General features: G+C 37.0%; 1 protein-coding gene and 2 non-coding genes across 4 annotated transcripts; 2 read left to right on the top strand and 1 right to left on the bottom strand.

Annotated features, from left to right (window-relative positions):
• Positions 1–59,896: 59,896 nt before the first annotated feature.
• NUBPL (NUBP iron-sulfur cluster assembly factor, mitochondrial) lies at positions 59,897–271,118 on the bottom strand. Of its 2 annotated transcripts, none has more exons than XM_069464071.1 (11): positions 271,010–271,118; positions 270,309–270,456; positions 265,738–265,772; positions 233,509–233,599; positions 189,724–189,763; positions 189,544–189,634; positions 109,263–109,356; positions 90,375–90,460; positions 72,264–72,384; positions 68,609–68,691; positions 59,897–60,292 (listed from the first exon to the last, which is right to left on the bottom strand). In XM_069464071.1, exons 1-11 carry the CDS (start codon positions 271,115–271,117, stop codon positions 60,230–60,232), a joined length of 960 nt encoding a protein of 319 aa, XP_069320172.1. In that variant the 5' UTR covers position 271,118; the 3' UTR covers positions 59,897–60,229. The 2 variants fall into 2 exon arrangements, with proteins under 2 accessions (XP_069320172.1, XP_069320176.1); XM_069464075.1 differs by lacking the exon at positions 271,010–271,118 and adding an exon at positions 251,666–251,783 and having other exon boundaries at positions 270,309–270,327.
• On the top strand, positions 198,610–198,716 carry LOC138381078 (U6 spliceosomal RNA). Its single transcript, XR_011233022.1, has one exon. It is a non-coding gene; the product is annotated as a U6 spliceosomal RNA (small nuclear RNA).
• On the top strand, positions 259,764–259,870 carry LOC138380989 (U6 spliceosomal RNA). Its single transcript, XR_011232947.1, has one exon. It is a non-coding gene; the product is annotated as a U6 spliceosomal RNA (small nuclear RNA).
• Positions 271,119–288,358: the final 17,240 nt, after the last annotated feature.

Here is a 288,358-nt window from a genome sequence, read left to right as displayed (position 1 = left end):
GGAGCACTCAGAGTGGCTCAACTATGATCCCCAAAGAGGACTAAAGAACAGGTTAATATTAGTCTGTACAGGGATTTTAATGGCACATGACTTGGTCTTCACTGCCTCTCTACAAAGAGAACAGTAATGACATGCAGGACAAAAGAATTTTGCTAACATCTGCTAGGAGAAAGACCAGGAGATAGCTAGTAAGGGTTGAGTGTTCAACCTGTGGAAGCGGAGACCAGTTTGAATCTCAGCTCTACCACTTACTAGTTGCGCGATGTTAAAGAAGTTACAGTCTCTGATTCAATTTCCACATCTGGGAAATGGGGATAATAATTGCATCTACCTCACTAAATGAGGTAGATTAAATTATTAAATATAAAGCATTTAGAACAGTACCTGATTACAGAAATTATGGTTATAAATAGGATACCCACCACCTCTGTCAGGCTGAAAGAGTAGAATCTCACAAAATGAAAGCTATAAAGATAAGATATTGACTATAACTTATCTTACCCAGAAGGAAAACAACCTAAAAGTCTGATAATAGAGAATCCATAGTACATACATATTATAGAATATTACAGCCATCAAAACCATGTTATAGGCATCAAAGGCAAAAATAAACAAGTAGAAGTAGGGCAAACTAAAAATCTTCTATACATCAAAGGAAACAGTCACCAAAATGAAAAGGCAGCCTATAGATTGGGAGAAAGTATTTGTAAACCATATATCTGATAAGGGGTTAATATCCAAAATATATAAGGAACTCACACTTTTTTTGCTACAACTCAGTAGCAAAAAAATGAACAACCTGATTAAGAAATGGGTAAAGGCCCTGAATAGATATTCCTTCAAAGAAGATATAAAAATGGCCAACAAGTATATGAAAATGTGCTCAACATCACTAATCAACAGGGAAATGCAAATCAAAATCACAATGAGATATCATCTCACACCTGTTAGGATGGCTATTATCAAAAAGACAAGAGATAACAAATGTTGGTGAAGGTGGGGACAAAAGGGAACCTTGTACATTCTTGGTGGGAATGTAAATTGGTGCAGCCATTGTAAAAACAATATGGAGGCTCCTAAAGAAATTAAAAATAGAACTGTAATATGACCCAGCAATCCTCTTCTGGGTATATACCCAAAGGAAATGAAAAGTACTGCCTCATAAAGATATCTGCACTCCCATGTTCACTGCAGCATTATTCACAACAGCCAAGATATGGAAACAACTGAAGTGTCCTTCAATGGATGAACGGAAAAAGAAATTGTGATGTGGAGATACACACACACACACACACACACACACGCACACAATGAGATATTTTTCAGCCTTAAAAAAGGAGATCCTACCATTTGTGCCAACGTGGATGAGGACATTATGCCAAGTGAAATAAGCCAGACACAGAAAGAAAAATACTGTATGATCTCAGTTAAACGTGAAATCTCAAAAAAAAAAAAAAAAAAAAAAAGTGAATACATGGAAACAGAGAGTAGAACAGTGGTTATCAGTGCCCAGGATCAAGAAAATGGGAAGATGTAGGTCAAAGGATACAAATAAATAAATACATTTAAAAAATCATGTTACAGAAAAATATTTAATTGCTGTAATGAGGAAAATGAATCAGGCTAAGGGAAGGAGAGTGATGGAGGTGGAGGTACTGTTTGGGGAACATGGCCTCTGGGGAGATGGTGTTGGATCAAGGACTGAAATGAGGGACTAAGGCAGGTAGTACTGGAAAGAGCAAAGGCCCTAAACTGGAAAGGGCTTGAGTTGGAAAGAAGCCCCTGAGGCTGGAGCTGGTAAGCAAAGGGGAGAGATGGAAACGAAGCAGGAGGGCCCCATCCTGCCGGGGCCTGCAGGCCAGAGTAAGCACCAACTGGCGTTTTGTTTTATGTGCTATGGGAATGCACTGGAGGGCCATGAGCAGGAGAAAGTTATGATTTTAAAGGATCACATTGGTTATATTTTGGAGAACAGACTGTAGGGGGGTAAGAATGGAAGAAGGGAAACCAATTTTAGGGGATAGTAGTTTAATATTTTTGCAATAGTTTAAGAGACAATGGTGACTTAGACTGGGAGAAAATGGTGGAAAGTGGCAGACTCAGAATATATTTTGAACAGTACAATACTAATTTTAAAAAAAGATATACATACATATTGGAAAGGTATATATGCAGATATTAATAGTGGGTATCTCTGGATCATGCTATTCATGGTGACTTTGATTTCCTTCTTTGTGCTTTTCTGCATTTTTCAAAGTTTCCACAATAAACATGTAGTATTTAAGTAATCAGAAAAAAAAGAGGACATTTTTGGAAAAGAAAAAATCAGTGATAGTCTGAGTGAGGTGTGGACCAGCAACAGCCTAAGTAAAGAGATGTCAAGGATTTGACTGATAACAATTTCAATATCTGTTGACAGTATAAATAATTAGCTAAAAAAGTAATGTCTTCTAGGATTGCAAGTAATAGGATATAGTGCCCTGGGGAGGGAGGTGCCTGTCCCCTTCTGCTTTGCTTTACTCAAGCATATGCAATTCTGGACACCACAATCTAAGATCTAACTGAGCTAGAGGAGAACAGTCAGATGGGGAGGGACTTAAAAGCAGGTACAGTAATAATAGATCTAAGATCTAACTGAGCTAGAGGAGAACAGTCAGATGGGGAGGGACTTAAAAGCAGGTACAGTAATAATAGGAGTAGTTACCACCCACTGAGTACCCACTCTGTGTCAGGCACTTTAAAAATTCATCGTAGTTAAGACATGAGATGTTCATTTGAATATAAGGAAAAAGGTGGCAAATGAACATTTTTAAAGTACCTACAGAGCCAGTGTTAATCATTTTTTCAGACGTTATTGCATGTAATCGTCACCACACATTCTGAGACAAGTATCTCTGTTCTGTAAAATTGAGGTAGGGAAGGGGAAGCAGCATTGCATCACTGTGGGCTCTGGAGCCTGAGAACCTGGGTTCCAATCCCAGTAGCTACTTGACCCTGGGCTAAGCATGGGGAGGGGGGAGGGAGCCAGTGGAGAAGAAAAGAATCCGAGACCCCCTGGGTAGTTATTTGGTGAAGGTCTGTCATAGGGAAGAAGGAGGAGGCTCCTACAACTTAAAGTAGAACCAGAACAATTAATAGAAGTGTTACAGGGCGTCGGCTACGATATAACCTGAAATTAATTAGCTGAGTAATGTCAGTTACTTTTCTGCCTAAGTGGACACAGACTTTCCCCATTCAGGGAAGCATCATTAAGTGGCTACTCTTAGCTAGGATGTCTGAAGATATTTACGGCACTATGTCCTGGAGGGGAGAGCCTGGTAGAGCTGTGTGTGACCTGACAAAGCCTGTTGCTCCAATACCCCTTCTTATTCAGAATGAATGTCTTTTGAGAGGGGGAACAATTGCATGGAGGTCAAGCAGCCTCCGGGGAGGGGATATTATTAGAATCTCCCTGATAGGTTAGGATAGATCCCACAAGAAGCCCTCTGGAGAAAAGGGCATAAAGGCTATAAAGGAGAAACTCACCATGAGAAAAGAGACAGTTCGGGCTGATGATGATCTAAGGTTACCAGGAGGATGAAGGGTGGCAGGGATGTGGGAGCTGGTGGAGGGGGGTGTGGGTACTGGTTCCAGCTGCAGCCCATGGCTGAGATTAGAAATCCTTCTAGATGTGGGTGTGATTTGAGAACAATGACTGAGCACTGTGAACTAAATGAGCTGTGATCTTGGAGCCCAAGAACTAGGTACCATGCAGAGGACCTAGGTCAATAAGAGAATCCCTGTAGCAGTGGGGAAGTGGCTGTTGATCTGTGTAGACCCAGTTTTTAATACTACCCCACAGTAAGATGGTGGCAATACTGGCAGACCATTCAGACTCCCCAGTGTTTTCTCTGCTTGCATTTGGAACTCTGACTGGCCTTTTGGAATGAATTAAGATCAGGGTGTTCTTGGCAATCTTGGCTGTTTAGAAGAGGTAGGAGGTGGTGGGGGCATTAAAAAAGATCTCCTTATATTGGACCTACTGTTTATGTGTGCAGGAAGATGTTCTGGCAACTAAACTAATGGGGGGAAAGATACATCTATAATTTGTACCCCCAGGTCATTAAAATGAGTTTTATCAGTTGTATAGATTTAATAAAACTAAATTACACATATTGTTAAGGACTTTCTAAAAATCAGAATGATAATGAAATAATAACAATAGCAGCTAATATTTATTTGGCGCTTACTATATGCCAAACTCTTTACATGCCTTAGCTCGTTAATCATCACAAAATCCTATGAATGTGGAAGCAACCCAAGTGTCCATGGGTAAATAAATGGATAAACAAAATGTGGAATATACATGCAATGGAATATTATTCAAACTTAAAGAGGAAGCAAATTCTGACAGGAGTGCAGACTTCTCACTGAATACAAATTTTATAGAACAAATCAAGGGATTTCTTCTATGAAGTCTGGATTCATTTGAGGGGTCATACTTAGAGATCTGCAGGGCCATATGTGGCCTTTAGGCCACAGGCTCCCCACCCCTTATTTATTTTCACAACATTATGAATATATTTAATATCACTAAACTGTTCACTTAAAATTGAGTAAGATGGTAAATTTGATGTTATGTGTATTTTACCACAATAAAAAAATTGGTGGGCGGGGAATACCCTATGAGGTAGGTACTATTTTTATCACCATTTTACAGATGGCTGAGAGAGGCTACAGTATCTTGTTCAAGGTCACACAGTAGACATTGGTGGAATAAGAATTACATGATAGGGCCACCTGATTGCAGAGCCTAATGTTGTGACCTATATACCCTCCCACCTTCCCCAAGGATGAAAAGGAAGATGCAGCGCTACATGGTGATATAGCTGATGGGATCAGAATGGATGGGTGGTTGGACTGGAATACCTACAAAGTTCTTTTCTATGCTGCAACGCTTCCTTCCAACCTTAAGAATTTGTGTGCTTCCTTTGGCTCTACAAAATTACTATCAAAATGAATTGTTTGTTATGGTATAAAACAAGCATAGGAACTATTTCTAAGGACTATAAAGAGAAACCACATGCTGAGACACATTCTAAGTCTACACAGGTCAAATCTCATGACAACAACCTTTAGAGGAGTAGTATTTATTTGCTGAACAAATATTTATTACATACCTTCTACATGTATTGTTCTAGGTGCCTGGTATATAGCAGTAAACTAAATGGACAAAGATCCCTGCCTTTGTGGATTTTACAATCTTGTGGGGGAAGAGAAAATAAACAGTAAACATAATAACTAAGAAAATAAAATAGTATATTGGGAGACAATAAGTATTTGATCACATCTGCAGTTTTAAATTAGGTTGACAGGGGAGACCTTCTTGAGAAGGTAACATCTAAGCAAAACCTGAATTAAGTAAGGGAGGCAGCCACAGCTGAAAGAAGAGCACTTCAGGCAGAGGAAGCATCCAGCACAAACCCTGGGACAAGAGCCTGCCTGGCTGGAGTTGCTGCAAGGAGGCTGGTGTGAACAGGGCAGGTAGGGAGGGGGTGAGGAGTAGGAGTTCAGGTCCAAGAAGTGAGGGGAGGGGTCACAGGTCTTCCAGGCCATTGTAAAGACTTTGACTTCACACTGAGTGAGACGCGGAACCATTGCAGCGTTTTAAGAGAGAAGTGACATGATCTGACTTACATTGAATATATTAAAATGTACTATATTTAATATTGTTTTGACTTGAAAAATCTTCTTTATTATTGAGCTCACACCTAAGCAAATGTCACCATGATGTGCTGAGAACCCCAACGGTTTTGCGATTGGAGTGGAAAGAGGAGGAGTTGGGGGAGTTGAGTAAAAATAGTTGTGTCATTTAGTTCAAAGAGCTGCTGGGAGGAATAACTAATAACAATAGCTCTAAAGGTCACTGCAAATATTAAGTGCTATCAAATGCTGACTACTATTTAAAAATAAAAAGCCTGTCATTATTCTTTGGCCCAGGAGTCAGGACCTCTGGCAGCCTACACACCTTGGCCAGCCTGCTAATGCTTTGGTGCTTTTAAAGGACTTTTCCTTCAGCCTGTGTTATCTGATGGCTGTATCTCCCATCTACAGCTCTGGTGGAAGGAACTGAGCTATTTACCATGTGTACTCTGCAACAAAACACAATCCTGAGGGTAGAGGTTGATGAGAATTTATTTTAAAAAAATCACTAATTCTTAAGCTGTGCTTACGGAACTCCCTGCAAAGCATTTGAATGAATGACACGGGGACACATGTAAAAAGTTCTTGAGATTAGTTGTTTACACCAATCCACCAGGTCATGGAAATTTTGCCTGAGATTTGTTTGTGTGGAACTAACAGAATAACAGTGAAATACTAGCTTGCTGGTGCCAGCTTTGAAAAAGTAACACAATGAATAGCTATTGTTCTGACAGAGTATCCGGCAACTCGTGTCTGCATACACTGAAGACAACCTTTCTCTTCAGAGATAACTTTCAGTCATTATATATTTTTTAAAATTGTTATTGGTGTACTCAGTGTTCCAGGTACCTGGGAGGAGGAACATTGCATTATATAAAGACATTTCAGTTTCTCTCCTAAAAGGATTCCACAACTATTCTCTTTTGGTAAGTCAGGTCACACCAATATTACTGCTTTCCTAGTATAAAAATATATGTTAAAAGAGATATAAAATAAAGGGAGGAAAAGGTAAGTTAGTTATTAAATATCTATTAAGTACCAGATTCTGTGTTATGCTATCCTCTCACTTCACCCACACAAACCTAGTAAAAATAGATACTATACACTATTTTACAGATGACAAACTAAGATTTAGAGAGATTAGGTCACTTGCTTAAGATACTCAGTAAGTGTCAGAGCTGGGATTTGAACCCAATGCCGTTGATTCTACATCCACGCTTTCCTACCACACAGATTTGCCCTCAAAAAGACTGCCACCTAGTGGGTAAGGCAAGACTTACATATATAGAACTCAACTGGAGAAAAACAGGAGCAGTACATAATCAAATGCTGAATCCACTTGATCAAGACTCCCCAGTTCAACTCTACAAACAAGTACAAGGGCCTACAAAGAGCAAGGCTCTAAGTGAAGTACTTGCAGGGACATTAAAAAAGTAGAAATAACTAAAGGAAGTAAGATTTTTCTATCAATGACACATATGCTTCAGATTATCCCAGATAACTGAGAAAACAGGCATGAGGTCGTAGGCTCAAGATGGCGCTGCCCACCTTTTGACATGCCTTGGCCTGTCTTATCCCTTAAGTTTCATGGTCTTTTCCTTAAGTTCCATTGTTCGGAGGATAATAGACCTGGGCGAGAGATGTTAATAAGTCCTAAGACATTTAAGAAAATGAGAATTAGAGGTAACAAAGACAGCAGTAGCATCCATAGATAACTATGAAAATAAGTCTAACAGGTGATTAATTACTTACTAATGTTTTAGGAAATCTTTAGCTTCTAGGATGTCTGCCCCATCTTTTGTCATCCACTGATATTTACTCTGGGAATGACAATCATGCTAGTTACTCTCCCATCTCTAAACTTCTCTGCTCTGGCTTGTGGTTCTGGGCTGGGACAGAGATGGCAAGGCTGGAGATGGAAGAAGGGACCTGCTTTTTCCTGGTTGCTTTCTGGTCATTTTCTGTTTGGCAGTGTCTCCCCAGTCTTCCTTCTTCACCCTGGCAGGGGCAGTTCATCCAGTAGCAACAGTAGATTCTAGTTTGCAGTTTTACCCAGTACTCACAGAACCAGCCTCACAGTGTGTAACCACCATCCCCAAAGCTTTGTAAGTTTTAATAATTCTCACTTCCTCCCACATCCCTCTCACCCTAGGGCTGGTAACCATTTCCTTCAGTTACCATGAATACTTTACTCTTTGTCTTCTCAGTTCTTTAACACCTAGTTAACAATTCTTTTTTTTTTTTTTTTTTTTTTTTTGAGACAGAGTCTCACTCTGTTTCCCGGGCTAGAGTGCCGTGGCATTAGTCTAGCTCACAGCAACCTCAAACTCCTGGGCTCAAGCAATCCTCCTGCCTCAGCCTCCCAAGTAGCTGTGACCATAGGCATGCGCCACCGTACCCGGCTAATTTTTTTCTATATATATTTTTAGCTGTCCATATAACTTCTTTCTATTTTTTTAGTAGAGACAGGGTCTCACTCTTGCTCAGGCTGGTCTTGAACTCCTGACCTCGAGCGATCCTCCCGCCTTGGCCTCCTAGAGTGCTAGGATTACAGGCGTGAGCCACCGTGCCCGGCCAACAATTCTTTATATTAAATTCTCTCCATTAAAATAATTGATGTGGTTTCCTGACTGATACATGATTACTTTAATTGACAATTTAAATTAAAGCAAATTTAGTATATGCTAAGGTCCCAAACAAATGTTTGGAATAGAAATATTTAGTTAATCTCCCACAGCTACATGAGGCTGATGGTTCTAAAATGTCAAACTGACCATGCCCCTGCCTAATTTAAGGCCCTACAGTGGCTCCCCATTGCATACTGGATAAAGTCCAAGCTCCTAGCACCAGGCCCTCCATCATAGTCTGCTCCTCTCCAGATCCATCTTCCTCAACCATGCCTTCTCCAAACCCACTAAGCTGTTTTTCACACTCCATGCCTTTGTCTAGGTTGTTTACAATGTAGCCTTCAAAGTCCAGCTCAGGTGTCACCTTTTCTGAGATGCCTTCCCTGTTTCCACTTTCCCTCTAACAGCTAAACTCTCCCTGTTCTGTACCCCTTGTGCTGCTAAGTCTAAATGTGCTCTCCTATCAGATGAGGAGCTTCACGAGGCCGAGGTAAACATCATATTCTATCACTGTTTTAGTACTTGGCACAGTGCTGGGCACTCAGTAGAACCTTAACAAATGTTTAATAACTTACAATTATCTGTACTTTTTCTGTTATCCAAGTTCTTGCTATTCAGTTGAGGCATATGGTTAAACAAGAAAAACCTTAATATTCAGAGACTTTTAACACTCATTTCCTTTCCTCTTCTGGTTGGATAGAACACTTCTCCAAATCCAAAGCTGTACGTCTTTGCATTAGATTTTATCCTTAAGAGGTGAGGACATTATAATTTCCTTAGTACAGTGCCAAGGAGGGCTGACATCACCAAGAGTGCAACAGCTGCAATTGACAAAGGAGTAAAAATGGCCTTCTGAGATCCTGGCTAAAATGAAAGTGGTCCCTCTGGCCAGGGCAGGCTAGCACAGTGCTGAGTAGTCCTCACCAAAGTCCTCTGAAGTCAAATAGGATTGCCATCTTATAAGAAGTTAAGATTCGCCTAATTGGAATCTAGAGCTCAGCTCTTCCTTGCCACCAGTTGTAGGGATAAGAATGTTACTCCTGGGAGTAATGGTCCAAACATCCTAGTGTGGCCAGGGTCCCTCATGGATTAAGGCAGTGGCAATATTCCCAAACTGCCTATGTCATCAGGGTAATAGGATTTTTGCTGTCCCATATCTTGGAAGCCATTTCTCCCACTGCTAGCTAGCCACACAAGTGCTCTGTCATCCTCAAGGCTCCCTCAAAGTCTGAAGGTCCCAAGGGAGTACATGTGTCAACAGAAAACTGTAGAAACCTGGAGGCAAGTAGCAGGCAGCACAAATCAACTGTATGCTCAACACTTTGGAGAAGTGGCTAGAAAGGAGCAAAGGCAAAAAAGAATCATAGTTTCTCTTTGGCCTATAATCTGTCTCTTGATCTTTTAATATATAGACAGTAAGCAACTGTTCTTGCATGGGAAAGGAACATGAGTTAGTTTGGTCAAAAATAAGTGTGACCTCTCCAAGACAGACAGTATGTTTGTACCTGCAGAGATATATTTTCACACTTGCAGACATCACAAGGATTCAACTGAATCTTACTAAGAATAAATGGTTACACTGCCCTGCCTCAGGAGAAATTATATCTGTCAGAGTTTCTGTCACTTTATTTTCAGGAATCACAGCTGAACAATTGTACACTCATTTGTTTGTTATGTTAATATTGAAACTTTGTGTAAATCTGATTGTGAAAAATCAATTTGAGAGATATGGCTTTGGTTAGGTATTATGCATAACATAGAGAATGAAGCTAGTTAACAAACAAAAAGAAATATATTTCCTAATCCAATGTGATACATCTAAAGAAACAAGCTAAATCTTTAATATTTTCTCCTTGTGAAGTACAGAGCACTTCGTGGGAGATACGAACTATTTTGAAAAATTCCACAAGAGAAGGACAATAATTATTGGTGGGCTGGGTGTCTTCCCCTTGCCCTTCCAGATCTGTTCACTCTCTCCACTCTGAGCATGGCCCAGGAAGCACAACCTATAGACTAAGTCAATGGGCTCTTGGGTTTTCTGGCTTCCCACTGGGTTCTGCCAACGGACAACTTGGAGAAGATGGCTCTCTCTGCAAGTTGTCCATGGAATCCATGCCTTCAGAGTTGCTTCAGCTTGACTGTCCTGGATTTGAGGTCACTTCTTTCAAGACAGCCTTCTCAATTATGGCCACCCTTCATCCATCCTCTACGGCCCAGGATGAGGGCAGTTTTGCGGCTCCTAGCCCTAGGTTACTACACTATACCTGTGGTTCCCGCTACACTGCCTACATACCTACCCACTCATGAACATCTTTGTGAACAGTCCCTTATAAATCGACTCTCATCAGATTATCTTAATTTCAGTGTGCCATCCCTTTCCTGTTAGGACTTTGGCTGGGGAATGCTATACTGCTCAATGTTGAGGGGCAGTAATATTCTTGTCTTTTATTGGAAGTCTGCTTTCTAGAAAGTCTGATAACATGCAGAGGTGCTATTCAAAATATTTAACATAATGCTCTAGTAGGGTCTTGGAGCCCCCGCTGTACCAGGCATTATCCCTGTAGTTGCTGGACTATAGAAGGGCCTAAAGGGTCACAAGGGAGGGGTTGGGGAAGCCAGGGCAGATAGCACTTGGGAGGTGTCAGGATCTCAGCTATTTACCAATCAACATGGAAAGGGTTCGTGTTTTAACAGCTGGTGCATCCAGCTGAACACTTAGCCCAAATAATGTGCCTACCTATCTATTTTCACCTTTGGGTTAGTAAATTTCCACTACAAAGTTCATTTCTATGGTTACTTAACATACTCTGAAGACTGAAATGCAGCTGAAACATTAGCAGGGAACAGATGTTGCCTTGTACATATAATGAATGAGCAGTGAATTTTGCATTCCCTCACCCCCACCCCAAATGAACCAAGAAAGAACCAATTTTAAGCCTCTGGCAGAATGGGTAGTGTATTGACAAGCACGACATATGAACCAAATTTCAAAGGCTGCCCAGCACTACCAGGCGATTTTTAGAACTGTGACATTTGCATCAAAGATTGTGCCTGTACTAAGCATTTTGCATCCTTTATGACAGTCCTTTTAATCCTGGACTTTGGTTTTGGAACTTATTTGTTTGAGCATGTAAAATAAAGCACTGTTTGATCCTTGTCATACACAAGAAGTTTCTTGATTCTTAGAGCTGATCCTGTATATTATAATTGGTTATTCCTCCTCTGAAACATAATTATATCATATATTTTTATATTTCCTTCTGCTGCTCCTATGGTGACACCATTTACATATCTTAAGTGATTAGTCATAAAAAGGGGCCATATGCTTGTAACACATACTATCTGGGTTTTTAGTCCTGTTAGCTTAAGCCATGCACAATTAAATAAATTCCTTTCTTATTCACTATGTTGCAAACACTGAATAATTAAACTATCTTGCTAATGAAGCATCAGATTTAAGAAAATGAGACGTCTAGTGATTGGACCAGAATTTAAAAGGGGATCTTTAGCTATAGGACAATGGTTGAATGTAAAAGAATACCCATTCCAGGAGTTGGCCATTTCAAATAGGTAACAGGATGCCATAACAGAATTAGGGAGCAAACATAGAATGTGTGCATATATGTAGAAGAGGCTAAGGGACATAGGATAGATTAAGCTACAGAAGAAAATATTCTGATGATCACAAATTGTATAGTGCAGTACATAAGCCATATTTAGTATGAATATCAATGTTAGCTAATATCTATAATTCATAAATTGTATTTCTGTTTAGTCTTCTATTCATAAGGTTAACTGATCAAGGAGGATACCCTGTCTTGATATGAAGCTGTTCTTTGAAGTTTATTTGTTGAGTATGTTTCCTTAATGTAATATATGAGATTCATGAACTCAAACATTTCTCCTTATTAAAGAAAAAAAATTATGCCATAAGCCTTTAATTAAACAACAGCCTCTGGAAATAGGTAAAAAGAAGTACAATTAATTGTGCTAACCGTTCATTTCTGAGGATATTAGCCAGGTCTTCTACAATTATTTAGATTAATATTAATAAAATTGAATTATCAAGCTACATCAAGTTTTCAATCTTACAAAACATTTCCAGGAAAGATGAGCATTTGGTCCAGTTAAGGCAGCAAACAAATTCTTGCAACACTTCTAAGCATTCTGTGTCAAAATTCTCTGAGAACCGTGGTAACCCCAGGGTCATTTTTGGTCCCCCTGCCAATATGGTCCAAAACACACCACACAAAAGATCCTAACGTAGGGAAATAATAAGTAATCTTCTTGGTTTCTAGTCAAAAGTTAGTTGTTCTGGGAATAAAACGTACTATTACCCAACCTCCAAGTGGGAAAACTCAATTAAAGTGCAATAAAAGTATATAATAAACTAGGCAGCAAAGTAAACCCTTTACTTTTAGTGCTGCTGACCACCCACAGAGACAATTACAGAACCCCCCACAATTCATTACCTCAGTCAAGTGAGTTCCCATTTGCTACTAAGGAGCAGAAGCTATAAATTTTCCTTTAAATGTGCTGCCCTAGCAAATCTGTGACTGGAAGATGCCAACATTGCTTCAGCTACAGCCTTGGCTCCCCCATCTGATACCACTTCAGTCCTGTGGCTGCCTTGCTAAAAAGGCCTTGGGGACTTTCTTTAGTCAGAAGCTGACAACATCCAATTCAATAATATAAAAGTATCAGACCAGTTCATTTTCCAAGTTAAAAAAAAATACTGCTAATAGCGTAGTCTCACAAAATTCGGGTACTGAGCCATCTGGAATCTCAGTGTGGACTGTTTATAATTATAACAGAAGATCAGGAGGGGCAGAAGTCAAAGGGACCTGGAAGGTCTTCTGTGGGATGGCTAAGTCCTCCCTGAGATCACTTCTGGGTCATTCCTGGCAGATGATTCCACTGTCAGAGAGGCTTTTGCAAGGTCATCCATCATTGTTTGGGTCAAGTTGACGGTTGTTCATATGGATCTAAAACATTCATCCCTGTAACACATGCTTTGGTTCTCACTTTTTGTTTTTCTGGGGAAATAGAAAAAGTCTGGCCTTCTTATCCCTTAGAGCTCTGTGTGAAGTTGATGTCCATCATAATGTCTTCTTTAAGCCTTATCTAGTCAATCCAAAAAACTAAATGCTTATTGGCTGCCTCTGTCAGGTTAAACATAGAAGATGTTAGGTTAAACATAGCAAGCCACTCTGCTAAGATAATTTTTTTAAATTCTTTATAGAGACAGGTTCTCACCATGTTGCTCAGGGTGGTCTCCAACTCCTACAATCCTCCCCCCTTAGCCTCCCAAAGTACTGGGATTACAGGTGTGAGCCATTGCGTTCAGCTAGAAACTGCTTTTTAAAGTATGTTTTCTTTTCACCATAGCACTATAAATTTTTTCTCAACGAAGTCTTATAGGAAACACAATAAACAAATCAGACTGAAGCCGAGTTGCTCTGGTTGAAGTGACATGGGGGGCTCGGCGCCTCTCCTGCCCCGCCTCTCTCTGTTCTCTTTGGGGCCCAAGAAACAGCCCATGGACTCTTGGCAACACAAGTCTAAAAGCTGCCCTAGCACCTGAGAGGAGACTAAAAGTAACCTGTGGGTCAGATGTGCGTATTGGTGGTGGTGAGGGGGTGATGGTATAAAGAATAGGTTAACAGAAAACCTTTCTAAAATCAGTGGCATTTGAGTTAGATGTTGAAGGGTGAACAGGATTGGGCAGCTAGAGCAAAGGCAAGGAAGCTGGGCATTTTAGCTGTACTGGTGGAGGGATCAGCCTAGATGGAGTACATGAGAGACTGATGTGAACTGAAGCTAGAAAGTAGACTGTAGGCAGAGGAGGAAGAACTTGAATGCTGTGCTAACAAATCTGCACTTTTCCTTAAGGAAAAGCCATTGGAAGCTTTTAGGCTGCGGGGGTGATATGAGCAGGTCTACATTTTAGAAGTTAAGTATGGTGGCGATATGGAGTTTATACCACAGAATGGAACAAAGTGATAGAAGTTAATAATGAGATTATTGCAATAGGTAAGATGATGGGAGCTTGTTGGAAGGATATTTTGGGGATAGAATTAAAAAGAACTGCTAGTTGGTAGATTAAAGGAGAATTCTAAGATAATGCTAAAATTTTTTGTTCATTCATTCATTTAACAGATATTTACTGAGAACCTTATATGTTCCAGGCACAACTTAGAGATGAACAAGAATAATTTTTGCCTTCAAACAGGTTATAGTCTAGTCAAGTGAGACAGACAGGTATTTAGGCAATTTAGTAGAGCAGCGGTCCCCCACCTTTTTGGCATCAGGGACTGGTTTCATGGAAGACAATTTTTCCATGGACCAGAGTGGGGTGAGGAGGGGGTATGGTGGCGGCAGTGGGGAGGGGAATGGTTTCAGGATGATTCAAGTGCATTACATTTACTGTGCAGTCAAACCTCTCTACTAATAATAATCTCCCCAGTGTTAGCATCACCACCTCAGCTCCACCTTAGATCATCAGGCATTAGATTCTCAAAAGGAATGCACAACCTAGATCCCTCGCATGTGCAGTTTACAGTAGGGCTCGAGCTCCTATGAGAATCCAATGCTGCTGCTGATCTGACAGGAGGCAGAGCTTATGCAGTGATGCAAGTGATGGAGAGCGGCTGTAAATACAGATGAAGCTTAGCTTGCTTGCCCGCGCTCACCTCCTGCTGTGCAGTCTGGTTCCCAGTGATAAGTATTACTACAGAGCTGCATACCTGATGGTATGAGAGCACAAAGGAATGGGAGGCAGACATACATACTGGCGCCCTCTACTTTATTCCAATCTCCTTCTAGCACACCTTTTGCTTCGTAGGGACTGGAAAACTAAAGACTACATTTCCTAGTTTCCTTGCGGGTCCATTTCCCTGCATGGACCTAGCCTCTGCCAAACAGTAGCAAAGACTGAAAGACTTGGAACACGGGTGCGTCTGCCACAGGGGAGAGGCCAGCTGTTACTGCTGCCATTGTTTATACTGACAAGCATGGTTGTAGAGGTTTTTGATTTTTTAGTGGCAGTGGTGCCAGTGTCTGGCCCCCTGCTTACTGGGTACCATGCTGATACATATCTTGGCAAAAGCAGTGTGGACCTAGAGGTAAGAACTGTGGTGGGACTTCTTTAATTTCTGGCTTCCTGATCATAGCAGAGGCGATGACCCTTTGGTGAGCTGGTTCTACAGTGTTAATTTGGGAGTCACTCCTGGAAACTGAGCCGACAGCCTGCTCCTCTAACCCTTCCAATAATCCTAATCCTCCCCACTCCCTACCTTTTTAAAAGCTAGCTGAATAGATTGTTAGCTGCAACTTTCTAACTGAATCAAAGGGTTATTTAACATAGGCGAGAGGTGGCAAGAGAAGGCTTCCAAAAGATAATGCTTAGATAAATCTTAGAGGGTGAGTATAATTCAGTCAGAGAACCAGAAAAAGACATTTCAGGAAAATCCAGGAAGGTAAAGAAGAGAGAGAATGATGTGTTCAGAGAACTGCATAGGATTTGAAAAGGGGATGCTAGAGGGGAAGGTAGAAGGGCAGGCAGGGACACATTCATGAGAGCCTTGTGTCAGTGTAAGCAATTTGAGTTTTATTCACAGGAGTTATTGGAATTTGTAAGCAAAGAAATTAATATAGGGATATTTGCATGTTAAAAAGACATCTCTGCAGAAATGTGAAGTGTAGATTGGCACAGCTGGAGTGTAAAGTGGGAAGACTTCATCAGGAGGAAATTGCAATAATCCTGGAAAGAAATATTGAATATTGTGAGATCAGCTAAGAGATAGGAGGAGTGGAGTGGTAGAAACAGATTTTAGAAGTACCAAGGAAACAGAATCTTCAAGACTTTAAGACCATCTGGATATCAGGGTAGTGTGAGTAAGGTGTTGTCGAGGGTGACGGTCCACTTTCTGGCTTCGGCAACAGATGGATGATGGTACCATTTACTTGCATATGTAATAGGAAAGGGGAGTGTGTTTGGTGGGAAGATGAATAGTTGAAGTTTGCATGTGATAAATTTTAAGGAGCCCACGGCACAACTAAGTAAAATTATAAGAAGTCCTTGGGATAGACGAGTTTGGAATTCAGAGTTCAGTTTGAGAGTTCTTCCATGTAAGTGGACAATGAAGACTTTGGTAGAAGGATTCCGGGAGAATGTGTACCTTGAAAATAAGGCAAGGCTGATAACAGAGTCCTTGGGAAAACAACCATATAAGAGAAGCATAGAAAAAGAGGCAAAGATTGGACCAAAGAGATAAAAGAATGAAAAGAAAATGGGATCTTGGAAGGCCATGGGAGAGATTTAAAAGGAAGAAATGGCTCAATGTCAGATATCCCAGACTGGTCAATATAAGCACACACACAGACACAAATTGGTTTTTGCAAGCCATAACCAAAAGCAGCTTAATGGGAGAGTTGGCCAATACATTTGACAAACAGGAAACAGTAAGAACTAGAGCAAGGGGGAAAATATCACAGCCTATTTATTTTTTTAAGAAACTTCAATTTGAAGGGAAGAGAGATAAGGTAGTTGCTAGAAGATACATATATGAAAGTTGCATGTGTTATTCTGGATTGGATTGACTTACAATAACATGCAATTATTGATAACTTCCTGCATGCCAGCCACTATTCTACATGTTTAATTCATATAATCCTTCCAATTTCTCTATGAGAAAGGTACCATTGTACTCCCTGTTTTATACAAGAGGAAGATGAACAGCAATGAAGTTATTACACAAAGTAGTTTGTCCAAGGTCACAGAGTTAGGAAGCAGCAGCATGAGGGGCCATACCTGAATACTCTGGGCACAGGGCTACGTGCATAGCCACTGTGCTTTACTGCCTCTCACATCTACAGGAGGAGCAGAAAAAGCAGAGGAAAGGAAAAGGTTACAGATGCTGGAGGGTGTGGCATTCCCAAGGAGCATAGACCAGACAGTGGCCTTAGGTAGAAGACAAGAGGTGAGGATGACTAGAAACGAAGAAAATTATAGCTGCAGGGGTCTAAAAGTAGATGATGTTTGCACCACACCTCCACTGTTGCTTCTTCAGTGGGAGGTAAGAACATCTACACAGTGTGAGAGGGGACATGTGGTAACGTAAAGCCCTTGACGCAGGCAGTGAAGGGCTGAGACAGCTGCTGGGCATCGCACAGCGGGCGCTGTTGAGAGACAGCTAAAGAATTGATGAGCTGAGGCTGGAGCCCATGATTTCTTACTGTCCTCACTTTGTCTGATGTATCATTTTATTGAATGGAACTCCTACTGATGCAAAAGAAACAGGAGTTTTTCAGTATGAGAGAAAGTTAAGGAAATTGATTTTAGAAAGAAATAAAAATATTAATTTATTTAACAAATACTAAATAATAATTACTTCATGCCAGGCATTTCTAAATATTATCTCATTTAAAAATTATCATTGGTGACATCAGCCAGATGGCTGACTAGAAACTCCTAACACTCTCCTCTATCAACAAAAAAACCCCAAACAATGAATAAACTACATTTCATTTAAAAAAAAAAAAAAACAGAGAGTACCAGAGAACAAAGAAAGCAGCAGAAATTCTGTAGAGCACAGAAACCCAGGATGGCCACACGGAGAAGGAAAGGAAACACCCTGCCTCCACCAATCCATCTCCCCAGTTGCGAGCAGCTCAGAACTAGGAGGTGCTTCTCCTTGCAGGGAAAAGGTAAGCAAGAGTACCCCAGTAGCCCCCATTACCAGTGTGAACACCTGCAGTCTTCACCCCTAGAGACTCCGCACAAGAGCGGAGCCTAGGTGAGGGACCTCCAGGAGTCCACATGCTGAGCCACTCCCAGGGAAGGTGCCAATGCTGTGCCCTGGGCACATCCCCCCACCCCCGGTAGCATGTGCTGCTACTATGCTGCACTGTCTTGGAACCAGAGCTACTGCCTCCATGTGTCCTGCCCTGGGAGCGAGTAGCCATTGCACCCATCTATCCCTGAGGCTCAGCCACCACTGCATCGTGCCTACCCAGTAGCACGCGTCTCTAAGCTGAATTGCTGCTATGCCCTACCCTCTAGGACTAAGCTACACAAACCCACCCCAACCTACCCATTGCAGTCATTGGTACACCCTCCCCTTAGGGCCAAGCTGAAGTGGTGCCCCACCCCTGAGAACCCAGAACCTTGAACTACCAGATCAGCCATGTCCTCTGGTACCAAAGCTGAGGAGGCACCCCAACCCCCTGGGACCTCAGGCATCCTGCACACTGGACCATTTGTACCTTTCCAGCACAAAAGGAGGCTCTGCTGACCCATGAAGCTGTACTTTCTGGTACTGAACAGACCTAGTGCCTTGTATCCCAAGGAATCGAAGGCTTGGCAGGGCTGTGCCACCCTATCCTTCAGGCTGAATGGCCAAAGCTCCCTGCCTACCTGGAACTGGACTAGCCTTCACAGTTCCAACTGATGAGGTACCTGACCCCTCCAGGGAATGGTCATTGCTGTGCTGCTCCCTTCCCCCGGGGGCCCAAGCCACAGCAGCATCTTGTCATTCCTGGGTCCTTGCTGCTGCTGCACCTGACCTCACAGAACCTGGGCTACTGCCATGTCCCACCATCCCAGGGTCCAGAGTCATCACTGCATGTAACCTCATCCCCCAGAGCCTGAGCTGCCACTGTGCCCTGTTGGTTCCAGATCCTGAATTGCATCTGTTCCCTACTCCCAGGGCCCAAGCCTCCAAAGTACTTCTTCCTCCCCAGAGCTGTGACAGTTCTATGCCCTGCCTCCCAGGGTCAGAACCACAGCTACATCCCAACCCCATGGGCCCAAGCTGCAGGAGTGTGCCTCAGAGCAACAGACCTCGGCTTAGTGGGAGAACGACATCAACTTGTACCTTAAAGTGGGAACCTGCACATTAAGTCCCAGGTGCTGCAGTAGTTTTGCAAGACCCTGAACCCAGGAACCCAGCTCCACAACCACTCTGAGCACCTATACTCAGGATCCCAGTGCTGCTATGGCCGCCTATGAGCCTGTAAGACTCAATACTAAGAGAAATCCCCTCAGCTAAGACTTCCCACTGTGAAGAAGACAAAAAGAAGAGCATCCTTAAAGTCCTTGCCCTAATAACCAACTCAGCCACCATCATTGCCACAAACTCCTACAGTCTAGATCACTAAAGCACCCACAGTCATCACTAACATTGATAACAACCGAAGGAGGTGCACAGAGACTACACCACTAACCCACCTGAAACCAGAGACACCACACCCTGTCCAACTGGCACCCTCAGGCTCATCTGGAGGTAAAAGTCTTCCCCTACAAAAGCCACTCTGTAAAGTTTGGAATAGGTAACTGCACCACCAGATGCAGATGTCAATGCATGGACCCTAGAAACATGAAAAAGCAAGGAAACCTGACACCACCAAAGGAACAGAATAATTCTCCAGTAACTAAGCTAAAAATAACCCAGAAATTCAGAGGTAGAGCAAGAGCCATGGGTCTGGAAGGCAACTATGCTTACCACTATACCACTAATGCCACACAATTGTTCTGAATTGAGGGTGTACGGCTAAGATACTGGATGAAGGTGGGGTCTAGAAATGACAGCAAGCAGCCAGCTTCTTGACAGATATGAAGCTCAGAAGAGGAAGGGTTTTTTGTAAGACGATGAAGAACCAGTGGGCTGAAAGGGCCTGTGGGAAAGCTGGAGACATAGCAGCCAATCGCTCCCCTTGCTCCTCCTCCACATCCCCACCCCCCAGCCCCTACTTGTGATAGAGTTACATGATGAATTTATCTAGAGCTAAATGATGAATTCAATGAAGGCATAACTGAAAGGTGACATTTACCCAGCCTTGCATATATCTAGGAGAAGACATGCACATGAAATGGTCGAAGGTGGGTGCATGCTTGGTGCATTCAAGGAATATCAAGGAGGCCAGTGTGGCTGGAGCAGAACGAGCAAAGGGAGGAGTAGTAGGAGAAAGGTCAGGACATGAGCAGAGTATGTAGGGCCTTCTAGAACATTGAAGATTTTTTAGCAGAGGATCAACATGATCTCACTCTTATTTTAAAAGGCTAACTCTCACTATTGTTTAGCAAACAGTCTGTGAGCAGTAGGGATTTGGGAGAAAGGACACCATTTAAGAAGCTATTGTGATAATCCAGGTGAGAGAAGATGGGGGCTTGGACCAGGGTGCTAGCAATGGAAGTGGTGAGAAGCACTTAGATTCTCTGCATATTTCAAAAGTAGAAAAGAATTTGCTGTCAGATTGCATAATTGGCAGACTTTGTGATGGCTCCCAATGATCCGTAACTCTACTTGAGTATGAGTTGACCTAGTAACTCACTTCTAATGAAAAGAATATGGCAAAAGTGATGGTCTATCAATTTGGGGATTAGGTTACAAAATGTAACTTCTGTCTAGCTTCCCTTCTTCATTCTCTCTCTGGCTCACTCTGGGGAAAGCCAGATGCCACACTGTGATCTGCTTTTGGAGAGGCCCAGGTGGCAAAGAACTATTGTTCCAGCTAACAGCCAGCAAGGCCCTGAAGCTTGCCAACAGCCAAGTGTGTGAGCTTGGAAGTGGTCTTCCCACAGTTAAGATGACTGTAGCCCGGGCCAATACCAGGGATGTAACCTCATATGAGACCCTGAGCCAGAGGATCTAGCTAAGCCATGCCCAGATTCCTGACACACAGAAACTGACGTATGATAATTGTTGTCTAGCAATAGATAACTAATATAGGTTATATATAAGATATAAAAGAAAGAGACTAGTTGAGGATAACTCCACTGGTTTTGGCCTGTGCAACTGGTACCTAGAGTCGCCATTTACTGAGGGAGGAGCAGGTTGACAGGGAGGGGAAGAAGCAGCAATTGTTTGGGGTGGGTTAAATTTAAGATGCCCAGTCAATGGGGATAATGAATATGCAGTTGTATATCTGAGTCTTGAGTCTGGGGAGATCTGGGTTGTTTAAGCCTTTGTTCATTTTTCTATTGCTTTGTTTATCTTTTTCCTATTATCTGTGGGAATTATTTATCTTATATAGATACAGGTCCTTTGTCAGATATATGCACTGTAAATATCTTCCATGCTGTGGCTTACCTTTTCACTATGAATAGTGTCTTGATTTATAGCCTAAATTTTAATGCATTTTAATTTATTCATTTTTCCCTTTAAAGTTAGCACATTTTATGTTCTGTTTAAGAAAACTTTTCCTACCCCATGGTCATGAACATATTTAGAAATATAAATTGGAGGATCACCGTCATACTGGATAACAAAACCTATGAAATGACTATAGAAAGAAAAGAACTCTAGGACTTAGCCTCAGTCAATGCTTAGAAAACAGAAGGGCGAAGGGACCTGGCAAATGAGACTGAAAAAGAGTAGATGGTCAGAGTAAGGCAAGATTAGACTTAACTGAGAGAGTATCCAGGTGAGGTTCTTAATTCTGGCAAATGCTGCTGATACGTGGAGAGGGATGAGACCCTCTGGAGTGGGCAGTGTGGAGGCCACTGGATAAGCACTATTTTAATGAGCATGTGTGTATTAGGGGAGGGAGAACTCTTAAGATTTGACTGGAGTAGAACGGGAGAAGTAAAGACAAGTATAGATCACTATTCTGAGGAACTATGCTGTATAGGACAGAAGAAAAATGGGGTGGCAGCTGGAGAGAGAGATGCAATACAGGAAGGGATTTTTTTCCATGAAAGATGTTACAACATATGTGTAACAGCTAATATATGAGAAAGAGCCAACTGAGGAAATAACTGATTATGAGAAAGGTGGTTTAAGTGCTAGAAGAGTGTCCCTGAGTTGCAAGAGGAGATGGGATCTAGTGCACACATAGAGAGGACAGAGAGTCAGGGATGCAGTAGGCTGGTAAATGAGGCTGCGGAAGGCAATGGAAGGCCTTTCTGATGGCTTTGGTTTTCTCAGGGTAGTAAGAATCAAGGCCATCAGCCAAAATGAGAAGCAAGGAGGAGTTAAAGTCAGTGACTGAAAAGAAATATGATAGAATGTTTATCTTCTATCTAACAACTGTGTGACCTTGGACAAGTTAACTTCTCTGTTTCCTCATCTATGCTTCCACATCTATGAAATGCAAATAATAATAGTATCTATTTCATAGGCTTGCTATGATGATTAACTGAATTAATACACATAAAGCAGGGTTTTACTTCTTTTACAGACAACATGGAGTTTCTGGACCTGTTATGTTAAGGAACTAATCACCAAAGTGGTGCCTTTTGGCCTTTCTCTGGGATCCACACTAGTTTGTCTCCCACGTGAGTCAGGGGAAAGGGAAGCCTCAGGCAACTTGGTGAGAATGCTGAGAATGCCCTGGGACTTCCTGCACCAAGATTCTCAACTCTGGCTGCCCCTTATGATCTCCTGGGAGCTTAACAAAAGTACCAATGCCTGGGCCCCAGCTTTGGAGATTCTGATTCAATTAATCAAGCGGGAGCCTACGCAGGTACTTTTGAAAAGATCTTCTTGTGAATGTGATGTGCTTCTAAAGTTGGGAAGTGCTAGTCTAATAGGTGTATCTACGCTGTGCAGATGGGTGTTGGGCCATCAGAGTCATCTTCTGTTAAACACTCTATTCATCCAATAAACTCTGATCCCACATGTACAAAGCAACTTTTATTTTGGTTTTCTAAATGGTTTTGTCATAAGAAGACAGTATGCTCGTCAGGCCAATCCAATGTCTAGTCCAAGTGGCAGTCACCTTCTCATTATGAATGAGTAAAGTGACTTTGTGGCCCTGTACAGTGTTGTGACTCTCAGGGTAAGACTGTTCCTGGACTTATAACTGATGGGACTGGCCATGGACCACAGGGAGGTCACTAAGGTGGTACCGTCTTCCCAGGATCATCTGTGGGCACAGGTCATTAGACCTTTCCCGGAAGACCCTTCTAACTTAAGCAAGTGAGTAGCCAGACTTGATACCACAATTCAAAGGACTGTGGTGAGACCGAGAGCAGAGGATGCCGGTTCAGCTCTCACATCTATGATTTTGGCAGTAACATGGATATAGTTTCTCACGGCCTAGAATCATGGTTCCTAACGCATGGCCCATGGATCACTTGTATTAGAACTCCCTGCTAAATTATAAAATCTGGAAATAGGGCCAGAAATCTACTGTTTCTATGTTTATCACAAAAAAATCTATAAAATACAAAACTTATAAAGAACCAAATATTGATCATCTAATCATCCAGAGATGATCACTGCTAGCATTTTGGCATATATGCTCCCAATTTTTTATCTATTAATATAGGTACAAATATATGTATTTACACATACATATATTTAATCAAAACAGGAATAATACTAAACACATAGTTGCTTTTTCCACATAACATTTTACCTTTAACAGGTTCTTATATGTTCAAATATACTTTCAAGAATGGTATCTGGTGAGTGCTTACAGGTGTAAAACAATTGGATATATCACAATTTACCTAACTACTCCTATATTGTAGGATATTTTTGTTGCTTCTAACAGAATGCATAATTTTAGAATAAACTTTCTGGTACATAAATCTTTGCCTTTCTAATTATTTGTCCTTTCTGCTTTCATTTTCCCTTTTCTGGGCCTACTGAACAAAAATAAAATCCTAAGCCCCTCAACTGACTGAAGAGACCCTCCTCTTGGCCAAGGGGACCCCAGAGCAACCTTAAAACTGAGTTTCTGGCCACGGCGGAAGGTCAGACATGCCTTGTTATACCTCCTCCCTTGTTAACTGCCATTAGGCTTTCTTCCCTAGTGTTAAACAGAAGCAGCCTTTGGAAAGACTTGCCCTACCACTGATTTTTGTCAACTGCCTAATGCAGCTTCTCCCTTTTGCACAATAACTGACCAGTATTCCTTCCTAATAAGAAACTACTGACCATACAGTGGTTCTGACCAGTCTATGGAGGATGGGCAGAGAGGGTTTTCAAGTCCTCTTCTTTACCTTTTGATGTCAGAGGGCTGAAAACTCCACCCCTGGATCATGCTAAGGCCACCATTTTCTGAACATGGGTCTCATGAAGCTGCATAAAGCTAAACTGCACATGCATATGTTTCCCTTTTCATAAACATTCATAACTCCTCCTATAGCTTTTTAAATATGTATATTTAGCCACCCCTTTTAGCATAAATTCCTGTTCCCATTGTCCCTCCCTTGAAGTACAGGCTCTCAGCTTCTGCCTGAGGCTACTGCTTCCCAGCCTGTCAGAATGGCCACCCTGCAGGCTGCAACACCTGATGAGAAATAAAGCTCTCCTTTCTAAATTTATAAACCTCATCATTTTCTTCAGTTGAACGCCTGCTCAAAACACAAATTTAAAAAATAACTTTGACATCCTCAAATGATATAACTAATTCTTATTTCATCTTGATTTATGTTTTATATACTTTAGTGTTTCTTTTGTTATTGTTGTTGTTTTAAAAACAAAATGCCCTCAGAAAAGTCCACAGATCTTTTCTCTGAAGCCCTTGCGTTAATACATTTATCAGATTATTTGATTTGCAGAAAGGATAAACAAGGCTGTAACTAAATCCTAAAAGCCAGAGGTAAAGAAGTTCTGGGTTCTGCTGTGGGGGTGGAGAGGAAGAGAAAGTGGAAGTGAAGTTAGAAATAAAATCTCTGTATACCTCAAAATTCCACATTGAGTCTTCCTTTTTGCTGTCCCAACCATCTGCAGTAGATGAGCTACCATACTTCTTCCTTTTATAATCAATCAGATGCAAAAAGAATGTGAAGCATTAACAAACTGGGATCTTGCTTGAGTTTGTGCTGAGCATATAAATAGCATTAACCAGAGTAAACAACGGCATCAATGAAACATAATCCTTGCTTTGGTCCTCCTGTTTATCGAATGGCCTGGGTCAGTGTCTGTAGATAAATTAATAATGGCTTCCTCTGTCTCTGGCAGCTAAATCAATGCCCACTCTTCAGAGTAAGGAGATGCAATATTCCTGCACTATATGTATCTTGGCAAAAATGGTTGGAAATGTATAAGAATGCATTTCACAGCCTTCTTTAAAGATTTCTGTGAGTCACACTTTTATATTCCCACAGCTGGAATGAATCACATGAATCTGTGACTTGTGCAACAGAGTCATTATCTAAGGTAAATGCTCTTTTATCTCATTTGCATCTACTTCTGAATTGTTTTCTGTCCTCTAGGGTGAAGGTCTAGTCACAGACATTTATTGGAATGGCTATGTGGCTCTGCTTTCCCCTCAGGCTTCCATCAAAGTGGACCATTAAAATGATAGACACACATCTGCCTTTCTAACTGTCCTCACACAAAGCATGGTCACTCTCAGTAACATTCTCTTCAAATAAAAAGGGTGACAATATGGGGTATAATCAAGGTCCCAGCAGGAAACAGATGGCATACTCAAATTAGGATAATTGATGGAGGGTTTACTGAAGGGACTATTTACAAAGGTGTGGGCAGGGTGGAGGGAAACTACTAGCGATAGTGCAATACCCAGAGGCCAGTAAACAGTGGGGCAGTGACCAGCCCTAGGCCTGAAGGGGCTGGTTACCAGACCCAGAAAGGAAAGAATCATGTGGCGATGGCTGTGTTGACTTACCTTTGACAGAGGGATGCAGCCAGCCCTGAGCTATCCCAGAAATAAACACCCTGATCTCACTCTCCTCTGTCCCCAATCTTCTTCTGGGATCTATCAACCAGAAGCCAAAGAGCAGAACAGTGCAGACAAGTTTTTCCTGGGTTATTCCCATAATAACCCAGGCATGGAGAGTGGATATGGAGAGACGCATGGAAGCTAGCTGGCAAAGGCAGAAAGACCAAGAGTTCAGATTGGATGTGCCAGATATGAGAGGTCTATCAGACATCAAGAGGAGGCGTCAGGTAGGCAGCTGGATCTATGACTGTAGTTCTGGAGGGAAGCCTGAGCTGCAGATACACTTGGCATTCAGCAGGCTTTTTAAAGCCTGGAGACTAAAGGTGATCACTAAAGGTGTGGGAGAGATGAGGACCAAGAACAGAGACTCAAGGATCTCTAAGCTAAGAGGCCGGAGAGAAGGGAAAGCTCCGAAGTCTGGGACCTGGAAGACAGGCGAGTGGAGAGTGTTCACTGGAGGGACGGGGGGAGGGACCTCACAGACAGCTCACTCCAGAGGAAAGGTGAGACACAAGTGTCATGCTGTGACATATGGCACCCAGCATTGGGGTGGAGCCATGGGGGCCAGAGCTTGACTGCAGAGAGAATGAGAGCAGAGGATTGGAGATAGTATGCACAATTCTTTTGAGGAGTTTTTGCTACAAAGTGGAGAAAGCAGGGAGCAGCTGGCAGGGGAAGGGAAGTCAAGTAAAGGTTGACATTTTTAAGAAGGGAGAAATAACACTAGGTTTGTATGCTGATGGGAATAATCCAGGAAAAAGAACAAAAATGATGGTAGAGGAGAAAGGGGGGACTATGGCAACAAAGAGCACATGGTTCTCTAAATTAGGGGGTGGCTGCCACTCAGCTCCAACAATTGTTGCCAGGCCTCTGGTTTCTCAAGAGAAGCCAGAAATTAACCTTTTTTTTTTTTTTTTTTTAAATATAAAGTCTCCTAATATTTGGCAACGATTTTTTAAAAAATTTTTTAACTGTCCCATATGGCAAAGTTTGATCCCTTCCATAGTTATCAGGTGTGGCCTCCTGTTTTAGGGACCTCTGAAGGACACTGGCTGTTGAATCTCTTAAATGCTCCTGCAGCAGTGCTTGACCAGGGTGGCTAATGATAGTCATTGTCCCCTTCATAAAGGGCAGCGGAACTGAGGTTGCCAGAGCAGGCTGCACATCCTATACTTAAGTCCTCACAGTTAATACTTAGGCTTCACATATGCCCTTTACCTCCTCCGGCCTCCTCCTCACTAAGGAAACTATTATCTGCAGGCCAATGCAAATAAAGGTCACCAAGAGACACTTGCAGCCCAAACACCAAATGCTGGCATGGGGTAGAAGGACTGATTGTTTGTAGGCTCCCAGCTAATAAAGGAAATGCCAATCAAAGGGGCCTTCCTGCCTAGTCCAAACTCAAATGGAGCCCTGGCTGTCAGCAAGGGCCCCAAGCAGGACAGCACTAGGATTTCTGAGGATGCCCAGCACCTGCACAGAAAAACTGCAGAGCCTGGTGCCTTGACAGTCCCTCACTGACCTGGGGACGACAGGGCCTGCTAGGCATGAGGAGTGCTGACTTCAGTCACATGGTTGCCTTCCTCCAGAGGCTAGAGTGAGGAGGAGACTCATGAGACCGATTGTTATAACAGGGTCAAATCCTAGACCTTTCCAATTCCGCCCATGCAAATACAAACTTTAAAAATGTTCCTCAGGTCACAGTGCTGGTTTCCCTAGTGGTGCCTGCCTTCACCTGCAAGTGTAATAGCAGCCTCAGAAAAACTGTATTTTAAATTATTTCCTCCCATTTAAGAATGAGTGACTAAAGTTCTAGGTGAAAAAGAAACAGCTTTTGTCTCTCACTTATCTTTTGGTTCAGTCTTAGGTAGAGCAGGACAGAAAAATATTCCAACTATACTGTCACACTGCTAAGTTTTGTTTTTTTTTTTTTTTACAATACATCATGACATTCAACACTCCGAAGTTCTAAAGTATACATGCTCCCCTCCATCCTACTAAAACCTGCCTGGGAGAATAGAGAGGGAAAAGAGGGTCTCGAGCAGGCCAAGGAGTAGAAAGAGAGTTCTCCATCAAAAACACTTTTCAAGGTCTCCACCATGGAGGCTAAAATAGCTCCTCGCTCTAAACGAGAAGGAAACTGGGGGAACATTTATCAAGAGCTCCCTGCTAAGGGAAGATTCTGGGAGGACAGCAGCAGTGGCAAGCATAGCTTTTCAATCTCTCCAAATCCTCACATAAAAACAAAACAACAAGATAGAAAAACCAAAACCCAAAGACAATATTGATAACAAAATCAGCAGACAAGGTATCCCCACGAACCTCAAAATACGAGTGAGTGGACACAAATTACCAATACTCCCAAGACCTGCATGATAGCCCATCTGTGCAGGAGGAAGAGGGAAGCAATGGGGCCTCTGACTTATGGATCTGAGAACAGAAAAACCGCAACAGGTATTCACTGAAAAATATGGAAGACCAATTTGAGAACAGCAGTTAAAACTGGGAGGTACTGTCCTCTCCGATAGCAAGTGAGCGTAGGGGGCCTGCATTAAGAAGGACTGCAGGGTCCCTATGAACTCCCCAAATCAACTCATCAGGGCCCCCTTCTAGGACGGGGGCAATGCTAGTGAGAAGCTGCTGGAGTATAATCAAAACTGAGCCGAATAAGAACAGAAGAGACAAAGGAAACAGAAAGTTCAGACCAAAGTAGGGGAGGGAAACAGAGCCAAGAAAGCTCAGAAAGTGAGCTGCCATATATTTGAATAGTACACAGAAACAACAAAAGAGGGAGCTCAACGAAGTAAGAAAAGCTTTTCTGAACCCTGCCTCTTTCTCAAGTTCAGAAAAACTAATTTCACTTTAAAAATGAGCTACAGAAAAGTATCAACCTAGGTATCACACAAAGTTATAAAAATCAGTTGAATAGCATCCCACAGGCAAAGACATGCCCACAAAACAACAAAATTGTATACTAATACTTCAAAATACGTTAAACAACATTAAGAAAATGATAGAAAACTTGTAAAACATCAAAATTAGAAACACTTAGAAATGAGGTGACAAAATTCGTAAAAAATAGAAATAAAATAGTTAAGAAATAAAGAATAAACTAAAAGGAACATAAGAGCAAATATATACAACGGATAGGGCCTTGAGAAAAAAATGTGCAAAAAATTTTTTTTCATTAAAAAGAAATGAAAAAAGGATTCAAATATTAAAGATATGCAGAGGAGTGCCAACATATTGATAATAAGAGTCCTTTGCATAGGAAAAGCCAAAGTAAGGAAATAGAACAAATACTAAAAACTGTAATTCATACAAAACTTTTCTAAATATAAAAAAGCAAAGACTTGAAACTGCATATTGAAGAAAACACATGTACCTGAAAATATCAATGCACAATGACCAACACCAAGCCACATTTAGTAAAATACACTGTTAAAAAAAAAAAAGAAGGCCGGGCGCGGTGGCTCATGCCTGTAATCCTAGGACTCTGGGAGGCCGAGGCGGGTGGATCGCTCGAGGTCAGGAGTTCGAGACCAGCCTGAGCAAGAGTGAGACCCCGTCTCTACTAAAAATAGAAAGACATTATATGGACAACTAAAATATATATATACAAAAAATTAGCCGGGCATGGTGGTGCATGCCTGTAGTCCCAGCTACTCGGGAGGCTGAGGCAGGAGGATAGCTTGAGCTCAGGAGTTTGAGGTTGCTGTGAGCTAGGCTAACGCCACGGCACTCACTCTAGCCTGGGCAACAGAGTGAGACTCTGCCTCAAAAAAAAAAAAAAAAAAAAAGAAAGAGGACAGGGGAGGAGAAAGGGTCGCGGGAGAAGACAGGAGAAGAGGCGAGCTCCTTTGGGCTCCTAGAAAAAGAACGTGTAAATTATAAGGGAAGAATTTAAATTGCCAATAATTTTTTCCACAATAATGCTTTTTGCCAGGAGGAAATGGAGTAATATATTTAAGATACTCAGAGAAAGAATGAGCAAATAATTTTATAGCCAGAAAAATTCACTTTCTATTATAATATAAAGGGCATAAACTTATCAACATACAAGGACTCAGGGAACATCAACCTCAAGAGCCTTTCCTGAGGAACGAGCCAGTATGACTAGGACAAAGGATTAGACAATCAAAATGACTAGGGTAACACTGACATAAGGATTGCTAGTGGACATTAAATATACACTTTACCTGTGGAACTAAGACTATGTGAGGGCTAAGAAACAATACAAAGTACAACTATTGAAAAATGGGGGAAAGGGCAGATTCAGATTATATGCACATATGTATGTACGCGTCTACACACATACCTTTCCTAGCTCTACCTTCAGGCCTGAAAACAAAGACAGATCCAGGAGCAAAGAGCATCCCTACACCAGATATATTTAAAGTACTATTTCTCACTTATTAGAGAAATGGTAAATCCCAGGTGTGGCATAGGAAGTTTACAGGACAAGCCCAGAACATGTCCTCATATTTGAAAGAAAACTATCAAAAACTACTCAGGTCATGCCAACAGGACTTAGGAGTCACTTTGAAAAGGCTTCCACTCGCCATGGAAGATGCGATAATTCGAGCTTCAGTAATGATAAGAAATGCAATGTTGAGACCTATTAAATTTGTTTAAATCCATGAGTTCTTAAATGATCTTTTTAAGAAAGAATCGGCTGCCTTTGAAGTGTAAGAACTACAGTAGTCCTTCAATATCCATGGACCCACCTACCCTCACCATGGATATCAAGATCCATGGATGCTCAAGTTCCTTAAATGGTGTAGTATAAAATGGTGTAGTATATACATATAATCTACGCACATCCTCCCATATACTTTATTCATTTTTTTTGAGACAGAGTCTCACTCTGTTGCCCTGGCTAGAGTGCCGTGGCGTCAGCCCAGCTCACAGCAACCTCAAACTCCCGGGCTCAAGCAATCCTTCTGCCTCAGCCTCCCCAGTAGCTGGTACTACAGGCATGTGCCACCATGCCCAGCTAATTTTTTCTATATATTTCTAGTTGTCCAGTTAATTTCTTTCTATTTTTAGTAGATTTGGGGTCTCGCTCTTGCTCAGGCTGATCTCGAACTCCTGACCTCGAGCAGTCCTCCCACCTCGGCCTCCCAGAGTGCTAGGATTACAGGCTTGAGCCATTGCGCCTGGCCCCTCCCATATACTTTAAATTAACTCTGGATTATTTATACTACCTCACAATTAAATGCTATGTAAAAGTTGTCATATTACAGGGTATCCCAAATGCCGCCATACATAGGGAAACTGGGAAATTTACATACATATGTATGGTGATTTTTGGGACACCCTGTATATTCTTTAGGGAATAATGATAAGAAAAAACGTTTGTAACATGTTCAGTACAGATGTAACCATCCAATTTTTTTCCTAAATATTTTCAATCTGTAGTTAGTTGAATCCACAGATATGGAACCCACAAATAGAGAGGACTGGATATAATTCATTATATTGAGAATCAGTAAATGAAAGGAAAGAATCAAACATTTATCCTTTTCCTACATGAACCATGCCACTGATAAATCAATAGTAACTGAAGTATCTCTTTATAAATATATTCCAACTAATAAATGTGAAAAAAGATAGAATTTGAATAGCACCATTTTGTAACCCTAATGAATTAATAGATATAGACATTAAGTATAAAAACTGTTCTCATTACAAAAAGAGAGACAACCAGATATCATGTGGGTCCTATGATCTTGCCAAATACCACCTAGAACCTTGCCAAAGGGAGTACACGTGAGTCTGATCCAGTGTGTGAATTCAGCTGCCAATTTTTAGGAGATACAGAGGACAGGGGAACATGCTATACTGCACCAAGAGGCTGTAATCAGCAAAATCCAGACTTTGGGAAACTCTAAAGGTCAAATGGCCTAGATTGTTTCACATACATTTGAAGGAAAAGAAAGAGATGGAGAGGAAACTGTAAATTAAGAGAGACTTGAAGGGACATCAAATGTAAACAATGAGCAAGATTAAACTATAGTGCTAAGGATGCACAAATGCAAAATAATACGATGAAAACACACTGAAGTGATCATGATAAAGTCAGGATATGGTTACTTTTGCAGGGAGGGAGGGACCTGTGACTGCAATGAGGTACATGGAAGGGGCTTCTGGGTGGGGGACAAAGTTCTATTTCTTGACAGGGCTAGGGTTTCAGGAATATTCACCTTAGAATAATTTATTATGCCATATAATTGTTTTGTGCTGTTTTCAGTATCTGTGCTTTATTTTACAGTGATGATGATGATGATAATGATGATAAAATAGTAATATAAAGCTCCCTAAAACTTAATAAAGTAGTTTGGTCAGACTGGCTGTCAAAAAAGGCCTCTAGTATGAGAGTTAACTTTTAAAATTTGACATCTGGCAAATGAACAGAGCTGAGACCTCACAATTTCCATAAAGACAACTAAGACATATAAACAGCATCCTAAAGACAAGGAATATGACTGAATATTCCATTTACTCATCAGTCACTGGGTCAAGGAAATAACATAATTCCCTGAACATTGGGTTAGGGTTTAGTGATCTTCTATGAGGAAATAAAGAAGGCAGATTAAAAAGAAGAAAGAAAAGGAAAAGAAAAGAATCAAGATCAAACTTGGGGACAGGATGGGCCTCTGAGATCCCACCTGAAAGGGCTTCCCCGCTTTGTTGGGGGAGCAGAGTCTGGTGCAGGGTCAGGAGATGGGAGCGATTCCCCACCAAAGACAATGTATCTAACCAGAAAGCAAAATGTGTTTCCCAGGATGCTGATGGACCACCAGCACATTCTCTGATTTCCCCATGGGCACAGATCACTGAACCCTCTTCAAAGGACTATTAATTAATATACTGGATAATTGCTGTTTTTATGTCAGGAGATACGCAAAAAGTACTTCAACTGGGACAGGTCAGAAAAGCTCAAACTAATTTTGCAGACATCTTTTGGAAAGGGTTGTTAAGTGGATGAGGATTGGAGAAGGGGCGGGTACGACCTTCTGGAAAAAGCAACAGACCTGTTCCAGCCCTCACTCTCAAATCCTGTTTTATATAGAGCTGTGGTCAATTTAACTAGGGTACTGTGCTATGGTTATCTAATTCTTGATGATTTAATGGCTTTTAAAAAACTGTAAAACGGAAACATTTTATCCAATTAAAAAGAAAATTTCCCATCTAAAGCTTATTAGCCACTAGAATAGATTACTAAGGGAAGTTCTGTCACAAGAGCCTAAAGACCCATCTATTCAGAAACCCCTAAGGTGCAGGCGCACATGAAGACAGGTCACACAGACATCCATGGGTGTCTCCCAAGTAGATTATGACTGCGCTGTTCTATCACTGCCCAGGTGTGCTGGCCATCACAGGAAGGCGGGAGAGCACAGTGGGTGGAGCACAGACATGTCTCAGAAAGATTCAGGTTCAAATCCTGGCCTTTGTCACTTACTAGCTCTATAATCTTGGGCAAATAATTACTTCTCCAAATGTTCATTTCCTTACTTGTAGAATGAGCACAGTAATCACACCTATTTCATTAGGTTGTCATGAAGACTGAATGTAATGATGGATGTAATGGGCACAATACCTGACGCTCCACAAGAGCTCACTAAATGTGACTCATTCTCATCATTATTAACATCACTGATGTCACTGGAAGGGAGGTCTATTAAGGAACAAGATAATTTAGAACAGTGGTTCTCAAAGTGTGGTCACCAAACCAGCAGCATCTGTGGAGTTGTTACAAACACAAATCCACCCACCCCCAACCCTCCAACCCCAGACATACTGAATTAGAACCTCCAGGGTGGGGCCCAGCAATCTGTGTTTTCACAACTCCTCCAGTAAGTCTAGGCACATTAGAACTTGAGAACCACTGAGCTAGAAAAATATGATGTTGAAGCCTCTTTCAAACTTTAGCAGCCAGAGTCAAACTTGAATTTTCCAAGACAGCTGCTAAAATTTTGCTTTACAACTGACTGAGAATAATGAACTTGAAATCTAGCTTTGATTCTCTCAGCCAGTGATGCTTAAGAACCCTGTCTGATGCCCCACTGACCTTATGAGTACATTGAGGGCAGAGATTGTAGTTTGCCATCGGTGTGTTCCCCAGCTTCTCACATACTGTCTAACAGGTTGTAGACACCTGATAAAAATTCAGTGCCTGAACAATGAATGAAGAGTTAGGAGAAAGACTGGAGATGATTACAGCATTCAATCAGCAGATAAATTCACATCTAAGGTAATCTAATTTAGAATTTTGTTTAAAAAATACTTGCTTTCTATAATTTGGAGGACATTCATTTATTTGCCTTAGCACCTTAAACATATTTTATTAAAATGTATGACTTCCAATTGAAATAGGAAAAAAAAGATTAACAGTGATTTTAAAACCTCAAATAATGTAATCCAGGGGCAGTACTCAGTCCTGAGGTTAAAGAGGCAACCAAAAGAAAACAAATGGGAATAAAGAATTTTAGTTGTTTTAACTCCAATTCTAAGGCTAGATTCTGGAAATAAAGAGAGTGACTTTCTGTCGCTATGTGTGCATATATATTATAGTATAAGCATACATGATTGCTTATTTCCTGAAGCATGGCAAAATCCATATTAATCAAGGGAAGATAAATAGACTACACTGAATATAATTTATTAAGGCATGGAAACATATTCCTAAAATTTTCTTTTAGAAAAGTTTCAATAATTCTATATTTCAATTAATCTACATATCTCATTAAACACGTATCCCCATTAATTAAATTTTAACTCTAACATGTTTAGAAAGCAGGAATCATATTATCAAGTTGAAGCACCACATCTTCATAGAGAAAAGTATCTTTTCCTTTAAGGATTGGTACATAAAACAACTGCAATTCTAGGAGGTATGGGAAAATTAAATGCAGTTTGGTACCCATTCTCACATATAGACTATATAGAAAAATATTAGAGTAATAAAAAAAGTCAGTGGCAGTAATGCCAGGATCATCCATATTTATTTTCCTTCTTGTATTTGACTAACTATTAGTGGGAACAGCCCTCAGTACAAATGAATGGCTTTATCAATATTCTCAGCAAAACATATTTGGTTTCATCAAATGTAAAATCTATTACCACCAATAGATCTTGAGAGTCTCCTGGCCTAAGAACACCACCTCCCTTGGAGAGCTGACTCAGAGAATGAATGCAAAACATATATTATCTAGAGCAGCTCTATACATTAGAGAAAAAGAAAACCAAATGACTGACAGTGATTCCTTGGTGCCACTCGAAATGATGCTGCATTAACTAATGAATTAATAGTATGTTAGAGCCATCATTTTTTACTTTTGGCTTAGGAATAACAAGAGACCCTCAGGCACTGAAAGAGCAACATGGCATTTTTAAGTAGGCTGAGGAAGATAACAAACATTTCCAAGAACTTAAATTACTCTCAGGGAGAACTTACTGACTCATTCATTCATATATTCGTTCATTGAGTTCTCTTTAATTTTATACTTGGGTGTACCTTTAGATGTATTTAGTATTTTAAAAGTAGGACAATTGACTTGTCCACCTTTGGGGAACTAAAGGATGCAAAAAGTACCTAAGATGCTTCAATCTTCACCAGCATATCAATGCCTCCCAAAGCTCTATCTGCAGCCCAGCCACTGTTCTGAGCTCCAGGCTGGACATGGAGCTGCCTTCCTGACACTATCACTCCGATGGTATAGAGGTCTGCAAGAGCTGTTTCAAATGCCTAAGATTCAAGTACACACATGCACGTACACACACAAGTGCATGCTTGGCATTTGCCATCATTAATTCATAAAATGGCCTTTTAAGAGTGGGCCTTTGTGCGGGAAATGAGCCAGGTCTAGAGGTATACTCAGGAGATGTCTCAGCACATACTTTCTTCCGTGCCTGTTTTTGATGCTGACCAATGTTGCGAATGGCAACTGACAATTCCAGACCCTCCCAGATGCCTGCAGAGCATTTAAGGGTTGTCTTCATTACTCTTTCTCCTTGTTGATTGGCATTTGAAGGGGCAATGATATTATATGCTTAGATTAACTGATGAATCTGATGAATAAATAGACAGAGTTCTTTCTGAGAACCTTATTTAATAGTTCTGCAGAAACTGTACACTTGACCCAAATAAGAAAGCTGGTTGGTTGGTGACTTTAGAGGTTTTCCCCTCACTATTAGCTCACTAGCTTCTGAGTCCCTTGTTTGGAATGTGCTTCAGACCATGAATAATTAGGCAAAGATGGTTAAGATATTCCAGTACAAACAGACTGAGAGACTGCTATAGCTGCCATGAGCGAGGAGTTATCTCTGATGTATGTGTATAGTATTTCTGCTGTAACAAATGAATTTCAGTGTGAACTTTTCAGTTACACACAAAAAATTTCTTCTTGTTTAAATGACTGGGATTAGGTGATCAGGACTGTTAACAACCTATAAAATTAAAAGTGAATCCCCATGGTCTGGAGGGAAGGAAATAAATTGGGCTGTATGATATAGGCATAATAAAAGCCCCTGAAGAGGTCACAATGGTTAAGTACCTGAGACTTAATGTGGCCACATCACTTACCATCTTCCTCCTAAAACATCCTGCTTCTCTTCCTATTGCCATCTCTCCATGACTGGTACCATCTGCCCAAACCACATCCAGATGTCCTACCATTTCTAAATCCTATTTAGGTTTCTCATTTTGAGTTGGGCCAGATGTAGGAGTTGAAAGTGGACATTTAACAGGTGAGGCAAGTCAAAAGACAGACAGACTACCATGTAGGGGATAGATGGAGTTAGGAGGCAGACAGTAATGGCTTCTGCCCTTCAAAGAGACGTAGGTAGTGAGCTAATCATTTCTGGCCCATATGGGTAGAACATGTGTGTCTGGAGGAGGTCCATACAGCATCTCCCACTCCACAGACATAAGAACTGACTGAAATACTTTTTTGTGCAGCTTCTTAGTACACTAGAGGGTATCAGGAAGTTCTCTTGGAGATTTGTAATTGCAACTGCTGCAAGCACTGGCTTGCCACTGAGGGGGTGGCAGTGAGAACAACAGTGTCATGTTCAACACAGAGCCCCCGAAGTCTGTAGGAACTCTGCAGTGCTGAACAGGCCATGTTATCCAGCTGAGCCACAGCTTTAGGAATTTTTTTTTTTTTATTTCATCTTATTATGGGGGATACAGAATTTCAGGTTACATATGTTGCCCATGTACCGCTTGTCCCCCCAAGTCAAAGCTCCAGGTGTGTCCGTTCCCCAGACAGTGCACATTGCACTCATCATGTAGGTATATACCCATCCCCTCCTGTATGCCTATATGATGAGTGCAATGCGCACCGTTTGGGGAATGGTCACGTTTGAAGGTGCTGACTCGGGGAGAGGGGGATGAGAGGAGGGGGATGCGAGGAGGAGCTTTAGGAATTGAATGCAGACCTCTCCAGCCACCGGCATGCCCTTCCTCCCTGAAGAGAATAGCTGCCAGAACATGTGACCTTGAGGAGTGTGAAGGTGAAAGCCAGCACACTGAGTTCAAACTGAGGCACTAGCTGAGGAGACAAGGCGGAAAATGGAAGGTGGAGAATGGGAAAATGGGGCAAGGAATCAAGGGCGCCAGGAAAGTCAAAACTGAGAAAAGGCAGAGTTGCTCTGGATGGATTCTGAAGACAAAGTGTGAATTCCTATTAGGCTTTTTGTTGTTGTTTTTCTCTGAGACAGGGTCTCACTGTGTCGCTCTGGCTGGAATGCAATCATAGCTCACTGTAGCCTTAAACTCCTGGACTAAAGCAATCCTCCCCCCTCAGCCTCCTGAGTAGCTGGGCACTGCAGCCTTAAGGCCACATGTGGCCTTCTAGGTCCCTGAGTGCGACCTTTTGACTGAATCCAAATTTTACAGAATAAATCCTAGATTTGTTTTAAAAATAAAATAAAAATATAAAAGATGAAAAAATGTATTAATAAAAATAAAAGGATTTTATTAAAATAGAAGGCCACAGGTTCCTCACCGCTGAGCTAGGACTACAGGTGTATGCCACCAGACCTGGCTAACTTTAAATTTTTTTTTTTTTTTTTTTTTTTTAGAAACAGGGTCTTACTATGTTGCTCAGGCTGGTCTTGAACTCCTAGCCTCAAGTGATCCTCCCATCTTGGTGTCTATAGGTGCCAGGATTGCAGGTGTGAGCCATCACACCCAGTCTCTATGGGGCTATTTGCTCCTAACATTCTCTAGTGTGGGCAAACCAAGATTATTCAAATGCTTAGGACAGGAAGGAAGAACTGCAAGTGGATGTGGTTCATACCCAAGACCATGATTTTCACTGCATAGCAACAGGTAAGTTCATCTACTGAGAGACAGACAGGGATGGGTAAAGGACTCCACAGAACTGTACAGGTCTGAAATAGCCTCTATGGGAATGAAGGAGCTGACCAGGGACACACAAGCACTTCCCAGGAACCCTATGGGCCCATTTGAGGCGAGAGACTGCATATTTGTTGCAGCATCACTACACTTGGGCTTGTGGTTTTCTTCAGTGTTGAGCAGTTTCAGGAGTAGCAGAAGCAGACTGCAGGACTTTGGCATTAACAAAGCAGATGCAGTGGTCACATAACAAGATAAGGGAGAAGCAAATACAGCCATTGATTGTGTAGGTCAGGTTGGAAAAGAAAGGAAAGTGTGATGGTTAATTTTGTGTGTCAACTTGGCTGGACCACAGTGCCTAGATATTTGGTCAAATATAATTCTGGATGTTTTTGCGAGGGTGGTTTTAGATGAGGTTAAGATTTAAATCAGTGGACTTTGAGTAGACTGTCCCTTATAATGTGGGTAGTCCTCATCCAATCAGTTGAAGGCCGGAATAGAATAAAAGACTGACCTCCCCCAAGCAAGAAAGAATTCTGCCAACAGACAGCCTTTGTACTTGAACCACAACATTGGATCATTCTTGAGTCTCTAGCTTTCCAGCCCTCCCTGCAGGTTTTGGACTTGTCAGCCTTGGTAATCATGTAAGCCAATTCCTTAAAATAAATCTCTCTTTATTCATATACACATTCTATTGGTTCTGTTTCCCTGGAGAGCCCTGACTAATACAGAAGGAAAATCAGGAGAGAGAAGGACTGGGTGAAGGGACATTAAGGCACCAGAGTCCTGAAAAGCAAGTTCAGTGAAGGCAGTGCAGTGTGGGAAAAGGAAGGATGTAAATTACCACATTCAGAGTTAGGAGAGTTTTAGATTTCAGATGCAGAGTGGATCTGAAAATAAACAAAATCCAAGGAATGGAGGAAGAGAACTTGGAAACTAAAAAAGCCTTTGAGGCTTGGGTGCTGGATGGGATGTCCACGTACACATTGAAGCAGTGCATCTGGCCTGAGCGTGAGCTTGGAATGGACAGAAAAGATGAAGATTGAAGACTGCAAGCCAGGATGTCAGCAGCCTAGGAGGGGTGTCTGCTAAGATTCCCCAATATCATCTGTAGGTAATGTCTAACTCCTTTGCACTGCATGAAGGCCCTGCATGACCTGGCCCTTTGCACTTTCCCAGCTCAACTCTACTCAGACCCACCCCAGCCAAGCTTCAGCCGCACTGACCTTGTCTGATCTGGAAGCAGACCACGCTCTTGGCATTCAAGCCTCTGCACATTCCATTCTTTTTGCCTGGCATTCTGCTCGTGGCCCTGCCCCCTCTCTCCATGCTAGAGGTTTCAAATGAAGCCGGAAAGAATTCTCAGTTTGACAGGCACTCCTAATATACCAAAGACCATCTGGGCAAGTCTCTTAAGGGTAAAAAAATTTCATCCTATGCTCAGTGATTAAGTGTACCTTGAATGAAGCAAACTTCACTTTTCTGTAGAACTGCAGGTTCTACAAATCCTTTAAAAAGTTTCAGGCTGCTCAATCTCAAACACATCCCAGTATTTGAGCATTCTAGGTTCAATTCAGGTAGCATCAGAGAATTGTATCACTTACTTGCAAAGATTATGATAAGCCTGCAACAGGGGGACTCACCTCTGAGGTCTTAATTTTTTGCATACCCTTGTCCATTGCTATTTCTCTGCCAGACTTCTGATTTCAATGTTTAATGCAAATATTAATATATTCTTTTTGCATTGACTTCTTTTATTATTCTTTTCTTCCTACAGCTTCTCTTGAACTTAGTGCTTTATTAAAAAGTGGTAAATAAAACATGAGCCTGGTTTTAACGTTTAAACCATGAGGTAGTTCAATAAATAGATGAGTGGATGGATGATCATCGATTACACTTGATTCGTGGCTTTCCAACAGATACCTGGATCAAAGGCTCTGGCAATAAACTTCAAGGAATCAGGCACTCTGATTTCTTTCCTTGGCAGGAGAAAAATTCACCCCTTTGACACATTTTCTTTCCTCCATGAGAACTGTATGGGGGTGGGGGATAGACATTCGAGGACTGGAGTAACTCCAGGGCAAATGGCTACGCTTGCATGTTTGTTCACCTTCCCAATCCACTGTCTCCAAGTTTCCTTAGCGATACAGACAACATCATTATATAGTTCCACCTGTGCTGGGTCTTCCACAGGTGACCGTTCTTTTTAAAATTAAGCAAGCTGATGCTCTCAGTGGCAGAAATAAGGTATGATTCTTTTCTTCCTTAAACTAAATGCTCTCCTTCCTTAATAAACTTCTCATTCACTGTGAAATTGAAAACACAGTCTTTGCCTGATGACCAGATGGCCCAGCAAATTTAATCACTTCAAGCACTCCACACTTCCTTTCCACTGCCCTCCATGGTGGGGAAATCAAGATGCAAGCTCCTCATTTGTCCCAGATGCCAATCTCTCTTGAGAATTTCCCCAACTATTACAAAAAACAGATATGTTGTTTGCTGTAAGTTTGGTGGTGATGGTGGGGGGGGGGGACAAACCAGATATGCATGAGCAATGGAGATGAAGAAAGCAAATATATTAATATCTTTAGAGATATAAATCAAATATTTCAAAGGGAAATAGTAAATAAATAAAAGAAATAAGTCAAAATTATAGTATTCTTAATTAATGTTTAATGTGAAAAAAATACCACTTAAATTTATTCTGATTTACCTGGGATAGTTGTTTGAATTAAAATTTCCCTTCAAATTCATATCTAGTACTCCAGAAAGTAAAGCAAGGAAATTCGAATGTATAATGTAGGGCAACGTATATAGAATCTTACCCAAATAATCTATATCCACTTAATACTGTGGACTATTTCAGCTAATAAAGCTTGTCATGACTTCCTGAGTATATTTTCCTTTGATGGTCTTACCTAGGCAAATTTATTGAGCTTTCCAAACCTGTTTTGTCCGCCTGAAAAAACAGGTCCCTTAGGCTTACCAATATATTATGAAAAAACATAGGGGAAGAAATTCATGTTGGTAAGGTATTTTCAGGCACAGATAAAATTAACTATACAAAGAGGAAATTATTCCCACAATTTGGTCTCTCATATCATCAGGAAATCATCTTCTCTCCCTTCCTCAAAGCAATTCTTGAGATGGTGACTAATGCTCTTATTTACATGGGAACTGATAACTCCTTCATTTATTGCTTAAATAATAACATGTTAGGGTTGCAATGAACTGTCAAGGAAAATTAGTTTGCAACAAGGATTTTTATTAACAGTTGTGAAGTGAAACCAAAAATGAAGTGGCAGCACCTATTCTGCATTTGGAAAATATGCTATTAGAAAATGTGCAAGCAAGTCACACACACACTTGTTTCTAAAAGCTCGGAACACTAAAGCATTCTAAAAAGCATGGCAAAGCCATCATTCAGAAATAAAAGTGGGTTATACAGGTTCCAGCCTAAACGCTTAGATGGCATATTTTCCTATCCTTTCAATAATACTTCATTTTATAAAAAGCAATTTGACTAAAGAGTTCCTGTGTCCTACCCTTTTCTAACAAGAAGTAGTTATCATGAATCTTCATTTTGATAATTCATTGTAAACTGTAATTAATCAGAAGCCTTACATAGATACAAAAAGATTGTTTATATGAAAAGTCCTCTCTAGAAAGGACAAGAAATCTTCCCGATTCAACAGAAAACAATTGCTATACTTGCTAATTCAAGACAGTAAAAACTTTCCTCACCATAAGAAGACATATAAAGGTTTTGATACTTTTGTTTCTTGGTGATTTTTATGTATAGTATTTATAAAAACTGGTCAGTGTAGAGGGAGACTAAATAATGCTATCTGTTTCAAGCAACAGCTTGAATGCTAACAACTTGAGTAAGGAGAGAAATTCAGAGCAATGTTTTGTCCCTCCTCCACAAAACACATCAAAAGCCTGGACTTTGAACTACAAGGTCACCAAATATTTACTTTAAAACTTTCTAGTCAGTAAGAGAAACATTTCCTTGGTGCAAAGGAGTAAACATCACCCAACATTCCCTAGAAATTCTTCAGCAAGGAAAATAGTGTATAATCAAGAAAAAAAAAAGGCCACAGATTTCAGTTCCTAAAATAAACTTTATGTAATCACAGGAAGGATTTAGATCCCTTTTCCCCCTCTTGCAGGAAAATGAAACAATCTCTGGGCCACAGGAAATAACACAAGTTTTAGAAAATCCCAGTGGGTTGAGAGAAAAAAACTTCAAGTGGATCTCCGACATAAAGGACAACAGATGTTCAAAGGCTCAGGTACTCCAACAAGAAATAATTGATTTGTACTGGTGAGAGTGATGATTCCAACCAACGTTCATGGAAACAGGACAGCAGAAAGTCACACACACAACACTACAATCAATATGTCTGCACACAACTATTTCCTGGCCTCATCTGGCAAAGAGAGCAAGAAGAGTAATGATGGCAAAAAGTGCTTTAGAAAGAAGAGATGAGAGGTGGAAAAGCAAAAAATGGATAGGAGTCTTACGTTAAAATGTCAGCAGTTTCTACTAAAAATTAGTAAAATTAGGCTGGCATGGTAGCTCATGCCTGTAATTCTAGCACTTTGGGAGGCTGAGGCAGGAGGATTGCTTAAGCCCAAGAGTTTGTGGTTGCCATAAGCTATGATAATGCCACTGCATTCTAGCACCGGTGACACAGTGAGACTCTGTCTCAAAAAAAAAAAAAAAAAATCAACAAAAACATGATAATGTCAATATTGATGGGAAAACTCAAGGAAAATAAAAAATCCAATACTATAAATATGCTAAAATTTGTACCATAATGTAATTGGGTAGAAGAAAAAGTTTATAGCATACTATAGTCTGAATGTGTCCTCCCAAAATTCATATGCTGAAACCTAATCCCCAATGTGGTATTAAGAGGTGTGGCTTTAGGGAGATGATTAGGTCAAGAAGTCTCCACCCTCATGAATGAGATTAGTACCTTTATAAAAGAGCCGGAGGGAGCTTGGTCATCCCCTTCCACTTCTGCCATGTGAGGATGCAGCAAGGAGGCACTATTTTTGAAGCAGAGAGTACGCCTTCACCAGATACTGAATCTGCTGGCACCTTGATCTTGGACTTCCCAGTCTCCAGAACCATGAGAAATAAATTTCTGTTCTTTATAAACTACATTGTCAATGAATGGTATTTTGTCACAGCAGCCCCCCAAACAGACTAAGACATAATATTTTCATTACATTTAATTACAGATGTGAAGAGAATAAATCCTATAATATCTACTTTATGCTTTACAGGTACTTTTTACTTACAATATCCAGTTAGGAAGATATTTTTGGCATTGCTACTTAGGGCACATTAGGAGGCAAACATTTTTATAATCCTACCAAAGACTTACCAATTAAGTTCTTCTCAGGATGAAAGGTCAAAAAGTTGTTTATGTAGAGCAAATCAGGAAGAATTTAAGATTTTGTAGAGATTTCTCCTTTTGTGGTTTTAATGCAAAAGGAATTTCCACAAGACATTATGACTACATTTTGAATTTAACAGGCCATTATAATAAAATAAATTGCATTTAATAGGTTGATTAGAAATGTAGTTTTATATGACTTTACAGACTATTGGGTTTTGGTAGCAGTAATTAGGCAGACTGAACTGTTTAATCATTTACAGCATCAAAATACATATTTAACTTTCTTATGCTCTACCTTGTAGACCCACTGCCATCACCCTTTTCCAGATCCTTGTTCCCTCATGGCTGTATTCCTGGGATGATTTTCTAGCTGTTTTCCCTGGTTGCGTTACTGAATGTCCGTCTCTTGCCCTACCCCAACCCTACCACCTCTGCAGCTGCCACCTCATTTCCTACACATGCTGGACCAGCTTTTCTAAAAATATGGCTTCTTTAAGTCATGTCAAGAATTTATGATTGCCAGTTTCTTCATAATCTTACAGAGATAGCTGATACGTGCATACACAAATACATGTGTGTGTACATGTTTTAATGCAAATTGCAGCATTCCACGTGGATTTTTTTCTCTTAACAATATAACCCAGTGATCATTCCATTTCAGAACATTTGGAGCTGCTTCACTGTTTGTTTTGTTTTGTTTTGTTGTAAGAGACAGGGTCTTACTCTGCTGCCCATGTTGGAGTACAGTAGCATGATCATAGCTCACTGTAGCCTCAAACTCCTAGGGTCAGGTGATCCTCATGCCTCAGCCTTCCAAGTAGCTAGAACTATAGGCCCATGCCACCACGTCCAGCTAATTTTTAAAATTTTTTGTACTTAAGTAATTCTCTTGCCTCAGCCTCACAAAGTGCCGGGATTATAGGTGTGAGCCAACCCCCTTCCTGCCAACTTCATTGCTCTTTAATAGGTGCATTATACTCCATTATATGGAAGATCCATAATTTATTTAACAAGCCTCTGCAGAAGGAAAATGGGTAGTTGAGTAAGGTGTTCATGTTTCTCCAAATGATATTTTTAAGGTTCTATTTCATGCACACAAAAGAATATGTACAAATGAATTTAAAAACAAACAATACCAAGCCCCTCTCACAAACTAGAAGTTTATCAATACTGTATTTCCCCTTGTGTTCTTTTCCTGCCTCATGCCCGTTTCACACCCTAAAAGTAACCCTTATCTGATTTTAATGTTTATCATTTCCATAGATTTTTAAGATTTTTATCACATATATAAGGCTAAACCAGATATTAGTTGGTTTTGCTTATTTCTGAGCTTTATAAAATGATATACTGTAAATAATCTTCTGTAATGTGCAATTTTCACATATTATGTTTCTAAGATTCATCCATTTTTTAAAAGCAGCTGTAGTTCATTCAATATCACTGCTGTATAATGTTCTACCATGTGACAATACTACAATGAATTTATCCATTTTTTTGTCACCAGATGTCTTAGTTTGTTCAGGCTGCTATAACAGGACACTATAGACTGGGTAGCTTATGATCAACAGAAATTTATTTCTCAGTTCTGGAGACTGAGAAGTCCAAGATTAAAGTGTCTGGTGAGGGTCCACTTTTGATTCACCAATGGCTGTCTTTTCATCATAACCTCACATGGTGGAAAGGAAGGACCAGCTAGCTTTCCGGGGCATTGATCCCAATCATCAGTGCTCCACCATCATGACCTAATCCCCCCCAACAAAGTCGCCACCTCCTAATACCATTACCTTGGGGGTTAGGATTTCAACATATGAATTTTGGTGGGGACACAAACATTCAAAAAATTACATGTAGATTTTTGCTACTTTGAACAGTGCTGCTAAGAATATTCTTATATGTGTCTTCTGGTACACATGTGCAAGAAATTATCCAGGAAAGACCCAGAAATAGAGTATTTGAAGTAATATTCCATGGAGTAATACTGAAATGTAGTATTTCAGTATTATAACAAAGTGTTCTCCACTATGGTTGTGCCACTTTACCACTCCTACCAGCAACATGTTAAACACATTGCTTCCAACACTTTTTCAGACTTCCTAATTTTTACAATCTAGTTGACTGTAAAACGGTATCTCATTGGTTTTGATTTATATTTTACTGATTACAACTGGGATTGAGCTTCTCTTATTATGTTTACTGGCCATTCATGTTCTCTCTTCTGTGAAATGCCTGTTTGTTTCTATTGCTGAGTTTTCTTTTCTTCTTCTCCTTTTTTTTTTTTTGTTGTTGTGTGCAGAGACAAGGTCTTGCTCTGTCATCCTGGCTACAGTGCAGGGGCATCATCATAGCTCACTGCAGCCACAAACTCTTGGACTCAAACGATCCTCCTGTCTCAGCCTCCTGAGTAGCTGGGACTACAGGCATGTGCCACCATGCCCAGCTAATTTATTGCTCAGTTTTCAATTAAGTTATACTTTTTAACTTATTGATTCATAGGAGTTCTTGAATTATTCCAAATAACTAGATCTTTGTTGGTTATAGGCACTTCAAACTTCTCAGTTTGTGGCTTATCTCTTCACTTTCTACATGATACTGAAGAGACGTTCTTAATGCAATGTACACAAATTTATCAATCTTATGGTAAGTGCCTTTTGTATCTTAAGAGATTCTACCTTTTCAAGGTTAGAAAAGTCCTATATTTTCTTCTAAATTTTATAATTTTGCCCTAAAAATTGATTTTTTTTGTATGGCATGAGGTAGGTATCCATTTTTTTCCACATGGATAACCAATCATCCCAGCACTGTTTCCCCAGTGATCTGCAATACCCATTTTGTCATAAATCAAGTATTCAAATGCATGGACTATTTCTAGGCTATTTTTTCAATTTTCTACCCCTGCATCAACACCAAACGATCTTTATTACTATACATTTATAGTAAGTTTTGTTATGCTAGGGAAAGTTGCCTTCTCTCTCCCTCTCCCCTCCCTCTGCTTCTCGTTCAGGAATTGCTCGGCTATTCTTGGATCTTTGCTCTTCATATAAATTTTTACATCAGTTTGTTAGGTTCTATTAAAAGGGAAAATTACCTTTCATAGAATGCCTTTTTGTACCTTTTAAATTTTGTCTGAAGTCTGAAAGGCATGCATTATAAATAAAAAAAAATTTAAAAAAATCTAATGACTGTTCACTTTGTCAAGGTCAAACTGTACTTCATATCATTCAAGGCCCTCTGCACTCTGATCAGTCCTATTTTTCCATCCTATTACCTATTACTTTCAAATATGAAACTATATCTCTTAAGTAGGCTGGGTTTCCCACACCTACCCCATATATACCTTTTCAGCTCACTCCTACCCGCTCATTTCTTTGCTCACATTATTATCTCATATTCAACCCAGCTATTCTTCAAACCTGATTCCAGATCTTTTTTCTCCAATTCATTTCCCTAAAACAACTAATGTACTAAAAGTCAGATTTTGGCTTTTATTAAAATTTACTCAATTTGTGATAATTTAGTGTCCTCAAAGTATGAGCTCCTCAATTAAAGTATGAGCTCCCTAGTAAGTATGGGCTGAGCAAGAGTTGCAGAAATATTTTTGATTGGTTTTTCTCAATGTTAAATGAATTTTAGACTAGACACTATTGCCAATCTTTGGGTCCAGTCACAATAAGGTCATTTAGTTGGGATATACTGGCTTTCTCCTGTACTTCATCTAGGTGAATAACTATGATTAGTGAACTACAAGAGAAAGCCAGTGGTTAAAGGAATTTATTTGCAAGGACTTTTATAATATAATTTGAAAATACCTTCATCAGCAGAGACAGCCTAATAACACGTTCTCATGGTAGTTTACAATGTATCTGTATAGTACTCCATCTGAAGAGAGGATAAAGAAACAACTGTGTGAACCATAATTAAATCCATTAGGCACAGTGTGAGAAATAATGTTTAAATAACAGTTCCACAGCTGCAACACCCATACTCTTCAAAATGTTTTTTTAATGCCTGAAACAGATATAGTTGAAGGTAATTTATTGTTCCTATTTTATTTCTCAATTAAAATTTTAAAGAATTAAAATCATTATTGCTTGATATATTTAATTTCTAAGAGACAACTGATGTTACTGTAAAGGCCTAAACTACCTGCAGTATAAAAATTACCAAAGACATAGGTATAAATGAGCTAAAACAAAAACTACTATGAAACTCAAAATATCTATAAAGATTAAAAATAATAAACAGCAGGAAAGTAGTTTAAAAAAATCTTTAAATACACAGCCATGTTTTGTCTTTTTTTTAAAGAACATTCTTTTGTATTAAAAATCCTTTTAAAAACCTTTTAAAAACCAAGTTATCTGTTACCAACCTGACATTCATGGGGGAAAAAATCAGCTACTTTTTAACTAATAAGTTTCAATTAATAAGTTGAAAGGATGGCACATCAATATTTATACAGGTCATCCAATTTCAGAGTTTAGCAAGGTTTTCGGAGCACTTTTAGGAACTTTACAGTGAACACTGGGTTTAATAAGAGTTTCTGATTAGGAAAGTGGTCTATGATCAAGTTCTAATGTCACTATAGTTTATGGAAACTTTAAGCCAAATTATTTAAAAAGTTTTAAATGTGAAAACAATTTGCTGCTCCACATCACACAGTAGGATCTGGCAAAGTGAGAAAGGAAGCAAATAATTGAATTTATTATCCTTCAGGCTCCAACCTGAACTCCAAATGTCAGAAGTCACTCAAACTACCTAGTTCATCTATAATGAGTGAATGCTCATCTAGTTTTTCAATAAGGTATCTTCAGTTAAAAAAAAAAAAGTGGGGTTTTGTAAAAAGGGACTTGAAAATAAATATATATGGAAGTTAAAGTGGTGACATTTCAGGCATTTAAAAAGCAGATACTTCTTATAAATATAGTATTCTGAAAAGAATAATCCACTATCAGAAAGCAATGCATTAATATATCACTTTTTTTTACAGCTTTATTGACATATAACCTGATGCACAATAAACTGCTCATATTTTAAAAGTATACAATTTGATGAGTTTTGACCTATGTATAAACCTGTGAAACCATCACCAGAATCAAGGGAACATTTCTATCACTTACAGAAGTTTCCTCATTTCCTTTTTAATCCATCCCTCTCTCCAAAATCTTTCTCCTCCTACCTGTCTCCAGGCAACCACTAATCTACTTTGTCAAGTGGTTAAGTTTGCATTTTCTAAAACTGTACATAAATGGAATTATACAAGTGGTACCCCTTTTTGTCTGCCTCTTTCATTAAGCATTACTTTAAGACTCACTTAGGTTATTATAGCAATAATTCATTTTATTTTATTGCTGAGAAGTATTCTATTATATAGATATGGCAAATTTTATCCATTCACCTTTTGATGCATATTGGAGCTATTTCCAGCTTTTGGATATTATAAACAAAGCTGTTAGGCACATGTGTATATAAGTCTTCATGAGGATATGTTTCATCTGTCTTGGGTAAACATCTAGAATCAGAATAGTTAGGTTGTATGGTTAAGTGTATCTTTAACTCTTTAAGAATGTGCCAGACTATTTCTGAAGTGGTATTATTTTACATTTCCATCAACAGTGTATGAGATTTCCAGTAGATCCATGTTGTCATCAATACTTGGTATGGTTAATCTTTTTAACTTTAGCCACTTTAGTGCTGTGTAGTGGTATGTCATTGTGGTTTTAATTTGCATTTCTCTAATGACTAAAAATGTTGGGCATTTTCATACTATTTTTCAATGGTATCTCTTCTTTGGTGAAGTATCTATTCAAATCCTTTGCCCATTTTTAAATTGTGTGGTCTTATTAATGGGTTGTAAGTGTTCCTTATATTATTTTAGATATAAATTCTTTGTCAGATTAGTTTTACAAATGTTTTCTCCCAGTCTATAAATTGCCTTTTAATTTTCTTAACTGTGTCTTTCAAACAGCTAAGTTTTAGGTTTGAGAAAGTACAAGTTATCAACTTTTTCTGTTATACTTTTATGATGATTTTGTGTCTTATTTAAGAAATTTTTGTATAACTCAAGATCATGAAGATTTTCCCTTATATTTTCCTTTTTGAAGTTTCATAGCTTTATATTTTACATTTAGGTAAATGATCTATTTTGATGCATTTTTTGTAGTTGTGTAAGATATAGGACAAGGTTCATTTGTTTGCAAAAAGATGTCTAATTGTTCAAGCACAATTGCTGAAAAGATCATCCATTCTCCATTGAATTGCCCTTGGCACTGTTGTTGAAAATCAAGTTATCATATCTGTAAATGTGTATTTCTGAATTCTCTGTTCTGTCCCATGGATCTATATTTCTATCTTTACACCAACACCAACCATACGTTTTGATTCCTGTAGCTTTATAATAAGTCTTGAAATTAGATAGTGTAAATCCTCAAACTTTAATCTTCCCCCCCTAAAATTGTTTGGCTATAAATTTTAGAATCAAGTTGTCTATTTCAGTAAAAGAGTCTCCTATAATTTTGAGTAGGATCACATTGGATATAGATCAGTTTGGGGACAACAGATATTTTAACCATATTGAGTCTTTCAAGCCATGAACATGGTCTCTCTCACCCACTTACATGTTTTCTTTGATTTCTTTCATTAGTATTTTGTGTTGTCAGCATAATAGATCTTTTACATATCTTATTAAATTTATATGTAAATATTTCATGGGTTTTTGATGCTATTGTAAATTATACTTTTTTTCATTCAATTTCTAATTGTTCATTGCTAGTATACAGAAATAAAATTAGTTTTTGTATATTGACCTTGCACATTGCAACTCTGCTAAATCCAACTTACTAGTTCTAGTTGCTCTTTTACATATTCTTTGGAATTTTCTGCATAGATCATCAAGTCATCCATGAACAGAGATGGTTTTATTTCTTCTTTTCTAATCTGTTTGTTTTTAATTTCTTTTTCTATTTCACTGGGTAAGACTCAATACGATATTGAATAAAAGTAATGAGCTTGGACAGCCTTGCAGTGAGTCTTTCACGATTAGCTATAATGCTAACTGTAATTTTTTGGCAGATTCTTTTACTATTAAACGGCTGAAAAAGTTGTTTTCTATTTCTAGTTTTCAGAGAATTTTTATCATAAATATGAATGTTGAATTTTGTCACATGCTGTATCTACTGAGATAAACATATGGGTTTTCTTCTTTAGTCTGTTCTGTTTTAGTCTGATTCTTCTTTAACCTGCTGTTTATATTGACTGATTTCTAAATATTGAACAAACCTTGCATTCCCAGGAAAATGACCTCTTAGTCATAATGTATTATACTTTTTATATAATGCTGGATTCAATTAAATAAGATTTTGCTGAGGATTTCTGTGTCTATGTTTATGAGGAATATTAGTCTGTAGTCTTCTTTTCTTCTGTTTGTGTATCAGTGTAATGCTGGCTTCACAAAATGAGTTGGGAAATGCTCCCTCCTCTTCTATTTTCTGGAAAAGTTTGTGTAGAACTGGCATTATTTCTTCCTTCAATGTTTGCTAGATTTTGCTAGTAAAGGAATCTGGGGATGAAGTTTTCTTTGTTGGTTCTTAACTACAAATTACACTTAAAAAGTGATTTATGTCTACTCAGGGTATCTTATTTCTTGAATGAGCTTTGGTAGTTTCTTTCAAAACATTTGTCTATTTCATATGTTGTCAATTTTATGGACATAAAGTTGTTTGTAAACATTCTTATTATCTTTTTCATGTCTATGGGATCTCAGTGATGTCTCCTTTTTCATTCCTGATTTGTTGATTTATGTCATCTTTTTTTAATGACTCTAGCTAGATGTCAATTTTGTTTATCTTTTCAAAACACTAGCTTTTGATTTCACTGATGTTCTCTATTGCTTTTCTTCTCAATTTCATTGTTTTTTGTTGTTGTTGTTGTTGTTCTTCTTCTTCTTTCTTCTGTTGTTTTGGGTTTGATTTGCTCTTCTATCTCTAGGTTCTTAATGTGGAAGAATACTTCACTGATACGAGATCTTTCTTTTCCAATACAGATGGTCCCTGACTTACAATAGTTCAACTTAGGATTTTTCAATTTTAGGATGGTGTTAAAGTAATATGAATTCAGCACCCCCCTCAATTTATCATGGGATTACATCTAGATAAACCTATGGTAAACTGAAAATATGGTGTTGATTATGGTATTTTCAACTTACATGGGTCATACCCCCTCTTAAGTCTGGAAGCACCTGTATAGGCATTTTAATGCTATAAATTTCCCTCTAGGCATTGCATTAGATGCATTCTATCAATTTTGATATGATTTGTTTTCATTTCTACTCACAGTTCAAAATATTTTATAATTTCCCTTCTTCCTTCCTCTTTGACCCATGGGTAATTCAGACTTATTTTATTTCCAAATATATGGGAGTTTCCACATTTTTTGTTATTAAATTCTATTTAATTCTGTTATAATAAAATGGCATATTTTACATTATTTTGGTTATGTTAAATAAGTTGAAGTATGTTTAATGGCCTGGAATATGGTCCATCTTGGTGAATGTCCATGTATATTAAAAAATAATGTGTATTCTGCTGTTTGGGGGTAGAGTGGCCTATAAATAAATGACCATTAGTGGTGTTCAGGTCTTCTAATCCTTACTGATTATCTGTTCTTATTCCATTGAGTACTGAGAGAGGAGTATTGAAGTCTCCAACTATAACTGTGGATTTATCTGTTTTTACTTTTAGTTCAATCAATTTTTGCTTCCCATATTTCAAAGCTGTTCTGTTAGTGAACCCACACTTCGAATTGTTACATCTTCTTGGTGTCCCTCCTCTCCTTCTTTCTTCCATTTTTTTTGTTTTTGTTTTTGGGGCGACGGGGTCTGTCTCTGTCACTTGGGCTAGAGTGCAGTGGTGTCATCAGAGCTCACGGCAACCTCAAATTCCTCGGCTCAAGTGATCCTCCTGCCTCAGCTTCCCAAGTACCTGGGACTACCGGCTGTGCCACCACACCTGGCTAATTTTTCTATTTTTTGTAAAGATGGAAAATGGCATTTCTCTCTCGCTCAGGCCTCAAGCAATACTCCCACCTCAGCCTCCCAAAGTACTAGGATTACAGATGTGAGCCACTGTGCCTGCCTCCCGTCTTTCTTTTGATATATCTTTTACTTTAAATCTATTTGTGTCTTTATATTTAACATGGATTTCTTTCAGACAGTACATAGTTGGGTCTTGCTTTTTCATCTAACCTAACAATTTGTCATTTAATTAATATGTTTGGGACATTTACTAAAGTTCACTTTAATTATCAACACATATGGATTAAAATCAGCCATCTTGCTAGCTGTTTTCTATTTCTTTTGTTTTGTGTTCCTTTTGTACTTCTATTTCTGCTTGCTTTTAAATGAAGTATTTTTATGATTCTATTTTATCTCTACTGCTGCTGGCTTATTATTTAACTTCATTAAAAATGTTAGTTGTTTTTAAATTTACAATGTTCAGCTTTACTCATAACCTACCTTCAAATAATATATCATTACTGATATAGTGTAAGAATCTTACAACAGTATACTCTCAATATATCCCCCTCATCTTTTTTGCTATTGTTGCCATATATTTCACTTTTACACTTGCTATAAATCCATGATACATTACTATTACTTTTCATTTAGAGTCAACAGTCTTTCAGAATGATTAAAAATATGACAATAAGCATTCCTTGTATTTATCTTTTTAAAAAAATATCTTCAAAGATCTTCATTTCTTTGTATAGACCAAAGTTTCTCTCTAGTATTCTAGTCTTTCTACCTGAAGAACTTCCTATAACATTTACTGTAGTCTGTTGTTAATGAACTCTCTTAGCTTTATTTTTTATTTATTTATTTATTTATTTTTGAGACAGAGTCTTACTCTGTCACCGTGAGTAGAGTGCAGTGGCATCACGATAGCTCACTGCAACCTCAGACTCCTGGGCTCAAGTGATCCTCTTGCCTTAACCTCCCCAGTAGCTAGGACTACAGGTGTGCACCATGACACCCAGCTAATTTTTCTATTTTTAGTAGAGATGGGGTCTCACTCTTGCTCAGGCTGGTCTTGAACTCCTGATCTCAAGCCATCCTCCTGCCTTGGCCTCCCAGAGTGCTAGAATTACAGGCATGACCCACCACGCTGGCCTGTTAGCTTTTATTTATCTGAAAAAGACTTTCCCATTTCAATGTTATTTTCATTGGTATAGAATTCTGGATTGACAGTTTCGTTTGTTAATTTCAGCACTTTAATGTCGTCATTCCATTGTTTTACAGCTTACATACAGCAGGCCTGCTGTAATTTTTATTTTTGTTTTTATATAATTTGAATTTTTTCTCTTACTGCCTTCAAGAGTTTATCTTTGTTTTTCAATAGTTTCAATATAATGTATCTAGGTTTTTAAAATCCCACTTGTGGCTTTCTGAGTTTTGTGAATTCCATGGTGTGATATCTTTTATTTTGACAATTCTTAGCAGTTACCTCTTTAAATATTTCATCTATTCCACTGTCCCTCTCTTCTTATGAGATGTCAATTTATGCTCAGCTCTTGAATGTTGTGCGTTCTTGTTGTTTTAAAACTTTTAGTTTTTGTGCCTCAATTTGGGTAGTTCTTGTTTATCTATGTTCAAGTCCATTGCTTCTTTCTTCATCCATGTCAAGTATACTGATAAGCCCCAAATCATTCTTCTTCTCTACTACTGTTATTTTTTTATTTCTAGCATTTCAATTTTCCTTGTTCCTATGGTTTCCATTACTCTGCTGACATTCCTCATCTGCTTGTCCACCTTTTCCATTAGATCCTTTAACATATTAATCATAGGCAAGGCATTTAAAATTTCTTATTTGTACCAACTAAGTTGGTTCCAGATAGTACCAACATCTGGGTCATCTTGGTGTCTGATTCTGTTGATTGCTTTGTCTCTTGACAGGGGGTTGATTTTTTTTCCCCCTGCTTGTTTTTTGCCTTATAATCTTTTTTTTTTTTTTTTTTTTTTAATGCTGGGCATCATGTGTAGGACAGCAGAGACAGGTAAAAATAGTATATATGGCTTGAAATGGGTATGCATTGTCTTCTGCTAGAAATTGAGTGTGCAAGGCTGAGTCAGTCTAGTCAGGAATTCATCTTATTTAGGGTTTGTTGTTACAGTTACCTTAGAACTCCACTAACCTTAAATCCCTTTGGTATTACCTTGCACCTAAGTTGAAGGCTGGGTTGCCAAAGGATTTTTTTTCTTACTATTCCTGCTCTACCCATAGCTTTTAACATCTATTCACATTCTTGCTCCCTCCTCCAGCAGTAGAGACTGCTATTGCTTGATACTCAATGCTTGTTAGCTTGCTGTGGGGCACAGGGTTCTCTGCTGTCCTGATCCAGCCTCAGCTTTAGGTAAGCCCTGTGTCCTTGGGTCTTGGTAACTGGGCTTTCTTTAGCATATTTAGGATATCTTTAATGGCTAGGGGGCCAGGATGGCTTCTTGTTCCTCCTCCAGGAGTAGAGGGTTTTTCTCTTTCCTCTCTCCAAGTCATAATGGGTCTTCATCTGTTCCCCGAGGAAACAAGGTTTGCTTATCTTCCCCTGTGACTTATGATATTTGTTCTACAGGAATGAAGGGTCCAGGCAGGGCTTTGTGCTTTATTCAGAGTGGCAGTTACTCCCCATCGCCAGACCTGTACCATTAAGGAAGGCTTTCTACAGTTCCCTGCCCTGCACTCAATTCTTCTCTTAGGCATCCAATGAAGTCCATGGAGTAAACTCAATGGGTAGGTGAAAACTCACCTTCTGTAAGCAGCTTCCAGGTATTTTACATTCTCCTGTTATTCCACATTCAGCTTTTAGAAATTTGTTAAAATTTTTCTCATTTGTTCATAGGTAGTTTGGCATCTCTTTCTTTTGTGCTCTGCCAGAGGTGAAGCAAGGCTTGCATCCTGTCTCTCCATGGAGGGGCTTGTATTTCTTTACATTTCAGGATAACTGGCTGCACTGCAACTTCAGTTCTCTGGTAGGTTTAAGAAAAGTTATGATTTTGTATATCATACAGTTTTTTTCTTATTTTAAGTGTGGGTATCATGCTCTTTCCAGTCTTTTCCATCCTAAGCAAAATTGAAATTCTGTTTGTTGTTGTTCTTATACTTCATATGCTAGCTCTAAAATTTCTATAAAAATGCAAAGAATCACAGATTGCCAAAACATTCTTGAGGAACAAGGTGACGACAGTAGACTGTTTGTTGTTGTTCTTGGACTTTATATGCTAGCTCTCAAATTTCTATAAAAATGCAAAGAATCACAGATTGCCAAAACATTCTTGAGGAACAAGGTGACGACAACAAGAACAACAAGACAGTGAGTTGTTGGTGCAAAGATAAGACAAACAAACCAATGGAACAGAATAGAGAGCTCAGAAACAGACCCATAAAAATATAGACATTTAATTTACAACAAAGGCAGTACCATAGAACAGTAGGGGGAAAAGAAAGTCCCAGTGTTACTGGGCCAATTAAATATACAAAAAGGAAAAAACAAACAAAAAAACTTAAAGCCTATCTCACTCAATAACCAAAATCAAAACCAAAACCAATTCCAGGTGGATCACAGAACTAAATGTAAAAGGCAAAACAATTACACCTCCAGAAGCATATCTTCATGACGTCAGAGTATGGCACAAAAATCAAAAAGGAAAAATATGATGAACGTGAAAAACTAAAATTAAGAACTTCTGTTTATCAAAAGACACCATTCAGAGAAGGAAAGGCAAGCTACAGAGCGGAAAAAGATATCTGCAACACATAGTACTGAAGAAAGATTCTTATCAAGAATACATAAAGCATCCCAACAATACAAAAGAAAAATGGGCAAGAAATTTGACTAGCACTACACAAGAGGATATCCAATTGGCCAATAAATATATGTAACAGTGTTCAACCTCATTTACAATCAGGAAAACGCAAGTTAAAATGAGATACACAATGAGATATCACTTAACTACTACCAGTGAATCCACTCCTAGAAATAACTGAACAGAAATTCAAGTGCATGAACACCAAGAAAATATGTACAGGAATGTTTAAAGCAGCATTATTTGTAATAACAAAACATTGGAATCAATCTAAATGTCCATCTACAGTAGAATGGATAAGTTGTATATATCCAACAATGGAATATTCTACAGCAAAGAACATGAACAAATCATAGCTAAAAGCAGCAACAGACATGGATCTCAAAAACATAATATAAAGCAAAAGCAATCAATATAAAGCAAAATATTATAAAAGAAATTAATATAGAACAAAAAATACATACCATATAATTCCATTTAATATGAATTTCAAAAAACAGGCAAAACTAAAGTGTTTAAGGACACAGGTTTAAGTGTTAAAACATCAGTATGTGGGTGACTTTGTAATGGAAGGAGGGGTTAGGAAGGAAAATACTGGGGCTTTTGGGATGCTGACAGTGTTATACTTCTTAACTTGGTTAATAGTTACATGGGTATATACTTTGTGAATAATTAAGCTACACATTTATGTCTTCTGTGCTTTCCTGTGTATTTATCATACTTCACAGTAAACTTTCCCCCTAAAAAAGCTTTTGGTCATTGATGATTCTACTTTTTATTAGACATGCTTTAAATGTAGTGGTGGGGACTATCTGAACTCTAATAAATTCTTCAGTTTTAATTTTCTAGGACTGCATAAAGGTATTTTGGGTTTCCTGGAAGTGGAATGGGGGAAAGGATAGGGGAATTCTTCCTCTGTTTGGAACTGAGAGACAAAGAATTAAGATAAAGGCAAAAATATCAGCTTTATTACTGACAAAAGCTGGATTAGAGGATATATCGACCACAATGGGTGACCAAATACTCTAACCCTAAATTAGATGGACTTTCCCACTCATGTGCAAGGCAGAGAGGGACAACTTCAGGTTTACCTGTAGCCTGCCTCAGAAAACTTGGGATTCGGCTGAAATCAAAGAAATGCAGAGGGTTTTAGGAAGAAATTTTCCCATTCCTCCTTCCTGGAATGGAGTGAGTGATGGAGCCTACCTTTCCCTCTTGGATAGTAGAATAGAAATTCTCTACACTCTATGGAAATGTGAAGAATGAGGAATAAATATTATCCCTTTCACAACAGGCAGACTAGCTGTGCTTGGGAGTCTATCTTAGAAGTCAGCTCTTTGAAGCTTAACAAAGACTACAATAGGCAAAATTTTAGAATAAGTTTAGTTCTTGCTTTCTGAGCTACTTTTCCTTCCTCTACTTCTGAATGTGCATGTATTCTCCAACCATTTTCTCCCCCAAGTAGCTTTCCTTGAAGTATCTGCAGTGAAGGAGAAGGGGGCAAGGAATTATATATGCGGATCTTTTCTAAGTCATGTATTTATGAGTAAAGACTATCTTTTTCCATTTCCCCATGAGATGTATTAAACTATGGCACACAACTTTAAGCACCTCTGGTGCTTATAAATCATTCTTTTTCTGGATAAAGTTAAGTTTGGTCGAAGTACTTGCTTTTTGGTATCAGAAGTGCTCAGTGATCATCTATATTTCCCCCCTCCTAAATAAATAAAAATACAAATACATATCTGCAACTGTAAGCCATTACTTCCTTCTCAGAGTGATGAGTGATGATTATTGTGTGTCCACAAACAATTTTATTCATTATATTAATCAGTATAGATAATTTTGTACCAGAAATTTCAGTTCAGATATAGCAATACATGTTTTTTAAAACTTTTATTTTTATTTTGAGTTAATTATAGATTTACATGCAGTTGTAAGAAATAATGTAGAGAGATTCTATGTGCCCTTTACCCAATTTCCCCCAATGGTAACATCTTGCAAAACTATAGTACAATATCATAACTAAGATACTGACACTGAGAAAGTCATGATAGAGAACATTTCCATTATCATAAGGATCCTTCATGTTGCTTTTATAGCTACACCCAATTCCCACCCCATCCTCACTCTTTCCTTCTTTAACACAGCTACCACTAATCTGTTCGTTTCTATAATTTTGTCATCTCAAGAATGTTATATAAATGGAATCATGTGGTACACAGCCTTTTGAAATTGGCTCTTTCACTCAGCATGATTCTCTGGAACTCATTCAGGTCGTTGCGTGTATCCATAGTTTCTTCTTTTCTATTACTGAGTAGTATTTCATGGCATGGATGAAGTTTGTTTAACAGTTTGTTTAACCATTCACCCATTGAAGAAAATCTGAGTTGTTTTTCATTATGATACATAAAGCTGTTATAAACATCCATTTACATGTTTTTGGGTGAAAATATGTTTATAATGATGTACAACTTTTTGCCTAACGTTCTGGCTGATAACTATAGAGCAAAAGATGTCAAGGCATTTGTCAAAGGTGAGAGACTATTTCCTTCTGACAATTAACTAGTGATTCAATCTCATCAGTACTTGCAGCTTTAAAACTATCTACTACCTGACCTTGCAAAGTCCTTGACTCTCTCTCTGAGCTTCAATTAGACAAAATACATGTTTTTCAAAGTGTATTCTTTGAAACATGAACTCCATGAAATGCTTCTAAAAAGGGGGGTGGATTTCATAGCCAAATAAGTTTGAGGAAATGTTAAATACTATATCCCCTCCTTTTATAATTAACAAATGCACACTGGTGTATAAAAGGAGGAATCCAGTATCCAAGTACTCAAATTCAAATCCCAGCTCCACCACTTGCTAGATAAAGTAATCCTCAGAAAGACATTTAACCTTCTTACGCCTTAGTTTCCTCATCTGTAAATGAGGATAACAATAGTGTCCCACTCATACAAATGGAAGATTAATTATAAGGACACATAGAAAGCACTTGATAAAAGTTAGCTATTATTATTTTTGCCATTATAATCAGAATCATCATCAACATCATCATGATCTTATTAAAAACATACATGCCCAGGCCCCACCTCTGGAGATTCAGGTTCATTAAGTCTGGGATACAGTCTGATCCAGATGAAGAAGCAGAGGTTCATCCATATTAAGAACATGTCCAAGACAGGACTAAAGACAGGATTGAAAGCCAGACCAAACTGGCTGGTTGGGAGGTGTCACACATTTATGTCCATACACAAATTTAGTAAACCTTTTAAATGACTACTGCAACCTTTAAATGACTACTACTTTTTGTGGTACTGCAAAAAGAGTACAGTTCTGTCCAAAGGGGGCTTACAACATCATGAATTCATGATTCCTCAAGGGGTAACTAAATAAAAATAAAATGCAGTTCTGCATAGTTGGTACACATCATCTTTCAAAAAAATTCCTAAATATACTCAGCATTGAAACATAAAAATTTGTGAATCATAGCTTATCAAATCAAATCTAAAACAAGACATTATTTCCTTAGAAATAAAACAAGACAATTATGATTGCTACTATTTCTGTAGGTTCCACTACCACACTGCTGATTTCCAAAGATCCTCTTATTATCAGTACCAGGCAGATTTCCAGGACACTTGGGGAATCATTCTGGAGGTGGTGGCAACCTTCTTACCACTTCTACAGCAATTCTCAGGTAAGCTTTGGCCTGGAAAAGAGCAGACTCATTTGTTCGATATTTTTCCCCAGCAGACAAAGAATGACTCATGTACTGTTTGCCATAGATGCCTATAGGATTTGATAGTAAAAAGGCTGAGATGAGGAAATTCAGGAATGAGAAGATAATGCTATGTACATTGCAAGTGGGGTAGGGGAGGAAGGATTTTAGATTTGAAGGGTAATTATTTGGAAAGTGACTTTCTGAAATAATAATTAGTACCAGCAATTACTGTTTTTCAAACTCTAATCCTGGTGTCAGCAAACTAGCAACCCAGTCTAATTGCAGAAAAATTACACCTTCCTCCTCTGACAAACTGATATCCTTAGATACTGCCAAAACTTCTTTGGCATGAGAGCTGTTAGTCATTTTAAGGAGGACTACTTATTACTATCTTATGTTTTATATTTGGAAAGCATTCTCTTCATCTCTCTGAGAACCATGTGCAATACTAGCACTGAACACCTATAGGCTCTTTCACCTGGCAAATTCTGGGTATCATGCAAGAATTCCTGGTTCATTTATCACATCCCCAGTACTATGGAACACTAAAAGCAGCTCCCAAGCCACAGAGTACGCCACAAACTAACCTAATGCCCACATGTTTTAGTTAGAACAATGGTCATGGTATTTGCATCTTAAGAGTTCTTTTAAATAATTGCAATGTAAATATTACTTATTTCCTCTATCTTATTTATAAAAACTACAGAACCCACAATAGTAAGATTTTCTAAAACCATTAGTTTCTACATTTATCAATACTTACAGTTATTTATGTATACACTACTACTAATAGCTAAAATTTACTGAGTACTTAATATTTGCCAAGTATTATTTCATTGTCCTCACAGTTACCATAGGGGGTAAATTCTGTCATTATCCCCACTTTATAGATGAGGAAACCTAGACCCAGAAAGGTTAAGAATCTTGTCCAAACCATTATAGCCAGTAGGAGATAAACTGGGCTTTGAACCCAGGCTGACCAACTCCTAGACTCTGGACAGTAAAAAGAGATGTTTAGGGTCTGTTTGCCCTGACTTGATAAAGTGCTTTAAGTGTATTTCACACATCTTCACTTCTAAAGACCATGTATGAGCCCTAACAGCTGAATCACATTTTATTTTATCAGAAGAGTAGTACAATTAAACAGAGTCCTTTAAAAAAAAAAAAAAAAGCTCTCAAAACATGAATAAGGCTTTAAATTTTTTTATTGAGTATCTACTGTGCCAAGTATTTCATGTACATAATCTCAATCACATAAAACAAGCATCATCAGCTCAACTTGGGTGATAAAACTGGGAGTTGTTTGCTCAAGGTCATGAAATGGGGAGGCGGGAAAACATTCAAACCTGGGTCCAATTGACTCTAAAGTCCAGCTCTTTCCACTTGCCAGCGGTCCCCAACCATTTTGGCACCAGGGACCATTTTCATGGAAGACAATTTTTTCAGGGGCTGGGGAGATGGGGATGGTTTCAGGATGATTTAAGCACATTACACTTATTGTGCACTTTATTTCTATTATTATTACATTGTAATATATAATGAAATAATTATACAACTCACCATAGGTTGGAGACCCCTGCACCATACCACATATTAAACAGTAAACCCAAAACACAACTAATTATAATCATTAATGCATAGTCTAAAAACAGTTTCAATCTCTGCTACAGTTAACAGAAACAATAGTTTTTGTTTAAAAATGGAAATAACTTGTACTTTTAAAGAAATATTTCTCTCAAATCTAATGTGCTCATTTTCACCCATGCATCTTCATAAATACCTTTTATCTCCTAGTAGCTTTTCTAGGTATTTATGCCTAATATTTTGTGTTGAAAATTAAAAGGGCACTAAAGCAAGCTGAGACAAGGCCATAATTCTACAATCTTTTAGTACTTATCTACATTAGAGACATAGACCTATCAGAATACAAAAAATGCTGAATGATTCCAGAATAATCAAAATTGCTACATTGAACCTTTGCTTTTTAATGGACTATTTCTGAGCTTAGACATTCAGTATATCACATTCAAAGTAATGGTTAGATTGTCATTTGCTGAGAAATCACTAAAAGTGCTTAGATTAACAGTTTCAATTTCCAAACAACTTATCCAGTTATCACTTCAACAAATATATTTTTGTTCTTATTGCATGCAAGGCATTGTATTGGGAAATCTGTGGGTTGTAATGATATAAAAGGGGGGCAGAATAGCTCACTGGTGAAGAGTTGGGGCCTTGTAGTCAGACAGGCATGGTTTAGAGAATCCTGGCTTCATTATTTATCAGTGGTAAGGCCTTGGGCAAGTTACTTAACCTTTCTAGGTTAAGTTTCCACATCTGTAAAATGGTTATAACAATAGTATGTACCTCAAAGGATTTGGGGGAGTATTAAGTGAGAATAAGGCATGTGAAATGCTGGTACAGACAAAGCAAATAATAAATATTAGTAGCTGCAGCTATTACTATTATGCCCTCAGGAAATTTACAGTCTCACTGAAGAGCTTATATGAACATGTCCTTAGGGCACTTTTCTTACCTGAGGAATAATTAAATTAAATCCCTCTCTTTTATTTAATCCATAACTAGCAAAAAGATAACACACATGGATCATAGGTAAAAGATATGATTGGGATTTCTCAAACTATTGATACTCTATTCTTTCATCAACTTGACTCTACCCCTCTCTCCTATTGAAGATCTTTTTGTTGGGCCTTCTAGAGACACAGATAATACAGCTGGACCCCATCTGTAGTGGGGATCCAGTCTGCAGTGTCATTAACAAGCAACAGGGAATGAATGGAACCAAGTCCAGCATGTTTCATGGAGAGTTTTCCTTTGTCTTTGTTTTTAAATGCTTTAAGTTCTAATTTATCATACACAGCCATTCCATAAAAAGAGTCTGTGGTGATAATTTAGAAATTATAAGGTGATAAAGTTTCCACTTATACTTGAAAGTCTTTACCAGGAATATTTTATAGCACATCTTTCTGTAGCTAATATTTTTCTTTGATAAAAGGATAAAAATCACAAAATTATTAGTCAATCATGGGTCCATTCCTTGTGTCCTGGTCTCAATCAAGGGCCAAAGGTAGTTTTAGTCAAATCAACAATTTTAATCACACCAGCAAGAGGCAATGCTATTGAATTTAAGAGTTCTGAATTCTAGGTATTACCCTCTCTTCCTTCCTCTATTGCTTTCTCCAGCTATTTTACATTACTCACATTTGGAGTTTTGGTTACTTTCTTTTCCTAAGTGGTACACATGTACAGAAGGTTTTGCCCATTGGCTAAGGAGGCAGCAGCCTGTTAGTGCTTTTTAATTGGTACCACAAGTCTTTTCAACCATTTCAATGACATCTTAAATTCACCACAATTCATACCTTTAATCATTAACTTTTTACTTTTGCCTCTTTTGAAAGTTAAATGTTATCAGGAGAGTTGAATTCCTAGTGCCTAACTTTAAAGGATTTTATGGGCAGAGAGTGAGAGCCCTGACACCTGGTGTTTGGAGGAGGGAGCGATACAATATGGGGAAGAGAAAGTGGAGTAAGAAGACAAAAAGCTAAAGATGAAACATTTACTGATTAATAATTTTGCCTATGGGTTAACCTCTAAAAGCAAACAATAAAAATTGTCAGTCTAAAGTGTTAATTATTAACAACTAATGTTATAAGTTTCCATCCCATTAACTTTTGTAGAAGTTTTATGATGTTGGCAAATAAACACTTCCTTCATTCTTTAAATGAACTTCTTCATTCTACATAGAGGTAGAATGGGAATTAAGCTTCCAAGAATACACAGGATCTGCTGAAAGCTGAGACTAGTTTCTAAGAGCATATTTCCATTTGAGTTCATAGGGGAAAAGGGAAGAGAGTTATCAGGAGGCAAGATTCATGACAAGACTAACCAGAAGGATCCAGATTCTAGGACTCAATCACAGCTTTCTAATGTCTAGCAGTTAATGTCTTTAACATTGAAACTGGGAATTCTATTCTCATGTTATGATTCAAATTGTGCTACCCTGATTTTTAAAATGCCATTAAAGAGTGATATTTACTTAATGCTATGTCAAGAGTATAAGTGCACTCAGTCCTTTAATAAAGGGAAGAGCAAAGACATTTATTGTCCCAATATCTTATACAGGAATTTGCAGAAGGCAATAAATACGGTTGTATTCTACTCGGCATTTTTCAAAGTATTTTCACATTATTATCTCATTTACTCTTCCTCATTATGAAATCAATTTATATATGGAGAGAAAGGTTCAGAGAGGTTAGGGAACTTGCTTAAGGTCACACTTAGGAAGTGGCAAGCTTGGTAATGAAACCCCACACTGACTCAGATTTCATGCTTTTCCTTTCATGCAGAATCCCTGTTTGAGAATCTGACAAAGCTCTTGGCCAATTACTCAGAAAAATGCACTTTCACACATTCTGGATGTAATCTGAGGGGATTCTCAGACCCAGGTTAAGATCCTCTGTATTATGTCCTACAGTTGTGCATGCCAACAGAACTTGAGCAGCAGAGTCTCCTTACCTTTTTCTCTAAATCTCTGTGATATTATGAAAAGAAGTTGAACTGAAAGCTAGCATTCGTATACCATAGACAGACACTGAACTAACCTTGTAATTCATTAGTAAGTGAAGCAGATATTGCATTGGCAAGAGAATACACGGGCTGTGGTGTGGAACTAGCTGGGTATGGAACTAGCCTCTAGTACTACTTGGACCAGTTCCTTAATGTAAATGAAGGAACTTCTTTTACATTACATTTCTGCTTCTTTGTCTGAAAAAATACAGGCTATTGCACCGATCTCACAAAGATACTATAAGAAGCAAATAAGGCAATGTATTCAATGCACCTAAGCACCACACCAATCTCTAAGAAAGAATTAAAGAAATCATAACTATTCGTATAGGACCAAGAAGGTGATATAATGGAAAGAGGCAAACATTCGGAAGGAACAGACTTGTCTTTTTTTTTTTCCGAGACAGTGTCTCACTCTGTTGCCTGGGCTACAGTGCTGTGGTGTCAGCCTGGCTCACAGCAACCTCAAACTGCTGCGCTCAAGCAATCCTCCTGCCTCAGCCTCCCGAGTAGCTGGGACTACAGGCATGCGCCACCATGCCTGGCTAATTTTTTCTATGTATTTTTAGTTGTCCGGCTAATTTCTTTCTATTTTTAGTAGAGACAGGGTCTTGCTCTTGCCCAGGCTGGTCTTGAACTCCTGACCTCGAGCAATCCTCCCACCTCGGCCTCCCAGAGTGCTAGGATTACAGGCACGAGCCATTACACCTGGCCCAGATTTGTCTTTTAATCCTATCTTACCATTTAATAGCTCTGTGATATTGGGAAAATTATTTAACTTCCTTGAGGCTCAGTTTCCTCATCTGTAATATGGGGACTATCTATTAATATATATTACATTAAGTTGCTGTGAGGACAGAAATAATGTTAATAAAATGCCTGACAGTGTCTGGCACACAGTAAATGCTATTATCAAGAACTTGATTAATAATAATGAATATCTACAATCTATGAGTAGGAAGTAATAAATTCCATGGAAAGAAAACAAAATACAAGGCACCTTGTCTTGGGGATACTTACTGGGTTTCCATGCAGAAGAATCATGTGATTAAAATAGCTAATAGAATTATTGCTTGGGGTACAATAAAAGAAGAAGAAAGGAAAACCTATATCCATTTTACATTCTGTTGTGCTAACAGTGCTTTAAGTTTCTAAAGTGTTTACCAGATGCCAAAGGCAAGGTGGGCAGTGAAAGCTCTTTGTGGATATTTTAAACTCTATGTTAGAGAGCAGCTTTTGGAAAATCCCCGACTTGGTTCTGCTTTCTGATCTGTCTCTACCTTTTGAGGGTAATCTTGTGGCACAAGTGATTGCATTTAAAAACTTTAGAGTTTTATTCATTTCTGCTCCTCCCTGATGTGAGCCCTGAGCTGTCTTCTATGCAATTCTGCCATGTCTGCTGTTTGGTCTCTTTGTGTTCTTTGATACTTGGACTTGGGTGCAATAGCAACTTCCCTACTCTGTGCATTCCATCTTTCAAGTTGTGTAAAGTTCTTCACTTTTTTCTCTGAGGGTCTAGGGGGTGGGGGGAGTCAGCATGATTATATTTTAATGTAGAAAATGTGATAGCTGGATATAAAATGAAAATAAATGTTAAATTAAATGGAAAAAAATACAAGCCATCTTTTTCCCCCCTTTTCATGGCCATTTCTAAATTTTAAAATTGATCAGAAATCTTCATATTTAAGACCAATGATATGGTACATAGTGACATCAACAAATCAGATCTAGCCCAAACCACAAAAGTTTAGGCTATCCTAAGACTCTCATAAATGTTACCCAGCAACAGTAAAATAATTGGTCTGATATTTACATGAATGTTGACCAGATTATAAAAACATATAATTCCAAAAAATTCAACAAATACTGTTGTTTAGAGTTTTAAATCATATTATCTTTGGATGGTTGCCATATGTTCCCTGTTATATTACATTCCTATAACTTTATTGAAATGTTTTGTACTTTTGCAGAATTTCAAAGAAAACCAATAATGAAGGTTGAAAAAATATTAAACATCTAAACTCATAATTGAAATAAACTAATAAGTAACCAGTAATAATTATTCTTATTCTCTTGTTCACTAGGAATCACCATGGAATGTCTTTTAAAAGTCTGTTCTTAGGAGGCATTTAAAAGTGTGTAATTAAAATAAAAAATCCTCAATTTTCATATAACTTTTCCATTGGCAGTGTAAAATAAAGCATACCTATGGTAATTGGGACTGACAGACTTCAATTATGTAACTGATAAAAGGATTATGGTTTTTGCTTATCTGAAAGATTTCTAAGAAAGACTGAAAAGGAGCCTTAACATTTAATACCTAAAAGGCAGATAAGAGGAAAACAATGATAACTGCTATACTGTATTTACTCAGAGATCATACTGCCAGCAACTCAATCACCTGTACCATAACTGCCAATCCTTAAAAAAGGTAAAGGACCTCTGGGCTCCTGAAAGAAATAATTCAAAATCAATCTACTTTACTTATCCAAGATTCCTGGCTATTAATTTTCTCTTACTTGTAGTACTAACCAACCTTGGCTCTTTTATTTTCTGGAAGAGAAAATAATTTCACAGATTAGAGGAAACAAACTAGAATAAAAGGGATAGTAGTTATGGATGGACAAAACAACAGTGCTATAAAGTTACGCCCATTTAGTTAAGGAAAAAAGAAAAAGAAAAGCTATTAGAAGATTGATTTGGCCGGGCGTGGTGGCTCACGCCTGTAATCCTAGCACTCTGGGAGGCCGAGGCGGGTGGATCGCTCGAGGTCAGGAGTTCGAGACCAGCCTGAGCAAGAGTGAGACCCCGTCTCTACTAACAATAGAAAGAAATTATATGGACAAATAAAAATATATATAGAAAAAATTAGCCGGGCATGGTGGCGCATGCCTGTAGTCCCAGCTACTCGGGAGGCTGAGGCAGAAGGATTGCTTGAGCCCAGGAGTTTGAGGTTGCTGTGAGCTAGGCTGACGCCATGGCACTCACTCTAGCCCGGGCAACAGAGCAAGACTCTGTCTCAAAAAAAAAAAAAAAAAAAAAAAGAAGATTGATTGAGGCTGTCCAGCAAAGGAACACAAAAACTATAGCAAAACTGATGGACCAAAAGACAATTCAGTTTTTAAGTTAAATATCAAGTGCTATTTAGGCAAGAAGAGATATATATGATTGATTTTATTTCTATTAAAAAAGATTAAAATGAAAGATTTTATGTTTTAGCAACCTTGAAAATCTATCAACTATATGCCCAATGATACTGGCTAATGAAACACTACCAGTCTTTCTACCCTTGCTCCCCAATTGTATTTATTAAACTAAATGCAATGGCAATCCCATCTCTACTGGTTTATATAATCACTCTATATCCAACAACTAGTTGAATTTTTAGTACTGAAATATAATAACCTTGGGCAATTAGATATTGCTAGCCAGCAAGACAAGAATTTCTCAAATTCTCATTTTTCATGATCTTCATGAAAAATCTGGTTGGGTGATGATTGTCTGTAGGTGAACTTGTTCAGCTGATAGTTCAGAGCCAGCACTGGCAGTTTACCACATAAAATAGTAACTTAAAGATGCTTTGCACAAGTTAACCAATCCTTGCTTATATACATGCACTTCAAATAGATAAGCTTAATCTTGCCAACATTTTTTCTGTATATCAAGAAGTATATATCCTAAAGAAAGAAAGAAAAATATATATCTAGAAATGTAACTTACCTCATCACTTTCGGGTTGTGAAAACACGATTGGCTGGCCTGTATCTGAAGCTTCCCTTATATTAAGGTGTAAGGGAATGTCTCCTAAAAGAGCCCACCAGATATCCATCAGTATCAGAAAAGTTTATATAGACATTTAGAATCTCATTATTTGAACTTTGGAAAGAAACAAAATATGAACTGAAGTGATTCAAATAAACTCAAGTTATGACTATCTTCAAATTGCTGAATCTCTGAAAAAAATTCAAATGAAAAGTAGGGGCAAAATATTCCATTTGAGGGTAGTACAGTGATTGTTATATGTATAATATGAAAGCCATATGGCAGCCAATGAAGGGATGATTTACTCTTTCCTGGAGGTCTTCCAGCAAGGAATGGCTTGGAAGACATTTGTAAGTGATTTCTCCCTGTAAGATCTGATATAGATATATCATGCCAAATAATAAGAGGAAATTGAAGAGGAAAAGATGGAGAGGCAAAGTAGTACACAAAAGTACCACAAAATAATTTTCCTGATGTTGGCAGATGAGTGAATTCAGAGAACTATTAAAAAGTAGACCAGATGTGTTATATAACCATCTGCCTCTTTATCAGATAGAATTATTTTTCTATTATTATTTACTAATCTATGTAGCATTATATATAACTTGTGAGTTTGACGAGGTGTCAGTGGGTATATAATAAGAACCTCTAACATACAGACTGGGGTTGAAGAGGTTGTATGTCTTTCCTGAGGACATATTACTATTAAGGTGGTAGAATTTAGGAGCAATATCTTCTGACGCATCGTCCAATATACTGTTTCTACCACATCATCACAAATGATGTCTTTTAAAGGCTGAGATTTAAAATGCAGTAAATGAAGTCTTAAGTAAAACAGTTGACTCGGCACTCTCAGAACCACTTCGAATCCATGCAAAGGTTATCAAAACGTGTATGCTTTATTCAAATAAGTAATTCAGCACCATGCCAGGTAATGTAAATAATGCAGAAATATATGTTGTAACATACTTTATATTATGAAGTACATGGAAGAGGAATTTGTATTTCATGTTCCTCTTGTCAGCAACTTTTGTAATCTTAATCAGCTCTGAATCTTTCCTTAATGTCTAATGGCCAAATGATAAAATACATGGATATTTCAGTAGCCATTTAAAAGTTAGCCTTTCAGTAAATATGATGTCTATTCTATAGATCAACTTAAGACTGTAGGAAACCGTCACAGGGGCAGGCAGAGAAAAATAAGTTATAGAAAATGCTTAGAAATCCATAAAGTTTTTTCTCTTGATTTATGAATTGCCATTATGATAAGGAATTCTGAATAATTTCTTTTCTACTGCAGAAATGGAAGGATAAAGTAAAACCTTCTCCGTTATATAGCCACCTATTGACAACACTTCTGCCCTCCAGAGACTCACAATCCTACCTACAGACATAGAAGAATAGACTAGGAAAGAGAAAAATCTTGTTAAAAAATAGGTGGTATAGGCCGGGCGCGGTGGCTCACGCCTGTAATCCTAGCACTCTGGGAGGCCGAGGTGGGCGGATTGTTTGAGCTCAGGAGTTCGAGACCAGCCTGAGCAAGAGCGAGACCCCACCTCTACTAAAAATAGAAAGAAATTATATGGACAGCTAAAAATATATATAGAAAAAATTAGCCGGGCATGGTGGCACATGCCTGTAGTCCCAGCTACTCGGGAGGCTGAGACAGGAGGATCGCTTGAGCTCAGGAGTTTGAGGTTGCTGTGAGCTAGGCTGACGCCACGGCACTCACTCTAGCCTGGGCAACAGAGTGAGACTCTGTCTCAAAAAAAAAAAAAAAAAAAAAAAAAAAAAAAAATAGGTGGTATAAGAATGGCAATGGACCAATGGCTGTATCTAGAGAGGGGTAAAAAGGAGTAAAGGCATGGAGAGGGAGTGAGGAGCAGCCTGGGCATGAAGAATACCTTTGAGGGACTAGATATAAAAGAAGTGAGGGACCATTTCAGATACATAATGGGTTAAAGGGTTTTCTGTGAGATGGTCTGAGACTTTATTATGCGTAAACTGTCCCTGCAGATAAATATGGACAAGGTTCTGAAGAGCTATTGTGCCAAATCATTTAAAACACAACCCAATAAATGAAAATAAAGAGTCTGCCAGTGAGTCATAAAAGGAAAATAAGGGTTCCCGGGGGGCTCAACCAGCCAGGAGGCCATAGCTGAGAAAGCTCTTTCCCTGACTTCAGTTCCTCATTCCTAGTTTCCACTTCATGGGAGACCCCTCTGAAAGCCCATGACTACATTAAAAGGAGGAGATGTGTCCTGCGTTGGAACTCTATGTTATGGGAACTGCCATAACACTGCTAGACACAACAGTCTACAGCACTGTCCAGTTTTTGTGATCAGTAATCAGTGTTTCTGATACATTTTTAGGGTAACTGTACATGTGTAAGTTGTTGATTAAAATATAACTTCCATATGTGAAATTGTTTCTCTATGAGACGTTTCAAATTGTAAATAACTGACTTACAAAATTGTACTGCCCATTTACAAGTTAGGAAATTACAAGGTTGTAAGCTTAATTCAATAATGCCATTAAAATTACACATTTACTTTATTATATAAGTGAAGGTCAATCTGTTATGTTATTACGCAGATTTGCAAAATTGAACTTTCTAGGTTAGTTAAATGAAAAACAGTTGCACAATGTAATTACTGGCTATAATTATAGCAATGGATCAAAATATATCATTTGTATTCACCTGGTATTGTAGTGGCTGCTATAGTGCAAATGCATAACAATAATATATTTAACATCACCTTTTAGTAACTTAATTATTACAGAGAATGTTTTGAAATTCCTTGATCTCTAGGGGAATCTTAATTTTTAACTACCTAAAACTAATAATTCACTCTATGCCTCACTTATTCAGCATCTTACACCTGCCTTTGCCAAGAACAGAAACTCATTCACAATTAAAATATCAAAACATGTTTTCTAAAAAGTCTATTAAGTTGCTTGTGGGTTTTTGAAAAATCATGTTTTATCCAAAATCTGTGTTTTACTCAGTTAACACATGATTTTAGTTTTCCTCACAGCACTAATTAATTCTTCAATTCAGTGCTGTGAACAGTATATACAATATGAGTTTCAGGTGCCATATTTTACAGACATGTCAAATACATAAAAAGATTACAGAAAATAGTAAATATTATCATTCTAAAGCAGAAAGACTAACAAATACAGAACCAATCAGGAAGGCATTTTTATGTATACACCAAGAACTGACACTTCCAGAGGTTGCCACAACATATTGAACAGGTATTTTCATGTATATCTGTTTATACTGAGAGATGTATGCCTAACTTAGCAAACAAACTGATGACCATCATTCAAAATATGGCTTCAAATCACAGTGCTCAGACCACGAAATTCTCTTCTCAAATTTAAATTCCGAGCAGTTTTTAGCTACAGAAGAAATTACTATCATAATTGGCAAAATGAAACCTATTCAAAAAGCCAAAAAAAGGTTAGCACATAGAATTGCGCTATATTAACTTAAAATACAAAGCCAGAAGCAAATCATCATTTTCTGAGACATTCTTAATCACCACACCTCATCCCCACTTTCCTTTCTGCCACTTCCTCTACAAAAGAACGTCCTACGGTCTTACCTAGAACATCAAGACCAAGGGTCTGCGCTAGTTTCCTTGCACCATCAGCACCAAAAATATGAGTTTTGTGTTTACATTTTGGACACTGGAAAACACTCATGTTTTGGACAAGGCCAAGAACCTAGAATAATAAAAACATATTGAAATCAAGATAAAATCAAACCAGATCTTAATACACTGTTTCAACAAGTTTTTACTGGTTACCTACTAACTTCTAGCAATATAATGATAAGTTATGGCTTCTGCTCTGAAGGAACTCACAAGCTAGTGAGAAAGACATATGTAATTTACTTTAGTATCATAATAAATGCTAAAGAGAGATGAATAACAGGAACCAAAAAATTCTGCCTAAAAATATAGGAGGAATCTTTGAGTTGCTCATAGACAATTGTTCCTTCAGGTTGGGGGTGACAAGGTGGGGCGAAGCCTACAGTGGAGATTCTAGGCAGAAGAGAGAGCACAAGCCAAGGCAGCAAAATATAACTGTGTGTGGCCTATTTGGGCTGCAACCCAGTGGGTGGGTGGTCAAGGCAGAAGATTGGTAAGGAAGGTTAGGGTCAGATGGTAAGATGCTAACTGCCATCCATGCATTTGAGGCTTTCCTGGAAACCACTAATGGTTTTTAAAGTTGAGAAGATGGTATTGAAGAGGTAGTGTTACACAATCAGATCTGTGTTTCAATTTAGCTCTGATGACAATATGGAGAAAAATAACAAAGGAGAAACAGAGGAAAATAAACATTTAAAAGACTATGAATGAAACCTCACAGTAAATAACAGTACACACATACTGAGTGTTTATTATGAGCCAGACATTGGGATAAGTGCTTCAAATGTACTATCTTATTTACTCCTTACAAGAACTTTTTTTTTTCAAATATATTTATTTACCACATTCTTCACATATACAGTAATTTGCCACTTTGTGTGTATAGAAATTTAAAAATGTTTAAGTTAATGCTAATACAATACATACTAATCAAAGTATTGGGACCAGTGATTAGACAAACAGGGTTTGCAGGACAGGATAGGAATTCAGGAAAACAGCAAACAAGAATGAATTAGAAAAGATATCTTTAATTAAAATGAAACCTTTAAAAACAACTTCAGATTTATGTGACCTTCCTGTTGCTCTCAGAACACTATGGACTAACACCATGGAGAGATGCAGGCACAGGAAGGTGCTGCTCTATCCCAATGGCAGAGCCTCGAATCGGGCTTCAGCTCTCTTCTCACTCAAGAACTGGCACATCTGCACACGGGAACTTATAAGAACATTGAGATGAGTATTTTATCATCCCCATTCTATAGTTGAGGAAACTGACAGTGCTAGCAAAAGATAAACTTAGCTCTTACCAAAATGCTATTGTTTGAAACAAAATTTTAAAGTTTCATAGAAAATGTCCATCACCTTCTGAGTTTCCCCAGCTTCTGGCACAAAATAGATACTGCTGACCTTTGAACAACACAGGTTTGAACTGCGTGGGTCTACTTACACATGGATTTTTTTTCAACCAACTGGGGATCAAAAATACAGTATTGGCCAGAAGCGGTGGCTCATGCCTGTAATCCTAGCACTCTGGGGTGCTAAGGTGGGAGGATCACTTGAGCTCAGGAGTTCAAGACCAGCCTGAGCAAAAGCAAGACCCCATCTCTAGCGGAAAACAAAACAAAACAAAACAAAACAGAAAAAATTAGCCAGGTTTGGTAGTGCATGCCTGTGGTCCCAGTTACTTGGGAGGCTGAGGCAGAAGGATCAGTTGAGCCTGGGAGTTTGGGTTGCAGTGAGCTATGATGATGACAATGCACTCTAGCCCAGATGACAGATCAAAAGTCTGTCTCAAAAAAAAGAAAGAAAGAAAGAAAGAAAGAAAGAAAGAAAGAAAAACAAAAACCAAAAAAACACAGTACTACTGGGCCAGTGGCATGTGCCTCTAATCCCAGCTCCTTGGGAGGTTGAGACAGGGAGGATTGCTTGAGGCCAGGAGTCTGAGACCAGACTGGGCAACACAGCAAGACCCTATCTCTTAAAAAATTTTTAAAAAGAAAATTATTCTGGCATGATGGAGAGCACAGCTGTAGTCCCAGCTATTCAGGAGGCTGAGGAGGGAAGATTGCTTGAGCCCAGGAGTTCAAGCCTACAGTAAACTATGATCGCACCACTGCACTCCATCCTGAGCAACAGAGTGAGACCCTGTTTCTAAAAAAAAAAAAAAAGAAAACAGAAAATACAGTATTCATGGGATGCAAAACCCATGCATGTGAAGGGCCAACTTTTTGTATATGCCGATTCCACAGGGCCAAATGGAGGACTTGAGTACGTGCAGATTTGGTATATTGTGTGTGTGGGGGGAGCGTTCCAGAACCAATCCCCCTTGTATACTGAGGAACAACGGTACGTAATACATGTTATTACTTAACAGTACTGTTGAATAAACAGTTGAATAAACAGGCTCTGCAAATAAAATCCTTATTCATGTTCCTTTTAATTCCACCTTCTTATTGATGAGGAGCAGTGGCTTTCTTCTGTAATAAAAATGTGGAACAGTACTAACAGAGGCTTAAAGATAACAATGTTTGTATCATCCTATCAATTCCACCATAAGATTATCACCGTAGGAGATTATTAGAACACTTGGATTTTAAATGAATAATAGTACTGATAGTCCACAATGGAACACACAGACAAGAAGGTGATAAAAATTGTTATTCTTTTTGTTTTTAACAATTTAATTCTGCTTCTTTATTCTCAAAATATGATTATTTATTTATTTATTTTTAATTTCAGCATATTGCCCTTACCCCACCCTATTCAGAGCTTCAAGCGTGTCCATCCCCCAGCCGGTGCGTACTGCACCCAGTAAAGAAGAACAAAAAAAGACTAAAGTTGTCCACAGCACATATAAATGAAGACAAATAGTGAAGGACATAAATTTGTAGCAAAGCACTTTCTAAGCATCTCATATATGCCCTTTTGCTGATGCAAACTATCACAAAAAATAAATCACACTGTATTTTGGTAATTTAGTACTATCTTCAGAAAGCTAGAGGAAAATACAGCTTAATATCACGCAGCTTATTTGTTTATTCACTATATCTATATAATACACTTATTGCTTAGGCAGTTTTACTGCCATTTATGTTAAATATGATATATCCCTTCACTATGGGGCTTTCAACATAAACATGAACATATAACTCAAGAAATGAGAAAAGGAAAACCACTCAAAGAAAGTGAAAATCTACGTGAGGATATATTTCAATTCAGAGAGAAGAGGTAAAGCATTCTTATCTTGGAATCTCTTAGACATACAGGACATACAGGAATAGAGCAACGGGGTATTTGCAGTTTGTGAGATTTACTTCTTATTATCAACTTGTTCTCTATGGACTGTACAAAAATATCTTAGATATGTCTGCCATAGACTACATAAATGTAACAGACCTAAAATATAAAAATACTATAACCAAATTCAATATTTAATGAGTAACTATGCTAGTAACTGGGCTAAATAAGGATTAGCATATAGTAGTAAGCAAAACAGATTTGATCCTTACTCCCTTGAAGCTTGCACTCTAATTGGAGAAATGGAATGAACAAATAATAGTGCAAAAATATGCTTATCAAATGGAACAGTTTCTCTGGAGGCAAAGTCAGGTTATTATGAGAGTATAGAACAGAAAGGACTTGATCTACACTGGGTGTCAGAGAGGGATTCCTTGAAATATTTGACCTAAAAGGCACAGAATAACCAGGCAAAAACAAGGAGAAAGGGAAGAAAAACATTCAAGACAGAACTAGAAAGCACCTGTCTCCCTTCAAGGAATTGAAAGGCCAGCCTGAGGACTCTGAGGTGATAGTGTGAGTGGCATGAGATGAAGCTGGAAAGGTAGGGTTTGTAGGCTGTATTAAGGTGTCTGGGTTATAATGAGTGCCAAGAGAAGCCATTAGAGAGGCCACTACGCCTGTGGTTGCAGTAGATTCATTACTCAGGATCGTAGGGTTTTCAAACAACATGAAATAATAGAAAAAACCAAATGGACTCATTTTTGTGTGTTTATTTTCTTAGACAAAGACAAATCCAGAGCTTTGTTCTCCAAAATTGATTGCAGGAGAAGTGATCATTTTTAGGGTGTCTAAAATACGTACAGTTCTCCTCCTGGGCACAAGATTAGGATTTTTCTCCTCTGCAATTAGGTGAGGACATATAACTTGCTTTGGCTTATGAAATGTGAACACAAGTGCCATGTGTCTTATCTAGGTCAAAGCTTTAAGTGCTAATTCCCCATTAACTTTCCCTCTGTCCCAGTGACCAGCTAGCTTCCAGATGGTAGCTGCTCTGTCAGTCTGGGTGCCAGTGTTGAACAATACATAAGAGTGTTGAAGCTAAACCACAATGGACATGTAGCATGAGAGAAATAAACCGGCTGTTTTAAGCCACTGAAATTTGAGAACTGTTAACATACATAACCTAGACAATCTTGGCTGATATGGAAAGCAAAAAGAAAATATCAGAATTTCTTTTTAAATTTCAATTTTGTGTGTTTTATAATGACAATAACATATTAAATCAGTAATATATGTATACTACATATACATATATAACATAAATATATATATTGGGGTATATGTTCAAGCATCATTTACCAATAAAAATGTATAGTTAAAAGTTTGGAGGTAAAGACCCCATTATATGTTTGAAAGTCAGAGATTTTGACAACTAAGCTTGGCTCTATTACTATTTTTGTTTTTAATGTAACTTCTTCCAGTTTAAGGATAAGTGCCCTAATATTGCTTCCTGGGTCATCTTGAATAAACTAATTCCACTTAACTCTAGAATTCCCTTGAGCACTTCCCACACATACACCACTTTACTTGATATTAAAAAAAAGTTAGTTGTAATGAAACAGAACAGAGAGTCCAGAACAGACCCATATATGGAAGTCACTCATTACAATGGAGATGACACAGTACTGCATGTTAACTGGATATCCATATGGAAAATAAAGAATCTTAACCCCCTACCTCACCCCATACACAAAAATTAATTCCAGGTGGATTGTAGAGTTAAATGTGAAAGGTAAAACAATAACACTTACAGAAGAAAACAGGTAAATATACTTATAACCTTGAAGGCACGCAAAGGTTTTTCTAGCAGGGCACAAAGAAGCACTAAACATAAATGAAAAATTTTTTTATTAAATTGGACTACTCAAAATTAAGAAATTAATCAAAAGGTATGATTAAGAGAGTAAAAAGGCAAGCTATAGTGTATGAGATGATATCTACAATACACATATATGACAAAGGACTTTTACCAGTAATATATAAAAACTCCTACAAATCAACAAGAAAAAAGTCAGATAATACAATAAAGAAATGGACAAGAGACTTAACAGGCACGCCACAGAAGAGGACACATGAAATATATTTATGCTTAAAACTGGATTAGAAAAGATGAATGTCAGTATGACTAGAACAAAAACAAAAAAACTACAAATGCTGGTGAGGATGAAACAACTAAGATTCATTGTTTTAGTTGAGTATAAATGAGTACAACCATTTAAAAAACTGTTTGGCAGTATCTACTTAAACTGATACATGCCTATACTATGGCAGAGCAATTCCACTCCCAGTTATGTACCAACAGAAATATGAATATGACATTCACTAAAAGACATGTACAGAAAATGTTCATAACAGCACTAATCATAATAGTCAAAAATGGAAAACTACTCAAATGTCCATCAATAGTAAAATGGACAAATTGTGGTATATATGCACAAAGGAATGCCACACAGGAATGAGAATAAAAGAACTATAGACACAAACAACTGTATGAGTGAATCTTGCAAACATGTTAAGCAAGATAAGTCAGATATACAAAAGCATATATTATATTATTACATTCATAAAAATTTCACAAACAGGCAAAACTAATCTATAGTGTTATAATTTGGGTTCCATTTGGGGAACAGTGACTGAAGGTGGCACAAGGCAGGAATTTCTAGGATGCTGGTAATGTTCTCTCTCCCTCTCTCCTCTCTCTCTCTTTCTTTTTTGTATCCTTTGTCCAACATCTCCCCACCCCTCCTCCACAGCCCCTTGTAAGGACCATTCTACTCTCTATTTCAGTGGTTCAAATTTTTAGTATTCCACATATAAATGAGATCAAGAAACAATTGTCTTTCTATACCTGGCTTATCTCACTTCATATAATATCCCCCAGGTTCATCCATGTTATTGCAAATGACAGGATTTCCTTCTTTTTAAAGGCTAAATAGTACTCCATTGTGAATATATACATTTTCTTTATCCAGTCATCTGTTCATGGATACTTAGGCTGATTCCATATTTTGGCTATTGTGAATAATGTTGCAACAAACAGGAGTGCAGATATCTGTTAAACATACTGATTTCATTCCCCTTGGATATATACCCAGTAGTAGAATTGCTGGATCATATGGTAGTTGTAGTTTTAATTTTTTTTTTCTTTTTTGAGACAGGATCTTGCGCTGTCACCCAGGCTGGAGTACAGTGATACAGCCACAGCTCATCGTAACCTCAAATTCCTGGGCTCAAGTGATCCTCCTGCCTCAGTTTCCTGAGTAGCTAGGACTGTAGATGCATGCCACCACACCTGGCTAAGTTTTAAATTTTTTTGTAGAGACAGTGTCTCACTATGTTGTCTAGGCTGGTCTTGAACTCCTGGGCTCAAGCAATCTTCCTGCCTTGGCTTCCCAAACTGCTGGGATTATACATGTGAGCCACTGCACTGGCCTATTTTTAAGTTTTTAAGGAACATGCCTAGTATTTCCTATAATGGCTGTATTAATTTAATTTCTATCAACAGTCTACAAGAGTTCCCTTTTCCCTGTATCCTCTTCAAGACTTACCTTTCGTCTTTTTGATAATAGGTATTCTTATAGGGATGAGGTGATATCTCATTGTGGTTTTAATTTGCATTTCTCTGATGATTAGTCATGTTGAGAATTTTTAAAATATATTTGTTGGCCATCTACATGCCCTTATTGGTTGATCCATATATAATTTTTATATGGATTTCATGTTGAAAATAACAGTATTTTGAATATACTGTACTAAGTATATTATGAAAATAAACTTCACCTTTTGGCTTTTTTACTTTTTAAAATATGGCTACTAAAAACTTCAAAATTACATTTGTGGCTCATATTATATTTCCAATGGACAGTGTTACTCTAGACATTTAAAGTCTGACTATAGAATTTATTTTGATAGTTTTTCTACTCAATGTTTTAAGGTCCTAACATATACAAAATATTTTATCACGTTCTGCAATTTATTATTAATAATAAAAATAAATGAACAGAAGTGAAACATTTACTTTCAAGAATATGCAGGACAGATAAACTATCAAGTTTTTTTGCTTTTAGTTGAAATTATATCATCCGTGTGTGATAACACTCTTGTATGGTTATCTTATTCCATACCAAAGCTCATACAGTAGTTATATAGATAACTGTGTGTGTCTCTATGTGTGTGTATATAGTTACATAGATAGATACACATGTTATTTATATATTCTATCTTTGATTAATTAGGAAAGAGAAAAGAAATTAACATATATAGACTGTGTGGCAAACAACTCTTTTAAAACATAGGGTTAGCCAGGGAAAAATGTAAAAGAAAGCCTTGAGTATTGAAAAGCTTAGAAACCACTGCTCTAGTTCATTTAAGAGCAGTCGTCCATAATCAATGAGGTTTTGAATGGAGATAACTAATGTAATAAGGGAGAACATTAGAATATCCATATTACAATTTTGCTCATAAAAAATTCTTCTTTTAAATAGGAAAGAATTCATGTTCATATGACCCCCCTCCCCAAAAATAAGCCTTACATCTTAAGAATACTTTATATATCATTAAGCTGTTTTTGTTTATTGAAGAGCTACTATATGTATCTTTTGATAGCAGAAACATTAGAAAACAGATGCTTTGCTATAGCTTAATTTACATACCACCATTGAGATGCAGCTGTAAGCATGCTCAATCATTTTTTTAATGCCTCATAAAAGTATAAGGTCTTTTTTCATTTTACCTCAGCTAGTTTTACTGAAAGAAAGCAAATACTACATGCCTAACATCAGCCACCACAAACATATTACATGTTATTCTTACATTATTCCAATCCATCATTGGCTCAAAATGTTACTACCTTTATTAACTTTTAAAAAATTGACACTTTTGAAATATCAACATTGCTCTGAATACTGGATTTTTGTGTCTAAATCTATTGAATTAAGCAGGCTCAAAGGGCTCCAATTTTAATTTCTTCCTGGCATTTAAAACCCAGATTCAGGTAAGTAACAAGCAAGATTTTCAGGCTACTATATAATCCAATTTCTCAAGGTTACAATCAGGTTAAATGCTTGCTGGTTGGAGCCTATAACAAGGATTAAATGCTATGATTTAAGAAAAAGTGAGGAGGAAAGACTCATTGTTAAATAGAGAATGAATAATAACTGAAATAGGTTAGATTCATAAGTGCTTTTTAATTCTCCATTAGCCTTGAACCAGTCTTTGGTATATTCCTTGGAGCATGTGCACAGATATTATAATTTTTAAAAATGTGATAGGTGTTCTTGTTTTCTCTTTCAGAAGAAGTAGTCTGACACAGAAACAACATGGAAACAACAATGAATGGGGAGGCCTGTATCCATGCTCCTCTAGGGACCATCTAAATAGCTATGGGTCCATGAGGTACAGCTCAACTTCTCTAAGCCGTGAATGCTTCATCTTAAAAATGAGGATTTATAATGATCTCTAAAGTCTACTACTATAACAATAACATTCAGAGCTACCCTTTGCAGTACCATGTGCTAAGGCTATGCTAATATACTAAGGTTATAGTAATATACTATATTATATACTGCATGTTCATACTTAACTGCCTTAATGATCAATAAAATGAGTATTATACCTATTTCATGTAGGGGAACACTGAAGCTAAACTATTTGCTCAAGGTCACAAGTTAATAAATCACAAAGCAAAATTCAAACTAGCTGGGTGATTGGTTTGTATGTGGAAATGATCAAGCAAGATCACAAATAAATGGACTAGCAGCCGTCCCCAACATTTTTGGCACCAGGGACCAGTTTCATGGAGGACAATTTAGGAGCTCAGGAGCCAAGGAGCTCAGGCAGTGATGCAAGTGATAGGGAGCAGCTGCACTCTAAATACAGGTGAAATATGTACTAGTACTAGGCCATGGCCCAGGGAATGGGGACCACAGGACTAGAGAATTTTGTGCATGGATGTAGGTGGTCTGAAATAATGATGAGTCAATGTAATTTAATAGAGCAATACAGCATAGTAATTAAGGGCACAGTTATAGGGAAAGCCTGACTTGAACCACCCTTACACTCAGCGGTGCAGTCAAGCCTTGGACTTCATCCCCTTCTCCAAGTTCCTGGGCATGGAACTCCCCTTTTCTTTATTACCGTTATTGTACCTCTACTGGCTGTCAACAGAACCTAAGGCTCCTTAACTCCTCATTTTTCAATCCACCAAGTTCCTCTGGCTTTACTTGCCCACTGAACAATCAGAACCCCAATGACAAGCAAATTTGATGAAGACTCCTCTTGTACCCTAGAATCTTACACCCTGTGATATTTCATGACATCAACAGTACTAAACCTCAACTCTGGATTATCCACAGAAATTGCAGCTAAGAATGTTGGCTCAGGGCTGGGCACGGTAGCTCACGCTTGAAATCCTAGCACTCTGGGAGGCTGAGGCGGGCAGATCGTTTGAGCTCAGGAGTTGGAAACCAGCCTGAGCAAGAGCAAGACCCCGTCTCTACTAAAAAAAATAGAAAGAAATTATCTGGACAACTAAAAATATACATGTAGAAAAAATTAGCCGGGCATGGTGGCGCATGCCTGTAGTCCTAGCTACTTGGGAGGCTGAGGCAGGAGGATTGCTTGAGCCCAGGAGTTTGAGGTTGCTGTGAGCTAGGCTGAAGCCATGGCACTCTAGCCTAGGCAACAGAATGAGACTCTGTCTCAAAAAAAAAAAAAAATAATAATAATAATAATGTCAGCTCTGGAAAGCAGACTGCTTGAGATCAGAGCCCAGATTGATAACCTTATGTGAGTTATTTAACTTCTCAGTACCAGAGTTTCTTCATCTGCAAAATGGGGAAAATGATGTTCTCTACCTCACAGGGTTGTTGTGAGAGTTAGATGAGTTTCATTTATGTAAATCACATAGAATAGCATTCTAGTTTAAAGCACACATGGACTTCTGAGAGATCCTGGAGAAAGACACAAATGAGCACACATCTTTAGTCTCTGAGATGTAATTATGGCTTGATACAGGATGCTATCTAGTCTTATAAAGGTTATCATTTGAAGAAAACTCATTTTTCTAAAAATGGAAAAATTACCCTACTGTGAAGAAGGATACCACATGTGATATGTCATGTGCAACTTAGTTACTATGTTCCTAAAAAGAATTCAAACACTACCTTGCAAATCGTCCAAAGCCAATAATGAAACATTCTGTAAATATATCAAGGGGATTAAACTCCTAGAGAATAAAATAAGACCACTTGATTATCACAGAGGAAAAACTATGTTTAAAGATGAAAAGAAGAGATGTGTCACTTGCCTCCATTTTCACATAAGATTATCTATTTCTAAATTGTTTTTCAAAGGCAATATAGTTGCCTTAAAACTAGGCTAGAGTAATAAATAAAATAGGACAAACTAGATGCTGAAAAAGTTCTAGGACTGACATCATGAACACATCAGTTCTGAAGGCATTCAAGGGTGAGGATGTAGAACTCTTGATCCAAATGGACAGCCTATTGCCATTAAATGGTTACTCTGCCAGAAAAATTATAAACTACAATTCTGATTCTCATTGCCAAGAAGGGGTCCCATATAACAACTTGCACGGTTTTTGGTAATGAAAATGGGAAAGAATGCAAAATGCAAAAATACATTGACAACAATCATCCACTTCAGGTTCTAAGATCAACTAATTTTTCTTAGAAGACAATTAACCTTTACAAATAAATGTTAAAAAGTTTCAAACCACAGCAGAATTTTTTATTTCTTTTTAACAGAAAAAGTAAACCACAATAAAAGTAAAATTTCTGTCTCTCTTTTACAAAAGAGATTGGCAAGGCTGAAATAGTTATACAATTTTCAGAATTATTTATTATATTAGGAAACAAGTAAGCTCAGTGATTAGCATTAGACTTTAATGTATATTATTTATACTCAGGTCAACTATGGCATAGACTGCTAACTGCTCACAAAAATCTATGGTCTCATCTTCCTTGGAACACAACATACATGTTTTGGGCTCCTTGAGAAATGTGACATGTGGTCACGTGACTGAATTTTAGCTAGTGGCCTGTGAGTAGAAGTATGTGTACCACATCCAAATCTTGCCATAAAAAACTCCCATGTACATACATGCCTCTGTACTTTCTCTTCTGGCTGGCTAGAATGAAGATGCCCCCAAGGGTAATCTTAGAAGTCACATTTGAAAATGACAGAGGTTCCAAATGACTGCATGAAAGACGGTCACCCTGCTCACTAGCACTGTTACATGAATAAGAAATAAGCTTTTATTGTATTTATATCATTATACATTTTGGGGTCTATTAGTGACAGCAATTAGCCTACCTTAAATAATGTAAGTTTTAAATAATGGAGAATTTTAGACTCTAAATAACTTTAGCAACTTAAATCTATATGAAGAGAATGCAAATGGCTCAACTAAAATTCTCAAAGAATAAGGAAACCTCAAAGACAGCACAGTATTTATCTTAATTTTTAAAAATTTATTATTAAAATTCTTATTAGCAAATAAAGGGACTAGTCAAAATACCTAAGGGACTAGTCAAAATACCTAGGCCAAATACATAAATTATAAATTATAAGTTTATCTGTTTCATAACATTCTAAAAAGTAATTACAATAAGCAACATTAATTATATGGCATTATGTCAACATTGATTGTTTAGATAGTGCCAAAAACTGTATTAAGCCATTTATGTGCATTATCCCATTTATTTCTCAACTCAACCTTCTGAGGGAAATGGCACTACAATCTCCATATTACAAATGAGAAAAGTGAGGAAAAGGACAAATAACTCAGATTATATAGTTACAAAATGACAGAGCTGGGATTTGAACTCTAAAATACAGACTTCTGAGCTCATGCTTTTTCACTACTTTGTAAAAATGCCTCTGCAAGTACTATTCTATCACCTAAAAAATTACAATAAATATTGGAAAGTAACATAATCTGTAACCACAAAAGAATATTAAAGAACATAGCTCTCTAAGTGTTAAAAAAAAAAATCTGTGTATAAGAGGCTACAAACATACAGATGAATAAGAAGTCTGGTTCTTTGCAATGTGAATAGTACTTTAAAAAAAGCAAAGGCCAGCATCAAATCGTTTTCCCTACCAGTCTCTTCTTTGACAAACACTATTAAATCAAACCCTCATACAGAATAAGGGCAGAGATTTGTGACTGAGGACCTAACCTCTTATTTCCAGTTCGTTGTCAATCTGAGCAAAACACCAGTTCCTAGTAGATTTATTAATGGCAGCAAAACTCTCAAAATTCCTTTGATTTCTGCCCTTTTTGTTCTAAGCCTCCTACCCTATGCAATCAGTTGCCAAGCTTGCCAATTCTTCCTTCAAAATGTCAATTACATTTATTCCTCTTTCCATTTTCACTGCCGTTATTCTAAATCTGCTCTTCACTCCCGATCACCTACACCAGTGTTTTTCCAACTTTTTAAACTGTCTTACTGATGAGAGAAATATTTTACATTTTGATCCAATACAAATACACACATAGATGTATTTACAACTAAGACCAAATCTTTAAGAAATGAGATTTTCTCTTCTTACTAGCAATTTACCCTGATATCATTTAAAAACTTTGCTTACATTTCTTACTGCATTGATTTCATGACTCGATTGGTGGGTCACAACCTGCAGTGTTAATAACCTTGATCATTGCAAATGCTTCCTTACTGCCTCCATGCTTTCCTGGCTCCTGTCCTTTCTGTTCATCTCCACCAGATTAAAACTTTTTTTTTTTTTTTTTATTTTTAAGATAGGGTCTTGCTCTGTCGCTGGGACTAGAGTGTAGTGGCATCATCATAGTTCACTGCAACCTCAAACTCCTGGGCTCGAACAATCCTCTTGCCTTAGCCTCCTAAGTAGCTGGGACTACAGTTGCATGCCACCATGCCTGGCTAATTTTCCTATTTTTTGTAGATATGGGGGCTGGTCTCCAACTCCTCACCTCAAGCAATCCTCCCACCTCGGCCTCCCAAAATGCTAGGATTATAGGCATGAGCCACCTTTTTTTTTTTTTTTCTTAACAATCCTTCAAAGTGAAAGAATGAGCCACCTTTTTAAAGCTCTAGCCTAATTATATCTACTTCCTATCCAACATTCTTTATGAATTCCTCTTATAATCTTAAGAAGAAAGTAGAAATTCCTTAGCCTAGTATTTAATGCTCTATCAAACCTGGCCCTAGCATAGATACACCAATACATATTACTCCAACTACTGACAAACTGAACAATCCTGAAAACAACTTGTGTATTCCTCAATCTTTTCAGATGGAATTCTGTCCCTCCCCAGTCCCTAGATACGTCTATGAAAAGCCTACTCTGCTCATTCATTCAGTATATATTTAATGAGCAGCTACATGTTCTAGGCATAGAGGAAGGCAGGTGGTCCTTGTATTCACAGACTTTACAGCATGGTACTGTAAATGTGAAAGTTACAAAAGGGCAAATAGAGTAAAATTAGATCATAAAATTAAAAGAGCTCACCTGGTTAAAAGGGTTAGGGCAACTCTCCCAGACAAAGAGCTGTTTGTTTAATCTAAGTACCAAAGTATAAAAAGGAGTTAACAAGTAAAAAGTGAAAGTAAAATGTTCTCAGAGAAACAGCATGCCACAGACCTGAGGAGAAAAATCGTATATGTAAGCTTCAAAGAAGTGGAAGAAGACCAGTTTGGCTATAGCAAAAGAACGTAGGCAGAGTAGCCCGTGAGCTGGGATCAAAGAGAATAGAAGATGTGGATGGCATTATACCCCAGGTCAAAGTACTTATCATGCCTGCTATATGCCAGGTAACTGAGCATTTAAGGATGTTTAAGGTATGTTTTCTTGTCATCCAGGAACTTACATTCTTCTATGAAGGATGATAGGTAAACCCATAGTGGGGTTAAGAGTCAAATTAGATATATGTACAAGTAGTTCAGAGAAAGGATTATTAACTTTTCCTGGCTGATTGAGAAAACGTTTCCAGAGGAAATAATGCCTGAGCAGAAATTTTAAAAATGAATATGAGTTTCCTGAGATGACAATGGCTTATTAGGCAAAGGACCAGCACTTGCAAAATTACAGGGACATGAAAAAAGTAATCATAGCTTTTCCATGAAGTCATCTCTGGGCCTAGAAAACAAAGCATTTTCATGCTCCTCAAAATTTAGGACCCCTGCACCATAAGAGTTAGTCTACAGGATGATGAAAGTACTTGAAGAAAGAAGATTCATCCTCCTTTCCCCCGCCCCACCCCCCCAAATCATCAATGGAAGCTTATTATAGTGCCTTGCTCAATATCAGTAAATATATATTTGTGGAATAAATAAATTAATCACTGTGTTGAATTAAAATTAACTAAGTAATCTCTTATGTGTAGAAGGAGTAAGAGAGCAAATATACTTTAATATACTTTTCAGGAGTTGGGAAGGAGATTACCAAAGGAGGAACAGTTAGATAGTGAAATCCCTGTGACTCCAAAAGTTCAAATGGTAGGGGAAAGGCTCCAAAATCCAGGTACCTGAGACTCCTTTGTATAACAAGGTAACAAAAGTGGGTGAGAATGACACAACACATAAAAAAAAGTATGACTTAAAATTTTTATTATTTTTAAATAGATTAAATATATAATGTACCAACAAATACTATGATAATCAAGGATTTGGCATAGTTGGTATCATTTCAGGCAGAGAACAGAGAATTTCATAGCTCATCTCTTCTCCCCTCCTTCCTCTATCTAAACCTTGAGTTTTAAGAAATCATTTAAACTAACTTCAAAATGTTCTTGCAGACATTACTAAACTCTGTCCATACCAATGAATTCCAATGACATTATTGTTTCCATGGTAACTAATGCACTTCAAATGGGGCAAAAACAGAGAGCAAGACTAAAAACCGCCGGGGGGTGGGGGTGGGAAATGGAATAAAGTGGTATAAACAAAGCATAACATCTTTGTATTTATGGAATACTTTCTAATCTCAAACCCTTTATCATCACTTAGACTCTGAGTCTCCAAAGGGCCAGAGGGATCTTAGAGGTCATGAAATCCACTTTCCACTCACAGCCAAGACCCCTTTACAATGTAGCTGTATCACGGTTGCCCAGCTGTTCACAGAGCTCATTACTGGAAAGTTCTCACTCATTCACTTGCTAACATTACTGAACACTTATCTTGTTTTACAGGTTTAAGAGATGATTGAGACATTCTATCTGTTTTTTTTTTAATTTTATAGTTTAGAGGGAAAATAATTAAAATAAAAAGATGAAAACAAGGGCTACAATAAAGATATAGGAAGATGTCCGAAAAGCCAGGGAACTATTAATTTTGACTTGGAGGGATTACACAGTTTCAATGACTTTCATGTCCACTCTAAGTCCTGCCAACCCATGACCACATCCTGGACCTTGTCATGACCCAGAACTGCTCCAACTCTGCAAACTCAAATTCTAACATGAACTTTCTGATCCCAAACAGACCTTTCACTCCCTAACTAATCCCTGAAGTAATCCTATGAGCCTATGAGTCATCAGACTCCAAACTAACAAAGTCCATGCAGGACGTGCCTCATAGCCATAGTTAACCTCAAATGACAGTATCAGCTGAAATGGTCTGTTAGTATACAAAACGATAACTTACTGGAGGGGGTGGGGTTAAAAACAGGTCTGGTTTCTGCTTTCTTTAAAACTTTTTCCCCAAGCAATTCATAATATTTATGAGTGAGCTAGACATATGCCTCCACCCTCAACTTACAGAATGAGAAGTTAAGCATTCACTTATATGCAGATAGAATGGTTATTATCTTTACCGTGAAGTGGTCTTAACAGACTACTAACCCTCTATGTCTGCCAAAAGAAGGATTATAGATTACTTGTTAACTCAGTGTCATAATTTTTGGTAGATAATCTAACTTTTTGCTTATTTATATTTTAAAATACCGTATAAGTAACCTTATTGAGTTACCTGAGCAGGCATTATTTATATCTAGTTTACCTTGTAGGGTATAATAAGAAGTCACATTGCTTAAATCAGGTGCTTTAGAGAGACAGTTTTCAGTCTGAGCAGGCATTTGGTTATCCTTGCTTTAAAATTTTCCAAGCTAGAATTCACATCATAGAACACTGGCCCTAAACTACTTGCTGAACACAATTTTACCCCTACCACTGAAAATACCCTCAGATAACCTGGAAGGTAAGCATACAGGCACCTTCCTTATCATCGTCCTCAATTTTCATAAGCTCTGGGTTGGAGCATGTCAACCTAACCCAGAGCTCCACGGTTTGTCAATGCATGCAGCTCTACACCAACTAACTAGCTGGCAAGGGAGGAGGTACTCATAAAGGAGGATCACCTCAACCCCACTACTGTACTGTTTGATACTTTTCAGAGGCTCCCCTGAGAGGTAAACATTTATGAAAGCTTCACTGAGTCCATTCGTGCTACTATATTATTGGATCTTATCCTGTGTCACGGTCTCATTGAAGAATCTGATAAAAGTTATAAATTCTTTCTATACCAAAACAAATACACTTGAACATACAATTTGGGGCAGGGGGAGGTGGGGGGTAGAAAATCATGAGAACCCCTGAAGCTAATCCATGGGCTGAAGTTCAAAAAGCTCTGTTGTATGAATTCTAAAATCTATCCATGAATTAAGCAAGGCTACAAGAACAGCAGGCCCCAGCCTTTTTGGCACCAGGGACAAGTTTCATGAAAGACAATTTTTCCTCAGAGGAGAGGCGATGGTGGGGAGTGGTGGTATGGGGAGCAGCTATAAATAGAGATGAAGCTTTGCTCACCTCCTGCTGTGCAGCCTGGTTCCTAACAGGTCACAGACAGGGGTCTGCGGGGATGGGGGTTAGGGAGGGGGGGATTGGGGACCACACAGATGGAAGCATCCTACTGTCCTTACACTGAAATGTTTGCTCTAAATTGTCCTCTGCCACAATTCCACCTGCTTTTGTTGGGGCATACTAGAAGGAAGAACCCTCTATTTCCTGTAAAGAAGGTGGTGAGAGTGTTAATTTAGATATACAATTTCTTCTTTCCAAGAACTGAGAGAAGATATGCCTCTCTAGTCTCAGCTCCATTTCTTTTGAGCATCCAGCTTTTTTTAACCTTGCGGAAATGGACAGTTTTATAAAGGTATCGCTTCTTTTCCCTTGGCTGTTAGAAAATTCATGGTACACCTCTAGCATGTGTTAAAGTTCTTTAATGGCATGCAATTTGTTTGCTAACTTCACTTCTGACTCCATCTGATTTTAATTCTTCTTTGTCTATTTTTACTATGTTTTTAACTTGTTTTATTTCACCATATTGTACAGATTATCCTGAAATACCTTCTAGAAGAAGGTGGGCTATAAATAAGTTGAATTATAGGAAACAGAAGGAAAAGAAGTAATCTTTTTTTCACCTGTTTCCCTACGTGTGATCTATTCAAGTCTATCTATCTAACTAATTTCCTAAAACACTCTTGTAATTTTCTTGTCAGTGATATCTGTAAACATATGAGAAGTAGTACTTCTTCAGAAAACTCATACCTGAAGGATGTTTTAGAATTCTTCTTGGTAAACATAATGGGCAGACATATTTGCACCTATAAATATGTCTTTAAAGTAATCATAAAGATGAACTAGGACTTTTATAAAGATTTCTGTACAAGACTAAATTAAAATTTGAATTGTACTTTTCAATGACTTGCTTCTTCAGTTAGAAGAATTTTATATTTTTCAACAGTAAAGCTGCAAATACTTACAGGCACATGGACTTTTCGAAACATCTCAGCACCCTTGTGTGCATCCATCAATGCAATATCCTGGGGCGTGGAGACAATCACAGCACCTATCAAAAGATAAACAAAATGATGCTATCTTTTAATTTTTTATGGAGAGATTACTTCCAACATTATGTTGCTTACATGCTCAGTCTACTACATTAACTATTTAGGTAATTCATACAAATGTTACATAAATGAATAGGAAAGACACGGAAATGTCTACTTTGCTTTTGCCTACCTTGGATTTCTCACTTCTAAAATCACAACTGACTGATCAGTGATTCAGCATCATAACTGTATCACTGGAACCTTCTTCCCATTCAGAGAATTTGCTAGTTAGAGAGATGCACAAAGTAGGCCTTAATTTTAAGAAGTTAATAGTCTACTTGGGAGACTGAAAAATCAAAGATAACACCACAATGTGCTGATAAGCACTGTAACAGAGGTATGTATAGGAGAAATAGGAAGGAAAGCTAACTAATTCAATCTGGGAGAGAAGATGGTGAAGTACAATGGATGGGGTATGAAAGCAAGAGATAAGGAGAGCAAAGGGGGAAAGTTTCCAGAAAGATGATGCCAAAGCTAAGTCCTAAAAGTTTATATTCTAAAAAATTCACACTGTGGAAAAGTTTGGAGGGAGTAAAACTGAAATTCAGATGGAAAATTCTGGTGGCCTGAACTAGGGCAGCACTGAAGTGGATGGACATGGAGACTTTTCTGGATGTCCATTATTATCCTACAGAAACCAGATGGTACTAGGGTACAGTGTTTTGAGAGAAAGTGCAATACAATTTTCATTTAAGTGGAAACAACAAAGTTCTGGTTAAGATTGGCAGAGTCTATGAATTTCTGAAATTTTGTGGTTTCCTGTAGATGATACCCTAAAAAGTAACTAACATAAACATATTATAGATCATATGGCTATCACCCTATAACTAAATACACAATGCTGTAACATTGCAGAGCCTCAAATTAAATGGCAGTCTCTCTTATAGCTAATGAAAACAAAGCCAGGATTAACAATAAATAACTAATTACACCAAGTGAAGGTCAAATGATACTATCAGAGAGTATTGTCCAAAGGGATATTTTGAAAAAGTTAGAATAGAGAAAAGTGGTGGGAACACTTTTTGCAAAGCACATGGCAGTATAGGTATGCCAAACTCAAAAGAAACTGTGCAATAGCAGTTAGCTATAAATTCATCTTGCAATCAGTATTTTCATTTGAGCAAAAACTTCACCTTTCACATTAATGTAATTTTAATTTTATTAATTTTGTAAGTTTTTCTTATATTTATTTGTTTAGTTTTTAATTATTTAACATGAGCTATAAGCATCAGGAATTTGTGTTTACCTAGCAAAGTACCTTGTAATAAAAATAAGCCGATATGGGGTAAGGGGGTAGGAGATTATTTTTCCTTTAGAAGTATCTATTCATTACTCAAGTTTGAGATATACTAGCTTTAGGATTCAAAGAGATTAGGATTCAAACTTTGATTCCATAGATGATTAACTGTGTGACTAGATAATGACTAAACCATAGTTTGTTCATTTATAAAATGGCATAGAAATACCTAGGTCACAGGGCTGAAACAATTAAATAAACTACTGTACACAGATGCTTGACATGATGCCTGACATTAAATAAATGATAGCTGTTGTTAATAATTTCATTATTATATTTATTATTATTACTAATAAAATGCCTTAGAAGTTGCTGGGAAAGTAATTTTCCTATATGCCATCAGGCAGCTTATCCTACTTTTCAAGCTGTTCCATGGATTGCTACATGCTTCTATTTTGATTTACTCTGTCCAAGAAACCAAAAACTAGTTCTCTTTCCCCTCTTTTAAAGACTTATGGAAATCACACCTCAGCAAAAATTATACTCTACACATCCAATATATTTCCATAATTTGCCACCTTCTGGGTTCTGTTATCAATCTGTTTCACTGTTTTTTCATATTCAGTCATTTGGAAGAGATCTACTTCCAGCTCTGGCTCCATCCAGCTGTGTGACTAACCTTGGGCAAATAACTCAGAATCACTCTGGGTCTCAGTTTCCTTAGCTGTAAAACTAGTGCATGCACTGGACAGTCTCTAAGGATTCATCTATCTCTATGACTAGATGATTTAGCATTCCCTCTTAACTTTAAATAGCTTCCAAAACCACTTTTGCTCAACCTGACTGCTCCAGTAATCTTATTTAAGTGAATGTGAAATGCTACCTCCTCTAAGAAGTATTGTCCCTCAGTCTCAGGCCACTCTCTTCGTATATTATAAGCAGAGAACCTCGTTGGCTATTTCCTCCAAATCTCCTTAACTACATATATACTAGTATATAGGGGGTTGTCTGTTACAATGGCTTTGAAAAGTATTCTTAGCTTTCATATGATATAAGTATGTTATTTGTTTAAATACTTTTTGTCCACTATTTGTATCACCATTACACAATATAGCTTCAAGGGTGGTTATGATTTTTTTTCATCTTTTTATCAAACAAAATTAATGACACAACACCTTGTACAAAATAGGCACTTAATAAAAGATCAATAATTTAAATAATTTCCCTATATTTTCAGAATCATCTATTCTAGATTGCCACAGCATGAACTTTTAGTTGGCAGCTTGAACTAGGAGATAAGAGCTCTGGATTCTGGTTTTGTTGACTGTGTTAAATATAAAATACAACCTTGAATAACTCACTAAATCTCAATACACTTCAATTAACTCCTCAATAAAATGAACCTATTAATATTTCCATTGGCCCTATTTAACTTGAAAAGCTGTCAGATGTTTTTTTAAAAAGGTAGAAATTTTATAAAAATATTCAGGGACATTATTTTGCTATAAAATCAATCCTAGAGAGAAGGATTAAAGTGACTTCGTTTTCTCTGTACTTAACACTAATGCAGTATCACAAATAAGCATTCATATCATCTGAGCTTCTTTGTAGAGTAGTCTAAATAGCACCATTCCAACAAATTAATAACAACTTCTGACAAGGACAAGGATCATCTTCCATGTCCCAGCAAATGCTCACAAAACATGTAAACATTCCATTGGAACTACCAGCCACACTTATAGAAGATATTTTGGATAAGATTATTATTATTATTTTGCTGAAATATATGTTCTTAATTAATGACTAAGTCCTTAATCACAATACAATCAGCCTTTAAGATACTGTGTTGAAAAAAATTTTCTAGCCCTTCTTGAAGAATGTGAAAACATAACTAGTTCACATTTAAATCGCTACCTCTCAAAATTTAGTATATTATATCGTAGACCATTTCAGATAGCCCTACAATGAATGACCTTTAAAATTTATGATAAGGAAATAAAGCACAACAAACAAAACCTCTAGTAAAATTAAATGTAATCCTTACACAATCAATGCACCATAGCTCAGATTTTTAAATTTTAAAGGAACTATGTCAACTTTTTCTTGTTAATGTATCTCTTAGCTTAAGATATGGTTCCCAAAACCTGATACTACATGTTATCTTTAAGGTTCCTTGGTTTCTACCCAGTAATTTTTATTTTTCTCATGGCTCATGAAATATAAACCAGTATGAACTAGCCTAGAATTTTCTACCTTTATACCATCACTAATGATGTCACTTCAGTTTTGTGAATTTGTTAGAAAACTTGTGCTCCCTCTACTGACCATAAGGAAATGTCAGCAAAAAGAAAGTTTTGTTTGCAATAAATAGGGAGTAAAATGCTTATCTCAAGAATCCCATCAAGAAGTAAATGTCTAAGTTCAAACAATTAAATAACATTGTTCAAATGCTATTTCATAACTTGTAATCTTTTTAAAAGGTTTTTTATTAGCTGAGATTTACCAAAAAACACTGTCTGGCAGATTCTGGCAAATATATAAATATCTTACAAAAATAACTATTTAGAACATTGTCTTAATTGTTAACTCTCTGGAGTATTAAGAGGGAAATCTATTTACAACTGCATATCTGGATTTGGGTCAGAGTTCAGAGTAGTTAAACATTTAAAACTGATTATTCCAGATGTTAGACTGATCATAATTACACCCGTGTGGAACTATTCAACTATGCATTCTAGTCTCAAGGGCATAGATTGTATCTAATTCCCATGCTTGACTAAGAACTTCAACATTAGAACCTAATAAACATGTACAAGAAAACCTGCTTAGACTTATACTTGGAGAAATAATTCTACACCCTTACAATTCTTGAGCATATCAATGTAAAGACAACTAAGACTTAAAGAAGCATATTAACTGCTCTTCTTAATATTCGCAGTGCTCTTCACATTTAGTGATGCTGATTCTCCTTGATTTATTTAGAGATATACTTGTATTAATAGCAAAAGAAAATAATTATTCAACTTCTGATGGTTTAACATAAAAAATGCCAAATATATTTACAATTTTTTGTTAACTATAAATTAGATTGGTTTTAGCTCTCCCATCATCCCAAACTTCTTGAATTATACATATAATTTGCTGTAAGATCAAGGATGCCTACCAATATTAGTATCAGCTTAAGTAAAACATGATTTAAAAGGTAAATTCACCTCAAATGTATTCAGACTGTGTTTCAACAAGAAATATAAATAACTCTTGGATGAGACAGTTTTGGACTCCATGCTTCCTTTCAAAAGAGAATTGCCTACAGTCACAAAGGGGATATACTATATGAATTTAAAGATCAATCATCATCCATTTCCTACAGCAAGAACAAATTTTGCTATAGGAAATTATGTCAATTGCTACTAAAAAGAAATACCAAACACGATAATTAATGGAGACCATGGTATTTCAAAGTTTCTGGTAAGAGAGAGCATGTGCACTTTGGAAATTTAAGTAAGAATTCAAATTCATCAAAGGAATCTGGATATATATTTGCTGTTTAGGGACAAAGATTGGCTCTTCAATATAATGGAGTTAACAGGTAAATGGGCTTCTGGTCACTTTATCTTAAGGATGCTTACAAAGAATTAACCAGGACTATTCAAACTGCATTCACCAAGGAACAACTAGGGATAAGCAAGATTTCCCCAGATTTTAAAATCTTGTGATGTAACCAGATAGCTCTGTCATGTACATACATTCATGTTCTCTCTCTTTCTCTCTTTCTCCCCACCCCCCAGCCCCAACTCCCTCTCTCATTCTCAACTCCCCTTCCCCCTTATGATCTCTCCAGTAAAGTTAAAATAATATTCTCACTTCTTTCCAGTCTTGAATCCATCTTTATGATGATCAGCAAACACCTTGGGGAGCGTACTTGTTGTACACAAACGTCTCTACAACTCAGAAAGCTCTTTTGCTCTTCTGTGAGTGTCTGTTCCTGTTGAACTCTTAAGATTAACATTTTGCATTTCAAACTCTGTTAGATGCACATATAGCTCAGCTTGCCCACGACTGCAGGGAGCCACTACCAAAGGCTATTTGTTTAATAATGGAACACATTCTTTTATAGACACATTCTTTCCCTGAAAGAAACTCCAGAGAGGAGAACCGCAGCTTTCTAATTACCCTAACTTTATTTAACCAGGTTCATTTCAGGAAATAGAGGAATAGAGACTGAGACTTTCTATGGAAAAGCTTTGATCCATTTCCAAATACTGGCATACTTAAGATGGGAAGACATTCTTCGGACCTATACTTCAGATCTTGATCAAATTTCTAATATCTGTGACCAAGTGCAAAAACTTTTTAGATTGCATGACATGTACTTTTTCTACCTATAAATGTTTAATGAATTTACCCATTGGTCATTATACTGTTTACTGAACTTTAAGACATCAAGGATGGGTTGGCTTAAACAAGTGAGTCTCAAAGCTAACTAAATAAGAATCAGCTGGGGAAGCTTTTAAAGTCCTGGGACTTTTCATGTCATAGATCAGAAGTTATTAATTCTCATGCTATTTTTTAGAACTATTAATTGATAAACTATAACTTCTACCTATACGTTCAGCCAAATTCAAGTGCCCTAAAGAGTTTTCTTCTTAAATTTATGCTGAAAATGTTGTTGCTTATTAGCTAATGATATTAAATGTTGTTGCTTATTAGCTAATGATATTATATTTAATTTTATAAATTTGATTCCCAATCTAACCAGGACTGAAGTTTCAGATTGAAATATCAGGAATGCCCTAAAAGATAAAAACCCTGGAATACATACAGTCTTTAATGGTTGGTTACAATTTGTGTAACAATAAAATAAACTTATTTTTGAAAGAATTTTTATAATTTGAAGTAATTCTCTCTACATCATGCAATTCTTGCCAAGGATGCATTAATTATAACTCTGCCCAACATTTGCATGGAGAGACAGTGTACCTGGAAGAAGTCCCAAATTGACTTTCTCCTTTAATGTTCCATTCTGGAAATTGAAAACATAAATGAAATTTAATATTCCTGAATAACAGGACAATCTATGACCTAAGTCTTCCACTTTTAATGTGTAAGAACATTTCTAGCATTACAGGTTGAGGTCATTATAAATTGTAAAACTGTAGGGGAAACATAGCACTAAAATCCAATTCCCAAATATTTTTCTTTGATTTTTTCAATGGTTTTCCAAAAGATTAGTATTATATGCCTTTAAAGAATTACTCCTGTAAATTTGAAAACAATTAAGAAGGGATAAAATAGATAATTTGAAAAAAAAGATATTATTTAGTTTACTGAAGTAAAATAACTATGTTCCTTTTGCTTTGAAAAAGTAAATATTAGACAATCAAGAAAACTATTTCAAGTAACGGTCTATGGTCATTCATTTATTTAGCATGGCAACAGTAAGTTTCTGATCCTCCAGCCCCAAAAGGTTTTCACATTACAAAAACTCCTGCCCAAACTGGCAAAGAGTATTACCCTAAAAGAGACAATTGATTAAGCCAAGTAAATTGCTGATGGAGGGAAAAATGCCAGAGTGGGCATATATAGTTTTTTCTCAAGAATTTTTGATGTGTGAGTAGGAGTTCAGTTACTGTGGGGATAGGCTCAACACCTTTCACTAACAATAAACACCTTTCACTTTAAACAATGACTGAAAAGTGGTTTAATTTAAAATTCCTACCCCATCTCATTTAAATGAATCAGGGGCAGAAAGGCCTCTGGCTTTCCTTGTATCTATAGGGTCTAGACAGGAAGGGTCCTAGACAGGAAGAAAAGACATTACCTCATTATCAATTATCTTAGTCCATTTTCTGTTGCTATAATAGAATACCTGAGATTAGGTCATTTATAAAGAAAAGAAATTTATTTGGCTCATTGTTCTGGAGGCTGGGATGTCCAAGGGCATGGCAGCTGCTTCTGGCGAGAAATTTCATATTGCATCACAACATGGTGCAGAAAAGCAGAAGGGCAAGCAAGCATGTGTGAAAGAGATCTCACGAGCAAGCCAAGCTCACTTTTGTAACAACCTGCTCTCAAGAAAACTCACTCCCTGCCAAAAGAACTAATTCAGTCCCTTGAGAACTAACTCACTCATGGGATAAGGACATTAATCCACTCATGAGGGCAGAGTCCTGATCATCCAATCACCTCTTAGAGGCCCCACTTCTTAACAATGGTACATTAAGTTTTCAACACATGAACTTTAGCATATTAATTAGCTGACTACTCTGCCATACATAGTAGCTTCTCCCTTTCCAGGAAATGAGAAGTAAACTAGGACCCACACTAGGACTGTCTAGCTCTTTCCTGTGCCACTTCTGCCATTCCCTGGAAGAGAATAGAGAGAACATAGAAGAGAATATGATGGCAGAGATTGTCTCTTCTATTGAACAATTTCCAAAAGTTTCATTCCTGCATCAATCTTTACATAATAAAGTAAAAGGGAACTTTTTTTTCCTAACTCCATCCTATTAAAATAAATTCTTTCATCCGTTACTCCTCACTACACAGAATATACTTGCATCCCTGCTTATCTACAGCATAAATATTCTGTTCATACGCTTAATGACAGTACAATTTTGCCATGTGATAGTATGGATTTTCATTAATTTGCCTGTACTACTGGTGTCTATATTAGCTTGCAAACTTTTAGAGGGCGGAAATTCTGTCCATCTATTTCAAGCCACGAATTCACAATTATAATGATGACCATGAAGAGGAGATACTGTGTTAAGTTATTTCACTTGCTGCACTCTCCCTCTGCTTCCCTCAAGCTCTGTTCAGATTGATTCTCCACCCCTCTCTATCCTTATCAGTCCCCTGGCAGCATTCCTCTGTGGACTGCATCATCTGAGTTTCCTAGCCATCTGGCTCCCAATATAGATCTGCCACTAGGAGGAACCAGTGGGAAATGAGACAGTGGGAGGGGAAAGGGGCGGGAGTATTATTACCTACCTCACCCTTCCACATTGCAGTAGTTCTGGCAGTGGCCATGGCTTCCATCAGACAGCCCCTTTGCCATGGCTCCAGCAGTCTCCAGTTTCCATTAACACAGTTTGCTCCCATGCCCCTTCAGGTGGGGGGGTAACAACTTCTGTCACTAGTCCCTGGATACTTCATCATCTCTAGTGCTTCCCTTAATGCTGCCCACACCTCTGTAACTAGTCCCTTAATTAAACACTGTTTGTTCATTCTTTTTAAGATGTGTCATCTGTTTCCTGCTAGGACCCTGAATGATATAGCACCTTAACATAAATAACATTACTAAAATTCTCTGTTCCTTGGAAAAATAAAATATGCTTCACATATTTTGTGTGAAGCATAAACTCTTCACTTAATTCCAAGAGTTAAAATCAATTTAAGACAGTCTTCAGATAGTCACAGAGCTCTTGAGTTGAAGCAAAGGTAACATCTATTAGAATTCAAATACTAGTACATATATTTTTAAATCTTTCATTATAATGCTGTTCAAAGAAATAGTAATCCTCTATTATGGAAAAGCAGTTAAGTGCACAATAATTCCTAAAAGTGCATCAGTATGCATTTAAAACAAAAAGTCAACTCTGGAATCTACTAAATTCACTATACAGCAGCAACTAATTTGCAAGCTAAACAAATAAACAAGAAGCAAAAACCCAGCAAACTCAATCATTAACAACAACAAAAAGGAGTAAGAAAAATAACAAAACAAAACCAGCACTGACAACTCTGTCTTCTCCATTTGCAAAGTTCAACATGACAAGAGCACTGGTTATTCCACATCCTTTATCCTGTCTCCTTTCTCCCCAGCAATTACTACAACTGTGAGGTTTGGTTCTAGTCTATCCTTGTAGTATGCAATATAACAATGTGGTAGTCCATATAAACTCAAATTTAAATCACTAACCACTAATACTGTTGTCAACACATTTATCACTGTTGTTGCTATACAATAATTTTAACACAAGTAAGAGGATAATATTTTTCTTCAAAGTTTCTTCTTATACAGGCATACCTTGTTTTATTGCACTTTGCTTTATTGTCCTTTACAGATATTGCGATTTCTACAAATTGAAGGTTTGTAGCAACCCTGCATTGATCAAGTCTACTGGAGCCATTTTCCCAACAGCATGTGCTCACTGCATGTAATATTTGCTCATTTGCTCACTTCATGACATATTCTGTGTCATATTTTGGTAATTCATGCAGTATTTCAAACTTTTTCATTATTATAATATCTGTTATGGTGATGTGTGATCAGTGATCTTTTATGTTACTATTATAATTGTTGTGGGATGCCACAGACTTCACCCATGTAAGACAGCAAACAATCAATATACGTTGTGTATGTTTTGACTGTTCAACTGACTGGCTATTTCCCCATCTCTCTCTCTCTCTCTCTCTCTCTTTCTCTCTCTGTGTGTGTGTGCAGGCCTCCTGATTCTCTGAGACACAACAATATTAAAATTAGGCCAGTTAATAACCTTACAATGGCCTCTAAATGTTCAAGTGAAAGGAAAAGTTGCATGTCTCTCACTTTAAATCAAAAGCTAGAGATAATTAAATTTAGTGTGGAAGGCATGTCAAAAGCTGAGAATAGTTAGTCAAGTTGTAAACGCAAAGGAAAAGTCCTTGAAGGAAAATACAAGTGATGCTCCAGTGAACACACGAATGATAGGAAAGTGAAACAGTTCTATTACTGGTAGGGAGAAAGTTGTAGTGGTCTAGATAGAAGATCAAACCAATCAACATTCCCTTAACCCAAAGCCTATCTAGAGCAAAGCCCAAACTCTCTTCAAGTCTTTGAAGCCTGAGAGGTGAGGAAGCTGCAGAAAAAAAGAAAGTGGAAGCTAACGGAGATTGGTTCATGAGGTTTTAAGGAAAGAAGCTGTCTCTGTAACATGCAAGATGAAGTAGCAGTAAGTTATCCAGAAGATCTAGTTATGATCATTGATGAAGGTGATTACACTAAGCAACAGATTTTCAATGTAGAAAAAACAGCCTGCTATTGGAAGAATGTTCCATCTAGGACTTTAAAAGCTAGACAGGAGAAATCAATGCCTGGCTTCAAAGCTTCAAAGGACAGGCTGACTCTCTTATTAGGGGCTAATGTAGCTGGTGACAGTAAGTTGAAGCCAGGGCTCAGTGACCATCCAAAAACCCTATGAGTCTTAAGAATTATGCTAAATCTATTCTGCCTGTGCTCTATAAAGGGAACAACAAAGCCTGGATGACAGTACATCTGTTTACAGCAAGGTTTACTAAATATTTTAATCCCACTCTTGAGACCTACTACTCAGAAAAAAAGATCCCTTTCAAAATATTACTGCTCATTAACAATGCAACTAGTTACCCAAGAGCTCTGATGGAGATATAAAAGGAGATGAATGTTGTTTTCATGCCTGCTAAGATAACATCCATTCTGTAGCCCATAGATCAAGGAGTAATTCTGACTTTTAAGTTTTATTATTTCAGAAAAACATTTCATAAGGCTATAGCTGCCACAGATAGTAATTCATTCCTGTGATGAATCTGCACAAAGTCAACTGAAAACTTCTGGAAAAGATTTGCCATTCCAGATACTGTTAAGAACATTTGTGATTCTTGGGAGGAGGTCAAAATGTTAACACTAACAGGGGTTTGGAAGAAGGTGATTCCAACTCTCATGGATGACTTTTGGAGGTTCAAGATTTCAGTGGAGGAAGTAACTGCAGATATGGTAAGAACAGTAAAAGAATTAAAATTAGAAGTAGAGCCTGAAGATAGAACTTAACTGCTCCAATCTCATGATAAAACTTGAACAGATGAGGAGTGGTTTCTTGTAGATGAGCAAAGAAACTGGTTTCTTTAGATGGAATCTACTCCTGGTGAAGATGCTGTGAACATTGCCAAAATGACAACAAAGAATTTAGAATATTCCATAAACTTAGTTAATAAAGCAGCAGCAGGGCTTGAGAGAACTGACTCCAATTTTGAAAGAAGTTCTACTATGAGTAAAATGCTATCAAACAGCATCACACGTTATAGAGAAATCTTTACTAAAAGAAAGAGTCGATTGACACAGCAAACTTCATTGTTGCCTTATTTTAAGAAATTGCTGCAGCCACCCCAATCTTCAGCACATACCACCCTCATCAGTCAGCAGCCATCAACACAGAGGTAAGACACTCCACCAGCAAAAAGATTATGACTTGTTAAAGGGTAGATAATTGCTAGCATTTTTTAGCAATAAAGTATTATTACTTATGGTATATAAATTTTTCACAGACTATAGTACAGTGTAAACATAACTTTCTTATGCACTGGGAAACCAAAAAAATTCACGTGACTCACTTTATTACGATACTGCCTTTATTGCAGTGGTCTGGAACTGAACCTACAATATCCCCAAGTTATGCCTGTAATGAGGTTGTCATCCATTCCATGGAACAAAATGGACCACATACAAAGAGTTGCTAATTAGTATTCAGAAAGAAGATCTTTCTGCTTGTATAGGTTTGCCTCTGTGAATTTTCCAAAAGAATGTCTCTTTCCAAGCATAAAGCATTTGATTTTATTGTTAACATGTCTTGGAGAAATGTAAAGTTGATATAATAGCTTTTTCTAATTTATAACATTTCATTACCCTATTCCTCCCCCAAAGAAATCTCTTTAATAGTGTTCAAGTAGTTTCTAAAAAATACTACAAATTCAGATGGAGCTTTTATATTCATTATCTCATTTGATCCTTACAAAGCCTGTAAGGTGGCAAGTGTTCCACAGGTAAGGATAAAGAGCCAGAGAGGGAGTTAGCACCTTGCTAAACGTTACTGCAAATAAATAAGAGGATTTCTTATTACTATCTTGCAATAAAGCAATGCTAGTTATTCTCACTAGTACTTGAATACATAGAATCAAATAGCAAGTGCCCACATGTATATTATTATTCCAGGCACTAAAACAAAGGGAATACTAAAAGGTGTCAAATGTCCACAAGGATATAATATACAGTACAGCAAAAAAGACAGCATAATACCTAAAATTAAAGAATTTTTCTCTCAGAGGGGGAGTAAAATAAGATATATTTTTTTAAAACATGCTTCCTTTAATGTATATGTAGAAAAACAGCTGTAGCCAGGTGCAATGGCTCATGCCTATAATCCTAGTACTTTGGGAGGCCGGGGTGGGAGGACTGCTGAGGCCAGGAGCTTGAGACCAGCCTGAGCAAGAGTGAGACCATATCTCCATAAAATAAAAAACAAAAACAACAACAACAACAAAAACCAGAAAAATTAGCCAGGCTGGTGGTGCACGCTTGTAGACCCAGCTACTAAGGAGGCTGAGGCAAGAGGATTGCTTGAGCCCAGGAAAGTTGTAGTAAGCAATGATGATGCCACTGCATTCTAGCCCAGGTGACAGAGAAAGACCTTGTCTCATTTAAAAGAAAAAGAGGCCGGGCGCGGTGGCTCACGCCTGTAATCCTAGCACTCTTGGAGGCCGAGGTGGGCGGATCGTTTGAGCTCAGGAGTTAGAGACCAGCCTGAGCAAGAGCGAGACCCCATCTCTACTAAAAATAGAAAGAAATTATATGGACAGCTAAAAATATATATAGAAAAAATTAGCCGGGCATGGTGGTGCATGCCTGTAGTCCCAGCTACTCGGGAGGCTGAGACAGGAGGATCGCTTGAGCTCAGGAGTTTGAGGTTGCTATGAGCTAGGCTGACGCCATGGCACTCACTCTAGCCTGGGCAACAGAGTGAGACTCTGTCTCAAAAAAAAAAGAAAAAGAAAAAACAGCAAGGTGAAAGCAGTCAGGGTGTGAGGTTTATAGGAATAAATTAGGATGGTAAGAAAGATAAGGGGGCACAAATCTTTTCACATGAACAGTGATAACTAGTCAAACTAGCTTTGTCATTTATTCAGTTAATATTAATTGCATAAGCTCTTGCCCAAGGTACTCTAAGAGATACTAGAATAAATAAGAAAAAAATTTTGCATTCAAGCAGCTTACAGCCTAGTTGGGAAGATAATACAGACACAGATAAAACACTATTCACTGATTCAACATTTCCTGAGTAGCTGCAGGAAGGCACTAGGTTTGGTACCATGAATAATACAAAGACGAATGAAAAAGAGCCTAGCCTTCCAGGGAGTAACATTATGGTAGAGAAGATAACACAGGCATGTAGGTTTCCAATGAAGTGTTAGAGGAGTGGTACAAATAAAATGCTATGTGATTTCCAAAGACGGAGAAGTGATTTCCAACTAGGGGTTTGGGGAAGATAGCAGGGAGTAGACTTTTAAGTTAGACATTTTAAAGCTTTTGCAGGATTTGGGTACCCACTGATTCGGGAGGAAAGACATTCTAAGGGATAATTAAATGTGTGCAAACACAGAGATTTTGGAAAGTAAAGGGAAGGGGGAAGCAGTGAGTACACAGGATTGTTTGGAGGGATCTCAGGTTATGTGAAGGAGTTTGGTGGGAAAAAAAGGGAAATCAAATCACAGAAGGCCTCAAATGGAGTCTAAAGAACTTACATTGTTTATGGGATATAGGACATAAGAAAAGGTAGAATACAGAATATTCTAAAAGAGTTCTAAAGTCTAAGAACTGTATAATTCTCACTTGAATGTAAATAAAATTAAAAAACAAAAAAAGAAAACAAACAAACAAAAAGAGTTCTAAAGTCAATGATAATAAAGGAAAGGAAAAGTAGGTATAATTAGAAAACAGGCTTAATTTAAAGACTTGAAGGGCAAATATGATTCTGACAGGCTGTTCCAGGTTATGTAAAACTCTTTAGCTGGTGCCATAACCTCTAAATCCTGGAAGTTGGCTCAATTTTGGTACCTCTTTAAATATGTTAGCTAAGAAATGATATTGGCCTGAATAAAACCAAACCTCAGGAACCAAACCTTTAACAAACACTCTTTAACACACACACAGAGATATATTCATAATCACATGTTCCCCAAATTCCCCCTGATATATTTTTTGGTACAATATTTTTATTGTTTGTTATTTTTTCTAATTATAAAGTAAATACAAATTCAATGTAGAAAATCTAGTCTTTTCATTGTTATCAATTTTAATATTTATATAATAACCTGCAATATGAATGCACTAACACTGACTGCTACAATTCTATACAGAGAACCAGTGAGCCTAGAAACTAGCCAAATGTTCAAGATCAGTGTAGATCAGTCCAGAGATAATACTGGTCTTTCAAAGAATCACTTGGGGCTCTACTAAAGGTCAAAGGACAGGGCTTGTAGACTGTCTCCAGATCTTTCCTGGAATGTGTGAATTAAAGAGGTCCAAAGTAGTCTCTGAAGAAAAAAATTACTGAATATAATAAGTACCAATACAGATCATTGGTTGGATATTCATCATATAAGGGTAAACAGGTTTAGACATATTCAGGGATAAATTTATTTTTATCAGGAATCACTTAGATTAGAATAATTTCAACCTAAAGGGTTTGAAAGGATTAGAGCTGAACTCAGAAAAATCAATGAGCTGAACATTGTTGGGTAGCTTGATGTAGAGGTTAACAACGTGAGCTTTAAGCTCTGTCACAACTGATGTGAACCTTAGCTATGACCTACAATAACTGTGGAATCTTGAGAAAGTTATTTAACTCTTCTGAGATTCAAGAAAATAGGAATATAACACCTGTGAAAATTAAATCTGAAAATTAATGTATGGAAGATTGTCATTAAATGGCAATTTGTTATTAATAGGCATTTACCATAGTACCATTTCATACAGAGATCTATTGTCTTTAAAGAATTAATGCTTTTTATTAATTTTTAACTATAAAAATATATATTATAGCAAATTTATAAAATATTAATAAATACTAATTTTAATTCCACGGTTCAGAAATAACTAAGTTTATGTATTTTCAAAAGGATCTTTAGTAACTGGTCTAATTAGAAAAAAATAGATTAGACTTAGAAAGTAAAATATATGTTATGTTTCTACTTTAGAATTATATAACACTAGTAGTTCCCTTTTCTGCTTTCTTTCCCATATGTCAAAAAAAAAGCAAGGAAATGAATGCTCTACATTGTATCATATTTATTCTTTTTAACTTTTTTTTTTTGAAGAGACAAAGTCTCGCTATGCTGTCCATGCTGGTTTCCAACCCCTGGTCTCAAGTGTCTCCCACCTCAGTCTCCAGTAACTGAGATTATAGGTCCAAGCCACCACACACCACACCATTTTATATTTGTTCTTTAAGGCTCGTCACTATGAAGTGTTACACATCCCCCTTACACCCAGAGTCTCTTCTTCCTTTAAACCCCCATATCATGGGGTTTAGATCTTTCGAATAGCATTTCCCCTACTCTGGATTATAGCTATCCATGTTCTTTTCTTACATGCCACTCTTTCCCGCTCCTCACCTTACTCTACCTCCTAGAGCTGGAGCTTTTAACCTGAGGACCCTAAACTTCCTGAAATTATACATAGGATTAGTGTTTCTGTATATCATATGTAAACACATTTTCCTGGAGAGCATCAACAGTTATCATCAAATTCTCAAAAAAGAGAAAAAAAAAAAAAAGGTTTCAAAGCTAAAGCTAAAAAAGGTAAGGAACTCTAGTCTAGGGAAAAGACAGGGATTTACTTATCCTTAGATCCTCACTGCAGTCCCCAACCCCAGGGCCACAAGCTGCCTGTTAGGGACTGGGCCACAGATCTCCCCCACGCCCTGCCCCGTCCATGGAAAAATTGTCTTCCATGAAACTAAGGATGGAGGGGCAGGGGACGGGGGCACAGCAGGGTGTGAGCGGCAGATGAGCCAGTGAAGTTTCATCTGTATTTACAGTTGCTCCCTGTCGCTTACATCACCACCTGAGCTCTGCCTCCACCCCGATCCAACCATGGAAAAATTGTCTTCCATGAAACCAGTCCCTGGTGCCAAAAAGGTTGGGGACCACTGCAATGCTTAGCATCTATCTTGTATATGAATAAAATAAAAATTTATTGATATAAAATTGTATTAATAGATCATAAAATCAATTTTAGGTTTTTGTGTAATCTTTTAAATATACTTTCCTCTTTGGTCTTCTAATCTTAACATCAAAAATACTGTTTCTGAAAGTAGAATGGTAGTTGCCAGGGGCTGGAAAGAGTGGAGGAATAGAGGGAGTTATGTTTAATGGATACAGAATTTCAGTTTGGAAAGATGAAGGTTCTGGAGATGCATAGTGGTGATGATTGCACAACAATGTGAATGTAGTTAATACCACTAAACTGTTATGTATATTTTACCACCACCACAACAAAAATACTGTGTCTTATCTCATGTAATATTTGTTGCCTGCTACAGGGTAGACTCTTCATCAAAGGAAAGGAATAAAGGTGAAATTTTAGGTTATAAAAAAGAAAGAGGAAGCAAATCTAACCCCAATTTATATACATGTAACAGCAGCAGTTACTTCATCATGAAGCATAACTACTATTTCTTTTACAATGGTAATTATGTGCTTGCTTAAGAATTTCAGGAACTAGCTATGAGTAGTTTACCATAGAAACAAAATTGTGGGACTCTCTCCTGGAGGAAAATGCTGAACAGTTAACCTTCAATTCTGTTGCAGCCTAGCTGATGCCAGCCAGACTGCCAGATGGCCCATTACTCAAGATAATCATTGGAACAAGACATGCTGATGGGACCATTTCCCCCTTAAAACCAACCCTTAGTCAGACTGAGGAACTTGAGATGGTCTTTGCAACTAAATTAGTCTGCCATCTCCTCAGGTTGCCAGCTCTTGAATAAAACTCCTTTTCCTTCCACCCAATTGTTGTCTTGAGGTTGGCTTTCAAGTGGTGAGCAGCCAAATCTGAGTTCAGTTACATACATTGTTGGATGGGAGTATAAAAACAAATTTATGTGGGGTAATTTAACCATCAATCTTGTTCAGGGGGGCTGTTACCTGAGTAAACAAAAGAAAACTGCTTAGGAACATCACTCTATCTGTGTGAAATAAAGTAAACTTTTTCAAGGTACCAAGTTACTATTACTCAAGGCATAAATGACAATTTAGCCCAATTTTATCACTGTATTATCCATATAAATAAATAACATAAGCATTTTTTAAGCTTGCAATAGGCATTTCAAGGTACCAGGACACATTTTTTCAATGAACATTTAGGAATTATTCTTAAAACTTAGAAATATAAAAGATACCAAAACTACTTAAAAAAAGAAAAATCACAATTTGGTGATTACAAAAAGGATGAATTATTTTCATATGTCACTTTACTCCCTTCTCATACTTTACAGTCTATCTCATCAAAGAAAAAGTCTCAGACTCCGTTAAAGTTACAAAGATATTAAAACATCAAAATCCCCATATTAATGAGGCAATGTTGATATTTACAAATAATATGTATATCTTGTCCAAAACTTAGATTTTTAAACCTTTTTTTTTTCTTTTTCTTTTTTTTTCTTTTACTTTTTTTTTTTTTTTTTTGAGACAGAGTCTCACTCTGTTGCCCAGGCTAGAGTGAGTGCCGTGGCGTCAGCCTAGCTCACAGCAACCTCAAACTCCTGAGCTCAAGCGATCCTCCTGTCTCAGCTTCCCAAGTAGCTGGGACTACAGGCATGCACCACTATGCCCGGCTAATTTTTTCTAATATATTTTTAGCTGTCCATATAATTTCTTTCTATTTTTAGTAGAGATGGGGTCTCGCTCTTGCTCAGGCTGGTCTCTAACTCCTGAGCTCAAACGATCCGCCCACCTCAGCCTCCCAAAGTGCTAGGATTACAGGCGTGAGCCACTGCGCCCGGCCGATTTTTAAACCTTTTGATAAATAAATGTCAATGATATCATTTGGATAACCAGTAAGTAACTGATTTGCAAAGACATTTAAAAATTCCATCATTTTCCCATAAGTCCTTTTAATATAGAGATTTGAACTATTACTCCAGTGGCATCTATGAAAATCTTTAGAAGCAGATTCAATATAAAGGGTAACTATAATACTAATATTTCAATTCCATATCATAAAAAAGTTATCCACTACCATATTGAAATATATATCTCATAGAACTTATTATGTTTATTGCTTTACTGACTTTAACATTAAATAATTAGCAGAATATAAAACTCTCCCATAGTTGTATTTACTAAAAAGCCAATATTCCTAATATTTACTCTTATTCAGTATTCATTCAATAAATATTTACTGAGTGCCTGTCATGTACCAGTGCTATACGTGCTGCACAACAGTGAATCAAGCAATCATGGTCTACCTATATAATACTTACGCACTACTGGTTTCTAGAAGACAGATGTATATTGTCATCTTTTCAAAGTGTCTTTATGTTTTTGTAAATATACTCATCCTGGTAATATTTTGAAAAATTCAATTTATGCTTCTGATGTCTAATGAAAAGTTTATAAATGATTACTTTTTAAGGCAAAAATGTTTGCCTAACATGAAGTTTGTTCTTATGTATAGCAATAACACACATGAAAGAAAGCACAAATTACTTTAAACTTTTAAGATTTACCTGAAATGGGAATATTCTGTGAGACCGATAACTGCACATCTCCGGTTCCTGGTGGCATGTCAACCACTAAATAGTCCAGTTGACCCCAATCTACCTAAAACCCAAGATGACATAAATAACATTATTGTATAACAATTCCAGTAAACCAATATAAACAAAATCAATGTGTTAATAACAAATCTAAAATAATAGTCCTTACTTGAACCAGCACTGTGCTGAGGGCTAAGGATACACGTATGAATAAATGACAGTCACTGCCTCTAGCAGACCTTCTTTGAATGGTAAGTTGAAATTTCCTGATGACTCATCCCCATACACACACACACAAATGTTGAACTCATTTACAATGGGCTTCCATTTAGGACCAATCATTTATTTTCACTGGGTATAACCCACAGTTTGCCTAAGAAGGTCTTAACTTTTTGTCCCTTGGTTTTTCAGTATAGCATTCCTGTGCTAATATAATTTTTTAAAGTTTATTATTTTTCCTTCATCAAAATAAAACACACCAATAATGAAAACCAAAACTTAATAAGAAAAATTTAAAATATAATTAGAGTCCCAATACTATTATATTAATATTTTGATTATTTCTTTCAAGGCAATTTTTTAAAAGTATCTATACCCAGAAAATTCAGCTACATAACCAACTCCTTAATCCTTAGCCTTAATATAGTTAGGTCTCAAGGGTATATCAAGTTCTTTTTTCCTCAGATAGTTCTTCCCTCTGAGTCCCTAGTCTCTGTGAATGGTCCCAGGATCCTCTCAGTTGCCTGACATAGAAACTTGGAATCATACTTAACTTTTCCATTTCCTTCAGTACCCCCAGTCAGTTATTTTGCCTTGTAAAAATCACTCACATGCATCCACCCCCCCCTTTCTTCGTTGCCAAGAACCCAAATGAGGCCACCACCATCTATTACTATTAAACCATCCTAACCAATATTTCTGCTCTAGCATTGCTCATCAAGTCTGTTTCTAACAACACTGAAAAATGGTCCATCTAAAAATGCAAGACTGATAGTGCCACTTTTTTGTTTAAAACTCTTCTATTGCTTTTAGGATAAAGTCTGAGTTGAAGCTCTAGAACACTCTGCCTGGTCCTCTTCACTTGCTAATTCCTCCTCATTCTTGAGATCCCAGCTTAAAATTCACTTCGTCAGGGAAAACTCCCCTAACTCCCATTAGATTAAATATAGTGTTTCTATTATGTACTTTTAATCACTCATTCAGAACGTTTATTGAGTACCTGCTATATACTTGGCATTGAGCTAGGTATTGACAATTAAATAGTATCATGGTCCCTGCCCTCATAGAACTTACCATATAAAGACACACAGATCTTAAACAGATAATCATCCAAATAAATATATAATTACCAGTTTCATAACACAAGAAGCACTGTGAAGACAGTAAAATGTGCAAAGGAAAGAGCTTATCAGCTTTGAGAAATTGAAAGAAGATCAACATGGCTACTACACAGCAGTGAGTGAGGAAAAGGGTGTCATTCATTTACTGTTGTTTCATGATCTGTCTTCCTATAAAACCATAAGCTGAGTTAGAACACCTTAGTACAACACATTGAAGATACTTAATAAGTTTTCTTTCAAGGAATGGATAAATGAACAAATGCAAAAGTTTATTTTTTTAATCTAAGTAGAAACTGTGCATATAATTCCATATTCTGTTTAAAACTTAACGTACAATATTAATCATACTTTTAAAATAAAAAGTTTAGGTGACATTAGGTCAAACAGATTCTTTCATGTATTAACACATCTATTCAACACTTTTTTATTAAGAATAAATTAGATGTCAGGCATTGTTCCAGGTGATGAGGATAGAGCAATGAACAAAATGAAATTCCAGCCACCATGGAACTGAGAGCAATGAACAAAATGAAATTCCAGCTACCGAGGAACTGACATTTTAGTGAAAGAAACATACAGAAAGACAAACAAACCAGAAATTAGTAAGTGCTATGAAGAAAACTACAAGTATCCCTTACTATACAAAATTATTTGGTTCCCGATTTAGATGTCTAGATCAAATAAGAAGAGATGTTTTAAAAAATCTCTTCAATTCCTAAGTTTCAGATAGCAAGTATTTAAGAGTTCAGCAAAGGTTTTATCAAAGAATTTATTTGAATCTCTATGGTCCCCAAGATCAGACGGTGTAGAATAGGCAGAAAGAATTGAATGACGGAAGGTGCTAATTTAGTCAGGGTGGTGAGAGCCCTAAATGAAGTGAGAAAACAACTACTGAAGATCTGAAGGAAAGCATTGAGGCCACAGCAAGTGCAAAGGCCCAGAGATGGGGATATGCCTGCTGCATTCAAGGAATAGCTGGGAAGTCAATACAGCCTTTCTAAAATAACCATCATTCTCTCTCTCCTTCCCTGAAATTGTTTTTCTTCAAAACATTCCTCAATATCTGACATCACATATATTGATTTGTCTCTTAGGAATCCTATGCTATACTATTTCCCAAATACATATACTCACTATCATATAATAACATACTTTAAGAGAATAATGAACATAAATTAGTTCATTTTTAATACAGGGCTCTTTGGCTTGAAAAATAGTTACCCCAAGGTTACTCATGGCTACCATCTATGAAACTATCCCCCAAAAAGATAAGGACACTTTTCATTTTATATCCTTGGCACTGAAATTCCTAGCACTGGCAGACTGACAAGTCTCTTTGTTTTCAGAGAACATTAAATGACTGGTGCCAACAATTCATCACTGTTTTTCCTTGGCATTTAATCATATTTATCATGTTACCTTCAAATTTCCTATCTCTTTAAAGAGAACTATTTTTGTAGCTACTGTCATTGCTTTGGGGATCTTCCTCATAAATTCTTTGCCTCGCTCAATGTCTGAAAGAGTCTTCCCTACATTTTCTTCTAGGATTCTTCAGGTTTCATGCCTTAGGTTTAAGTCTGTTATCCACCTAGAATTGATTTTTATAAGAGGTGAGAGGTGGGGATCCAGTTTCAATCTTCTGCACGTAGCTATCCAGTTTTCCCAGCACCATTTATTGAAAAGGGATTCTTTTCCCCAGTGTACATTTTTGTCTGCTTTGTCAAAGATTAGGTGACAATATGCGGATGGTTTCATCTCTGTATTCTCAGTCCTGTTCCAAAGGTCTATGTCTCTATTTTTGTGCCAGTACCATGCTGTTTTAGTTACTATAGCCTTGCAGCACAGCTTGAGGTATGGTAGACTGATACCTCTCAATGTGTTCTTTTTGCTTAAGATTGCTTTGGCTATATGAGGTCTTCTCTGGTTCCATACAAATAAATGGGACCTGATCAAATTAAAAAGCTTTTGCACAGCCAAGGAAACTATCACTAGAGTGAAAAGACAACCTACAGAATGGTAGAAAATATTTGCTCTCTACACATCCGATAAAGGGTTGATAACAAGAATCTATCTAGAACTCAAAAAAGTCAACAAGAAAAAATAAAATAACCCCATCGATAAATGGGCAAAGGACATGAACAGAAACTTTTCAAAAGAAGACAGAATGGCCAACAAACATATAAAAAAAATGCTCAACATCTCTAATCATTAGGGAAAAGCAAATCAAAACCACAACGAGATATTACCTAACTCCAGTAAGACTGGCCTTTATCAAAAAATCCCAAAGCAACAAATGCTGGCGAGGATGTGGAGAGCTAGGAACACTCTTACACTGCTGGTGGGACTGCAAATTAGTGCAACCTCTGTGTAAAAGAATTTGGAGATAACTCAAAGAGCTACAAGTAGAACTACCATTTGATCCAGCAATAGCACTATTAGGCATCTACCCAAAGGAACAAAAGTCATTCTATAATAAAGGCATCAGTACTCGAATGTCTATGGCAGCACAATTCACTATAGCAAGGATGTGGAAACAACCCAAGTGCCTGTCAATCCATGAGTGGATTAATAAAATATGGTATATGTATACAATGGAACACTACTCAATTATAAAAAATGATAGTGATCTAGCACCTCTTGTATTTTCCTGGATAGAGTTTGAGCCCATCCTCTGAAGTGAGGTATCACAAGAATGGAAGAATGGGCACGACATGAACTGGGCCATCAAACTGGCACTGACTGATGAACACTAAGGTGCTCACACAGTAGTAATATTCTTTGGGGGTAAGGGTGTTGGGGGTGGGTAAACTCACAACTAATGGACACAGTGAGCATTGTAGGGGGGGAAAGGGCATGCCTCAAATCATGGTTGGGATGTGGCGAAGTCATAACATGTAACCAAAATGTTTGTACCTCCATAATTTCCTGAAATAAAAAAAAATTAAAAGAAAGAGAGAGAACTATTATTAAGACTCCCAGGAACTAAGAAATACTTCACTGTTAAGGCAATTCATTTCAAATGATTCTTAAATTGAATTTAAACTCTGAAAAAAGAACCTGGCCCACCACCTTCATCACACATAGTAGGCTTTCCATAAAGCCTTGGTGACTGGGATTGAAACGAACAAAATTCAGTATCTGAGTTCCAGATTTATGGCATTCACTAACACTATACTAACATTGAAACATACTGGCTGCCAGGAAGTTCCAGTTCTCTTGTAAAAGAACCATCCAAAGTACTGATTTTAGAATGATTTGGGGATTCTCTAGATTCTACTTAGTGTTTGTTTACTTGTATAAATTATGTTTTACTAAGTATAAAGAAATAAGTACTAATAAAACACTCAAGAATTTCATTTAGTAAAACCCAGTGGTAGATCCAGATTTTGCATGACCTGAAGCATATATAATTTGAGTGATCCTCTATAAGAATAAGAATACAAAATTATGAATGCAAAATTAGGTACAAAGGTAAACTATTATTTGGAACATAAAAAGAAATCATCATAAAATGCTGGAGCCTCAGAGATTCATGTTCCTTTCTCTGAGATCTTTTGAACAACAAAAATGCTTACATAGAAATGTTTCCTGACTATAACCTGGCTTCTTTTCTCCACCTAGAACATTCTACAATTCCCAGAATCTCACAGGGTCCTATGCAAATATGGAACCTATTAGGTCCAGAGCCCAGAAGGAGACACATGAAGCCTCAGGTGTGGCAAAATGCTGTTTATTTGAGCATCTGGGTGCAGATGGCTGGAGCCCAAAAAGAGCATCCATGCCAGGAAGGGGAGAGCAATGAGCTTTATAGGAGGTTTGGATGTAAGTTTGGGAAGAGTGAATTTTTTTCTGAACAGTAAGCAGTTCTGCAACCGTCTGCAGTCAGAGTTAGATTTATAGGCTCTGGACTCTCCAGACTTCTGGGGCTATTGTCTCACAGGCCTTATGACCACTCTCTAAGTTTTCCATTAGCCACATTCTGTCCTATACATACTTTCTGGGTTCCCACCCTTAGCAAGCCTAACAGAACCTGAGCGCACAAGCTCCATGAGCTGCACTGTAATCCCACCTCTGGTAAAACCTTCTTACTTCTCTCTCAGGCTCCAGACTCAAAGGACCCCAGCAGGACAGAGTCAGCCTATAAGTGGAGTTACCACAGTAGTCCAGAGATGCTCTGTGAATAGAGAGAAAGCATCACAGTAGCAAATTCATCAAGGTAGCTATGAAGTCAAATAATTACATCATATCTAAGAAGGATATAAAAAGCATAATGAGACAATCAAAAACAAAGCCAATGGCTAGGACAGTTGAGAAGGATGGGATGAGGCACAGAGCCTGGGCAACAGCTCAGATCTGAATTTGCCAAGAGAGGCATCCTGTTAGATGTCTCTTTTTCATAGTAACACCTGGCCTTTATTACTGGTAATGGAGAAAAAAAAAGCCAAAACCTGTAAAATAATTTTAAAGAGATTTACCTTGAGCCAAATTTGAGGATCATGACCCAGAACCACGCCCAAGAAGCCTTGAGCAAGTGGACTCACTGTGGCTGAGTTACAGTTTGGTTTTATACATTTCAGGGAGACAGGGGTTACAGGTAAAGTCATGAATCAATACGTGGGAGGCATACATTGGTTTGGCCTGAAAAGGTGGGCCATCTGAAAGTGGGGAGAGGGCTTACAGGTTATAGGTGGGTTTAAAGATTCTTTGACTTGTAATTGGTTAAAGACATGAAGCTTTGTTTAAAGGCTTGGAATGTTTTAACATAAGGAGCTGTTTATCAGAGATAAGCCACCAGACATATATTTGTTGTATAAATTGAGGACCTGCAGGTTTGTCTAGAACAGTTAGGCCTGTTAATGGGTTACAAAGGAGGTCCACAAGAAGGGAGGGGGGCATGATGAGGCATGTCTGATATCTCTCCTACTGGCAGGCAATTTAGTTTTAGGATAGTCCTTTGGCCAAGAGGGGGTCCATTCAGTCAGCTGGTGGTGGGGGCAGGGGGTGAGCCTTAAGATTTTATTTTAGTTCACATTACCCTCTAAAATGTTTTGAGATACAGCATGTCTGAATCCAAATATAATGCAGTCACTGAACTTCTGTCCAAAGCCATTCAACATTAGAACAGTTAATTTTTTTACCTGTTCTTGTGATATTATGAAATATATATTTGGTCTGCATCTCTGTTTCTTGACATAAAATCCTAAAATCCTTGGAATCTCAGAGTAATAGGAGAGACTTTGTATGCTAATAAGATGGCTGGTATCTGTGGGCACCCAGATAGCCTCAGGATGAGGACTGGTTACCAGGGGATCCAACCACGTGATTACAAGGCTAGAACTTTCAGTTTCCCTCACAATCTCTGGGAAGGGTAGAAAGACTGAAGGTTGACTTGATAAACCAATAGCCAATTATGTAATTAATCATGCCTAGATAATGGAGCTTTCAAAAAACTCCATTAGGTCTGAGTTCTGGGGCTTCCAGATAGCTAAACAGGAGGTTTAGCTATGGAAGCTAATGGAGGTTCCTGCAGGGTGGTGTACCAGGAGAGGGCATGGAAGCTCTGTGCTCCTTGTCAACCTAAAGAAAGAAACTGAGGCCAATTAACAGAGTTTATCTGGGCCAAAGTTGAGGACTGTAGCCAGGGAAACACTTTCAAGTTAGCTTGGGGAAGTGCTCTGGAGTTCAAAGGAGAGGCTCAAATTTTTAAAGAAAAAAGGACATGTCAGGAGAGGGAACGTGACAAAAGTTGTTTTTCAGCAATTCTCACTGGTGTACAGGTATAACATTGATTAGTAATTCGCTATACATTGTTGAACTATAGGGTATGAATTATCGTGTTCAGCATATGGCATTATTAGGTTAATTTATAGCTATTGGTGGTGACACTAGTACTAGAGTCCATATTGCAAGCAGCTTTGAAATGATTACTTAGCTCAAGAGGGCAGGGTTGGGGGGAGACGCATGTAGTGTGACTGCTGCCTCATTCTAAAGACTCTCTGGGCCTAGTAATTTAAAGGGGATGTAAGGATGGCCTTGCTGAAATAACAGGAAAACATCTAATGTGCAGTTTTCTAATAACAGCTGAAGATCAATCATGAGCTCCCCCTACTCTTTCTCTATTTTCAAAAACATCTGAAAAGAGCCCAAAGACAGAAAGGAATGTAAATCTTTCTCTTTACACTCACCAGGTCACAGCCTTTAGATGGTTCTATAGCCTAAAGGTGTTCCTGAGAAACTCTGGGATGGACAGCAGGGGGGGTAAACTCCAGGCTTTCTTTTCGGGCCCAAACCCATATCTCAGGGGCAAAATCACGTCCCCTGGATGAGCCTGACTACATCTCAGAGATATAAGTCTCCAGGAGCAGAAGAATCAAGAAAGAGGGACAACCTGACATCTCGCAGCTACCTGCTAATTGCTCCACAAGGATTACTATTTTTCTCTTTGCCCCCATAAAGGAAGCAAGCCACTTGGCCTCGCTGCTGGCATCTCCCTTCTCTTTCTTTGGGATGTCACACCATCTCCCTACTCTCTTCCTGCCCACCCTTCTCTCTCTCTCTCTCTCTCTCTCTCTCTCTCTCATTCTGTCTATACTTCTAAAGGATAAAATAAACGTTTTTTACTTTTATATCTTAATTACTGCGTGAGAAATCTTTTTCCACCTGCATCATAAGCACCTACTAGGCTTTCCACCCTATTAGGGGGCTCACATTCCTCAAGGAAAAAGTTTATTTTCTTTCTTATCTTTCTCCATACCTCTCCCTATGCATCTCTTCCACCTGCCTTTATAACAAATGGGTAAATGTAAGTAAAGTGTTTTCCTGAGTTCTGTGTGCTGCTCTAGCAAATTAATCAAACCCAAGGAGGGGGTAGTGGGAACCCAGATTTATAGTCAGTCAGTCAGATGCACAGGTCAAAGCCTGCGCTTTCAACTAGCACCCAAAGTAGGGGGTAGTCTTATGGGACTGAGCCCCCAACCTGTGGGATCTGACACTGTCTCCAAGTAAATAGTGTCAGAACTGAATTGAATGAGAGGACACCCAGCTAGTGTTTGTTGGAGAATCTGCTGGAAAAAATTGACGTGTGGGGGATGTAAGGTTTTTTGGATTGGCCGGCGCCAGAGAAAGAAAGACAAGCAGAGTTGAAAGGGATAAGAGGCTTTATTGCAGCGCTCCCGGGTGGGGGTAACGAGTCCCAAGAGAGGGACCCAGGTGAGCTTCACAGTCCCATGGAGTGGGACCAGAGAAGTCGCCCCGCCCAGAAGTTGGAGTGGGCTTATATATGTTTTTAGGGCTGGGGGATGGGAGTTTCTTCTCGGTGCGAAGAATAAGGACTTTCTTTGTTTCAGTTTTAGGGCAGGTATTGAAGAATAGGAGGGACTTCTTCTTTTTTCATTAGGGAAGGGAGGAGTGCCTGCCACCAGCCTTACAGGGGAAAAGAACCATACATCTGGTGTCAGAAATATTGACTGACTGTGCAAGAGTAGGGAATAAAAGAAACTTTATTTTTTTCATCTGTATCTCTACAGTCCTATAGATGTATTTGTATTTGTAACTGCTACAACATAACAACAGCATTTTTTACAATTGCTCTTTTATTTTATTAAGATATCCAACACTAGAGGGTAGGTCACCAGGAATAATTACTAAATTTCTGTTAAATTATTTTCTGTTCTCTTTTACCAACCTTATCAAATGAAAATAATCCAAACTAGTATTTACTAAGTAATTAAGTAATTTTAGGCTAACATGTTATTTTCAAATAGTACTTTATATTTTATATTCAAAATAATGTCCAATAATTTGAGAGTAACTCAAAGACTCAAAGGCAATTCCCTCTTTTCTGAAAAATGACTGGGAGATAAAATCGTATCTTATTATTTGGGCAGATAAGGTAATTTAGCTTTTTCAGGACCTCAGTTATGAAAAATATGGTGCTATGAATGGGAAAAGATGAGTCACTTTCTTCCAGGGACATTTCTATTATATTCAGAAACAGACCAAAACAGAAGCAAGCAGGCCTCACTTCAAAATATGCTGGGAACACAAGTACAAACAGGCTGAATTTTAAGTGTTGAATAGAAAGGGCCCATGAATGCATGGTCAACATTTCCATTTTTGCCTTTTCAGCTGATTCAAGCAGTTTACCACTGTCAGCTTCCAGGGTAGCAAATTCCATCATCAGCACTACACAGGCCAAGTATAAGGACCACAGGGTCAACATACAGTTCTCCAGAGCAAAGGTGGACTGTCCCAGCCATCCTGTTCTGCTACCAAGCCCAATGTGAGCCAGGTGAAAATAACATCAGCAGGGTTGAACACTGAGCCATGTGGAACCAGGAAGCAAAATCATTGCTAAGACAGAAAGCCTGTCTGCTGAAGCCAAAGTAGTGTCCAAGAAGAATTAATATCCTAAGGGCACAGAAAAGGCATAGCCAAAGAACAAAGGTGAAATCGTAAAGCAAAAAGATCTAGATTGGTTGAACAATTTAAAAGTGGGCTGTGTTCTGGCAGACCATTCATATGGTACTTGGAATATGCCATATGTGATAGGATTGATAAGGAAAACCCCATCTATTACCTGGCACATCAACATAATACCAACCTATTACCTGACACATCAACTAACCTATTACCTGGCTAGTTAGCCACCTGAGACCCCACCCCTCAGACCACCCCAACTTAATAAAAGTGGGAAAAATCAGGTAGACGGGGCTCAGAATTTGGTGGTGAGACCCCTCTGAGCCCACCAGCAAATAAACTTTGATTCTCTGACTCTCCGACTCCCGTGTGCTGCTTGATTTGTCCTCGGGACCACCCGCTGTAACACTTGCTGTAACAGGACAACTTCTTAAAGCAAGTTAGGCTGGGCCAGACCTTGCCTCTTTCCTTCTCATCTGATGGACTGGTCAGTTTTGACTCTCATGCCTACTTAGTGGACCTCAAGGTAATGTCCTTGTGTCTGATTCTTCTATTCTAAAACCAAGTTCTGCCATCTGTCCCTAATTTTCCTGATTCTCTAACCTCAGTTAGTCATAGTCCTACCCTACTAGCAAACAGAACAGTACTCACGCTTTACTCAGAATCCCAGAGCATGAAACCATGCCACTATGGGTACAGGAGATGCAGCTAACCTGGTCTCAGCCCTATGGACAAACTTTGCAGACAAATTACCAAGCTCCTAAAACTGTTGATTCAACTAACTTTCAGGGTTTGAATGGGTCTTCTAGCTCTAAGAATTCTGGGGTAATTACTTTTATACATAACTATCCCTCCAACTTCGATGTATGCTTGCTAATAGAAGAAAAAATTCATATGCATCTGTAGACTCTCTCTCCATATTCAGTCCATAATGTCTAACTTGTGAACTAAAATAAAATCTTAAGGCTCATCCCCCACTGGCTGACTGAATGGAACCCCTCTTGGCCAAGTGGATGTCCTAAAACTAAATTGCCTGCCACAAGGAGAGAGGTCAGACATGCCTCATCATGACCCCCACCCCATCTTGGAGACATCCTTTGTAACCCATTAACAGGCCTAAGGGTATGCAAGACAAACCTGCAGTCCTCAATTTACACCACAAATATATGTCCCCGTGGCTTGTCTCTGATTAACAGCTCCTTATGTTAAAACATTCCAAGTCTTTAGACAAAGCTTTATGTCTTTAACTAATTACAAGTCAAAGAATCTTTAAACTCACCTATAACCTGTAAGCCCTCTCCCCACTTTCAGATGGCCCACCTTTTCAGGCCAAACCAAAGTATGCCTTCTATGTATTGATTTGTGACTTTACCTGTAACCCCTGTTCCCTGAAATGTATAAAACCAAACTGTAACCCAGCCACAGCTCCACTTGCTCAAGGCTTCTTGGGCGTGGTTCCGGGTCATGATTCTAGAATTTGGCTCAGAATAAATCTCTTTAAAATTATTTAACAGAATTTGGCTTTTTTTCCGTTGACACAAAGTGCCTGAGTAAACAGCAGGAGAACGAACTACACTCTCAACCATATCTTGAGGACACAGTCACATCTCCTGTGATAATCCCTTCTCCAAGGAAGGGCAGGAAACCAACTTTTGGATTTTGATATGCTTGCAGTTTTTGTTATCTACGTGCCTCTCTGCTTTTGTTATCAACGGACAGCCATCACTTCGTTCCAGCCAGCCACTTGGGCTTGGGACTGGCATCTCCTTTCTCTTTCTTTGGGATGCCATGCCATCTCCCTGCTCTCTTTCCTCCTCTTCCCTTCTCCCTTTCTCTTTCTCCCTGTTTCTCTCTCTTTCTCTCACTCTCATTTTTTTTCTATCCTTCTGAGAAAATAAACTTATTTTACTTTTATATATCTTAATCTCTGAGTGAGAAATCTTTCTCCCCCCATGCCATGAGCACCTACTAAGCTTCCCACCCTAACACTAACCAGTGTTCATTCAACATCCACTGAATGATTCTATGAGTCAAGTTTCCCCTTACAATTTTATTATACAACTAAAATTAAAAATGTGGCCATGTGAGACACCTTTTACATACAATATAAATCTAAACTAGAGCATAAAGTATCTTTCTTTACATCTGAGCCACAGATTTTGCTCTCCCCAGTGCCCTATGTATAAAATCATGCAAGATTTTATTTTGGCTGCAAGATGAAAATCGCTTCAAAGGAGAAATTATTTAAATGTAAATAACACAATAAAAATCTGAATAACAAAAAGATTTCTACTTCAGTTGATGGCCTACTGACTTGTGGACATAAATGATATAACAAAATGTAATAAAGTTATCCCTGAGATTGTTCTGATAAGAGCTGACCCAGTTATAAAATGAGAACACATTATTTAAGTTACAACAATGATATAAATGTTCTTCTCTAATCTTTTCATTTTTTTCCCCAAATGGTAAAGTTCTCTAATCCATTTTCAAATGTCTTCCTTTCTAAAGAAAAAAAGGGGGGAGGGGGATGGGGACGCTACTTGAATAAATCCCTCCAAGTCACTATGAACCCAACTAATAGCCAATAATGTTTTGAGAGAAAAGAAGAAAACTTTACTTCTTATCTTTTCCTTTATCATCATCTCTCGTTTCCTTAGTTGTCCTCCTAGCAGAGGTATAGAGCAGGCTGGTCCTGACAACCTGGAGACAGCATCAATTCACAGAGGACTTATCCAAAAACTGATACTTGGGTCAATTTTTGGTAACTCTGAACCTATTTTCTGAAATAATATTTAAAACATTATCAGTTCCCAGGCCAGCCCACAGATGCCTATGTAAATCCACAGTACAGCTGAAACAGTAAAACTTCAAATACAAAAATAATGACACTGCCACAAAAGCAGCAGGATTTCAGTTACTTTTAGGAACATTTCTCTAAGTTCTCTAGAGTCCTGCTTTAGGCCAACTGCTTATATGCACAGAAGTTCATAACCTAGGAAGGAGATGTTACTGAAGCATAGGAGTGTTACCAAAAAGGCCTAAAATATTACATGCCTGCTTGAGAATCAAGATATTTCAAAGAAATTATCAAAAGAAATTTTTAAAAAATCCTCTCTGTATACCTAAAAGGCTGAAGTTTTGAATTTTTTTTTTTCAGTTAAGAGTAACAAATCATTTTATTAATCCAATTTGGGACAGCTTATAAAATGTATGTAGACATACAGCACTCTAATAAGGAAAACTATAAAACTACAATATACTTTTAAGAATATCCTCAGAACAGGTCGGGCGAGGTAGCTCATGCCTGTAATCCTAGCACTCTGGGAGGCCGAGGAGAGCGGATCGTTTGAGCTCAGGAGTTCGAAACCAGCCTGAGCAGGAGCGAGACCTTGTCTCTACTAAAAAAAATAGAAAGAAATTAGCTGGACAACTGAAAAAAAAAAAAAACCATATATATATATATATGGTTATTTTATATATATATATATATATATATATATATATATAAATATAAAAAAAAAAAAAATTAGCCGGGCATGGTGGCGCATGCCTGTAGTCCCAGCTACTCGGGAGGCTGAGGCAGGAGGATCGCTTGAGCCCAGAAGTCTGAGGTTGCTGTGAGCCAGGCTGATGCCTGGGCACTCACTCTACCCTGGGCAACAGAGTCAGACTCTGTCTCAAAAAAAAAAAAAAAAAAAAAAAGAATATCTTAGAACAAATATTTTTGTTTGGGAGTATTCAAGGTCTTGAAGGGGCAGGATTATAGCTGCCATAGAAGCTGCTTTCGCAACCCCCAATAAGAGTATCCACAGGCATTGTTCAGTGGCTGAGGCATTAGAGCACTTGAGGGACAGGACTGTCCCAGAAGACCAGTCTACCTAATAACATACTGCATGCTAGGGATGATCTGAAGAACTGACCCAGTCAAGTTTCTTCTCTAGTTCTAGCTACCTACCATCTGGGGTCATATCCTATTTTTTGAGCCTAGGGTCCTTCAGGTAGAATTGGGCTGTGTGAATAGGGAAAAGGTGGGAGGGTAGGCCTGCAGGTAATAGGTAAAGGAGAGCAGAAGGAAATTAATAGTTACTGAGAGCCTAGTACAAGCCTGTCTCTAAATACTTTGTACATACATGACTGCACAACATTGTAAAATAGGCATTACACTATCTCTATTTTACAGATAAGAATATTGAGGAATAGAGAAGTTACAGAAGTTGCCCAAGGTCAGGCTATTGGTGAATTATAGAGCTGGGATATGGATCCTGGTCTGTATGACTCATGTCATGTTCCCAGTTTCCCACAGAGTTGAGTAGAGCATCACTATTCTCCAAATCTCTGAAGAGTTTTGCCAGCACAACCTCATAACCCTAAGAACATAGGAGCTTTATTACCTTTTCCATGTACAATAAAATAGATATATAAAATAGAACTTGTAGACCCACAGAAAATTATTTACCCAGACAATATAAGCTACAAGAATTATTTATTTCCTTTCCATTTTATTCTCTATTCTGGTTCATTATAATAATGTTTCTTTTATTTCTGAATTTATTTTTAATGGTAGGTCAGCATTCTTTCCTTACATGATCCTTTGAGAGTCTTTTATACTATAAAGCAAGTGTCTTAGTAACCATGGAAATCTAGACTGTAAATTTCTGACTTTGTGCTGTTGAAGAACATTTTAGCTTTTAATAATCTACCATTAAATTCAGGTTTTGTTTAAAATCAGTAAGTATCATTCTACTAACCATCTATACAAGAAAATTATGTGGAGGAATTGTTTAAATCAAAGTAAATAACCTATAAAGACTAAGAACAGATATAGTACTTTAAAAATATTTTTTACATATCTATAGCTTTTTGGATATGACGTTTCTGAAACTGGCTCAGGAGATCTTATTTTAAAATTTTAAAGATTAAATCGTATCAAATAAGAAACCAACTGTAAGAAATTGTGGCTCCATATGCAGTTACATTTTAAGTATGAGCTATTATAATGAAGCTTTCAGATTTTAAATTCTGATTCAGACATTAATTGCTATGATTTTTTTTTTTAAACAGGACTGAAAAGGGATAATAAATCTAGCTGGGGAAAGACAAGAATCCAGATTTCTACTCATCAAATAGAGGAATGAGTTTTAATTTAGGAAACTGACATAAATAAATTCTAATCATTTTTGTCACAAATTAACTGTGACCATAGGCCAACAAATTAAAATCCCTGAACCTTAGTTTTCTCATCTGTAAAATATTTTAGATTAGGTGATCACTAAACATTCCTTCCAACTACTTAAAAAAAAAAAAAAAAAAAAGCATGACTATGATCTGTTTGTGTAAAGCGAAAAATATTTGTGAAGGATTTGCTTACATGAAAGATGAACAAAAGACATTTTTACCAAAACAGCAAGAAAAGCCCTAAAAAGGGGGTTACCTTAGATATTAGTAAGAACAAGAAGGCCCCAAGCTACTCGGTACATTTAACAAATTTATTTTATAGAATGATCATATTTCCTCTGGAAAATGTAACTGAATTTTACAAAAAAAACTCAAATTTAAATTTATCTTGAACAAATCTATGCAGATTACCACCCCCAAAATATCTCTTTCTAGCTCCTCTAAAAATGAATGCATTATATCAATACAAAATGTTGTAATTTACAAAACTGATCCATTTCTGAAAAACTGCTGAGGAGATTGCCCATCCCACCCTCAGCTGAGGAGTAGGGAGGGGATTCAATCATACCCCTTTAAAGGTTGAGAGTCTAACTCAAATTTCCAACAGATACAAAACTTCCTTCTATTAACATTTATGACAGGTACATACTCAGCCAACAGAAGTAAGCTCAAATCATTCTGGTACTTTCCAGATACCTTTATGCCAATTTTGGATCAACAAAAGGATAGAAAAAAAGTCACTTAAAAACATTTTCCCATTTTTTCCTGTTGCTACATATGAGACATTTTTACTTTTGACTTACTTTATTACTGATTCTTCATAATTTCAGATATACTTTGTTTTCTAATTGGTCTTTAGTTACTAGGGGAGCTGTTATTTATATGACCCTCCCTTTTTAAATGCAAATAAGCATCTACTAAATTATAAGGATTAACTGTGGGCTACAGAAATATATTTGAGTTTTTAAAATATTTAAAAGATCATATCTCTAGCATAATTTTTCAAACTACTGTATTTTCAATAAGGAAAAAAATCACAAATGTTCAATAATAGGTATAGGCGTTATGTGAAAGTGTCAATAGACATGTTAAGCAGAGAGTCAGGTATAAAGGTTGTATTATTAATTCACTGTTTGAATTTCACCAAGTTGCTTAACTTTTCTATACTTCTGTTTCCTCATCTTATAATGGACAAATAGAGATTTAGAGCTAGAAAGAATCCTAGGGATTATCTTGCCCAATACCCTTATTTTACAGATTAAAAAACTGAAACTCAGAAATCAAATGATTGTCCAAGTTGCTCTGTAAAATAGGGACAATAAAAATATTCTTTGTCTGTTTTACAGAGTTTTTTTCAGAAGGGGAATGAGATCGTGGATTTTTTTTTTTTAAAGCACTAGATAATAAAGTAATAGTATCACATTTAAAAAAGTTACTGTAAAGAGAAACTTGCCATATCATGGAAGTCAAAATTAAAATTTCTCACAAAGAGCATGCTATGTTTATTCTTATAACCAAATGCTAAGAAAATATTAAGTCATTAAAATGAAATGTTCAATTTTGAATCAAAAGTTTAGTTTATTATATCTCAACAAGAAGCAGTACAATTAATCAAAGTATGCACCTAATCTACCGACATAGTTTTTCCATCTTAATGGTAGGTTGCTTATGCCAGCAGCAAAGATGCCTGGAGAGCAAGTGGTGATGAAATCGTGAAAGGCATTTCCACAGCTTGTTGAGAACTGGATATTTTTCCTTTCAAGAAGTTGTCCAAAGCCTGGAAAAAGTGGTAGTTAGTTGGTGCAAGGTCTAGAGGAGTTTCCAAGTCCAGCATCTGTAGTTTGAGCAGTGTTGTTTCTTGCAACATGTGGTCTTGCAAGAGGATTGGCCTGTCTTGGTTGCTTAATCACAAGCATCCTCATCATTTCATCCAACTGATTGCAGTAGACATCCGCTGTAATCAATTGACCAGGTTTCATGAAGCCGTAGTGGATACCAGCACTGGACCACCAAACAGACACCATTGGCTTTTTCTGATGTTTATTTTGGACTCTGTTTCAGCACTTCCTCTTCATCCAACCATTGTGCTAAATGCTTACGATTGTCAAAAAGAATCCATTTTTCATCACAGGTAACAATACAGTGTAGAAATGGTTCACTTTTTTATCTCAACAGCAAAGAAAGACAAGCTTCAAGACAATTTCTCTTCTGCTGATCATTTAATTCATGCAGTACCCATCTCTTCAGCTTCTTTACCTTGCTGATTTGTTTCAAATGGTCCAATATTGTTGGAACAGTAATGTCAAACCTTGCTGCTAATTCACACATAGGTTGAGATGGATTTGCTTCCACTACAGCTTTCACTTCATCATTATCCACCTAGGTCTCAGGTCACTCACATGGCTCATTTTCAGGATTAAAATCACCAGAATGGAACTTCTCAAACCATCAACGTACTGTTTGTTCATTAGCCACATCCTTCCCAAACACTTCATTGATATTTCAAGCTGTCCATGCTACATTCATTCCATGATGGAACTCATATTTGAAAATAACACAAATTTTTTTTTTTTTTTTTTGAGACACAGTCTCACTCTGTTGCCGTGGCTAGAGTGCCATGGTGTCAGCTGAGCTCACAGCAACCTCAAACTCCTGGGCTTAAGCAATCCTCCTATCTCAGCAACCCGAGCACCTGGGACTACAGGCATGTGCCACCATGCCCAGCTAATTTTTTCTATATATATTTTTAGTTGTCCCACTAATTTCTTTCTATTTTTTTAGTAGAGACAGGGTCTTACTCTTGCTCAGGCTGGTCTCGAACTCCTGAGCTCAGACGATCTGCCCACCTCGGCCTCCCAGAGTGCTGGGATTACAGACGTGAGCCACCATGACCAGTCCAATAACACAAATTTTTGACTTATCCATGGTTTCACAAAAATCGCTCTAAAAAAATGTGAACAATAATCACAAGCCAAAACGTGCATTTGAAAGACTGAGGATGCACCTCCACAATAAAAATAAAACAAGAAGTGTCAAAGTGAAATGTCAGAGATATCAACTATCAAACTTACTACTGAAGGAAATCTGACATTCCATACTTAACCTACCATTTGTCCACTTGAGAAGTCACCACATTCCAAAATGATCTGAACACGTAATTTTAAAATATATTTTCCACATACCTAGATGACTTAGGCAGAGTTAAATGGATTTTTAAAAATTAAAAGGAAAATTCTTGGAAGTAAAACTGAGCATAAAAACATTTGGTTAAAATACAATTTTAAAATATGTTAAAGGACTAAAGGGCTTAGAAGTGAGCAGAAAAGAATATCTATTGCTTAAATATATTAATTAAATTCCTACATTTTAGTGACCCATACTTTGCCCCTGTTAAATAGACTTGTTACATATGAAGCTGAAGAAAAAACAACAAATTTACTGTAATAGTGGTATCCTAGTGAGAATTAAATAACACAGCAAACTTTAGCTATAACTACTTTTAACAAAAAATTTTGATAAAGATTAGGAATATATGTATAAGAATTGTGATGGCGATGATTCAGATATAGGCGAGAAATAGGGCTGAGGATTGGAAAAAAAATACATAAAACAACCTAATTCCTATGTCATCCACTTCAGCACTTTGCAACTTCATAAACTACATAATTACTTCAGAACTACCCAAAATTCATTCAAGAAACCTAAGTTCACTAAATTGTAAGGAAATAAGAAAACAAACTGAATTTTATGCATCTCATTAAAAGAGCATTAAATGAGCAGATGTTTCTTCATTCTCATTTATGTACATTGGTCATTATATCTAGGCTTTCCCATAATAATCTTGTGCCCTGATCAGCAAGTGAATGTGACAATGTAACTAGAAGTTGTTCTTGCCTGAGTAAGTACGCGGTATGTTATATTACAGATCACACATTAATATGCATGTGTAAAGCCAGAGTATAAATAACTAAGTATACAGGATAATCATTATGGGGTTTAACCCTAACTCAGAAATTAATAGCAACATTTACTGTGCCAAGCACTGTTCTAAACCCTGGAGATATAGCAATGAATACTATTCCTAAAGTCCCTACCCTCATTAAGTGGAGATAAGAAGATAATAAACAAACCAATTAGTACTTCACTTGTAATCTTGGTGAAAGTCATCACAGTTTGCTATCTATAAAACTGGAAAACTAGTATCACTTATTAAGCATCATTATATCCTTCTCAAACAAAAATTATGTCAAAGACCTATAAATCAGTAAGGCTTATCTCCAGATTTCCCCAAATTTAACCGTCTCCAGTGCACATACATACCAGAATGAAGGCTAGAGTCTGAAGTGCAAGCCATGTCATGAAATACAAGAAAAATAACTGGATCATTATAGGGGTCAATATAAGCTTGTGGTCTATTAGGTTATTAAGTATGAAATGTCCAATTTCCTTCAGTAGCAAGTTTGACAGTTGATATCTCTGACATTTCACTTTGACACTTCTTGTTTTATTTTTATTGTGAAGGTACATCCTCAGTCTTTCAAATGTATGTTTTGGCCTGTGATTATCTTTCAAATTTCTTTTAGAGCAATGTTTATAAAACCATAGATAAGTCAAAAATTCATGTTATTTTCAAATATGAGTTTTGCCGTGGACCAGTGCAGCACAAACAGCTCGAAATATCAACAAAGTGTTTCGGAATGATGTGGCTCATGAACTCATAGTACCTTAATGGTTTGAGCCAGATGGGCGACCTGAGACCAAGGTGGATAATGATGAGCAGCAACCTGTAGTGGAAGGGAATCCATCTCAACCTATGCATGAATTAGCTATTTGGAGCATATTTCGTCTGTTTTAGTTTCAGTATCAATGTTCAAAGAAATCACTTTCATTTCAAATATCACTACTGTCAGTTTAAAACCCTTTGTTAGCAGACTAATGTTAATCAGATTATGAATTGTAACTCACATTTTAACATGAGAATTCTTTTTTTCTCTTCCAGGTAAAGAAATAATTTTTGACATAATGAATGCTTACTTTTACAAAACTGCATCAAAACAGGAATATAGCTTGATGTTTGATTCTTGTATTTATGACAACAAACTTCTTATGAATGAGCAAATAAAATTAAAGTTCTGATCTACTTTTGCATAAGAAAACAAGACTGTCTGGATGTAAAGAATTAACTCCTTAAATCAAGCATGCTGTCAGTAATTCTGAAATATCAACGTATAGGACAATAAATCAGAGCAAAGAAATATAGTGAGATTGCCAACATAAAATGTAAGTTAGCTAAGATCCTGAATCAACCAATTACTATCTCTCTCTCCTTTTTCAATCTCTCTCTTTCTTTCACTCTCTCTCCTTACCCTAATCAAGAACACATAAAGGAAAAAAAACCTGCATTGAGAAAACTAAGGCTAAAACTTGGGCACAAACCAAGAAAACATTGGAAGAAATACATACTAACAATAGAACTATACTTCTGTCTTCCTATTAGACAGTGAACCTCTTTCTTCTAAGGGTAGAGGGCAAGTTTTATTCACTTTTGTACCTCAGGCTAAGCATAGTGCCAGGTACATATGAATCTAATAAATATTTTTTTGTTTGTTTTTGGGGTTTCTTTGGTGTTTTTTTTGAGACAGAGTCTCACTCTGTCACCTGAGCTAGAGTGCCATGGTGTCAGCCTAGCTCACAGCAACCTCAAACTCCTGGGCTCAAGTGATCCTCCTGCCTCAGCCTCCCAAGTAGCTGGGACTACAGGCGCATACCACCATGCCCAGCTAATTTTTTCTATTTTTAGTAGACATGGGGTCTCACTCTTGTTCAGCCTGGTCTCAAATTCCCGACCTTGAGCAATCCTCCCGCCTCAGCCTCCCAGAATGCTAGAATTATAGGCGTGAGACACCTCATCCGGCCCTAAATATCTTATTTTGTTGAAAAACAGAGAGACAATCAAAAGAGACCTTCCACATCCTCCTATCACCAAAATTACTGACTTCCTGGCACCAAAGCCCACATTCTTTCCACATAATGTACTGCCTTTCAATAAGTTACCTCCATTCCCACTGTTCCCATTGCTCCCATCTTCCTCCAAAAGAAATAGAAGCATACAAGTTTCTTTTTTTTTTTGAGACAGAGTCTCACTCTCTTGCCTGGGCTAGAGTGCCGTGGTGTCAGCCTAGCTCACAGCAACCTCAAACTCCTGGGCTCAAGCAATCCTACTGCCTCAGCCTCCAGGGTAGCTGGGACTACAGGCACACACCACCATGCCAGGCTAATTTTTTCTATTTTTAGTTGTTTGGCTAATTTATTTCTATTTTTAGTAGAGATGGGTCTCGCTCTTGCTCAGGCTGGTCTCAAACTCCTGAGCTCAAGCAATCCTCCCACCTCGGCCTCCCAGAGTGCTAGAATTACAGGCGTGAGCCACTGCGCCTGGCCCAGAAGCATAGAAGTTTCTTACACAGACCCTTGATAAAAGCTCAGAATACAACTAATGTTTTCATGGTTTTATAAAGATGATTCAACAAATTACACAAGTGATCCCTAAAGAAACTCTGGAATGATTAGTTAGTATCCCTTGGCTAGGTTCTCTCAATCAACAATCATCTTAGGTTGGTTATAGAAACTATTTGGTCACATATTGTAAGCTAAGCTCAGCACAATTATCTATGAATCTAAAAGTCATGTGCTTCAAAATCAGATGTACAAATGCAAAAATATTTTGTTATAAAAATAGAAGCCTAACTGGTATTCTTGTCTTCATGGAGGGCTACTCCACACCCATTAGCAGTGTAGGTCACAGAAGTCCCTACATGCAGGACAAACAATTCTCACCAAAACTAAATCTGGATGCATTTAAATTGCCAAACAATTATGGCAGCAAAGTTCTGCACATGGAACTTTCATTGATACTCCAAAATTTGTCCTCTGCTTTTCATAACAACTGAAATTACTGAAATATGTCATCTGACATAGTCATTCACACAAATATGAAGCATCCAAAACCAATACTAACACTTATTGAGTGGTTTATAGGCACTAGGTTCTACACTAGAATGCGCTTTAGGCATGATTTTCATAGGAGAAGCAGATTTATCTACTGATAACCATCAAACTGAAAGGAAAACCAACTATCTGTGGAGGTATAAGTAAGATATCTAACCTCTTTCGAGATCTACTCATTCTAAGTTTTTTCCTTATCAGTTTTATAAGCTCTGTCACATTCGAAAAGCCACTCAGAGTTCAGTTAAGTAACAAACTTCCTGATATATGAATTATTCAGCAATATTATCTTTGCCTAAAGGCCTATGCATAATACCAATATTCCAACACAGTTAGAAAAGATTTTTACAAGATACCTTCACCCTGTATTTTCAAAACACATGGTCTCTGAAGCACCTATAAATTTGCCCTCCTCCCAAAAAACTAACTATGGGAACAATTCAATTTCATCCTAGGTGATTACAGAACAACTAACTAAATTTTCTGATATGTTTCTGTTGAAAAAATATTTAAGAAAGTGATCCCTAAAAAACTTAATACAATGTAAAGGCACCTGGGAAAACATCAAATTCACAAAGACAAGAATTTGGTTTATTTAACCCACACACATATATGTATACTTACAATCCATGCTTTATTAGATTCTTTAATGACACAGAAATTATATATCTAAAGCCAGTACTATCCTATACACACGGATGCTCAGTGCAATATTATGTTTAATAAAGAAAAATTGTATCAAACTTCAATGTCCTTTAACGGTTAAATAAATTATCATAGTTCAATACTATGAAATATCAGTAAGCCAATAAACAGAATGAGACATACCTGTATGTGCTGATCACAAAATATTATTAAGGGAATAAAGGCAAGTTGCTAAACTATATGACTGCTATGATTTCACCACTAAGGTGAAAAAACGATACTGGGATAAACTCACACACTTATGTATACATAGAAAAAGTCTGGGGAAATGCTATGCAATTATGAGTTATTCCAAATGGTGAGAGAGTGAGTAAGGGCAAGGTTGGGAACCTTTCATTCTTTTACTTTATATGTTACTACAGTGTTAATGCTTGAGTTTCATACAGAAATGTATTCCCTTTGTAATTAAAAAAAATAAAAAATGTTATCCTCCTCAAAGTTGTAAACTTGAGAGGCCATATACATAATTTAATGGTGTTATGACTGCTTAAAACATTTGCCACACAACTCTTTTAAAACTATTTTCAAAGTTTGTAATTTTTTTCTTTTGAGACAGAGTCTTGCTCTGTTACCTGGGCTACAGTGCCGTGGCATCAGCCTAGCTCACAGCAACCTCAAACTCCTGGGTTCAAGTGATCCTCCTGCCTCAGCCTCCCAAGTAACTGGGACTACAGGCATGCTCCACCACGCCTGGCTAATTTTATCTATTTTAAGTTCCCCAGCTAATTTGTTTCTATTTTTAGTAGAGACAGGGTCTCACTCTTGCTGAGGCTGGTCTTAAACTCCTGACCTCAAAAGATCCTCTTGCCTCAGCCTTCTAGAGTGTTAGGATTACTGGCGTGAGCCACCACATCCGATCTCAAAGTTTGTAGTATTTTGACATATCTTGGTAACAAAATATTTATCCTATGAGAATGGTTTTAAATTTTAAAATGCAAAAAGCAGTTGGAGCCAGACCTGGTAGCAACAGTGTAAACTATACTATTTTGAATCAATATAAGGTAGGACCAAGTCCAGGTACAGTGGTTCCTGCCTGTAATCCTAGCACTTTGGGAGGCCAAGGCAGGAGGATCACTTGAGGTCAGGAGTTCGAGACCAGGCTGGGCAACACAGTGAGAGCCTGTATCTGCAAAAAATTAAAAAAAATTGTTAGGCGTGTTGTCATGCACCTGTAGTTCTAGCTACTCAGGAGGCTGGGGAGGAGGATTGCTTGACCCCAGGAATTTAAAATTTCAATGAGCTATGATGGCACCATTCCACTCTAGCCTGGGTGAAAAACAAGACCAAATCTCTTTAAAAAAAAAAAAAAGCGATATTATTCATAATATCCAAGATATGGAATCAACATAAGTGTCCCTCAATGGATAAAGAAAATGAGGTACAAAAATACAATGAAATACAGCCCTAAAAAAGAAGGAAATCTTGTCATTTCTGACCACATGGATGAACCTGGAAGGTATTAAGTGAAATAATCCGGGCACAGAAAGACAAATACTGTATGATCTCACTTACATGTGGAACCTAAAAAGTTAAAGTCATAGAAGCAGAGAATAGAATGGTAGTTACAGGGGTGAAGGTGGGGGAGAATTGAGGGACTGGGGAGATGCTGATCAAAGTATACAAAATTTCAGTTAGATAATGGAATAAGTTCAGGAGATCTATTGTACATGGTGACTATAGTTAATAACAATATATTCCATGCAGATGCTTCTCAACTTACAATGGGGTCATGTTCCAGTAAACCCAATGTAAGTTGAAAATATCATGAGTCAAAAATGTATTTAATACACCTAACCTATGAAACACCATAGCTTAGCCTAGCCTACCTTAAACATGCTCAGAACACTTAACATTGGCCTACAGTTGGGCAAAATCATCCAACATAAAGCTATTTCACAGAGTTTTGAAACCCTGTGTCAAAAAAAAAAGCCTATTTCATAATAAAGTGTTGAATATCTCATGTAATTTATTGATATTATACTGAAAGTGAAAAACAGAATGGCTCGCTGCCACTGCCTAGCATCACAAGAGTATCTATCATACCACATACTGCTAGCCTACAAAAAGATCAAAATTCAAAATTCAAAGACAGTTTCTACTGAATGCGTATTGCTTTCACATCAAGGTAAAACTGAAAAATCATAAGTCGAATCATTGTAAATTGGAGACCATCTGTACTTGAAAATTGTTAGGACAGATTTTAAATGTTCTCTCTTCAAAAAAATAAGTATGTGAGGCAATAGATATATTACTTAGTTTGATTTATCCATTCCACAATGTTTACATATACTAAATCATGTTGTACACCACAAATATATACAATTTTTATTTGTTAATTAAAACATAAATTAATTTAAAAAATAAATAAAAGAATTTGGCCTTCCCTTTAAAAAAATATATGACTATATATATGCGGCATATATATAGCTTACAAATTCATTCTAAAGGCAATTCCAAAGGAGAGTTCCAAAAATGAAATTATCAAAGGCAGCATTCTTGAAATAAGTTCACCTGCTATTCCCTAAAATCTCAAAGATAGTGTTTTCCACATGAGAAGTCACAATACACCTTTACTGAGTACAGAAAGAAATAAAGAAATGAACAAAAGAACAAACAAATAAGCAAATCTACTCAATATAAAATTAATCTTAGCAGGCTGGGAACAGTGGCGTATGCCTGTAATCCTAGCACTCTGGGAAGCCCAAGCAGGAGGATTGCTTGAGGCCAGGAATCTGAGACCAGTTTGAGCAAGGGCAAGACTCAGTCTCTATAAAAAGTAGAAAAATTAGCCAGGTGTAGTAGCGTGCACCTGCAGTCCCAGCTAGGCAAGGAGGACCACTTGAGCCCAGGAGTTGAAGGTTGCAGTAAGCTATGATGATGCCACTGCACTCTAGTCCGGGCGACAGAGCTAGACTCTCACAAAAAAAAAAAAAAAAAAAAAAAAATTTGTCTTAACAAAGAGTCAAATCTGAAAACGTTCCCAGATCTGTAGCACTTAAGAGACAGTGAAATGGAGAAGCAGATAATGTCCTGTTTCTGGCAGAAAACCATGTTCTAAAGATTCCTATACACCATACATGGAGGATAGAGATGAGAACCATCTTGGCCATGGCAAAATGAACCCAACTCTGCAGCCCTATTGAATTGTGGAGGAAAACCTTCTCTTCTCCAAACACACAAGGAGGAGGGAAACTACCATTCTTCACATTGTATATGTATCTTTAATAATAAATAATAGAATGAAAAATCATTTCATTAGTGAAACACATCATTTTATTCAATAACCATTATGAACAACTTCCCTAAGTAGTTATTTTGAGTGAAACACTTACTTGAAAAAATAAATATATATATAGTGTTTTGCATAATTTTCTAAAAAGAGAAGGTCTCATAATTTTACATCTCACCTCCTTTATGCATTTATCTATAAAGTATTTGTCAGTTCCTTCTTGATGGAAGATGTAATTATAAGTGTTTCATTATTATTCACATGAGCCAAGAATCATTTACCAAATTTTCCTATCACACATAAACATACATTACAAAACTTAACCTCTACTTATCTAGATATAAAAAACAGCTTTTAGACAAGATATGACATTAATTACCCAACATACAAATATTTTAAAATAAACACTAAGAGAAATTTTGACATTTTGTGAGTTTTCTAAATTTTTCTAAAGCTTTGCTAACAGAGCTGATTTCCCCACACATGAGCATTTGAAAACAATAATGAAAACACCAACTGAATTTTAAATACTTTTGCCAGGCAACAGTAGTATATATTTTTGACATTATTACAAGATTAATCATGTTCTTAGAATTCAATGGCTTTATGAAGTTTTAATTGATTCACTCAACAAACATTAACTGAATACCAACCATATTTGCCAAGTATTTGTTTGAAGTCCTGGGAATTTAACAGAAAACAAGATAGTCAAGAATTAGTACCACCCCCATGGAACTTATAGTCTAATGGGTGGAAACTGCCAATAAACAAATATAAAAGAAAATGTCCAATCATGAAAAGTGTTCTGATGAAAATCAAACAAGATGATATTGATGGTGACAGCCAGCTATGCTGAGTGACAATTAAGATGATACCTGACTGCCAAGAAGGAACAGACACTAAAGATCTGGGGAAAAAAGTCTCCAGACAGAAAAAAACAGCATTAAGTTCAAGGGCCTTAAGGTGAGAATGAACTTGGGTTATCTGAAAAATAGGAAGAAAATAAACATATTGGGAGCAAGGGTGAACATGATAGATAAGAGGTAAGCAGAGGTCTGATTAGGTAGAACCTGGAGGCTAAGATAAAGAGTTTAGATTATGGTCTAAGAACAACAGCTTTTTGTTTTGTTTTATATTTCATTACAGGAAGTTTAAACACATATGAAAGAAGAAAAAAGACCAAATGAACCCCCATTACAACTTACCACTTAGTTTCAACAATTATCAATTCATGATCAGTCTCCTTTAATCTATATCTCATTTCCCATTCACCCTCAGATATCTTATCATTTCATCTATACATATTTTAGCATATAACTCTAAAATATCGGAACTCTTTATGTAAATATAATCATATATTTTTAATCTATAGATTATCTACCATTTAATTTTTTTTTTTGCAATTTACTTGTTGAAAAACTAGGCTGCTTATGCTCCAAGATTTTCCATACTCTGTATTTACTTACCAAATTTTACAGTGTTATTTAACATGTTCCTCTGTTTCATGTATTTCCCATAAGTTAGTACTTAGAACTGGAGATTTAATCAGATTCTGGTTTGAATTTTAGACTACTCCAAAGTTTATGTTATAATATATACTTAGATCAGGAGGCAGATAAAATAGTGTTTTCTCTCCATGTGTGACATCAGAAGTCAGTGATAACTACTGCTTAGGTCTATTATAACATTTCATTAAAGGTTATAAAAGATAATACAATAATTTTATTATTCCTTCTTTACTTACCAAGTGAAATAATTCTATGCTGAAAAAATTTCCGTCACCCACCATTTGGTTAAGAGGATATGGGTCATCAAGACAGCTGACCAGAGGTGCCCAATGCTCACCTCCTCCACAAAAATAACAAATGGCTGCACTTTGAGGAGAACACTAGAATCAAGTAAGGAAGGGACAAAAACCCTCTGAAGCATGGAAACTCAGGATGGCAGCAGAGACAAAAATGAAGTACCCAGCTGAAATTGGCTAGGAGCAAAGAGGGACTCACCAGGAAATCCTCAGCACTCCCTATTATTAACATGGATGCCTGAAATCCCAGCTACAAAAGACCTCCATATTCCTCCCAGACCCTGAGCCCAGTATATAGTAAACTGCCTAGAGTCCACACAGCTGCACTGCTCCAGAGGAAAACTCATGTTGGGCCTCCACCCTGTTCCCCAGGACCCAAGCTGCTATGGCTCAGCACAATTTCAAGAACACAGCCATTGCTAAAGTGCATCCTGACTTGTGGCCAATAGCCACAAGACCAGGAAAGCCAACAAGTATGCTACGTAAGGCCTGAGGACTGGCAGTCCAGCACCTGTTGCCACCAGCAACCCCACCCCCATAATCAGCAGAGCCACCACAAGCTGTACATGTCTGCCAGACCTGAGGACAAGCCTACCTGCCACCACTGGCAATCCCATGCCTATAACAAGTAGAGTCAATGCACACTGCATGCACCTGCTCAAAGCCTAAGAGCCAGCCTGTTAGGCAGTAATCACATCAAAACAAAGTACATCACTGCCCCGACAAACACCCACAGCCTAGGCCACTGAGCCAGTTGCTGATACTGCTGACACTGATTACAGCCAAAGATATACAGAGACTATACTTCTGCACCCAACCAGTACTAAACCCAAATTACCCTACAAAACCACCACTATACGAAGTATCTACAAGAAAGTTATTCCCTACAAAGCTATTCAATAAAATTGGAAAAGGTGACTATTCCACTACATTTGTAGATATCAATGGGACAAAAGAAACACAAAAATACAAGGACACCTGACAACTCGAAAAAAACACAATAATTCTCCAGTAACAGACCCCAAAGATAAAGAAATCTATAGATGCCTATAAAGAATTTAAAATAATGGACTTAAAGAAACTCAGCAGCTGGGTGCGGTGGCTCATGCCTGTAATCCTAGCACTCTGGGAGGCCGAGGTGGGAGGATCGCTTGAGCTTGGGAGTTGGAGACCAGCCTGAGCAAGAGCGAGACCCCGTCTCTACTGAAAAATAGAAAGAAATTACCTGGACAACTAAAAATATATAGAGAAAAAATTAGCCAGGCGTCGTGGCACATGCCTGTAGTCCCAGCTACTCAGGAGGCTGAGACAGAAGGATCGCTTGAGTCCAGGAGTTTGAGGTTGCTATGAGCTAGGCTGACACCACAGCACTCTAGCCTGGGCAACAGAGTGAGACTCTGTCTCAAAAAAAAAAAAAAAAGAAAAGAAAAGAAAAGAAACAAAACTCAGCAATTTATAAGAGAATACAGATATAAAATACAAAGAAATCAAGAAAATACATTATATGAATGAAAAAGTCAACAAAAAGATATCATAAAAAGAATCACATAAAAATCTTGGAGCTGAAGAATTCAATGAATGAAATAAAGATTATAATCTACAGCTTCAACAACAGATTAGATAAAGCAGAAGAAAGACTTTCTGAACTTGAAGACAGATCTTTTGAAATAACCCAGAGGGGAAAAAAAGAAATAAAAATATAAAAAGAATGAAGAGAGCCTACAAGACTTATGGGACACAATTAAGTAAACAAATTTTTGCATTATGGGAATTCCACAGGGAAAAGAGACGAAGAAAGGCACAGAAAACATATGTCACAAAACAGCAGCTGAAAACTTCCCAAGTTGACAGTGATGAACATCCAGATAAAAAAAAAGATCTGCAAATAGATTCAACCCAAAAAGGTCCTCTCGAGACACATTATAATCAAAATATCAAAAATCAAAGAGAGAATTCTAAAATCAGCAAGAGAAAAGCATCAAGCCATACACAAGGAAATCTCCAATAAACTAACACAAATTTCTCAGCAGAAACCTTACCACAGGGAGAGAATAGTATGATACATTCAAAGTGTTAAGAAAAGGAAAAAAACCCTGCCAACCAAGAATACCATACCCAGCAAAACTCAAAAATGCAAGAGAAATAAAAACTTTTCTAAACAAGCAAAAACAGAAGGAATTCATCACCACAATGCCTCACAGGGAATGCTTAAAGGAGTCCTACATCTGGAAGAAAAAGGATGATAATTACCAGCATGAAAACAAGCAAAACTATAAAACTCACTGATAGATGAAATACACAAATGAGAAAGAGAAAGGAATCAAACCTTTTCACTAAAGAAATTAACCAAACTTCAAAGAGAAACAATAGAGAAAAAAGGGATACACCAAAACATCCAAAAAAAAAAAAAAATGACAAGAATAAGTTCCCCATATATCAATAAAAATCTTTACCGTAAATGATAAAATTCCCCAATTAAAAAATATAAACTGGCTGAATGAATTTAAAAAACCCACCTAACTATACGCTGCCTTTTCTTTTAGAAACTCACTTCATCTGTAATGACAGACACAGACTGAAAATGATGGAATGAAAAAGAACATTTTATGCATATGGAAACCCAAAACAAGCAGGAGTAGCCATACTTACATAAGATAAAACAGACTTTAAGTCAAAAAATATACAAAGAGGCAAAATAAAAAGGTCATTACATAATAATGAAGGGATCAATTCAGGAAGAGGATATAACAACTGTAAGAATCTATGCACCAAATATCTAGGCACCCAAATTTATAAAGCAAACATTATTTGATATGAAGGGAGAGAAAGAATCCAATATAATAATAATTGGGAATGCCAACACCTCACCTCTGAGCATTGGACAGATCACCTAGGCAAAAAAATCCACGGAGAAACATTAAATTTAAACTACAGTATAGATGAAATGGACCTATCAGACATTTACAGGAAATTCCATCCAATAGCTGCAGAATTCTTCTCATCAGCATGTGGAATATTCTACAGCATATACCACATGTTAGGACACAAAACAATTCTCAACAAATTTTTAAAAATCAAAATCATGTAGTATCTTCTCTGAATACATGGAAAAAAATTAGAGATCAATAACAAGAGGAAATTTGGAAGCCATACAAACACAAAGAAATTAAACAATAAACTCCTGCATGACCAATGGCTCAATGAAGAAATTTTAAAATTTCTCAAAACAAATCCAAAAAGAAACACAACTTACCAAAATCTGTGGTATATGGTAAAAGCACTTCTAAGGAGAAAGTTCACAGCAAGAAATGCCTTCATCAAAAAGGTAGAAAGATTTCAAATAAACAACCTAACAAATATACCTCAAGGAACTAGAAAAGCAAAAATAAACCAAACCCAAAATTAAGAAAGAGATAAAAATCAGGCAGAAATAAACAAAATATCAGACTAAAAAATAATATAAAAGATCAACAAAATGAAAAGTTGGTTTCCTGAAAAGATAACCAAAATCAACAAACCATTAGCTAAACTAAGACTAAGAAAAAAGAGAGAAGACTCAAATAAATAAAATTAGAAATGAAAAAAGAGGCATTACAACTGATACTACAGAAATATAAAGGACTATTAGAGATTATTATGAACAAGTATAACCCAACAAATTGGAAAACCTAGAGGAAATGGATAAATTCCTAGACACATACAACCAACCAAGATTGAAACAGGAAGAAAAAACCTGAACAAACAAGTAATGAGATCAAATCAGTAATGAAAAGTCTCCCAAAGAAGGGAAAAACAGGACAAGATGCTTCACTGCTGAATTCTACCAAACTAATACCATTTCTTATCTAACTACTTCAAAAAACTGAAATATAGAGAATTCTTCCAAACTCATTGTATGGGGCCAGCATTCCCCTGATACTAAAACCAGACAAGGATATAAGAAAAAAAGAAAACTACAGGCCAATATCCCTGATGAATATAGATGCAAAAATGTTCAATAAAATACTAGCAAACTAAATCCAACAGCACATCAAATAGATGATACACCATGATCAAGTGGGATTCATCCCAGGAATGCAAGGGTGGTTTAAAATACACAAATCAATAAATATCATACATCAAATTGACACAAGAATAAAAACCATATCATTTCAAAAGATGCAGAAAAAGCATTTGACAAAATTCGCAATTCCTTAATAATAAAAACTCTCAAGAAAGTAGGCATAAAAGGTATGTATCTCAACACAATAAAGGCAATGTATGACAGACTCACAGCTAACATCTTACTGAATGAGGAAAAGTTGAAATCCTTTCCTCTAAGACTTGAAACAAGACAAGATGCTTACTTTTGCCACCTTATCCAACACAGTACTGGGAGTCCTACTCCGTTCTCACTCATATGTGGAAGCTAAGAAGTTGATCTCATGTAAGTAGAGAGTAGAATGAATAGTGGTTACTAGAGGCTGGGAAGGGTGAGGGGAAGGAAGGGACAGTCAGAAGTTGGTTAACAAATACAAAATTACAGACAGGAGGAACAAGTTTTAGTGTTCTATAGCACTGTTGGGTGCCTATAGATGAAAATAATTTATTGTATACTTTTAAATAGCTAGAAGGGAGGAATTTCAATGTTCCCAACGTGAAAAAAGGAGAAATGTTTGAGGTGATGGATATGCTAATTACCCTGATTTATCATTACACATTGTATACATATACAGAGATATCACACTGTACCCCATAAATATGTACAATTATTGTGTAAATTAAAAATAATTTTAAAAGAGTAAAGAAAAAGCAGAATAAATATTTGGTTCTCTTTCGTTTCAAATTTTCCAATGAATGAGTTGGTTGCCTGGCATGATGAAATATTTTAAGCAGAAAAGTCTTTCAAGATCTTTAGATATTTTTTGAAGAACAGAATGATATGTAAGAAAGCAAAAGTGACCATTAGGATGTTCTTGCAGTATTTTAAATAAGAAATAATGGTGGCTCCTACTGGAATGGTAGAGAAGACAAAGAGAAGTAGATAGATTTGAGATATATTTGTAAGGTAAAGTCTAGAAAATTTGCTGAATAGATTGTATATACAGGGTACGGAAAAGAAAGAAATCAAGAATGTGTCCTAGGTATCTTGCCTGAGTAATTTGGTTTATGGTAAACACTTAGGGAGGAATAGATTTAGGAAACAAAATAATCTATTAATGCTTATGATATGGATGAAATTAAACCAACATTTACCAAATCAGTATTATTTTTCTCATCTTTATTCTGATCAAAAAATAACTAAAATTTTCAGAGTAAAAATAAAATACCATTTTATGCCATTTTTCCATAAATAATGCTTTTTGCTGAAATAAAAATAACACCCCATAGGATAAATTTCCTCTTTTTGTTCTCAGAGAAATAATTTCCTCACCTTTTCCCCCTATATATAACAAAAGATATGCAGGGTAAAGAATTTTAAAGGACAATAATAAATATTATTACCCCAGATTGACTATCAATTCTTCACAACTACTAATAGTAGATCACCACAAATAGAAGGGCTATACAAACAACCAGAATACAGAACAAAGGATAAATAGGGTTAAAAAATATCAACCTGTTGATCAATACTAACCAACTAATCTTGGGAGAAAATGGGAACTCCAATTCATTTTTCAGAAGGTAATTTTACATTCTCCCATTTCTAAATGAGTACTAATAATTCCAACTTCTCTGTTGGGTTTCCCTTGCCTCTCCCCACACAGAGGGAGAACATGGAAGGTCTGTCTAAGAGAGAAGAGAAAGAAAAGAGCTCACCTTCAACATAACAAAAATAATTATTACTTTCTAAATGACAAGATTTCTAAAGATGTCTTACCTAAATTTGCATACAGGAAAGGAATATCAGATTTGTCACAAATAAAAATTTTAGAATGTTACCACACTTTTATAATACACTCTAACAGAGTATCTGACTAATTGGTAAGATAAAAATGACAATCTCTCCTATGTAATGAATCATTCATATATAAGTTATATTGTAGATAATAGTTGAATAAATCCTACTTTATTTCCATTAAGCCTTATAATTATATTTATGTATAAATAGAGCTTATTTATTAGCAACTGGGTTCCAGAATAGAATGTCCCTTTTTTTATATGCAAATGATAGCTCTGGGCTACATTTCCCAGTATCAACACTATCCCTGTTAATTGGACTCTACTGACCAACCGTACTCTTAAGGAGTAAAGGAAACAGTTTTTCCAGCTAAAAACAAACCACAAAGTGAGAAAACAAGATAAACATAAATATAATTTCAAATACCACAAATGTAGATCAAATATTTCAATAATTAAACAGAAATATATCCTAGATGTATAAGGAACTTTGAAAGAAAGAAGGTTGAGTTCATTTACAAATGTTTAAATGTACAAGTGATATTTAAGCTATATCTGAAGAATTTTTTTAATTCTATAAGATCTTTCAATATAATGTATACTTTAAAGTGCATAAAGTAATTCTATTATCCTATGTATAATTACAAAATATTTTGAATTCTGAGATGTAACTGTTCTTTACTACATTTTATCTTATTTTTAAATGCTTTTCTTGACGTTTATTTTTAGAGACAGATAATTAAGTGCTTTGTGGGCCTGTGTATTTTTCTTACTCAGAATGATCATGAATGTTTAAATGCAAATTCATTCAATCAAATATCTTCATAGATGACAAATTATATTCTGAATATCAATTACTCAAAAATGCATAGTCAGATTTTCAAACTGCTTGTTTAAACACTAAATGTAAAAACCTAGATGACAGATCTATTAACATCATTCATAATGCAAAAAATAGGTTCCTTATATTCATGTTTATCACATAAGGCTGAGTGACTCAGCCTCAAATTCCTTTGCTAATCTACCTTCTCCCTCCTAAGAAATGGTATTTTTTTCCCACTGCCACTTCATTCCCACTGCCTTTCTGCTGATAAAAACTTTCTCTATATCTTTTTCCTCATTCTCTTCCTTTCCAGATGTTAAGCCTGCCCCAAAAATGAATAAATGACAGTTGATTAAACAATCATCTAATATATTACCCTTAACATGGGTAAGGTGAGGAGGAGAGTTATGGCTTAGCCTGACAATAGCAAGACATATTTTTCAGTCCCTTTCTAATTGCTTTTTCTTTGATCTCCTCTCAAAGATACTCTGCTTAGTCCTACTCTCAGCTATAAGTTTTAGAGTATTACAGTTTCTAAGGAGTTGGTTAGAATATAACTCTAACTGCTTTAAATAAGTAGAGAGAAGCAGACTCAGAATTTCAAGAATTATCTGATCCTGGTAAAACTTTTCTCACCGTTTTAGGTTGATTAGGAAGACAATGTATTTCAAAAGGTATACGCTGTCCAACAAAACCAGAATTTCTATAAAAAAGTGAGGATACTTACTTGTCAGAATAATTTAAGAATCCTAAATTGCATAGGAAATTTAAAATTGAAATAAAAGAGCTGCCTAACAGAGGATATCACCATAACCTGTAGTAAGTATTTAGAGTTAACCTGCTTACAAAGAGACATATAAAACGTTCACCAACTAATTATGCCACACGCCATTGAAAAAATTTTAGAATCACTAAAAATTTCACTTTCCTTTTAGAAAGGTATTAATACCTTCTGTTTTTACTTTATTCACTATACTCTCATAATAGCTTAAAATTTTCAAATATACACCTTAAATTATATCACTTACACTTTAAAGTAACAATGCCTTGATAACACTTATGAAGATAATGCTGCAATGAGTAAAACATATGCAAAATAAATTTTAGGATGAGGAGGCATTCAGCATGCAGCAATTCTCACATAAAAAAATGTGAGTTTTATTAAATATAAGACACTGACTTTTTTCACACCTTTTCCCATTATAATGTCAAAGCAATGAAGGGAGGTTATCAACCATGTGAAGATCTTGGGGAAGTAAGGAAGAAATGGAATCTTGAAAATAAATAAAAATAGAGCTTTGAATAGGAAAAGGAACGAGGAATTGGGAACTGGTACAGATATGCAGATGTCTTGAAGTGGGTAGGGTAAACTAAAAACTGTCTGCCATTCTTACTATTGAGGCTCAGGGCCCTGTGAGGAATGGCATCACAGAGACACTGGAGGAGGTTTGGTTCGTCCATCTGTTAACTGCTGTGACACACTAAACAACATTTGCTATTTTCAAGACTACTTCATCCTTATTTCTACATGGGCACTCACACACACAAAAAAAATCTCTGCAAGTTCCTCAAAAGTGTTTTCTCTCTAGTGATAAACTTTCCAGACCAATGCAAAAAAATGCCTTCTTCCTTCACCTAGGAAATCTTTGGGTCAGAAAACAGCAGCATTAAGAGTCAGCTGAGTATGCGTACCATAAATTTGTTATAGTATCAATCTGGAAAGTATGTGATTTCTGCCAAGTATATTCAGCAACCTGGCTGTGGAAATAGAGAAGCTGAACTGCAATTCTGATACAGGGATGGGTGGAGATGAACTTCAGGTTCAGCAAAAAAGGACACACTGTGAGTAGGGAAGTTAGGCTTAGAGAAAGTAACTATGTTAGGAAATGGAAGTCTCACTGAGGTTAGAGAGCCAGCTCCATATAAGTGAGGGAGTAAGAAAGCTGGGAGGTTAAAATTGAAGTAGGACCCTAAAAGATAAAATTTAGAGGTAGGAGAGTTGTAATGATGAAATCCAGGTGAGATTATGGCAATGCATTACTGAAGGAGAATGTAGTGAAAATAAAATTCATAGATGTTGAGATGCAAGAATTAAAACAGACAACCCTGATGATGGCACGAGCCAATGTGAAAAGACTTCAAGCCAGCTGCTAAAGCTCTTAAAAAATATCGAGGACTGGTGTAGGGTTTTAGTGGTACTTGCAGTGCAGTTCAATGGCATCACGTAGAAGCTTGTCAAGAATGCAGAATTGATGACCCCACTGCAGGCCTACTGAATCACAATCTGCATTTTTAAAAAGAACTCCAGGTAACTCATACACAGAGTCAAGTTTAAGAGTTACTGATATACAGCTTAATAGATAATAGAAAAGACAAAGACAGGAAGTGGATAGTCCAGTGGCATGAACCTTGACAGAGAAGTGAGATTTTCTTGTATAATGTTTAAAGAAAATTGGTTTCATTTTGACAATAGAGAATTAGGCAAATTCTAACAGTATTTCTGTTTTCCTATCATCTCTGGGGCTTGAAAATTCACAGTAAATTAGGGTCACCTCTGTTGTTTTAATATTTTGATATGGTTTTCCTATTCCTTCCTCTACATTTCCGTAAGCTTGCCTTCTATCTCAGGGGTCTTTACGTGGAGGGAGAAGGTTTTATGTTTTTATTTTAGGTTGCCTCTAACTTCTTTTATAAAGATATGTGATATTTAAAAACTCGATTTGGGGACTTACATTTTCTTGTCTGGCATAGCTTGTAAGTTGCCACTCTGTCCTAACAAGTAAAAAGCTGAACAAACTGAAAACTCAACAACTTTTCGTAGATCCATAAGAGAAGTGAGGTCACAGGACAAACCACTGCCTCCAAAATTGGAAAGGCAGATACAGAGAATCACAATTTATCAGTGTAGAAACCTCTGAGCAGAAGCCTTCTTGGGAACTACTGCCGTGGCAAGAAAAGCTAAACTATAAGGACAAATTGCTGGAGACTCAATATGGACAGGTCTGAGAGCCAAAAACTCCAGAGGAACTCCAGTATAGTGAGGTCCCCACACTTTTGTCAGTTTTACTTCCATGAGCTCAACCAGTTTCTCAGATGGTGACTATCAGGGAAAAATCTCCTGCTGCTTCTGGCAGGAGGCAGGGGAAAAAGTAGCCATTTAGAAATATGCTGGACCACTCTGCTCTTTTTATAATGCACTATCCTTTAAAGAAACTACTTTACCAGAGCCTAACCTGGTGGGTTTACACGAGAATTGAACATACCTTTGGGAAGGAAACTATCCAACTCCAGCAGCACTCTCTAGGCATCCTGTCCTACCTAAAGAGGGAGGGAGACGGAGGGCAAGGGTCTGAGAAGCACTGGTGAACTTCATATTCCAGAGGCACAGGCTCATTAAAGGACTGACACCTACTCACAGGATTACAGAATGCTTCCCCTCCCCCCACATCTTACCAATACAGTACTAAAAGCCCATTTAAACTAGTTCCTTTTACCTAGTACATCATGTCTGGCTATCAAGAAAAAAGTAGAAGGCACATACCAAGAAGCAAAAAACAGTCTGAAGAGACAGAGCAAGCATCAGAACCAGATTCAGATATAGGAAAGATGTTGCAATTATCATACCAGCAATTCTTAAAAACTATGATTAAATATGTTAAGGGCTGGATAAAGTTGATAGCATGCAAGAACAAATAGGCAATGTAAAGACAGATCAAAATTTTAAGAAAGAATTAAAAAGAAATGCTAGAGAACAAAAATGCTGCAATAGAAATAAAGAATGCCTTTAATGGGCATACTAGTAGACTGGAAATGGCTAAGGAAAGAATCTCTTAGCTTGAGGATATCTCAATAAAAACTTCCAAAACTAAAAAGCAAAGAGAAAAAAGACTGGGGAAAAAAAAGACAACATAATATCTGAGAACTGTGGGACAACTACAAAATGTGTGACACACATGTAATAGGAATACCGGAAGAAAGAGAGAGATACAAAGGAAGAAAAGAAATATCTGAAGCAATAACCTGAGAATTTCACCAAATTAATTTCAGAAAACAAACCAAAGAAGCTCAGAGAACACCAAGCAGGATGAATGCCAAACAAACAAATTGACACCTAAGCATATCATATTCAAATTGTAGCAAATCAAAGATGAAGAAAAAATCCTAAAAGAAGTTAGAGAAACAAAATGGCTTAGCTATAAAGGAGCAAACACAGGAATTAGATCTGACTTCTCCTAAGAAACCATGCAAGCAAAAAGATAGTAACTGAAATATTTAAAGTGTTAAGAGAAAAAAACCCCACCAACCTAGAATTACGTATCCTGTAAAATCATTCCTTCAAAAGTTAAAGACAGGCCAGGTGCAGTGGCTCACACCTGTAACCCTAACACTTTGGGAGGTCTAGGCGGGAGGATCACTTGAGGCAAGGAGTTTGAGACTAGCCTGGGCAATAGTGAGACCTCGTATCTAAAAAAGTAAAATAATTAGCGGGGCATGGTGGTGTGTGCCGACAGTCCCACCAACTAAGGAGGCTGAGGCAGGAGGATCACTTGAGCCCAGGAGTTTGAGGTTGCAGTGAGCTATAATCACACTACTGTACCCTAGCCTGGGCAACAGGGAAAGATCCTATCTCAAAAAAAAAAATAAAATAAATAAAGACAAATACAGATTTTCTCAGGCAAACAAAAATTGAAGGAATCCGTTGCCAGTAAACCTGCCTTACAAGAAATGCTAAAAGAAGTTATTTAGAGAGAAGAAAAATGATACAGATAAAAAAACAGAGATCTACATAGAGGAAGAGCATCAGAAAAGGAATAAGTGAAGGGAAAACAAAATATTTTATTTTTCTTATTCTTAATTGATCTGACAGGTAAGTCTGCTCAAAATAACATTGCAACAACATATTCAATTATGTATGCTTTCATATATATTTATATATTTAGATATATGCTTATATATAAGTGAAATGAATGACGGCAATGATACAACAGATAGGAGGGAAGAAATAGGATTATTTTGTTATTATAAGGTCTCACACTAACCATGCAGCGGTATACTGTTATTTGAAAGTGGACTTGGGGGCGGGTGCGGTGCTTCATGCCTGTAATCCTAGCACTTTGGGAGAGGCCCAGGTAGGAGGGTCATTTGAGACCAGGAATTCAACACCAGCCTGAGCAACACAGTGAGACCCCATATGTATAAAATATATTTAAAAAAAAAAAATTAGCCATTGCATGGTGATGCACACCTATAGTCCCAGCTATTCAGGAAGCTGAGGTGGGAGGATCACTTGAGCCTAGGAGTTTGAGATTGTAGTGAGCTACGATCAAGCCACTGTATTCTAGCCTGGGAAACAAAGTGAGATAAGACCCTGTTTCAAAAAAAGAGAAAAAAGAAAAAAGTAGACTTGGCTTAGTTGTGAATTTATACTGCAATCTCTAGGGCAACCATCAAAAAAAGTAAAAAAGAAGTATAACTGATATGCTAATAAAGGAAAGAACATAGAATCATATGAAATAAGTAAAACTACAAAAGGCAGAAAATGGGTAGAAGACAGAAATAGGAATAAAAAACAGAATCAACAAATAAAAACAGTAACAAATACGGTAGATATTAATCCAACTGCATTAATAATCACTTTAAATGTCAATAGTCTAAATATACCAATTAAAAGAGATTGTCAGAGTGGATCAGAAAACAAGACACAACTAATGTTGTCTACAAAAAATCCATTTCAAAGATAAGTACAATACAGATTAAAAGTAAATGGATGGAAAAAGACATACCATGCTAACACTAATAAAAAAGCAGGAGTAACTACATTAATTTCAGACAGAGCAGACTTCAGAGCAAAGAAAAGTTATCAGGGACAAACAGGGGCATTACATAGTAATAAAGGGGTCAAGACCCCCAAAAGACCTAACAGTCTTCAAAGTGCATATGCCTAATAACACAGTATAAAAATATGTGAGGCAAAAATTCACAGAACTACAAGGGGAAATAAGAATCCACTATTATATTGGCAACTTCAACATCCCTCTGTCAAAAAAAGACAAATCTGCAGGCAGAAAATCAGTAAGAATACAGTTGAACTCAACAATGCCATCAATCAACTGGATATAACGGATATCTATAGACCACTTCATTCAACAACAGCAGAATACACATTCTTCTGGCTCACATGGCTCACATGGAACATTCATCAAGATAGATCACATACTGGACCATAAAACACAACTAAACAAATATAAAAGAATAAATATTACACAATTTCTGCTCTCAGAGCACAATGTGTACTTTTTTTTTTTTTTTGAGACAGAGTCTTGCTTTGTTGCCCAGTCTAGAGTGAGTGCCGTGGCATCAGCCTAGCTCACAGCAACCTCAAACTCCTGGGTTCAAGCAATCCTCCTGCCTCAGCCTCCCGAGTCACTGGGACTACAAGGCATGCGCCACCATGCCCAGCTAATTTTTTCTATATACCTATTTTTAGTTGGCCAGATAATTTCTTTCTATTTTTAGTAGAGACGGGGTCTCGCTCTTGCTCAGGCTGGTCTTAAACTCCTGACCTCGAGCGATCCACCCACCTCGGCCTCCCAGAGTGCTAGGATTACAGGCGTGAGCCACCGCACCCGGCCTCAATGTGTACTCTTAAACTAGAAATCAATAACAGAAAGATAATTAGAAAAATCCACAATGTGTGGAAATTAAATGACAGACTTCTGAATAACATATGGTCAAAAAAAATCTCAAGAGAAATTTTAGAATATTTTGAAATGACTAAAAACAAAAACACAACATCAAAACATGTGGAATGGTGTAAAAGCAGTGTTTACCAGGAAGTTTATAGCACTGAATTCATGTATCAGAAAAGAAGATCTAAAATCAACCATTTAAGCTTCCACCCTAGGAACTGGAAAAACAAGAGCAAATTAAATGCAAATAAAACAGAAAAAAGGAAATAACAAAATTTAGAGCAAAAATCAATGAAAATGAAAATAAGAAGTCAATAGAGAAAATAAACAAAACAAAAAGCTGGTTCTTTGAAAATATCAATAAAATCAATAAGCCTCTAGCCAGGCTCATTAAGAAAAAAGAAAGAGGATACAATTAGGAATATCAGAAATGAAAACTAAAACTTGCATCCCTGCCTCAGGCCAGTGGTTGGGAGGTGCTGACAAATTTGATAACTTAGATGAAATGGACCAATTCCTTGAAAGACATGATCTGTCAATAGTCACACAAAAGAAATAGACAATCTGAATAGGCCTATATCTATTAAAGAAATTAAATCAGTAATTAATAACCATCTAGTACAAGTCCCAGATGGATTTGCTGATGAATCCTACCAATGATTTGAAGTATTATTTAGCATTAAAAAGAATTAAGCTACCAAGTCATAAAAAGGCATGGAGGAAACTTAAATGCATATTACTAAGTGAAAGAAGCCCATCTGAAAAGACTACTATATGATTCCAATTATGACATTCTGGAGAAGGCAACACTATGGAGATAGTAAAAAGATCAGTGGTTGCCAGGGGTCAGAGGGAAGAGAAGGAACAATAGGTAGGGCACAAAGGATTTTTAGGGCAGTGAAACTACTCTGTCTGATACTACAATGGTAGATACCTGTCATTATACATTTGCCCAAACCCATTCAGTGAACACCAGGAGAGATCTCAAATGTAAACTAAGGACTTTGAGTGATAAAGATGTGTCAATGTAGCTCAACTGTAACAAATACACCACTCTGATGGAAGACATTGATTGATAGTAGGAGAGGCTATGCATATGTTGGGGCAGGGGATATAAGGGAAATCTCTTTCTCTTCTGCTCAATTTTGCTGTGAACCTAAAACTGCTCTAAAAAATAAAGCCTATAAAAATAAATTTTAAAAGTATTTATATATATAGATATACCCATATACCACACTCACATGCATCCCATTCTCTAGCCTAATTTACTGGCCAACTTATTATTTTCAAAAGCTCAACATATGCCTACCCATTCTTGTTAACATATCAGTTTCATATATAATAGATATATTCTTTGCCTAGCCTTTAAAATTTTGAAGGTGATTATAATTGATCATATAATATATAACAGATTTTCCCCCTATTTTTTCCCTGAAGTGCTACTTTATGAGACAGGAAATGAATATACCTACTCCACAAAATGGAAATTGTTTTTCTTAGAGATAGGGTCTTGCCCTGTCACCCAGGCAGGAGAGTGCAGTGACATGGTCATAGTTCACTGCAGCCTCCAATTCCTGGGCTTGAGAGAGCCTCCCGCCTCAGCCTGAGTAGCTCGGACTATAGATGTGCACACCATGCCCAGCTAATTTTTTTTTTTTTATGTTATGTAGAGATGGATGGGATCTTGCTATGTTGCCCAGGCTGGTCTCAAACTCCTGGCCTCAAGTGATTCTCCTGCCTCAGCCTCCCAAAGTGCATGAGCCATTGTTCCCAAACAAAATGTAATTTTTAAAGAATACTTATTTAGAAATCACTACTAGAAAGACTAGCGAAACAAAAAAATCAGAATGCTTAGTTCATTTTTGAAATTGTTCTTCACATGGGAAATTAAAAAATCCTCAATCCTAATCAACTAAAAAATGCTTTAAGTGCTACCAGCGATGTCACAAGCTTTTGTTTTACATTGGAATTTGAAGTTAATTCATCTCCTCAGGTATTAGGTAACACATTTCTGTCTTGGGCTATCCAGATGTTATCTTTCGGGTGTAAGAAAATGTATAGAGAAATAATATTTAAGTCTATTCCTCAAAGTACCTGGGAGCATACCAAATAATAGAGTATAAAACAAAAACAGTGCAAACAAAAGCAACTGTCAAGGGCCCCCTAATCATATGTATCTGAGATCCAGGCTCACAAAGTTTAGTTCGTAAAAAGGAAAAATTCACAGGACAAAAATTACTGATTACAACTCTGTAAGGTAGTAGCCTCAAGTGAAGAGAATCCTAATAAAACCCATGTAACTGGCAACCTCTTATCTCTGCCCTCCAAATAGCTTGACTTTCAAATTATTTTCTTTCCTGAGTAATTTCCAGAGCTCCCACTGCATTTGTGATATGGCTTGAAGGTAAAACAAGTCAAAGTAATATAAGTGAAACTAGACATATTAAATACTTTTGTTCAAAATATGTGAGTTATGACACACGCAGTGACAACTGCTATTTTTAAAGTTGATTTTTTTTCCAGTTTCTGTTAGTAGAAGTTGATTAATGAAAACCTAACAGTTCCTAAATTCTCCAGTATAACATTTTAATATAAAGGTAGTCATATAAAATTTGTAAAAGGCCAGCACCTTAGCCATTACTTTTAATCCTTAAGTAAAAAGTATGCTTGTAAATGAAAAATTAAGAGTATTTCCAAAGAAAGAATAACTAAAACAAAAAATTGAGAGAGAAGGGTTATGTGTTCAAACTGTCTGTACTCTTAAGGAGAGCTTCAACTGTTAAATGCAACTAGCATGAACAGAATTATTTAACTATTGTAGTGAGTGCTCAGTCTATCCTAAGGCAAATATGTACAAACAGGAGACAGCTGTCAAAGGTTAAAGTGGTGATCACACATAGTCACTGGATTTATAACCAAGATGTCATTGTAATTAAGTGTTGGAATAATTAGGTATCCATATGGAAAATATAATTAACCTTGACTCTTATTTCACACTATTTCAAAAATCAATTTAAGAAAGATCATAGGCCGGGCGCGGTGGCTCATGCCTGTAATTCTAGCCCTCTGGGAGGCCGAGGCAAGAGGATCACTCGAGGTCAGGAGTTCGAGACCAGTCTGAGCAAGAGCAAGACCCCGTCTCTACTAAAAATAGAAAGAAATGATCTGGACAGCTAAAAATATATATAGAAAAAAATTAGCCGGGCATGGTGGCACATGCCTGTAGTCCCAGCTACTTGGGAAGCTGAGACACAAGGATTGCGTAAGCCCAAGAGTTTGAGGTTGCTGTGAGCTTGACGTCACGGCACTCTAGTCCAGACAACAGAGCTAGATTCTGTCTCAAAAAAAAAAAAAGAGAGAGAGAGAAATCATAGACCTAACTGTGAAAGCTGAAATAATCAAGCTTCTAGAAGAAAATACTGAATTTTTTTCTGAGTAGGGTAGGGAAAGATTTCTTAAATAACATAAATAAACCTAAAAGAAAAAATTGATAAACTGGACTTAATTAAAAGAAAGAACTTTTTACATCAAAAGACACCATTAAGCAAATCAAAACACAAGCCACAGATTGAGAACAGATATTTGCAACACATCTGACAAAAAGCTCATATACAAAAATGTGTAATAAACTATAGACTAATAAGAAAAAGACAATACAATTTAAAAAGTGACAAAAAACATGAACAGGCACTTCACAAAGATGGACAGCCAAATAGTCAATAAGCATTACTCAACAGGGAAATGTATTTTTAAACCACAATGCAATACCAAAACACACCTACAATAATCACAAAGATAGACAATCCAAGTATTGACAAGAATGCAAAACCACTGAAACTCTCACATATAATGGTTGTAGATTACATTGGTACAGCCACTTTGGAAAACTCCTTGGCAGAACCACCTAAAACTAAACAGACACTGAAGCCAAAATCCAGCAATCCTACTTCTAGATATATACTTAAAAGAAATGAGTGCATCTGTAAAACACATGTACAAGAATGTTTATAAGAGCTTTATTCATAATAGCCCCAAAATAGAAACAACACAAATATCAACAGGAGAATGGATGTATTGTAGCAGATAATACAATGGAATCCTATATAACAACAAAAAAGAACACACTGAGGATTCATGCAAGAACATGGATGGATCTCAGCATTATGTTGCAAGAAAGAAGTTAGACGTAAAAAGATTCTACTTATACAAAGTTTAAGAGCAGGCAAAACTGATGAATATTTAAAGAAGTCATATATTGATTACCTCTGGGAGTGAGCACTGAGTGTGAAGACAAGAGGGAACCTTGTGGTCATTAATAATGTTGTAGATCTTGATCTCAGTAGTAGTTACGTAGATGTATAAAATATATTAAGAGTATTGTACCTTACACACTTTATTGTTAGTTTTTTTAAGTTTTTATTAAAGTTACAGCAGTGGGAGAAAAGGTAAAAACAATGCCAAGAAAATAGCTGAAGGTAAAAGTAACATGACAAATGGCTGTCCAGTCCTTTTGGAAAATAATTTGCTTTGCTACTTTTAAAAATTCCATGTACCTGTTCTCACTTATATGTGGGAGCTAAATATTAAAAACAATTGATCTCATGGAGACAATGAGTAGAATGATGGTTCCCAAAGGTTGGGAAGTGTAGTGGGGAGAGGGCAATAAAGTGGAGTGCAAAGAAATAGTTAGATAGAACAAACAACATTTGATAGCACAACAAAGGAACTATAATCAATAATAAGCTGGGGTATACTTTAAAATAACTAAAAAAGTGGAATTGCAATGTTCCTAACACAAAGAAATGATAAATTCCTAAGGTGACAGATATCCCAATTACACTGATTTGATTAATTCACATTGTATGCCTGTAGCAAAATACCACGTACTGTATCATAGATATATAACTATTATGTAACCATAATTAAAAATAAAAATAAAAAATAAAGAATCTATGCAGAAAATACTTTTCAGACAAATATAACGGAGAGTGAAGTGGCAAAAAAAAAACCCTACAACACTATATTTCTAACATGAGGAAAAGTTAGCAAGATTGAGTAATACATACTCCGAAATACATAGCTATTATAATAAGTTACCATTTATTTGTAACATTTTATGTACCACTGCCACCATAGCAGCTTGTGAAGCATGCTTCAGACATTTATCATACAACTGATAAACAAGTAATGTGTCTTCCTGCCTGTCCAAGACTATGAATGTATATTTACCCTGATTTTTAAAACCAGAGGAGCAGTCCTGCTTCTCAGTCAAAAGAATTAGTGGGAACATCTAAGCAATAGACACAGAATAAAGATATACCATCCCCTATATTTTTCAGTTATTTGAACTATACAGTGTCTTTAGTCCCTGCTTTAAACACTACTTTTGATACCAAACAAGGCAGGAGTGACAGTATCCAAGCTATACTTTTCCTACTATTTGAAGAAGCTAACAGACTCTGCCTGTGTTCTTCCCAGTTTGCTATCAATTGAAAAAGCAATTTAGTACATATTTATTTTACATGGAAACCTACTAGCTCCACAAAAATGACAAAAAGAAACTGACCTAGAGCAATGGTTTTCAACTAGGTACAATTTTGGTCTCACACTCCAAGGGACATTTGGCAATGTCTAGAGACATTTTTAATTGTCTCAGTGGGGCTGCTATGAACATCTAGTGAATAGAAGCCAGAGATGCTACTAGACATCTTCCAGCCCATAGGACAGCCCTCTCTCCCTCCCAACAAAGGATTATTCAGTCCAAAATGTCAATAGTAAATTTTAAAAGTTTGGACCTAGAGTTAGCATGGCAGGGACTATAAAACTTTGTCATCTGATCATTCCCAATTTGTCTTCTTGGCTGTAATCTGGAGGTCAATGGCCAGATCTACAGAGATTATGCCAGATTCATAGAAGAGGAATGTCTAGCAGAAGCCCTAAATACCTACAGAACCATTACTGTAAACTTATTTGTGACTGAAATATGTAGTATTCCTCCTGCAACATTTTCTATTCTTGATTATAAATAATATATGGCATCTATTTAAAATGAAGTAGTCAAAGCAACACTCAAAACATTTAGACTTCAGTATATTTATGATTCAAAAAAAGATTCAACTAAAAAATTAGAAAATTATAACAAACCTTGAAAACAGAGAGGAAAAAAATTAAAATGAAGAAATTTATGAACTATGAGACCTAAAAGCTGGAGTCTTAACCTTGACAATAAGCCATAACAAAGATATTAGAAGAAAATTACAAAACAACATCTCTCATGAACATAGACAGAAATCTCTTAAAATATTAGAAAAACAATTCCAGCAAAATATAAAAATACAAAAGGAATACAAAGTTGGTTTAATTTCTAAAAATCAATATAATTTATCATATTTGCAGAATGTTAAAAGATAACTATATGACTACCTCACCAGATACAGAAAAAACGTTAGACAAAATTCAATACCCAGTCATAGTAGCAACTCTCAGTAAAGTAGGAACAGAACTGTCTGCACCTGACAGATGGTATCCATGAAGTAACTACAGCTAACATTATAGTTCGTGGTGGTACATTAAATGTTTTTCCCCTAAAATCAGAAACAAGATGAAGAAATCCAATATTACCGCTTCTGTTCCAAATTACATTAAAAATCCTAGTCAATGCAAGAAGGCAAGAAAAAGAAATAAAAGGCACAAATATTGATAAGTGAAAGCTTCCTTATTCCTAGATGACATGATTACATATACAGAAAACCTTATGGAATCTATACACATTAACAGAATAAATGATTCACAAATGTAGTAGGATACAAGGTCAATGTACAAAACTCAATTGTGTTTCCTTGCAGCACACAATTAAAAATGAAAAAAAAAAAAATTTTTTTTTGAGACAGAGTCTTGCTCTGTTGCCCAGCCTAGAGTTCCATGGCGTCAGCCTAGCTCACAGCAACCTCAAATTCTTGGACTCAAGCAATCCTTCTGTCTCAGCCTTCCGAGTAGCTGGGACTACAGACATGAGCCACCATGCCCGGCCAATTTTTTCTATATATATTTTTAGTTGTCCAGATAATTTCTTTCTATTTTTAGTAGAGATGGGGTCTTTCTCTTGCTCAGGCTGGTCTCGAACTCCTGACCTTGAGCGATCCTCTTGCCTTGGCCTCCCAGAGTGCTAGGATTATAGGCGTGAGGCACCACGCCCGGCCTAAAAATGAAATTTTTTAAAAACCCTAGAAATAAACCTAACAAAAGATGTATAAGACCTCTCTACTGAACTGCAAAATACTACTGAGAGATATTTTTAAATACCTAAATAAATGGAAAGATATATAATATTCATGGATCAGAAGGCTCAATATTGTTACGATGGCAATTCTCTCCAAATTGAGCAGTAGATTCAACACTATCCCTTGCAAAATTCAAGCAGAAAATAACAGACTGATTCTAAAACTGTTATGGAAATGCACATGATATAAAATGCCGAAAACAATCTTTAAAAAGGAAACAAATCCAGAAGCCTTACTCTATAGCAATCAAGACCATGCAGTATGAGGCAGACAACAGCATAGAGAATCCAAAAACAAACCCTATACATACATACATACACACAGAGATAGCTACCTACCTACCTACCTACCTACCTATCTATACATGCAAACTTTTTATTTTTCAACCAAGGCTTTAAGTCAATTAAGTGGGAGAAAGTGTCTTTTACATTTGGTACTGGAAATTTGGACATTTGTATGGGGAAAAAAGTAAACCTCTGCCTCGGCCTCATACCATCAATTTGAGATGAATCACAGGCTTAGTCCAGAATCAAAAAACTTCCAGATGAAAACATAGGATTTCCTCATGTCCTTGGTGTAGGCAAGGCCAAAAAAACACTAACCATAAAAGGACAAAATTTTTGAATGAAATTACTAATTTAAAAACAATCTGCCCATGAAAAGACACAATTTTAAAAATACACAGGCAATCCAGAAACTGAGAAAATCTACTCCCCACACACCTCCACATCTACAATATAAAGGACAAAGGACACATATACAGAATATAAAGAATGTCTACAAATCAACAATTTTAAAAACTCATTTTAAAAAAATGACTAAAAGATTTGAACAGTTTTGGAAGCAGGTAATGGAAATGCTCTTTATCTTGTTTTGGATACCGGTTACATGGGTATAAACAATAACCAAAATTCACTAAAATGTTCATTTATAATCCCTGCATATTATTCTATGTAAGTTATACTTCAATGAAACCAACAAAAATAATCTATAAATCTATAAACTCAAACAATAAAACTAAAAGATTTTTTCTCAAAAAAGAATAAAATAAGACAACACTTTGACAAGTCTTATTAAGAAAAAGAATTAGGAATAAGAAAAAGGATTTAACAGATAGGAAAGTTTTAATATTATAAGAAAGCTAGAAAGTTTTGCTATTATAAGGAAATGCTAAATGCAACATCATACCAATAAAATTTTCAAACTAGATGAAATAGGTCATTTCCTAAGAAAACAAATTTACAAAACGGACAGAAGAAGAGGTAGAAAACCTGAATAAATAAATAGTACAAGAGATTGAAAAATAATCAAAGACCAACCCACAGCCCAAAAGACATTTGGCCCAAACAGTTTTAAGGAAGAATTCCTCTAATGTGGAGACTGTTACTACACCAAAAGCAAGCTTGTATAATCCTAAATACAAAGAATGGTGCACTGATTGCAGTAGTGTATTGCAAGAATATGATTCCAGAAACATGAAATTACTTGAACATCAAAAACTCTACTAATGTAGTTCAATAAATTAGCAATTAAATTTAAAAATGTTTAAAAATCATTGCCAGAAATACCAAAAGAAATTGATAAAAATTTAAGTCTCATTCCTGTTTTTTTTTTTAATTTGGAATGTATTTTAATTCACATTTTAAAATACAATAAAGGTTTGAGAGTAACATTCTGTCTTTTTTTAAAAGAAAAATCTGAAATATAGAATAGTTAAATGATGTGTCCAAAGTCTAATCTGCTTCAAAATTGCCAAAGTTAAAGGAGCGAGGAAGGACAGTGATGTCAGCATTAGTAGTAATAGAACTAGAACTTGGGGCTTCCAGCTTCCTTTCCAAAGCAAAGACCTAGCAATGTGGAGAGCCATCTTGAATTCCAAATTCCATTCTTAGCTTATGTTATAAATTTGACTGGATTGAGGATAACATTCAGAATATCTTCTGGAGATGCTCTTTTCTGAGGAAGGAGAAAAGGAGGCAGTGTTACGCCTGAATGTAATTCACAAAAACCAATAGTTGTCAAAATAATGACCCTTTGATTCTGGGCATTTCCAGGAATTCAGCTTCTCATCTGTCCAGCTGACACTTCACAGCAATCTTTAAGCTTCCCATGAGCAAACTGTTCTTTGTATCCATTCCTGGTACCTATCTTAGGGTCTGGCAAACATTAGATACTTAGTAAATCTTTTCATTAAATGATTGAATAAAAAAAGAAGTTATAGCAGAAAACTTAAGCAATCTTTAGGCTAAGCTAAATAAGTAAAAAAAATTGCATTAACTGCAGTACCCATTTTGGAAGCGATGATGAAATCAAAGAGGCACAAAAAAGTAACGTATCTCAGTAAAGTTTATTATATATTATATATTATACATTAGCTTATATAATAAGCTAGATGGAATTTGGAATTCAAGCTGGCTCTCTGGATTCTGGTTCTTTGCATTGAATGTCTATGTCTCTTACCCTCTTTTTTGGGTTTCCCACTTTTTACTGTGCCATACTGCATTGTGAATTGTTTATTAAGACCATCACTTTATTAAGACCAGTTCACAGATTCTCTTTACACTTGTATCTAATTTGATGTACAATCTAATGACTAAGTTTTAAATCATATGTTTTTCAGTTTTTTAATTATCTGATTCTTTTCAAATCTGCTGGGTAATTTTTTCTAGTTTCTAGTTCCTTGCTAAATTTTCATTCTTGGCTTTATTTCTTTGAATACAAGCTTAGTTGTTTTATATGTAGTCTATGTCTAATAATTCTAGTATCTCATCTTCACTGAATCTATTTCTATTGTCTGATATATCTGCTAGTTCTTCTTAATCAAGATGTCTTTTGTCCTTCTATGTGTGATTATCTCTGCTGTGCACTGGACAATGTATTTTTAAAAAATTGAAAAAATAAATTGATGTATTGGATGATGACATCTCTTTCATAGAGAACTTTCATTTGCTTCTGCTAGAGCTTGGAAGAACTACTAATCCAGGACCACTTTAATCCAAGTTTCAAACTTAAAATTCCCTGATCCAGCAGATGATGAAAAGTTGTGCTCCCAAGTTCTTGGGAGGGCTTACTTAGCATTAATTCACTCCTATCCTGAGGGCTCAGCCTTTTCTTCCAACAGAGTAAGGGGAGGAGTCCCCATTCTTGGCAGATTCCAGATTTTAACTATACTCTTCAGTCCTATGAGGCATCTGAAAGCAGAACTTATCTTCAAAGCTGTTATGCTGTGATCAACAAACATCCTTAAAACAAAAGTGATTTTGAAAGAATACGCTTATTTCTATGAGTTCTCATCTTCTCCCAGATGCTTGTAAGAATCTGTTTTTCATATTTTATCCAGTTTCTTCAGTTGTCCTTAGCAGCAATATTTGGTCCAGATTACCTAGACTTCCATTATATAAGCAGAATCTTCTTTATTCTAAATCATTAAATCTCTCTAAAGTGGGAATAAAAGAAAACTACTAAAAGAATCTACTAGAAACCTACAGCAAACATCATACTTAACAGTGAAAGAGAAGAAACACTGCCATCAATATATGAGACAAATATACCCATTATCACTGTTACTACTCAGGATTCAATTGGTGATGCCAGACAATGCAATAAGAAAAGTAAAACAAGTAAGAGATATAAATACTGCAAAAGAATCACCTACCTAGGAAGCTATTAGAATAAATAATACTGTTAATATGGCCAAATACAAGAAAAACACATAAAAATCAAGTTCCTAGACAACAGAAATTACTAATTAAAATATACATAAAGGCAAAAAGATCCAATTAATGTGGAAATAACAAGAGTTGAGGTATAAATGAAGTAATATATTTTACTCTTTACATTCCAATAAACATAAAAAAAATTGTACTTTTCAATGTAGGTTTCTGTGTTGTGGATCATTTATAAAAGGGTAAGCCTTTGGAACATTATTAAACTTGACCAAAATGAATAAACACTATTTCTTTGGTATTTGTTTACTTGCATATCACTAACTCCCTTATCAGATTATACAAGAGTGTAGGGACCATGTCTGTTTTGTTCATCATTATATATTCTGCAGATGGTGCCTGGCACATAGAGGATAAGATATACATATTTATTGAATAATTATAAGTGAATGAACTTATTCAATTTTGGATGTTTCATCTCCTTAATGCTTCTAATTTTGTATGAAGTTCTACAATAACAAAAGTTAAACTTTTATATAGGTAATCAGTTACATGAAGATCCCAAAATCTTGGGTTCAAAATCAGATGATAAATCAGTAATAACTTGGTTTTCAAGTGATTTTAAAAAGCAATCTGAAAGAATGATATCATAGAAGCACCTGCTATAGTAAAACCAACATCTCACAAAAGGGGGGAGGGGCAGCAATCAACTAGGTTAGTGACTACAAAGTAATACCACTCAAGAAGGGACAAAAGGAAATAACAACCCCAACTACTGATCACTAGATAACCATTCACTTTCTCAACCATAGAGCTATCTCCATAATCTCATTATAGCTGATAACTTTTTTGCAAGTTTCTCTGTTCACAGTAAACCTAGATCTAGTTACCTATAGGCTTTATACAGACATTCTCATGTTATAAGGTGGTTCTAACAAAATACTTAATGCATCTACTTGGTAAATACTTTTCAAGTAAGTCTATCAAACATTTTCCAGCACAACACAGGGAAAGAAACAAAGCAATTTAAGTGGCTGTCACTTTCCATTTCCTTACTTGGGTTTATGGGAAATAAATATATATCAAGTAAAAAACACCTGAATCTGCTAAAAGTACATGTGTTTCAAATGCTGAGATATGAAGTAGTCAAAAATACTGGCTTCAATTTTTCCTTCTACAATATAACAAAATTTGGATTTCAACCGACAACTTCTATACCAGCTTTCAGCCCAAAGCAATTCAGAAATAGACAAGTCTGAAACTCCTTAAAAATAAATTAGGGTTTATAATGGAAATGCTGACAGATGCTTGTTTATAATAATGCCTGGTAAGACTACTATATTCTAGAAATGACTACATCATAATATGTATGCAAGTGCTGTATATTAAAATGCAACAATGCCCAACTTATAATTAAATCAGAGCCATGATTAGTTGGTAAAATATGTTATAAAGAAAGTGTGATGTGACAAGAAAATATACTGAGTTAAAATCTCATGCAAACAGGAATTTATTAAAGCTCACCATTTAGATTTAAATAAGAGGAAATATCAGCATAAATAGTAGGAAGAAGTACAAACTCAGTATGGCCTAAAAATAATTGATTTCCATTGTGGTTACTGTATACCATAATTACTTATGAAACCACATCTATCAAGAAATGATCATACCTTCACACTAAGATCAAAACAAATTTAAATATATGTATACATAACTTTAAAAAAAAAAAAACTTAGTTCTCCTGCTTCTAGAATCCTTAATCAGCTGTTCAGCCTTCTGCTGCTACTACCCTTCCTGCTATTATACTTCATGCTGTCTTTGATACTTAGGAGCCACTATTTATACCTCCAACCCTCTTGCTTTTGAACTCTCCACACCCGTATTGTAACGTATAAAGGCTATCAAGGCAATTTGAAAACCCAACATAAACAATTCTACCACCATAAAAGAAATAGGGTAAGCCGGGGTCCACAACCTATGGTGAGTTGTATAATTATTTCACTATAAACTACAATGTAATAATAATAGAAATAAAGTGCACAATAAATGTAATGCACATGAATCATGCTGAAACCACCAACCCCCAACCCCGTCCGTGGAAAGATTGTCTTCAATGAAAACAGTCCCTGCTGTCAAAAAGGTTGCGGACTGCTGGAAGCCTTCATTTACTAAGAAGCTAAAGCTAAAGAATCAACTTCAATACATCAAATTTCAAAGCAAAGTAGAAATCTAGGAGCATTTACACAACTTCATTATAAAGCTATATGCATGCTTCAACAAACATCTCATGCCAGTGTACAGTTTATCTGAAAATAAATAATTTATAATGAGCCTTCCTAAACGACACAATTTTCTTTAATTTTTATCTAATGAAAATATTAGATTTGCCTAACTGCATAGGTATGTTCTGGTGGATTATTCAGTAACCCAGTGGTTCTCAACAAGAGGCAATTTGTCCCCAAAGGAACATTTGTCTATGTCTAGAGACACTTTTTATTGTTAAGATTCGCAGGGGGGTATTTAAGTATGAATGTTAAATACTTAATACTGCTAAATACTGGCTGAAGGTATTTAGGAGCCAGAGACGCTGCCTAAAATCCTACAATGTACAAGACAGCTCCCAAAAACAAAAGCGTCAATGGCCCAAAATACTGATAGAGCCAGTGTTGAGAAACCCTGAATTTACTCTTTTGTTTTCTTACCAAGCAGCAATTCCTCAGTTTCTCTTATTTTTAACCCAAATTAACACTCAAATCACCAACCAAAAATCAGGACTGAACTTTAGGCAAAGAGGAGAAATGAAGTATGCAGATGATCTCCAGAACAACTGACTCATTCATTCATTCATTCACAAATGTGTCCAGCACAGTGCTAGCTAGGCATATAGGATACTGTGGTCCCCAAGAAAAATAAGATCTTTGCTTTTGCGCAGTTTATATTTTAGTGAATCTTGGGTTGAAGACATTTTCAAACTAAGTTAGAAACTCTCAATGCCTGACACATTCCAGAAAATTGATATATCTATGCACAAACAGTTCCACTGATAGAGCATACATTCTATTTTTGGAGATGTCTTTATTTTGATTCAATTATTCAGCTTTCATTATTTCCATTATTTCAGTTTTGCAATGAAGCTAAATCTCAGTTTATGCTCATACACAGAAAAACTTTCCTCTAATAAAAAAAACATTCTAACATCAAGTGCCTTTTAACAAAAATATCTATATTCCTATCCCACCTACACAACTTTCTGTATAGATACACTGAATTCTGTTCAATTAACAAATTCTATGTAGCGTACGTTTTCACAAGTTGCTTTCTATTAACCAAACAACATATTTAAGAAAGAAAACATCCATTTGAAATGTATGCACCTATTACCTATACTGGAATAATACACAATGTCAAAAATCCTTAAAACACATTCCTGGGAGTCAGATACTATAATATAATGGCAGGGATTAATAAAACAGACTGGACTTAGAGCACTTAACAAGTCTGTTAACCCCTCTATATTTCTGTGTTCTAACTTAAATATGGAGAAAATACTACAACCTACCTCACAAAGTTGTTGGAATATTGTAATTCTCTTAACTGATCTCCCTACTTTCATTTTTCTAGCCCCTTCCTTTCCATCCCACCCAGTTCAATTCTCTACACAAGCCACCAAAGTGATCTTTTTAAAACAAAAGTCAGATCATGTCACTCCACTGCTCAGAAAACCCCACTGCTTTCATCATATTTGGAATAAAATTCAAAATCCTTTGCATAGCCTATAAGATTTTAGATGATATAGCCCCTGCTTCTTTGCTCACTTGGGACCTTTGCACTTGCTCTCTCCATTTTGAATGTTCTTCCCCCAAATATCTGGATGGCTCACCCCCTTTCCTTCCACTCAAGTTTCTCCTTGAATGTCACCTTCTCAGGTAAGCCTTCCCTGATCATTCTCTATTATCTTATCTTGCCCTTTTTTCCATAGCATTGATCATTTATCAATATTATACCATATTTGGTAGCTTTAATGATTCGTATATTTTGTAATTGTTCACGACTAGGTATGTCTTGACTTTTGCTTTCAAGAAAACCAACAGCTTATAAAATGTTAAAAAAGAAAATTATAATGCCGCCCTATTAACATTTTGTTATCAGCTGCTATGTCTGGTACTATGCTTGGGTTTATGGGATCTAACCAGATCAGTTAAAGGAAAAACCAAAAATTCTGTAAAGAACAGAATTTCAGAAGCCTTGTGGAGGCATTGTACAGATTACAGTTAGCATCTTATGCCACTGGCTCCCTAGCTGGTTTTGAAAAACTTCCCGAAATCTAACATCAGCATTTTAAAAATCTCATAGTACAGTGCCTGACATGGAAATAGTGTTCAGTGATGGTTTGTTTAATAAATGTATGAAAAATAACAGAGATACTGCTATTGGTAGTAATAATATCTAACAGCGTTTAAATGCTTTCTGTTTGCCAAACACTGTGCTAAACTGTTTATGCGAATTATTTCACTTCATTCATCGACAGACTATTTACTGAGCATCTACAATGTGCCAGATACCATGCTAGAGCTCGAGATACAGTGGTAAAACAAAGACCCTCCTCCCATGGATCATACCTTTTGGTGGGAGAGACAGAAATCCAGCTACATGCCATCTACTAGACTAAGAGATAAAGATGATAAAGATGAAAAGAATAAGGCTTGTTCCCTCACCTACTATAAAGGAATTCAAGGTCTTTTTTTTTTTTTTTTTTGAGACAGAGTCTCACTCTGTTGCCCAGGCTAGAGTGAGTGCCGTGGCGTCAGCCTAGCTCACAGCAACCTCAAATTCTTGGGCTCTAGCAATCCTCCTGCCTCAGCCTCCCGAGTAGCTGGGATACAGGCATGCACCACCATGCCCGGCTAATTTTTATATATATATATTTTTAGCTGTCCATATCATTTCTTTCTATTTTTTAGTAGAGATGGGGTCTCGCTCTTGCTCAGGCTGGTCTTGAACTCCTGAGCTCAAACGATCCGCCCACTTCGGCCTCCCAGAGTGCTAGGATTACAGGCGTGAGCCACTGCGCCCGGCCTCAAGGTCTTTTTTAATGGTTAACCTTAAGGGTTATGAAAGCTCTGAGGAGGAAATCAATTCAAAAAGGCTTTACAGCAGTACTGTCCAGTAGAAATTTCTCCAGTGATAAAAATTTTCTTTAATCTGTGCTGTCCAATATAATAGCCACTAGCCACAAGTGGCTATTGAGCATTTGAAATATGCTTATGACTAAGGAACTGAATTTTTTATTTTATTTTACTTTAAATAGCCACATGTGGTTAGTAGTTACTGTATTGGAGGGCAGAGTTTTACAGGATAGGTAATATTTGAGCTAAAGCCTTGAAAAAGGAAGTAAGAAATTACCAGGAGCCAGAGCTAGTACGTTATAGGCAACAGAAGGAAAGCTGCCTATGTGGAATGTGAAAAGAAGGGAACAATGAAGCTAAAAGCAGTAGGTAGCCCGGGGAAAACATAAATGCCCTTGAAAACCAGGCTAAGGCTGTATGCCACAGACAATGGAAAAACCTCAAAGACTTTAAAACCAAGGAACATATATCATATCCACTTTTTAGAAAGATAATTTTGACCATAAGATGAATAATACATTGAAAGAGAAGAGGCCAAAAGTAAGAAGACCAGATATGTATGAGATTATTGCAGTAGTCCAAGTTAGATGAAAACCCAAACTAGTGCAACCACAGTGAGAATGGAGATGAAGGAATAAATTTAAGAGACATTTTGGAGATAAAATTAGTGAGACTCAGAGAACTATGAGATGTGGTAGATGAGAATAAATCAAAGTAAAAACTAATAAAAGCCTGGAAAACCATATAATCTAGGCATGTTCTACATTGATTAAAGAGATTAAAGAAAGTATATAGGTTCCTGCTTAACGTTGTGTGTAAGAAAACAATCTAAATATCCAAAAAGCTCTTAAAAATTAAATAAATTATGAAATCATTCTAGATGACATACCATGTAATTATTAAAATCATTAAAAATATATATATATATATAATAGGGTAAAATATTCATGATATGGTAAATGAAGTAAGTAGGCTACAAAGCAGCGCATATAGCATTATTATGATATCATCATATGCATAGGTAGATTATTTTTAATTGAAGGACTATCCCAAAAAGTTAACAGTGGCTTACTTTGATAGTGGGGTAATAGGCAATTATAATTTCTTTCTTAAACATTTTTTTTCTTATTATCTCATACCACAAGTATCGGATATTCTTTACTTACAAAAATAAATAAACTTTTGCTTTAAAGTGCTGCCCCTAAAAACACTGGGGCCTGTGGTGAATCTACTGATGCCTACAACTATGTCACAAACAAAGAATTGAAATGACTAGACCCCAAGTCCACTGCAGGTTCTTTATGGAAGACTAAATTTACAGCAAACTGAATACAGCAGTTGTTTCCCTTTAGAAAAATCTACCTCAACTAGAAGCTGTATTATTTTCTATTAAATTTATTTATAATATTTTAACACATATGGCTTATATCTTTATATGTGCAATTATAAGGCAGTTATTTCAACATAAACCTATATAGACGGTCTGAGACATACAATGTTTCAACTCATGATTTTCATACTTTACGATGGTATAAAAATGATAGGCATTCAGTAGAAATCATACTTCAAATTTTGAATTGTGATCTTTTCCTAGGCTAGTGAAATGTGGTATGATACTCTCTGGTGATGCTGGGCAGCAGCAGCAAGCCATAGTTTCTAGTCCGCCATTGTGAAGGTAAACAACACATACTCTATAGTGCACCGTGTTGCCAGCATTTTGAGATATAATTTTGCCCAGTTGCAGGCGAATGCAACTGTTTTGGGCATGTTTAAAGCAGGCTAGGCTAAGCTATGATGTTTGGTAGGTTAGGTGTATTAAATGCACTTTTGACTTACAATATTTTCAACTTAAGATGGGTTTATCGAGACATAACCCCATCATAAGTTGAGCATCATCTATATTTTATTCTGTGTGGTCATGCAAAAAAGAGATTTATTCTGTTCATACTCGATTTCAATTACTCTGGTTCATTTGATATAGAGCAGACACTATATGCTGAAGAAGCAGCTCAATAAATACTAATCTTTTTTATATGTACATGTATTTAACAAAACCTGGCTTTCCAAGTTCTAAATTTAGATTTATGTAGAAATCCTGACCTGGTATGGATAAACCTACCGTGGAGGCATATGGCTATGGCAAATCCTCATACATCCTGGATGTGGATAAAATACAAATTAGATAATCAATAGTAACTCCTCTCATTAAATAGAAAATGAATAGAATTTTTCAACTATAATTTTGATCACTTTACTTTGCTATAAGATAGGTTGTACTTGTCTTGAGAAACTACATATATATTAAAAAGATGATCTTAGACCAACATTTCTAGCCATATGATAGAACCTTATTCTGATCATTTTACAGAAGAAAAAAATAAAGCACTGGGATTAAAAACATTTTTCCATTTTTAGATGTTTAGAAACTTGGTTTCAATTCCTTAACTAAAATTAGTTGTATATCTTATTTCAATGTTTTCTATTAAAGAACACTGGCATAAAGGCAGTCTTTTCACTGGGATACTTGTAAATAAGCCCAAAGGCTAAGTAGCAGCAATTGGATCATTCAATATATATAACAAAATTAACCGAGGTCAAATGGTGAGATAGTAGCAGACTTAGGATAGCGGCCAGGTTTCCTGGCTTGAAATCTAGTCCTCCTCCCTGACGAGATTACAGTTCTTAAATTAAAATATATTTTCCCTGAGAGATAAAAAAGGGAATACATTTTAGGATACCAGTTAGTGATACCTGGGAAATATCATCTAGCTCTCAAATCCAGAAACTGCCTTACACGTTTTGGCTAACTACCACATACTATAAAGCGGTCAAGAGTCAATAAAATAATCACTCACAAAGAGAATTCAGAACTCTGCAACAGCAATTAGCCACCAGTTTCTTACTATGTTTCTGTGATCTGATGTCCATTTCCATGGAAACAAAAAAAAAAAAAAAAGTGAGAGGCAGCCAAGAGAAGAGATGTCAGAACTTGTCAGGTTCAGTAGCTGGGGCTGAAAGCTGAAAATACCATTTTTTTTACAAACAGCATCAGCTGACTTCTGGCACATAATTGATTCTCAAGTTAGGCAATGTCAGCTTGCTTGGAGAAGCATAAAGCTAAAGAACAGGCTTGGGGTGTGGGGGAGTTTATTAAAAGGCTTGGATTAAGAGAGAAGGAGACACTAATTAACAGCAAACTGTCTAAATTTCTAAAACCTAAGAATGCAAAAAATTTGTTTCAAATTTCACAAAGTGAATAGAAGAATTTCTTGCTATGATAGGGGAAAATGTGTATCTACCACAGAGCACTGTCTGGAATGAACAGCAACAGGGTGGAGGTAGGGAAGAGAGACAAGGCTGAGGAAGCAGCACGTACAAAGGCCCTGAGACAAAAGAATGTGTGGCCCTTTTAAGGCACTGCATGAACACAAGAACACTTAATATGGAGTAAGGGGTTATTACAGAAGGATTTCCCAAACGAGGTGACATCTCAGCTAAGACATGAAGAATGAGATGGAGTTATAAAACAAGAGAGTATTCCAGCAACAAGAAAGGCAGGAGGGAAGGCTTAGAGGCAAGAAAAAGCAAAATGAACTCAAGAATAACAAACTGCTTAGGACAGCTGGAACACAGAGTGGAGGTGGGGAAATTTGCCCTGATGAGATCAAGAAGGGCCTTATTTCTCAAGTAAGATTTTAAACTTGTTTAGGATACAAAGTACCCCTAAAAAATATAAATTAGAAAAATAACATGATGAGATTTGCCCTTAGAAAAATTGGACTATCTCAGATTACATAGAGATATACGTATGGAGTCTATTACGGCTTTCCCAGAAAACAGAAAAGGGCGGACTACACTGGGGAGGAAGGAAAGTGACAGAGATGGGAGAATAGGATACAGTGAATATGAGCAGTGGGAAAGGAACAAAAATAATTTAAGAATGACACTCAGTGCAGTGGCTCACCCTGTAATCCTAGCACTCTGGCAGGCCGAGGCGGGAGGATCGCTTAAACCAAGGAGGTTGCTGTGAGCTAGGCTGACGCCATGGCACTTTTTAGTCCTGGCAAAAGAGTGAGACTCTATCTCAAAAAAAAAAAAAAAAAAGAATGACACTCAGGATTTGGGCCTGAACCGTTAGGTGGATAGTAATACTAATCACGGAGTCTCTGTCACAAGTAAAGAAGGAAGACTTTCAGGTGTGTGAGACAGTAAATAATAAGTTATAATCTGGACTTTATGACTTTGAGGAATTCATGGGACAGTCAAGCAGGGCTATCTATTAGGCACTTGCATATGTGAAGGCCATCTCTACAACTCATGAGAGATATGTGGAATGGACATAGGTATCTAGGCATCAGGAAAGATGACATTACCCAGGGAGAGGACAAAGACAGAAAAGATTCCTAGAGATGAATTGTAGAGGGTTTGGACTCTGTTCAAATGCTGGCTGCACCATTTACTGATTATAGTCATGTGCCACATAAGAACAATTTGGTCAATGACAGACTACATATATAATACGACAGCAGTCCCATAAAATTATAATGGAGCTGAAAAATTCCTATTACCTAGTGACATTAGAGCAGTCTTAATGTCGTAGTACAATGCATTACTCATGTGTTTGTGCTTATACTGTTGTAAACAAACCTACTGTGCTGCCAGTTGTATAAAACAATAGCAATTACAATTATGTACACTATAGTATAGTTGACAATGATGATAAATGACTACATTACTGATTTATATATTAACTATATTTTTTATCATTAGGGTATACTTCCCCTACTTATAAAAAAGTTAACCTGTAAAACAGCCTCAGGCAAATCCTTCAGGAGGTATTCCAGAAGAAGGCATTGTTATCACAGGAGATGACAGCTACATGCATGTTATTTCCCCTGAAGACCTTCCAGTGGGACAAGATGTGCAGGTGAAAGATAGTGATGTTAATGATCCTGACCCTATGTAGGCCTAGGCTAATGTGACTGTGTCTTAGTTTTTAACAAAAAGTTTTAAAATATAAAAATAATTTTTTAAATAGAAAAAAGCTTATAGAATAAGGATGTAAAGAAAAGATTTTTGAACAGCTACAAAATGTTGGTGTTTTAAGCTAAGTATTATTACAAAAGAGTCAACATTTTTTTACAAACTTAAAGTTCATAAAGCAAAAGAGTTATAGTAAGTTAAGGTTAATTTATTATTGAAGAAAAAACTTTTTTATAAATTTAGAGTAGCCTAACTATAGTGTTTATACAGTCCACAATAGTGTACAGCAACGTCCTAGACCTTCACATACACTCACCACTCACTCACTAAGAGCAATTTCGAGACCAGTCTGAGCAAACAGCAATACCCCATCTCTACAAAAAATACAAAAATTAACTGGGCATGGTGGTGCACACCTATAATCCCAGCTACTTGGGAGGCTGAGGAGGAAGATCACTTGAGCCCAGGGTTTGAGGTTGCTGTGAGCTATAGTAACACCACTGAGCTCCAGCCTGGGAGACAGAGCAAGACCCTGTCTCAAAAAAAAAAAAGTAATAGTGAGACACTGATGGTCTTTGAAATGACTGACATCATGGGACTTACACTTTGGGAAGAATCATCTGGAAGTCTCTGGACAAGTGATAAAGGGGAAAATAAAGTTAGTGATGTGGGGATACAGCAGTTTAAAACAGTCTTTAGATAATAAAAAAGCTGACCAAAATGAATGACATGGAATCACTCTGCAGCTATTGTGATAAAGATGGAAATACAATTCAATCAGCATTAAAATAATTAAGAGAAAAACAATTACTATATACACCATCAAGAAAGAAAAAAATGCCAAAAATTAAACTGACATAATGCAAAGATATTATTGATTATAAAATACACTCCAATTCCAGAGACATTAAAATTTGAAAAATATGTATTTTAAGGTTAAGAAATATAAGAAATATAGTATCTGCCTAAATAGTAAAAAGAGGTGATACTCCCATGAAGTCCCCAGTAATATTCATACTCTCTTCATAGCCTTCTTGGGATTTGTTCAAGTCTTCTTGGAGGCTTTTGACATCTGATTCTGACCCCATGATCCCGCATCTGTACCTAAACAGATATGATAAGCCCTTGCCCACCCACCAGGGCACACAACTCTAAGAAGCTCTCCTAAAGGCTCAGCAAGTAATCTCATTTGATGTTTATTAAGACTTTTAATTATCAGTGCAGAAAACAAGACTCTGTCTTTTATAATTACCCTTATCCTAGACTCCAGTTCAAATCATTGTAGTTTATTCTTCAAAGTCTGTATCAACAACAGAAAAGAGTGAAAAAGTTAGATATTCTTCTGAAAAGGAAGTGTTCAAGGTAGAAATAGGATATTGTAAGGGTTTGGCAATTAGCTTTCTTTTAATTCATTCATTTTCAAAGGCAAATTACTTTAGCCTCACTGGATTTTGTGCTAATGAATTATGTCTGATATCTTTCATCCCCCTTTGATCAATATATTTCACTGGCTTGGTTCATTTTTCTAATAGTGATGATAGAATTCCTTTTGCACAATTTTGATGATGGCTTTCAATTCAATGAGATAGTACCATTTTATCTCTTATAAACAAGCCAGCATTCTGCATGCTTCCTACTTTTGTCAGAGCTACATACAGTTAGAGCCTGCCATTAACATGAATTAACTGTCCCAGAACCACTATTTCATTACTTTGCTCTAGTAGATACACAAAAAAGGAAACGGGAAACGTTTGTCTGTGTTGTCAGACAATGAAATACCGATCAAGTTTAAACCACAATGATGGCTTCAATTTCCTAGTACCTTTCTGTCCTTTCTCATTCTTGTTACTTTCTTTTCTGTTCTCTTTTCAGATTCAGGCCTGGAGTTAGGTCAGGTGCTCTGTTTTTCTCTAATTTTTTTTTTTTTTTTGAGACACAGTCTCACTCTGTTGCCCGGGCTAGAGTGCCGTGGTGTCAGCCTAGCTCACAGCAACCTCAAATTCCTGGGCTCAGACAATCCTCCTGCCTCAACCTCCCGAGTAGCTAGGACTACAGGCATGCACCACCATGCCCAGCTAATTTTTTTTTATATATATTTTTAGTTGTCCAGCTAATTTCTTTCTACTTTTTTAGTAGAGACGGGGTCTCACTCTTGCTCAGGCTGGTCTCGAACTCCTGACCTCGAGCGATCCTCCTGCCTCGGCCTCCCAGAGTGCTAAGATTACAGGCACGAGCCACCACACCCGGCCTCTCTAATTTTCTTGTTTATTTAGATGCCAGAAAAGTCATAAATGAAATCTGCTGTTACACTCTTTTATTTGAACAAATTTTACCCCCAATTCTATATTCTGAAAGTAAGAATTCTGGTCCTCTAAGTTCACTTGCTAAGAATGAGAAATTAACATAGAGGGACAAAATCAGGGCAAGGCAAGGTCCATCTCTCTCCTTCGGAAGCACCTGAGTCAATTACAGGGAAGTAAAACTGGTAACCTGAGCCCACAGCTTCAATCATTCCTAGAGCTTAGGTTAGCCTACAAATGGGCTGAGAACATGCTTTTTTTTTTTTTTTTTTTTTTTTTGCTCAGACAAAAAGATATATCCAAAGTAAACAAAAGCTTTGAACTGGGAATTAAGGGGAAGATCAGGGATGAGAAACCCAATATCATATTGAAAAGTTCTAAGGAAGAAGCCCATGTAACTATTACATAAGAAGCCTAACCTTGCCAAAGGAGAGAGTCAGTGTGAAGAAATAGCTACGTACATACCAAATGGGAGAGGGGGAGATGACATGCTAGTTCCCACATCTAGGACAGTGCAAGATGTATCTGAAAGATCTAAAGCCTGAGGAAGGAATTCATGGCCAAAAATTGTAAGGTGCCTTCATCTTCCAAAGCTGCCAGAACTAGAGCTGACCCAAGAAGGCTGACCACTGATACAGAGCAGAAGATAATCAAGCTCAGCTATATATTAATCAGAGGGCTGCAGCAGGAGGTCTTCCCTGGGTTGGAAAAAAACCTCAGAGAGCCAGGGACCTCCCAACCTTATAATTGCTGCAATCCAAAACTACACAGAACAAACAGTGAGAATATCAGTGGCTGACACTGTAAAACAGTAACTCTCCTTTTTTTATATTTTGGTTGCTTTATTTCTATTGCTTTCTTGATAAAATTACCTATTTACCAGCCTGAGCAAGAGCGAGACCCCATCTCTACTAAAAAAAATAGAAAGAAATGATATGGACAGCTAAAAATATATATAGAAAAAATTAGCCGGGCATGGTGGCGCATGCCTGTAGTCCCAGCTACTCGGGAGGCTGAGACAGAGGATCGCTTGAGCTCAGGAGTTTGAGGTTGCTGTGAGCTAGGCTGACGCCACGGCACTCACTCTAGCCTGGGCAACAGAGTGAGACTCTGTTTCAAAAAAAAAAAAAAAAAAAAAATTACCTATTTAAACCTTCAGATCACTAAGTAATTTTATCAGGTAAAAAGTATCTCTACACCTGCATTAATAGCGATCAGAAGAAAAAAGTAAATTGGTGAAGTAATAACACTGACCAGATGTACTTTAGCACTTGATAAGTTTAGTATAAATGACTTGGGTGGCGTCTCAGTCCATCGGGTAATTTATAAAGAACAGAGATTTATTTAGCTCACAGTTCTAGAGGCTGGGCAGTCCAAGGTCAAGGGGCCAGCATCTAGTGAGGGCCTTTGTGCTGCATCATCCCATTGTGAAATGGCAAAATGGCAAGCGAGCACATGCAAAAGAAAGTACAAGAGGCCCAGCTAGCTATACAACAACACACCCTCACGATAACTAATCCACTCCCAAGATACTGACATTAATCCAACCACCTCTCATTAGATCCCATGTCCCAGCACTGGCTTGTAGGGGACCAGGTTTCAACACGAGTTTTGGAGATGACAAACACCCACTTATAGCAGATGGGGAAACTGGAAACAATTGGTGCCAATCTAAAAAACTGCAATAGTTTTTGGTCTTAGTTATCCACAATGGCAATATGTTAAAAAACAACATAACATTATAATATTCAAACTTCATATATAAGTACTCAGTCATCACAATGAGTCAGAAATACTCATGTAAAGTTATCTCTGATAATTAAGAGAAAAAGGGCATTTTAAATAGGAAGAAATAACCAGCAATTAAGATTCATAGGCCATTTCTAACCCTTCTGACAATTTGTTCTCTTTCTGACTGCAGGGTTTCCTCTATGACGTAGAACCTAAACAAAACTGCAAAACCTGATATTCTGTAACAATATCACCAACCTGAATGATTAACACTATTCTCTTGTTCTCTAAGTTCCAACTTTGAATTAAAAAAAACAACGTACAACAGTATTAGAAAATCATCAAACTTTCTAGCATTTCTAAATGTCTTGCTTATGATTACAAGTCGAAAGTAGATCTGTAACTAAAAGTTTTATACTACATTTTGAATTTTGGATTTATGTCTCATACAACCAGCTATCATCAGCATCTAACCAATGGCCCAAACATAGTAAGTAGCCAATAAATGTCTACTGCTGAAAATGACAAAAATCCCATTGACATCTTAAAAGTGCAGCAATAACTATCTGATGTCAGCTCAATAAATAATTGTTAATGAATGAAAAAATGTCTGGTGCTCAAAAGGAACTTAATCAAACTCAGCTACTTACTAGATAATACTACCTTATAAAAATATTTAAAAGAAATGGACTTTAGTTATATATCTATCTCCTTGTTCACTAATCTATAATTTTAGAAGGCAAGGGAGAATTCAAAATTAGACTTAACATACTTGACTCTTTCGCCTCAGATTAAGCTCCCAAAGAAATCTAAGAACAATAATTGAGCTATAGCATGTAGAAACTCTGACTCTTGTTTAAAGAGATTTTTTTAAATTATGTCTTAGGTGCCTGAAAGAGTACTGTTCTGTCCAACTGAATTAATTAATGTTCTTCATTCCTTAATGCTTCATGGACATAATAAAGTATTTTTAAATATGAGATCTTCTAGAGTACCTAATAATGCAAAAATCATAAAGAGGAATGAATAAGGTCAGATGCTCCAAAATGACAATAAAGACATTCAATGACTTCACCTATAGTTAATGCATAGTCTGTGAACCTGTTCCATGCAAGGTAATAAATTTGGTATATTTAGATATGGCTAACAATTATCTTAAGAACATCATTTAATATTTTATCTCTTTGCCTAAGTGCCTGGGAACCTCTGAAATTTAATATACTATAAATCTAGAGGAGGAACATAATTTATATTAGTTCTATAATGTCAAAGGAAGAAAAATGGACGATTTCCTAGGAAACTGTTTAAACTATGAATGACTACAAAGAAGGTCATCTGAAGTAATTTTCTCATGCCTTCACATATAATAGCTTAAGAATCACAATATCTCTGGATCTATTACATCTGTCAAATGAGAAGGATTTAGATATGATTCAGTTAAGTACAGGTACTTTACAACTACTAATATTTAAACAATGAATTGTTTAATAGTTTATCTGAAAGTGAACTATAGGAGCCTGTTTAAATTCCTCAGGTATAATAATAATTTTTGGTATAAATTAATGTTTGAAATAAAATAGGTTATAGATTAGAAAATATGCTTTGTTTATACTGCATTTATATTGAAATGGTAATGGTAATAAAATTGTTTCCAGAGGGGTGTTTTCAAGATGGCCAACTAGAGACACCATTTGTCAGATCATCCCAGCTGGAAGGTAGTATATTGGGCAGAGGAAAGCAGAGAGCAGTTGCAGCCCAGGTATGGATTGCAGGGAGAGACAGCAGAAATGTACAGGGACCCAACTGAGAAAAACTGCAAAGCTGGTAGAGGGGAAGACACAGAGGAGAAGACAGTGGTGTAGACTAAACCCAGAGAGGCTCAGAGTCCAGCAAAAAGAAAGGTAAGGGAGGCTTCCCCTCCCCCACCTAGGTACCTTCGGTGGAAAAAGGGACACAGAACATACTGGAGGTGCTTCTATCCTCTATGAACCCAGGCACCATGGCTAAATAGGAATAGCAGGGTGAACTATCAAACCCCAGGAGTTTGGGTGTTAAAAAGGGACACTTCGTGGGAGAGTGCCAGGAGAGGTGGGACTGCAGGCTTTCTTGTACTTGAACGCTTCTTCCTCCGCACCTCCTCCAGTCAAGGTTATCAGAGAAAGTAATTTTGGCTTGGCCGACTAGTAGCAGCAGCCCCTCCCCGCCATTGCAACTGTGAGTATACTCTGAACCAAAGAGGACTCAAATGGCTGCTTCTCTAGGGTGGGTGTGAGTTCCTGGCCAAGTCTGCCACTGAGTGCAGGGCTGCCCCTATTCGCAAGCTTCCTGTGTGCCAGTGTTTGGTGGGATTGCATGCTGGCAGCTGGGAAAGCAGGCCAGACCTGGTGCCCCCAGACACCAGAGTGGTGCAGGAGGACGCAGAAGAGAGATCTCGGTCCCAGACTCAGGTAACATTTGGACACATGCAATGAGGGAATGTGGAGGGGTGCTGAGGAACAAGAATCTGTGTGAGTGCACCTATACTCCACCCCTGTAGTAGAACCACCATATTTGATACGGGCGTGTCATTTGGAGTGAATTAACGTATCCCCTGGTTCCCATGACAACTGAATGCCCTGGGCACCCCGGCTGAAAGGGAGGTGCGGCCCCTCCCCCGACTCATTACAACAGGGAGTACAGCTTGAGCCAAGAAATTCACGAGTGGCCACTTTTCCCTGGCAGGTGCACATCCCTGGCAGAGAGACTTACCTTTCTCCCCTTGGGGTCTTGTGGTGCAAAAGGCACACACAACTGGGGACTCCCGGACCCACCACTGCATGCGGATATGGATGCTAGTGGGTCAGGCACACGGACTAAGGGGTAGTTCCCCAGGGCTGGTCTTGGGCGGTGAGAGAACCCACATAGACTGTTCTGATCCCAGAGTGCTGTGAAGTTTCAAGGAGCAAAGAGGGAGGGCACTCACCCCACACTGCAGAAAAACTGCACTAGTGGACAAAAGCGGGAAGAGGCTGGTCTGGGGCCTTAGCACTAAAATGATTAAATCCCTCTCTTCGGAAAAGCCTTCCCAGCTTGGAGAGGTTGCCCTGAACTTTGTACGAGTGGCTCTCCCTAGCAGCCAAATAAGCAACCTCTGAGCTTTGCTGAGGCTTACCAAAGATCTCAGGTTCTCCCAATCCAGCCACTATTTGTCTTTCCCCTCCCGCCATCTCAGGGGGAGTAGATATCAAGCAACTTCCTGGGAGCTACAGGGTCCCACAAATGCCCTGCCTAGGGAACCAGAGCTTACCACAGGCACAAAAGACCATACCATCTCTGCAGCTGGCTCTTCCGCACAAACTTCAACCAATGACAGGGGGAGCAACCCCATAGCTAAGCATAGTACCTTCCAACTCAAGCAAACAAGGAGTGGCTGATTGACACTCACAAGTACCACCCACCATCTCAGAGATTAAGCTGGGGGACCTAACTAACTACACAGTGTTGGGAAGAGGTGAAGACAGCAGGTCAAAGGTAACCCAAGAGGTTCATCAAGCCTGCTAGAATACCCCATAGGCAACTGAGGACCAGCATCCCTCTCCCTGGCATGCACAGGGATCAATCTTTGGGGACCATGCCCATAAGCCAGAACTAGCACCCTGGGTCTCAACTGAAAGGACAGATGAGAAGGAACCAGCAAAATAACTCTAGAAACATGAAAAATCAAACTGAAAATACACCCCAAAAGAAAACAATAACTCCTTACAAATGGATACCAACCCAAATGAAAAGACTGAAATGACAGATGAAGAATTTTGAATATGGATAGTAAAGAAGCTCACTGAAATACAACAGAAAATAGAAACTCAACACAAGAAACCACAAAAACAATGCAGGAAATGAATGAAAAATTCACTAAAGAAATCAAATTATTAAGAAAAATCAAACAGAACTTCTGGAAATGAAAAATTCATTCAAGGAAATAAAAAAAAGTGGAGAGCCTTAAGTAGGCTAGATCAAGCAGAAGAAAGAATCTCAGAGCCTGAAGATAACATCTTTGAGTTAAACAAATCAGTCAAAGAGAAAGAACAGACAAATAAGAGGCACAAACAGAGCCTACAAGAACTATGTCTTCTCAGATCACAGCAGAATAAAATTAGAAATCAATCCCAACAGAAACACTGAACCCTACACAAAGTCATGAAAATTAAACAACCTTCTGTTGAACAACTATTAGGCCAAGAAGGAAATTAAGATGGAAGTCAAAAAATTCTTCTATCTAAATGACAAAGGGGACACAAGTTACCAAAATCTGTAGGATGCAGCAAAAGCAGTCCAAAGAGGAAAATTCATAGCCTTAAATGCCTACATCCAAAAGACAGAAAGATTAGGAATCAATAATCTAATGAATCATCTCAAGGAATTGGAAAAGAAGAACCCAATCCCAAATCCAGCAGGAAAAAAACAGATAAGTAAAGTCAGAGCAGAACTAAATGAAATCAATAACAAAAGACTTCTATAGAAGATTAATGAAAAAATTTGGTTCTTTGAAAAGATAACCAAAATCAATAGGCCTCTCACTATATTAACCAGAAACAGAAAAGACCCTAATAAGTTCAATCAGAAATGAAAAAGGAGATATTACAACTGATACCATGGAAATACAAAATATTATCCATCTCTGAATACTATAAAAATCTCTATGCACATAAACTTGAAAATGTTGAGGAAACTGACAAATTCTTGGAAAAATACAACCTCCCCAGGCTCAATCACAAAAAATAGAACCCGTGAACAGACCAATATCAAGCAACAAAATTGAAGCAGCAACAAAAAATTCCCCCAAAAAAACCTTCTGGACCACATGGTTTCACAGCTGAATTTTACCAGACCTACAAAGTAGAACTGGTACCTATACTGCAGGAATTATTTCATAGCATGAAGAAGGAAGGAACTCTCCCCAACTTGTTCAATGAAGCCAATATCACCTTGATACCAAAGCCAGGAAAGGACACAACAAAAAATGAAAACTATAGACCAATATCCCTTATCAATATGATGCAAAAATTCTCAATAAAATCTTGGCAAACCAAATTCAGCTGCACATCAAAAAAATAATCCACCACGACCAGGTGGGCTTCATCCCAGAGATGCAAGGATGGGTCAACATATGCAAATCTATAAATGTGATTCACCACATAAACAAAAGTAAAAACAAAGACCACATGATCCTCTCAAGAGAAGCACAGAAAAGCATTTGACAAAATTTAGCATCCCTTTATGATAAGAACTCTTAACAAAATAGGCATAGATGGACTATATCTCAAAATTACCTGCAACAAACCCACAGACAGCATCATAATGAATGGGAAAAAATTAAAAGCATTCCCTCTTAGAACTGGAATGAGACAAGGTTGCTCACTGTCATGACTCCTTTTCAACATAGTGCTGGAAGTTCTAGACATAGCAATCAGGCAAGAGAAGAAAATCAAGGGTATCCAAATGGGGAAAGAAGAGGTCAAACTATACCTCTTTGCTGACGATATTATCTTATACCTAGAAAACCCCAAAGATTCTGCCAAGAAACTCCTGGAATTGACAAATAAATTCAGTAAAGTCTCATATTACAAAATCAATGTGCATAAATCAATAGCATTCCTTTACATCAAAAACAGTCAAGCTGAGAATCAAACCAAAGACTCAATACCTTTCACAACAGCAACAAAGAAAAGAAAATACCTAGGAATATATTTAACCAAGGAGGTGAAAGACCTCTACAGGGAGAACTATAAAACACAGTGGAAGGAAATTGCAGAGGATATAAATAAATGGAAAAATATATCATACTCATAGATTGGCAGAAACAACATCATTAAAATGTCTATACTACCTGAAGTGATTTACAGATTCAATGCAATCCCCATTAAAATACCAATGTCATTTTTCACAGAACTAGAAAAAAATAATCCTATGTTTTGTGCAGAACCAGAAAAGACCTCGAATAGCCGAAGCAACCTTAAGCAAATAGAACAAATTGGAAGGCATCACTTTACCAGACTTCAAGCTATACTACAAGGCTATAGTAACCAAACAGCATGGCACAAGAACCGACATAGACCCATGGATCAGAACAGAGAACCCAAATATGAAACCATCCTCACATTGCCATCTGGTCTTTGACAAAGCAGATAAAAACATACACTGGGGAAAAGAATCCCTATTCAATAAATAGTTCTGGAAAAATTGGATAGCCACATATAGAAGACTGAAACAGGACCCACACCTCTTACCACTCACAAAAATTAACTCATGGTGGATAATGGATTTAAAGCTAAGGCATGAAACTGTAAGAATTCTAGGAGAAAATGTTGGAAAACTCTTATAGACATCAGCCTAGCCAAAGAATTTATCAGGAAGACCCCAAAGGCAATCACAGCAACACCAAAAATAAATAAATAGGACCTGATTAAATTAAAAGGCTTTTCCACAGCCAAGGAAACAATCAATAGAGCAAATAGACAACCTACAGAATGGGAGAAAATATTTGCATGCTACATATCTGATAAAGGACCAATAACCAGAATTTACAAAGAACTTAAGCAAATCAGCAAGAAATAATCAATCAACCTCATTACAAAGTGGGCAAAAGACATGAGCACAAGCTTTCCAAAAGAAGATAGACTAATGGCCAATAAACATATGAAAAAATGCTCAATCTCTCTAATCATTAGGGAAATGCAAATCAAAACCACAATGAGATATCAACTAACACCAGTGAGAATGGCTTTATCAGGAAGTCCCAAAACAAAAGATGCTGGCATGGATGCAGAAAAGAACACTTATACACTGTTGGTGGGACTGCAAACTAGTACAACCTCTATAGAAAGTAGTATGGAGATATCTCAAAAAACTAAAAGCAGACCTACCACTTGATCCAGCAGTATCATTATTGGGTATTTACACAAAGGAAAAAAAGTCATTTTATCAAAAAGACACTTGTACTAGAATGTTTACTGCAGCACAATTCACAATCACAAAGATGTGGAATCAAACCAAGTGCTCACCAATACATGAGTGGATTAATAGAATGTGATATATGAATACCATGGAGTACTACTCAGCCATAAAAAAATGGTGAACTAATACCTTTTGTAATAATCTGGATGGAACTAGAGACCATTCTTCTAAGTGAAATATCAAGAGAATGGAAAATCAAACACCACATGTACTCTCTATGAAATTGGAATTAATTGATCAACACTCATGTGCACATATGTTAATAAAACTCAATGGAAATCAAGCAGGTTGTAAGGGGAGGAAGGGATGGGTAAATACACACCTAACGGGTACAATGAACACTATCTGGGTGATGGGCACACTTATAACTTTAAATAAAAACTGTACAAAAGCAATTCATGTAACCAAAATGTTTGTACCCCCATAATATTCTGAAATTTAAAAAATAAAATTGTTTATATATTTATTTCCAAATACATGGGCCATTATCTAATAAATCTCTATAGCTACAAACATTAAATACAGAAAAGAATTACAGGTTGCTAATTACCCTGTTAAACACTAGGAAAAAAAAACCTATTATAGCTTCCTGTATAATCATTTGCCATTTCAGAAACTATGTATCAAACTCCTTTGGCTCTTCCCATGAGAGGTATTTAAGGGGCTCAAAAAATTTTTTTTATTTTATGCAGGATCAAGTAGAGCTTAGACCAACTCAAAAGCAAAATTCTTTAAGAAATCAAAGGCTGAGAACATTCCTTATTCAAAAGTGAAATTCCATTGTCAGGGAAATCACTAATACCAACTATCAAGGGAAAATGTCTCATTTCTATTGCAGGATCAGCTAAAGTGGAACTGCTTCTTCAGTTGCTAGGAAACAACCAACTCATTATATGCCATTATCAGAGCCCTAGAGAAGAAAACTGGCATCTGCTTCACATTTGGGGATACTGAAGATTGAACTAAAAGCACTCAAACTACTGCCAAAATCCCTGGTCTCTAGGTTCTACACTATGACCACAGCAGGTGCCGACATCAGACTAGCCTTTGAAGTTTTCCTTTCTGTAGTTCTTTTTCTAATAACTAAGATTATTTTTCAATATCTCACATTTTCAAAAACAAAGATTCTAAGAAAAGACTTCCTCATTTGAGATAAATTATATCTATGTTGAACACAATTGAAGAGGGAAAAACTAATACTTAGGAACCTTAACAAATAACAGAAACATTTAAAATTATTATTTATTGAGTGAAATGTACTAGAAGCTTATGCCTTTAATTATTAAAGTCAAAACAGAAAATAAAAGGAAATTGTTTCAAATATCAAGACCAGAAAAAGGAACACATACTGATAAATCCAGTACTCAAAATGATATTCTAACATTTATCTGCCTAGTTTTCCTATTGAACTTCTATTTTTACGTTCTGGTATATTTTTTGCAATGCAATACAAAATGCATTCATGAACATATACCATACCATATTTATTCATCAGTCTTCTCCCTTCCTTCAGGCAGATGAGGTTGGAAGGGAGTGTGATGAAATTATGCAGATAAATTACTAAACATTGGTAAGTTGAAACTCTATACTACCACTTCTATATTCTGAAAAAATAAGTTATCCTTCTGAAGAAGTTGCAGATGTTGGTAAAAGTGGTTGACAAGCCATCTTCCTTCACGAAATTACAAAGAATGATTCTGGCAGGGCTTCCCCATCCTGGTATAATTCTTCATCCCACCTCTCATTCTAACGTTTACCTCATTCATTTACTCATGTCTGCCACTCCGGGTTAAATAATATTCATTGATATTACCTCAAATTCTTATTCTCAAGCAACTCAGCCCCACTCCACCACCATATCTACCTTCTCCCACCCTGACTCTTACCCACCTTCCTCTGTGTCTTATGAACATCACTTCTACAGAAGGTTGCCAGATTTAGCAAATAAAAGTACAGTTCAACTTTGAACAAGGCAGGGATTACAGGTACTAGTATCTCACAGTCAAAAATATGTGTATAATTTTTGACTCCCAAAAACTTAACTACCAATAGCCTACTGTTGATGGGAAGTCTCAGTGATAACATAAACAGTCAATGAACAAATACTTTGTGTGTTATATTTATTATATGCTGTATTCTTACAGTAAAGTAAGCTAGAGAAAAGGAAATATTAAGAAAATCATAAGGAAGAGAAATATATTTACTATTCATTAATTGAGAATAGATCATCATAAAGGCCTTCATCCTCATCATCTTCACATTGATGAGGCTGAGGAAGAAGAAGAGTCTTGATGTCTCAGGGGTGGCAGAGGTAGAAGAGGTGGAGGAGGTGAAAGGGGGGGCAGGCACACTTGGTGCTACTTTACAGAAACACATTGTATTTTCTGACTCTTGCTTTTTCATTTCTCTAAAAAAGTTTCCACATGGTACAAATCCTTCTTCCACCATTTGTTTTAGTTTCAGTGCCCATATCATAGAAGGGTCCATGTTGTAAAAGAAGTCAAAAGCAATCTTAAATGATTGGAACCATTTGGTCAGATTGTGTGATGTCAATTTGTTTTCTGGCACTGCTTCTTCTACATCTTCTTTCTCATCATCTGACACTGGTTCAAAAGCACTCATCTTCTACAAGTCATCTTCTGTTAATTCCACTGGTGTAGTATCTGCAGGCTCTTAAATTTCTCCAAGATAAATATCTTAAAACCCTTCACCCCACACCTTTTTTTGCCATATCCACAATTTCTTTCATGATTTCCCTTATTAGCTCTGTAAGAAATCCTGTGAAGTCATGTACAACATCTGGACACAGTTTTCTGAAGCAGAAATTTATTGTTTCAGGCTTGATGGCTTTCTTTAATAATGATGACATCTTCAATGGTATGACCCTTTCAGACTTTCATAATGTTCTATCAAGATCAGGGTTCTCTTCCATGGCAATGACAATGATTTCTATAGAGTACTATGTGTAATGAGCCTTAAAGGTCCTTATGACCCCCTGATCTAGAGAATGAATTAAAGATGTTGTGTCTGGGGGTAAGTAGACCACTTTGATGCCTTTGGCAGATTCTGGATGACCAGAGGCATTTTTCAATATCAAAAGAATTTTAAAAAGCAGTCCCTTACTGGCAAAATACTTTCTGACTTCAAGGACAACACATGAATGAAACCAAGCCAGAAAAAGGGTTCGTGTTTCCCAGGTCTTCTTGTTGTACAACCAAAAGACTGACAGCTGGTGTTTATCTTTTCCCTTGAAGTCTCAGGGGTTAGCAGCTTTATAGATAAGGGCAGTCCTGATCATAAACTCGATTGCATTTGCACAAAGCAGCTGAGTTAGCCTACCTCTTCCTGCCTTAAATCCTAGTGTTTGCTTTTCTTCCTTACTAATTAATGTTCTTTGTGGCACTTTTTTCTGGAACAGGGCACTTTCATCTGCATTAAAAACAGTTCAGGCAGATATCCTTTCTCCTCAATGATATTTTTAATGGTACCTGGGAACTCATTTGCTGCCTCTTGGTTGGCAAAAGGTGCCTCTCCTGTTTTCTTGATTTTTTTTTAGCGAAACCTCTTTCTAAAATTATCAAACCATCCTTTGCTGGCATTAACTTCTCCAGTTTTCGATCCTTCACCTATCTTTTGCTTCACGTTGTCACATAATGACTTTGCTTCTTCTCTAATGCTATTAGAGTCTGTAGGGTATGCCTTTCTTATGGCAATCCTGCACCCACATAAAAGCTGAATTTTCAATATGAGTAAAAAGGTATTTGGCAAAAAGTGCAAGATTTATGCACCTGCTGGCATAGCTGCAGCAATGGCTTTACAAATTTTCTTTTCTACTTTTACAATGGTCCATATACTGGATTAATTTATCTTTAAATAGCAGGTAATCATAGCTACATACCTCAATCTATTATACATATTAAGCAATTCAACTTTTTCTTATAATGTCATTATTTTTCTCTGCTTCTTGAAAGCACTTCCAGCATCACTAGGGTCACTTCATATGGGTCCCATGGTGTTATTCAAGGTTCACATTACTGCACTAAACGTGAAGAAAACTACATGATAACTATGAAAGATCGCTTTATACTGTGATATGCAATTTACTAGAGAGAAGAATTGCTCATGCAGAGATAAGCATCACACAGCGTTTTAAGTGGATACTCACCACACTTAAGCTCACCACAATATCAACAGGAGGTGGTTGCAAAATTATTACAGTAGCATAGTATTACTACAGTAAATTTTATGCAGTTATGATTTAATACTGGATCTTTACGATTGTTGACATTTCTCTTCACTGCAAATGATGCCATGTACAGTCTTTCTGTGCATAAGTTTTGATAAATTTTAACTTTTTATAATAGATTTATATATGTTTTATGGTAGTCAATGATAAAATAGATTACTATCTACATATATTTTATGTATTCATAACATACCTAACTGTATCTTTTATTTTTTTGATATTTATAGGCTACACAGTTCATCTGCAAGTTTTTTCAAATTGTCACAAATCTCCAAAAAAATTTCTAATATAGTTAATGAAAAAAAATCCACATATAAGTGGACTCAGTTCAAATCTATGTTGTTCAATGGTCAACTGCATAGGAAATTGAATCAGGAAAGTTTGCATTTCAGATACACAGTGAATAATTTTTTAGTATGAGTATATTCCAAATTATTCATTGTGTATCTGATATGCAAACTTAACTGGGTATCCTACATTTTATCTGGCAACACTGCTCCAACCTCAGCTAAAAACAAAACAAAACAAAACACCTCCAGGCCCAGACTTCATTGATAAATTCCATCAAATACAAACATTTAAACCAAAGCTAATAAAAATTTTATACACACTCTTTCACAAAATAGAAGAGAGAAATACTTTCCAACTCATTTTTTGAGGCCAAGTTAGTTCTCATACATTTGAAAAAGGCATTACAGAAAAAATACATTACAAATCAACATTCTCATAAATACTAATGCAAAAATCCTATCAAAATACCTACACTAGCAAATTGAATCTAGCAATATATTAAAATGATAGTAGGCCCTCCGTACCCATGAGTTCCACAACCATGGATTCAACCAATTATACTGAAAATATTCAGGGAATAAAAGGATGGGTGCATCTGTACTATACATGTACAGACATTTTTATCTTGTCATTATTCCCTAAACAATACAGTATAACAACTATTACATAGCATTTATACTGTATTAGTTATTATAAGTAACCTACAAATAATTTAAAGTATATATAGGACACAATCATTCATAGATTGGTATCCATGTGGGTCCTGGAATAAATAACCCATGCACCAAGGGACAGGATGACTGTAATTACAACATTACTTATTGTAATTAAAATATCATGACCAAGAAGAATTTATCCCAGGAATGTAAGGTTGGTCTAATATCAGCAAAATCAATCAATGTAAATTACCCCATTAACAGGGTAAAGGAGAAAATCTACATGATCATGTCAATAGAGGGGGAAGCATCTGACAAAATTCAACACCCATTAACAATAAAACCTCACAGCAAACAAGGAAACAGGAAGGAACTTCCTCAACCTGACAGAGGGCATTAGTGACTCTTAATAATAAAATATTTAGTGTTCCCCTCAACCAACAGCAGGATGAAGACAAGGATGTCTACTCTCAACTTCTGTTTTCCGTTCAATATTATACTGGCAGTATTAGCCAGTACAATAAAATAACCAGAAAATGAAGTGAAAGGAATAGATTGGAAAAGAACCATGAAGCTGTTCTACTTGCACGTAACATCAACTTGTGCATACAAGCCACTAAGAAAGCTATTAAACAACTATTAAAACATAGAAATTTAGTAAAGTAAGAGAATTCAAGGTTAATATGCAAAAATCAAGGTTAACATATAAAAATAAAAGGTGGCTCATGCCTGTAATTCTAGCACTCTGGGAGGCTGAGGCAGGAACACTGCTTGAGCTCAGGAGTTGGAGACCAGCCTGAGCAAGAGCGAGACCCCATCTCTACTAAAAATAGAAAGAAATTATATGGACAGCTAAAAATATATATAGAAAAAATTAGCCGGGCATGGTGGTGCATGCCTGTAGTCCCAGCTACTCGGGAGGCTGAGACAGGAGGATCGCTTGAGCTCAGGAGTTTGAGGTTGCTGTGAGCTAGGCTGACGCCACGGCACTCACTCTAGCCTGGGCAACAGAGTGAGACTCTGTCTCAAAAAAAAAAAAAAGAAAATAAGTTAAAATTGATTGGACAAATGTTACATATGCAAATATATAACTGTATATCCTCAGAATAAACCAAAATTTCACTTTTTTCTAAATTAACTTTAAACCACAAGTACCATGACTTATATAATTTCTTCCTATATCTGAAAAATTTCTACACTACCCTTATAATTCAATTGGTCACAACGAGATTAACCATAAAATCTACAGAAGGCAAATTACTTATAAAATGATTTGCTCTTCTCACAGCAGACAGAACAAGGCAACAAAACAATATTAAATAAGACATTAGGGGCCGGGCACGGTGGCTCACGCCTGTAATCCTAGCACTCTGGGAGGCCGAGGCGGGTGGATTGCTCAAGGTCAGAAGTTCGAGACCAGCCTGAGCGAGACCCCGTCTCTACTAAAAAAATAGAAAGACATTATATGGACACCTAAAAATCTATATAGAAAAAATTAGCCGGGCATAGTGGCGCATGCCTGTAGTCCCAGCTACTCGGGAGGCTGAGGCAGTAGGATCGCTTAAGCCCAGGAGTTTGAGGTTGCTGTGAGCTAAGCTGACGCCACGGCACTCACTCTAGCCTGGGCAACAAAGGGAGACTCTGTCTCAACAAAAAAAAAAAAAAATAAATAAGACATTAGGATTTTTAGTACTCATAAGCAATGGGAAAGATTAAATCATGTAACAGTGAAATTTGGTCTTGGAGCCACATAACTCATTAGATGACACACTACTCATTATGCATTCATCCCATCAACTGATTCCCTTGTAAAACAACTCAAATCTGACTGCAAATTTTCACAATTCTCCAATCAGCAAATGCATGCTCAGCTTTGCCAATGACAAAATGACATTTAATGCAATCATCTTACCTGCCTCAATAGTTTCTCAATGGCTGACATGACCATAAGGCCTCTCCAAACGACTGGTGCAGTCTCTTCAATCAGGAAGCCCATAGACATACTGCAACAGTAATCCAAAAATACAACTAATTTGTATAAATTAATCAATATTATTCTTAAAAGTAGCACAAAGTAAAAATATATGCTCACCAAGCAATACCATAATTCAAAAGAGGCCTCATTAGGTTGCCTGAAATAAGAAAAAAAATTATATTTTAGAAGTGTAAATCATTATAAACAAACATTCTGACTTTTTTGTCTTTTAAAAATATTTATTACTATTTTTTAATTGACAAAAATTGCATATATTGCAATATGAGGTTATGATACATATATACAATGTAGAATGATTAGATCAGGCTAACTAACATATCCATGACCTCACCTACTTATCCCATCTTTGCAGTAAGAACATTTAAAATCTACTCTTTTAGTAATTTTGAAATATACTTGCAATACCTGATTATTAGCAATAGTCTACGTGCTGTGAAATGAATCACTGGAACCTATTCCTCCTGTCTAACTGAAAGTTTACATCCTTTGACCAACATCTCCCTTTTTCCCATCTATCCTTCCAGCCTTTTATCAAAGAATGTGAAGTTAGAAATACAAATAGGCTACTCATGCTGCTACAATGTAACTTTCAACTAATTCACCTCAATCAGCAACAGTTTAAACATTATACCAAGCATACTGCTAAAAGTTCCAATAGATGCGACATCTAAAAATAGTTGAGATATCATTTTTATTAAGAAATAATTCATCTACAATTTTAAGATACGTTTCTTTAAAAAACCTCAATAAGTAATTTATCCATCAATTTTATTTATATGCATAGACATATAAATATATAAATTGCATATATATGCTTATCTAGTATGTATACATATGTATGTGTATACTTGCATGCATACACACATCTTATCAGTTCTTCCTACACTGAAGTGCTACTTTTTTCCCTTAAATAGTTGGAAAATTATGAAAATCCAAAAAAGCAGAAAAATTCTATCTTGAAATCTGAGACAAGAAATTGCATTAATCATCCCCTCCTCCCCTCCCCCCCAAAAAAAAATTTAAAAAAGAGAAATTGCATTAATCTCCAGAGAAAAGCAATATACTGCTTATAGTCAAGTACAAAAAATATATATATATACTTTACATAATAAAAAAATGGTTGAAATAGGATTAAGATGGATGACTAGACACAGATAGTATATGCCTCCTCCACAGAGAGGAACCAGAATAGTAAGCAGATTTTCACATTTTGAACAGACCATCTAGGAGAGAATGTTAGGATTTACCAGGGAAGTGACAGGAAGCACCAAAAGTGGGTAAGGAGAGGGTTTCAGGGCAATTTGCCAGGCTGGGGTCAAATAACTGGGAGAAGCTACTGGATGTGGTGAAATAATTTGAGAGAAGCCCCCAGGGCTCCACTCTCTGAGACAAGCTTTTACGACCTTGGCTACAAGAAAGAGAAGCCCCCAAACCATGCATATCTCCGGCCTAACATAGGGAGCTGCTTGGAGATTGCACAGAGACATTGTTGCACAAAGAGAACTGACCCAGAATCCCACAGGCATCTGAGCCAGCTGGAGCAGCTTGAGCCATGCACCATTCTGAAAGCCTAGAAGCTAAGGAACCACAGGCGAGCCTGCAGCCACTGCGAGGGATAGAGGAGCCCAGGCTCTCCCATGCATCCCTGGGAAGGTCTCCACTGCCCTGTTGTGGGCTGCAGATGAGACTGAGACATGAGCGGACAGCATTTTCCACAGTTTCACGCCGATGCTGTTTGCCTGGGTGGGGCCCCAGCCTTTCTGGTTACAGGTCCAAGGTGCCGTTTTGTGAATTTTACACTGGGCAGTGCCCAGACCACAGGCTGAGTTTAAGCTTGATGTGGCTACACCCCCTATTTGGCTAGGGAAGGGCAGAGAAACCAGGCTTTCCAGCACACATCTGAGATGGTACCCACCATCCTGCAGCCAGCTGCTGTAGGACCGAGCCTCAAGCTAATTGTACTCCTACAGTTTCCTGCCAGTCCAGCCTGTCTGAGAAGGGTTCCATGTCCTCTGGCCACAGGCCCAGGGCACCATTTGGGCAGTTTGAAGCCAGGGCGCACCCCTCCCTCAGCCAGAATTCAGGCTGACCAGCTGCACTCAGCTCAGAAGGGACAAGGGAGTTCAAGCGCTTCTACACACATCTAGGATGATTCCTACCCAACTGCTGCAGACCGCGGTAAGACCAAGATGCAAGTACATGGCATTCCCCCAACATCTTGCCCATGCTGCTTGCCAGGAAAGGGCCCCACCATCTCTGGTCACAGGCCCAAAGTGCCATTTTGGGAGTTTGAAGCTAGACAGCCTAGGAAAGGATGTGGAGATGGGGACCTTCCCTCCTCCAACAAGCTGATGCTGGGTACACAGTCACCTCTGCTCCCAAGCATGAGCTTTTGGTATTGGTGAGTTGTGGAACAAACAGGTCTAGGCTTGCACAGGGGCACATATCCTCAAGAGTACTCTGCCCACCATGCCCAGGCACTTCACAGAGGGTGCTGCTCATTTCCCTCCCTTCATGGACAGGCAGTGTTTTTGTACCTGTCCCAACCCAGGAATCTCAGCCCCTGGGTTTCTACATCACTGCATCCACAACCAACATTCCCCTAGCATCCACTCAGTCTGTAGCAGCCTTGGGAGACCAGTAGGTCCCAGAGGAACTGTGGGTCTCCTGGAGCTTGGGCATTCAGGACAGGCTACTTCCAGCCAAGGGGAGAGTGTAGCACACCAAAGGGCTCCTTAGGACAAAGGGTAACAGGACACTAGCTCCCCACCATTCAGGGCCTTCTCCTCCCCCTCCCCTCCTCTGCCCACTGCTACAGAGGCATCCATGTCTGTTTATGATTAGGACTGGCAAGAGTTCCACAGGGAAAATTAAGTCAGAGGACTTGGGAGCAGCTAGAGCACCTGTCACATCCAGGATTCCATGGAGGTTGTGTGTGTGCCCTTCCCTCTAAGAAGCCACAGTAAGTGCTTTCGTGTTCCCCAAGGACTAAAGCTACCACCCACCATAGAGGCAAGTCCCTGACACAACCACACATCCCCTGCCAAAGCATTTCAGCCACAGCCCATAGTCACTCTGGTAAATCTGCACACAGCAGATTGAGCTGCCCCTACCACCTCCACTGCAGATGGGTCAGGGTGGGAGCTGGAAATATGGGTGCTTTTGTGCCCTTGGAGGACAGAGGCTACTGTCACTGCTGAGAGAAGAGGTGTGAACAGTGTGTGCATCCCACAGATACCTCCCTCTGCTAATCTCATCAAGAGGGACCTGCCCCTCCTGTAGCAAGCTCACAGTATATCCACCCTTCTCCTGCCTGAGCATTCTTCTAGAGCAGGAGATCACTCTACCCCTCACTATCACAGCCAGCGTCTGACAGCAAGTTTGCCATCCCAGTCTTGGTCTCGTCCCTCCAGGACTCAAGCATGCCATCCAGAGACTTGGGACTGGGGGATTACCTAACCTAGTCCACCATGCCTGGCATTTGAACACTATCCCAAGGGTCTGAGGGCCAACTGAACCAAACTGCCAGCAACATCACAGTAGGTACCTACCTGCATGAGCCAAAAGGTAGTGTATCTCTCCATTTCTACACTGAGCAGCAGAGTTCCCAGCAGAGGAAAACAGGTGAATCTCAAATTTATCCGCTTTGAGCTGAGGGAAGAGGATCCAAACAAGAAAAGAACCAGCACAAGAACTCTGGCAATATGAAAAAACAGGAGCTCTCAACACCCCCAAAGGATAACACAGACCACTAATTCTCTAGCAATAGACTCCAAACAAAAGGAAATTTGTGAAATGTCAGAAATGGAATTCAAAATATAGCCTGCAAGTAAGCTCAATGGGATCAGTGAGAAAGTAGAAAACCAACACACACACAAAATGTACATATATAAAATTCAGGACATGGCCGGGCGCGGTAGCTCACGCCTGTAATCCTAGCACTCTGGGAGGCCGAGGCAGGTGGATCGCTCAAGGTCAGGAGTTCAAGACCAGCCTGAGCAAGAGCGAGACCCTGTCTCTACTAAAAATAGAAAGAACTTATATGGACAACTAAAATATATATAGAAAAAATTAGCCGGGCATGGTGGCGCGTGCCTGTAGTCCCAGCTACTCGGGAGGCTGAGGCAGTAGGATCGCTTGAGCCCAGGAGTTTGAGGTTGCTGTGAGCTAGGCTGACGCCATGGCACTCACTCTAGCCCGGGCAACAAAGTGAGACTCTGTCTCAAAAAAAAAAAAAAAAAAAAAAAAATTCAGGACATGAATGGAAAATCAAAAAAAGATAGATAATTTTTTAAAAAGCGTAACAAAACTTCTAGAAATGAAAGTCAATTAGGAAATCTCAAAATACAGTAGAAAGTCTTAACAACAGACTAAATCAAGCAGAAGAATTTCAGAGCTTGAAGACAAGGCTTTTGAATTAACCTAGCCAGTCAAAAAAAATTTTTTAAAGAATCAGGAGAAATGAACAAAATCTCCAAAAAATGTGAGATTATACAAAACTCTGAAAAATAAGAATGATAGGTATCCCTGAGGGAAAAGAAGAAAAAGGAAGAAACATGGAAAATCTATTTGAGGGAATAATGGAGGAAAACTTCCCTGGTCTTGCTAAAGATTTAGATATCCAGATACAAGAAGGTAAATGAACTTCTGGAAGATTCATTCCAAATAGGACATCACCAAGGCACACAGTAATCACTCTGGCCAAAGCTAAAGCAAAGGAGAAAGTCCTATAAGCTTCAAGACAAAAAGCATCAAGTAACTTACTAAGGAAAATCCATCAGACTAACAGCAGACTTCCCAATGGAAACCTTACAAGCCAGAAGGGATTGAAATCCCATCTTTAGTTTTCTTTTCTTTCTTTCTTTCTTTCTTTCTTTTTTTTTTTTTTTGAGACAGAGTCTCACTCTGTTGCCCAGGCTAGAGTGCTGTGGCGTCAACCTAGCTCACAGCAACCTCAATTTTCTGGGCTTAAGCAATCCTTCTGCCCCAGCCTCCCAAGTAGCTGGGACTACAGGCACGCACCACCATGCCAGGCTAATTTTTTCTACATATTTTTAGTTGTCCAGATAATTTCTTTCTATTTTTAGTGGAGACGGGCTCTCGGTCTTGTTCAGGCTGGTCTCGAAATCCTGACCTTGAGTGATCCTCCCGCCTCGGCCTCTCAGAGTGGTAGGATTGCAGGTGTGAGCCACCGCGCCTGGACCCATCTTTAGTTTTCTTAAACAGAATAACTGTCAGCCAAGAATTCTGTAAAACTAAGTTTTGCAAAACTAAGTTTCATAACTGAGGAAAAATAAAACCTTTCCCATACAAGCAAACACTAAGGGAATTTGTCACCACTAGACCAGCCCTACAGAAAAGGCTAAAAAGTGCTCTAAATACCAAAAAGAATGGTCGATATTCATCACTATAACAACACTCAAAAGCAAAAACTGACAGCTCTTACAAAACAACATAACAAAATAACATAAGGGAGAATACAAAGCAACTGGGTAATAGTCAATATGATACATGGAATAATATCTCACTTATCAAAATTAACATTAAATGTAAATGGTCTATATGCCCCACTTAAAAGATATAGATTGACAGAATGGATTAAAAAACACAACCCAAATATCTGCTATCTCCAAATAACCCATTTAACTCATAAAGAGTCAAAAGTTCAAGGTAAAGGTAAGGAAAAAATATTCCATACAAATGGAAACCAAAAGTCAGCAGGAGTGAGTATCTGTTCTTATATCAAATAAAACAGACTTTAAATCAACAGTAAAAAAAAGATGGTCATTTCATAATGATAAAGGGAGTAATTCAACAAGAAGATGTAATGATCCTAAACATATATGTATCTAATAGCAGAGCTCTCATATTCATAAAACAAATACTACTAGATCTAACAAATGAAATAAACAGCAACATCATAATATTGGGGGACCTCAACACTCTACTCACAGAACTAGATAGATCATCAAGGCAGAAATTCAACAAAGAAACACTGGGCTCAAACAGGACTCTAGAACAAACAGGCCTAACACACATTTATAGACTGCAAAAGTAAATACAACAAAAACAGAAATAAATAAATGGGTCTTAATTAAACTAAAAAGTTTCTGCACAGCAGAAGATATAATCAACAGAGTAAATAGACGAGCTGTGGAATAGGAGAAAAAATTCAGAAGCTATACATCTGACAAAGGCCTAGTATCCAGAACCTATAAGGAACACAAACAAATCAGCAAGGAAAAACAAATAACCCCATGAAAAAATGAGCAAAAGTCATAAACAGACATTTTTCAAAAGAAGAGAAACAAACGGCCAAACACAAACATATGAAAAAATGCTCAACATCACTAATCATTAGGAAAACGCAAATTAAAACCACAATTAAATACCACCTTACTCCTGTCAGAATGGCCATTATTAAAAAGTCAAAAAACAACAGATGTTGGTAGGGATGCAATGAAAATGGAACACTCACACACTTTTGGTGGGAATGTAAATTAGTATAACCTTTATGGAAAACAGTATGGAGATTACTCAAAAAACTAAAAGCAGATCTACCATTTGATCCAGCAATCCCAATACTAGGGACCTATCCAAAAGAAAAGAAGTGTTTTTGTAAAAAAGACACCTGCACCCATATGTTCATCACAGGACAATTCACAATTGCAAAGATATGGAACCAACATAAGTGCCCATCAATGGATGAGTGGATAAAGAAAATGTGATAAAAATGTGATACACACACATGCACACACACACTAGAATAATATTCAGCCATCAAAAAGAATGAAATAATATCATCTATAGCAACTTGGATGAACTGGAGGCCATTATTCTAAGTGAAGTAAAAACCAAATAACACATGTTCTCACTTATAAGTGGGAGCTAAGCAATGGGTGTGCATGGTCATACAGAGTGACTTAATGGACATTAGACGTCAGAAGGGGGAGAGGGGTGTGGGATGAAAAATTACCTATGGGGTACACCGTACACTATTCAGGTGACGGGTATATTAAAAGCCTAGACTTCTCCACTATGCAATTCAGCCATGTAACAAAGAACAACCTGTACCCCCTAAATTTAAATGTAAAGGTAACTATAAAACATAGTTTCTTTTATCTATGCAACCACATCCCCATTTATTCTTGCTTCCATATCCTACTTCTCCACCATAACAAACTATAGTAGAAACTCTCTAATGCAATTTGGATAAGTACTAAGCTTCAAGTTTAGGGAAAAAACATAAAACCTAGCAGTATCATATATTCAGATCTCACCACATGTTCTTTGGGTTCTTCTTCTTCTACAAAGAGACTGAAACTGAAAACTGTAGACAAAGCATATAGGCATGGCTTACAAAAATAAATCCATTGCTGAACTCCATTCACTGAATCCCTACTGAAAGAAAAGGTCATGGTCCTTCATAAAAAGATCAGTAAATGAGTGTGCTTTTCTGGTTTCCTTCTGAATAAACTTAATTAGCTCAATCTCTCCATACCTAATTTTGAAAGCAGTATTTTTCTTCCATGTAATTTTGTCAATCCTTCCCAAAGCATCCAACTTAAATTTTCAAAGTAATAACTTTTCTCCATCATGGTCTGTGCTATTTTTTACTTTCTATTTTCTTCAGTTACACATGCATACAGATTAAAGAATTGGAATTATCATATGCTTTTCCACTTTTGATCTGCTAAAATGGTGAGTTACATCAACAGATTTTTTTCTAATGTTGAACCAAACTTGCTTCCCTCGTTTAAAGTCAATTTAATCATAATATAGTTGTTTTATACAATGCTGAAATTGGTTTACTAATATTTACATAAGTTTTTTTTTACATAGTTATTTAGGGAGACTGGTCTATGATGCTCCCATTTCATTCTATCCTTCTAAGGTTTTACTAGCTTCATAAACTTAGTTGAGAAATATTATACATTTTGTAAGACTGGAATTATTAGATCCTTGAGTGTTGGCTTGCTACTTCCGTGGTAGGAAGATCTTGACTACTGATTCCAGTTGTGTAAAACATATGGCATAATCTGAATTTTCTATTTCTTTCTAAGTCTGCTTTGGTGATACATATTTTTCTAGGCAGTGCCTGTTTCAACAAAATTTTCAAATGTATTGGCACAGAGTTGCCCAATTATACTTAGAACCCATGTTGCATATGGCAAGTATGGAGTAGGAACCCACATTGTGCACTTCCCACCCCCATGATGCAAGCTGCTACAGCACAGTGCCATCTTGAAACTGAGGCCACTGCTAGAGTGTGTCCTGCTCCGGGTACTAAGAGCCACTGCAACTCTCCCTCCACGAATCTCTGCCCTCATTCCACCACACTCACACAGGTAGCTGCAGCACCATGGCCCCAATTTCTCAAAACCAAGACCCAGAAGAAAGGCTGTGACCCCAGTGTAAGAGCACATGGCTCTCTGCCCTAGAAGGAACAAGTGGTCCTGCATAGTGGGGAAGCCAACCATGGGAGGTGAATCTAAAAAGTTGATCTTGTAGAAGTAATGAATAGAACAGTGGTTACCATAGGCTAGGGAAGGTGGGGGTGGGCAGGAGAATGAGGAGAGTTTGGTCAATGCTTACAAAGTTACAATTAGAAAGGAAGAGTAAGTGCTGGTGTTCTATTGCACAGTCAGGTGTCTGCAGTTAACAGTAAGGTATTATATATCCCAAAATAGACAGAATATTTTAAATGTTCCCACAACAAAGAAATGACAATGTTTAAGGTGATGGATATGCTAATTACCCTGATTTGATCATTACACGGATGTACCCATATATCAAACCATCACATTATACTCCATAAATATGTACAATTATGTGTCAATTAAAAATAATAAATTTTTAAAAAGAAAATATGTACTTTAAGTATTTGTTCTAGGTAATAAATGAAAATTACAAATTGAAAGCTCAGAAAAAATGTGAGCAGATTGATCACCACGTCAAATATGTCTCTTCAAAATTTAACAGGTACTCATTCCAGCAGCACATATATTGAAATTGGAATGATACAGAGAAGATTAGCATGTCCTCTGCAGAAGGATATGCAAAATTTAACAGGGAAGAAAGCACCCTGAACCAAAAATGCACAGCATATACATTAAAAAGACAATTATAGGCACATTATTCATTACCTTTTCTTATATAACAGTAAACAAAATTAATACGGCCTAAAAGCATTTTGCTTTAATTTATTAATAAAATTACCAGAAATGAAATGTTGGCATAGTCTGATGCCATATTTTTTATTTAATGGAGAAAGATTATGAACAACAACTGATGATTACAGGTACAAATTAGTTTCTTTGCCTTAGAATCAAAAAATATATATACGTACAGCAATTCCTCTCCATGAACTTAATAGAAAAATTTATAGTACTAATGGTCAAAAGTTTGCATAGAAATTTTGGACTCCACTATCCTGTGAATAATAGCTTTTTGACTGTCTTTAGCTGAACGTATCATGATACAGATCATTATTTCCAATCTCCTCATATCTTCATGAGAGCTCATGCATTGAGGCATAAAAGATTCATACTGTAAGTCAAACTATTTCAGTTGCCACAATGCCACTCAGAATGAATGACATTCTACTGCATCCTCCTCACTCTATTACAACAAAGTTCTATCATTTCTAACAGGTGTGAATTTAATTAATCTATTTTATGTCACCAGTGGGTTTCAAACAGATCTAGGGACTGCTTTTGTACTATAAATTAATTGGTAAGCTACAATGAATGCCACTGTGACCATGTCAAACTGAAGAGCTAGGTAAAAAGGAAAAAGGCTACTTTACATCTTTATATTAAAACTGACATCATTAAATGTTTCAAGGATAACTCTAATCTAGAATCAGATCTTCCCTTTATAGGAATCCCATTGTTCATGAATCAACTAAGTAGTACATGTTACCATTTATTTGGTATTGGTAATGAGCCTGAGAAACCTCTGTACCTTTTACTCTGTTACCTGGCTCCAAAAATAAAGGAAGAGTTTTAAGTGTAGTTGAACACCAAGATTCAGTAATATATGTCTAAAAAAAAATAACTTGAAACCATATAACCAGAGGCATTAAATCCATTTTTTAAAACGAGGACAGTATAATCATGAATATACAACCTTGTTTCATAAATTTTAAAGGATAAACACAGAGTAAAGTAAAATAAAAAAGATTAATAAGTTTTATAAAAATGAGCCTTTATCCATATGTTAATGAAAAGGCACTCAAACATACAAAAATGTTCAGAAAGTAGGAGAGGACATCTAGTGCAAATTTTACAATTTCACTTTCTCACCTTTACTTTTCTATTCCTTCCTTTCTTTCTGAAACCAAGGGGCCTTTCTTATGAGAAATCAGATCAATAACATCCATTATTGTTCTCTCAGGAGAACTTCATACGGGTGGGTGAGACAAAGTAGTTCCACCAATAAATAATGGTACCCAGGAGAGGTCAGTAATACCCTACCTGTTCTGGGAGGCCAGGAGTTCAAGGGAAGCCTGAGCAAGAATGAGACCCTGTCTTTACAAAAAATAGAAAAATTAGCTGGGCATGGTAGCATGTACCTATAGTCCTACTTGGGAGGCTGAGGCAGGAGGATCACTTGAGCCTGGGAGTTTGAGGTTGCAGTGAACTATGATGATGCCACTGTACTCTAGCCCAGGCAACAGAGCAAGACCCTGTCTCAAAAAAAAAAAAAAAAAAAACCAGGTATGACCTAAGAATTTTTTCAACATTATGTTCTAGGAAACCAGTTGGTATTTAAGATGAAAACTATGCATCAGGTCCAAGTTCTCAGGTACTTAGGAAGGAAAAATTTAAAAGAGGAAAGAAGAACCACTTACCTTTGGTCTAGAAGAATAACAATAATGTCACAAAGCACTATATTTATTTAGACACTTTAAATATCTTATTTCACTGAATCCTTACAACATTCCTATGAGGCAAGTAATTATCTCCATATTACAGCTGGGGAAATTGGAAGGTTATCCTCAGCCTCCTCTCTGCTTATCTAAATCCCCTTCTCCCATGGCAGCCTCCAAACCAGCTTTCCATAACTGTTTCCTCTTGCATCTGACACTTAGCAAATATTATCCTGCATGATTGCTTATCTTTTTATGCCTCTGTGCTGCCCTACCAACTAAATACTATATTCCTCTTGTTTAGTATAGCACATGCTCATAAACATAAGTTTACATAACGGCCAAAACAATTTTGTAAATAGTTGAACACTCAAAAGTAAATAGATATTAAAGGAAATCTCCACACTCTTATTTGATAGTCAGGAATTTTTAGTAAAATATAAGAAATTAGTCACTTACTAGCTGTGACCTTGTATAAGTTGTCTTCATATGATATATGAACTATTCACATGACATACTTCACGTAGAGTAAATGAAGATCAGAAAATTAAACTAATCTGTCCAAAGTTAAATAGCTAGCAAGATAAGTAGTAAGGATTTGAGTCAAGGTCTGTTTCTTCCTCATTCCCCTATTCTTTCTACACACATATCCAAAGCACAGCAGCAGGTTTAAGGTTATTCCAACATACATATAAGATAAGAACATAACACACAGTTGTAAGGTTAGCTAATATGGGAACAGGTTTTCTTCTACTGCTTGATGATGCCCAGAGAAGTTCCCTGAAACAATTTAACAGTACCTCAATACACCAAGTTACTCTATAATTAATGAATCTTTAAATTGCAGTAGACTTTTTTGTTGTTTTGACATATTTTTAACTAGATTTGTTATTCCCAATCTTTCTGTTTATAGTTGACATTTCCAGCTTTCTCATATTTATATGATGTATAAGAATGATTTTCTTCTATTAGTCCTGGCTTCTAAAAATCTCAACCTGATTTTTAAGCAGCACTAGTGAGCTACAAGTACAAGGGATTCAGGAGCTGGAACTTAAAACTCACTAGCAATACATGGCCTCAGGCAGTGACAAAGGAAGAGTGTTTAGCAGCAAGTTAACAAAGGAGGAGTGACATACTGGGAAGGAAAAAGATACCTAAGCCATATGACAAAGGCTAAACGTAAAACTGCATTTGTTATAGTGGCTAAAATGTTTGTTAATGGGTATATTGTGAAGAAACAAAAAACTTTAGACATAAAAATATTACGACAAATTACGATTACCAATATAAAAAAAGCCAATTAAAAATATAAATAGAACATCATAACAAATAGGCGGAGTACGAAGCCGAGGTCGGAGGACTGCTTGAGGTCAGGATTTCAAGACCAGCCTGAGCAAGAGTGAGACCACATCTCTTCTAAAAATAGAAAATTTAGCCGGGCATGGTGGCGTATGCCTGTATTGGCAACTACTAGGAGCCTGAGGCAGTAAGATTGCTTGAGCCCAGGAGTTTGAGGTTCCTGTGAACTATACAGACGCCACTGCACTCTAGCCTGGGCAAAAGAATAAGACTCTGTCTCAAAAAAAAAATAAAATAAATAATAATATAGTAGCAAATAAATAGATGTACAGCCAAAGACAAAACACTGGCTTCCGTATGGCCTTTATACAAGTGTGGTTACAAAAATTACCTAAACCCAATTCATTTTGAGAGGAAAAGGTATAAAGCATAAAAATGAAAAATTATTTTAATACTGAAAAAACTTATCTAACGAAAAACTGTATAATAAAGAGGTAAAACCGGCCGGACACAGTGGCTCACGCCTGTAATCCTAACACTCTGGGAGACCAAGGCAGGAGGATCGCTTGAGGTCAGGAGTTCGAGACCAGCCTGGGCAAGAGCGAGACCCCGTCTCTTTACTAAAAATAGAAAGAAATTAGCTGAACAACTAACAATATATAGAAAAAAAATTAGCCGGGTATGGTGGTGCATGCCTATAGTCACAGCTACTCGGGAGGCTGAGGCAGGAGGATTGCTTGAGCCCAGGAGTTTGAGGTTGCTGTAAGCTGGACTGATGCCATGGCACTCTAGCCCGGACAACAGAGTGAGACTCTGTCTCAAAAAAAAAAAAAAAAAAAAACCGAGGTAAAACCGCAGAATGTAAATAAACATAAATTATAATAAAAACACAAACAAGCAAAAATAAAAGATAACATATTTACATATTTTATGTGTGAATAGATGTGGTAGAAATAGCAAGAGAACCAGAATTAGAAGTGGAGACTGAATTGTTACAATTTCATGATAAAACCTGAACTGGTGAGGATTTGCTTCTTATGGATTGGTAACTGGTTTCTTGAGATGGAATCTACTCCTGGTGAAGATGCTATGAACACTATTGAAACAACAATAAAAGATTTAGAATATTCCATAAACTTAGTTAATACAGCAACAGCAGAACTTGAGAGGATTAAGTCCAACTTTGAAAGAAGTTCTACTGTGGGTAAAATGTTCTCAAATAGCACTGCATGCTACAGAAAAATCTTTCATGAAAGGAAGACTCAATCAATGTGGCAAACTTCATCGTGGTCCTATCTTAAGAATTGCCACAGCCACACCAACGTTCAGCAACTGCCACCCTGATCAATCAGCAACCATCCACATGGAAGCAAGACCTTCCATCAGCAAAAAGATTATGACTTCCTGAAGGTTCAGATGATCATTAGCATTTTTGAGCAATAAAGTATCTTTTAATTAAGGTATATACATATTTTTAGACATAATGCTATTACACAACTCAAGAGACTACAATATAAACATAACTTTTACATGCACTGAGAAACAAAAAAACTCGCTTTATGGAGATATTTGTTTTATTGTGGTGGTCTGGAACTAAACCCTCTCTGAGGTATGCCTGTATACGCCAGACACGAGGTTTGGTGCTAGGGATATAATGGCAAAGAAAAACAGATACAGTGTCTTTACTCATGAAATATAAAGTTGATGGGAGAGACAGACACTAACCATACAATCACTAGACAGACTAAACCTGCAACCAAAATTAATCCTACAAAGGGAAGCATAAGATTTGATCTTGTCATAGGGGCCTTTGGTACAAAGGAAAACTTCACAACTCAACAAAAGCACCTCACTAACTTGATAGCTTTAAAACTTTTGGTTTTTATATACTGATATCTTTAAAATCATGACATAGATAAAGGCAATATTATTACTGAAGAAAAATACCATCATTTATCTAAAGAAAAAGCAATGATATTTTTATCATTTTTTAATTGACACATAAAAAATGTATGTATAGTTATGATACACAAAGTGATGTTTTGATATATGTATATACTGTGGAATAATTTAATCAAGCTATTAACCTCACGTATTTATTTTTTTGTGGTGAGAACATATAAAAATCTATTCTCTCTGCAATATTCAAGTACATATTATTATTAACTATAGTCCCCATGCTGTACAATAGACCTCCTGAACTTATTCCTCCTATCTAACTGAAACTTTGAGTCCTTTGACCAACATCTCTCCATTCCTCTACTCCGCAACCCCTGGTAACCACCATTCTACTCTCTGATTCTACAAGTTCTATTTTTTCAGATTTCACATATAAGTGAGATCACACAGTATGTCTTTCTTTGCCTGGCTATTTCACTGAGCTTAAAACGTCCTCGAGCTTTATCCATTTTGTCACAATGAAAGGATTTTCTTTTTAAGATTGAGTAGTATTCCATTGTGTACATATAACTCATTTTCTCTATCCACATATTCACTGATTAATAACTTACTGATGTTGAACATTTTTTCATATACCTAATAGACATGTATATGTGTTCTTTTGGGAAATATCTATTCAGGCCCTTTGTCCATTTTTCAGTAGAGTTATTTGTTTTCTTGCTATTGAGTATTTCAGTTCCTTATATATTCTGGATATTAATCCCTTATCAGATGTATGGTTTGCAAATCTTCTCCATTCCACAGGAGGTTACAAAAGAAGGAAACTTTAAATGTGTTTTACTCAGTATCTGAGATAGCCCTTCCTAAACAAATGCCAAAACACCTAAGTTAAAATTCGAGAAATAATTTAGTTTTTTAAACAAATATCCAAAGATCTGGAATATTATCTACTATAGTTTGGATATTTGACACTTCAAACCTCATCTTGAAATCTGATTCCCCAATGTTAGAGGTAGGGCTTAATGGGAGGTGTTTGGGTAATAGGGAGGGATCCCTCATGAATGGCTTCGTGCCATGCTTGAGGTAATGAGTGAGTTCTTGCTCTTTAGTTCCCACTAGAGCAGGCTGTTAAAAGGAGGCTGGCCCCTTCCCCTCTCCTTCTTGCTTCCTCTCTCACCAGCTCCCCTTTGCCTTTTGCCATGAGTGGAAGCAGTCTGAGGCTTTCACCAGATGCCCAATCTTCCAGCCAGAAGAATTGTGAGCCAAATAAATCTTTTTTCTTTACATATTACCCAGTGTCAGGTTCCTTTACAGCAACACAAATGGATTAAGACAGTAATGATATTTCAAAATAATTTTTAAACACAGGCATTTTAATGATATCTAGCCTTCAAAGAAGTAGCTAATGGACATTAGGTATGAAGACAGCATTTTTTAATGAAAGCCATTCCCCCAAAAAAAGCCTATGTAATTAGTAAGGTTTTATCTTTACACACATATGCAATTCCTTTGGACTTAAACCAATATAAACTAATTCATGTCTTAACAACTCTCTCTGTATATATGGCTAATATATTTGACAACACAATTACCTCTGAAAGAGTTAATCTTTCATTTGAATCTCATAAAAGCAAAGAGCTAAGCTTGTCAATGTTTAATGAAAGATATTTTGCAAATGTTAAAAAGACTATTTGCTCTTCTTTGACAACATAAAATGTACATCTAAAAATTTTTTTAAAAATAACTTTAGCACTTTCAACTGCATGTGCATGTTATTTTATCTCCTGTTTAGTTTCTATATTGTCAACTTAGGTGAGACTTTATTATATAAAAATGGTTACCTACCATTACTTGTATTTAATATTTAATTAATTAAAGTTGTATGTTTTCAAACTTTTTACAAGCCTTTAAGTTCATCTCACAAATCTTACTTAGCACAAAATTTATAATTTCAGTAGAAAAATAAAAACCATTACTTCCACATATTCTTTTATTCATAGTCAATCAACTCATTAAAGATTAAACTCCCTAAACAATTATCTTCGATTATAAAGCTAGCTAAATTAAGTTTCCTAAAACATTTAAAACTAAATTCACAAATCAATTAAATCTGATTATATCAAGCCTTTCAAATGCAGGAAGACAGGATAGCCTTGCAAACCTAAAAACCAAAATATACATGCAACTCTCATAAATTTAACAAGCCAAACTAATAAATGGAATAAATACAATTATCTTAAATGTTCTAACACTGTTTAGAAACTTAGCCTAATTATTTTATATCTTTCATAGTAAAATCCTCCTATGTATGGTATAACAATGAAGTGGAAAAAAACCCTGGCTCCTGAGGACTTGGTGGACTAGAACTGTTACATCAGTAGTGAATGGATTGCCTCTAAACTCTTAGGTGAAAGAGAAATAAACTATCTTGTTTAAACTACTGGGGCGGGGGGGTTTCCTTTACTCACAACCAAACATAATCGTAGCTAATATATAGCCTACATTCAATTTGAATTAAACATTTCAAATTAAAATCACAAAGCTAACATGGCAGATTCTATAATATGTTTTCCTTAAAGGTTTCAAAAACCTTTAATCACAAATATACACATGTAATGTTACAATGGTTTAAAAAACTTATTCCTAAACTTAATATAAAAATGTTAATACTAATAGATATATGTCAAAACTATAGGTAATATGCTTACCAAGATATGGTGTACGGACATGGATTATCAGTCAGAGAGTCAAGACAGGGTCACAGGACCTAGGGGCTTCTGGGAGAGTTCAATCTGACTAACAAGCAAAGTTAACCCATAAGTCCTTTCAAGCCCATAACTTTTCTCACAACTCAATATATTAAACATATCTTCAATTTTTTAAGTAGCCTGTTAACACAACCTTTAATTGCCTAGCTTGAATTGGTGATATCCTATACACCATACACAGATTCAACTAAATCTCTTTACTGAGTGATTGGATTCTGCCTTCTTTTCTTACCTTTCTCATCTGGCTCAATACCACAAGGCTACATTAATTTCACTGACAGCAAAGATACAACAGAAGAATCAGTTTGTAGTTTATTGCTCTTATTTTTACAAAATGACAACCAACAATTAGGGATGCATAAAGCATGACTACATAACAGAATCTTACATGCTCACCATTATTTATTAATTGACTTTCATAGATTGCTACTTACATAGCCTTATTAACTATAAAAAAAATTAATGATAAACTTTTCCAAAAGATAACCAGATATCTTAGTCCAACCAAGAAATAGCCCCATTTTTCAATAGGTATTAATAAGCCAGATAGAAAAAGGGGAACACAACTGTCACAACAGTCCAACTGCCACACCTGTGAAGGCTTTTGAAAATGAATATGTCTAAACGAGGTTGTAATACGTAAATTCAAGTATCTCTCACAGTGATTTGCAGTTTGTCTATTTCTTGGAGCTGAGGAACTTAGATTTCAGGGTGGAAAAAAAAAAAAAAAACAGAGACAAGCAATATGGAAACAAAGGATTAAGAGAATCTGCATTTCTGGTCCCAAAGTGGCAGTGCAGAAGCAAACTCCCTTCACTCTCCCCCACAGAAAACTAAAAACGAATATACAGTGCTGAGATTAGCACCAGTATAATATTGCTTAACTCAAATATGAGGATAAGATAGTTCCCAGGGACACAGAGAAGTGAAAAAACTCTGAAAAGATGATAAGAGAATCGGAATTCCTTATCCGCAATGAGCCTCCCCCAACCTGCCCTGCACCACGTGCGTTTCTACACTGCAAAAAGTGAGATCAAGGTGGACAACCAGCTTCCCTCCATCTTGAGTTCCCTGTCAGGAAACTTGCCCCTGCCTCAAACCACAGGGAGCATCACGAGTGCCCAAAGGGAGAAATATCCATGAGGAAAGCCAGAGACAATGGGGGGAGGCAGGACTACCAACCTCAGCCAGGAAATTCAGCTCTGTAACTTGGTCAAAGGAGATGCCAAATCAGAGTGGCTATTCAGCAATAATATAGTATAGGATGTATGTTCCACAGTTCCCCTGGGCATGAACCCCTATGCAGCTTTCCCACACTGTTAGGATATCCCCTTTAGGACCTCCCCATTTCAGGACAAGCAACACTCATGATTTACTACAGTTGAGGCAAACCTGGGCTTAAGGTGCCATCTAGGGCTGGAAAAGGGGCAGTGACCTAACGGGAAAAAAGAAATTTAAAAATAAAAAAGAATCACTAAGCAAACATATTCAATAAAAACCAAAACAAGCCAGACAGAGGAGACCGGAATAAGTAACTAATGCTTCAATGCAAAGACACAGCCATACATCCACAAGAAACAAGATCAAACAAGCCCCAAATAGACAAAGCAAGGAACCAGTGACTGACCCTAACAAGACAGCTATGTGTGATTTGTCTGTCCAAGGATTCAAAATAACAATTTTAAGGAAACTTGGTAATCTCCAAGAATACACAGAAAAACAACTCAGAACTTTATCAGAGAAATTTAACAAACAGATTGAAATAATAAAATAAAGCAAAGAGAACTCTTGGAACCGAGAAATATATTTGCTAAACTAAAAAATTCATTAGAGGCTCTCAACAGCAGAATGGATCAAGGAGAGGAAAGAATCAGTGGGCCCAAAGATAGGTCATTTGAAAATACACAGGGGAAAAAAAAAAAAAAAAGAATAAAAAGGAACAAAGATCACCTCTGAGATATAGAAAATTACCTCAAAGGACCAAATGTAATAATTACTGGTGTTCAAGAGGAAGTTAAGAAAGAGCAAGGGATAGAAATCTCATTCAAAGAGATAATAACAGAAAATGTTCCAAAACTTGAGAAAGATATAAATATTCAGGTACAGGAAAGACAGAGACCACCAAACAGATTCGACCCAAATGATACTACCCCAAGGCATATAATAATCAAAACTCTCAAAGGTCAAGGACAAAGAAAAGATACTAAAAGCAGCAAGAGAAAATAAACCAATAACATACATATAAAGGAGCTCCAAATCGTCTGGCAACAGACTTCCCAATTGAAACCATACAGCCTAGGAAGGAGTAAAATAACATTTTCAAAGTATGGAGAGAAAAAAACCTGCCACCCAAAAATACTGTATTCAGCAAAGTTATCTTTCAAATATGAAAGAGAAATAAAATCTTTCCCAGACAAACAAAAGCTGAGAGAATACACCACCATCAGGAACATCTTACAAGAAATGCTAAAGGGAAAACTTCAACCTGAAAGAAAAAAAATTAACATGCAAAAAGAAAAGATTTGAAGATATAAAATCCACTGGTAAAATTAAGTACACAATCTCAGAAGTGTAATACTGGTACTGTGATTATGGTATGCGATCCACTCACAACTCTAGTATGAAGCCTAAAAACAAATCTATCAAAAACAATAATAGCTACAGAAACCTGTTAAGAGGTAGGCAATAGGAAAATATGTAAAGTGAGACAACAAACATTCAAAATGTGGGGAGGCTGGAGTTAAAGTGTAGAAGGGTTTTTTTCATTGTTTGTTTCTATTCTTTTCTTTGTGATCTAAGATGTCATCTCCTTCTTATACATGCTGTTGAAAATTAATAACCTGAAGAAATGGTAATTGTCTAATGTTGAATAGAAAAAGCAAAAACACAAACTATGTATAGTGTAATCCCACTTTTTAAAAATGTTCATAAATATGCAAAGACAAAGACTCTAAGGAGCATATCCACGTGTTAATAGTGTTTATCTTATTATGGATGATTTTTATTTTCTTATCTACATTTTATCAGTTGTCTTAAAATTCTTAAATAAACATAATAATCCTAAAACTTAACAGAAAGGGTGGACTAAAAATATGACTGTCAGCTTTTCTAGTATCAAAGCTCCTTTCTAAGGTCATAATTGTTCTCACAGCCATTTGTGCTGCCTTTTTTTAGTCTACTATTTAAAAAGTGAAATGTGAATAAAAAGGAATGATTCATTGGAAAATAAAAAGACAATGTCTAAAATGAAAAAAAATAAAATAAATGAAATAAAATAACTTCTTGTTATCTATGAATGTTTTCTATAAGCCTCATGGTAACCAAAAGGCACAAACCTATGAAAGATACACTAAAAACAAAAAGTAATGAATTAAAACATACTACCAGAGAAAATCACTTAACCACAAAGGAGGACAGTAAAAACAGAAGAAAGGAAGAAAGGAGTTACATATCAACCAAAACACAAGCAACAAAATGGCAGTAGTAAGTACTTACGTATCAATAACAACACTGAATATAAATGAACTAAATTCTCCAATTAAAAGACATACAGTGGCTGAATGGATTAAAAAAAACATGACTGAACTATATGCTGCCTACAGGAAACTCGCCTCTGCTATAAAGATACACATGGACTGAAAGTGAAGGGATGATAAAGATATTCCACTTGGTTCCACAAGTGGGAACCAAAAAAAGAGCAGGACTAGTTATGATTATGTCAGATAAAATCGACTATAAATCAAAAACTATAAAAAAAAGAGAAAGAAGATCATTCTATAATGATAAAGGAGTGAATTCAGCAAGAGGATATAACAAGTGTAAATATCTATGCACCGGAAGATGGCTGACCAGAGACACCAGCTGCCAGAGTGTCTCAGTAAGAGGGAAAGGTTTTAGATGAAAGGGAAAAAAACAAACAAACAAACATAGATGGGGTAATTCTGAGGGAAGGGTGCCAGAACCTACAAGAGACTCCATGTGAAGAAGCTGCAGAGCAGAATAAGGAGTGAGATACCAGCAGAGATCAACCCCCAAGAAGCCTGGAGTCCAGCAAAAAGGGTAGGTGGAGCAGTTTGTTTCTCACACCTTCACATAGCTGACAGTCAGCAGGCTCCTGCGCTGCTGGAGAGACTTTCTATCACCAGGAGCCCAAAAGCTACTCCCATCACTGAACTGGGAGCTTCTTGTGGACAAAGCACCAGGCCCCCAGTCCCCCAGAGCACTTCCTATCACCACAGACCTGAACCAAGATCGAAGGTGCCCATATTGCTTCTCTACCCACAATGTGCCTTTTTCTTCCCCCAGGGGGCTTAAGACCCTTAGTTTTCTTCTTGCTTGTTCCCACAAGAACATTTCCCCTTGAGACTACTGAAAAGGTAGATCTCATGAAGATAGAGAATAGACTGGTAGTTACCAGAGGCCAGGAAGGGAAGGGAGTTGGGACGATGAAGAAAGGTTGATTAATGGATACAAATACATAGTTAGAAGAAATAAGACTTAATATTCAATAGATCAGTTAAAATTAATCTATTGTATGTTTCAAAATAGCTAAAAGAGTTCTAATGTTCCTGCATAAATATAAGACAAATATTTAAGGTGATGGATGATTTATTTGATCTTTATACACAGTATGAATGTATCACACTATCACATGTGTGGGGCTGGGCCTAGAAGAAAGAACAGGATTGATGGATGGAAAGAATGTGAGCAGAGTAATGAAGGGACAGGTGAAAACACCTACCCGAAGCTGCTTGTTTGCTGTGTGCAAAGGTCAGCTGAAAACAGTTGTTGATGTGTATGGATGTTGTTAAAGAAGTTAGCAAAAGGCCCAGACCTTTGTCCTCCAGCTAAGTTCTTTGATCGAAGAATTATTAGCTGATATCTACACATCTTGTTTCTTATCTGCAAAGAGCTATGCTTGCTTAAGTTTCCCCATCCTTGTTTACTCCCTCACTTCCTACACGTATCCATGGTAATAAATACAAGAAAGACCTTAGCTGAGGAGGCCATTTTCTCCTTCAGACTTTGGTCTCTCCCTTTCTCTCTAAACACCATGTGTTTCAAGTAATTATTCCTTTGCCACTGAACTCCAGAGCGAAAAGCTGCCGCTAAAACATGTACCTCAAAAATATGAACACCTACTATGTATCAATAAAGTAAATAAACCAAAAATAAATAAAATTTTAAAATAAATTTTTAAAAAGATTAAGGGAACTGGATCAACCCAATTGGTGTTTCTTTACTTAGTTTCATAACTATGGGAGTTAAGTTAGCATGAGTAAAAAGAAGTAAAGTAGTGTAAAGAACTGATTCTGTTGCTTTTCTTGTTTTACTGTATTGCTCACCGTTTTGTACTGGGTAATTAAAGTGCATTCGCTATATCCTTTCAGATTGTTCCTGGACATAATGTTCAAATCTGTGCAATCCTGTTTAAGTGGGATATGGACAAAGTGATGCATGTTCAGGAAAACAACTAGAATAGTAAGTGTACTGACTGCATTATACGAGAAAAAGCTGAAGACCTGAAGCTGTTTAGCTGAGAGAAAACTTCAGGCTATGATCACAGTATACAAATATTTCATAGGTTATCAAAGGAAAAAAGAATTAAGACTAGGTGGTTCTTATGAGGACAGAACTAGGAAAAATATATGAAAGTTATAAGGAAGCAAATTTTTATTCAAAATAAGGAAGAACCAGTTAATAAACAGAGTTGCCATGAAATAGCAAAATCTTCCTCACTGCCAGTATTTAGGCAGAAGCCAGACCGTTATTTGTCATGCATTTCTGGATGCTACAGTTTCATAATTCTGCATATCTACAAGGAACAGCAGCTTTGCATAATAAGGACATTGAAGGTAATCAGAAGATCTTGGTTCTTATGTTAGCACTTTACTAATAAACCATATGACTGAATCTAGATCATTTAATAAGCTGCGTGACTGTATCTAAAACTCACCAGTAAAATAAACTTGCAAAGATTTTTCCCAGCTCTAAAAGGTTATGAAACTATGAATGATATGTACTCAGGGTTCTTAAAATGCTCAAATACATTTGTGAAATAAAAAATAATAATAATGGCTTTTATTTTTAGAACACTTTGTATCTGTGGTTATAATATGTGGTTATAATGTATGGTAACAGCATCATTGTACGATGCAAACTACCTCAGTTCCCAGTTGCCAGAGAGGAAGGTGGTTTACATATATTGCCACACATAGGTAGGCCAAAGGCCATGCACCTAAATATAGAATTGAGTTTCCACAAACTGAGTTTCATAAACAGCCAAAGATGTGAAGCAGTGATCATAGCTCACTGCTGCAACCTCAAAATTCTGGGCTCAAGCAATCCATCCAACTCAACCTCCCAAGCAGCAATGACTGACTACAGGCATGTGTCATCACGCCTGGCTAATTTTTTTCTATTTTTTGCAGAGACTCGGTCTCACTATGTTGTCTGGACCGGTCTTGGACTCCTGGTCTTAAGCAATCCATCATCTGGATAATTTTTTAAAAATACATTGTGGATTACAGAATATCTAGATTCTGGCCTACTACTATCCTGGACAAACTTCATTAATTTTTTATATTACCCTCCTTACCAATAAAATAACAGCAACCTGCTGATGAGTTTAATCAACTCTGGATAATCTAACATTATTTCTCCCTGCTTTCATCAATTCTTCAGGACATACATAAAAGACTACTTTAGAAGTAGTAGTCAGGCAAAAAGATAACAATCTATAAACTGGATTTTCTCTTATTTCAAATCCCAGGTTTGTGTCTTGAAACATTTGTTTCTGAAGGAAAGGGGCCAGGCAGCTACTACAACCTAGCTCTTGGTCTTTGCTAAATATTTGCCATCTGCCCCTCCAGTTCACTCTGTCCTCAGCCCCAAGGGTTCCTGTACAGACTGCCTCAAAAGCAAGGATAAGAAGGAGGAAGGAGAGGGAGGTCAGGGTATTTAATGTCCTTGCCTCCTCTCTGTAGGGTAGCCTCAGGCTGGCTGGGCCCTCTACCAAGAGTCACTGTTCTTCCCAAGGCAGACATCTATCTCTGCAGAACTGTCTCCTTCCAGATTTGCATATGCTCCCTCCCCTCACCTCTTCAGGCCTTCAGGTATTAATAGTAATTGCTCTACTATTACTCACCAGTTACTAACCTATCTCTTGTGGCTCCACTACATTTATACTACAACTTTGTAAATGGTCCCTCCTCTCAAATTATTCTGAACAGGCTATATGTTTTGTTTGGGAAGTGGCCCCAGGAAATAGATCCTCAAAATAAGATTAAGATTACTCTAGAAACTAAGGGATAATCTCCATGCTAGGGGGAAATGGGACCACAGGTAATACGATTAGTATTATCATGATTCATGATTACACAAATTAGATGAAGGGCAAGGCTTGGAGTTCAAGTAGTGTGATGGTTAATTTTTAAGTCAACTTGACTGGACTATGGTATCCCCAGATGCTTGGTTTAAACAATATTCTGGGTGTGTCTGTGAAGGTATTTCTGGATGAGATTAACAGTTGAATTGGTAGACTAAGTAAAGCAGACTGCTCTCTCTAATGTGGGTGGACATCATCCAATCCATTGAAAGCCAGGATAGAACAAAAAGGCGGAGTAAGGGAGAATTTGCTCTCTCTGGCTATCTCCAGGATTGAATATTGGTTTTCTGCCTTTAGACATAGACTCAGACTAGAACTTACACCAGAGGCTCTCCTGACTCTCAGCCCTTCAGATTGGCACTGGACCTATACTACTGGCCCTCCTGGATCTCCAGCTTGCCAAATATAGATCTTGGGACTTAGCCTCCATAATCATATGAGCCAATTCTTTATAATAAATCTCTTCACGTGTGTGTGTGTGTGTGTGTGTGTGTATCCTATTGGTTCTATTTCTCTACAGAACTCAGACTAATACAAGTGGCTATGGCACTTAAATGCTATAAAAACAAAAGGGACTATAAAGATAATGTACTTATTTGACTTCTTAGTGACATAGAGTGTATATAGGGAAAAAAGAAAAAGAAGGCTGGGCACGGTAGCTCACACCTGTAATCCTAGCATTCTGGGAGGCCAAGGTGGGAGGATCGCTTGAGCTCAGGAGTTCAAGACCAGCCTGAGCAAGAGCAAGACCCCATCTCTACTAAATATAGAAAAATTAAACAGAAGTGGTGGTGTTTGCCTATAGTCCCAGCTACTTGGGAGGCTGAGGCAGGACGATCACTTGAGCCCAGGTATTCGAGGTTACAGTGAGCTATGATCATGCCACTGAACTCCAGCCTAGGTGACAGGCTGTCTCTTAAAAAAAAAAAAAAAAAAAAAAGAAAAGAAAAAACTAGAAAACCAAACAAAACATATAAAATTATGTTTTCAGACATGGGAAAATAGGGAGGGAGGACTATAACCCCTGAAAAAAGAGAAACAAGTGAGATGAGCCCTATAACAGCCCCAGTTTATTACCCTGGAGGCAATTTCTAGGCTGCAGCACAGAGAGGGGGAATCCAAACAGAGCCCAGTATACTTGCTGAGTTGAAAAAAGAAAATTAGAGTCAGGGGAAGCCAAGGAAGCTGTCATTTATGGAGCAGAGTGCCAAAGAGGAGAAAGCAACATAGAGAGAGAACTCCCTAGAACTGCAGACAGGACCTGTTGAGTCTTTCACATGAGTGACAGAAATTACCTGACACTGGTGAAAAATCACTGGAGAATATAAGCTGTATAATTCTCAGAAATCGCACACAGCTGGGAATAGTTTATGTTCCCATCAGCCACACAGGAAAGATCTCACAATACATGAATCACTGGGTAGAGTCCTCAGAAAGGTACTGCCTTAGTATTAATAGAAGGTTACTTAGCCCTCAATTAAAGGCTGCTCTGGACTCACCAAAACAAAGCTTATAAGTAAGTCTCAAAATAACAAAAACAATTCCAGGTAACTTAATAGCATACAACAAAAATTTGCAAACTTTTTCTGTAAAGGGCCAGATAAACAGTTTAAGCTTTGAAAGAAGCGTATGGATGGACCTCTAGAAATGGGCAGAGTATGTCAAAATATTTATGACCTATAAATTTAACAAGAACACATGTCCATTCTCATACCAAAGACTAGGTCACCACATAATGACAATTCACTGATTTGTCTAGTCTAATCAATATGCCCCTTGGGAAAAAAAATCATACTCAATTAAAGAGGAAACAATTTGGGTGGACCTTATTGACTATCTTCCCCAAACCATTCCCATTTATTATAATATATAAATAAACTAAGGCTTGGAGAATTTAAGTCAACTTGCCCAAAGTAAACACAAAGGTAACAATCAGGATTTTACTGTGATCTCTCTGACTCTAACACCCACGATAACCAATATACCTTATTGCCGCTCTTTTACAAGTCTTTTGCTCTCCCAAACAGATAAATTTCATCACATCATGCTATCATTTTAATTAATGTGTTTTCTGTTGTTATTCATTACTTGTAATAATGGAGAAAGGAAGTTCCCTATAATAATGGGTAAAAACATTTACTGAGGACTTACATTGCCTTTGAAATGTGCCGTCAGAATCAGAGGTTGGGTCACTCTGAACCCAAAGCCCAATCTTTCCACTATACCACGATATTTTAATAACAGCACAAATTATAGGCCTCAGAGTGGTCCAAAGAAAAGAAGTATAAGAAAAACATGTCCCAAACCAAAGAATGACAGAAAGAGGAAAATTGGGAACACTTATTATATTTGTTTGGGAAGGGAAAAGATTAAGATAAAGGTGTTCTCTTTGCACCCTGGCACATATCATTTCCCCATTTCTATTAAGGTCCAATAGACTCTAACAGCATCTTTATGGAGTCATCCTGAACCCCCCCATATTCCAGTCTTGCCATCCTTTGATCTCCTATATATTATTTAAATCAGTTATGTGATGTCAGAAGACACATCATACTGCTATATCTGTGTGTATATTAATCAGGTTACAAGCAGCTTGAGGACAACTTTTGTATCTTATAGTCTATGTTCCAAAATGATTCCAGTGTCTTTGTGAATTATCACGTACAAATATTACATTTTTTAAAAATATTTAGAAGTTTTGCAAAAATAGGTTATCAACTCCAGGCTCCTTAATATCAGTATAGTAAATACAATAAATGAAAAGGAAAGAACTAGTTCAAATCTCCACAGGACTTTTTCACAGTGTGCCACACCTAAAATATTTCCTAACCTCAGTCACAAACTACTTCACTTGTAAAGCACTCACTTCCACATTACTTAGAAAGAAGAAGAAACAAAAGTGAAGTCAATAATTTCCTGAAATCCATAACAAGCATTACTAACCTAGAATCCAAGATTTCTGACTTTTGGTTGAAGAACTTTCCATTAACCCAGCAATTCTCCATGTATGGTCATTAGTCCTTTGGAGAGCCCCAAGAACCTTTCAGATGATCCAAGGGGGTAAAACTATTTTCATAACACTACTAAAATATTATTTGGGAGGAAAAAAAGATACTATTTGGCTTTTCACTGGGCTGACCTTTCCACTGATGATCCAAAAGTAGGTAAAACTGTCAGCACCTTAGCACAAATCAAGGCAGTGGCACCAAACTGTACTGGTAGTCATTATATTTTTCACCACCGTGTACTCACGGTAAAAACAAATGCCAGTTTTACTGAAGAATGTCCTGGGTGACACAGTAAAAATTATTTGTTAAATCTCAACTCTTTAGTACACGCTGCTTTAACATTCTGTGTGACAAAATGGGAAGTACACATAAAGCATCTCTGCTGCATGGTGAATTACAATGGCTATCTCAAGGAAAAGCCCTTGTACAATCGTTTGAGTGGAAACCCTTCTAACAACAGACTCCTGCCTCATCCACTTTTCAAAGCTTAGCTCAAGAATCAACTCCAAAAAAAAAAAAAAGAATCACCTCCTTCAAGGAGTCTTCCCAAAGCTCCAGTCTGATTTAGAGTTACAATCTGTGGGTTTGCAAAAAACCATGCTCATACTTCTATTATAACATTTACTGATGCTTAGGATCATTGTGCTTCTACTATAAGCTCATGAGAGCAGAGACCAAATCTCATTTGATCTGATAGCCAAAGAACCAAGTATTTTTTATGCCTACTAACTACACAAAAGACACTTTCACAAATGTTTGCTAAATAAACAGAAATAATGCCTCATTCAACATTTCACCTTTTATCTAACTACAAATTTTAGAACTAGGTTGAAAATACACAGTTTATTTTTTTAAGGGCAACCATTCTTATTTCAAGCCAATGATAGCTAAGTTGAAAGTAACAAAATTAAAAAAGATACTTCACTTAAATATATATGTATGTGTATGTGTTTGTGTGTGTGTGTGTGTGTGTGTGTGTGTGTAACCTTCTTCAGCCATACAATCTGTGATAAACATTTATAAGGGAAAAAAAGCACCAAATGTTCCACCAAAGACTATGGTGCCTACTAACTCAGCTACTCCTCATTATTAAAACTGGTATCTCAATTTATAGTTACTATTCTTGCCCAAATCTGACAATAAGAATATTCTTGCTATCGTGTGCCTTCTAGATTAAATGTACAAAACACACTATCATATTGTAAAATCATTTGTTTGAAATGAGAAACCAGCTTACAAAAGGATCAAATCACCATCAGTTAAAACTTAGCCCTTAGTCCTAATCCTACAACACTACTGTATTTAAAACTAACCAGCATTACATGTCCCCCATAAGCCCCTTCCATAAAGGAGTCCAGTCTTCAGTTCTAGTCTTTGACACTACCAAATTTTATATTTTAAAAATAAAAAATTGCCAAATTGAAATAAAATGAACAAAAACATATGCAAGCCATTTTATTTTCTACTTATATATATCTTATTAAAGAAAACTTTGAAACTAGATTTCTAAATATTATTCAAATATCCCTTTGAGGTATGTACTCCCTTGAGAAATGAAATTTTGAAATGTATTGGTTAATAGATTAGGGGAATCATTCTACATTCTCTTAAGAATTCAAGATATCAAAATATGGACACGCTTGAAGTTATGATTTGGGGGGATGGGGGTTGGGGGAGGGGATGGGTGTATACCTACATGATGAGTGCAATGTGCACTGTCTGGGGAATGGACACGCTTGAAGCTCAGACTCAGGGGGATGAGGGGGCATGGGCAATATATATAACCTGAACTTTTGTACCCCCATAATAAGCTGAAATAAAAAAAAAATTGGAAAGAATCCTGTATCTTCTTGGTTCCCTGCTACTGTGCTAGCATCAGTCAGTAGGGGAGGGATTCACCAAAATAGCTGTTTGGGCTATAGACAAGGTCAACTTCCCAACCCCATCCCCATTCATCAAAAGCCCCACATGCATCACTCCAGACCCTCTTAGCCTCACTTGTCCCTTTTCCAGCCACCACTGTGGCAATCAGCTCTGCATGGACTCTAACCAACTGAACAGAGGGGGCTACATGACAGCACCTCACACTTCAGGCCTATACACTGTGCACCTCTCACCTCCCATCCAAAGCTTCCACATTGACACCAAAGTATGGAACACCATAGGACCCTGCCGGGCACTCACACATACAGTTGGCCCTCCATTTCCACAGGTTCTATATACCTGAATTCAACCAACCACAGATAGAAAATATTCAGACCAAAAAATGGATGGTTGCATCTGTGCTGAAGATGTACAGACTTTTTTGCTTATTACCTAAATAATATAGTATAACAACTCTTTATATAGCATATACATTGTATTAGGTATTATAAATAATCTAGATATGATTTGAAGTATGTGGGAGGATATGAATAGGTTATACGCAAATACTACACCATTTTATATAAAGGATTGGAGCATCCATGGAGTTTGCTATCTGCGGGGGGGTCCAGTAATCAATCCCCCATGGCACCAAAGGATAACTATGCACAACTCAGAAATGCAGGCAGGTTAATATCTCCTGAAGTGGGCCTTTGGTCAACGGGAGATGGACACAATTAGATAAGTCTTCGCCCTTTTTTCTCAACAGACTGTCCTATCTATAAGATATGGAGATTATATAGTCCCATGCAGTCAAGTAATCTGTGACATTTAACAACAGCTAGTTTGATAATACATTTTTATACTGGTTCTCCCTCCTTTTCTTCTTCACTCCACTTTTACACTCCCTAATAAATTAATAGTGCATAGGGCTCTGCTTTCTGGGGAAGCCAGATTAAGACACCCTATGACCTCAAAAAAAGTTTGTGGTTTACACACTGCAAGGGAGATCCCAAAGCCCATTAAACTGCAAGCTGCTATTTCTGCTTTCTTTTCCTTAATCAAAAGAGCTCAGAGACAGTAGTATAAAATCAAAACCTTACTGTCACTGCTTCCTCACTCACTACTTCTCCTAACCTATTACAAACACCCACCTCCAAAAAACAATAGTCTTAAATGAGGTATTTGTATTAATGTCCATGTACTATTTTAGCTTGGCAATGAGGAACATCTGAGGAAAGAATGATTGTGTACACTGACCTACTAGTTCCTTCTCTAGGCTCAGAGCTGGGATTCTGAACACTGCCCCTTCCATCATGGCTTAAATTCAAGTCCCCAAAGGACTCTACCTCTTATAAGTAAGCAGAGCAATGCTGAACATTTCAAAGCTAAGATACACAACAAGACTGGCACTGTCCTATCATACTGAAACAATCTGAAAAATCATTTCACTCCATAAAGCATAGTTCCCAAAAGTCGAATTATTAACCATAGAGCTTTTTCTTTCTTCCTTTTTTTAAGAATGAGAAAAAAAGCAGTACAAGACAGCCAAACATGTCACCAAGATTAACTACTAAAGTAATGTCTTAAAACTGCCTCTATTGGAAAAAAGATGGCAGAGTGGTGGTGACCTCCTGGATTCCTGCTCCCAGAGAGGAAGGCATGGATCTCAGCCTGCCACAATGCTAGAGGTTCGCTCCCCCGCAAGAACAGCGGTGTGAATCCACGGAGAATCAGCATGGGACACAGAGAGCAAGAAAAGTCTGAGGTGAACGGGAAATAAGATTGCGAAAATCTGGAGAGTGCAGGACGGACAACAGAGAGGGGAGCGTGGGATGGCTGTACCCACCTCACCAGAGAGTGGGGTGGGTTCAGCCCCACAGGAAAGCGGCTTGTTCCCCCACTGACCTCCACACCCACTCAATCCCACTCAATTGGGGATCTGCCTGAAGTCGGTGCAGAATCGCGGCGGGAGGCGTGGGGGCTCTGTGGAGAGGAGACATTAATGGGAGGCATTTTGGACCCCAGAGCCCTGTGCGCTGATTGCGAAAGGCTGCAGAGACAGGTCCCTAGCAGATGCCGAACTGTCTCCCTTACGCGGGTGGCTGGGCTCCCTGGGTCCCCAGCTCTAGCAGACGCCAAACTGTCTCCTATAGGCGGGCGGCTGGGCTCCCTCGGTCCCGGCTCCTCCGGCCCCTGCCGGACCCTGAGCATTCAACCCCAGTGCCAGCGATCTGCAGGCGGGCGGCCGCCATTGTCGGGGTCCACAGCCTAAACGCTGCAGAGCGATTGAGTACCGGGCGGCTCCCTGGGCGGCTCCCTCCCCTAGTCCGTGGACCCCCACTAGGAGCTCCGCCTTTGTGTGAACACTGAGTGCTTCCCCAGTGGCAGAGAGTGGAGCATGGACCTTGCGGACATTGGGGCGGGGTGGACCATCGCCCGCGGGAGCTGCAGCAGTTGGGGCGCTGGGAGAACGAGGGCATCGCCCCCTCCCCCTAGCCACTGTCTTTCGCGCAGAGAGAGGCGGAAACCACCTCGGGAGAGGAAGAGGAGCAGCCCCCCCAGCGGAGGTAGCAAAATCCTGAACAACACATGAAGGGCTCCCCTAGCAACAGAGGAGGCAGCTTATCTGGCCCGCATAGCATGCCTCCATCCAGACTAAAGCTGAAAGAAGGGATCTTAACGATTCATCCAGATGGGAAGGGCTCAGCGAAAGAACTCTGGGATTATAAAGAATCAAGGTGAAACCTTGCCCTCAAAGAGGATTACTAGTTCTCCACCAATTGACACAAACTAGATTCAAAATAGCAACATGTCACAGGAAGAATTTCAAACACAGATCATAAATATGCTGAACATTATGCAAGAGAAAATGGATAACCAACACAAAGAAACCACAAAAAAAGATCCAGGACTTGGAAGAAAAATTCACTAAAGAAATTGAAGTATTGAAGAAAAATCAAACTGAACTCCTGGAAATGAAGAATTTATTCAGGGAGCTACAAAACACAGTGGAAAGTCTCAAGAGCAGGGTAGATCAAACAGAAGAAAGAATCTCAGAGATCGAAGATAACACTTTCCAATCAAATAAGTCAGTCACAGAGATAGAGCAAAGAAACAAGAGAAAAGACTAGAGTCTCCAAGAAATGCGGGATTATGTGAAGAAGCCTAACGTGAGAGTTATCAGCATTCCTGAGGGTGAAGAAGACAATAAGCAAGGGTTGTATAAACTATTTGAAGATATAATTGAGGAAAATTTCCCAGGCCTTGCCAAATCTCTAGATATACAGGTTCAAGAAGCTCAAAGAACCCCTGGGAGATTCATATCAAATAGGAAGACACCACATCATGCAGTTATCAGACTGACCAAAATATCCACTAAGGAGGCCCTTCTTTGAGCTGTAAGGAGAAAGAAACAAGTAACATACAAAGGAAAGTCCATCCAAATCACGCCAGATTTCTCAACTGAAACCTTACAAGCAAGAAGAGATTGGGGCCCCATTCTCACTCTTCTGAAACAGAATAATGCCCAGTCTAGAATCCTGTACCCAGCTAAGCTCAGTTTTATATATGAAGGTGAAATTAAGACATTCGCAGATAAACAAAAACTCAGAGAATTCACCAAGACAAGATCAGCTCTCCAAGAAGTACTCAAAACAGAGTTACACATGGTCCAGCACAAGAAAGACCCACAAATGTAAAACTACTCAAGAGATAAAGATAAAAACCCAGTTATCACAATGGCTCAAGAGAGAAAACAGATCAATGAAATTCAACCCAACATGAGGAACAGAAATCTGTCTCACTTATCAGTTCTCTCATTAAATGTGAATGGACTGAATTCCCCACTCAAGAGACATAGACTGGCCCAATGGATAAAAAATATAAGCCAAGTATCTGCTGTCTTCAGGAAACTCATCTAACCTGCAAGGATGCATTTAGACTGAAAATAAAAGGGTGGAAATCAATATTGCAAGCAAATGGAAGCCAAAAGAAAGCTGTCATGGTGGTTTTAATCTCCGATAACTTAGTTTTTAAATCAACAAAAGTAATGAAAGACAAAGATGGTTACTATATACTGGTGAAGGGTACAATTCAACAACAAGACATAACTATACTTAATATATATGCACCCAACTTAGGTGCACCCAGATTCATAAAGCAAACCCTACTTGATCTGAACCAAATGATAGATAACAACACTTTAATAGTCGGAGACTTTAACACGCCACTGACAGTACAGGACAGATCCTCCAAACAAAAAATAAACAAAGAAATAATGGACTTAAATAGAATGCTAGAACAAATGGGCCTGACTGACATCTACAGGACATTCTACCCAAAAACCAGTGAATATACTTTCTTCTCATCAGCTCATGGGACATTCTCCAAGATTGACCATATCCTATGACATAAAGTATGTCTTGAAAAATTTAAAAATATAAAAATTATACCATGCATCTCCTCAGATCACAGTGGAATAAAAGTAAAAATGAACTCTAACAGAAATTCTCATTTCTACTCAAAGTCATGAAAGCTAAATAACCTTCTCCTGAACAATCATTTTATAAATGAAGAAATCAAGTTGGAAATCAAAAGATTCTTTGAATTAAATGACAAAGGAGATACAACTTATCAAAATCTGTGGGACACAGCTAAAGCAGTCCTGAGAGGAAAATTTATTTCCATAAATGCCTATACCAAAAAGACAGAAAACTTAGACAATCTGATGAATAGACTCAAAGAGCTGGAGAAGGAAGAACAGACCGACCCCAAACCCAGCAGAAGGAGAGAAATCATTAAGATTAAATCAGAACTAAATGAAAAGGACAACAATCAAACCATAAGGGAGATTAATAAAACAAAAAGTTGGTTCTTTGAAAAAATAAACAAAATTGACACGCCTCTGGCTAGACTAACAAGAGCAGAAAAGAAAAACCTCTTATAACCTCCATCAGGAACATGAAAGGAGAAATCATGACTGATGCCACAGAGATACAGGATATCATCTATGAATTCTACAAAAATCTTTATGCACACAAATTAGAAAAACTGGAGGAAATGGACAAATTCTTAGAAACACACAGCCTTCCCAGGCTCAACCAGGAAGAAATAGAATTCCTGAATGGACCAATATCTAGATTTGAAATCGAAACAGCAATAAAAAACCTTCCCAAAAAGAAAAGCCCTGGACCAGATGGGTTCACACCTGAATTTTACCATACCTACAAAGAAGAACTGGTGCCCATCCTACATAAACTATTCTCCAATATCGAGAAGGATGGGATTCTCCCCAATACTTTTTACCAAGCCAACATAATCCTGATACCAAAACCAGGAAAGGATGCAACAAAAAAAGAAAACTACAGACCAATATCCCTTATGAATATAGATGCAAAAATTCTCAATAAAATCCTCGCAAATCGAATACAAGTGCTTATCAAAAAAATAATCCATCACGACCAAGTGGGCTTCAGCCCAGAGATGCAGGGATGGTTTAACATACGCAAATCTATAAATGTAATTCACCGCATAAATAGAAGCAAAAATAAAGATCATATGATCCTCTCAATAGATGCAGAAAAAGCATTTGACAAAATTCAACACCCTTTTATAAGAACACTTAACAAAATAGGCATAGATGGGGCCTATCTAAAAATGATACAAGCCATATATGACAAACCCACAGCCATCATCATACTGAATGGCGAAAAACTGAAAGCATTCCCACTTCGAACTGGAACCAGACAAGGCTGCCCACTGTCCCCATTACTTTTCAACATAGTATTGGAAGTCCTTGCAAGAGTTATCAGGCAAGAGAGCAAGAATCAAGGGAGTCCAAATAGGGACAGAAGAGATCAAACTCTCACTCTTTGCTGATGATATGATGTTATATCTAGACAACCCCAAGGACTCAACCAAGAGACTCCTGGAATTGATCAATGAATTCTGTAAAGTCTCAGGATACAAAATCAATACACACAAATCAGAGGCATTCATACATGCCAATAACAGTCAAACGGAGAACCAAATTAAGGACTCAATACCCTTCAAAATAGCAACAAAGAAAATAATATACCTAGGAATATATTTAACTAAGGAGGTAAAGGACCTCTATAGGGAGAACTATGAAACACTGAGGAAGGAAATCGCAGAACATGTAAATAAGTGGAAAACCATACCATGCTCATGGATCGGTAGAATCAACATTGTTAAAATGTCTATACTGCCCAAAGTTATCTACAGATTCAATGCAATCCGTATTAAATTACCAACATCATTTTTCACAGATATAGAAAAAATAATTTTATGCTTTGTATGGAACCAGAGAAGACCCCGTTTAGCAAAAACAATTTTAAGCAATAAAAACAAAATGGGAGGTATTAATTTGCCAGACTTCAAACTATACTACAAGGCTGTGGTTCTTAAAACTGCCTGGTATTGGCACAAGTGCAGGGACACAGACCAGTGGAACAGAACGGAAAATCCAAATATAAAACCATCCTCACATAGCCATCTAATCTTTGACAAAGCAGACAAAAACATACTCTGGGGAAAAGATTCCTTATTTAATAAATGGTGCCGGGAAAACTGGATAGCCACACGTAGAAGACTGAAACAGGACACACAGCTTTCACCTCTCACAAAAATCAAATCACGGTGGATAACAGACTTAAACCTTAGGTAGGAAACTATTAGAATTCTAGAAGAAAACGTAGGAAAGATTCTTACAGACATTGGCCTAGGCAAAGAATTTATGAAGAAGACCCCTAAGGCAATCACAGCAACAACAAAAATAAATAAATGGGACCTGATCAAAATAAAAAGCTTCTGCACAGCCAAAGAAACAGTCACGAGAGTAAACAGACAACCTACAGAATGGGAAAAAAAATTCGCATACTACACATCAGATAAAGGACTGATAACAAGAATCTATTTAGAACTCAGGAAAATCAGTAAGAAAAAATCGAACAACCCTATCAAAAAGTGGGCAAAGGACATGAATAGAAATTTTTCAAAAGAAGATATAAAAATGGCTAACATCACCAGAAAATTGGTTTCCCTGATCATCACCTAAATACAAATCTGGGAACGACACCAATTGGATATCAGACTGAGGTGGGGGGTGGGGGAGGGGATGGGGGTATGCCTACACAATGAGTGCATTGCGCACCGTTTGGGGAGTGGTAACACTTGAAGGTGCTGACTCGGGAAGGGGGGGTGGGGAAGGGAGGGATATATACCTCATGATGGGTGCAATGCGCACGACCTGGGGAACAGACACGCCTGGAGCTCTGACTTGGGGGGAAAGGCGGTACAGGAGCAACATATGTAACCTGCAATTCTGTATCCCCCATAACAAGATAAAATTAAAAAAAAAATGGCTAACAAACATATGAAAAAGTGTTCAACATCTCTAATCATCAGGGAAATGCAAATCAAAACCACAATGAGATATCACTTAACTCCAGTGAGAATGGCCTTTATCAAAAAGTCCCAAAACAATACATGTTGGCGTGGATGTGGAGAGACAGGTACACTCATACACTGCTGGTGGGACTGTAAACTAGTGCAACCCCTGTGGAAAGCAATGTGGAGATACCTTAAACAGACTCAAGTAGACCTACCATTCGATCCAGCAATCCCATTATTGGGCATCTACCCAAAAGAACAAAAGTCATTCTATAAAAAAGACACTTGCACCCAAATGTTTATAGCAGCACAATTCACAATCACAAAGATTTGGAAACAACCCAAATGCCCATCAATTCATGAATGGATTAGCAAAATGTGGTATATGTATACCATGGAATATTACTCAGCTATTAGAAATAATGGTGATATGGCATCTCTTTGGTTCTCCTGGAGAGAGCTGGAACCCATTCTATTAAGTGAAGTATCCCAAGAATGGAAAAATAAGCACCACATGTACTCACCAGCAAACTGGTTTCCCTGAGTGCACGTTTGGGAATAACACCAATTGGGTATCGGACAGAGGTCGGGGCTGGGGGGAAGGGATGGGTGTATACCTACTTGATGAGTGCGATGTGCACTGCCTGGGGAATGGACACGCTTAAAGTTCTGACTGGGGGGGATGGGGGTGGGGGGAGGGGATGGGTGTATACCTACATGATGAATGCGATATGCACTGTCTAGGGAATGGACACACTTGAAGCTCAGACTCAGGGGGATGGGGAGGCATGGGCAATATATATAACCTGAACTTTTGTACCCCCATAATGAGCTGAAAAAAAAATTAAAAAAAAAAAAAGTTCAATTTTAAAAAAATCGAAGGAAGCTTCACTGAAGAAATCATGCTACATGGCACAATCTGATAGAGGCATAAAGGTATGTAACCATTCTTATTCTTCACTTGATTTAGTGATGGGATATGTGTAGTGAGGTAAGTGATCTTACTTCTTCGAATACCACCAGGGTTCCAGACACTCAAGGTCCCAGAGAACATGGGACCCAAGGCAGCTGTCCTGATTCACCATCCCGGTAGTCAGATACCCACCAGGAACTTTGGGATAAAACTCAATCCTGATCTGTGCCTCTGAGTTCTGACTTACTTTGTAATAAACTGCACTCTCCCTATGACAGGGCGTCTTAACCTGAAAATTGGCAATTTTGCACTAATACAGTCTCTAAATACTACTTTTTCTTCAATGGCCATGACAGCACTCATTTGAAGAAGTTATTCCACATATTAAATTTTATACACACACACACACACACACGTGCTCGCACATGCACACACACACACACACACACACGTGTGTATATATATTTCCAAAATGACTCCATAAAATGTTTTATGTTCCTCTTCAGGGTAGCATTTGGACTCAAATTAGTTTATCAAGAATAAAGCTCCTTTTATAACACAACTACATCACCAAGCAGATTATATTCCTGACCTCCTGACCCAGCACTGAAGGAGCTTATCAGCTTTCTTTCTTTCCAAGTAAATCGGTCCTGTTGGGCTTCAGTTCAAAAAGCCTCTCTGCTTTAGCTCACTTTATCTCTCACTGACCTCTACTCCCCAGATGTGTATCTCACGTAACAGGTCTACACACTTGACCCTGACTACTTTTATCAAACACAAAAGAGGAAGAGAGTTTCCTCTTCCCTTACTAAGTACACAGCAGAAAATCTTCATATTTCAGAGCCTTTTGTTTTTAAGAATATAATTTTTTCTTAAACTTACCTATTTAAAAATTAAAGTTCCATTGGTAACATGGAGTTCTGAAGTTCCAAGCAGTTTGAAATTAATTTTATACTTTATAAGATTTTAATTGCTATGAAGTTTTGTTTCATCCTCCCTCTTATTGAAAATCTTATTGCAAAAATATTCAATTGTTTTCAGCTCTTGTAAACTTATAAGCCTTATGGTGGAAAATTTAAATGGCAGAGAGCTTCCTTCTATTTTGTAATTTAATGTGTAAATAAAGTCAAAATTTAACAACTATAAAAAAAAACTGCCTCTATTGAAAATGCTTTCAAATTAAGCCATCTAATAAAGCAGAAAATTAATTATGCAGCTAACATACATGTAACTTAGCAGGGGTAACTATGTTATTCATTTATTCAACTAGGACTTATTATACATATACTATATGCCAAGCATCAGAAAAACAAACCAAGCAAAAAAACCTTCACTATCTGGATACTGCATTGCCTAGCATGGGAGATTAAAAAAAATTAAACAGATAATAACATAAAAATTATATCCTTGCAATCTCAATAAAAAGACACTGAGCAGTCAGAAAAGGCCTCATGGCAGAAGAAACATAAAAACTAAGACCTGATGATCAGGAATTATCTTGGGGGAGGGAGGGGCAATAGGAAGCAGAGGACAATAGAGACAGAAAGTATTCCAGGCAGAGAGAATAAAATAATGTGAAGGTCCAGAGACAGCACAGATGTTAGCATGTTAGACAAACAGGCCACTGTGACTAGTGTTCACTGATTAAAACGGTAAGGTTGTTGGAATGGAGGCTATAGAAGGCAGTTGCAGCAGGGACCAGATCACACAGAGCTTTGTAATATTGGTCATGTTATACATGGTAATACTACCGATAATGATTTTTAAATCTATCACTTTTCAGGAGATGAAAGGGATAATATAATTTTAGGCTATAATTTTTAACAACTAGGCTAGTGAAGTTTCTGAACTGAAAATTAGAGAATGCTATCAATGAAACATCACTATTCTATTTTCTCCCAGTTCTGTAATGATTTTCCTTTTAAAGAACAGATTGAGTGACTTCAGCAAGATGGTCAACTTGAAGCCCCTGGCAAAGACAGCAAGAACTTACGCACCTCACAAAGACAGCAAGAACAATGAATAAACTACATTTGGAAACAGTGGACCTCCACAACCCCGTCCCCCAACCAGGATCAGCTGGGAATCAGGAGGAACTTTTCTCCACAGCAAAGAGGTAAGCAAGATCCAAGCAATCCCCATCAATACTTTGGACACCTACAGACCTCACCACTGAGGTCCCTTGCAGTCCTCTCAGGCACTAAGCCCAATTGAGGGAGCTGCCTGCAGTCCACATAGCTGTGATCCCCCAGAGAAGGAGCTGACATTGTGTCCCACCTCCTGTGGCCCGTGAGGCTACTGCACTATACCAAGTTGGAACTGGAACTATGGGCTGGAGCGTGTCTTGCTCCAGGAGTGAGTAACCTCAGCTCTCCTCCATCCCTGAGGCTAAGACACTGCCAAACCACCCCAGCCTGGTGGCCTGACACCCCCAAACCAAGCTGCAAACAGCTGTACACCCTTTGGGATAGGAATGTGATTGTACATGTCAACAACTTTAGCAACACCCCTAAATCTCTTCCCTAGAAGGAAACAACACAGTGACTTCAGGAATAACTAGAGTTCACTCTTAGTCTTTATGCACTTAAATTACCTGTAAGAAATCTTAGTGCCTTCCTCACAGTTTTTACCAGAGATGGGTGCTATTATAAAAGGTCATTTGCCCAAGTTGATTTTCCACAATTTCTCTGTCTCATAAGCCCACATACACATTTACTCCACTTGAAAAAAGCTTAATACCTTTAGGACAGATAGAGCAGAAAACTGTGACATGAGTACAAAATTACTATCCCACAGCAATAGAAAAAACAAGTGGATCCTACTCAAAAAAGTCTGACATTTAGTCATTAATAAACCCTGTCATCCTCAATAAAATTACCTGACATTTCCATTTTAGTAAACTCTCTGCACAGGTCTTAAAAATTTCCTACTTTATCAGCTTAGTACATTAAAAGACACTCTTCAGTAAAATTAAGTAGTAATAAAATTCACAAGTATTCTAAAAGTGATTTTTCATCACAAAACTATGAAAAAAGTAGATATTTATACCAATAAGTTATTTTAGAAAGCCTAGCAAAAACCCTCAACATGGTCACAAAAAGAATATTACTAATACATTAGTGAAATGAAGCAACACATCTACCACAATTTAACATTCATTTGCCATTTCAATTGAAAACCTCCAAGTCAATAATTTCTAGGACTATAATTGGCTATACTATAACATGAAATTTGAATATTGTGTTATTTGGAAAGTTAAAATGGAGAACAAGTAACTGGTATTTTTTCTTTCAAAAAAAAAAGGTTATATTCATGCTTAGATGCTAGTTTCTCCAACAATACATAGCTTTTATTCTAAATTCCATTAGGTTTCCAAGACAATTGGCCATCTTCAGTTAATACAATATCAACTTGTTGATGTTTTTATACAACACCCTTTCTACAAACTGGCTAGACTCCCCATTACCATAATTTTGCATGATCACATGGAAAATTCACTATTGTCATTTTAAGCTGATAGAACATTCTCAGCCTATCCAAAACTATTATAAACTTAAATTTTTCTTTGAATACTGAATTCATTTTTTAAATCAAACATAAAATTTACTTTGGTAATCAAGGCTAAAATGTCATAATTACAAAAAGTTTGATTTTTCTACAATTCCTCCAAAAAGAAAAAAGGATATGAAGAGAATGTGGATAAACATATGATCTGCCAACCCTAATGTCTAATTTTAAAATGAACACATTGACAAAAACTACATTACCATACATCTGTTTTAATAATGAAGAGAAAGGCAATTCTGAAGACCCATTGCCCCCAAGGTTGTCCAGCTTGGTCTAAGAACAGAGGGATGCCTATAAAGCTGAGATGCAGTTCACTGGTCTATCTTCCCCAAACCTGAACTGCTGAAAACAAGTCTTTCATAGTTTTTCTTTATTGTTAATTAGATAATTTTATATTACATTGTGTTTTCTGTAATAGAGAATACAACAGGATAAATTAACATGATAAAATGTAGAAATGTCAAAATGATGCCAATTAGTATAATCGTGACAGGTTTTTCAAAGATTCAAAACATAATTTGTCAGTTGGGATTTTAAGATTCCACATTCTTTTAAGTGAACACCGTAATTATTCAGTTTATTTCTTGAGGGACTTAAGATCAGCTTATCGACACAAAAAAAGTATTTTTTTTTTTTCAGGCTTTCCAAGATTTCTATTATAGTATCTCATCTTTACCAGAAAGCCTATTTAATGGCAGCCAATTTGCAAACATCAAATTTTAAGATTACAGCTTCAGTAAAACAAGAAGAAAGAAATTAAAGTTCACTTCAAGAATTCATGTTGGCATAGACTGAACAGACTACTGAAGAATTAAGAAAAGGCTGACATGGAGGGCTCCATTTTGCCATCACTCAGGTGCTGCATGCACCAGTTTTCCCATTACTTTAAGTACTCAAATTCATTATTCCTTCTTTGTGAAAGCTTGACATCTTGGCTCGTGTCATATACTTGCAAACTAAGTATGTATTGCACTAAAATGATAAGAACAAAGAAACTAGAATAACAGCTTTTTAAGTTTATATTTTCATGAAACAAGAAAACAAGGGGGTATTCCCAACATAAAACTGCTAGGGTCAATTTTAAACATCACTAGATCTTCAAGTTTCTTTCAAAATATGCAGGACAATCTTTATACTGTCTCATAAAGAATTATCCAGAACTTACATTTTAATTGACTCCAACAACTAAACTGTAAACAAAAGCACCTTAAATAGCAGACAATAACTAATTCACTTTTAATGACAAAAAAAAATAATACTTCTATTACCTACATAGATAGTCCAACAAATACCCACCAGTAAATACAGTCATTTTGTCCTAGAACCATGGAAAATAAAAAGTCCAATAAGAAACCAAATTATTCAATTTTATACACTTATTATAATTAAAATCCATTTTAGTAAATCAATTTCACATAAACCATTTTTAAGAAAAAGTACCAGTTTTTCCAATTCTTCATTTTTTTATCATAACATTTCCTGGTTCTTAAAGCTTTATATTTGATAGCTTTGTAAGAAAATGCAGTAACAAAAGCATTAAATATTAAAGATTTATTCAAAAACTTCTTTCTAGTGAAAAGAATTCAGTGTTTGGGCGTTATTTAAAGCACTTTAAGACAAATCTGACAAAAATCTGATTACAGAAAATAATTTTCATCTCTTCTAACACAAATATATTTTCTATTCAAATATTCCTATACATCTACACATTTAATGTAAAGAGACAATAATGATGACCTGACATTTCTGATCACTTAATATGTGCCAGGAACTGTGCTAAAGGCATTACATTTATATTAATCCTAACAGCAATTGTAACCTTATTTTACATATGGGAGTCTAAGGCATAAAAAGGTTAAACAATTTACTAAAAGCCACACAGCAATAGAGCTGAGATTCAAATCCATTGAAACCATATCTGATTTCTGCATCACTATATAGGAGATCCTCAAAAAACACCGTTTCGCTCAACATTTTGTTATAATATCGATGAGGGAAAAAATCAGTTCCTGGACACTGCCACTGTTTGTATGGATTTTACACATTCACCTTATGTTTGCAGGGGTGTTCTCTGGGTATTCCAGTTTCCTCCCACATCCCAAAGATGTGCACATTACATGAATGGGCATGTCTAAATGGTCCCAGTGTGAGTGAGTATAGGTGTGTGTGTGCCCTTCATGGAATGTCATCCTGTCCAGGGATGGTTTCCCACCTTGTGCCCTGAGCTTCCAGGAGGAGGTCCAGCCCCCAGCAACCCTGAACTGGAATGAGCAAGTTGGAAAATGAATGAGTGAATGAATGGATACAGATTACTGTAAAATATAGTATACAATAATCATACAAATGCACAACAATAAATGATGTAAGATGAAAGTGTTCAGCTAGGATGCCATGTTGGTTATTGTTTGTATTTGAACTGCATGGTGACAAGAGGTGCTCTTTACAATTTTCACTTTGCAAACATTTATTCATTGATTTAATCCACTACCGCTATGACTGCCATCACTCACTGATTCACCAAAAATTGGTAAATAATTATCTTGCTTGTTTTTATTAATCTTTCTGAATGTATGTTAAGCTCACACTTATTTCAATGTTTAATATTAGAAGTATTTTGGATTTTTATTTAAAAATTTAGTAATGTTTTTGTGACCAGAAATATGCCACAGGAACTTAACTCTTGCTTATAGCAATTAACCTATGGCAAAATTCCTTATATGTAGTTTGGCTTAAAGTCGTAGTTTCCAAGAATTTACCAAAGACATTAAGTGAGGACTTAATGTACTACATTGTGTATAAATACACATGGTATCTGGCACAATGCCTGACACCCAATAGGTACTAAATAAAAGTACAACTATTATCACAATATTTATTTCTTCTTTACTTACTCTGTGATAATTCTGGATTTCCTTTCAGATTCATCATCTTTGGAATTGAAGGGCCGTACACATCCACATCTAACAAACCAATGGCCTTTGACTATAAAAAAGCAGAATTTACCATAAGATTATTCCCACTTTTCATCAAACAAAAAGCACATAGGAATAACGGATCTGACTACAGAAAAGAATATTTGCAAAATATTCCAAAATCATAACCTAAACTTTCAAAGTAACAGTAAGTAAAATAGTATAAATTACATAGGGTAAATACTCTGTATTGATTTACTATTAATATCTTCTAGATAACTCAGTAGAGAAATCCATCCCATATACGTAATATATTATAGTCCAGGTCTCCCATATAGTCTGAAGTAGACTAAGACCTTTTTGACCTGAGTATGATTTTGAGAACTAAAAAATTACATACAAACAGTATTAAAATAATGATTTACAATGGCAAACAAAACCCCAGAAAGATGGAACATTAACTTTTGGAAAGCCCATCTAACACACGAAAAAATATAACATGAAAAAACATCATGGAAATAAGGCCATAATAAAGCAAGTGAGAAATGCTGATGTAGATCTGGTATAAATGAGATGGAAGTGCTAACAAGGATACTGGCAGACATAACACAGAGACAACCTCTTACATGCAAGTCACAGTTAAACACCCAAAGTCTTCTGGAGGACCCATAAACAACTAAAACTTTTCTTTGATGACACATTCAGCTGCTGAAGGGCAGAATATCCTGCTCTCATCACCAGCTGCCAGTTAATCAGCAGCTTAGCCAAGGAAAGTAAAACATAATTCACTATTCCCAAATGTGTCTCTTTTTTCTTTTCCCCCTCTCTTCTTTCTCCTTTGAATAGACGAAATCAATCTATTATTTACTTTTCTCATCTACAAGTAAACAGAATGCTAATACTATATGTCTTCCAGTTGTGTTTCACCAAGTCTTAGAACTCTCCTCCCGCTCTCCTCATATCCTGGCAGAATAACACTCTTAAAACTCTCAACAAATTTTTTAAAAACTGAAACAATCCCTCACCTTCCATGTTACCTACCAATTTCCAGACACAAAATTACTTTTTAAACCTTGTTGTCTGATTTCCATGAATACACAAAATAAAGTAAATTCAACATTTATGATCCTACTGCTACACTCACTAAAACTACAGTTCTAAAAAAGCCATAAATATCTCAGTGTGACTAAGTGCCCTCAGAGGGAAAAAAAAAATGGGATTGATTTTGGCCTCCACGAAAATCTAAGCTTACTGTGAAAATAAATAAGAAAACAGGAAGGATACTTTATATGGCTAATTGTTAATACTATTATCTAAAGGTCTGCTAATGTCACAATTATCATCCTAGAATTTTGCCTCTTTTCCGTATCTTTTCTGTGACACCTACAAGAACTAAAACTACCACAAAATAACAAATACCAATAAAAAAAAAAAATATTTTAAGATTCTTTTTCCTTGTTCTCTTATTTATATCATTGTTGGTTTCACAGTAACCTAAAGGGGTTAGGTCCCAAATTCCAAACTGATCTAACGATACCTGTCAAATAAAATAACTTAGCTTTTTAAGTTTATGTTTTCATGAAACAGGAATATAACTAAGTATTCTAAAATAAGACTGCTAGAAAAAAAAAAAAAAAGACTGCTAGAGTCAATTTTATCATCAATATATCTTCAAGTTTCCTTCAAAATGTTAGGGAAAATCTATCATCTATCCTGCCTTCTAGAAGAAAACCAAGCCTGCCTAAAGATGAACCCTTGGCACCATGGTCCAAAAAAACCTGAAGATCCGCCCTAACATTTGCTGTGGTAAAAAGTGGATTTTACATATACCTACATGGCTATCAATATATATTATCACATAAAAATAAAGAAGGAGAAGGAGATTATAAGATTTTAGAGTTCCTCTGCTTCCTAGAGAATGGCAGTAACAATAACTGAGAATCTTGTATGTATTAGGTTCTCTGCATACTCTCTTTAGGAGTAGTTACTGACTAACCTAAATTTAGTCCCAATGCTTGCATATATCAAAAAGGAAACCAAAGGAAGGAAAGTATAAAGGGGGGAGGAAAGAATGAGAAGAAAGAGAAGAAATGGAGAGAGGGACAAAGAGAGGGAAGGAGGGAGGAAGGAAACGATGGAGGAAAATTAATCAGCAGTGTATATAAATACACTGCATAAACTAGGCCTCTATAGACAAATCCGAATCTCTAAAAATATACCATCCTAAATCACCCAGATGCCAAGACTTTCCCTGATTGTATCTCCCCACTGCTTTAATTCCTCCTTAGGCACTCAGCTAAGCATTTTATTTACATTTCTCACTTCTTCCTCACAACAATAATGCAAAGTGGTATTATTCCTACTTATGGATGAGAAAGCTGGAAACTAACACTCAAAATGACCATTTTTTAAAGTATTCTTTCTTAGAATGAAGTAGAATGGGACATTAAACATGAAAATACTAACGTCATAAACCTCTACCAGAACTTTAAAAGACTTTGAAACAAAAGACTTAGTTATAGAACATACTTTTTCTTAAAGGGCCAAAGAGTAAATATCTTAAGCCTTGAGGATCATATGATGATCTCTGTGGTAACTACTCAGTACTGCCATTGTGGCATCAAAGCAGCCATAAACAAAATGTAAATGAATTACCATGGCTGTATGCCAATAAACCTTTTCAAAAATAGGCAGGATTTGGTTCACAGATCATAGTTTGTCAACATTCAATTTAGAAAATAAACTTTTTCATGACCAAGTTATTCAATCACCCAACAATGTAATTTTGTTAGAGCCAAGAGCAGGCAAGACACAGTCATCTCTTTTAGTGTCAGAGGGACTATCTAAGTAAAGATTTACTTTCTCACCCTTAATTGGCTAATTTTTAAAAATAAAAAAGAGCACACTTTTCACACTATTTGACTAGAACTAAGTAAGCAAGTCTTACTTAGATTTTATATATCATGATAAAATCAGTGTCCATTAACAGAAGTACCAGGCCGGGCGCGGTGGCTCACGCCTGTAATCCTAGCACTCTGGGAGGCCGAGGTGGGCGGATCGTTTGAGCTCAGGAGTTCGAGACCAGCCAGAGCAAGAGCGAGACCCCACCTCTACTAAAAATAGAAAGAAATTATATGGACAGCTAAAAATATATATAGAAAAAAATTAGCCGGGCATGGTGGCACATGCCTGTAGTCCCAGCTACTCGGGAGGCTGAGACAGGAGGATCGCTTGAGCTCAGGAGTTTGAGGTTGCTGTGAGCTAGGCTGACGCCACGGCACTCACTCTAGCCTGGGCAACAGAGTGAGACTCTGTCTCAAAAAAAAAAAAAAAACAGAAGTACCAAAGCCTACATTAATTAAAGTATATTATACTTAGAATTGGCACAGCTACTAGTCCAGTACAATTATCATTGCTATAAAAATAAACAGATTTTCAACTCTAAAATTCAATAATGTTCAAAAGTTGCCAAATAAAGTTCATTTGTTTTTCATAATTTACTCCATTATTTTTAAATAAGCTCCTATTTTAAGTGTATAAATAATCTTTCAATTTAAACTTCCAAACAGTTTTATACTGTTGGGAAATAAATGAGCAAGGTAGAAGGCTATAAATAAATGTATGCAGCTGGGTGTCTAACTAGCTAAGTTTTATGAATCCTTTTCAACTGACTCTTCCTATAATAATTATACTTAGTCAAGAAAGCTCCAATTAGGATTTTCTTTAATTTCAGCCAGGCTCAAAAGAATAATCACTACAAAAGCCTCACCAAATATACAACAGATAAAAGAAAATTATTATTAGCAAAAATAACTATAAAGTTACTATTGTAAAATGTGATTTTCATCTTTAATGTCACATAAACTTAACCTAAAATGTTGGTATCTAACAATGTAATCTTTTTCTGATTCTCCTTCAGTACTCAAAACCTGACAGATAACATAAGACAGATCAAACTCCAAGATATCATTTAGATTTTTGGATTTGTTTCTTTATAATTTATAATACCCTGTGAAAGCTGTAAAAGGTAGCAGAATTATTCACAGTGATTATACTGTTTCATTACTACTACATGAAGGCTGCAATTTGAGAGCCTACAAGTTCTATTTTTTTGTGTTGGATTTCAAATGCACCAGCAACAATTTTGATACTGCTTTGTTCTTCCGAAAGAATTTATACTAAATAAGATTGTAAAGCTCCATGACATGTTTTGTTCCTTTTATCCATGTTGTCTGCTAATAGAATGCATCAAAACAACACCTTAGAATGCTTCCATCCAATTACTTCTAAGTAAATATTCCTTTAAGATGTACCTAAAGACTATTTTCCATAGAAGTACCCAGCTAAGACTCCCGTGATTCCCTACACATTATATTCAATTCAATCTTGGAGTGGCAATTGGTATTTATTCAATTTAGAATTGATTCAAGCCCCTTCTTTCTTTTCTTTCTGCCTAAATTTAAGTCAAGCTGCCATTCATAAAAATTTCAATCTCTTAGTAGAGAAAACTTTCCTAATTCCATTAGCTAGGATTAAATAAGAATCTGATTGTCAAAGGAACTAATAGTTGAACAAGATGAAAAGAGAACAATTTCCTACTGTTTATCAAAGGACTATCTAAATCTTTAAGTTCAGTCAGGAAAGAAAGAGGAACAAGGGCAGCATAAAGGAAAAAGTTCACCTGGCTGGCTGGAGCACAACCAGAGATGAGCTCATGAAAAATGCAGAAGAATCCCAACTGATAAACTAATTGCTTGTAAAAGAACTGAAAAAGTAGAAATGGAAGAGATATAATAGGTTTCAAATTAAAGACTCTGTTTTAGAGCAGGAAGGAACCTAAAGGATAATCTTAGTCTTCTGTCTACTTTTTAGTGATGAAAAAACTGAGGCCCAGAGATAATCCCAGGTCCTAGGATCCTTCCAATGTACCATAAAGCCTAAACACTAACAATCACCAGCCACTAAATCATTATCTCTCTCATCTCATCTCCTACTCTCCCCCTTTCCACTCTACTCCAGACACACTGCCCCCTTGCAGTTTCTTAAACACAACAGGCATGCCTTGGCCTTTCTGTAGTTGCTGTTCCTTCAGTCAGGAATTCTGGTCCCCCAGGTTTCCACCTGGTCTCTCCCTCACTTTCTCAACTCAAACACCACCATTTTAGTAACACCTTCATTGGCCACCCTGTCTAAACTACAACCCCCTCACTACAACACCGCACAGTTCCTATTCCCCTTTCTGCTTTTCTTTCCTCTTAATATCTATATTAGTATTCAACATACTATATACAGTCATCCCTAGTGATCTGCAGGGCATTGGGGAGGACACCCTCCCCGATACCAAACTCCATGGATGCTCAAGACCCTTATATAAAATTGCATAGTATTTGCATATAGCCTACACACATTATCCTGTATACTTTAAATCATCTCTAGATTACTTATAATACCAAATACAACATAAATGGTTGTTATACTGTATTTTTTTTATTTGTATTACTTATCTATTGTATTGTTATTTTTTATATTCCATCCACAGTAGGTTGAATCCATGGATATGGAACCAGTGGATATAGAGGGCCAACTCCATTTACTTATTAGTTTATTGTGTCTCCATTAGAATGTAAATTCCATGAGGATAAGGATTTTTGTATGCTTTGTTCACTAATGTATACCCAGAACCTAGAAGAGTAGGTGGTTGTGAAGATTCCCTATTCTATTCCAGAAATTTTGATTCATTAGGTCTGGGCTGTGGTCCAACAGACAGGCAGCACTCTCGGGTGATGATAATGTGAAAATCAGAAATACAGATAATACAGGAAAGAGATGAAAATTTGCTATAAGTGCCTAAGCCTTGGAACAAGCAGCATCATAACAATAATCTACAGTAATCAACAGTAACATTGAAGAGGTTCTTTTTTAAATAATAAACAAAAAGGTGGTAAACGTTCTGCCATATGGGTGAACAGTCAGTAAATATTGCATGAGACATATATAAGTAATTCCTTATTTACCTGAAATTCAAATATGAATTAGTACCCTATTTTTATTTGCTAAATCTGCAACTCTACCCTAGCATTTCTTCTCAACAGAGCAGCAAGAATGATTCAGTTGAAACATAAGTCAGATCATGTTATTCCTCTGCTCAAAACCCTTCATTGCCACCGCTCCCCCCATTTCATTCATCTTTCTGATGAGGCCTACCTTATTTTAAACTGCAAACCCACACTCACCCTCAAGTACTTCTCCTCCCCCTTATCCCAGTCTACTTTTATCACTTTCTAACACACTATTTAACTCACTTAATTATGATGTTTATTATTTATTTACTGTAAGCTTCATGAGGGCAGGGATATGTCCAAGCACTTAGAACAGTGAGAATTAAATAAATATTTGTGGAATGAATGGATGAATGACGAATGGATGAGGAAACCTCCATTTGTTCCTCTGTAGACTATCAGAATTGGTTAGTATATGATCCCTAAGGTCCCTTTTAAGCTTTAAAATTCTATGATTTCAAGAAATTCCGTCTAATACCTTTATACTAACATTTTAAGTTATAAGACTCAAAATTATATAATATTATATAATGATTATATAATAATATATAGCTTAAAATATTCTGGCATTAAAGACACCAAGATTAGGTACAATAAGGTTTCATATATAAAAAGGCTACATAGGAGTTTGGGTTTGTTTTTCTACCCAGAGCAGGATATGCAACATCACCTTTAACAAGAAGCAATTGCCTTAAGTCCCACATTTTCATTTAGTAAATAACAGAGAAAAGTAAGATTAAGAAAAGAAAACCCTTAAGTCCTTGACTTATATAATTTTTAAAAGGTATTAATACCCTTAGTAAGTAAAGTCTTAAAATATAGAGAAAATTATAAAGCTTTCTACCACCATGGTAGTGCTTATAAAATACAGAAAAAGATGCTTATGTACACTAAGCTCTAAAAATAATAGTTATTTGTGACATCAACTAGTCATTTTGTTGCCAGAATCTAAGCCTGGGGACCTAGAAACCTAAATAAACAAGAACCTTTCCCCAAACAGATAAAATACTACAGCAAAGATGCTAAACCCAACATCAACTTCTTAAGAATGTCCTTAACTAAACTGCAATGCAGGGAAGAGCATTTATAATTCTGATAGCAGCTCTTCTAAAGAAAAGCAATCACTAGAATCAGATACAAACAGAGCACTTGATCCATCCTCCAGACTCAAAATCAGAGCAGCCAACCAGCTGATTTTTGAAACCCATAGTTTAATATGCTCTTCTCTCTTCCTCTCAGTGACCCTTCCTACATTGCTCTGCTAAGGATTAAGGGCCCTTCTTATTCCTCAAGGAGATGGGATGGGGGTAAATAATTTACTAAGAAAAAAAAAACTGAAAGAGGAAAAATGCATTGGTGAAAGCCAAGTTAGGGAGAAAGGAGGGAAATAATTTTTTTTTTACTTTGTTGTTCAACATTCCACAATGCAGGTAAATAATTTGTTTAAAAAAGAGATTGTTCTATAAGAAAGATCTAGATAAATTCTTATTAGTCAGAATCAGATAATGAAATTCAAAGGATTTGCAACAGTTTTGCCACCTATATGCCATAAATGAAAGGAAACTAAGGAAGAATATACTAAATATAAAATTAGAGTAACTCTTGCCTAACTCACAAGCAAATTCAGCAACTTCCTTTAACAAAGCAAGAGAATGAATTACTGGCAGCAAGCTGCACTTTACCAAAAGTAATTTTAAAAGGTAGGCCACAGAATACCAGGGAGGACACATCCAGCCAATAGCTTCTTTAGAGCTATTTGAAATAAAAATTCTACTTCTTCTAATTGGAAATTTCAAAGCATGTTGTGCATAATGTTACCTATCTAAAACCATACAGAAAGTATAGGGGGAAAAAGCAGTTTGGAGCTTTTCACCCATCTGAAGATTATCTTAACCCAGTATTTTATGTTACTGTGTTGGGTAAATCTGATGTGTATATCTGTGTGCTTGTGGCGAAGGAGGAAGAGAGGTAAGTAAAAATTCCTAGCAAGTGATGTGCACTCTCTAGGGAATGGACACAATTGAAGCTCAGACTCGGGGGGATGGGGAGGCATGGGCAATATATATAGCCTGAACTTTTGTACCCCCATAATGAGTTGAAAAACAAAAAAATAAAAATAAAAAAAATAAAATTCCTAGCAGAAGACTGGCTTTAGGATTTGTTTAACACACTTTCTTCCCTCTATTATACATTTAATTTTTTATAAAACTACCTTATCTTTCATTCTAGTATTTGATGTTAAGTTCCTTATTCAGTACACTGAATTATTCTTATATAGGACACCCTAGAAGTAGACACGCAGGTTTCAGGTCAATTAATACTATTAATATGCATTAGTGGTTTTCCATTAGCAAGCATAACTGCTTATGTTTTCTATAAAATGTATGAAACTTGAAGATTTAGATAATATACTTAATTATATATGGCATCTAGATCATGAGTGAAATAAACAATTGTACTACATTCAAATATATACATAACTATACAACTATATCAAATTAAAAAGAAAGTTCAAAAACTATGAAAAACTCTCAAGGCACCATGATGATGATGATTACCTACAAAATGATGCTATAAAAATATTATTACCTAAGCCTGTGTTATATTTATGTAATTAATTTCAATTAAATTGCTATTTTAATATATGATATATTTTTAAATATCTCTGTCAATCCTTGATACAATATTTTAAATTAAGGGTCAATAATAGATCTTTTTAAAAATATTAACACCTTATTCAAAGTTCAAAAACAGTTAATCTATTAATTCTATTGCCAAGTAGTAAAAAAAAAATTTTTTTACAAATGAAAATCAATGTTACCTAATACCATATCAATCATATAGGTGATTAATATTAGTAGGATTTTTTTAAATAACTAACAGATTAAAGGCATAGTAGAATGCAGGAAGAAGCAAACTAGTGTTAGTATCACTTAATATATGGGTGATTATGGATAAGTTACTAACCTCACCAAACCTCAGTTTTCTCACCTGTAAGATTAAGAAGATATCTACCAAAAATAAATAAATAAAGACATTTTCAGGTGAAAAAAACTATATATATATATGCTTTATAGGATTTTTAGGACAATTATAGAGTAGTGTGAACTTGTAAAACTTAAAAAATAGCTAACAATTACATAGTATTACATGCCAGGCACTTCCTAAACACATTAATGGATATACAATAACTCCCAGTGAAGAAACCAAAGCACACAAAGCTTAGTAGTTTGCCCAAGGTCAGGCAGCAAAGTGCAGGAAATGGGTAAGAACCCAGGCAATATGGCTTCAGAGTCTGTAGGTAACCACTACAACATGCTGTCTCTCTCTAGTATGACAAACTAAGTCAAATTTCTAGCAGAAAGTAAGTACTCAATGTTAGTGTCTTTCTCCCTTCCACCATGACCTCCTTATGCACTGAAGCAGGAAAAATAAGCATTCATTCTCAGTGAGTAGTTATTTATTACACAAAATAACATTCTAATTATTAACCCAGGCAACTACATAACATAAGCTTTAACATAAGAATAACAAAATGATCCTTAATGTGTATTTATTATTTTTATATGAACTGAAGTTGTATGTTTTTGTGTCTTTAAGAGCAGGAAACATGTCTAGTTTAAGGTTTTATATGAGATCATTGTGAAAAATAGCCCCTAGTAAATATTAAAAAATATGTTTCACAGAAATTGGATTTAGAGGTTTTGGTATATTAGCCAATTTTTGAGTTATATACTTATATAGATTACAGAAAACAGACATAGCCAAAAATGCAGTTAAGAAAATAAAGACTTACTTGCTCAGGCCTAGAAAATAATGGATACTAAGCAACAAGAGAAGCAATTATTATATTCTGCTTATTTTGTTGTTGTTCAGAAATCTGTGTTTCTATGCTAAATCAAATACATAGTACTTAATGTAACATACATAATAACAGCCAGAGTTAATAAATCCTTACTACGTGTCAGACATTATGCTAGTGGCATTACATACATAGTAGCTCTATATTTCACAAAAGCTCTGTAAAGTAGCCATTATTATTATTATTACATAGATGAGGGACCTGAGCTCTGAGAGGTCAAGTACCTTACCAAGCTCACAGGTTAGTAAGTGAAGAGTTGGGATCAAATTCAGGTTTGCCTGAATCCAAAGCCCACACTTTTTCCACCAAAAGTACTCAAACCTAGCTGCGTATCAGAATCACCTAGGGAGCTTGTTAACAAAATTGATGGTCAAATCCTAGACCTAAAAATACCAATTCCCAGAGATTCTGATTTATTTAACAAGCTCCCAGGTGATTCTTACACAGTAAGGTGGCACTGGTCCTTACAGTAGCATTTAAAATCCACTGTACTGGCTGGGCACAGTGGCTCATGCCTGTAATCCTAGCACTCTGTGAGGCTGAGGCCAGAGGATCGCTCAAGGTCAGGAGTTCGAGACCAGCCTGAGCAAGAGCGAGACCCACCCCCCCATCTCTACTAAAAATAGAAAGAAATTATATGAACAGCTAAAAATATATAAAGAAAAATTAGCCGGGCATGGTGGTGCATGTCTGTAGTTAGTCCCAGCTACTCAGGAGGCTGAGGCAGGAGGATTGCTTGAGCTCAGGAGTTTGAGGTTGCTGTGAGCTAGGCTGACGCCACAGCACTCTAGCCGGGGCAACAGAGTGAGCCTCTGTCTCACCAAAAAAAAAAAAAAATCCACTGTACTACTTCCAACTGCCTCCTCTATGTGCCATTAGGTTTAGTGATTAGACAGTGGAATTATAGGGTCCAAAACATTGAGCTTTAGATTCAAGTAAGTGATATTAATTGACTTCAATTCAATTTTAGATTGGGAAATTCATTTTGGTAAATGGCATCACCATTTTTTCATTCACCACAAAAACCTGTACTCATCTTCAGTACCTCCCTCCCTTCTAATCTATCTCTTCCTTCTTCCTTTGCTTTTTGACAGCTAGAAGATATTCTCATCCGTTGACATTGTTGGTTGCTTCCCAACTATAACCCCTACCCATTCTTTTCACAGGCAGAACTCAACTCCCACTGTAAAGGTAGAAAAGGTCAGATTCTCTTCTTTCCCTGCCTCCCTTGCAGCTAGAACATGGTCATTAGATCCCATCCTGCCTGGTCAGTGAAACTAGGGAGTGTCTGATAAAAGTTTTCTTCCCTAATAACAACAAAAAAAATAAAAATAAAAATAAGGGAACACACCCTTTTACACACCCTTTTTCTTCCTCTTTGCAACTGAGTGAGGCAGCCATCTTGTGACCCTAAGTATTAAGCCAAGAGAAATGCAGAAATGCCACTCCAGAGCACTGATATAGCTCAGCTACTTTGTAGCCAACTCTATAACTTCCAGACTTCTTATTATGTGAAATAATAAACCTCTATTTTTAGGTCAATTTTAGTTTATAATTCAATTCTCACTCTGGCTATTACCTACCTCCAATCTGTCTAATTTGTTCTCTAACAGCACTATAAATCTTATTTTTGAAAAGCACAGATTTTTAAAATGAAATGTACACTAGTGGAAATTTTCTAAGGTATCCCACTGATCACAGGACAAAATCCATACTCCATTACATGTCATATGCATCCAATCCTCCAGCTGGATTCCCCACTAGCCTTCTGGTCCCAATACACAATATACTACAGCCATACAGACTACTTTTTATTACAAACACCTTGTAATTTCTTGATACTATGCCTTTGCTCACATAGTTCCTTCTAGAATTCTTTTCTGTTATTTTTCTACCTGCCAAAACTCTACCTAGCCTTCAAAGTATTCCCTTTGAAGGTCTGGAATTAATTTCTCTCTGTTCTAGTACTAACATACTCTGTTTATACCCACCAACTGCTGCACTTGCCACATCTTCCTTATATGTAAATTTAAATATATACATATATATATATATATACACACACACATATATATGGTCTTCCTCACAAGGATGGAGGCTTTGTGAAGGTAGCACCCATGAGTAAACACATCATCTAGTACAGATGGTTGTTGTATTGCTCAATTGCATTTGTCCATAATCACTTAAACATTCTCAACTATGTTGTTCAAGGACCAAAGAGATGACCATTGTAGCTTAAAGGGAAAGAAAAATACAACAAAAATATTTTGGGATTTTGGGGAAACTATTTTTGAGGTAACTCAAACTCTGTTGAACTTAAGGTACAAAATACATTTTAACTATTATTTGCTAAAAAAGAATCATAAAGACAATGTAAAGCCTTACAAAATGCTGAAAATAATTACTTGTATATGCCAATTCATCTCTACTCTCTAATGAATAAAATGACTTCTTAAATTCTGTATCGGCCAGTAAACTGCTCTGCTTCAATCTCATTATTTTAGTCCAATAGAAACACTTTTGGGAAATGCAAATCAAATGACAGGATACCACTTCATACCCACAAAGATGACTATAATCAAAAAGACAGAAAATTAGTATTGGTAAGGATGTAGAGAAACTGGGATCCTCATACACTGTTAGGAGGAATGTGAAATGGTGCAGCCACTTTGAAAAACAGTCTGGGAGTTCCTTAAACAGTTAAACATAGGGTTTTCATATGACTCAGCAACACCATTTCTAGGTATATACCTAAGAGAAATGAAACATATGCCCACACAAAAACTTGTACACAAATGTCCACAGCAACATTAGTCATAATAGCCAAAAAATGAAAACAACCCAAATGTCCATCAACTTGGTGAAATGGATAAATAGAATGTGGTATATACATACAATGGAATACTACTCAGCAATAGAAAGAAATCAAGTACTGAAATATACTATAACATAGATGAACCTTGAAAACATTATGCTAAGTGAAAGAAACCAGTCACAAAAGACACATATTGTATGACTCCTGTTATGGACTGCATATTTGTGCCCCCTCCCAAAATTTATACATGGAAATACTACCCCTAATGTAAAGGTATTAGGTGGTGGGGCCTTTGGGAGATAATTAGGCCATTAGGGTGGATCCCTCATGAATGGGATTAGGGCTCTTATGAAAAGGACCCCAGAGAACTCTCTCACTCTCTTTCCACCATATGACGATATAATATTAACACAATGAGAAGAAGGCAATCTGCAAACCAGGGAGGAGGCCCTCAACCAGACACCAGATCTTCTCTGCTTCCAGAATTGTGAGAAATACATGTTGTTTAAGCCACCCAGTCTATGTTAATTTCTTATAATAGCCCAAACTAAGACAATTCAATCTACATGAAATGTCCAAAATAGGCAAATCTATAGAAACAGAAGTATACTAGTAGTTGCCTAGAGCTTGGGTACATGGGGGAATAAGGGGTGAAAGGCTTATTGGGGGTAATGAAAATGTTCTAAAATTGGTGGTAATAGATATGAAACTCTGTGAACATACTAAAAGCCACCAAAGTGTACACTTCAAATAGAGGAATTGTACAACTTGTGACTTATATCTCAAGAAAGCTGTTTAAAAAAAACTGCTAGGACTCTAGTCAATTATGACAATTAGCAAGACCTAATCAAAGATATATAGTACTTATTAATATCAGTAGGTAAAACAGTACAGGCTGAAAAGTATTGTGCTTTTCCATCTTGACCAAAAGATGACTGGAAAAGTCCAACACATTTGTCAATTTTCATAAGCAGGGGCAATTCTGTATACCAAACTTGAAAACATACATACTATTATTCAAATGTATTAGGAAAATGTATCTGCCATCAATTCAGTTATACAGTCAAGAACCTGGAATGAAGGTTACCCGTGACCCTTCCTCTCCTCTTTCATATCTAATTCATAACCAACACCTACCACACCTACCAATTTTACCACCTCCTGCATTTCCAGTGCCAACACCCCAGTCCAAGACATCACCATACTCTCCTGCTTAGGTTTCAGTAGTAGCCTAAAATGGTCTCCTGTGTTCACTCTAACATCCCTCTATTCTCCATGCAATAGTAATTTTTAAGCAAAACTGATCAAGTCCATACCCTGCTTAAAATTGTTTCCCACTCCCCTTAGGATATATAGGGAGTAATAGTGGTTGGAGGAAGGCAGATGTAGTTAATATTACTCCCTCAGGGAAGTCTCTCATCTCTCAGATTAGGACCAGCATCCTGTTATATGCTCTCCTGACAATAGGATTTCTCTTTGTAGCACTTACGATAGAAAAAACTTAGAATGTTTTATTCACCACTCTATTCAAAATTCCTACCACAGTGCCTGACTTATAGTAGGTAGTCAATAAACATGCTTTGAAGGAATGCCTTGGGTTATCCAGTTTCACAAACTAAATTATACAACCACAGGCTATATGATGTAATGGGCTAACCTACCCAACTCTGGCAGAACAAAAACCAACAGTAACCAAGAGAAATGAAAGAAGTTGTCTGCCCTATCCCTGCTCTATGAGCCTCAGCAATACTCCCTCTGCCACCACTGATTTACTACTGCCTATGTCATATTTCCTGCAGTGTTTCATAAGACATGCACTTAACAGCTGGCTTCCATCTTCCGTATCTAATCATGTATAAAAATAAAACATCATTTATATTATCACAATCATTTCCATGGCAAATATGAAAATGTCAGAGCCCTAACTCAAGGACTACGAGGAAAAATAGCAGCCTTGCAGGGGATTTTGTCAGAGGCAGATGTTAGCTACTCAAGTTCCATTTATAGGACTTGTTTCCAAGCAAGACTATTCTTTCTTTCCTGACTTCAATTTCCTCCTTCAAAAATGACATTTGGTATACTCTCTAGATTCTCAAATTTCCCTTTTTCTTTTAATTACAACATCCTTTAGCAACACGAAACCAAAACCCTTTTTTCTCCATTATAAAAACTATTTCTACTACCAGACTACTTTTGCAAAGATTTGATGCTCAAAACATGTAATACTTATAATGGGGAAAATTCTTTCAAAAGAATTGGTATTCACAAGCTCCATGGTACAACCATTATAAAGACAAAATTGGGAGCTAATCAAGCTGAGCAAGTCTCATTAAATGGAGAAAAAACAAGTGATACTAAGATTTGCTTCTTAAGTACTTGGTCAAATGCCTATGAACCACAGTGTCTAGGAAAGTTCTACCCCCGTATTGCTGCAAACATCCCTCTTGTTCCAAATATTTCCTCCACCCCCATCTCACCCCACCAGAGTGGTCTGATCCCTCTTTTGAAACTTAATCCTTTGGAAAAGAAAAGACACCAGTAGTCTAACTAAAAAGGCTAAGCCTCACTGTTGTTAAAGAAAAAAAAAGTATACAAATTTTCCCCAAAACATTCTTCCCCTGGATAGGTGCCACCCTTAGTCATGCGCAGCTGCTGTTAGCTCACTAAAATATTTCATTCATAAACAAGCCCCCTCTATCCTATTATCACAAGCAACTATTAATTTCCAAATTGCCCCTATAAAATTTCTATTCTGTATAGTTTCTAGAAATAACCATTCTAGTCAGTACCCAATTCACCTTGACACGAAATTTTTTTAATGTCTCAGAGTACTAAAAGAACAAAGCTTAACACTATTTTAAGCCAAAGAAAGTAAGAGAATTGGCTAACAAAATAGCAAGCAAACAACTGCTTAAAGTCAATGTGCTATACCAATTAGAACATTTAAAACCAATGCCATTTTTTAAAACTCTCTAATTTATCACAATTTAGCAATTTAGATAAATCTTAGAATATATGTATTCCTTTATCACAACTTTAAATTGTACCACTAATGAAAAGACTATTTTCTCAAGTCTCCTCTTACTTCCCGAGTGATCTTACTCAGTTCCATAGCTTTAAATGTCACACATACTCTGAGAACACTCAAATTTAAATCTCCAGCCCAACCACTTCTCTGAGCTCTGGACTTAACATATCCACTTGGGTGTCTATTGAGCATTTTAGACTTGTGTAAAAAAAAAAAAAAAAAAGAACCGACTTTAATCCCTAATCTCTCCTCCTTTTTCCATCTTTTTCATCTCATGAAATTTCACTATTATTCACACAGTTGAATTTCACTATTATTCACACAGGTGAACCTTTTTAGGTTCACCAAAGAACCTAAAAAGAAGTGAAATTCTGATATATGCTACAACATGGATGAACCTTGAAAACATTTTGCTAATGAAATAAGCCAGACACAAAAGGACGAACATTGTATAATTTCACTTATATGAGTTACTTAGAACAGTCAAACTCCTAGAGACAGAAAGTAAATTGGTGGTTACTAGGGGCTGGGAGTAGGCAGAAATGGGGAGGTGCTCTTTAATGAATACAGAGCTTCAGTTTGGGATGATGAAAAAGTTATGGGGACAGATAGTGTTAATGGTTATATAACAATGTGAATGTATTGAACTGTACACTTTAAAGTCATTAAAACGGTCAATTTTATGTTATGTATATTTTACTATACAAAAAACAAAAACAAAAAGAACCATCTTTTTCCAAGTCATCAGCAAGTCCTCCTCACTCTATCTTTAAAATATTTTTGGAACCTAAGTAGTTACCACTACCTCTACCACCACAGTCCAAGCTATCATCTCTAACCTAGACTCCTTCATTAGCTACTGGCTAGTCTCTCTGTTTCCCTTCTTATTCCTCTACAGTCTATTCTCTATATGACAGCTAGATCCTTTTCAGGAGTAAATCAGACCATGTCACTGCTCTGGTGAAAAATCCACTACATTGTATTCAGGAAAAACTCCACATTTCCACCGCGGCTTATAAGGCTCTGCATGACATGTCCCTACCTACCTCTCCTCTAGTCCACCCTAGTCACACTGACCATCACCCTATTCTTCAAATAATTCAAGTTGATTCCACCTCAGGGCTTTTGTTCTTCCTGTGGCCCAGTTTCTCAATTCATTCAGACTTCTGCTGAAATGTCAGGTCTTCAGAGATCCCTTCCCTAACAACCCTATCTAAAATAGCACCTCCTATCACTTTCTATTTCCATACAATGTTTTATTATTTTTCATAACTCTTATTACTACTTAAAAGATATGTTTATTATGTCTCTTCCACTAGACTGTAAACTTCTTAAAGATAGAAACTTTGACCTTTTGACCACTGTATCTCCAGGATCCAGAAAAGTACCTGGTAAAGCACATGGTAAATACTCAGCAAATTCTCAAATAAATGAATAAAATTATCCTTATTTGTAGAAGCACTGAGTATTATACCCTTGATTTTCATTTCATACAATCAGACTTAATTGGACATTGAAGGAAAGCATGTCATTTGAAACAACCAAGAGGAAAAGCCTCAATCATCCAAATTCCCATTTTGCCTTTCAATCAGGATCAGACCTTGAAAATGGAACAAACCCTTCACAATGTAATCAGTGTGGCTCACAACCCAAACCTCTATCAATGTGAACTTCACCTTCATTTTTAAAATTAACTCATTAAAAAACACTCTTCTATTATCACCACATAACCCCCCAGACAGTTTCTGCTCAGATCTTCCTCCTCTGTTCACCAGTTCCTCACTAAGGGAGTAGGAAGGACTGTCAAGATTCAGACACCTAAAGATTACTGTAAGTTTTCCCTTCTCTAACTTCAGCTACAGACTGGTCATTTCAGAAGATGTACTACTAGATGTCTACAAAAATCTGAATATTTAATTGCCTTAATTGCTCACAGATGGTTTTAACTTTTATGTCTCTGACACCACCACTTAAACCACATTTCACTTGGCAATTGTATGATAACATAATACTCATACCTTAATTTCAATGACAAGTTCCTCTCTATCACTAAACAGGTAAATGGAAATTTAGCATTTGTTATTCTGTTGCATACATCAGCGCAGAGACCAACAGACAAAATGACAAACCAATGGGATTATGCCCATCCAGAATGATAGTTTTCATTAATGTTTCTTGGCTGGATACCCTTCAGCTGCATAAAATGTTTTAAATAGCCTAATGGAAACATGCTAAAGACATCCTATTCTCCCTTAAGTAAGCAGTATTTTTAATCATTTTTAAAGAAAATGCATATGTAGAGAATAGGATTAGACAGGTTGGTCACCCTTTATTTAAGCCACACCAAATAACCCAATGGACAGCACTGGCACCTTCATCAGTTTCCACGGTGATTGGCAAAGAGCCCCATCACACTCCAGATAACATTCCAGCACAAATTTGAGAGCAAAGGCTGTTCCAGGGTTCGGAGTAAGGCTTATGCTTCCAGTTCTATACAGGAAAAATCGAAACAGAGAGCAACATTATCTCTTGCAGGGGATCTAGACTTCCTTCAAAGACTACCTGAGTATCTTCCTCCCTTTATTCAAGAATGTTACATTGTTTAAGAGCCACAGGAAATAATCCAACTTGTCATTTATTGCTCTTAGAAAATCCTAGCTTGTTATCTGTCCTGACAGTAATAAAATCATCTTTGAAAGCAACAGTAGGATAGAGTTCTTCCTCCCAGCTCAGCTGAAGAATAGGTGGTTGTACTTTATCACTCACTGAAGTAGAACATGCTGCCTGCTCTCTTTAAGCAGCCATTTAAGATTTTTAGAGAAGTACAATGGAAACTTATGTCCTTTTGGAAGACAAAAGGGAGACTTTCTGAATAAGCTTCTTAAGCAATCCATTCTCTGTAAAATTGGTTGATGTGGTTAATTTGGCAAAGCATTTGAGAGATGAAGAAGGAAGAAAGAACATGGTGAGAGGTTCAAGCTCATAATTATTTTGTCTTATTACACCAGCAATAAATAAAGGCTCTTTAAAAAATGTTTTCCCTTTCATCTGGACGCTCATTGACCCATTTCTGCACAGTGTGCTGACCCCAGCCCTTTCACATAGTACAACTGCCAAAAGTGAACTATCCACATGTTTCTGACCAGAAAGAAACAGGCTGGAACGAAATCTGTCCTGTGAAATATTTCACTGCCAAAATTAAAGCTCCAAAATGTCACAACCAAAAACAATGCTGTTCTGATTTCAATTTTATTCTCAGAGCCTCTAATCTTATCAAAGCTTCTTTTAAATCTAATACTTGCCCACTTCGCTAAATTTTTTGGCACATAAGTGTAACATTTCAAATATAAGTTTTTGGCTATTGCTGTATGTTTTAACTGAAATAAAAATGTTGAAGCACAGGGTGTAAACTCCCTTATTTAAAAGCTTCTCTAAACCTAATTCTCTCAAGGCAAGAATGGCTCCCTGGTAATCATATGGACATTTTAGAAAACCCAGTATCTCATTCAAACCTTTGAGGAATTTTACCAAAGTGTGATCTATTTTCAATCACTTAGCATTTACTATGTAACAACGAACCAGGCAATGGTGGCAGATGATTTAAGATGCAGTCGCTGACCTTGTGGAAGTCATGGTCACTCTAATAGCATGAGATAAACGTATGAACCAATAGACGGGAAAGTGACATTATTTGAAGCCACCAAGAAGGTTTTACAAAGGAAGTGACATCCAACCTGAGACCTGAAGGATGACAGGAGCTGGGTGATGAAGGCAAGGAAGACAGTGCAAACGAGCAGTACCGGCAAAGTCAAGTACAGAGTGGAAAATTAGACAGAACCACCCTCTAAGAACTAGGCTAAACAATTTGGACAGAGGCTGCATGCAATAAAAACTACCCTATAATCAATATGATGAATCATTATTTAATTTAAGGCAGGTAAGGTTAAATAGAACAATTAAGAGATTATGGAAAACTCTTAAGTGAAAGATGGTAAAATTCTTACCTACATTGATGATAGTGACGAAAAAGAGATATTTCTAAAACAAAAAAGGCTAGCATTTAGTGACTGACATATAGAAGTACAGTAGGATGGGAGAGATGAAAGACAAGAATGATGTCAAGGTTTCAAGTTTTTTGATACCCCTCTAATCAGAAGCAAGGTCTATGTCCCCTCCCCTTGATTTTGGGAAGACACATGACTATTTCAATCAAGAATCCATCCTAACTACCAAGGCTAAGTCACAAAAGGCCATACAGCTTCTCCTGTTTTACTGGGACACTAACTCTTGGAGCTCTCAGCCACCAACTAAGAAGTCCAGCTACACTGAGGCTGCCATACTATGAGGAAGCCCATGAAACATGGAGTAGCCATGTAAAGGCACTGTAATCAACAATACGAGCTGAACTGAGCCTTCATGTCATCCCTGTCCAGGTACCAAGCATGTAAGCAAAGAGCCTCCAGACAATTTTAGCCCCTAGCCATTTGAGTCTTCCCAGCTAAAGCCACAAATATTGTAAAACAAAGACAAAACAAGCCATCCTGTTGTGCTCTGTCCAAATTCCTGTCCCATAAAATGTGAGCATAATAAAATGGTGTTGTTTTATATCATCAAGTTTAGTGCAGTCTACACATCAATCAACAACTGAAACAGGTAGTGGTAACAGATGAGTGAATTATTAAGGAATACAGGAACAGGAGATTTAGGAGAGGAAGAAAATTATGCTGGTTCCATGTAGATAATTTAAATCTGACATATCTGTAGAACACCAAATGGAGATGTTGAGTCAACTATTGACCAAGAGGAAGTAATCAGTAAAGAGAAACCGAAGACAACAAAAAAGGAATTAATAAGCCAAAGTCCTAGAAAAGGCCAGAAACAAAGGATCAGAAGCCTATGTAGAGGTATCTGACTGCCATCTCTTCCTCTGAGGCAGGAGGAAAAGGAGGTAATGATAACTATATAGAGATACACTTGATGGGGGAGAGAACATTAAAGAAGTTACCAATGAAAAGCCCATTTTTCATACAAAATAGAAAGCAAGACCATGTGCTGGAAACAAAGAAACTAGAATGGGATAGAAGACTTGATGAGAGTAGAAAATATCTGGAAGAGCATCTGTAGTAAATGAGAAGTAGACTGGAGACAATCAAAGAATCACCAAGTCATAGAGAGCCTGGAACAAACTAGAAATCGCAATCTCCCAAATAGTCACTGGGCTATAAATTAACTAAGATAAGGACAGGGGCAGGGCTTTTTCAACTTTATATCCCCCACGCCAAGCAGAGTACCTAGGAGATGACAGGTCCTGAATAAACATTTGGTGAATCAATATATGAATGTGTGTATGCAGATATCACAATTATCAAATATATGCAAGAAAATTCATCCACTATGATGAATATTACCATTTCTTATCCTAAAAGAAATTCTTAGTTTTAGTAAAGACTTTTGCTCTATTATTACAAATATATTTTCTGAGTCTTTCAGCAGATGTAAAACATGTAAACTCAAAAGCACTTATAAAACACATTTCTTACCAAAAATTACCTTTGAATTGAAAAATGGAAAAAATGATTCTGTAATCGTTCTTTCTGAATCTGACCTCTTTCCCCAGTTTCCCCTGACTTTAAAATAACTATACTTTAAACAAAAATAGTACCCTCTCCCTCCAAAATGGCCAACCTTAACACTGAAAATAATATTTTTTAGAACTCATGACGTGTAAAGAAACAAAATACTTTTTATAAGAAATATATCTGTTGTATATACTTCCAATCTATAATGAAGACATTAAGAACGGGTTAATTTAATATAGTATAATCCCTTTACAATACTGGTGTTAAGGAAAAGATGAGCCCCCAACCTCATAAACTTGAACTAAGTGGTATACATCAGGACTTCCCACATGTGATTGTGAGAAACACAGTTTAATCCACATTTCATCCAAATTCACATCATAACAAGTACTCCAGATTATAATAATACGTAAAGCCTGGCATTTGGTGTACTATAATAGCTACTAAGAATAGTTCCTGGCCAGGTGTGGTAGCTCAAGCCTGTAATCCCAGCACTTTGGGAGGCCAAGGGAGGAGGACTGCTTAAGGCCAGGAGTTTGAGACCAGCTTTGGCAACATAGCGAGACTCCATCTCTACAAAAATTTTTTTCAAAATTAGCCAGGTGTGATGGTGTGTAACTGTAGTCCCAGCTTCTCAGGAGACTAAGGCAGGAGGATTGCTTGAACCCAGGAGTTCAAGGTTATAGTAAGCTATGATTGCACTACTGCACTCCAAAAACGTAATACATCTGAAAAAAGTGACATTATGTGATCGTGGGGAAAAAAATAGATATTTTGAGGTAAACACCAATGAAAAAGAATAACCAAAGAAACACAAACTCTTTAACAATGATACTGCTTCCTTTCTCATCTTTAAATCTAACTAAAATTTTTGTTAATGACTCATTCTAGCAATGGAAAATAAGAACTTAAGTTTTGCTAAAATTATCAAGTAAAATGTGCATCAACTTTTATTTTGAAATATTACTTACAAAAGCTTTTATTTAGCCACCAATACTAAAAATTTATTTAAAACTTAACTATGGGACAGCCAGTGTGCTGAGCACTTTACATACATTATCCCATTTAGATTTTAATTACTTCATTTGCTCAGGAAAAAAAGTATAATTTACATTGAACAAACCACAGACACCTTATATAACACTTGGAATTTTCCATGTATATTTTATTTATTTATTTACTCATTCATTCATTCACAACCACCCTTCAGTTAACATGTTCCGTGGTCATTATTAACATTTATCAAGAGCCTCCTATGTGCTGTTACTGGACAAGGCAGTGAGGATTACAAAAAGGAAAAAGACCAAAATTATTGTACCCCAAAGGTTCACAAAAGAGATAAGTAAACAAGCCCTTTAAAATAACATGGGAAGTGTTAGTCTTTACCTCAGAGCATCATAGCATAGAAAACAGAGAATAGGAATGCCAGAATAATAGTGAGAGAAGCCATCACAGAATATCCACAATATGGGCCTGAATAAGTCAGTGGCATTAAAGGAATGAAACGATAGGACACATTCTATAAAGTTTTAACGGTAGGATCAGCAGGAACAGGTGACTGTAATTTGGGGGATGGGAAGGAACCATATGACTCCTATAGTACAAAGACAGTTACAGGGAATAAGTGTTTGGTTTTACACTCGCTGAGTTTGAAATCCTTGTAAAGTCTGAAATGCTTTGTGAAGTTTGAAATGCTTATAGACAACTATACAGACAGTTCTGGCACCCAGGAGGGATATCCAGGCTAGTGGACGCATTTGGCCTCAAGGACACATAAGTAGTAACTGGAGTAGTGGGAAAAATTGAGATTACTAGGTGGAGTATAAAATGAGAAGAGGGCCAAGTAGAATTATGGAGTACAGTCATGCGCACCATAACGACATTTCAGTCAATGATGGACTGCACATATGACAGTGGTACCATAAGATTATAATAGAGCTAAAAAATTCCTATCACCTAGTGATGCCGTAGCCATCATAATGTCATAGCACAACACATGACTCATATGTTTACAGTGATGTTGTTGTAAACAAACCCACTGGACCACTAACAGTATAAAAGTGTGCAACAATGTTCTAGGCCTTCACATTCACTCACCACTCACTCACTGACTCACCCAGAGCAACTTCCAGTTCAGCAAGATCCATTAATGTAAGTGACCTCTATAGGTGCACCATTTTTTGTCTTTTATACTATGTTTTTACTGTACCTTTTCTAAGTTTAGATATGTTTAGATACAAAAATATTGACCATGTTACAATTGCCTACTATATTCAGCACAGTAACATATTGTACAGGTTTGCAGCCTAAAAGCAACAGGCTATGCCCTATACCCTAGGTGTGTAGTAGGCTATACCATCTAGGTTTGTGTAAGTACACCCTATGATGCTCACTTAATAAAAGTCACTTAATGACACATTTCTCAGGATGTATCCCCATCAGTAAGCAAAACTTAACTGTACAACATTTTTTAAGAAGCAGGAAAAAAACACTGTGTAGGCCACTAAGTCACAACAAATACTTCCATCCCATACCACACCTCAAAAAACAAAGCGAAAAAATACATAACTGTACTTACATACTTTGAAATCTGTCTATGCAATCAATTCATCCACGTATCAAACATTTCCTGTATATTGCTAAGTCACAGACATTGTGCTAGCTGCCAAGGGTAGCCAAGGATGAAGACAATGCAGTTCTTAATCATAAGAATCTAGCTTAAATAGTAGTATACGAAGTAGATTAAAAGCACAGGATCTAGGTTGGCATGCAAATCTTAGCTCTGCCATTTACTTCCTGGATGGCTTCAAGCAAATTACTTAACGTCTAGGTATTTCTGTATCCTCCCTACAATGAAGATCAAAATGGTACTTACTTCCATAAGGTTGCTATGAGAGTAAATAAGCTAAGAACCATGTCATGAGGATTAAAATAGTCCACATAAAGCACTTGTAATAGTGCTTGACACACAATAAATGCTCGATAATTATATTTATTATAAAAATTACCAGAATGGCTGCATGAGTATAATAATAATACAAATAAACAGTGTTACTGGATTTCATAAGACGGAGAAAGAACATTCACTTGGGGAGAATTCAGGGAACACTTCACTGAGTTGCCCCTGTAGGCAAGATCACCTCACACAGTGCCTTCATGTGAATTAGAAAGCAGCCCACAGGGGCACACCAAGAGGAGGGGAGCCTGGGTTTCTGTCATCACTCAATCGCCTCAACCAGCACCCTTGTGCAGGATATAACCAGCACAGCTATACATGGTAGCCTGAAAGACACGACATATAAAGCTGAAGAAAGGTGAAGCAAACATTCCTGTAGAAATGTGCATGATTACAAGCTATCAAAAGCATAGGATATCCAGCCCAGACTGGCTTTGGCAAGTCTCTCAGATTAGCTAGAGCACAGGAACCATTTAGAAGAATAACTAAATTCAGAAAGGTAGGCTGGAGCCAGATGATAGAGGACCTTGAATACCAGCAAAGGCATTCAGCTGTGACTCTGAGCAGGAGAATAATGTGATTCTAACAGTAAGAGTAGTCTGGCATTATGTACTAGATGGATTTAAGCACAGGCAGGTAAGAGGTCACTGCAGTGGTCTACTAGTCTGTGAGTTCCTCAAAGGCAGGGATTATGTCTCATTTACTTCTGTTTCCTCCAAACTAACACAGTGCTTGAGACAAACTAGGTACTCAATAATTGTTTGAGGTATAAATTAATGAATGAGCCAAAAGGAGATAATGTGAGCCTTAATTACAGTGGGAATAGTGAAAATAAAGTGACAGATATTGGAAAAATATTGCAGAGATAGAAACAAGGATATTTGCTGGCTGATGAAATGTGGCAAGGATAGAGCAGAATCAATAAAGACTGTAAAACTGATAAATATTACATGGACTGCATTATAGGCTTCTGTGAAAATCAAATATAATTATGTTCATGAAAATGCTCTATTAAAAAAAAGACTGCTTTTCTCAGGAATAAAAACTAGTCATCTTGGACAGATGTACTACTATATTTGACAGTGAATATATCTTCTCATCTTAAGACATTTGTCTTTCTTTTGTCTTCACTAGGTTATAAAATCTTTAGGAGTAAACAGTGTGAGGCTAGGCGTTGTGGCTCATGCTTGTAATCCTAGCACTCTGGAGGCCAGGCGGGAGGATTGCTTGAGGTCAGAAGTTCAAGATCAGCCTCAGCAAGAGCGAGACCCTGTCTCCACTAAAAATAAAAAGAAATCAGCAGGACGACTAAAAATAGAAAAATCAGCCAGGCGTGGTGGTACACGCCTGTAGTCCCAGCTTGGGAGGCTGAGGCAGGAGGATCACTTCAGCCCAGGAGTTTGAGGTTGCTGTGAGCTAGACTGATCCCACAGCACTCTAGCCCAGGCAACAGAGCAAGACTCCGTCTGAAAAAAAAAAAGAAAGAAAGAAAAAGAAACAGTGTGTCTACTCTGTTATGAAGCACAATAAAACTTTATTAAATATTGCTTTAATTAACACCTTCTCACAGAAGAAACTTACTGAACCACTTTCAGCTATATACCACCAAAAAATAAAGATACACACACAGATATACATATATTTATACAAATATATACATACATTTATATATACTAAACTTTTGTGAATATAATCTTAGCAAGCTACAAGCTTCCACAGTACATATTTATTTTTCTTTATATTCCCAGGGTATCTGGCAATGAGTGTTACAGGTGTTCAATAAATATTTGCTGAACTAAATTGAACTGAAATGAATTGACTCAGAAATCTCACAGAGCTTATCAATGGTTTCTGATGGCCTTTATGTTTCCCTCTCCAGTCTCAGTTCTCTTCCACACTGTGCATCAAATTTACACTGCAAAAGAATGAGATCCAGTGTTTGCTTTGGTAGCACATATACTAAAATTGGAACGATACAGAGAAGATTAGCATGGCCCCTGCGCAAGGATGACATGCAAATTCGTGAAGCGTTCCCTATTTTTAAAAAAAAATGAAAAAAAAAAAGAATGAGATCCATAATAAGTGTGGTTTAGAAGAAAGAGAAAAGAGAAAAATCAAAAAATATGATTGTTAATATATATTATCAGTGGGGTACCAGTAAACGTTTAACAACCAGCTTGAGGTTGGGTGCCTCTCTGGCTGCCAGCTCTGATTTTCAGTGTTTGCCATGGTTTAAATACTCTCACAATGGCCTATTTCAAGCTAACAACATGATATAAATCCGTTTACAAAATTCACTGGAAATTTAACAGTCAGCTCTCACAGGCCAGTATGAGCTGGCTCTAGCACATCACTGCATACAATATTTAGATGCATAGTACACATGATCCTCAAATGTTGCTCTGCATAATACTACCTATCTACATCCCCAAAGAAAGTACAAAAGGCAAGACAAAGGCAGGGAAAATTTACACCCTATTCCAGTAAGGCATTTACCTTAATCCACAAAGTAGTCTTCTTTTGAATTGGACTTAGTGTCCAACCCAAAAAAATTTTTTCCCAGGCCAGTGACATTCAAACTTTTCTGATCATGTATCTCAATCAGCTAAAAAAAAAAAAAATGTCTGGGCATACATCCTCACTATGTTAATATATTTTTTATAAATTTATTAGAGATACTATACTAATATCACATAAATTAGAAAGCATACACAAGAAAAATTTTAAAAGATGAGATAAAAATTAATACAAATAGAAAAGAAAAATTTTCTGCCCACACCCTAATGGACTGTCTTACATACCTCCCTGTGGCTTACACAATCCACTTCAAAGATTACTAAGGACAATATGAAAAGTAAAATGAATAGCTTCCTGGACCTGTTTCCCCTAGGCCTACAACCTTAGCTCATTAGATCTTCCCATTCCAATGCTGAAAAAGAGGTACCAACCCATAGAAAAGATGGGAGAAAAGAGTTAGTAGGGTCTTAAGCAAACCTGGTTTAAGCAGAAACAGGTCTTACAATACCCCTCTTACAACAGGAGATACATAGAATAATTAAGACTGTGTGGCAATGAATCACCAGAGAAGCTCCAAAGACACCATCCTGACTGGAGCTTTTAACCTGTTAAAGTAACACATTCTAGCACCATGTCCAATAAATGTCCTTGGACCTAAGCCATCTGTAACAGCTCAGGCAAACAGAAGGGCTGAGAAGAACCCTGAGCTTCCCTCAAAGACCAAGCATGTCCTCTAAATAAGTATAATATTTAAAAAATCTTAAGTTGGGAAACAGACCACTGGACTATGGTGGACACATAACAATCATATAGGAAAGATACAGCTCTTCTTTTCTATACTCATGTAGTACTCTGGTAGATCAAATTTCAAAAAATTATTTAAGCCAAATTATTTAAGCTCCCTAATCATAAACACTATTAATCAAGTATATAAGCATTATTAACCTTCTTTCTTTTTTTTCTTTTTTTTCCTTTTTTTTTCCTTTCTTTTTTTTTTTTTTTTTTTTTTTTTGAGAAAGGGTCTCACTCTATCACCTGGGCTAGAGTGCAGTGGTGTCATCACAGCTCACTACAGCTGCAAACTCCTGGGCTAAAGTGATCCTCCTGCCTCAGCCGCCTGAGTAGCTGGGACTATAGGCGCACCATCATGCCCAGATGATTTTTCTATTTTTTTTGTAGGGATGGGGTCTCACTGTGTTGCTCAGACTGGTCTTGAACTCCTGGCCTCAAGAGATCCTACCACCTCAGCCTCCCAAAGTGCTAGGATTACAGGCATGAACCATCACACCCAGCCCCTCTTTCTTAAGTATATATAAACGTATTAAAGAGAACAAGATAGTAGTCAATCATAAAATAAAGTACTATATCACATCATCTTAGAATTATCACAATATTCTGATCAAATTTCTTGGCTTTTTTATTCATAATTTCTGCACTAACTTTGCTACAAAATATCAAAAAAAATTTTAAAAAAACACCATCAGGATAAGAGAATAGTAATGATGTTCTTAAGGGAGATTTTACAAACATGACTAAAAACACTTAAGGGATACTAAATGCTTTCTGAAGAGGTGGCCCGGAGATAGTCTTACTGCTTTTCCTTTCTTATTGCCAATTTCCCTGTCATGCACATCACATTAAAGATGAAGCTGTCCTCATCCTTATTGCCTGAAAGGAAAAAAGAGAAAGAGAAAAAAGGAAATTTCCCAAGCTACTACCTCATCAAGACTAGCAGCATTTAACATGAGAAAATTGACCCCTTTTTTAACTGTTCTTTTCATTCTTTGATCCCTTATTAGTTAATACATAATTACTTTACATTGTCTATAAGACTCAAAGCTTTGGATGAAAGGATAACCAAATTAAAAGAGGCCCACACCTACAAACTTATCTATCCTCCCATTCATTGAATTTTCCCTGTTTCCTTCCTTCTTTAAGGAAGACAAGGTCCTTCCTCCAGGGTAACTAAGTACCCTAATTATCATTACTAGAAAAAATGTATTACTAGCTCTTACCTCAATAAGGTTGCCTAAACATCTCTCTTTTCTTCCATATTCCATTGAAATAACCAGGGAAAAAAACTAGTTTAACATTGAAGAAAACCATAACCACACTAGAAAACTAAAAAGGGTGCCATTAGCAGATTAGAAATTTAAACATCTAAATCCATGGTTTAGATAGCTCAAACTTTAACATGCATCAAAATCACCTAGAGGGCTGGTTAAAACACAGACTGCACCCCAGTCTCCATCCACAGGGTTTCTGATTCAGTAGGTCTGGGGTGGAGCCTGAAGTTTTATATGTCTAACAATATCCCAGATACTGCTGATTTTGCTGGTCACCTGGGCTACATTATAAGAATCACCATCCTAAGTAAACAGAGATCATTAAGAAAAACACTTTTTACTAATTCTAATTAGCATCCTTAGAGAGGTTCAAGAGAATGGTACTTTTTTTTTTTTTTTTTTTAAGGAACAGCAAGTAGAAAATAAGAAACAGTTCTGGATAATAGGAAAAAAATATAATTTCTAAATTAAAAACAAATTTCAGAGGGGCTAAATAACTAAAATTCAATATAGCCATTTGAAAAATAGTCTTAGACATCTTTCAAAACACAGAGCAAAAGATAAAGGGATAGATATATGAGAGAAAAATTAACAAGCATAAAGGTCAATATCTACCTAATAGGTTTCTGGAGAGAGCACAAACACATCACAAAAAGTAATCAATGAAAAGAAGAAATTCTCCCTAAGCTGAAAGAGATTCAAGCCTTGATACCACAAGGCCAATTTCTAAGCAGGTAAAAATTTTTAAAGCCAACAACTAGACACATATTTGTGGCACTTTTAAACTTAAAAGACATAAAAAAATAAAACCTTAAGAGCTTTGAGAAGGAAAACGTAAGTGATTACAAAGGAATATGAATCAGACTAACATCAGACATTTCAACAGCATACTAGAAGGAAACAGAATGTTGTTTTCAAAGTTCAGAGAGAAAATTATTTTGCACCTGGAATTCTCTAGTTAACTGCAATCTAGTTTAAATTAGCAAATATGAAGGCAAAATAACAACATCTTAGAAATTAAAGAACTAAACAAATTGTCTTCCTATCCATATTAGTTTCCTACTTCTGTAAAAATCCACAAAAATTCAAATGGATCTCAGTGAGCTAAAATTAAGGTGTGGGCAGAATTACATATCTTCTGGAGCCCCTAGGGAAGAATCCTTTTGTCTTTTCCAGCTTCTAGAAGCTGCTAACATTCCTTGACCAGCAGTCCCCTTCCATCTTCAAGGCCAGCAATGGTGGACTGAATCCTTCTTACATCTAATCACTTTGACTCTGTCTCTCCTGCCTCCTCCTTTCACTTATAAGGACCCTTATGATTACATTGGACCTGCCTGGATAATCTAGGATAATCTTCTCATCTCAAGATCTTTAACTTAACCACATCAGCAAAGTCCCTTTTGCCATGAAAGGCAACATATTCACAGGTTCCAGGAATTAGGATGTGAACATCGTTGGCAGGACGTTATTTAGCCCATCAAACCATACAAGGACTCAAGGATGTCCCCAGGAAAAAAAAAAAAAATTCAAGAAAGAAGACAAGATGGAATATATGAAAATAAATCCCCCATAAAAGGAAAAGAGTTGAAAAGAAATTTAAAAAGAAAAAATTTGACCTTGACATTGCAATCTTCTCATTCTAGAAGCACAACTTTAAAGAAACATGATTATATTTTCTTCTGTAAAAGTCTATTTATGCTGCAGTGAATAAAATTTACATAGTCAAAATATTATAAATGTTGTTTAATAGTTTCCAATTTTTACAAGTAACATATAGCCAAGCATCAGAAGACATGAATACCTATGTGCCTAGTTTTCTGGGTTCTGGCAGATTCTGGACACCACACATTGATAACATACTTGTATAGATACCACACATTATTTTTTCATATATGCTACTTAATAGGAACTTATTGGAAGTTACATAGTAAGGGTAGAAAATAAGATAGAAGCATAGCCACAGCTAAACCTATTAAATGATTCTTGCCTGTATTTTATAAAATAGGAATGAAGGATAAATTAAAATCAATTTTTAAATATGTATGCATTTTTATTAACTAGCTGATAATTTATGGAGCTGCATAATACATTCAATGTTAATTTTTACTTTTAAATATCTAAAAAGATAGATAAAATCTAACATTATTGAGAATTTTAAAAAGAGGTACTCTCAAAAACTATAGCTGAAAAAAAATGAAGCAAACTTTTAGGAGTACAATCTACAGTGTGCATACCTTTTGACCTAGTTGCTTTACTTTTAGGAATCTAACCTACAAAAATATCATCACTTAGTATATAAGAACTTCACTGTAGCATCATTTAGAATAGGAAAAAAATGTGAACCAATCTAAATATTTCATCAAATGGAAACTGGTTAAATATATTATGGCCCACCATTAATGGAGCAGCCATTAAGAATGAGGTATAACATAGAAAGTTGTATGCACACACATACACAAATATGTATTTTTAAAAATTTTAATATGGACAGAGGAAGAGCTAAAAGGATATACATAAAACTAGAGCCTACAGTTAATCCTTTGGAAGAAAATGGGGTATATTAACTTTCAATTTTATATTACACACATATTCTGTTTGAATTTTGTTTCAATATATATACATTACTTTTAGAACATCTTTTACATTTAAAAAAAACCTGAATTACTAATACTTAAAAACTGAACTCAGAATAATTCTTCTGTAGATCATAAATGGGAAAATTGGCTTAGGATATGACCTCCATGCAAGAACGCCAAAGCCTTTTGTGGGACATATAGCAAACAATATATGGTCAACACTTAAATGCATCATTATTATTACTTTTTTTTTTTTTTTTGAGACAGAGTCTCACTTTGTTGCCCGGGCTAGAGTGAGTGCCGTGGCGTCAGCCTAGCTCACAGCAACCTCAAACTCCTGGGCTTAAGCGATCCTACTGCCTCAGCCTCCCGAGTAGCTGGGACTACAGGCATGCGCCACCATGCCCGGCTAATTTTTTCTCTATATATTTTTAGTTGGCCATATAATTTCTTTCTATTTTTAGTAGAGACGGGGTCTCGCTCTTGCTCAGGCTGGTCTCGAACTCCTGACCTCGAGCGATCCACCCGCCTCGGCCTCCCAGAGTGCTAGGATTACAGGCGTGAGCCACCGCGCCCGGCCTGCATCATTATTATTAAATGTAACTAATACTGATGTCAGTTTTTTGAGTTCCTTAGAAACACGCAACTGATTAAAACTTCTGAAAGAGTAAATGAAAAACACCAATATGCTCTTTATCACTGCCTTAAAAACATTTTAATAAATTAATATTTCTATTAACAAACACCTACCGAATCATTCGCCGCTAGTGCAAGTGCAAGGTTCACTGTAAGAAACAAAAAAGTAATTGAATTTAGTAACTTTCCTTCTATTAAAGTTCATTTTGTCTGTTAATATTTTCAATGTAATAAACTAAGCAAAGAAATTTTTAATATATCTCCCTTACTTGTAAAGAACAAGGACATGGAGAGAAACAGAAAGTAAAAGGTAAAAAAGAAAGTAATTTTACAACATAAGCAATAGACACATGCCCCAAAATTAACATTTTCAATAATCCATTTAAAATTTGTTACAATTTTGTTCAAATAATCACTTAGTTTTTTAAAAAAAGAATGTTAACAGAATACATAGTTATTTCCAAAAGTGTATTTTGTAAAAAAATTACCTTTTGATAAATAAAAATGGATATGATCCTATAGCCTTTTAAAAATAACTGCTGCAGGAGTTCCAAATAACTAACTCATAAATGCCCAGTATATGAAAGGCTGGACCACTGTGCACAGAGGGAAGGGAAAAGGGTAAAAGGTAGAGAGGTAATATATGTTCCCAAAACTGCCTATGCCAGTGAATTCCAGAGACATAAAGGAAGAAAGTAGTAGTCCCAAAGCCAGCTTTAGCCCAGCAATATGGATATGCTACATCTGAAAAGAGAGTTCCAAAAGTAACACACTTCCAAGACTAACAGACTCTTATAATTGAATCACATTTCCTTACAGAACAATGTTATCAATTATGTCAGGGTTGTTTCCTTTAAAGTAGTTAAGAGCGTAAGTTTTTAAGGCAGATCTGGTTCAAACCCCAACTCCACTACCTTCTTTTTTTTTTTTTTTTTTTTATTTTATCTTGTTATGGGGGATACAGAATTGCAGGTTACATATGTTGCTCCTGTACCGCCTTTCCCCCCAAGTCAGAGCTCCAGGCGTGTCTGTTCCCCAGGTCATGCGCATTGCACCCATCATGAGGTATATATCCCTCCCTTTCCCACCCCCCCTTCCCGAGTCAGCACCACCACTACCTTCTATTGTGTAACCTTGAATAGGTTATTTTATCCATAAATCTGTTTCCTCTTCTGTAAAAGGAGGATAATTCCTACATCATACTGTTGTGAGGATTAAACGAAACACTAAGTACTTAACCTAGGGCATAGAACTTGATAAATTCATTTTTATAAATTATAAAACAGGACGGGCCCAGTGGCTCAGGCCTGTAGTGCTAGCACTTTGGGAGGCTGAGACAGAAGGGTTGCTTGAGGCCAGGAGTTTGAGATCAGCCAGAGCCAGAGCAAGAGCCAGAGCAAGATGCTGTCTCTACAAAAAAATATTAAAAAGTTAGCTAGGCATGGTGGTGCATGTCTATAGTCCCAGCTACTAGGAAGGCTGAGGCAAAAGGATTGCTTAAGCCCAGGAGTTTGAGGCTGCAGTGAGCTATGATCATGCCACTGAACTCTAGCTGGAACAGGAGAGCGAGACTCTGTCTCAAAAAAAAAAAAAAAATTATAAAAATAATTCTAAATTTCAGGCTCAGCATAGGTTAAACGTAACCCAACTTTAAAGCAGAAACTTTTAGAGAGTAATTCATCTTAAAGTTAGGTTTTATCTGCATTTATACAACAGAATCACAGTGCATGATTGGTATTTATCAAATGTTATTCTAATCCAAACTATCTCTAGCATATACATTCGAATGGGAAGTATTTTGAAATAGTTTGGGAGAGGAATAAATACATCTAAGGGAAAGAAATATAATACCAACAGAGTTGCATGGAAATAACTTATTTCAAAGGCTTAGGTATGCCGACAGAGCTGTTATGAAAAAGTATAGGCCAGCTGTCTGGGACAGATGGCATAATGTTAACAGAAGGAAAGTAAAGAAGGAACATTTACAGAAGCACCTACTGTATGTCACACACTGTACACTTTCTCATATATTTTCCTATTTAGATGCTTTCACATTCCATAACAACAGATCACCTTCCAATTAAAAATAATAAAAAATCTATTTTAAACAAGTACTGGCCTACAGACCCAACAAATTGCATTGCACAAAACCCAAAGAACTGATGGCTACAATCGTGAAAATACTTTCTATCTACTCCAAGGAATCACAGATCATGCAAAAGGATTCATACCACTGAAAACAGGAAAATGTACTCTAAATTTTCAAAAAACAGGAAGAGGTAGTTTCTAGAACCAAAAACTAAGAGCTTCTAAATTTAAAAAAAAAACATCAATCAGATGGATTTTAGGCCCTTAGGAAAGAAAGCAAAAATGTATAGGATATTGCATGAATTCATTAAAAACAGGTTGGTCTGAGTGCAGTGGTGTTTACAACTAATTGATCACAACCAGTTAGAGATTCCTTTGTTCCTTCTCCACTCCCACTGCTTCACTTGACCAGCCTTTAAAAAAATAAAAATAAATAAAAATACAAATCACTAATCTTTTAAAATAATAATATAGTGTCTATCAAATAGTAATAGATTAGGGGTCTATCACAAATACAATATTTGGTAAATCTTAATGTTTTCAAAACATCTGACAAATTCTTCCACAATTCTCTTCTGGTCAAAATAGGGGAAAAATGGAGCTAATAACACTTTATAGTTGGATTTGTAGCTAGTTGTACAATCATAAAACTGCTATAGTTGGAAAGTACCAAATATGGCTTCAAGTCAACACACAAAATCTCTAGTGATATTCACAGAACTCTGTACCTGGCCCTTCTTATTTCAAAATGCCATTGACTTCAATGGAACTAAAGAATTTTAAGAAAAGAAAAACAAAAGAATTTTAAGGTAAATATATGCTCCAACTTTAGGTAAATAGTCTGAAAAAGACTCAAAATATAAAATATCTTGTCAGTCTAGAAACTCTGTCAAAATTAATAATAAGGATAATTTTTTAAACATCAACTACAAAAAAGATCATTTGGGTAGACCTGAATTAGCAGCCATTCCTATTTGAAATGATTGAAAATTCAATATGAGGCAATAATAAGACATGAGTGCTTTATGATTCCAAATTAATAATATAAGTTACAAGGGTATAATACAAGTCAAAGGGTACAAAATTGCAGTTATAAAACGAATAAGTTCAGCCAGCCTAATGTACAGCATGGTGACTACAGTTTACAGTTAATAATGTATATTTGAAATTCACAAAGAGAATAGAGAGTAGGTTTGTTTTTTTTTTGTTTGTTTGTTTGTTTTTGAGACAGAGTCTCACTCTGTTGCCCAGGCAAGAGTGCCATGGAGTCAGCTTAGCTCACAGCAACCTCAAACTCCTGGGCTCAAGCAATCCTCCTGCCTCAGCCTTCTAAGTAGCTGGGACTACAGGCATGCCCCACCATGCCCAGCTAATTTTTTCTCTATATATTTTTAGTTGTCCATATAATTCTTTCTATTTTTAGTAGAGACGGGGTCTCGCTCTTACTCAGGCTGGTCTCGAACTCCTGAGCTCAAACGATCCACCCACCTCAGCCTCCCAGAGTGCTAGGATCACAGGCATGAGCCACCGCACCCGGCCGAGAGTAGAACTTAAGTATGCTTTCTCATCACATCGCCACCCCCCTCCCCCAAAAAGGTACTGTGAGGATGAAGATACGCTAATTAGCTTGATTGTAGAAATCATTTGATGATGTACTTGTATCAAAACATCATGTTCTACACCTTGAATACATACAATTTTTATTTGTCAATTATTCCCCAACAAAGCTGAAAAAAAATAATACAAGTTACTTCTGGTGAGTAAAATTGGGAGTAGAGAGATTCTCCTTTAATTATTAGACTGGAATAATGTTTTTAGAAATAAAAGTTTTCTTTGGAAAATTTTTGGGAATATCTCGTTGTTAGTCTTGGCTGTTAACTCATTTCTGGTGGCACTTCTTATATGGGTTCTGAAAGTAGTATTGCAGCGACAATGAAATCTACAATCAATAAAAAGACCCACCAAAAGAAATTCTCTGCTCTTAATATGTTAATATAAAAGACATAAAGATTAGATGACATCTTAAATAATTAAAACAATCTTAAATCTTTTCACGCATTTTCAAATATTAGATCTATGTTGACTTTATAAATGGTGAAAATTGTATTATGGTTAAATAAAAAAGGCACAATAACAAACAATCTCATTGCAAATATGTAGCTATCTACATTGATAAAGACTGAAAAAGAACACCAACGAACAAAAATAATTTCATATTAAAGTTACTAGATGTTTTAAAAATAACAGCAACCTATTACTGAGCACTTGCTATGTTGGAGACACTGGGCTAAGTGGTTAGCTTGTTTAATTTGCATAACCATCCTGTGAAAGACGCTATCATGCCCATTTTACAGTTAAGTAAACTGAAGATCTGCTGGGCAATCTGATCACTTTTTCCTCAGTTAAGGGGTAGACGACCTGGTTACCCACCTAGCTTTGTCCAACCTCAAAATGTAAGCTCCTAAGTACTACCAACTCTTGAAACTAAGAACTTCACAAATAAACTTGTTCAAAAAACAAAACCATAACTTTAATAGTATGCACTTGCCAGTTGGCATAAATTCTTAATCAGGATAAGAATTAATATCCTATAATACCTGCTGTAGTAGACTTTCCAACGCCACCCTTTCCAGAAGCCACAACTATAACTTGTTTAACACCTTCTATCGGTTTCTGCTTTGGAAGTCCTCGGGACATGATTTGTGTTCTTCTTTGTTTTAGTGTCTCACTCTCAGCACCAGATAACTTTAAAAAAATAAAATATAAAACGTTTTAACTAAGACATCTCCATTACCACATTGTAAAGTAAAAACAATTCGGGGTTTGCGATTAAGAGGGCTTTCATTTCTAATTCTGTTCATCTCCACTTTAGTGATATTTACCTACTGCTAGTGATACCAATTATAAAGATACATTGCTTAAATTGAAATTTATCTGCCAGGATACACTGACGTTAAAAAAAAAAATGGAAAGTAAATAAGCTGCCTCTTTGCGGAGTTAAATCTTACACGTGTTTTCCTTCTCTTTATCTTATTTACTAAATAACTCAAAACCAATAAGGCAACGCGGCATATATCTATGTTCTAATCACGCTTCACGTCCCGCCAAACCTCAGCCTGGTCCTACTGGAGGCCTGCCTGAAAAGCAAGGACGTCCAGCAGACTGAAGGGGTCTCATAGAGCCGCCAAGTGGGCGTGGGCCCGCGAGTCCTCGCCCAGAGTCAATACCAGTGCACCCGAGGCCCTGCAGCGTAGCAACTCCGTCCGCCCGCCTCTCCCTGCCCTGCAGCACCACGGACCTGGCGCCGACAAACCAACGCTCGGCTTCTCCCAAGCGGGGCGGTGGCCCCGCCACCAGGTCGGAGTACCACCCCACCAAAACGCAGCAAACGCTGCCAAGTTCCCATGGCGCGGAAAGCTGCCCTGGGCCCTGCTGGGAAACCCTCTCGGCAGGCGCAGGGTGATGACGTCACCGGGCACCTCTCGGCTCCCTCTTCCTAGCGAACGGCCTTCGTTTTGCCATAGTCTTGTTTGTAGCCAGCTACCAAACATTTTGCAGCGTTTTACTAAATGTGAAGCGTTTTAACATACATCTCATTTGACCGCTATAGAAGTCCAGGAGTAAGGCAGAAGACTCTTACAAGTATCCTCTTTTTATTAGTAAGAAAACTGAGACTTGAAAAGTTTAAAGATACTTGACCCAACTTAACAGAGAGAGGAAGTGGTGGAACTTAAAAATGACTCCAGGATTTCTTACTGCGCAGTATGTGGTCACTTAAACACTGCCATTGTTAAGGGTTTTGCCTCTTTTTTTTTCTTGCGTGATCTGTAACAATAGTCTGCTTTGTGTTGGTATTCACTGCTGGAGTGTCTGGCATTTCCCTAAAAGAGAGGTCAGGGTGCTTTACTAGATTTGAAAAACTTTAGTTATATCAGAAAGCAGGTGTAATGAAGAAAGTTTTGCTCAAGAGGAAATCTGACTGAGTGAGCCCGAGCTTGAGGGAGGAGATGGAGTTTATCCTAGTGGAAGAAAGGAAGTGTGCCTACAGATGCAGCAAAAGGGTCATCTGGAGTATGGGACAGTTTACCCTCGCATATTCCTCATAATACTTTCTAGGGTTGATTTTAATTTATTTTCATTTGCTTCTTATTCGTAGGTCACTTGTATCAAAGATACAAGTTCATTCAACTTTTTTTGCTCTAATCTTTAATTTCCTTATTCTCAATATAGGCATAACATATCAGCCTCAAATAATTATTGTAAGGATTAAATGAGATTTACCAGCAAAGTACATTACGTTTAGTAAGCTCTGAAAGCACATTCCCCTTCCCACAACCTTATTGTTTCATTCACCTGTCTTTATCTTACACTAGGTTTGACACTTTCAGCTTATTGTTTTATATCACTTATTATTTTGTGACATGTTTTCCCAACTAATCTTATTGTTTTTTTTTTGTTTGTTTGTTTGTTTTTGAGACAGAGTCTCACTTTGTTGCCCGGGTTAGAGCGAGTGCCGTGGCGTCAGTCTAGCTCACAGCAACCTCAAACTCCTGGACTTAAGCGATCCCACTGCCTCAGCCTCCGGAGTAGCTGGGACTACAGGCATGCACCACCATGCCCAGCTAATTTTTTTGTATATATGTATTTTAGTTGTCCATATAATTTCTTTCTATTTTTAGTAGAGACGGGGTCTCACTCTTGCTCAGGCTGGTCTCAAACTCCTGACCTTGAGCGATCCACCCGCCTCGGCCTCCCAGAGTGCTAGGATTACAGGCGTGAGCCACCTTGCCGGGCCTAATCTTATTGTTTAAATTTTTTTCTACTCAATTTATAAATTACAAGCCAAAAGCATACAGATAAGGGGAACAGCTGTCAGAATAATCATGCACTAAACAAGAAATGCTGAATATCTATTTCTTTCCAGATAGCTTTGCAAGTTCTTCCAGACTTCTACTTAAAATTCATTAATTTAACAAATATTTATTGAGCAACTACCATGTACCAAGCACTACACTAGTCTTAGGGTATTCAGCATTGAACCAGACATAATTCCTCCACTCAAGAACTTTACAATCCAGTGCAAAAGACAGAATAAGTTAACAAAAGATTACAATATGTTGTGATAAATAGGAGAAAAGTACTGAGTGAGACAGGAGTCTCACTTAATCAGGAGCATTGATTAGAAGAAGGAGCACTCAACTTAATCAGGGAGGCTTCTGAATAGGGTAACATCTAATCTGAATCCTTAGTGTGGGTAATGTGCAGGAGTTAGCTGAGAGAATGGCAAGAGGGTGGCTGAACAGAAGTAATAAATGGACTATTAAGAACTGCAAATAATCTGTGGAGCTTAGGACAGTGACTGAAAGAGACGAGGATAGAGCTTGATATGATGGAAGTTGCCCAGATCATGTAAGGCTTTGTATATCATATAAAGGAATTTGGACTTTATCCTGAGGGAACCATAAAGGGTTTTAGGCAGGAAAGTAATATGATCACATTTGTGTTTTAGAAATACCACTATGATTACTGGGTAAAAGGAAAAATGGATTGGAGGGGCAAAATCAGAGGTAAGGAGACATGAGGTTATTGCAGTAATCCAACATCTCTAAATTTCAATTTGTTTAGCAATAAAAATAGATAATACTTATTGGGTTGTAAGTTTGAATTTAAGATAATGCATATAGAATGCCTGTCCCATAATGCACAGAGTCAATAAATGTTAGCTACTATAATAATTATTGATGTGGACAGGTTTATGATGTGGGCAACTAGATGAATGGGCTGACATTCCTTAAGAGAGAACATAAAGGGAAGAGCAAATGAGACTAATTTGTATAAAATAAATGAATCAATAATTTGGTTTACCTTTCAGCAGATTGAGCTTTCAAGAGAGTATTAGAGATGCCCAATGTTTTTTCTCCAACAACCACTTACCCACATACATATACCCATTGCCCCTTCTCAAAAGACTATTCTCCTTTAGCTCCTGAGAATTGTTACGTCATTTGACCCCATTCCCAGGGTCACTAATGGGATTAAACACTGATGCACAACCAGAAATTGGACCAATCAGATTCTTTCTCCAGACAGATTATTTTTATTAAAAAATAAAAGTAACAGGCCGGGCACAGTGGCTCACGCCTATAATCCTAGCACTCTGGAGGCCAAGGCGGAAGAATCGCTCGAGGTCAGGAGCTCAAGACCAGCCTGAGCAAGAGCGAGACTCCCTGTCTCTACTAAAAATAGAAAGAAATTATCTGGACGGCTAAAAATATATATAGAAAAAAATTAGCTGGGCATGGTGGCGCATGCCAGTAGTCTCAGCTACTCGGGAGGCTGAGGCAGGAGGATTGCTTGAGCCCAGGAGTTTGAGGTTGCTGTGAGCTAGGCTGACGCTATGGCACTCTAGCCTGGACAACAGAGAGAGACTCTGTCTCAGAAAAAAAAAAAAAAAGAAAAGAAAAGAAAAAAAAAAGACATCATTCTTAGATAACCAAAGACTTTCAGTTCAAATTCCCACACAGGTGAGGAGCCTGCCTTATTCCCTGCCTGTCCTTAAGCCCCTGGCTGCCTCAATGTCAGTTGAGAATATGTTCTTCACTCCCTTGCTCAACTCACAAAGGAAGAATAAGGTGCCTCTGACAGTTTCCTGTCTCTTGAATTTACTAAGGAAAGCTTAGAAACTAATGCCAGTTCCTTCAGTTTGAGGTTACTGTCCACAACTGACCCTCTCATCCTGTCCAAGAGGTCACCAAAAGGAAAACCTCACCCCATCTATGGGACTTGTCTTAAAGACAAACCCATTAATTGACTTGACACACAGTGTAATTTGTTTCCGAACATGTTCATGACTCTAAGCATGAAATGGTCTCTTACCTACATCTAATATTAATTTGCACATTAAAATATAGAATAATTCTGTTTAAGTGAATAGCTTCCCAATGAGCCAGTTTCTCATATGAAACCTGGTCTAGAAAGTTTGTGAACTTTGCTGGCCTTTCAATATCTTAGCACACATAAACCAGTCCTATCAAAGAAGTTCTCCATTCTTAAAAATTACATAAAGCAAATTACAAATATATAAACACACATACATGTGTGTGTGTATAATTTTCATAGACTGGATAGATTTCTGAGAATATTCCTCCAAATAACTAAAAATCCACCCCTAGAATGTGACAAGATGTGTTTCTAAATGCCCATATCCAAAGCTGGATAAATCATGGATGATTTGGCATTTGAATTTCTGATTTATAAGATTGAACTGAATCCTCAGACAAAGATCACAGGCTTGCATTACAGCTGAATATAGTCTCTATTAAATGTTGAAAAATTCAAAGAAGATTCTATCCTGAAATAGGAGCCACACAATTGGAATTTGGAAAAAGTATTTTTCACCCAAGGCAGATACTTGCTACACACAGGACCTCAGCATTCCCATGCTTTGGCTTTTTTATTTTATTTTCTCCAGTACCAAACAAGTATTCTTTCAGCCAAACCCCTCCGACCCTTCAATTTTGTCCTAGAGATTCGAGGACATAAGTTTATAAAAGACTTTGCTGAAACCTTATTTCATTATGTATTCAGAAGGGAATTTTGTTTGTACTTTAGAGGACATACCAATGACAATGACAAAGCAGAGCCCCGTCAAGATACCAAACCTTCACTTTAGCTAATGCGAAATTCTATTCTGCAAGGAAACGGAGATAATGTAGATTTTTGTCTGTTTTTTGCTGCTACCAAAATGTGAGGATGTTTTCTATAATCATGGCTTGGATAATATCTTAGTCTACTTGGTAGCCTGGTACCAAATCTTACTGATTCACTTATTAACCTTTTGTATTTAGAATTTATTAACCATACATAAAGATATTATACATTATATGTGATAAGAATAGCAGGTCCAAAATTTGTCCAGTCTATTTATATAATCAAGGAAGTCCTATAAATCACTATAATCTCTCGAAATACATCCTATATTCTGATTTAGAGAAATAGAACAGAAATACCAACATTAAGAGTTGTAGCATCAATTTAGTCTAGGATTGACTGGCAAATTTAAAAGTATGATGTTGATTTTTGTCTTCTGTCTTCCACACAGCTCTATTGCTGTCTGTAATTCTCCAATTCAGACCAACCATTCTTACAGGCAGTATTTTGGTCCATTTTGACAGCATCTTCTTCTCTGGCTAAACTATATATTGTTTTGAAAACAGGACTTTCCTAAACACCCATGATACAACGTAATGAACTTACTCTCAATCCTATTAGAGGCCATCCACTAACTATAACTCAACAATCCAAACACTGCTGAATCTCTCCCATCTTATGCTTTTCCAGTATTTGTTATTCTTCAAAATATACAAAAATGTTTTTGTGTGGGAAATGTTTATTTGGGGTATGTTGTTCTAAGGAGTTTAATAGCTAGTGTTTTGATCTGGTTGGGAAAACAAATAGCTCTTTTAGATACCTGATGGAGTTTTGTCAAAGTAATTAATCAAAGTAAACAACTTTATTATATCAATGCCACATTTAATCTCTTATGCAGACTTCTAATCATGTGCAAGAATTGCTATTTTATTTAACCAACACTATTTTTGTGGGGTAACATGCTGGCAATGTGCTGTTGAGAATTCCATTTTTAATAGCAATCAGTTACCATTATAACAAAATTGACAGAATTTGCTGATGAAATGCACTATTCAAATAATTTTTTAAAGGATTGTATTTTTCCCTAATGCTTTTCTGAAATACAACTCTTTACAACTTTTCCAGGGTCTGATGTGAGGCATTCCATTTCATAGCTGACAGCCCTGGAGAAAGAGCAGAATAGTAGAAGAAAATAATGTACTTAGTACCTTGTGCTTATTAGTTTGTGATACCATAGAGCTAACTGGAAATTCTGTTACGTTGTTCCCACCAATGCTTTCTAGTTTATAGAATTAATTGAATATGATTTGTTAGAGGGCTTCTAAGTTTACCCTCTCTCTTTTTAGCTCTGCCATATGTCAAATTAATCTGTTCTTTTCCAACAGACTCTAAGATGGCCCCAGTGATCCCCTACCTCTTGATATTCTCACCCTTGTGTAATTCTCTTCCCTTGAGAGTGAGCAGGACCTGTAACTTACTTCTAACCAATAGACTACAGCAAAAGTGACAGATGTCACTTCTATGATAAGATTGTAACTTCCATCCAGCTAGGAAACCCTCAGCTGGCTGTGATAAAGCAAGCTACCATGTTCTGAACTGCCCTGTGGAAAAGCAGATGTGACAAAGAACAGCTGATAGCCAGCAAAGAACTGACGCCCTTAGTCCAACAGCCTGCAAGGAACTGAATTCTGCCAACAACCATGGGAGATTGGAAGCAAATCCTTCCCACTTGAGCTTTCAGATGAATGTCCAGCCATTCATTACCCCTTGATTGTAGCCTCGTTAGAGATCTCAGTTAAGTTGTGTCTAGATTCCTGACCCACAGAAACCACGAGGTAATAAATGTGTGTTGTTTGAGGCACCATGTTTGTGTAATTTGTTCTGCAGCAATAGATAACTGATACTCAGTAACCCACATTTTAATAAGACTCTATTCAAGGTATAGTTTCTTGTGGGCAATTCTTTTTTGCTATCTTGAGGGGGAAAATTGCCTATTTTGTTAAGAAATTTAATCCTTTGTGTATTTGGAAACTTCATTGAAAGTTATCAAATTTTATTGAGTACTAGTAACTTATTCATTTTTATAATATTAATTACCAAACCCCATAAAATAATAGTTTGATACTAGGTACTAAAGAATAGGGATACAGAGACAGTGAACTGAAAAATCTCTTTGCTTCACGAACCAGGTTCTGTTTTTCTTAGTAGCAATTGAATTCACCTCAGTCATGTCTAAGTGAAAGAAAAATCAGACATTATTACAATTCCTATTCTGCTCTTTCCTCAATGACCAAATAGTCTTCTCTTCGTTGGTTATGTAAGAAACTAGATTTGCAGCTCCACTCTCTGTTTGCATTAGCAGTTCATCATCATTCTTTAATACTGTAATTAATCTGGGTTCAAGTAAGAAGAAAGCAATTTTTGTACTTAATGTATAAATAAAAAGTAATAACAAACAATAATTTTCCAATGACACACTAAATAACAGCTAACTGCATAACTATAAATCAGCCTCGTTGGTAAAAAAAAAGGATTCAGTACATATGAAGCATTCAATTAATCATACTGTACATATATCTTATAGTTATCTAAACCCATGGAAAAATGTAATTAATGCCTATTATAATCTTTGGACACAACCAAATCAGTGCTGCAAAGAACTCTACAGAATTTATCCCTAAAAATATCTTCATAGAATTTTCATTGAACCATAATCTGTATAATTCTTTTTTTCACCAGCTTTATTGAGGTATACTTGACAAAAATTATATGTATTCAGGTGCACAGCTGCCATGAGGTTGTCATAGCAGTTATTATTAGTCCCATTTCTGGATAAAGAAATAAGGAATCAGTGAGATTAGATAATTTGTTTTAGGGCAAATTGTTGAAAGCAAAGTGGGGATCCAGGTCTCTTATTACCTATATAGGGTTCCTGGGAGAAGAAGCACTTGAAGAAAATAGCACCACCTCTGCAAAAAGAAATCTAAATTCCGACTTCACTACTTAATTCAGTGAGCATTTTCATGTCCAAGCTTCTCATACAAATTTAGTTTTCATTAGCTTTAGTTAAAAGTAATTTATTTCAAGGCCAATAAACATATTTAATGGCCTTCCCTTGAACTGCATTGAAATTGTATTTTATGCAAATCAAAACCACAATGAAATATCACTTAACTCCAGTGAGAATGGCCTTTATCAAAAAGTCCCAAAACAATACATGTTGGCGTGGATGTGGAGAGACAGGTACACTCATACACTGCTGGTGGGACTGTAAACTAGTGCAACCCCTGTGGAAAGCAATGTGGAGATACCTTAAACAGATTCAAGTAGACCTACCATTCAACCCAGCAATCCCATTATTGGGCATCTACCCAGAAGAACAAAAGTCATTCTATAAAAAAGACACCTGCACCCGAATGTTTATAGCAGCACCATTCACAATCACAAAGATGTGAAAACAACCCAAATGCCCATCAATTCATGAATGGATTAGCAAAATGTGGTATATGTATACCATGGAATATTACTCAGCTATTAGAAATAATGGCGATATGGCATCTCTTTGGTTCTCCTGGAGAGAGTTGGAACCCATTCTATTAAGTGAAGTATCCCAAGAATGGAAAAATAAGCACCACATGTACTCACCAGCAAACTGGTTTCCCTGAGTGCACGTTTGGGAATAACACCAATTGGGTATCGGACAGAGGTGGGGGCTGGGGGGAAGGGATGGGTATATACCTACTTGATGAGTGCGATGCGCACTGCCTGGGGAATGGACACGCTTAAAGTTCTGACTGGGGGGGATGGGGGTGGGGGGAGGGGATGGGTGCACACCTACATGATGAGTGCGATGTGCACTGTCTAGGGAATGGACACAATTGAAGCTCAGACTCGGGGGGATGGGGAGGCATGGGCAATATATGTAGCCTGAACTTTTGTACCCCCATAATGAGCTGAAAAACAAAAAATAAATAAATAAATAAGAAATTGCATTTTAATTTATAGGGTATTCAAATTTTCATTAAAATATTGTTTGTGCCCCAATAATAGTTTATAATCCCTAACCCTTCCTAATTCCATCATTTCTTGAAATCCTATCTCACATTTTTCTTTTTTCATACTTTTCTGATAATTTCATCAAGTATTAATATTCACCTTCCTTAACAGTTAACATTTTATTTAAAAGAACATAAATTAAAGGTGCAATTTGATTGGTTTCACTTTATACATTTAAATTAGCAAAGCTTGCCTGTATCAGATCTCTCTTACACAATCTGTTTTCAATCACAATTCAATATTGCTATAACACAGCCAGATTTATTTAAAATGAGGTATAATATTACTTTTAAATTCCATCCATACCATTTTATCCTTAATTCTATCCAATTTTGAACTTTATTTTATATATATATATATATATATATATATATATATATAGTCTTTTATCATTTTGTAGTAGGACTTTGTGGTATTTGAGGACCAGAATAATATCATGATAATAATTTGTATCATCTATGCATAGAACAGTGTCAGGCACATTGTAGGGACTTAGGAGTTACAGACTGGTTAGCTATTATACCAACAATGCATAGTGGGAATATCAGTGGAGTAGAGAAGTTGGAAAGAATGGGATATTGTCAGAATTCTGCTAACTAACTGTATGATCTCAGACAAATCATTTAACTCTAAATATATTTCCTCCATATACCATGAAGGGATTACACTAAATAATCTGTAGATTTGTCTTCCAAGCACATAATGAACTAAAGTATGAACTGAAGAGAACACAGTTCTGTAACTTACTGTTTCTAAAATGATTTTGAGAATATCAAGGCAAATAGTTTAGAGATACATCAGACTAGAAAAAGCACAATGTGTACTGCCTTCCTTAAATATTAATAGAATATAAACCAAAGGGTTATGTGTGGATTTTTCATTTTTTCCATCATTAGTTCTCTTGGAAATGGTTTCTCTTCTGTCTTTTGGGATCTCTATTCTTGACTTTTCATGCAGGGAGCCTGCAATTCTAACTCCAGGTTCTGTTTAAAAAAATTGTTTTCCTTTACCTATCAGGTACAATGTACACTGTTCTGGTGATGGGTACATTAAAAGCCCTGCCTTCAATATTATACAATCCATGTAACAAAAAAACACTTATACTCCCTAAATCTATTGAAATAATTAATAAATAAACAAATAAAAAGAAACTGTTAACCAAAGTCCCTTCTGAGTAAACAATACAAAATATAAGAAACATAGACTATTGTAGGCTCTCTTCTGGCCTAAACCTCAGAAGACTAACCAAGCCTTGTTTTCCTTTTTAACTAAGTATTAAAATATGTCAACCTACACAGATATCCATCCCTAAAAATATCAAAATAAGTGTTGATTTTATTATATCTATGGATTCAGCAAAATCCCAATCATAATCCAGTTAATAAGCTAATTCAGAAATTCAAAATATCTAGAATATCCAAAAAAAAAATTGACAAAGAGCAAAATAGGGGGACTTACTCCTGACTTGGGAGTAATCAAAAGTTTCTTAGATGGGTCACAGAATCGAAAAATTAGGATGACCAAAACTTAAAACTTTTGCTCCTCAAGAGATTCAATTAGGAAAATGAACAGCAAACTTACAATAGCTACAAATAAAATAAAATAACCTAAGGATAAACTTAACCAGAGAAGTGAAAGGTCTATATAAGGAAAACTATAAAACATTGATGAAAAAATTGAAGAGGCCAAAAAAAATTGGAAAGACATTGCATGTTCATGGACTGGAAGAATCAATATTATTACAATGTCCATACTACCCAAAGCAATTACAGATTCAATACAATCTCTAGCAAAATACCAATGATATTTTTTTGCAAAAATAGAAAAAACAATATTAAAATGTGTACAGAACCACAAAAGATCCTGAATAGCCAAAGCAATACTGAGCAAAAAGAGAAAAGCTGGGCCAGACATGGTGGCTCACACCCATAATCCTAGCAATTTGAGAGGCCAAAGTGAGAGGATCACTTGAGTCCAAGAATTCAAGACCAGCCTGAGCAACATAGCAAGACCCCATCTCTACAAAAAAATAGATAAATTAGCTGAGTGTGTTGGCACATGCCTGTAGCCCCACCTACTCAGGAGGCTAAGGCAGGAGGATCACTTGAGCCCAAGATTTAGAGGTTGCAGTGAGCTATGATGATGCCTCTGCACTCTAGCCCATGCAATAGAGTGCTAGACCTTGTCTCAATTTTTTAAAAAAATGACAAAGCTGGAGGCATTACATTTCCTGACTTCAAATTATACTTCAAAGCTATAGTAATCAAAACAACATGGTGCCTGGCATAAAAACAGACACATAGACCAATGAAACAGAATAAAGAACTCAGAAATAAATCCATGCATTTACTCTCAACTCATTTTTAACAAAGGCCCTAAGAACGTATGTTGGGGAAAAGACAATTTCTTCAATAAATTGTGCTAGGAAAACTGGATATTCATATGCAGGAGAATGAAACTAGACCCCTGTCTCTCACCATATACAAAAATCAAATCAAAATGGATTAATGACTTAAATTTAAGACCTGAAACTATGAAACTACTACAAGAAAACATTGGGGAAATGCTCTAGAACATTGGTCTGGGCGAGATTTCTTGAGTAAGACCTTGAAAGCACAGACAACCAAACTACCCCCTCCCAACTACCATTCCCAGCCTCTAGTAACTGTTGTTCTACTCTCTATCTCCATGAGATCAATTTTTTTAGCTCCCACATAAGAGTGAGGACATATGACATTTGTCTTTCTTTGCCTGGCTTCACTTCACATAACGTTCTCCAGTTCCACCCATGTTGTCACAAATGAAAAAGTTCATTCTTTTTATGGTGGAATAATACTCTATTGTGTATATATATTACATTTTCTTTATCCGTTCATCCATTGATGGACACTTAGGTTGATTCCATACCTTAGTTATTGTGAACAGTGCTGCAATAAACATGGGAGTATACATATATCTTTGATATACAGATTTCCTATCTTTTGTATATATACTCCCAGCAGGATAGCTGGAGCATATATATGGTAGTTCCACTTATAATTTTTTGAGGAATTTCCTTACTATTCTCTGTAGTGGCTCTACTACTTTACATTCCTACCAGCAGAGTATGAGACTTCCCTTTCTCCACAACCTTGCCAGCATCTGTTATTACATTTTTGATAAAAACCATTTTAACCGGGGTGAGATGATATCTCATTGTAGGGGTTGGTTAATGGATACAAAAATACAGTTAGATGGAAAGAATAAGATATAGTTTTCAGTAATGCAATAGGACAACTATAGTTAACAATAATTTATTGTATATTTCAAAATAACTAGAAGAGTGTAATTGGAATGTTCTTAACACAAAGAAATGAAGTGATGGATATCCCAGTTATACTGATTTGATTCTTACATTGTATGCTTCTATCAAAATTTCACAGGCATCCCATAAATAAGTACAACCATTATGTAACTATAGAAATTAAAAATTTTTGAAGAAAATGAATAGCCAAGCCACAGACTAGGAGAAAATATTCACAAAACATGTATCTGAAAAGGACTGGTATCTAGAACTATACTATTCAATATGGCAACATTAGCCAATGTAGCTATTTTAATGTAAATTTATTAAAATTAAATACAATTAAAAATTCAGTTCCTCATTTGCACTAGTCACATTTTTAAAGACAGGGTCTCACTCTGTCAACCAGGCTGCAACCTCAAACTTCTGGTCTCAAGGGACCCACCTGCCTCAGCTTCCTGAATAACTAGGACTACAGGTGCATGCTCAAGTAATTTTTTTCTTTTTTTATATAGTCAGGATCTTGCTATGTTCCCCAGGCTGCTCTTGAACTCCTGGCCTCAAGCAGTCCTCCCACCTTGGCCCCCCAAAGCCTGAAGTTACAGGCTGAGCCACCATGCTCAGCCTGTGCACTGGTCACATTTCAAAATAAACATATTGGGGCTGGGCGCGGTGGCTCACGCCTGTAATCCTAGCACTCTGGGAGGCCGAGGCGGGTGGATCGCTCAAGGTCAGGAGTTCGAGACCAGCCTGAGCAAGAGCGAGACCCCGTCTCTACTAAAAATAGAAAAAAATTATATGGACAACTAAAAATATATATATAGAAAAAAAAAATTAGCCGGGCATAGTGGCGCATGCCTATAGTCCCAGCTACTCAGGAGGCTGAGGCAGGAGGATCGCTTGAGCCCAGGAGTTTGAGATTGCTGTGAGCTAGGCTGACGCCACGGCACTCACTCTAGCCTGGGCAACAAAGTGAGACTCTGTCTCAAAAAAAAAAAATAAATAAATAAATAATAAACAAAATAAACATATTGGAAAATGTAAAAAGTTCTGTTGGATGGACAGCATTGATCTAGACTATAAACCACACCTCACAATTTAAAAATCCAATTGAAAAATAGACAAAATTTTGAAAAGATGCTTCGTATAAGTGGAGCTACCTGAATAGCCAGTAAGCACATGAAAAAGTATTCAACATCATTAGTCAACAGGGAAAGCAAATTAAAATTACAGTGATATGTCACTACATACTCTCCAAAATGACTAGAATTTAAAGAACTGGCAATCAAATGTTGACAAGGTTGTGGGGCAACTGAAACTTTCATACATTGTTGGAGGAAATTTAAAATGATACAACCACTTTGGAAATGGGCATTCTAAGAGTTAAATATACACCACTCATGACCTAGCAATTCTATTCCTGGGCATTTACTCAAGAGAAATGAAAACATATGGCAAGACTTAAATGCAAATGTTCATAAGACATCCATTTATAACAGCACCAAATGGAAAACAGCCCAAATGTCAATAAATAGAAGAATGGATTTTAAAAGTGTAGTGTATTCATAAATAAAAGGTAATTAAGAGGATCAAAATGCAACAACATAGATGAATCTCAAAAACATGCTAATGAAAGAAACTGAACATGCCATATGATTCCATTTTGTGAAATTCTAGAACAGACAAAACTAATCCATGACAGAGAAAAATTTAGAACAGCAATTACCTCTGGAAGAGGTGAAGGCAGGGATTGTTTGGAAAGGGTGGGATAAAAAATCTCTCTGGAGTGATAGCAATGTTCTACATTGTAATGGTGGCTTTGCTTATTTGTGAAAACTCAATGAATATATGCTTAAGATTTGTACATTTCATTGTATGTAAATTTTACATTTTAAAAACTGTCAAGAAATATTAAAATCTAGTTATTGCTACACATGCTGAAATATTTAGGGAGAAGTATACTGATGTATGCAATTTAAAATGCATCAAAAATAAGATGGATAGATCAATAGAGGGATAAAATGATGACTAGATATATACTAGAGTAAGTAGAGCAAAAAGCTAATGACAAAATCTAGGTGGTATGAATAGATTCTGCTGTAAAATTATTTCACTCTAAAGTTCTTTCAACTTTGCTGTATGTTTGAATTTTTCATAATAAAAGAGAAAAAAGATATCCCAGGCTTCCCAGGGATGAAATTCCAGTACTAAATCTCCAAAATAAAAATTGGGACAAAAATTACCAAGTCAAAGTCATGTTTTCTCTCACTGTTTTCCATAGCCTCATCCTACAGCTCCCTGAGCCTCACATCTCTATTTCATATTAGACAATTCCATTCCTTCAGGGATTATGGGAGTTATCAAAAAGAAAACATTCAGAGACCTTGCAACTGCAATTTTTACTTAAAGCTGTTTTTATCTCCTGTGTAAGAGAAAAGGCAGACTGATTTACAGTTGTTATGTCTTAGTAATCCTACCCAAATCAAAATGAGAATGAACACCAACTGGTAATAGTATTTCCAAAAATAAAGCCTAGACAAGAAATCAGAAAGAAAAGAAAATGATTAAGAAGAATATAGATAATACCATTCTCCAATAAAATGAATCAGTGTTCCTTGAAGAAATGGCTGACTCTAGGACTGGGCAGAAAATATAAGATGAGCCTTAGAGCATCTTCTAATACAAGAAAGGAAATGTTAAAAAAAAATAAAGCAAAAACAAAACAGAACACAATGATCGAGTATGTCAAGGGGACACAAGACCCAACTGAAAGAGTTCCCATTGACCAAAGCTAGAACAATGTAAGCAATAAAATAAAGTATTATTAGAATATAACTCAAAGTATAAAAAATGCATGAGTCCATCCTGATATAAATAAATGATAAATAAATAAATAGGGAGAAGAGATAAGTCTCCCTTGTCAAAGAATTCCAAATAATTTAAGTAGATACTTCCTCCTCAAAGAGCTTGATCATAACTCTCCACACCTTAAGTGCACAGAGTGACTTCTTTCCAAAGACTAGAGTATGAAAAAGGTTGGGAAAGAGAATAACTTTATAGTAGGAAAATCCTGACAAACATTTCTTCAGCAAAGTGATTAAGGTCAACATCAACAGTGATAAGTCATGTTGATATTATTTACCTGTTACATAATAAAGAATTTGACTGGCCTTCATCCCTGGTTCCTGGGAGAGAGACTGGAAATCTTTGGAATTTCCCAAGTAACAGGAGTGTCTTTGTCATTCATGAGGCTCTCAGACCATACCTGAGTTATGCTAACAAGATAGCTCTGGATAGGGGTTGGCCATGCCAGAAAGACCAACCATGGGATTAGAGGGTTGGAAGCTTTGAGCCAGGTGATCAGCCCAGCTCAACCTCCCCCATGGTGGGGAGGGGTGCTGGAGATTGAGTTCAGTCATGTGGCCTATAATTCAATCAACCAAGCCTTTGTAATGAGACCCCAGTATAAACTCTGGACAGCAAAGCTCAGGATAGCTTCCCAATTGGAGAACACATTGATGTGCCAGCAGTGTGACACATTCTAACTCCTTGGGGCAAGGACATGGAAATTTGTGTTTGAGACTCTCCCTGGGTTCTCCCTATGTGTCTTGTCACGTGGCTGGTCCTGATTTGTATCCTTCATAATAAAGTTATAATCATAAGTATAGCTCTTTCCTGAGTTCTGTGAGTCATTCTAGTGAGTTATCAAAGCTGAGGAGCATGTGGGGCTTGAATCTGTAGCTAGTTGGTCAAACGTGTGGGTGGCCCGGAGACCCCCAAACTTATGGCTGGCACCTGAAGTGAGAGCAGTCTTGTTGAGGACTATGACCTTAACCTGGAGTCTGTGCTAACTCCAAGTGGTTAGCATCAGAACTTCATTGAAGTGTTGTTGTACCCTTGTGATAAAAATGGCACTTTACCTCTGTGGCCTTCCTCCCAATAACCCATAACACCAATCTAATGATGAGAAAAGCAATAGACAATTCCAGTGAAGGACATGTTATAATATACCTAATCAGTACTCTTCAAAATTGTCAAAATCATCAAAAACAAGTTAAGTCTGAAAACTATCACAGCCAACCAAGAGTTGCCCAAGGAGACATGGTGATTAAGTGTAATGTGGTATCCTAGATATGATCCTAGAACAGAAAAAGGACAGTAGGTAAAAATCAGAGAGACCTGAATGAAGTATGGACTTTAATTAATGTATCTATATTGGTTTATTAATTGTGATAAATGTAATGTACTAAGGTAAGATATTTATAAGAAGAAAAATTGAGTGTGAGGTATGTGAGAACATTCTGTATGGTCTTCGTAACTTTGTAAATCTAAAACTATTCTGAAATAAAACGTTCATTCAAAATAAGAGAATAGAGGAAAAAATCAAAGTAGATATCTAATGGCCTAGAATATAATAATACACATCAGTAGTTAGTGAGCTCCTGTTAATTGACAGAATTCATTTGCTGTTACAAGCACTCCAGGAATCTTAAGTCAATTCAACAAATTTTAAATACAATACTTATTGAGCTATTCTTCCAGTTAAACCTAACTGAACACAATTATTTATCTGCTGCAAGTAAAATAGAGAAAGTAAACATAAAATGTATAAATCCACTAGGACAAAGAGAGTGAGAGTAAAGATAATAACCGAGTATGTCAACATCTTAGAAGATAGGAAGCGAGTAGAACAGCAGCCACTGACCTGGGAAGGCAGAGGCACTGTTGTTCAGTGCTACCCAGAAGCTTATTTTACTGGCAGAGCCAAAGAGGGCTTAGGACTCTGTGACATTAGGTACTGTGGAAGGCAAGAGTTAGGTATGGAGCTGAAAACAGAGATTTGTCAAAAGCCTGTACAGTAAGATGTAGAGCCCTGAGTTTATTCACTCACAACCCATACATTTTGGCCACAACGCTTTATCCTTTCCCGCCCCACTTTGCAGGCTTCCAGAACTACGTTCTCAGGAGAAAATCAGCAATATAGGCTCCAGAGTCAGGAAGGCCAGAGTAAAGAGTGAGGGTTGGGCCTATGACTAGAAGCAGCAGCAATGCTGTGGAACAAGTTTGTACCAGCTCACAAGAACTGACTGCTAAATTTTCAGGAATTTTGGAAGCCAGTTGTTAAACACAGTCATTTTAAAAAATTAAATTATATAAGCTTGTAACTAAATAAACTGCATTAAAAACAGACATAATAGATATTCAAAGCTCATAACTACTTAATTATTTTTACTCATTTTACTATCTATTCTCTTGAGGTTATTTACATCTATTGTGTCTGTATGGTAGAAATAATATATCATGGAGAGCTACTGTGCATATCTTCCCAGCTCCACGTTAAGTAACATCATGTTGGTAAGTTGAAATTGGCCATGATGGGAATAATTACACTACAGATATAGACAAATGCTACAAATCAGGGCTTTTTTAGTTCTTTCAGATGGCTAGTTGTTAACATTTACCAGTGCATCACTCAGAAGGATTAAAGTCTAGGTAGTGAATTGTGATGTCCATAATCACTGTTACCCACTTACTCCTAGAATGCTTGCAGGTATCTGTATATTCCCTTGAGTATTCTTCTTTGGAGAAATTTAAAATCCTAAAAGAAAAGACCTACAGATACTGCTATTTTGAGATTTCTTAACAAAAGATAGCTTG

Source organism: Eulemur rufifrons, chromosome 2, assembly GCF_041146395.1.
Source record: "Eulemur rufifrons isolate Redbay chromosome 2, OSU_ERuf_1, whole genome shotgun sequence".
NCBI lineage: Eukaryota > Metazoa > Chordata > Mammalia > Primates > Lemuridae > Eulemur > Eulemur rufifrons.
This window is presented reverse-complemented; position numbering and strand designations above follow the sequence as displayed.

Coding starts and splice junctions, on each gene's coding strand:
- NUBPL (XM_069464071.1), bottom strand. CDS start 271,117: ATGGGAACTTGGCAGCGTTTGCTGCGTTTTGGTGGGGTGGTACTCCGA. Junction 265,773..270,308: donor TGGAAAGTCTACTACAGCAG/GTATTATAGGAT, acceptor TGTTTCTTACAG/TGAACCTTGCACTTGCACTA. Junction 233,600..265,737: donor CACTAGCGGCGAATGATTCG/GTAGGTGTTTGT, acceptor GCTTTTTTATAG/TCAAAGGCCATTGGTTTGTT.